At 37.1% G+C, this 231010-nt stretch overlaps 1 protein-coding gene, 1 long non-coding RNA gene and 1 pseudogene across 10 annotated transcripts, besides 11 other annotated features; 1 reads left to right on the top strand and 2 right to left on the bottom strand.

The window, feature by feature from the left end:
• Window positions 7643–9070, bottom strand: PDS5B-DT (PDS5B divergent transcript). Its single transcript, XR_001749808.1, has 3 exons — window positions 9002–9070; window positions 8429–8547; window positions 7643–8194 (listed from the first exon to the last, which is right to left on the bottom strand). It is a non-coding gene; the product is annotated as a PDS5B divergent transcript (long non-coding RNA).
• Window positions 8762–9131: a silencer, noted in NCBI's record as "silent region_5249". NCBI's record gives its function as "represses an Ori minimal core promoter by ATAC-STARR-seq in GM12878 lymphoblastoid cells {active_cell/tissue: GM12878}" and the evidence as "EXISTENCE:reporter gene assay evidence [ECO:0000049][PMID:35858748]".
• PDS5B (PDS5 cohesin associated factor B) lies at window positions 9077–200644 on the top strand. 9 transcript variants are annotated; one of them, XM_005266298.5, is made up of 35 exons: window positions 9077–9218; window positions 71379–71505; window positions 74429–74632; window positions 80864–80950; window positions 81059–81156; window positions 81779–81905; window positions 90389–90469; window positions 95841–95981; window positions 98469–98584; window positions 101460–101554; window positions 106503–106648; window positions 109759–109910; window positions 111081–111194; window positions 116848–116929; window positions 119479–119527; window positions 122355–122494; window positions 123948–124063; window positions 129559–129664; window positions 132571–132731; window positions 154726–154849; window positions 157797–157955; window positions 163705–163773; window positions 165216–165352; window positions 168602–168725; window positions 175957–176161; window positions 178467–178581; window positions 180712–180844; window positions 181159–181278; window positions 182253–182315; window positions 183200–183345; window positions 187114–187219; window positions 192746–193185; window positions 193276–193386; window positions 195814–195949; window positions 197642–200644. In XM_005266298.5, exons 2-35 carry the CDS (start codon window positions 71398–71400, stop codon window positions 197675–197677), a joined length of 4347 nt encoding a protein of 1448 aa, XP_005266355.1. In that variant the 5' UTR covers window positions 9077–9218; window positions 71379–71397; the 3' UTR covers window positions 197678–200644. The 9 variants fall into 9 exon arrangements, with proteins under 9 accessions (XP_005266355.1, NP_055847.1, XP_011533301.1 ...); NM_015032.4 differs by having other exon boundaries at window positions 193279–193386; XM_011534999.3 differs by having other exon boundaries at window positions 187114–187213.
• Window positions 9142–9221: a silencer, noted in NCBI's record as "silent region_5250". NCBI's record gives its function as "represses an Ori minimal core promoter by ATAC-STARR-seq in GM12878 lymphoblastoid cells {active_cell/tissue: GM12878}" and the evidence as "EXISTENCE:reporter gene assay evidence [ECO:0000049][PMID:35858748]".
• Window positions 9642–9891: a silencer, noted in NCBI's record as "silent region_5251". NCBI's record gives its function as "represses an Ori minimal core promoter by ATAC-STARR-seq in GM12878 lymphoblastoid cells {active_cell/tissue: GM12878}" and the evidence as "EXISTENCE:reporter gene assay evidence [ECO:0000049][PMID:35858748]".
• Window positions 10122–10181: an enhancer, noted in NCBI's record as "active region_7563". NCBI's record gives its function as "activates an Ori minimal core promoter by ATAC-STARR-seq in GM12878 lymphoblastoid cells {active_cell/tissue: GM12878}" and the evidence as "EXISTENCE:reporter gene assay evidence [ECO:0000049][PMID:35858748]".
• Window positions 48570–49085: an enhancer, noted in NCBI's record as "NANOG hESC enhancer chr13:33200082-33200597 (GRCh37/hg19 assembly coordinates)". NCBI's record gives its function as "activates a minimal SCP1, AML or CMV promoter by ChIP-STARR-seq in primed H9 embryonic stem cells {active_cell/tissue: H9 hESC(primed)}" and the evidence as "EXISTENCE:reporter gene assay evidence [ECO:0000049][PMID:30033119]".
• Window positions 68796–68905: an enhancer, noted in NCBI's record as "active region_7564". NCBI's record gives its function as "activates an Ori minimal core promoter by ATAC-STARR-seq in GM12878 lymphoblastoid cells {active_cell/tissue: GM12878}" and the evidence as "EXISTENCE:reporter gene assay evidence [ECO:0000049][PMID:35858748]".
• Window positions 73527–73616: a silencer, noted in NCBI's record as "silent region_5252". NCBI's record gives its function as "represses an Ori minimal core promoter by ATAC-STARR-seq in GM12878 lymphoblastoid cells {active_cell/tissue: GM12878}" and the evidence as "EXISTENCE:reporter gene assay evidence [ECO:0000049][PMID:35858748]".
• Window positions 136540–137524: an enhancer, noted in NCBI's record as "OCT4-NANOG hESC enhancer chr13:33288052-33289036 (GRCh37/hg19 assembly coordinates)". NCBI's record gives its function as "activates a minimal SCP1, AML or CMV promoter by ChIP-STARR-seq in naive H9 embryonic stem cells {active_cell/tissue: H9 hESC(naive)}" and the evidence as "EXISTENCE:reporter gene assay evidence [ECO:0000049][PMID:30033119]".
• Window positions 143217–143810: an enhancer, noted in NCBI's record as "NANOG-H3K27ac hESC enhancer chr13:33294729-33295322 (GRCh37/hg19 assembly coordinates)". NCBI's record gives its function as "activates a minimal SCP1, AML or CMV promoter by ChIP-STARR-seq in naive H9 embryonic stem cells {active_cell/tissue: H9 hESC(naive)}" and the evidence as "EXISTENCE:reporter gene assay evidence [ECO:0000049][PMID:30033119]".
• Window positions 151124–151324: a silencer, noted in NCBI's record as "peak2067 fragment used in MPRA reporter construct". NCBI's record gives its function as "represses an SCP1 promoter by STARR-seq MPRAs in K562 erythroleukemia cells {active_cell/tissue: K562}" and the evidence as "EXISTENCE:reporter gene assay evidence [ECO:0000049][PMID:32103011]".
• Window positions 172956–173250: a silencer, noted in NCBI's record as "tiled region #5009; HepG2 Repressive non-DNase unmatched - State 16:ElonW". NCBI's record gives its function as "represses a minimal TATA promoter and a strong SV40 promoter by Sharpr-MPRA in HepG2 cells {active_cell/tissue: HepG2}" and the evidence as "EXISTENCE:reporter gene assay evidence [ECO:0000049][PMID:27701403]".
• RNY1P4 (RNY1 pseudogene 4) lies at window positions 186063–186177 on the bottom strand (annotated as a pseudogene).

Consider the following 231010-nt stretch of genomic DNA (forward strand, 5'->3'; position numbering starts at 1 on the left):
TTGGAACTTCCTAGAGACTTGTTAAAGGGCTTTGACCAAAATGCTGATAGTGATATAAAGTCCAGGTTGAGGTGGTCTCAGATGGAGATAAGGAATTTGTTGGGACCTGGAACAAAGGTGACTCTTGTTATGCTTTAGCAAAGAGACTGTTGGCATTTTGCCCCTGCCCTAGAAAGCTGTGGAACTTTGAACTTGGGAGAGATGATTTAGGGTATCTGGTGGAAGGAATTTCTAAGTGGCAAAGCATTCAAAAGGAAGCAGAGCATAAAAGTTTGGAAAATTTGCAGTCTGACAATGCAATATAAAAGAAAAACCCATTTTCTGGGGAGAAATTCAAGTCTGTTGCATAAATTTGCATAAGTAATAAGGAGCCAAATGTTAATCACTAAGATATTGGGGAAAATGTCTCCAGGGCATGTCAGAGAACTTCAGAGCAGCCCCTCCCATCACAGGCCTGGAGGCCAATGAGGGAAAAATGGTTTCCTGGGCTGGGTCCAGGGCCCCACTGCTCTGTGCAGCCTGTGTCCCAGTTGCTGCAGCTCGAGCCATGGCTAAAAGAGGCCCAGGTACAGCTCAGGCCATTGCTTCAGGAGGTGCAAGCCCCGAGCCTTGTCAGCTTCCACATGGTGTTGGGCCTGCAGGTATGCAGAAGACCAGAATTGAGGTTTGGGAACCTCTGCCTAGATTTCAGAGGATGTATGGAAGCACCTGGGTATCCAGGCAGAAGTCTGTTGCAGGGGTGGGGCCCTCATGGAGAACCTCTGCTAGGGTAGTGTGGAAGGGAAATGTGGGGTTGGAGCCCCCACACAGAGTCCCCACTGGAGAACTGCCTAGTAGAGCTGTGAGAAGAGGGCTACCATCCTCCAGACCCCAGAATGGTAGATCCACTGACAGCTTGCACCTTGTGCCTGGAAAAGCCACAGACACTCACCACCAGCCTGTGAAAGCAGCCTGGAGGGGGGCTGTACCTTGAAAATTCACAGGGGCAGAGCTGCCCAAGGCCGTGGGAGTGCACTTCTTGCATCACTGTGACCTTGATGTGAGACATGGAGTCAAAGGAGATCATTTTAAAACTTTAAAATTTAACGACTCCCTATTGAATTTTGGACTTGCATTGGGCCTATAGCCTCTTTGTTTTGGCCAGTTTCTTCCATTTGGAGCAAGCATATTTACCCAATGCCTGTACCCCCATTGTATCTAGAAAGTAACTAACTTGCTTTTGATTTTACAGGCTCATAGGCAGAAGGGACTTCCCTTGTCTCAGACAAGTCTTTGGACTTGGACTTTTGGGTTAATGCCAGAATGAGTAAAGACTTTGGTGGACTGTTGGGAAGGCATGATTGTGTTTTGAAATGTGAGGACGAGATTTAGGAAGGGCCAGGGATGGAATGATATGGTTTGGCTATGTCCCCACCCAAATCTCATCTTGAATTGTAGTTCCCATAATCCCCATGTATTGTGGGAGGGACCTGGTGAGTGATAATTCAATCATGGGGGCAGTTACCCTTTTGCTGCTGTTCTTTTGCTAGTGAGTGAGTTCTCATGAGATTTGATGTTTTCATAAGGGGCTTTTCCCCCTTTTGTTTGGCACTTCTCCTTGCTGCCACCATGTGAAGAAGGATGTGTTTATTTCCCCTTCCATAATGATTGTAAGTTTCCTGAGGCCTCCTTAACCATACCGAACTGTAAGTCAATTAAAACTCTTTCCTTTGTAAGTTAACCAGTCTCAGGTATGTCTTTATTAGCAGCATGAGAATGAACTACTACAATCACCCAGCTTCAACAATTATCAACTCATGGTAAATCTTGTTTCATATATACCCTTTTTTTATATATACCTTTTCATATATACCTTTTTTCCCTTTCTATATTATGTTGAAGTAAATCCTAGATATTATATCACTTCATTTCTTTTTTTCTAAAAAAATTATATATGCCATGTTTATCATTTGCATTTATATTTTCAAATTTATACTGAATTATAATGTTCATATAGAAAATGTGGTGCTCTCTAAACTTTCACAAACTGAGCACACTGAGTAACTAATAGCTAGATCAAGAAACAGAAGACTTTGTATTCAGTAAATTTTTCAACATACCTATTGTACTACTATTGCAAAAAACAAACAATAATTCTTTAATATCATTAAATAACCAGTGTTCAAATTTCCAAATGTCTTATAAATGTCACAATTTATTTTTTAACAGTTTATTTTTTTGACTCAGGGTCCAAATAGGTACACACATTGCAACTGACTGATTGGTTAATCTCTTTTAATATTTAGGTTTCTCCTCCATCCCTCATTTATTTCTTCCTTGGAATTTATTTGTGTGAAAAACCAAAACATGTTCCTATGTATTTCTTGTAAATTGATACTTGTATCTAGAGGCTCTTTCATATTCAGGTTAGATTTTTATGGCAAGATGACTACATAGGTGCTGGTGTATTCCTCTGTCAGTGAACATCTAATGCTTTATTCTCTCTCTTTGTGATGCCAGCAGGTACTTACGTTCAATGTCTGGATCAGTTATTTTCATTAGGGTTTTAAAAATAATAATATTCTACTTTTTACATTCCTTCTTCATTTGTTAGCTGGACTACTTCTGTTCACAGATTACTATTTGATTTTCCACTGGTACAGTCTGTACAGAGCAGGCAGGATAAATGATTGATTCTTTCCTTTATTTGTCAGTTTTAAAAATAATGAAATGGTTCATTAGCAACCTCCAACAGTGATTGTTTTTCTTTTTATTTTATTTATTTATTTATTTATTGAGACGAAGTCTCGCTCTGTCTCCAGGCTGGAGTGCAGTGGCGTGATCTCGGCTCACTGCATCCTCCACCTCCCGGGTTCAAGTAATTCTCCTACCTCAGCTTCCTGAGTAGCTGGGACTACAGGCATGTGCCATCATGCCCAGCTAATTTTTGTATTTTTTTAGTAGAGACGGGGTTTCACCATGTTGGCCAGGATGGTCTGGATCTCCTGACCTCATGATCCACCCGCCTTGGCCTCCCAAAGTGCTGGGATTACAGGCATGAGCCACCGTGCCTGGCCGAATGTTTTTAGTTTTAAGCTATATTATGAGTCATGGATTTAAATATATTTTGTGTGTTATAATTCATTATTGAACTACTCAACAATAGGGGTTCATTAAATAAGTCATAGCATAACTACACAATAAAATAGTATTACATAGCCACTAAAATAATAATATCAATGTGTATTTATTCACCAGAAAGTTATTTATGATATTTTATTTAAAACTTATTTTTAAAATATTAAATGCATGCTCATAGTATCAAAGGTATTACAGTGACAGATTTCTTTCTCACCTTTGTTCCCAAGTCACCTAGATTCCCATCTAGAAGTCCTCTACCTTTGTGTAAACTTGTATATTCTTCCAGAGATTTCTAGAGCTGATAGTTCACCTGGTATTTATTATTGTGGCTGTATTGGATGTTAAAAATAATGAAACACTTCTATAAGGTTGCTATACAGTTGGTTCCCTGAACCTACCCCTTCCTCCTTGGGCACCCAAACCCTTCCCTGCTGCCCCCAAGACCTTGCCCATCATCCATTAATTGAAGAGTTAATGCTTCACACAGCAGGCAGCATATGTGGTCCTATTCAAGCTACAGCCAGTATCTGTTGTCATTGGTCCTTGCCTGTCCTGTACAGTTGCAAGTATTTTAATATTATCCTTGGAGATTTCTATGCCTTTAGGAGCAAATTTTATATTATAAAACATTATGTTTTGTAAAACAAATCTAAATCTAAATATATGAATATAATATGTTCTGGACTGATACATATCAAAGCATTATAAGTAAATTTTTCTGGTGGCATAATTATGAGTGATCTTTTTTTCTTTTTAATCTTAACTGCAGTTCCAGATTTCTCTATAATGGGCAGATTATTTACACAGCAAAAAATTAAAGTGTATCTCTAAACCAGTTTTATTTCATAAAAAAGAATGGAGATGTCAACATTTTTCAATAGCTCCATCTGCTGGCTGCTGAATAAAGCTAATTTTAAATATCAAGTTTTAACTAAATGAGACAGCCAGAAGAAATAGAATTCCTGTGTTAGAGCAAAGTATGCTTCCTACGTATCCATGAAGAGTAAGTATTAGGAGTCAATTTACTTGGAATAAGAGGTGATACAAACTTGGTTCCATATAGAGTGAGCTACTACCCTATGCTCAAAAACAGGCTGCTTGCCTAGAACAGAAACGTGAAACTGAAAAATTGTTTTGGAGTTTTTGGCCATCTTACACTGGAATGCTGATTTTTAAATTAAAAAAAAATTTTTTTTGAGACAGAATCTTGTTCTGTTGCCCAGGCTGGAGTGCCATGGTACGATCACTGCTTACTGGAACCTCTCCTCATCTCAAGTGATCCTCTCTCCTCAGCCTCCCGAGTAGCTGGAACTACAGGTGCATGCCACCATGCCCAGCTAACTATTTATTTTTTATAGAGGGAGGTCTTGCTATGTTGCCCAGGCTTGTCTCAAACTCCTGGGCTCAAGCTATCTGTCCACCTCAGCCTCCCAAAGTGCTGGGATTGCAGGAATGAGTCACCATGCCCGGCCTGTAGATTTTTCAAATAGCGCAAAAGTAAATAACATTGATTAGTGATTGCATGTGAATATATGTGAAACATATTATATTGAAGGAATTTATACGCCTTTGCACAAATATTCAAAGCAGCAGTCTAAATTCTCCTTTGTCATTCTCCTTACTTTTCAAGTGAAATTGCTCTTGGTTCTATATCTCTTTATTATTTCCAGAAGTTGAACTGATGATAAATGCTTTCTTAAACCCAAATCTCTCTTTGGATGATAATGCAAGCTACGATATTTTGTGTAAAAATTTCTGACATCTATCTTTGGAACTCTTTAAAAAAGTTAGATGTATCAAACATATTCCAATATAGTTTCTGAAGATCTAGTTTACAGAAATTTCCCAGATGATTTTGGTATTCTTCCACTCCACTCGAGTTAAGAACAGCTGCCCTGGGACTGTAGATGAATGTGGCATCCTTTCAGGAATATTTGCATTGTAAAGAGGATCACAGGATGGGCACAGTGCCTCATGCAGGGGATTAATTGTGGAGGGAGAAATTTGAGGCACCAGGGGCTGAGTCTTGGATGAGGGTGAAGGAAAAGAGCCCGTATACCATCTTTCAGCAGTAGTGATGTCATGAATGAAGGATCAACTTCAGGGGCTTGGAGTTTATCAAAATGCCTCACCAGTTTGCCTAATGCCTAAAATATCACAAAGCTAATTTCTGTTGGGCTTAGTTTCTCCTAATGGATATGAATGGGTTAGTGTTTTTTTTTTTTTTTTTTTTGAGATGGAGTCTCGCTCGGTTGTCTAGGCTGGAGTGCAGTGGTGCGATCTCCGCTCACTGCAACCTCCCCCTACCGGGTTCAAGCAATTCTCTGCCTCAGGCTCCCAAGTAGCTGGGATTACAGGCACCTGCCACCACACCTGGCTAATTTTTGTATTTTTAGTAGAGACGGGGTTTCGCCATCTTGGCCAGGCTGGTCCTGAACTCCTGACCTCGTGATCCACCTGCCTTGGCCTCCCAAAGTGCTGGATTACAGGCGTGAGCCACCGAGCCCTGCCTAACTTTTTCAAGTAACACAACCACATTCCAACATGTTTTCTGAGAATCCAATGCCTTAACCCAATAAATTAGTCTAGTGGGAATTTCAGCACTGTTGCAGGCTAACAGGGATCATATTTTTGTCTTGACTAGCCTTTGGGACATACCTTGAATTATGCTGAACCGGTAATGTTTGTCTAGGTAGGGCCCAGTCTTATCATTTACTAATTAGCTGCCCAGTGTGCTCTACTATGTATAATATGATAAACATTTCACCATATTTTGGAAACCATGCTGTAGTGCAGCAAGGCTGTACTCAAAATGCAGTAGGGGCCATAGGGGTATATTTAGGACTGTCCAGGTTAATTGTGTGCATTCCTGATGTCTTTCAACTTGCTAACCTCTTTAACCTCAAATTTGGACTCTATTAAAAAAAGCCCAGGTAACTCAAATATGAGTGATGTGGCAGACTGAATAATGGTCCCCTTACAATATCCATGTCGTAATCCCCAAACCTTTGAATATGTTATGTTACATGGCAAAGGGGAATAAAGGTCACTAATCAATGGACCTTAAATTAGAGATTATCCAAGTGGGCCCAATATAATCACAAGAGTATTAAAAGTGGATGAGGGAGTCAGAGGAAGAGCTGCGGTGACAAAAGCAGGTCAGAGAGACGCCATGGAGCTGGCTTTGCGGATGGAGGAAGGAGGATATGAACCAAGGGATCTGGGCAGCCTCTGGAAGAAGGAAATAGTAAGAAAAGGGATTCTCCTTTGGAGCCTCCAGAAAGACACACAGCCCTGACAACACCTTGATTTTAGCCCAGCGAGATACCTGTCAAACTTCTGCACTCCAGTAAGACAATAAGTTTGTGCTCTTTTAAGCCACCAACTTTGTGATGATTTGTTATAGTGACAAAGTAAAATTAGTAGAGGTGGGAACTACATTTGTGGTTATTCATAATCAAAGACAATTCTCCTAACCATTTCTGTATAAAACCAGCATTTGGACATAATTCCCACATAATTTCTCTTTCTTGGTGTAGAAAGCATTCACAACTGAGTTTTGAATGGTTCACACTCTTAAACTGTCTTAAACAATGTTGTGTTATGTTGCTCCTAATGAATTGCAACTTGGCTATTTTTAAAAATCCCAAACACAGAAGATTATTTTTGTTCAAATATCAACTTTAGATTTTAGTTTTCCCAAACAATATTGTTTTAAATGAAGGTTTATATTACTGATTTCTGTAAAGCCACTTGCAGTCATATAAAAGTATGCCCTTTTGTTAGAAACTATGCCTCATTAAAGCTTTAGGGTTTTTCCTCTGTCTGTCCTAATGGTAATTGCCCCATTGACCCTTACAATGTAGCTATTTTGAAGGCTATCTCCTTTCTGCCCACTCTTTTCTTGGGCTTAATCCTGTGGTGTTAGCAGCCTAACGTGGGCAATATGTATTCCGGGCCTCATTGAAATTCAAGGCATCATTTTATAAGAGAGAGGGTTAATGGTGAAACTGGCAAAACTGCTCACAAAGTTGACGTGACACCTTCAGCCCTTTCAGGACTCACTGCCATATACAAGATGTAGAGTGACATTCTTAAACAATTCATACATCCAACAAAATATTTACTGAGGCTTCCAGGTGTCAAATAATGGGGATAAGAGCACTGAATAATTTATACAAAAACTCTTAGCCGGGCATGGTGGCTCACGCCTGTAATCCTAGCACTTTGGGAGGCTGAGGCAGGCAGATCACGAGGTCAGGAGATCGAGACCATCCTGGCCAACATGGTGAAACTCTGTCTCTACTAAGAATTACAAAAAATTAGCTGAGAGTGGTGGTGTGTGCCTGTAGTCCCAGCTGCTTGGGAGGCTGAGGCAGGGGAATTGCGTGAACTCAAGAGGGAGGTTGCAGCGAGCCAAGATCGCGCCACTGCACTCCAGCTTGGCGACAGATCAAGACTCCATCTCAAAAAAAAAAAAAAAAAAAAGAAAGAAAAAAGAAAAAAAAATTCTTGCTTTCATCCTGGCTTTCTTCTGAAACTTTCTGGCTTCCTGGCTTTGGAGGTTTGGGAATTGAAGAAAATAAAGTAAAAAACATAATAAAAACAACCAAAGAGGAAAGGTTTTTCTAGATCTAGACATCCTACTCTCCCATACAAGATTTATGTTGATGGAACAACGATGTAAAATAAGAAAATTCCTGAGATAATTTTAAAAAGAGGGCAGAAAAAACTCATAGTAGACTTCATCGAGGAATGTATAAAATGGGTAGAACCTGGAGTATTCAGTGGCAAAATCTTGGACACAGGAATACAGTAACACAACATATTGGTCTAGCAAGCACTGGAGGAGACTGAGGCGGAATTGTCCAGCGAATCCCACAAAAATGGAAATGAAGAGGTCTCAGTATCTCTAGGTGCCCGGGTCCGATGGAATACCGATGTACATACCTTTTCTAACACAGTAGCATTAGTTTATATATCAGCATTACCTCTCTTTTGTTTCAGTTGATAAGTATCCTACTGTAATCCATTCATTCACACTTTGCTTGTTCATTGTTGAAACAAATTCTCCCTGGAACAAAATTCTAGTAACCAAATACATCATATCAGGGGAAACTTCCTTACAGCAGGGATGGTATTAAAGTAAAAAGAGGAGGAAGTCCCTTCTTCAGCTCTGGCAGGGACCCGGCTGGGGAGGAAACCTTCCCGCAAGGTAGGTGATCTGCTGTGGTGACCAGGCTAAACCCACTCTACAGCTGCAGGAGGGACTGGCATCCCTTAGAGGTGAAGAGGGGAGGAGACCCACCTCCTGGAATGTGTCCCTGTGGTCTCCAGATGATTTCTTCCTCTAATAAGGACAATTCTGCCAAAGGAATGGAATGCTTCGTCACAGGCTCAATTACTCTGTCTCCGCCAGCCTACCACCTATAAACAATTCCTCAAATTAGGAAAGCGGGGAGATTTAATAAAGACATAACACGTAAAGTGTAGGAAAACTATTTGTATGGCATTCCGAGACGACTAGGTCAGAGTTAACAAGTAAGGAGCAAAGTAGTTAATAATACCAATTCTGTTTACCCATCACAACACCTGTGCTGAATGTCAGGGTTTAAAAAAATCTCCCAACCTTTATCTAAAAAGATAGGGCTACGTAACAATCGGTGTGGTTTTTGTCGGTAGAGGTCTAGGAAGCCGCAAGAGTAGTGGACGCCTTGACAGCTGCCCTTCTCGCGGGCCCCGCGGCGGCGTGCCCGTGTGGTTGCGTGCGCGCGGACGGGGCGGGGCTGAGGAGGGACGTGCGCGCGCGCGGACGGGGCGGGGTGGAGCTCGGAGGGCGGACGCGCTCGGGGCCGTCTGGTCGGCAGGGGGCGCTGCGCACCCATGCCGCGCTCTGCCTGCCCCCGGGTGCTGTCCGCGGCGGTTCGATTGGAGCAGCCGCCGAAGAGCGCTTGGCGCCATTTTGAAGCGGAGAGGAGGAGGAACGGCAGGGCTGGCTGCGGAAGGGGAGGGGGGGGGAGAAGGCGATTGGATGCGGCGGCGGCGGCGGATCCCGGAGAGCCCCGGAGTGAGCGGAGTAGCGAGTCGGCAACCCGGAGGTAGGAAACAATTCAGTTAACGGAAAGAAAATGTCTCTCTTCTCTGGCTGCGGCGCTCCATTTTTCAGCGGCCGCCACTGCCGCTGTGTGCGTGTGTGTGGCAGGGCTGAAGCGCCGCCCGCCTGGGTGCCAGGCGCGACTCGCCTCCCGGCATCGGGGGCTGCAGCGGGTGGCTGCCTGGCGGTGGCCCGGGGCGGGGGTCGCGGGGCGCGGGCCGGCTGCGCGGTGGGGGTGGGGAGGGCCCCGCGGCCGGCGCGCGCCTCCACGCCGCGGGTTCTGCCGCAGCCTCTGGAAAATTAAACTTGCCGCTCTGATCCCGGCCGGGGCGGCGGCGGCGGCGGGCGGTGACCTTGCGCGCGGGCGGGGGTCTCGGGGCCGCCCGGCCGCCCGCGCCCTCCCGCCGCCGCCGTCGCCGCCGCCGCGCCCCTCCCCCCGCGCCCCGGCCGGCCGGCGGCTGTTTCCCGGGCGGCAGGCGGGCGGCGCGGTGCTCCTGTTGAATCCTCCCGCGGGCGGGCTTCTCCCCCTTCCGGGCGAGGGGCGGGCGGGGACCGCGGGTCGGGGCCGCGGGCGCTCTCGCCCCCGCCGCCGGGTCCCCGCGCGCCGCCTGGCCTCCGCTTCGGGCCAGGGGACGGGCTGAGCGTGACATTTTTGCACTGTCCCTCGCCGCTCGCCGGAGGGAAATCGCGCTCACCGCGCCACCCCGAGTGGTCCCCGAGCAGCCAGTTGAGGAAGAGCCCAGCACTGGCGTGGAGGGACTCCTCCCAGGCCACAACTGGGTTCTAGCTTTCCTTTCAGAAGGAACGGCGGGGAAAATGGTGTGCAATTGTGACTCGTTATTGTTTTTACACTGTTATTTTAATGTTACTTTAAAAGTTTTCGGTCCGGAGAAAAACCTTGTTTGTTGTTGTTGCTGCTACTGCTGTTGGTTTTTGGTAGAGACGTGAAAGCTAACTCTTAAGTAGCTCGACAGTTATTTTGGACGAATGACTGAAACCAGAAACGCCGCCCCTCGCCTTCGGAGCTGCAGGCTGCTGCGTTCCTTGCCGCGGACGGGGCGAGCTCCGGGAAGGGTTGGTAGAGCAGCTACCCACCCACTCCACGCGCGTCTTCAACAGCCTCTCTCCCCCAGCGAGGGTTAACCCTTTTTTATGTCGAAGAAAGTGCTTCTCGTACTTTTAATAAGAGGTGATGGATGGGCAGTGGTGCCCAGACTGATCCTACCCTGTTGATGAAATAGTTTCGAAAACTTTGGGTATAGCCTTAATTTAGAGGGTTGGTCTGCGGTGTGGAGAGAGTTGGGTAATCCTATACTATCTTCCTAATGAACTTCAAAAACTCAAGTTGTGTTTACATACAGGAGGCGAGCTGTAAATAAATCGTAATTACCCAATGCTTGAACGGCAGTATAGTCATTGTTCTCAGTTAACACATCCCGAGTTCCCAGACAGAACGTTTTTTATATTAACTCATGTAGTGGTCAGGTAAAGTAATTAAAAGCCACAAATATGGACTTGAAAGACAGCTCTTCATGCAGTACACATGTCTGAGATGTTCGCATCTTTAGGGACAATAAAATGAGTATTCAATGGTGTATGCAGGTCAGTTCGTGCAACAATTAATCTTGTATCTCATGGTGATAGCAGAAAACCTAATTAAAATTTGTAGTGCTGAATATGTAGGTGAAAATTACATGGGAACTTTTATGTGAAGATAGATTTAGTCTCAGAAACTTAACTGTAAAAACACATCTTAAGAACATTATTCCTTATAAATAAAATTTGTACTTAATATACATTTACAAATATGTCTAACAAGATGCACTTTAGACTTTATAAAAATTACCAAAATAGTGACTTTTTCCTCCTTTTTCTGATGGTTTTAAAAATTGTTCTCTTCTCAGCTGGCGTTTACTTAAAGGTATATTTTAAATGGGAAGGTAGTGTTTGTCTTGGCCTTTTTTCTTTTTTTCTTTTCTCCTTGTTTCGGTTAAGGCTGATTTTCCCTATATTAACTTTTCTTTTACAGCAGCTTTTGTTACTCTTGTAGGCTTTGTTCTCTCGTGTTATGTCTCTCCCCTCTCCCCATATTAGAGAGAGATGTGGTGATGATAGTGATTGTTGTTAGGAGATGTTTGTATTAAGCTTATTTGTAATAAGATTCTACCGAGTTGGCTGTTGGATGAAAGTTGTTTAAATTGTTCTGCAGCTTTGTTTAACGAAGTAACATTTTGAGCAGTAGGCTTTATCAATAATTTGTTAGGCCTAAGATAAAGTGATACTCTGTATTAGGCAGGGCTTGCCCTGGAGAGGGGTGCAATGGTAGAAAATACCCAAAACTTTGTGGGGAAGGAATATTTCGGGAAGCTGTATTCTTTCTGCTTTACCTCTTGGGAAATTTAGAGACTGCCTTAGAACTAACAGGAGTGCTCAGTATGATTTGGCATACGGACTCTTGAATGACATGGACTGTATATAACGTATATTGGAAAAGAATACATTTGTGTTTCCTCTGTTAGTGTTAAAGAGCAACAAGAAAACTTAAGGATGATCTCCAACTCACTTATACATGAGAAATTAGGTTCAGATTTTAATTTCATTGATTTATCTGAGGTCACAGTCATATTCATGTGGTGGAACTGGGGCAGCCCTTAAGATATCCTGGAAGCTTAGAAGTTTCCCCATTGTCTTTTTTTGTTCTATTCAGGATTTAGCAATATTTATTAATAAAAATTCAGGGTAGTACATTACCCTCCATCCCCTTCTCACCTTTTTATTCATTTAACCAAGAATAAAGTTTTGTGGTTAGCCGTCTGTTTCAGCGTCTGGTTTTTAATAATTTCTGTTTAGGATTCAGTCCATTTAGGTTGTCTCAGAAGATAGCCTCTTGTAGGTCTCTGTCTCCGGGAGCCGTCTTTCTTTATGTAACATTACTTGACATGGCATTTATTTATTCTTTGTGAAACTTCTAAGAGTAATTTGGGAAAGTTAGTATTGACCTTTGTTTTGTTACAAGATATAGTGCGTGCATGAGTATGCGTGTATTTTTTCATTTTTAAACTCAGTTTGCTACACAAGTCATCTGTCACTTCTAGTTACAATAGGCGTTTTACTTGGTTTTCGTATTCCTGTTCGGGAATGTTAAAGATTCCAAAAATACTTAGTTTAAAAACAAGCCCAGTAGTTTCTCTGAGAGTGTATTTACTTTTTAAGAAGCTGCCAAATGGTTCGCAATTCTGACTCCTTGGAGAGTAGAGGTAAGAAGCCCTTTCCTCACACTGTTCTGTTACAACCACTTGATTCTAACCATTTCCCCCATTACTTGAAAAAGGTTTTAGAATCCTTTCTCATTAATTAGTTCAGAATTAAGAATAAATTTGCTGTGTTGAGACTGTAATTGTTTTAGCTGGCATGAGTGATCGTGCACAGTGAAAAAATCATGATAATAAAACTTAGATGAATAAAATTTATTTGTTCAAATCTTAAAGCCTTTGAGGTTTAAAAAGTATAATCATTGTGTTCTAATAATTAGACATTAATAATAAGTAGTAATTAAAAATACTTGGTTTAGCTATGTAAAACATAAAAGCTAACAGGCTTGGGGGAAAGACTGATTAAAGTAAGAAACTATTTTGAGGCATCTTTTTAAGGACTAAAAGTATTCCACTAGCCTGCCATTCTCTTTTTTGACGGATAATTACCTGATTCAATTAAAATGAACAGGTACAAAACTTCCATATACATACAGTACCAGGGATGATGCACTAAACAGGACTGAAGACACCCTGTCCTATAGAAGTGCAGAGTAGTGGTTGGCCATCCACAGCAAGGTGATGAGAGCTGAGACAGACCAGAGAGTAGGATCTCTGCTGTTACTTAGTTCCGAAGGAGCAGGCCCTCCTTCCTTTTCAGTGGCAGTTGAGGTTGCTCTTTTTATGTGGGAGAGTGAAATTAGCCAAGATTAGATCCCATAAGGAGAAGGAGGGGCTCTTATAACCAAGACCATTGTCTTTCTCTAGAAGAGGATGGTTAGGGACCTGAAAAGAAATGAGATTTTGTGTTTCCTTAGGTAAGATAGGATTCTTTCTCCTCAGAGGTGATTTTAGGGAAGTAATTGAAGATATTTTAAAGGAAAGCTCCATATCTCCAAAATATTATTTAGTAGCTGAAGTTCTACCAGGTAGTTTCAGTTAGCTTTCAGATATGGGATGCTTTGGGTTGGGTGTGGGGGTGAGAGTTGCAGGGGCAAGTTGCAGGGGCAAGATGCTGGGCAAATTGCAGGGGTGAGAGTTGCAGGCCTTAAGTACTCTATTAGGGGAATAGAGTACCTAAAGAATTGTGTATTTTAAGTTAAAAGTTATACAGGTATATGGTAAAAAAAAAAAAAATTTAATGATAGAGTAAAAAATGTTACTTTTTTCCTCCCCCCACAGGTAATCCACTGTTAACAGTTTCTTAAAAGTTTACTTTAAAAAAAATTGTACAAAGAGTATTGTTATACTGTTGTACTGTAATTTACTATTTTATTTATTTATTTTATTATTATTATTATTTTTTGAGATGGAGTCTCGCTCCGTTGCCCAGACTGGAGTGCAGTGGGGCAATCTTGGCTCACCACAACCTCCACCTCCTGGGTTCAAGTGATTCTCCTTCCTCAGCCTCCTGAGTAACTGGGACTACAGGCGTGTGCCACCATGCCCAGATAATTTTTGTATTTTTAGTAGAGACTGTGTTGGCCAGGCTGGTCTCAAACTCCTGACCTCGTGATCCGCCCGCCTCGGCCTCCCAAAGTGCTGAGATTACAGGCATGAGCCACCACGTCCGGCCTACTGTTTTATTTTTTAACTGTGATTTACTTTTTTCCTTAGTTAAGTCACAAGCTCTTTTCATACTGGCACATACAGATCAACATAATTAAGAAATAATAAGAATATTTTATTATAACATAATTTATTTTTTCTGACTCCTGTTGAGTAGTACTACGTTGTAATAGTTTACATTGACCAGCAGCGTATGAGAATGCCTGTGACATGTATTTACCAACATTGGACTTTAAAAAACTATATTGCCAATTTGATATATGAAATTTGTCTTGTTTTGGGTTTGTATTTCTTTGTGAGTGAAGGTAAACATTTGTTTATATGCTTATTAGGGGGAGGCCATTTGCAACATATTCTTTAATCAAGTGGTTTAATGCTAGTTTAATTTACTTGCTGCCCCCACCACCTACCTTCACCCTTACCTAAGAGCTAAGATGGTCTGAGAGAAGTGGGACTTTAAGAAGAGGAAAAATATTTTGGGGCTCATGGCACCTTGACGGGGAGCAATGCTCTGAATGGAGAGGCTACAGCACCTGGCTTTGAACAACTCTGGGTCAGTATGAGAGTATTGAAAGCCCTTGACTTGGTGTAAACATAAGGTAGAAGAGAAGCTGAAGCGACACACAGGAAGGGAGATTTGAGAGTCAGGGCAAATAAATTTTGTATAGAGTCAACCCCACCTTGTACCATCTGCTTATCCTGTCTCATCACTTCTCCCTCCCACCTTCAACTATCATTTCATTTTTATTCATACTGTCATTTGGTTTTCTCCTCTTTTCCTGTCAGGCATGGCAGCCTGGACCTGGGTATTTCAAATGCCCCAGAGATGAGGTGTGCTTAGTTTTTGGTTTTCTTTTTTTTTGAGACGGAGTTTCGCACTTGTTGCACAGGCTGGAATGCAGTGGTGTGATCTCGGCTCACTGCAGCCTCGGCCTTGGCAGGTTCAGGCGATTCTCCTGCCTCAGCCTTCTGAGTAGCTGGGACTACAGGTGCACGCCACCACGTCTGGCTAATTTTTTGCATTTTTAGTAGAGACAGGGTTTCACCATGCTGGCCAGGCTGGTCTCGAACTCCTGGCCTCAGGTGATCTGCCCGCCTTGGCCTCTCAAAGTGCTGGAATTACAGGCGTGAGCCACTGCGCCCTGGCCTAAGTAGAAGCTCTTGAGCACTTTTTCCCCCTCTGTCTCTTTGGTACTATTCCTTTCAGCTTTCGACTCTCCTAGCCTTCTGGGGTAACATAAATAGGTCAAGTCTTTATAGCTGTAGTTGGAATTCGGAAGGTCACTGGCATTTAAGACTTGAACATAGGAGCATATATCACAATATATGCTCCTATGATATATCAGGATGTGATGCTTGATAAGTGGGGTCCCTTTCTAAGGAATGCAGAAGAGCATGGTGGTTAATTTAAGCATATAGACTTAAGAGTCAAGACAGCTTGGGTTTTTATCTCCTCTAGCTAAACAAGCAATTACCTAATCTTACTAAATCTCAACTTCTTAATCTGAACAGTGGGACTAACAGCAGAAACCTCATTTTTAAAAGCAGCTTTATTGAGATACAACTCACATACCATAATCCATTGAAAATACACAATTCATTATTTTTTAGGATACTCATAGGTTTGTGCAGCCATCATCACAGTCTGATTTTGGAACATTTTTGTCTTCTGTGAAAAACGCCAAACCAAATGTAAATGAGTAGAGCCATTACGGAGAATATTATGGGGGCTCCTCAAGAGGTGAGAAGGGATAGAGAGAGGTTGGCTAAAGGCTACAAAATTTAGCTAGATAGGAAGAATAAGTTCTAGTGTTGTACTGGGTGACTACAGCTGACCCTTGAACAGCGAAGGGGTTAGGGGCACCAACCCCTGTGCAGTTGAAACTCCACATATAACTTTTATTTCTCTGAACTTTGGTAGTAATAGCCTACTGTTGATTGAAAGCCTTACTGATAACATAAACAGTCAGTTAACACATGGAGTGCAGTGGCACGATCTCGGCTCACTGCAACCTCTGCCTCATGGGTTCAAGCGACTCTCATGTCTCAGCCTCTGGAGTAGCTGGGATTACAGGCACCTGCCACCACGCCCGGCTAATTTTTGTATTTTTGGTGGAGACGGGGTTTCGCCATGTTGGCCAGACTGGTCTTCAACTACTGACCTCAGGTGATCCGCCCGCCTTGGCCTCCCAAAGTGCTGGGATTACAGGTGTGAGCCACTACGCCTGGCCTCCATTCTGTATTCTTAAAGCAAGCTAGAGAGAAGACAATGTTATTAAGAAAATTATAAGGAAGGAAAATATATTTGCTATTCATTAAGTGGAAGTGGATCATCGTAAAGGTCGTCAGCCTTCTTGTCTTCCTGTTGAATAGGTTGAGGAGAAGGAGGAAAAGGAAGGATTAGTCTTGTTGTCTCGAGGGTGGCAAGGTGGAAGAGAGAGAGGAGGTGGAAGAGGAGGCAGGAGAGGGAGGCGCACTGTAACTTTTACTGAAAAAAATCCATGTATAAATGAACCTGCACAGTTCAAACCTGTGTTGTTGTTACATATTTTCAACTAGCTAGAAGAGAGGCTTTTGAATGTTCCCAACACAAATAAATGATAAATGTTTGAAGTGATGGATATGTTAATTACCCCGATTTGATCATTACACATTGTATATGTTGAAGTATCACCATGTAACCCACAAACATGTACAATTATATGCTGGTTAAAAAGCATAAAAATAAAACCCCCGAACCTACTAGCTGTCACTTCCCATCACCCCTTATTTCTTTAGTGTTTGGGATAAGCCAGGTCAAATGCTTAGGTTGGTGCCAAAATGTAAGTACACAGTAAAAAAGCAGTTATAACTTTTTGCAGGGAGACTGTGTGGCAAAGTCCATTTACATAGTTTTAGAGAATGCAAAAATGGGATAATTACTGAATGGATGTTTGCATACTTCCATACTGTGCAAGGATGTGGTGCACAGTGCTGGCTAGAGATACAAAGATGAAAGATACTCAATCAAGAGATGTATATTCAAGTGGGAGGAAAGAGGCTGGTATAAAAATACTTATAAAACAAGCCAGAGTATAGTTAGTGCCTTCAGGAAGGGCTCAATACAATATTTGGAATTGGAAACTTGACAAATGGAGATTAGTCATGTTACTCTGAGAGTACAGGAACTATGAAAAAATTCTTGAAGGAGCAACCATTTTGACCAAGTCTTAGATGATGGAAAGATGGGATTTCTGGCTTTAATGAAGAGTAAAGAATGCAATGCTTTTTGAAGTCTTAAACTATTTGTTTTTGTTTTTGTACCCTCATGCTGCTGCCAGATGATTGCCTCTGGAAGCTATTCCTACACCTTTTTTTGATGTTTCTAATCTGTTATGAACCTGGGGGACTAAATTAGTAAATAATCTTTTAGTGAGAGCCTGATGTCTGTATGAAAAGGATACCAATATATGGTCTTACGCTGTCGTTTTGATATAGTTGCTTTTTTAGTTTATTCTGTGGGTCTTGGTTTCATCCCTGTTAATTGGTCTTACAGAATAAGTAATTCCTAGATAAATTAGCCTCATATACGTGTCTTCTTCTCCAAGGCTTCTAGTAACAACTATGTCCCCTGACCATTCTCCTGAATTTCCCATCTTCTTTTTCTAGTGCACTGTTGGACACAACACCTCCAGTACAATATATCCCAAACTGATCTACCTTCTCTTACTCTTTAACATCTTTCCAACTTGTACCTTGATTAATAACAGATTTCTTTCTTAAAAAAAAAAATGTTGTAGGGGATGACATGACTAGGTTTATCATCATGCTAGAAACCTGGGAGTCATCTTGACTTCTCCATCTCCCCTAACTCTCACATTACATAAGTTACCAAATCCTGTTGATTCTGATATAGTATTTTTAAAGGTTATTATTATTTTAAATTATATGCACATATATACTCCAAAAGTAAGACGGCAAAAAGGAAAAAGATACACAATAAAAAACCTCTCATTCCTTCCCCATTTGCCTCATTCCTAGACTCCCACAAAAGTTTATATATGTTAATGTTATGTTATATCCTTCTGGGGGTTTCAAAACACAACTATGTAGAAGGAACCACATACTTAAACAAATAGTAACACATAGCATGGGATTTCCACAATAGAGGTATACACAGAGTCTGTGAGAAGGAGAAAGAACCACCATGCATTCCCTAAAAGAAGAGTTAGGTATTGGAAAAACCTTCCTATTGGGTCCTGAATAGAAGATGAAAAGGAGAACTTTGGACACGTGAATAAACCAAACTGAGCTGTTAATAAGCAGAGAACTATCAATTAGACACAGAGACAAAGGGTCTAACAATAGGATGCTAGAACATTTCATTGTTTGGGGGGTTCAAAGGACCTATAAGGAAATAAAAGAAAATGCTGGCAGCCACACACAGTGGCTTACATCTGTAATTCCAGCACTTTAGGAGGCCGAGGTGGGCTTCTTGAGGCCATGGACTTGCAGTTACTTTGGGATCTAGCAAAGATTTCAGCGCATTGTAGATGATGAATATTTATTGAATATGTGTAATAATGTATATATACTAAACATATATGTGACAACCCAAGACAAGGAAAATTAATACAATATTAAGCTCACAGATTTATTTAGAAATATAAAATTTTATTTTTATTGAGGTGTAATTAAAATACAGTAAAATGTGCAGATCTTAGCTGTTCACTTTGATGAGGTGTGATGATTATACACATGTAACCAATAACCACAAGAAGATGTAGAGCATTTTTATTACCCCACAACGTTTCCTTGTTGCTCTCTCCATTCAATTTCTTTTGCCTCCAAACACTCTTTGATTTTTAAATGTAGATTAGTTTTGTTCTATCTTCATACAGTGTGTGCTCTTGTGTATCTGGCTTCTTTTGCTTAACATATTTTGAGATTCATCCATGGGGTTGGATGTATCAGTTTTTATTGCTAAGTAATATTTCATTGGGGGAATATTTCACAGTTTATCTTCTGTTGATGGACATTTGGGTAGAATCCAGTTTTTGACTATTATGAATAAGGCCTATACAGATCTTTTTGCAAGTGTGTGTTTTCATTTCTCTTGAGTAAATACCTAGGAATGGAATTGCTGGTTTGTAGGCATATGTGTGTTTAACTTTACAGGAAACTAGTTTTTCAAAGTGGTTTTCCTTTTTATATTCCCACCTGAATATATGAATGTTCTAGTTGTTTTACATCCTCACCAACACTTGGTTAGTCAATCTTTTTAATTTTAGCTATTCTAGTGGGTGTGGAAGGGTATCTCATTGTGGTTTTATTTTGGATTTCCTTGATATCTAGTGATGTTGAGCACCTTTTTGCATGGTTGTTGACAGTATATTTTCTTTCGTAGGATGCCTCTTCAAGCTTTCTGCCCATTAAAAAATGGATTATCTTTTTACTATTGATATGCAGGAATTCTTAATGTACTCACGATACAAATTCTATGTCAGATCAGAGTATTAAGAGTATTTTCTCCTGTTTTGTAGCTTGCCTTATCTTTTTTTTAACAGTATTTTGATGAGTGGAAGTTTTAAAATTTGATGAAGTCCAGTCAATCAACTTTTTGTTTTATGGATTGTGCTTTGAGTTCTTTTTATTTTTTATTTTTTTGAGACAGCGTCTCACTCTCCCAGGCTAGAGTTTAGTGGCGCCATCATAGCTCACTGCAGCCTGGAACTTTTGGGCTCAAGCCACCCTCCTATCTCAGCCTCCTGAGTAGCTGGGTCTACAGATACGTGCCACCATGGCTGGCTCATTTTTTTTTTTTTTTGTATTTTTTGTAGAGATGGGGTTCGCCATGTTGCCCAGGCTGGTGTTGAACTCCTAGGCTCAAGTGATCTTCCTGCCTCAGCCTCCCAAAGTGCTGGGATTACAGGCATGAGCCAGTGTGCCTGGCCCTTTAATTTCTTTTTCACATGTTATTGCAGCATCTGGGATCTTCAATACAACATTGAAGAGAAATGGTGAGAGTGGCTGGGTGCAGTGGTATGGTCCTGTAGTCCCAACTACTTGGGAAGCAAGAGGATTGCTTGAGCCCAGGAGTTCGAGTCCAGCCTGGGTAACACAGAGAGATCCTGTCTCTTTAAAAAAAAGAAAGAGGCCGGGCGCAGTGGCCCATGCCTGTAATCCGAGCACTTTGGGAGGCTGAGGCCGAGGGGGGGGCGGCAGGGGGTGCGGGGGTTGCAAGGTCAAGAGATAGAGACCATCCTGGCTAACATGGTGAAACCCTGTCTCTACTAAAAAATACAAAAATTAGTTGGGCATGGTGGTGTGCATCTGTAGTACCAGCTACTCAGGAGGCTGAGGCAGGAGAATTGCTTGAACCTGGGAGGCAGAGGTTGCAGTGAGCAGAGGTCGTGCCACTGCACTCCAGCCTGGCGACAGCGAGACTCTGTCTCAAAAAAAAAAAAAAGAAAATTAATTTCAGTGTTAACATAAAATATGTTTTAAAATGATGAATTTTTTTTTAAATGAGAGTGAACATCCTGGTCTTGTTGTGATCTTAAGGGGGAAGGCATTTAGTCTTTCCCCAGTAAGTAGTATGTCAGCAGTGGATATTCTGTAGATTAAAAAAAAGAAAATCAGACGAGACGTTTCCTTCCAGTTTACTGGGATTTTAATTAAATCAAATTAATTAATTTACTTTTTGAGATGGAGTCTCACTCTGTCACCTAGGCTGGGGTGCAGTGGTGTGATCTTGGCGCACTGCAACCTCCACCTCCCGGGTTCAAGCAATTCTGCCTCAGCCTCTCAAGTATCTGGGACTACAGGCACCCGCCACCACGCCCAGCAAATTTTTTTGTATTTTTAGTAGAGATGGGGTTTCACTATGTTGGCCAGGCTGGTCTCGAACTCCTGACCTTGTGATCCACCTGCCTTGGCCTCCCAAAGTGCTGGGATTACAGGCGTGAGCCACCGCGCCTGGCCAGGATTTTTATTTTTAAATTATGAATGGGTGCTGAATTTTGTCAGATACCCTCTCTCCTTTTTGGTATTTATTGAGATTATTGTAGTTTTTAAATATTCCATTTTATTAACTTATTTAGAGACAGGGTCTCACTGTATTGCTCAGGCTGAAGTGCAGTGGTGTACCCAGTTCACTGTAACCTCAAATTCCTGGGCTCAAGCAGTCCTCCTGCCTTAGCCTCCTGGGTAGCTAGGACTACAGGCACATGCCACCAAGAATTTCCTTTAATGTTGCATAATGCATAGGTCTAGTAATAGCATCAGTTTTCATTACTTTAAATATATCTATATTTTACTGTCATTTTTCAAGGATATTTTTGCTGGATATAGAATTCTCAGTTGATGGTTTTTTTTCTCTCTTTTTTTTTTTTTTTTTTGAGACAGAGTCTTGCCCTGTCACCTAGGCAGGAGTGCAGTGGCACTATCTCGGCTTACTGCAGGCTCCGCCTCCTGGGTTCACGCCATTCTCCTGCCTCAGCCTTCCAAGTAGCTGGGACTATAGGCGCCTGCCACGGCGCCCAGCTAATTTTTTGTATTTTTAGTAGAGACGGGGTTTCACTGTGTTAGCCAGGATGGTCTCGATCTCCTGACCTCGTGATCCGTCTGCCTCGGCTTCCCAAAGTGCTGGGATTACAGGCGTGAGCCACCACGCCCAGCCTCAGTTTTTTTCCTTTAATCAATTTAAAGATGTCATTTTATTCTTCTCTGGTCTCCATTGTTTCTTTAACTTTCAACAATTTGATGTTGAAAGTTATTGTCATATAAATATAACATTCATATTGAGTAGGATAAAGTTATATTGAATTTGTGAATTGTTTTTGTATTCTGTTTGGAGTTTGCTGAGCTTATTTTTATTTTTATTTTTTTTGCGAGATTGCATCTTGTTTTGTCACCCAGGCTGGAGTGCAGTGGCGTGATCTCAGCTCACTGCAACCTCTGCCTCCTGGATTCAAGCAATTCTCCTGCCTCAGCCTCCCGAGTAAGCTGAGATTACAGGTGCACGCCACCATGCCCAGCTAATTTTTCGTATTTTTAGTAGAGATGGGGTTTCACCAGGTTGGTCAGGCTGGTCTTGAACTCCTGACCTTGTGATCTGCCCGCCTTGGGCTCCCAAAGTGCTGGGATTACAGGCGTGGGATTACCACACCTGGCCTATTTGATTTGTAAGTTGATACTTTTTCCCAAAATTTGGTACATTTTAGACCTTACTTAAAAAATACCGGCCGGGCGCGGTGACTCATGCCTGTAATCCCAGCACTTTGGGAGGCCAAGGCGGATGGATCATGAGGTCAGGAGATCTGGACCATCCTGGCTAACATGGTGAAACCCCGTCTACTAAAAATACAAAAAGAAATTAGCCAGGCGTGGTGGCGGGTGCCTGTAGTTCCAGCTACTTGGGAAGCTGAGGCAGGAGAATGGTGTGAAACTGGGAGGCGGAGCTTGCAGTGAGCCGAGATCGTGCCAGTGTGCTCCAGCCTGGGTGACAGAATGAGACTCTGTCTCAAAAAAAACAAAAACAAAACCTTTTCTGCCCCATTCCTCTGTTTTTCCTCTTGAGATTCTGCTTACACATTATTCTGTTTAAAATTGGTCCATGAGTATGTATTAATTTTTTTCTCTGTTTTTCAGAGACTCTTTTAAATGTTGTATCTAATGTGCAGTGAAGCCTGTTTTCAGTGAATGCACCCTTCAGTTACAGTATTTTGTTTAAAAAATTCCATTTATCTGCCAAGATTCCCCATTGTGACCATATTTTTCTTTTAAGTCTTTGAATGTATTCATAATAGCTGTTTTGAAGTCCTTGTTTATTCCTTTGTCTGTATTAATGGACTTTTGACTCTTTTTTCCCCCTTGATAGTAGGTCACATTTTCCTGCTTCATTTCATAAATACAAAATTTTTGTTGTAGAGTGGATATGATACATCATATCTCTAAACTCTTTTTATCTTCCCTTGATGAATGTTAAAATTAGTGGCTGATTATATTGAATTTTTGGAACCTTGGTCTTCTGTTTTAAGATGGGTCTATAGAAAGTCTGAGGCGTTGGCCAGGCGTGGTGGCTCATGCTTGTAATCCCAGCACTTTGGATGGCCAAAGTGGGTGGATCACTTGAGGTGTCAAGAGTTTGAGACCAGCCTGGCCAACATGGCAAAACCCTGTCTCTACAAAAATACAAAGATGAGCCGGTGTGATGGCAGGCGCCTGTAATCCCAGCTGCTTGGGTGGCTGAGGCAGGAGAATCACTTGAACCTGGGAAGCAGAGGTTGCAGTGAGCCGAGATCGTGCCACTGCACTCCAGCCTGGGCAACAGAGTGAGACTTCGTCTTCAAAACAAAACAAAAAAATTTGAGGTGTTTACCAAGCCCTTCTCACTTGTCCAAACTTAAAGCTCATGTGTTCTCCGCAGTGGACAGCAGCTAAAATTGCTGCTGAGTTCTTTGAGCTTTTTAGTTGTTGTTTTCTTCTGGGATCCTTGGAATCTTCCCTGAGCATATGAAGTTCGGGGATCAGCAAATAATTTGAAGGAGTTTATATTTTTATATTTTTGAGGCTTCCCTACCGTAGCTCTCTCCTTTGAATTTTCCCTTTGATTTTCTAGCCACTTTGTAGCCTTGAATAAAACAGCTTTCTGCTTGAGCTCTATCTGCCCTATGCTGCTGCAAACTGGGAGTGTCCTCAGGAGTAATGCTGTACAAATTTGAATCTCCTCCACTATACTTCCCCTTCTTTCATGATCAGATCTCCAGTTTCTACTTGCTCTTGATTGCTTTCCTCTGTTTTCAAGTCATTCTTTAAAAGTATTTTTTTTCCCAGGGTTTATAATTGCTATTTGTGGAAAGATTATTTCAGTGAGTTTGCTGAATTCTATTCCACCATGTCCAGAACTGTTCACACTCATTTTCATTCATTTTAAACTGGGCGTTAAACACAGTTGCTAACTTAATACACACCTTGTTTTAGAATAAGATAGAAACTCAGTATTGTTTCAGTCACATACACTTGATAAGAATAGGTTATTTGATGGAAAGCTAAGAGCTAATGAATGTTTATGAAGGCTGGTGAAAGGGATAGCCATATTTCTACTGTTGTCTCTTTTCCTCTTTATTGGCAGCAACCTGATAGACAGCAGTGGGACACATGGTACCAGGTGATACTGGAAGAAAATATCATTTTTCAGCTGTCTTTGACCTTTACCCCTCTTGATATTTCTACTCTGAGGAAAAAATACTAAAATGTAATTGTTGGTCTCAACTGCTTCTGTCTAAAAATAGATAGGGCTGTTGGACATTTATCTTTAAATGGTTAGGTAGGACCAGCTCAAGTCCAAAAGACCCTTTAGGATCATTTTACAAATATTTGTTTGTGGCTCTGACTTTAGCTAAGCAGATTAAAGAAAAGGTATATTCAAGAGGGAACTACATTGAATTGGTTTTAGAGATGGCACATACATCTTTTAATAAGTTGGTTATTTTGTATTGCCAGCACAAGTATAAGGGACAGTGCAGTTTAAATGCATTTATTAAAGTTGATTTTTCTTTTGAATTTGAACATTGTCCGTTTTGTTTTAATGTAAATGTAACTGTAAGAAGTTAGGTTTTAATATTTGATCTTGCTCCTTTAGGAAGTGAATGCATTCAAAACAATGTTTTTCAGTTAAATTCTTTTTTTTTTAAATCCTTGTCTTTTTTTTAAAATTATACTTTAAGTGCTAGGGTACATGTGCACAGCGTGCAGGTTTGTTACATATGTATACATATACCATGTTGGTGTGCTGCACCTGTTAACTCGTCATTTACATTAGGTATATCTCCTAATGCTATCCCTCTCCCCTCCCTTCCCCTCACCCCACTACAGGCCCTGGTGTATGATGTTCCCCACCCTGTGTCCAAGTGTTCTCATTGTTCAATTCCCACCTATGAGTGAGAACATGTGGTGTTTGGTTTTCTGGCCTTGCAATAGTTTGCTCAGAATGATGGTTTCCAGCTTCATCCATGTCCCTACAAAGGACATGAACTCATCCTTTTTTATAGCTACATAGTATTCCATGGTGTATATGTGCCACATTTTCTTAATCCAGTCTATCTTTGATGGACATTTGGGTTGGTTCTAAGTGTTTGTATTGTGAATAGTGCCGCAATAAACATACATGTGCATGTGTCTTTATAGCAGCATGACTTATAATCGTTTGGGTATATACCCAGTAATGGGATGGCTGGGTCAAATGGTATTTCTAGTTCTAGATCCTTGAGGAATCGCCACACTGTCTTCCACAATGGTTGAACTAGTTTACAGTCCCACCGACAATGCAAAAGTGTTCCTATTTCTCCACATCCTCTCTAGCACCTGTTGTTTCCTGACTTTTTAAAGATCGCCATTCTAACGGGTGTGACATGGTATTTCATTGTGGTTTTGATTTGCATTTCTCTGATGGCCAGTGATGAGCATTTTTTCCTGTGTCTGTTGACTGCATAAATGTCTTCTTTTGAGAAGTGTCTGTTCATATCCTTTGCCTACTTTTTGATGGGGTTGTTTGATTTTTTCTTGTAAATTTGTTTAAGTTCTTTGTAGATTCTGGATATTAGCCCTTTGTCAGATGGGTAGATTGTAAAAACTTTCTCCCATTCTGTAGGTTGCCTGTTCACTCTGATGGTAGTTTCTTTTGCTGTGCAGAAGCTCTTTAGTTTAATTAGATCCCATTTGTCAATTTTGGCATTTGTTGCCATTGCTTTTGGTGTTTTAGTCATGAAGTCCTTGCCCATGCCTATGTCCTGAATGGTATTACCTAGGTTTTCTTCTAGAGTTTTTATGGTTTTAGGTCTAACATTTAAGTCTTTAATCCGTCTGGAATTAATTTTTGTGTAAGGTGTAAGGAAGGGATCCAGTTTCAGCTTTCTACATATGGGCTAGTCAGTTTTCCCAGTACCATTTATTAAATAGGGATTCCTTTCCCCATTTCTTGTTTTTGTCAGGTTTGTCAAAGATCAGATGGTTGTAGATGTGTGGTATTATTTCTGAAGGTTCTTTTCTGTTCCATTGGTCTATATCTCTGTTTTGGTACCAGTACCATGCTGGTTTGGTTACTGTAGCCTTGTAGTATAGTTTGAAGTCAGGTAGTGTGATGCCTCCAGCTTTGTTCTTTTGGCGTAGGATTGTCTTGGCAATGTGGGCTGTTTTGTGGTTCCATATGAATTTTGAAGTAGTTTTTCCCAATTCTGTGAAGAAAGTCATTGGTAGCTTGATGGGGATGGCATTCAATCTATAAATTACCTTGGGCGGTATGGCCATTTTCACAGTATTGATTCTTTCTATCCATGAGCATGGAATGTTTGTGTCCTCTTTTATTTCGTTGAGCAGTGGTTTGTAGTTCTCTTTGAAGAGGTCCTTCTCATCCCTTGTAAGTTGGATACTTAGGTATTTTATTCTCTTTGAAGCAATTGTGAATGGGAGTTCACTCATGATTTGGTTCTCTTTTTGTCTGTATAGGAATGCTTGTGATTTTTGCACATTGATTTTGTATCCTGAGACTTTGCTGAAGTTGCTTATCAGCTTAAGGAGATTTCGGGCTGAGACGATGGGGTTTTCTAAATATACAGTCATGTCATCTGCAAGCAGGGACAATTTGACTTCCTCTTTTCCTAATTGAATACACTTTATTTCTTTCTCTTGCCTGATTGCCCTGGCCAGAACTTCCAACATTATGTTGAATAGGAGTGGTGAGAGAGGGCATCCCTGTCTTGTGCCAGTTTTCGAAGAGAATGCTTCCAGTTTTTGCCCATTCAGTATGATATTGGCTGTGGGTTTGTCATAAATAGCTCTTCTTATTGTGAGATACGTCCCATCAATACCTAGTTTATTGAGAGTTTTTAGCATGAAGGGCTGTTGAATTTTGTCAGAGGCCTTTCTGCATCTTTTGAGATAATCATGTGGTTTTTGTCTCTGGTTCTGTTTGTATGCTGGATTACGTTTATTGATTTGCGTATATTGAACCAGCCTTGCATCCCAGGGATGAAGCCAACTTGATCATGGTGGATAAGCTTTTTGATGTGCTGCTGGATTTGGTTGGCCAGTATTTTAGAGGATTTTTGCATCGATGTTCATCAGGGATATTGGTCTAAAATTCTCTTTTTTTGTTGTGTCTCTGCCAGGCTTTGGTGTCAGGATGATGTTGGCCTCATAAAATGAGTTAGGGAGGATTCCCTCTTTTTCTGTTGATTGGAATAGTTTCAGAAGGAATGGTACCAGCTCCTCTTTGTACCTCTGGTAGAATTTGGCTGTGAATCCATCTGGTCCTGGACTTTTTTTGGTTGGTAGGCTATTAATTATTGCCTCAATTTCAGAGCCTGTTATTGGTCTATTCAGGGATTCAACTTCTTCCTGGTTTAGTCTTGGGAGGGTGTATGTGTCCAGGAATTTATCCATTTCTTCTAGATTTTCTAGTTTATTTGCATAGAGGTGTTTATAGTATTCTCTGATGGTAGTTTGTATTTCTGTGGGATTGGTGGTGATATCCCATTCATCATTTTTTATTGCATCTATTTGATTCTTCTCTCTTTTCTTCTTTGTTAGTCTTGCTAGCAGTCTATGAATTTTGTTGATCTTTTCAAAAAAACCAGCTCCTGGATTCATTGATATTTTGAAGGGTTTTTTGTGTCTCTATCTCCTTCAGTTCTGCTCTAATCTTAGTTATTTCTTGCCTTCTGCTAGCTTTTGAATATGTTTGCTTCTCTAGTTCTTTTAATTGTGATGTTAGGGTGTCAATTTTACATCTTTCCTGCTTTCTCTTTTATAGCATTTAGTGCTATAAATTTCCCGCTACACCCTGCTTTAAATGTGTCCCAGAGATTCTGGTATGTTGTGTCTTTGTTCTCATTGGTTTCAGAGAATATCTTTATTTCTGCCTTCATTTCGTTAAATGTACCCAGTAGTCATTCAGGAGCTGGTTGTTCAGTTTCCATGTAGTTGAGTGGTTTTGAGTGAGTTTCTTAATCCTGAGTTCCAGCTTGATTGCACTGTGCTCTGAGAGACAGTTTGTTATAATTTCTATTCTTTTACATTTGCTGAGGAGTGCTTTACTTCCAACTATGTGGTCAATTTTGGAATAAGTGCGATGTGGTGCTGAGAAGAATATATATTCTGTTGATTTGGGGTGGAGAGTTCTGTAGATGTCTGTTAGGTCTGCTTGGTGCAGAGGTTAGTTCAAGTCCTGGATATCCTTGTTAACTTTCTGTCTTGATCTGTCTAATATCGATAGTGGGGTGTTAAAGTCTCCCGTTATTATTGTGTGGGAGTCTAAGTCTCTTTGTAGGTGTCTAAGGACTTGCTTTATGAATCTGGGTGCTCCTGTATTGGGTGCATAAATATTTAGAATAGTTAGCTCTTCTTGTTGAATCGATCCCTTTACCATTATTTAATGGTCTTCTTTGTCTCTTTTGATCTTTGTTGGTTTAAAGTCTGTTATCAGAGACTAGGATTGCAACCCCTGCTTTTTTTTTTTTCCCATTTGCTTGGTAGATCTTCCTCCATCCCTTTATTTTGAGCCTGTGTGTGTCTCTGCGTGTGAGATGGGTCTCCTGAATACAGCATACTGATGGGTCTTGACTCTTTATCCAATTTGCCAGTCTGTGTCTTTTAATTGGAGCATTTAGCCCATTTACATTTGAGGTTAATATTGTTATGTGTGAATTTGATCCTGTCATTATGATGTTAGCTGGTTATTTTGCTCATTAGTTGATGCAGTTTCTTCCTAGCATTGATGGTCTTTACAATTGGCATGTTTTTGCAGTGGCTGGTACTGGTTGTTCCTTTCCAGATTTAGTGCTTCCTTCAGGAGCTCTTGTACGGCAGGCCTGGTGGTGACAAAATCTCTGAGCATTTGCTTGTCTGTAAGGGATTTTATTTCTCCTTCACTTATGAAGCTTAGTTTGGCTGGATATGAAATTCTGGGTTGAAAATTCTTTTCTTTAAGAATGTTGAATATTGGCCCCCACTCTCTTCTGGCTTGTAGAGTTTCTGCCGAGAGGTCTGCTGTTAGTCTGATGGGCTTCCCTTTGTGGGTAACCAGACCTTTCTCTCTGGCTGCCCTTAACATTTTTTCCTTTGTTTCAACTTTGGTGAATCTGACAATTGTGTGTGTTGGAGTTGCCCTTCTCGAGGAGTATCTTTGTGGTGTTCTCTGTATTTCCTGAATTTGAATGTTGGCCTGCCTCGCTAGGTTGGGGAAGTTCTCCTGGATAATATCCTGAAGAGTGTTTTCCAACTTGGTTCCATGCTGCCTGTCACTTTCAGGTACACGAATCAGATGTAGATTTGGTCTTTTCACATAGTCCCATATTTCTTGGCTTTGTTCGTTTCTTTTTACTGTTTTTCCTCTAAACTTCTCTTCTTGCTTCATTTCATTCATTTGATCTTCAATCACTCATACCCTTTCTTCCACTTGATCAGATCGGCTACTGAAGCTTGTGCATTCATCACGTAGTTCTCGTGCCATGGTTTTCAGTCCATCAGGTCATTTAAGGTCTTCTCTACACTGTTCATTCTAGTTAGCCATTCGTCTAATCTTTTTTCAAGGTTTTTAGCTTCTTTGCGATGGGTTTGAACATCCGGAGAAGTTTGTTATTACCGATCATCTAAAGCCTTCTTCTCTCAACTTGTCACAGTCATTCTCCGTCCAGCTTTGTTCCATTGCTGGCGAAGAGCTGTGTTCCTTTGGAGGAGAAGAGGTGCTCTGAGTTTTAGAATTTTTCAGCTTTTCTGCTCTGGTTTCTCCCCATCTTTGTGGTTTTATCTACCTTTGGTCTTTGATGATGGTGACGTACAGATGGGTTTTGGTGTGGATGTCCTTTCTGTTTGTTAGTTTTCCTTCTAACAGTCAGGACCCTCAGCTGCAGGTCTGTTGGAGTTTGCTGGAGGTCCACTCTAGACCCTGTTTGCCTGGGTATCACCAGTGGAGGCTGCAGAACAGCAAATATTGCAGAACGGCAAATGTTGCTGCCTGATCCTTCCTCTGGAAGCTTTGTCTCAGAGGGGCACCTGGCTGTATGAGGTGTCAGTCGGCCCCTACTGGGAGGTGTCTCCAGTTAGGCTACTCGGGGGTCAGGGACCCACTTGAGGAGGCAGCCTGTCCATTCTCAGAACTCAAACTCTGTGCTGGGAGAACCACTACTCTCTTCAAAGCTGTCAGACAGGGACATTTAAGTCTGCAGAAGTTTCTGCTGCCTTTTGTTCAGCTATGCCCTGCCCCCAGAGTTGGAGTCTACAGAGGCAGGCCTCCTTTAGCTGGGGTGGGGTGGGCTCCACCCAGTTCGAGCTTCCCGGCCAACTTGTTTACCTACTCAAGCCTCAGCAATGGCGAATGCCCCTCCCCCAGCCTCACTGCTGCCTTGCAGTTCGATCTCAGACTGCTGTGCTAGCAGTGAGTGAGGCTCCGTGGGTGTGGGACCCGCTGAGCCAGGTGCGGGATATAATCTCCTGGTGTGCCGTTTGCTAAGACCTTTGGAAAAGCACAGTAGCAGGGTGGGAGCGTCCTGATTTTCCAGGTACTGTCTGTCATGGCTTCCCTTGGCTAGGAGAGGGAATTCCCCAACGCCTTGCGCTTCCCGGGTGAGGTGATGCCCTGCCCTGCTCCATGGGCTGCACCCACTGTCCGACAAGCCCCAGTGAGATGAACCCGGTACCTCAGTTGGAAATGCAGAAATCACCCGTGTTCTGCGTCGCTCATGCTGGGAGCTCTAGACTGGAGCTGTTCCTATTTGGCCATCTTGAAGAGGGATCTTCAGTTAAATTCTTAAGTATTTTTGCTGATGGAAGGAAAGCCAGTGCATGATTACCACAAAAGGGCTGAATATGTTCACCTGCCTCTTCTCTACCTGATATAACCCCAACTGACTTTTAAAAAGTTGCAAAAATTTAGTTGGGGTTATATGAGGTAGAGAGGAGACAGGTGGACATATTCACCGCTTTCTATAGTAGTCTAACCCTAAATTACACTTCCATCTCTGTCAGCTAGGGTTTGATTAAAGAAGCAAAATTATTGTGTTTAAGAGATTTATTACAGTGATTGATATATATATTTTTAACGAATTGTAGGAAGCGTTTGTATGCTTCTGAGTCTGGTGCTAGACTTGAAGTTGTTAGGGCTGGCAGTTGGGAAGGGACGATAGACATGAAGTGGGGGAGATCATGGTTAAGCTGGAACCTACAGAGATTTGGAAGTCATGGAAGTGAGCTGACCCATAAGCTCAAACTTGAACCTGCATTGTTGTCTCACTGCTTCTGAACCTGCAACTTTGATGATGTGGGCAGTAGATATGGCACACTTTACCATGGAACTGCACACAAACTGGTCCCAGGATTATTTGGAGAAGTTGGAGAACGAGATTTGATAGGCACTGGAGGAGCTGTGAGCCCAGTTGCTACCCTGTGCCACCGAAGGTGAACCAAAAGATCTATGACAACATGTGAGAAAGTGGCAATGCTTATCTTATGTTGACCTAGTGAACACAAATGTGGCTACTGCTTCACTTTTGTCTTCTAAATTTCATGGAAATTTCTTTTGAGGCGAACCCTAACTCACACCCATTCATGGAAAAGAATTTAGAGAAGGGTAGTTGCTACCTAGCTAGGTTGATACAATACAAAGCCATCACAGTTCACCCTCTTGTCATACACACCTCTTTTAATCATATTTAATTTGCAAATAAAGGTGGTTGGAAAATTGTACTTTTGCTGTGCATAATGCAACTATCCTTAGTTCAAATAACACATAAATCCTCTCCTTAAGAGAGGCTCCAAATCCCTTTATCCGTTGTTGGATTAATTTTTCTTTTACCTAAGTCACATTTTGTATTTAATTTAGATACTGAAATATGAGGCTAGCTACTATTAGATTGTTGTAGAAAAGGTGAGAAAAGAATAAATTGGTTAATTATATACAGAGATTTTTTTTTTTACATTAAGAGGAAAATACTTATTAGAGTTCTTACTTCTGCATCAAGTTATGTGCTTGTAGTTGTTATCTGTAATTACCTTCTTCCACTGCCATTCCATGTTCCCTCTGTCTTTGGCTAACAACTCAGTTAGTTGTGGTTTCTTGCCTGGTGGGGTGAACCAAGCTTGCTTGCTTGCTTTCATTCATTTATTCTGTAATTCTGGACCATTAGCAGTCTTGCCTGGATTGTTTCCACTGACTTTAACCATAGTCCATGGAAATAGTAAGTGGTGTCCCAGAGGAACTCCTACATTCCAGACATACTTTTTCTTAGCCCCCTTGTGTAGTAGCAACCCAGTTTCCCCTTGATAGTGAGATCAGTCACTCTAGTCAGTTCTGTAATCTTCATCTTTTGTTGGTCATGAAGAGTCCAAAGTGGCTGGGTGGCAGTCTCAGCTTACAGTAATGGAACCATTGCTGCATCCGTTGGTGGAAACATTCCTTCCTTGGGAACTGAGATCTCTAGCAGAGGCTAAAATTGTGGGGATGGGAAGAAAAAAAGAAAAAAAAAAAACAAAAAAATGAGAACACCTTTTTATGCTAATGGCAATAAAATTTAATAGAGGAAAAAAGTTGATGGAGGCAGGAAAGAGATGATAGAATTGCTGGAGCAATGTCCTGCAGTAGGAAAAGATTAACTAGTGTAAGAGTTGGCTTATTTAAGAGCACTGAGAATTTCTTGTAACATGAAGAGATGGTAGAGTATATGGGCATAGATGCATATAAGCTGGCAGATGATGTGGTGTGTCTTATGTATCAGTGGATTAGATCATCAGTTGAGAATGACAGTGAGTTAATACAAATCAATGTAGGTACGTATAGGTAATACTTGGGAAGTTAAGGGAGCCCAATACAAAAATGTTGAAGACGTATAAATAAGAAAGTGCATAATAAGTTAAGGGACAGGTTGCTGTTAGCGATTGAGTTCTAATTCTAATGATATTCTCTGAAAGACAATTTTGAGGATTAGATAAAATACCCTATGTAAAGTGCTTAAGGTGTAATGTCTTGATGTATTCCAGTAAGTACTCAATAAATGTTAAGTATGATTGTTAGTAACACTAACAGTTACTCTGATATTTTGCATTCCTAACCAAATGTTCATAATAATCCTGTAATACTGTGATCTTTTCCTTCTTACACTTGAGGAGATGGATAGAGTTGCTTAAAAGTTACCAATGTGCCAATGTTAGTAGTAGATCCAACATTTGAACCAAATTTTTTTTTTTTTTTGCTTTAAAAATCTAATTTTTTCCTTTGAGAGATATATAGTGGTTAAAAATGTGGACTCTGGAACTTCACTGTGTTTGAGTCCTGGCTCTCCCCTTACTAGTTGTTCATCCTTGAGTGAATGATTTAACCTCTTTATGCCTCACTCTCTAGGAAAGAGATTACTTACCTCAGAGTTCTTGGTGAGGATGAAATGAATTAATACGTATTAAGTGGTTAGAATTTTGAGCACTGGGTAGGTACTCAGTGTTATTCCTCTCCTCTTAGTATTATACCATGCTGCCTTTAGTTCAAACCTTTTAAAACCTTTCTTATTGAAAAGTTTAAGTGAGGCTGAAATTATCACTTTCCTTTTTAGAGCCATCTTTTTTTTTTTCATAAAGTAGTGTTAATCTTTATGGTTTAAGTTCCCAAATATAATAATTATGAATTTTACTTATGTGAATTGATCACAAATAGGGGCATTTCAGTTTGGAGAAAAACTATCCCACAGGATTTTGTCTTTTTTGTTTTTCAACCTCCTTTCTAAGCGTTTTCTGCATAGTCATTCATTTCCATGGCTTCCCTTATATGTTACTCCCAAATCAGCATCTGATGTTTTACCTCATTTCTCATTTTCATTCACTGATTTGTTTTCTTCTTTCTTCAATTAGTCACTAAATTTACTTCTTTTATTATCCCAAACCCTTCTCTTCTCTATGCCTGTTGCTTTTGGTTTAGTTAAGGTCCTTATTATTATTTTTTCATTCATTAGTGTAGTAGCCTCCTAACTGGTCTCCCAATTCCAGTCTTGTCTTTTTCTACTCCATCCTTCAGTAATTGTTAAAACAGTTTCTGTGAAAGACATTTGATCATTTTATTACTTTGGTTAAAACTTTTTTTTTTTTTTTTTTTTTGGAGACCAGGTCTTGTTCTGTTGCCCAGACTGGAGTCCAGTGGCATGATCTTGGCTCACTGCAGCCTCTGCCTCCTGGGCTCTAGTGATCTTCCTGCCTCAGCCTCCTGAGTAGCTGGGACTACAGGTGCGTGCCACCACTCCCTGCTAAGTTTTTGTATTTTTTGTAGATACGGGGTTTTACCTTGTTGCCCAGGCTGGTCTTGAACTCCTGGGCTCAAGTGATCCTTCCATCTCAGCCTCCCAAAGTGCTGGGATTACAAGCATGAGCCACGGTGCCTGGTTCTCACTGCCCCCGCCCCCCTTTTTGTTAACTTCCCATTGTCTGCAAGAAAAAATAAGTTTGATCATTCAGGGTTCCTGATACATCTGTCTCTGCTTCCCTCTCCAGCAGAATCTTTACTTTTCAACAGAATTTCTGAGTTCTGGCTATATGAAACTATTGAATACTCTCATATTCAGTACTTTTAATTTCATATGAAATCTGCCTGGGTTTGTTCTGTTGGCAGACTTTCAGACTGTGCATCTTTTTTTTTTTTCCTTCACGTAGGCCATCCCTCAGGAGACTGTGCATCTTTTTAAAGATTTAACTGGTGTAATTTCTCAGGGAGTTTTCCTTACCTCAGGGCACATGTATTCAGACACCTGGAATCTTTACCTGTATTGGTATATGCCTTTATTATAGCATTTATCACCCAAGCCCAGCTAATTTTTTTGTATTTTTAGTAGAGACGGGATTTCACCATGTTGGTCAGGCTGGTCTCGAACCCCTGACCTCAGGTGATCCACTCACCTCGGCCTCCCAAAGTGCTGGGATTACAGACGTGAGCCACCATGCCCGGCCCACATTGTTTTTTTAAGAACAATTTTATTTAGGTATAATTTACATATCGTATAGTTAACTAATTTAAAAGCTGAACAGCTCGGTGGTTTAGTATATTGACAGAGTTGTACATCCATCACCACAATCAATTTTAGAATGTTTTCATTACCCTCAAAAGAAACCCTGCACCTCTTAGCCAATGCCGTCTGCTATGGTTTGAATGGTTCCCCAAAGTTCATGTGTTGGGAACTTGATCCTCATTCAGCAGTGTTGGGAGGTGGGACCTAATTTGAGATGATTAGATCCTGAGGGTTGAGTGAATGGATTAATGCTGCTATTGCGGAAATGGGTTAGTTATCACAGGAGTGGATTCATTATAAAAGGGGAGGCCCTTTTCTCTTTCTTTTGCCCATGTGATGCCTTCCACCATATTATGTGGCAGTAAGAAGACCCTCATTAGACGCTGGCCCCTCAATCTTGGACTTTCCAGTCTCCATAATTGTCAGCCAAATAAATTTTCATTCATTATGAATTACCCAGACTGTGGTATTCTGTTACAACAGGACAAAATCGACACCCCTCAACCTTAGGCATCCACTGACTGACTTTTTGTCTGTAGTTTTGCCTATTCTGAACATTGCGTATTAATGAAATCATATTGTGTTTTGTAACTAGTGGCATTCATTCAGCGCAGTTTTCCAAAGTTCACTGATGTTTTAGCATGTATCAGTACTTCATTTTTTCTTATTACCAAATATTTCATTTTATGGCTGTATTACATTTTGCTTATCAGTTTGATGAGCATTTGGGTTATTTCCATTTTTCAGCTATTATAAATAATGCTGTTTGAAGATTTGTGTACAAGTTTATGTTTGGACATATATGTTCTTTCTCTTGGGTATAAACATAGGAGTAGAATTGCTGGATCACATGGTAGTTCCATGTTTATCCATTTGAGGAAAAGCCAGACTGTTTTCCAGAGCTACTGCATCATCTTACATTCCCTCCAGCAGTGCATGAGCGTTTCAGTTTTTCCATGTTTTTGCCCATACTTCTTATTGTCTGTCATTTTGATTATAGTCATTGCAGTGGGTGTAAACTGGTATCACGTTGTGGTTTTAATTTGCATTTCCTGATGATTAATGATGCTGAGCATCTTTTTATTTGTATATTGGCTATTTGTATATCTTCTCTGGAAAACTGTCTATTCATATCCTTTGCCCATTTTTAAATTGGGTCATCTTTTTACTATTCAGTTGTAATAAAGCTTTATATATTCTAGATACAAGTGCCTTATCATATATATGATGTGTATGAATGTTCTCCCATTCTGTGAATTGTCTTTTTACTTTGTTGATGGTAGCTTCTGAAGCACAAAAGTTGTAAGTTTTAATCATGTCTGTTTAACCTGTTTTTGCTATGTTATTTATGCTTTTGGTGTCATATCTAAGAAAATGCTGTCTAATCTAGGGTTGTAAGGATTTAAATCTCTGTTTTTGCCTCTAAGAATTTTATAGTTTTAGCTCTTATATTTAGGTCTTTGGTCTGTTTTGAGTTAATTTTTGTATATGGTATGAAGTAGGCATGCACATTCATTCTTTTGCGTGTTGATAACCTGTTCTGTCACCGTTTGTTGAAAAGACTGTTCTTTTCCCATTAAATTGGCTTGGCATCCTTGGAAAATCAATTGATTGTAAATATGAGAGTTTATTTCTAGGCTGTCTGTTCTGTTCCATTGGTGTATATCTCATTGTGCCAGTGCTGTACTGTCTTAGTTAATGTAGCTTTGGGGTAAGTTATGAAATTGGGAATTGTGAGCCCTCCAACTTTCAATTTTTTCTCAAGTTTCATTTGCCTATTTTGGGTTCCTTGAATTTCCATGTGAATTTTAGGATGAGCTTATCCGTTTCAGCAAGAAAATCAGCGGGGATTCACATTATTCACATTGGAATTTTTTTTTTTTTTTTTTGAGACGGAGTCTCACTCTGTCACCCAGGCTGGAGTGCAGTGGTGTGATCTCAGCTCACTGCAACCTCCGCCTCCCGGGTTCAGGCGATTCTCATGCCTTGGCCTCTAGAGTAGCTGGGATTATAGGCACCTGCAACCATGCCTGGCTAATTTTTGTATTTTTAGTAGAGAAGGGGTTTCACCATGTTGACCAGGCTGGCCTTGAACTCCTGACCTCAAGTGAGCTGCCCGCCTTGGCCTCCCAAAGTGCTGGGATTACAGGCATGAGCCACTGGGCCTGGTCCACATTGGATTTTCAATAGTTTACTCATCTGTCTCAAATATTTATCTAATAATTAATTTCTTATGATGTATGAACCAGGCAAAGTAGATATTACTTATTGCCAGGTTTATTTTACAAACGTAAAAACGTTCAAAATGGTTGAGTGAGCTGTCTAAGGTGACAGTGGCTCAAGTCAAAACATTTTGGCTGTTGACTCCAAATGTCAGGTTCTTTCCACTGTACCTACTCATGTGACTGATTTTCTTGTATCTTCCTCTTAATCCTGTTGGAAGTCTTGTGAATATTTCTCTGAGACTATTATTATTTAAAGTTCTCCAGTAGAGATTGATTGAGCTTAGTTGAGTTTGTCCCTTTTGTAACTTTTTCTTGATGTGTGTACAAAGTAAACACAAGTTTATAAGTGGACAGGTTTGTGAATTTTTACATGCTTATGTAACCAGCATTCAGATCAAGAGACAACATCACCGACACCACAGAACCACCTCCGTTGTGCCCCCTATCAATTATTATTACCCCAAGGGTAGCCACTATCCTGATTTTGTGATAGCATGTTTTGTCTATTTTATAACTTGATATAAATTGACTCATATCTATATATAGTTTGTTGTATCTGACTTATTTTGTTCAACATCATGTTTATGAGGTTTGTCTATCTTGTTGCATGTAGTAGAGTAAGCAGGGATACTCCTGGTACTTTTGTTATGAAATTCTTATACATTATTTTCAGTTACTCATCAGATAGTTTTTCATCAATTGCAAAATTATATTATCCAAAGCTGAATTGAGATTTGTGGGAATCAGAATTTTGATAGAGTGATTAGGAAGATCCCTGGTATACAAAAGTGAAATGTATACCTATCATAATTTATTATATAAAGCATGTGTATTGAATCATCAAGAATAGATGGCTCCTACTGGGATCGATTGTACTTTATTATATTTTGCCTTTTCTATAATTTTTAGTTGTGTCGTTTTTATAATGAGTGAAGAGAAAGTCTGTACCCTTTAGAGACACTTATTGAACTTCTAGTCATCATGGTGTAATGAAGAGTGTGTGAATTTTGGAATTACATCTGGAATTAAATTCCAGCTGTATCAAATACAAGTATTTTCACCATGTGAGCTCTGGACATGTTGCTTCTCTTAATAAGCATGGATATAAAATATCTCATGGTTGCTGGAAATATAAATCATAGAAAGTACATATAAGTAACTTATATAGTCCCTGGCAATAGGTGCTCTGTGAATTTTAGTTTTAATCTTTATTATGTGATTAGTGCAATAATTCATCAATCCAGAGTAGACTTTTGTTTTCAGAATATTGAAATTTTTTTATAGTGTCTAAATTCTTGCCTAAAGTCAAAGACTTCCTTGATACTATGAAACATAGCTATATGTTGGGTTTTGGAAATACATCAAGATGCTAAGCTAGAAGTGATATTTTTCCTCCTCTCTCTCTCTCTTTTTTTTTTTGAGATGGAATTTTGCTCTTGGTGCCCAGGCTGGAGTGCAATGGCGCGATCTTGGCTCACTGCAAACTCTGCCTCCTGGGTTCAAGCGATTCTCCTGCCCCAGCCTCCCTAGTAGCTGGGATTACAGGCACCCGCCACCACACCCAGCTAATTTTTTGTATTTTTAGTAGAGACAGGGTTTCACTATGTTGGCCAGGCTGGTCTCGAACTCCTGACCTCAGGTGATCCACCCGCCTTGGCCTCCCAAAATGCTGGGATTACAGGAGTGAGCCACTGCGCCTGGCCCCTCCCGTCTCTTTAAAATTTTTTTATACTTTAAAAACACGAATGGGATCATACTATGGATACTATTTTGCCTTTTCAATTTAGTGATGCATTTTGGATTTTGAGCCAGCACATAAAATGCTTCACCATTTTATGATGTTACCAAGAAATATATAACTTTTCTATTGAAGGACATGTAGGTATTTTCAGTATTTTGCTATTATGCCTATGTCTGCATATAAATACAAGAAAATGTAGCCCGAGTTGCCATTGTCTGATTTCTAATCCAAGGGAATTGGACAGAAATTGGGCCAAGAACATTGTTGGAACCATGCTGAAGCCTTCTCTACCTTGGGATTATTTATTTACCTGAGACAATATAGCCTTTTAAAAAAAAATTTGTTTAAGGTAGTTGAACTGCAAAATTTTGTTCCTTAACAATTCAAGAATCCTAACATATTGCGAACACTCTCATTTTTCAGTTGTCCTAGTGGAAATGCCCTAGTGTTTGTAAGTTTACTGTTTATTTCTGAAAAGTAGTATTTATCATAGTAAAGAATTTTCCTTCTTTTCCTGATTTTCTCTAAGGGATTAAAGTCAGGAATAATGAACAGTTTAATTTAGATGATCCTGTGCATTTTCTTCTTTTACCTATTAATGTAATTCATCTATTAATAGTTTCTCTGACGTTGACAGTCTTTGCGTAGAGAACTCATATGCAAAAGAGAGCTCTCCCAGTAGTGAGACAGTGAAATCATGTCCATATTATGTGTCTCATCCAAAATTCTGAGCTACGGTCAGACCACCTCTGAATAAATAACCTCTGGCTAGAAGAATTGCCGTATCCCAATCAGCTTAAATCTGTTTTATCCTAAGCCATTTATTTAATATAATCTAGGGTGATGAAATTATCCTGTCTTGGCCACCAGTTAGCACCTACTTACAGAGTTGCTTGTTAGTACTTCCCTAAATTTTATTGTAGTTACATTATCAGAGAGAGAGGTGTAATGATTGTGGGAGAGGCAGCCACATACATATCTACAACACAGACATACTGTTTTGGATATCTTGGGAACAGAACAATACGACATAAATAAGATATGTAAATATTGGAAAGGAAGAGACCACTGTGGCAAATGCTGTTTTTATTCAGTAGCTATTCTCCCACTTGTTTCTTGCACATATAACTCAAGATTTTTTACAGGTATTCAGGGCCCGTTTGATTCAGAGGAGGCTGGTCCCTGTGAACCCTAAGGGTTAAAGAAGAGTAGTTTAAACCAGCTGTGCCATTTCTGTTTCCCTTGCTGTTATCTGGCTTAATAATGGCATTACCTGTTTCAGTTTTTGCTAATTCAGTGGGTGTAAAATCCTCAATGTGGTCCTAATTTGTATTCCTCTTATTACAAATGAGAGGGGTACAACATGTCAAGTGTTTATTGGATATTTCTTCTTTTGCAGTGTGCTGCTAATCTTACTGTTGGGTTGTGTTTTTCATCATTATGTATGTTCTTTATATATTCTGATTACTAACTTAGTCCCATGGTGCTGCTATAACAAAATACCTAAGGCCAGGTAATTTTTTATAAAGAGCAGAAATTTATTTCTCACAGTTCTGGAGGCTGGGAAGTCCAAGATGAAGGCACTAGCAGGTTGTGTAGTCTGGTAAGGGCTGCATCCTCCAGAGGTGAATGATGCTGTGTTCTCATATGGTGGAAGGAAGGCGGAAGGGCCAGATAGCCAAACGCTGGCTGCCAGGAGCTGCTTTTTTAAGGGCCTAATCCTGTTCATAAGGGAGGAGCCCTCGTGGCCTAAGCACTCAGGCCCCAGCCTCTCAATACTACTATAACATTGGTTGTTAAGTTTCAACACAAGAATTTTGGAGGGGACACATTCTACTAACTTGAATTCACTAACTTTAAAAAAAAATCAGTTTTGTGAGTTACAGATACAATGGTCCTACCCGAGGTTTTGCTTTCAGTGATTTCAGTTACCAGTGGTCAACCATGGTCTGAAAATACTAAATGGAAAATTGTTATAATTAAACAATTGCTGTTTTAAGGTGCCCACTGTTCTGAGTGGTATGATGAAATCACTTGCTATTCTGCTCCATCCTGTCCAGGATGTGAATTATTCCTTTGTCCAGTTACCCGTCCAGTGTAATACTACTGGCCCATTACTGTGTAGAAAAAAAAAATGTGTATATAGGGTTCAGTAGTATATGTTTTGGGCATCCACTGGTGGTCCTGGAGAAGGTCACATACCTTCTCCCTAGTTTCTCCTTTGTTGAAGTTAATAATTTTACTTTTTTTGGTGTCTTGTGAAAAACAGATAGTCTTAATGTAGTAAGATCTTTTATGGTTTATATGGGCATTCATGTATTTATTTATATTTACTTTTGTTTAAGAAGTCATCTCTTCAAACTTGGGTAATTAAAATAGTTTCCTGCTTTAAAGCTTTGTCTTTCATCTCAGTCCACTGGGGTTGCTTTTTTTCTTTTTTCCCCACCAGTAGTGGAACAGGGATTGATACTTACTTTTTGCCATATGGATAGTTGTCACAACCTCATTTTTTAGAGTCCATCTTTTCTGCAGTGATGTGCAGAACGAACTCTCATAGTCAAGTTTCCATATACATGTGAGTCTGTTTCTGGACTCAATTCTGTTTTGCAGCCTAATTGTCTATCTTCACCGTCATACCACACTTCCTTAATTATTACAGCTTTATACAAGTCTCACTGTCTGGCAGGGCAAATACCCCTACCCTGTATTTCAGAAGTTGTTTGGCTGTTTGCATGTCTAAATGATTTAAAAATTTGGTGGTAAGGTCTTTGAGGTACCCTGTTGGGGGGAGAGTTGACATCTTTATGATATTGAGCATCTTTATGATATAGACATAGTAGAGTTACATGTCACTTAACAACAGGGGTACATTCTGAGAGATGCTTTGTTAGGCAATTTCTTCACTATGTGAACATGGCAGGGTGTACATAGGCTATACGGTGTAGCCTGTTGCTCCTAGGCCACAAATCTGTACAGCATGTTACTGTTCTGAATATCATAGGCAATTGTAACACAATGGTATTTGCATATCTAAACATACAAAAGGTACAGTAAAAATATGATGGATAAAAAATGTAGAGCACTTACCATGAATAGAACTTGCAGGACTAGAAATTTCTCTGGGTGATGCAGTGAGTGAGTGGTGAGCGAATGTGAAGGCCTAGAACATTACTGTACACTACCATAGATTTTATAAACACTGTACAATTAGGCTATGTTAAATTTATTTCAAAAAATAAAGTATGATATCATGATGGTTTATGATGTCACAAGATGATAGGAATTTTCCAGCTCTATTATAATCTTATGAGACCACCGTTATATATGGTTTGTTGTTGACTGAAACATTACGTGGCCCCCAAAATGTAATAATTTTCTCCACATAGGTCTGAGACATCTTTGGTTAAACATTTTATTTTATTTGAGATGAAGTTTTGCTCTTGTCCTCTAGGCTGGAGTGCAGTGGTGTGGTCTTGGCTCACTATAACCTTTGCCTCCTGGGTTCAAGTGATTCTCCTGCTTCAGCCTCCCTCGTAGCTGGGATTACAGGGGCCCGCAACCACGCCCAGCTAATTTTTATATTTTTAGTAGAGACAGGGTTTCACTATGTTGGCCAGGCTGGTTTCTAACTTCTGACCTCAGGTGATCCACCCGCCTCGGCCTCCCAAAGTGCTAGGATTACAGTCATGAGCCAATGCACCCGGCCCTGGTTAGATTTTTAAAATGTATCTTATAATAAACTTTTTTGTTTAAAATTACATTTTCAGCTGCTTTGGCTGGTATGTGGAAATGAAACAGATTTTTTTGGTCCACCTTGCTAAGTTTTAATGTTCACAATACTAATGTTTTGAGTTTCTGTATAGACAGTACTATCACCTGCAAATAATGAGACTGTGGTTTCTTTCCAATCCTTATGTTGTTGATTTCTTTTTCTTTTCTTAGTATGCTGGCCAGGGTCCTTTGGTAACTGTTAAAAAGTGGTAGTGATAGCACGGTGGCTCACGCCTGTAATCCCAGCACTTTGGGAGGCCGAGGCGGGCGGATCACGAGGTCAGGAGATCGAGACCATCCTGTAAATGGTGAAACCCCATCTCTACTAAAAATACAAAAGATTAGCTGGGTGTGGTGGCAGGTGCCTGTAGTCCCAGCAGCTACTTGGCAGGCTGAGGCGGGAGAATGGCGTGAACCCAGGAGGCAGAGCTTACAGTGAGCCGAGATTGTGCCACTGCACTCCAGCCTGGGCGACAGAGCGAGACTCCGTCTCAAAAAAAAAAAAAAAAAAAGTGGTAGTGATAACGGGATTCTGATTGTTTCTAGCTTTAGAGGAAATGCTTGATGTGTTTCAACATGAAGAATGGTGGTGTTAGTTTTGGGTAGATAACCTTTGTCAGGTAAAGCTTTTCTTTTTATTGTTATTTTTAACAAATGGGTACTGATTTCTACATTTGTTGACATAGTTTTCTTCTTTCTATCTGGTGATGTGGTGAATAATAAATTTTTCTGATAATAAACCAACCTTGCATTATTAGAGTAAACCAAGCTTGGTTGGGATATAGCTACACTGGCCAACATAGTAACCACTAGCCACATTTCAAGTGCTAATTGTGGTTATGGCTATAATGGAAAAACAGAAATTACAGAACATTTCCATTATTGTGGAAAATTCTGTTAGTGCTGTGGTAGAGTTGTCTTTTTAAATACATTGCTGAAGTTATCTGGCTAATCTGTGTATGTATGTTTATGAGTTTTCATGTCAAACTTATACTTGTTTCATTGAAAGAGATGGAATGGCTGGGTGCGGTGGCTCACGCCTGTAATCCCAGCACTCTGGGAGGCCAAGGCAGACAGATCACTTGAGCTCAGGAGTTTGAGAGCAGCCTGGGCAATATGGCAAAATTTTGTCCCTACAAAAAATAAAAAAATTGGCTGGGCGTGGTGGTGTGTTCCTGTAGCAATCTCAGCTACTCTGGAGGCTGAGGTGGGATGATTGCTTGAGCCTGGGAGGCAGAGGTTGCAGTGAGCCAGTATTTTGCCACTGCGCTCCAGCCTGGGTGACAGAGCAAGACCCTGTCTCAAAAAAAAGAGGAGAAGGTGGAAAGTATTCTCTTTGTTTCTGTGTTCTGGAATCGTTTGTGTAAGATGGAGACAGTTCTTCCAAAATTTGGAACAGCTCATCAAGCCTGATGTTTCTTTTTGGGAAGATTTTAACTTAGTTTCTTTAATGATTACTGCTCTATTCAGGTTTTACATTTCTTCTTGAATAATTTTTTGTTAATTACATTTTTTTTTCTAGGAAATAACATCTAAAATAGCACATTTATTGGCATAAAGCAGGACTCAGCAAACTATGGCCTGTCACAGGCTGCCTGCCTCTTTTTCTAAATAAAATCTTGCTGGAATATAGCCACACCTAATCATATTGTCTGGTTGCTTTAGTGCTATAAATGCAGAGATGAGTAGTTATGACAGAAGGTATGAGCCCCAAGCCAAAAACATTTACTGTCTGGTCTTTTAAGAAAAAGTTTGCCAGTCTCTGGTTTGAACTATTCTTTATCTATCATTCTTTCAATATTTCTTTTAATCTCTGTATTTAACATCTCATTTTTTTTCCCTAATGTTAATCTCTTTTTTTCTATTCTTGATCAGCGTCACCAGAGACCTGCTAATTTTGGGCTATTTAGATGCATTCTCTTATTTAATTAACTAATTTCCACTCTTTTTTATCTTCTTTCTCTGTTCTTTGATTTCATTCTCATTTTATTCTTCATTTCTTTTCCTGGCTTAAGTTTGATGCTTAGCTTATTTGTATTAAACTTTCTTCTTTTCAGTATAAACATTTAAGGCTATAAATTTCCCTTTCTATACCACTTTTCCTAATTCCTACAAGTTTTATATGTATTATTTTCTTTACTATTCAATTATAATTATTTGAGTGTTTTTACATTTCCTAACATATGGAAATGACTTTCTTTTTTTTTACTGACTTGATTACATTTTAGTCAGGAATATGTGGTGGGTGAGATTTGGATTATTTTTAATTTGTTGAGACATGGGTTAAGTACCAGATTGTCATTAGTTTTTGTAAATGTTATATGTGTGCTTGAAAAGACTGTGTAAGGGTACAAAGCTCTATAAATGACCAACAAAACGTACTTGTTAATTACCTTGTTTAAGTCTTCTTATGTCTTTACTAGTTTTTCTAGTATATAATCTATCAGTAGTGGAAAAGATGTGTTAAAACTTGTACTGTGCCGGTGGACATGTTGGTTTGTCCCTCCGGGTCTATCAGTTTTTATTATTTTCATATTGTTTAATAGCTGATATAAATTAATTTTTTTCTGATAATTTGAATCTTTTAATCATTTTGTGATGGCTTCTGTATGTGTTAAAATTCTTTGTTTTTAAAAATTTGTTTGGTCTGATGAGAATGTAGGTGCCTGTTACAACCCATTGAGGTTCTTGCCTGCTGCACAGAAAAAACCAATATGCTGAGGCAACAGGTATTGCAGCAGAGAAAGAGTTTAGTCGCAGGGCAGCTGAGTCAGGGGAATGGGAGATAGTTCTTAAATCTGCCTTGCCAAGAATTTGGAGACTAGGGTTTTTAAGGGTGGTTTGGCAGGCAGGCAGGGGTCTAGGGAACGAGTTCTGCTGATTGGTTTGGTTGGAAATGAAATCACAGGGATGTCAACTGTTTTCGTGTGCTGAATCAGTTCCTGGGTGAGGGTTACAGGACCAGTTTAGTCATTTTCTTGGTATGGGTCACCAGCCCTGTGTGGCATCAGTTGGTAGAACAGAATTCAAAGTCTGAAAAATATCTCAAACACTAGTTTTAGGTTTCATAGTAGTGATGTTATCTATAAGAGCAATTGGAGAAGTTACACATCTTGTGACCACTGGCTACATGATTCCTGATCAGCAAGTAATTATAAAAAAGGGGGCTAGGGGACAATGACTGGTTACTGTTTATCCTTATATCTTAGTAGAATTGAGGCCCCTACCATAATTCTAAGCTTGTGGCCTTGTGTTCGTTATACAAAGTCGGTTTTAGTCCCTCAACAAGGAGGGGTGGATTAGTCTTGGGAAGGGACTATTATCCTCCTTGCTTTAAACTATAAACATAGTAACATCGTTAGTCTGACCTATGTATAGGAATAAGCAAAGGCAATTAGCTTGTGAGGTTAGAAGCAAGATGGAGTCAGTTATGTTAGATTTCTCTCACTGTTATAATTTCGCAAGGCAGGTTTCATACCCACCTTTCTGATTGTTATAAATTTCATTTTCTTTTTGCCCTATTTTTCCCTTTTCTTTGCTTGCATTTTTTTTTTTAGTTTTAAAAAAAGTTTAGTTACTTTCATTTTTCCACAATCCATTTCTTTTTTCTTTCTGTTAGGGAAATTACAGTTTATAATCTATTCCTTTTTTTTGCTTTGTTGTTGTTGAGACAGAGTCTGGCTCTCTCGCCAGGCTGGAGTGCAGTGGCGTGATCTTGGCTCACTGCAACCTCCACCTCCTGGGTTCAAGTGATTTTCCTGCCTTAGCCTCCTGAGTAGCTGGGAAGACAGGCGTGTGCCACCACGCCCAGCTAATTTTTGTATTTTTAGTAGAGATGGGGTTTCACCATGTTGGCCAAGCTATTCCTTTTTTTTAAAAAAAAAAATTGTTACACTTGAAATTTTGCCTTGTATACTTAATTCCTTAGCTCTTTGCAAAATTGACACAAAGGCCCTTTTACCAATCTGGTCAACACTCCCCTTCCAACTTCCATGTTGATGTTGCCTAGCATTTTATTCTCCCTTTTATCCCCCAAATTATACATGCTATTATGTATTTATATTTTGCTTTCATGTTTAGAGTTTCTTTTTCTTTATTTTCTTTTACTAAGATATCAGAGTTGTCTTTTTGTCCTCTAGCATCTCCTAATTTCATTTAAAATTTTTCATCTGTTTGTCTCTTGGCCCTGCATTTTGGGTAGTTTCTTCAGTTACTGGTTTTTGTAAAACTAGTCGTGTTTAATCTGCTTGACCTGTCCATTGAGGTTTTGAAATCAACAGTTACTTTTCATTAAAGTATTTATTACTGTTCAGTCTCTTGTTATTTTCAGCAGCCTCTTGTTGCTTGCTGATTTTGTGATTTCATTTTTAAAAGTTTAAACATTCATATTTTGTATTTTGGCAATGAGGTTATAATATCTGAATTCATTGGGGCGTGAATCACTCTTGGTGTTTGGTTTTCTTATGTGTTTGTTGGTCCTTGGGAAGGACTCATGTTTTGTTGAGCTTGGTATGTGGAAAATTTGGGTGCCTAAACTGAGGAATTTTTTAACTCCACAGAAGATTTCAGTTTGCTTCTACTGAGAAATTGCTTCTACTGAGAAATAGGATTTGTCATCTACCTGGGAACTTTCTAGAGTCCAAGCTCAATTGGCAAAAGGGCAAATGCTAATATGCACATTTGCCCTTTTGCATCTCCAAGTGCATACTACTTACTGTTCAGGTTTCAATTTACCCTTTTTTTGTGCAGATAAGAGACAGATGGTGAGTGTGGAAATGAAGGTTGGGTGTCGGTAGGTTCTGGTAGATTTTCCTTACTTTTTTGAGCTCAGCAATGTGATAACAGTTTTCTGCTGGATTTATTGGGCCTTTCAGGATATACAGTATTAATATATATATTACTGGAAAAAGATGTTCAGTTTTTAAGCTTTTCCTTTTCATTCATTCGCTCATTCATTTATTCATTCATTTTGAGACAAGATCTCACTCTGTAGCCCAGGCTGGAGTACAGTGACGTGATCACAGCTCACTGCAGCCTTGACCATCTGGGCTCAAGCGATCCTCCCACCTGAGCCTTCTGAGTAGCTGGGACTAAAGGGTGTGAGGTGGCAAGATCATAACTCTCTGCAGCCTTGAACTCCTGGGCTCAAATGATCCTCCTGTCTCAGCGTCCTGAGTAGTTGGGACTACAGGTATGCTCCACCATGCCTGGCTAACCTATTTTAGTTTTACATATACAAATCTCTGCACATTTCATTGTGACAGCACTAAAAATTAAAAAAAAAATTCTTTTGTGTTTTTCTGTATTAATGTTTAATTTTACATAACCTGTTGTGATTCTCAGTTTGTGCACCTCTTTTGGACTATTTGAGTCTCCTGATGTACTTGATTTATCCTGATGGGGTTTTGTGTATAAGTGGAATTTCATTTTATTTTAATTAATTTCAGGTATTTTGAGAAGTCATTGAAATAATTTCTTAGGCTAGAGTTTGTAAATCAGGTTTTAATTAAAGTAGAAAACCTCAGAATGAAGTACACACAAGAAGCATATTGTTTAATGAGACATTTTTTTTTCCTGAGCATATTTATATACTGGGTTGTGTTGCAATAAAAAAAAAAAAGTTTGAAATGCATTGTCCTAGGTTTTAGTCTGTGAAGCAGCTGAGACCAGTATTCTTTTTTTTTTTTTTTTTGAGACAGGGTCTCGCTTTGTTGCCCAGGCTGGATTGCAGTGGGGAAGATCTTGGCTCACTGTAGCCTTTGCCTCCTGGATTCAAGCGATTCTTGTGCCTCAGCCTCCAGAGTAGCTGGGATCACAGGCACGCACTACCAACGCCTGGCTAATTTTTGTGTTTTTAGTAGGTATGGGGTTTTGCCATGTTGGCCAGTCTGGTCTTGAACTCCTGACCCCGAGTGATCTATCTGCCTCGGCCTCCCAAAGTGCTGGGATTACAGGCGTGGTCCACTGCACCCAGCCCCAGACCAGTATTCAAGTGAGATGCTTTGTAAAGCTGAGCTGCTCTAATTGAAGGTCTGGGGCACCATAATCCCTTCCCTACTGAGTTGTTGAAGTGCTAGAGGCCCCTGTGAATGCAGTTACAGGTATGGAGGGAGATAAGCCAGACCGTGGTCCTATGTTCCTCCTCAACTACAAACAGAACTTTGCTTTTTCTGTATTTTGTAACTAGAATTTAGGGGAGATTTGGCTTGAAAAGAGGGCTCATCTGCTAAAGTGTATTGGAAAACCATTGTTAGATAATCAAGGTTTTAAGGCTGAATTCGACCTTGTCTTTAAATAAACCATTAAATAGGCAACATTTGGGAATTTTTTCTTCTTTAATTATTGTAGTCAGTCTTTAGTTTTGCCTCCTGCTTTTCTAGAACAAAATGTGATCATGAGCCTCCTGTCACCATCCTACTCATTTTTGACATGTTTTCAGTCTTGCTGTTTTTTTTTTATTTTCTTTGCCTTGTCTGCAGTGAAGAAAGAGTAAAGATGTTGTACAATTGTGCAACTTACATCTATTGGAATCTCTTATAAATGTACAGTGAGACATTCCCAAATGTTCTGTTCATGGTGTCCTTAGTGTCTCATCATTTTTTCATGGAGCCAAAATAGAATACATAACAGTTCTGTTTTAGTTAGATACAAGTAGCCTAATAAGTATTTATGGTTCAAGAATTATATGTTCAATCAAATAAAAACATTCCCTTTTTATGCTTAAATAGTGACATATGCTTACTGATCTGATGTGTGTGCCTGTTGGGCATATGCAAAGTTCTTAAGTCTTGGAATCAGATTGAACACTGCCACCTTTGTTTCCTGTTTTCCACTGATTTCTATCTAGCACTTTTTTTTATCACATCAGCTGTCCCAAAACCTAGCTTCTCAAAGATAATATTACCTTCAAAAAGAAGGTAGAACAATGATCTCATGTTCAAGTGGAACTACCTTGAGCTGATAAGCTTACCTGGTGTCTGACAGATCTTGAGAATAGCTGTATTTTCCTTGAGAACTTAAAATATCCCTCAGTGCCTGTGAATTTGCTGTGATATCTAGGGGACTCTGAGATGTCTTGTTTTACAGTTTGATAACTGCAGGTGCAGTGCTTTACAGTCTGTACAGTAATTAAGCAGATGGATGCTATCTACATTTTATGGAAGAGAAAATGGAGTCAACTTTGTAGAATTAGCTATAGATATTTGTACAAAGCTGCTCTGTTGAGTTATTTGCATCTCACAAGACAGTATATACTTTATAATTTATTTCTGAATGGTACTTTAAAAATATGTAGTTCATTTCCTGGGTTTTTTTTACTCTTTTTTAGGAAGAAAGTTTTTAAATTTTTTTATGTTTGCAAGGGGGTTGAAAAGAAATATCTTTTTTCTAGCAGAACCATTTTCTTTATTGCAGTTCTTTCCATTGTGATTTGTTTTCCTGGGAAAATGAAGGAAAAAAGAGAAAAATTAATTTGCAAATTAGTAATTGCATTAATGAATCTGTAAAGAACAGATTATATAATATTGTTGGAGTGATAAGTATTAAGGATTGCCAAAAACTGCAAGTACATGATATAGTAAGATAATAGAATTGAGAGTTTTAGATCTGGAAGGTGGGATGAGGATAGAGATGAGAGTTGGGTCATCTAATTGATTTCTTGCATACCGTTTGAGATCTTACACTGGGAGGTGGAGGAGAAAGTAAGAAGGGAGAGAAAGAGAAGTTAGTGGGGAGAAGGAGGAGGAAAGAGGGTGATACTGTATGATTGTATTCTTGTTAAAAGCAGAAGCACTTTTGACATTTCAGAATATTTACTCTCTTGGCTCCTGCCAGAGTATATAATCTAGAATAGATCTGTTGCCCAATCTTTATTTAAAGTTCAGTTTTAAGGGAAAAAAATGTTAATAGAGAACAGCCTTGAAGGATAGGCAATCCATAATACCTATAGATTATTAGTTTTCTTTCTTTAAGGATTGCTTTTAAAAAATACTTTATTACAAATACTTTGAAATAACATATCTACAAGAGATGTATCCTTTCTTCCATCCCAAGCTCAAATCATTTCTATATTCCATTTTTACGTATTTGCAATAATAATACAAATAATTTTGGGCTAGGTGTGGTGACTCACGCCTGTAATCTTAGCACTTTGGGAGGCTATGGTGGGTGGATCACTTGAGGTCAGGAGTTCGAGACCACCCTGGCCAAGGTGAAACCCCGTCTCTACAAAAAATACAAGCCGGATGTGGTGGCAGGTGCCTGTAATCCCAGCTACTTGGGAGACTGAGGAAGGAGAATTGCTTGAACCTGGGAGGTGGAGGTTGGAGTGAGCCGAGATCGTGCCACTGCACTCCAGTCTGGGCGACACAGAGAGACTCCCATCTCAGGGAAAAAAAAAAAAAAATTATGCTCTATACTTCCCATTAATTTAATTATGTAGATTTTTTTTTGGTGTTTTTTATTGCCCAATAGGTACTTTTTTGGTGTATGTTATATTTGGTGTTTATTTTACCAAATATACTATTAAACCCACACGTGTGCACACACATACACACTTGAGTATAATGCCTTTCCCACTCGTTAGTACATTAATATTATTGGCTAACACTGTTATATTTTTTTCTTTGTAATGACTGCATAATATTCCATGGTAAAGATTTACCACACTTCATGTAGCTGTTGTTCCCTTTTCGATGTCAGATTTTTTTTTCCACTTGTTTTAAACAGTGCTAAGATAAATATTCTAGTACATTTATATTGACATTTTTATTCCTGTGAGAATTGGAAGAGAAGTATTGCTGGGTTGAAGGGAATGTGTCATTAAAATTTAATAGGTATTAACACAAATCTTTTCAGAAAGGCTGTAATAATTCACATTTCCAGTAACATCTGACAGATCACCGGTTTTCAAATTTTTCTCTGTGAACTTTCTTGACAAGAGAAGTTGGGGGTATTGGAATACCCATCACTCAATTCAGCCAGAGCAGCTCTCTTTTAACCTATTTGATATATTGCACATTGTTATAATGTTTTGGTTAGAAGAGTTTGTTTCATGATTAAAATAAGTTTGAAGAATCATTGCTCCGAGTTGTTCGATTTTTTTTTTTTAACCTTTTCTTTTTTTTCTAGGTCAAACCAGACATTGAGATCACTGGCTTTTTGGATACCTTGTGTTGGCTGCATTTCTTGTATATTTGGATACCGAGTGTTGGCTACATTGGATACCTTGTGTTGGCTACAATTCTTGTAGAATGTTTTCTACTGAATCATACTTTAAGTACTTTGAATTGTACTTTGGCTTGCATTGAGGGATAAAAAGGGGTGGTTAAAACTCACTTCTGTGTTTATCCTTGTTGGAGTTATCCATTACATTACTCACTGACCCATTAGGTTTCAGCGAGGATGCAGATGTCACATAAAGCTTCACTTCTCCTCAATAGCTCTTAGACAATGTTTATCTTATGGTTGATATTTCTTATTCATCTTATGCCCTTTGATTTATTGGTTTTGTACCTTGCTTACAGGGCTTTTATAGTTTATTTTTGAAATAAACCAAGAAGTTGAGTGTGCCTCTGTGGCCATTTCCAGCCATATAACCATGTAAGCAGGTATGATGTAGTTCTAATTCTGCCATTTGGGAACTTTCTGATCTTGGGCAAAATCAGCGAATTTCTCTTGTCCCAGTTTTCTTCATTTGTTAAAAAATATGGATGATAATAAAATCAGAGTTGATGATTTTCCAAAAACATCTTTCAGCAAATTCAGTGACTAGTTTATAGGCTTTTAATGGGTTACTTAATGAAAGCCAAAAAGAAAAGAAAGAAGATACCCAATTGCATTCAACTAACTGAAAGTGAATGTAGGGGCCAAGACAAGTATAGCTCAAATTTGGAGTTTCCAGGTATTGTTCTTCACATCCTTGAGATATTAGAAGCAGTGTTCCTTAACTTTCTTTTTTGACGATAGATGTTAGAGAATACACCACAAGCTCTGCTCCATCTCCCCAGAAGAATGTACATTATCACATGCATGCAAACTCTGTATACTCTTTTAGATGACTATAGATGGTTCATAGACCTCCTGAAGACCATTTATGGGTTTCCTATGTGGAATCTGAGTGTAAGAACAGACCTAGAGCAGTAGTTCTCAGTGTGGGGTGATTTTGCCCTGCAGGGGACACTTGGCAATGTCTGGAGACATTTTTGGTTGTCACAACTGGGGATGGTGATGGTGTGCATGCCCTCCTCATATCTAGTGAGTAGAGCCCAGGGATGCTGCTGAACATTGTACAATGCACAGGTGCACCCTGACCTCCACTTGCAATAAAGAATTTTTGGCAAAAAACGTGAGAGTGCTGAGGTTGAGAAGCCCTGATGTAGAGGAAGTGATGAATGGGATTTCTTTAAAAAATCCTTCAGAAATATAATTGTTCTCTGGTCTTTTTTGATAGTAGTTGGGTAGTAGATAGTGCAAGGTTAAAATCTCTGAGCCTCACTCTGTCTTGAGTATTCTTCCCTCAGGTATTTGCATGGTTTATCATCATTCTTTTTCAGGTTTCCACTCAAATGTCACCTTGTCATAGAGTCCTTTCCAGTCTTTGCAAGCTAAAACAGTTCTCTTCCTTACTTTTTTTTTTTTTTTCAGACGGAGTCTCACTTCTGTCCAGGCTGGAGTGCAGTGGCGCCATCTCGGCTTACTGTAACCTCCGCCTCCTGGATTCAAGTCATTCTCCTGCCTCAGCCTCCCGAGTAGCTGAGATTACAGGCATGCACCACCATGGCCGGATAATTTTTGTATTTTTTCTTTTTTTGGTGGAGACAGGGTTTCACCATGTTGGCCAGGCTGGTCTCGAACTCCTGTCTCAAGTGATCCACCTGCCTTGGCCTTCCAAAGTGTTGGGATTACAGGCATGAGCCACCACACCTGGCCATCTCTATTGATTCTTTTTTTCTTTCTTTTTTTTTTTTTTTGAGATGGGGTCTCACTCTGTTGCTTGGGCTGGGGTGCAGTGGTGGGATCGTGGCTCACTGTAGCCTCGACATCCCTAGGCTTAGGTGATCCTCTCACCTCAGCCTCCCAGTTAGTTGGGACTAATTTTTTTGTATTTTTTGTAGTGGTGGCGTTTCACCATGTTGCCCAGGCTGGTCTCAAACTCCTGGGCTCAAGCAGTCCACCTGCCTTGACCTCCCAAAGTGTTAGGATTACAGGCGTGAGCCGTGGCGCTCGGCCCCTATTTTTCTTAACATTTCACATTATCTAACACATACATTGACATTTGTTGTCTGTTTTCCTTCAACTTTAATATAAGCTATGCCACGAGAACAATAATCTTTGGCTTTCTCCTACAGTTATATTCCCCAGTCAACAGTACCTGGGATATAATAGGTGCTCAATAAATATTTGTTGTTGAAAGAATGAATGATCTGAGTCTGTATTGTGGCAAGTTTGATTGTATTGTTTTGGCAGAGCCCAATGTTTTAGAGATCAAAGGTGCAGTAAAGTTGACAGTTTTTTGTGAAAATTAGGAGTTCTTACCTAAGTTGTCAGTTGGATATAGTATAGGCCAGGAATATGTATCTGAAGGCAAAGCCAGGATTTAAGGGAAAAAAAAGTTCTTTGGCTTCTTTACAACATGAATTGAGCACCTGAAGTTGTGTTCTAAACTGTTTTCTAAACTTGTCTGACCATAGGAATTGTCTGAGACATTCCTTAAAAACGGCAGAATCTGAAGCTTCTCCCCACACCTCCTGAATCAAAATTTCTAGAGGAGGAACCAGGATATTCTTATTAAAAACAAAGAGGGAAAGAATATCTTCAACAGATGACACTGGGACAACTGGATTTCCACATGCAAAAGAATTAAGTTGGACCTCTCCTTCACATAGTAGATAAAAATGAGCTCAAAATGATCAATGATGTAAATGTAAGATTTAAGCCTGTATACTTTTAGAAGAAAATATGGGAGTAGAATTTTATGAACCTGAATTTATTAGCACAAACAATAAAAAATATATATTGGACTTTATAAAAATTAAAAACTTTTCTGCATCAAAGGACATAAGAAAATGAAAACACAACCTACAGAAGAAAATATTTGCAAGTCATATCTTTAACAAGGATTTAATGTCCAGAATATATAAAGAACTACAGGTCAATGACAAAAAGACAACCTAATTTAAAAGTGAGCAATGATCTTGAATAGACATTTTTCCAAAGATACACAAATAGACCTGTAAGCACATAAGATACTCAACACCATTAATCATTAGGAAAATGAAAATCAAAAACATAATGAGGTTACACTGCATACCTACTAGGATGGCTATAAAAAAACAAAACCAGAAAATAACTGTTGAAGAGGATGTGGAAAAATTGGAGCCCTCATTTGCTGATGTAGCTAGCTGCTGCTGTGAGAAACAGTTTGGTGGTTCTTCAAAAAGCTAATCATAAAGTTACCATAAACTTAGCAATTCCACTGCTAGCTGTGTGCTGAAAAGATTTGTACAGGGACTGAAATGGGTATTTGTACAGCAGTGTTTATTGCAGCACTGTTCACAGTAGCCAAGAATGGAAACCAAGTGTCCACTAGCAGAAGAATGGATAAACAAAATGTGGTATATACATATAATATTCAGTCATACAAATAATTGAAGCTCTGGGCCAGGCGTGGTGGCTCACATCTGCAATCCCAGCACTTTGGGAGGCTGAGGCAGGCGGATCTTGAGGTCAGGAGATCGAGACCATCCTGCCCAACATGGTGAAACCCCGTCTCTACTAAAATACAAAAATTAGCCAGGCGTGGTGGCGCGCGCCTGTGGTCCCAGCTACTCAAAAGAATTTAAGCTCTGATAAGTGCTGTAACAGGATGAACCTGAAAATACACTCAGTGAAATTTGACAGAAAAGGACAAATACTGTGATTCTACTTACATGAGGCACTTAAGGATAGGCAAATTTATAGAGACAGACAGTAGAAGTTACCAGGGGCTGGGGAAAACAGGGCATGGGATGTTATTGCTTAATGGTTACAAGTTTCTTTCTGTTTTGGGTGATGAAAAAGTTTTGGAAATGGTAGTGGTTGCACAATATTGTAAATATAATTAATAATGTCACTTAATTGTACATTTATAAATGGTAGATTCTATGTTACATATATTTTACATAAAAAAAGTATTAGATCTAAAACTATTGAATTGTACACTCTAAAAGATGAATTATTTGATATGTGAATTCTGTCTTAATAAAACTATTTAAGAAAACAAAAACAAAACCAGCTATCCGTGTTTGGACAACACTGTCACAAAACAAAGTTGTTGATTTTAGCCAGGAAGCATATAAGGTAGATGTAATCAGTGAGACTAGATTCAGATTAGATTTAGTAATATTAATCCGTATGCAGTCCCTCAAAACTAATGTCTTTCAGGAATATATCAAGTGTTTATGTACTATAATGATTTTGTTAAGTTTTCCCCATTATAGGGAAATTTATTGAGAAACTTATCAAATTAAACTTTTTGGTGGACTTGACATCCTAATTTTTCTTATAACCCCTCCCCCAGTTTACTCATTATTAATATTTTATTTACAAGGTACATAACTTTGTAAGCAGATTTGTTGAATATTTGTTTATCTTTATGGATACTGTGTTACTTTTAATGAGGTAGAATTAATAGTTGTACTCTCATTTGTCCTGTATACAGTATGGTACATTGGGTCCTTACATATCAATATGGGTGGTACTTTTATGCCCATTTTATTGTCATCTTAAAGAGCTACATTGTAATGTTATGCAATGCCTCCTGGATTTTACTTCTGTCTCAATCTCTTTTCTCCTACTAAACTATACTTCTCTCCTGTTTTCTGTTATATCCTCTCTTCAAATACTCTTATGTTATCTTCCAGTTGTTCAGAGCTTCCTGTTACTGCTTCAGTGAGCCTCTTGCAGTCCCTCATAGATTCCTGCAGTCTTCCTGTGTTCTAGCTGGTATGTCTTTGTCTTTGGAAATTCTCTAAAATACAAATCTCATTTCTCTTTAAATTTCTTAGAAAAGAAAGAAAAAAAATGACAACTGCCTTATGTGATAATGACCAGACTCCTTATCAGAGACTTAAAGCCTTAGATTAACTGGTCCCAATTTCTTTTATAACACCTTCACCAATATGTGCACATGTATATGTACATGCACAGAATCTAGTTGATTCACTTTTGTTTCAGTACTTTTTTCCTTTTTATTCCAATTAGTATCATTTTGTTTATCCATTCACCAGTTAATAGACATTTGGATTGTTTGTTGTTTTTGGGCATTATGAATAATACTGCCATGAATATTCTGGTAAAAGTCTTTGTGTGGATATAGGTTTTCTCTTGGATGGACACCTAGAAGGGGAATTGCTAGGTCATATTGTAAGTTTACATTTAACTTTTTTTTTTTTTTTTTGAGAACAGTGTCTTACTCTGTCACCCAGGCTAGAGTGCAGTGGTGCGATCTCAGCTTACTGCAACCTCCACCTCCAGGGTTCAAGCGATTCTCCTGCCTCAGCCTCCCGAGTAGCGGGGATTACAGCGCCTGCCACTGCGCCTGGCTAGTTTTTGTATTTTTAGTAGAGATGGAGTTTCACTATCTTGGTCAGACTGGTCTCTAACTCCTGACCTTGTGATCCACCCGCCTCGGCCTCCCAGAGTGCTGGGATTACAGGCATGAGCCACCGTGCCCAGCCAACATTTAACCTTTTAAGATACTGTGAAACGTTTTTCAAAAATGGCTGCAGCATTTTACATTCCCATAAAATATGAGGGTTCCAGTTTCTTCACAACCTCAGCAATATTTCTTACTGCCTCTTTTTTTTTTTTTTTTTTTTTAAAGAGGCCGGGCCTTACTCTTGTCACCTAGGCTGGAGTGCAGTAACTTGATGATAGCCTTGAACTCCTGGGCTCAAGCCATCCTCCTGCCTCAGCCTCCTGAGAAGCTAGGACTACAGGCATGCACCACCATGTCCAGCCAATTACGTTTTTTTTTTTTTTTTTTTTTTTTTTTTTTTTTTTTTTTTTTTTTGTGGAGATGGGGGGGTCTCACTGTATTGCCCAGGCTGGTCTAGAATTCCTGCCCTCAAGTGACCCTCCTGCCTTGGCCTCCCAAAGTGCTGGGATTACAGGTGTGAGCCACTATGCCTGGCCTGTCTTTTTTTTTTTTTTTTTTTTAAAGACGGAGTCTTGCTCTGGTGCCAGGCTGGAGTGCAGTGGCATGATCTTGGCTCACTACAACCTCCGCCTCCCGGGTTCAAGTGATTCTCCTGCCTCAGCCTCCGAGGTAGCTGGGATTACAGGTGCGTACCACCACGCCCAGCTAATTTTTGTATTTTTAGTAGAGATGGGGTTTCACCATGTTGGCCAGGATGGTCTTGATCTCTTGACCTCATGATCTGGCCGCCTCAACCTCCCAAAGTGCTGGGATTACAGGCGTGAGCCACTGTGCCTGGCCTGGCCTTTTTGATTAGTGCCATTGTAGTCGCCTAATTAAGCTAAAATATCTTTGTGCCTTGAGTTTCTGGTTGGGCTAACGTTTTTGTTTCTGTTCAGTTTGCTCCGATTTTTTAGTATTCTGATTTTTTTTTTTTTTTTTTTTGAGGCAGAGTCTTGCTCTGTCGCCCAGGCTGGAAGTGCAGTGGTGCTATCTCGGCTCACTGCAAGCTCCACCTCCTCGGTTCACGCCATTCTCCTGCCTCAGCCTCCCGAGTAGCTGGGACTACAAGTGCCCGCCACCACGCCTGGCTAATTTTTTTGTATTTTTAGTAGAGACGGGGTTTCACCGTGTTAGCCATGATGGTCTCGATCTCCTGACCTTGTGATCTGCCTCCCTCGGCCTCCCAAAGTGCTGGGATTACAGGCGTGAGCCACCGCTCCCGGCCTAGTATTCTGATTCTTAATTTCCAATTCAGCATTCCCTAAAGAGCCTGAAGTAAAAACGAGAAAACTTGACCTCTTGTCATTGCTCTGCCACTTACTACAGGGTGACTGTATGCGAGTTCGTCAGCTTTCTGAACTTCATTTTCTTCATCTGTAACATAGGGATGATTCCTACTTTTATAGAATTTTGAAGGAAAATGTGTGCATGAAAGAGCTTTGAAAACCATGATCTGTTTTTAAAAAATTAAAGCTGTCATGCTTACGTATATGAAGTATCAGAAATGCTTACAGAGATAGTAGGCAGAATTAGCACTATATTGTAGTGTTAAGGCATTTGTTACTAAACTTGGCATGTAAATTTCCTCATGGAGCTTTTTTCATATGGAAGTGTTTGGGTCTGATTATTAGAGGATTCAGCAGTGCACCAGAGATGGAAAACCATTAGGTTAAGGGCATAGGCTTTGGAATCAGATATGGCTCAATTTAAGTTCAGTTGTTGATAACTTTAGCATAGTTATTTAACCTCTTTGAACCTCAGTTTCCTTGTTTATAAATGGGCATAATTATATAGTTCATCTTAGTAAGAACATTTATTCAGCTTTTGCTTTTTAACCTGCATTGTGTTATGCATTAGGTATGTAGCAGTGAACAAATTAGGATCCCTAAACTTTTCTCATATAGTTTACAGTTCAGAAGGGGAAACACATTAGAGAATTTGTATTTACATTTATGATAAATTCTTTGAAGCAAAAGTGCAGGGGTGGTGTGAGAGCATGCAGTCAAGATTTTATTTAGACTGAGTAGATTTGGGACAGCTTCCCTGATTGACAGGTGAGACTTGAAAGAGCAGTGTTAGCCAGGCATGAGGGCTAGAGAAGAGAAAAAGTTTATTGAAGCAGAAGGAATAGCACACCCTGAGACAGAAGGATCTTGGTTTAGTGTCTTCAAGGAATAGAGATGTGACTGGAGTGTAATGAGCAAATGGTCAGATTAGTATATTTGGAACTTATTCGAAGGGCAGTGAGAACCTATTTAAGAATTCTAAGTAAGGCAGTGATATGAAGAGATTAGCTTATTAAGATCATTCTGGTTGCTCTCTGAAGAATGAGTTGGATGTGGTGTAGATTTATGTTGTGGTGAAGTAATGGCTAATGATTTCATTTACATTTTGAAGTAATGTAAATGATTTCATTTACATTTTGCAAGGTAGCATTTATAGGATTTGATTGTTGATTGTAAATATTGAAAGGGAATTGCCAAGCTTCATTCCCAGAAAACTGTGAGGAAGAAATGGGTACATGAAGGCAACACACACTGAAGAGGGAGAGGAATGAAGAATGAGGATTTTTTTGGAGGGAGAAAAAAATTGGGAGACATTTTGTTTAGTTTTGAGTATCTTGAGTTCGCGGTATCTTTGAGAATACCCAAGTGGAAATGTTAAGTAGACAATTGTATGTGCGGACTGGAGTTGAAAAGAGAGATCTTTATGGAGTATGTATTAAAAGAAAGCTTAGGGCAAAAGCCTTGGGAGAAGAACATAAACAGTAAAAAGAGAATTGAACTCTGATGAGTTAACTGATATTTGGAGGTTGAGTAGAAGAGAAATCAAAGGAGACAGGAATGACCAGTAAGGTAGGAAAAAATCAGGAAAAGGCAATGTGTTACTAGAAGAAACAAAAGGAAAATAATGTTTCAAGGAGGAGGCTGCGGTCAACTGTGTATCATACTGCTGAGATGAATAAAATAAGGATTAGAAAAGTGTTCACTTGATTTGGCAACATAGAGGTCAACTGATGACTTTTAGTTAGCTTTTACTGCATAACAAATCACCCGAAGACTGACTTACTGAAAACAACTGTTCCCAATTGTGTATATTGGCAATTTGGGTTTGGCTTATCTGGGTGGTTCTACTGATCTGGACCAGGCTTAGCTGATTTTAGCTGGGGTTGCTTATGCATCTACAGATATGCCTCTGTGGTCACCTGGTGATTTGGTTAGGGCTGGCTTGTTCATGATGACCATGGCTGGGACAATGTGCCTCTGTGCATATACATTCTAATTTTCCACTGGGATAGCTTGGACTTGCCGACATCTCCATAGCAGAATTCCAAGAGCAGTAGGTAAGCTAACCCAGAGCACAAACACTTACTAAACTTCTCAATGTCCCATTGCCTAAAAGAGTCATAACGCCATCTCAGATTCTAGGTCTGAAAAAACACTTTTATTTCTTGATGGGAGGAGCAGCAAAGTCACATTGTAAGGGTGTAGATACAAGGAATGGAAAAATTTGTTGTCATTTTTTGCAATCTGCTAGTGACTGTGGCAAAAGCATTTTGCTGATGAGGTGGAGTGTGCGGGTGGGGAACTCTTTGGAAGCCAGGTTGGATTAATATGAATAGTGAATGGGAATTGAAAGTAGATAGTATAGATTACTCTTTGAGAAGCTTGTCTGTGAAGGTAATTTGGGAGAGAGGACAATACCTGAGGCAGGGGAGGTATTTGTAGTCTAAACAGGTATGTTGTATTTTCTTTCCCTTCCTGCCTGAATGCCTTCCATCCATCCAATAACAGAATATATTTGAATGCTGAGAGAGTATCTAGTAGACACAGAGGATGCTGATACGGGGGAAAGAGGAGATAACTAATCAAGTAAAAGTCTTTGAGTAGAGGATGGGATTTTGTGTGCTTATGAAGGGGTTAGTGTTTTGATGTGAGGAGGGCTATTTCCTTTCTGGTATTAGGGAAGAGGGAGGGAAGGAAGGAATGGGGAAGGAGGGAAGGGAGGGAATGGGTGCAAATGTACATAGGCATGTAAATTGGGTAATAAGAGGCTGAGGGTTTCCGTTTGATGGCGCTTCTGTTTTCTCAATGAAGCAACAGCAGTCTACATGGGGGCGTGGGGCGGGGGCGGCGTTGTACAAGAATGTGTGTTGGAGATTTGACGTGAATAGAAAAATTCGTAATTTTATCCACCCCCCCACCCCCCACAATGGGATATCGAGTTGACTACTGAGCAGAGAAATACTAATCACTCAATAAATGAGAGATATTATCACTATTAATATACAAGAATTACTTTAAAGAGATTTAACAGAACACTTTCTGTGCGGTTAGAAACTGATGCAGGTCGAGATATTCCAGGGCCTGGGGCTCCTTTTCTGTTTGAGCCAGTTAAACTTTAGTATCTTCCATAACATTGATGGTCCTTAAAAAATGATGTAGGCAAGTGACCATGTTTGCCCTTTTACAAATAAACATTAACAAAAATATGTATTCAAAGAAAGGGTCCAGTTTCTAAAAGAACTTCCTAAAGTATTCACCGTCACTGTTTTACCAGAACAAATAAGGAATAACATAAATACACTGATTTTGAATTAATAAAGATTAATTCAAACTGCATGGTAGATTAGTCAAAAAATTGTATGTTGAAAAAGGCAGATTTTTGTTTAAACAGTTGGAAAATATGTAAACAGGGCTTTCAAGTTGTATGCTTAGGGGAGAATAGCATAATTTACTTAGCGTTTTTTCTCGTAGGAAAAACTCCCATTAGATTTTTGGTTGTCCCTCAACAAGAATAAGCTAAACTTCTTACACTGTTTAATTATTGTGTACTGAAGAGTTGTCTTTATGGAGGGCACCATCTGCTGGTTGCAAGAGGTAGCAGTTGTGGCGAAGACTGCCTTCTGTAGTTATATCAGACTCTTTACAAAATCTTATGTTTTCCTTTGAATTCCACCTCAAACCTGGAGTGAAATCCCAGAAGGAAAAACAGCTTTAAATTAACATGGCCCAGTATGGATTCTAGTAGTGGTTTGATTTGATTTCTGTGACTGTGAATTTTTAAGAAAAATCAACATGAAACTGGCAGATGCCGGTCTTTATTTGTTGATTTGGATGCCTAAATCAACTAAAAAATAGGATTGCTTATTGTTATGATTGCTCTTGCTCTTTAGTCAGTACTTTGTTTTCCTTTTCTATTCAGTGAAAATATCTTACATATTTTTTACTACAGTCTCTTGTTTAGTTACATCTATGAACATTTATTTATGTCTGATAATATTAAAGAATGACCATTTCATTGATTTTTCTTGTACTCAGTGTGATTAAAAGATTCTCATATATTTAATTAATGATCATTTTATTTGAACTTTAAAAAAAAACTTTAGTATTAGAATATTTTCTTTTCTTTTTTCTTTTTGAGATGAAATCTCGCTGTCTCACCCATGCTGGAGTGCAACGGCACGATCTCAGCTCACTGCAACCTCCACCTCCCAGGTTCAAGTGATTCTCTGGCCTCAGCCTCCTGAGTAGTTGAGACTACAGGCATGCGCCACCATGCCCAGCTAATATTTGTATATTTAGTAGAGACGGGGTTTCGCCATGTTGTCCTGGCTGGTCTCAAACTCCTGACCTCAGGTGATCTGCCCACTTTGGGCTCCCAAAGTGCTGAGATTACAGGCGTGAGCCACTGTGCATGGCCTAGTATTAGAATATTTTCTTATGCTTACTGTTCATGCTGAACATAAAAATGTAAATATAATAATATGCATATGATAATTTTTGAACTGAATTGTTTTCTGAAAATGCTTGTTTCAAATAACCCTTTGAAAGAAGGGAAATTCTAGGTTATAGTTTTACTATTAATTGGTGGTAAATTTAAAGTTTATATTTTTTAAATGGAGAAACTCATAAATCAGCACATTGTTGGCCAGGTGTGGTGGCTCACGCCTGTAATCCCAGCACTTTGGGAGGCCGAGGCAGGCAGATCATGAGGTCAGGAGATCGAGACCATCCTGGGTAACACAGTGAAACCCCATCTCTACTAAAAAAAATACAAAAAATTAGCCAGGCGTGGTGGCGAGCTCCTGTAGTCCCAGCTACTCGGGAGGCTGAGGCAGGAGAATGGCGTGAACCCGGGAGGCGGAGCTTGCAGTGAGCCGAGATCACGCCACTGTACTCCAGCCTGGGTGACAGAGTGAGACTCCGTCTCAAAAAAAAAAAAAAAAAAATCACATTTTTCTGTAATATACTATAGTTTATAAAATAGAGTCTGATATAGGCCAGTTTTATATGACTATTTTCTAAGTGCAGTTATTTTTCATTTTTTGTTTGCTCTACCTTAATAGTGAATGGTTGAGATTCCCCAAAGATGAAAGGAACTATTATATGTCAAATCATTTATTTGACATTCTGTTTAAGGAGCAGCTCTGTATCAATACCTGTTTTTCATTGACTTAATGATACCCTCTTCTTCTGTGTTGCTCCTTTTCTGCTTCCTCTTTTTTCTTTTCACCTTTTTCTTATCTCGTAATTTGGTATTCATTCCCATCATTTTCTGGACACTTTTTTCTCAAATATCCTGTCAAGTTCAAGGGAGTATTTGCTGAAGTCATTTTGTATGTTTTCACTGAGGGTGATCATCACTATATGTCACCCCTCCATTTTCAAACATTTTTGCCTAGGTTTTTGTAATATCACTATATATCGTCCCTTCATCTTCAAACATTTTTTCCGTAGATTTTTGTAACAATTACTCTCATTTTTCTAAAGCCATTTTCTTGACTTTCTTCTGTTTTCCTTCTTTATCTCCCCTGTGGGCTCCCACCACCCCAATCACTATAGGTATTTCATTAAGGTTTAGTGTTGGTATCTCAGCTCACCCTACTCATTTTCTTTACTCATCTTGTAAACCCATAAAGCATGAACAATAAATTGTTCTAAAAATATTTTCTCATTTTACACTTTTTTTCTAGAACTTTAGATGTATAATCTACAGTTGCCTTCTAGAGCAAACTTTATTTTTCCCAAGACTTAATCTCTCTCTCTGGGTTTTCCCCCATCTCCATTACAACGAGGGCAGAGCTCTTTCTTGTACATTTGCTCATCATTGTATTCCTAGTACTTAGTGTATTGCACCAAGCAAATTCTCAATAAATATTTAAATAAATGGCCTTCTAGGAACAAAGGTTTCGAATCTTATAATCATGTTCTGCTTCTCTGGTATAATCATTCGTAAGTCGTTGAATCAGTTTTCTTGTTTTGTAGTCATTGCCTACAGTCAGTTCCTCATTACTTCTTTCTTGGAATTTTGCAGTAGTTTTCTAACTTGTTTTAATTTCTCCTGTGTCTAGCTCTACTTTTTGCTGTAACCATAATTTCTTCGAATAGTTCTGGTCGTTCATTCATTCATTATTTCCTGAGTGCCTACTACTGATAGTAGCTATTTGCGATAGATGCTAGCAGATAGATGCTAGCATAAATGTTATATGCTACTTTTCTTAAGGAGCTTACAGTCTAGTGGGAGAGACAAAGATAGAAATAAGTACAATAGATACAATGTGATAATTGCTAATTGTAGTAGGTTCAAAGTGTGACTAGCTGTAGGGGAGGAGCCTAGCTCTGCCTGGTTGAGGTCAGAAAAAGTTAAAATGAGACTTTAAGGTCTATAGAGTTTGCTTAGTAGACAAGGGCCAGTATGTTTTACTCATAGGAAAAACAACCTGTGTATATTCACAGAGGTGTTTCAAACCTCTCCTTACAATGCTGTTCATAAGACTGAAGTGCAAATTGAGTAACCTCCCTCTTTGTTGTCTCTTTATTTTTTCCGTCTTAGCTCCCTTTACTTCCTTCCACCTTTTCCTTCAGTCATACTTCTGGTCCAGTAACTGAAATTTGCTCTCTGAGATTTATTCAGAATGTTTTTTTCTGTCTTTTTATTCTGTGTATTATTACCACTTTACCCCTGTCCACTTACAAAAGTGGTTTTTCTTTCAGTCTTATTTTTTCCAAGCTTGTTGTTTATTTCTGTTAGGATAATTTCAGAATCAACTGTGATTCACTTATTTAGGGGAATGTCTGTTTCTCTTCATGGATTTTGAGACCCATTTTACGTGTTTTGCTCTGTAGTTTCTGCTGTTGTGTTCTGCATATGAGGTGCTTGATAAATTTTTGGTTACATGGATGAGTATATTTTACAAGGTCACTCTGTCTACATTGTATAGCTGTGGTCTGTGGCCATATTCATGTATTTGTTTTTATGAATCATGAACAGCTTTTGTCTCTGAAATAAGGCAGAGAGACTTTCTTCCACTCCAGACTCAGTGGAAGAGAAGCTTATCACATTTATCAATCCATTTATCAATCTTTCCCTGGAGTGCTTTGTCCTAGGCATTGGCTGAGTATCTTCTTTGGTTGAAGGAATGTAACTATGAACTTGGTTCTTGCTAGTGTTTTTCCTAACCTGAAGTCATGCAGCTATTCTCTTTTATCATATTCTAAAAGCTTTTAACACTTTGCCTTTATATTTAAGTTGTTACTGTACCTCGAATTCATTTTGTATATGGTGTGAAATATAGGTACAGTGTCCTTTTTAAAAAACTTAGATATGAAAGTGTCTTCAGAACTTTTTATTGTATTCTCTCTGCTCTTTCCTGTTATCGCTACCACTTTTTTTCATATACAGTTGCGTACCACACAACTTTTCTGTCAGTGATGGACTGCATATATGATGGTGGTTCCATAAGCTTATAATACTGTATTTGTACTGTATCTTTTCTATGTTTAGATACATTTAGATACACAGATACTTACCATTGTGTTACGGTTGTGTACAGTATTCAGTACAGTAACATACTGTACAGGTTTGTAGCCTAGAAGCAATAGGCTATACCATATAGCCTAGGTATGTAGTAGTCTGTTCCATTTAGGTTTGTGTAAGTACACTGTATGATGTTTGCACAACAATAAAATTCCCCAACAACGTATTTATTAGAATGTATCCCATCATTAAGTGATGTATGACTATGCACAGGAGGAACACAGATTTTTGGATGTTAATCTTGTATCCTGGAACGTCGATGAACTAGTAGTTTATTTTTTGTAGATTCCTTTGGCATCTTCTGTGTAGATAATCATGTTGTCTGGATGTAGGGACAGTTTCTTTTCCAATATGTATGCTTTTTATTTTCTGTTTCTTTGTGTGCTGCCTAGGGCTTCTAGCATTATATTGAATAAAAGTGCTGGGAGTAGACATCATTTCTTTGTTTCTGATCTTAAAGGGGAAGCATTTAGTCTTTTACCATTAAGTATTTGTGTTACCTGTTGTTACCTGTTGGTGACTTATGCTTGTTATGGATGTCCCTGACTTATGGTGGTTCAACTTAGGACAATTTTTTGACTTTATGATGGTGTGAAGGCAATACACATTTGGTATGTTTCTTGACATATGATAGAAATGCACTTTTGGCTTAACTATATTTTAAATTTACAATGGGTTTATTGGGACGTAACCTTATTGTAAGTTGAGGAACATCTCTATATTGATGTTTTTTACTTTTCATCCTTGCTAAACTCAGTCTTAATAATTCACATGTTTTATCTGTAAATCCTTTTGAAGTTTTTATGTATGTAAACATATCATCTGTGAATAACGACTGGTTCATTTTAAATCCTTATACCCTTTATTTCTTTTTCTTTCCCTCCTTTGTTGATTAGCATCTTTATTGCAGTGTCAAATTAAAAAAAAAGTGATGATAGTAGGTATGTTCCTGTAGTTCCTGAACACAAAGCTTTTAATGGATTGTCAGTAAACATTATTTATGCTGTAGGGTGTTTATAGCATCCTACTTATCTCAGATAAAGGAAACTTTCACCCAATTCTTAGTTTACTAAACTTGTTTCTTGTTTCGTTTTTGTTTTACAGTCATGAGTTGTTGAATTTACCAAATTTTTCTTAATTTATTGAGATTTGAAAAAATCTGTTTAGTATATAATTTAAATATGATTTTCTTTTTAAGCCTGTTGATGTGATGAATTTAACCTTGCCTTCCCGGGATAAACACTTATGAATATATTGCTGCATTTGGTTTCCTAATATTTTGTTTAGGAGTTTTGCATTTATGATTAAGATTTGTCTGTGATTTATTTTCTCTGATTGTTCTTTTCTTTTTTCTTTTCCTTTTTCAGATACAGACTCTCACTGTGTTGCCTAGGCTGGAGTGCAGTGGCACAATCATAGCTCACTGCATCCTTGAACTCCTGGCCTCAAGTGATCTTGTCACCTCAACTTGGCTAATTTTTTATTCATTTTAATTTTTTTGTAGGGGCAAGATCTCGCTTTGTTGCCCTGGCTGGTCTTGAACTCCTGGCTTTAAGCAGTCTTACTGCCTCAGCCTTCCAAAGTGCTGGGATCACAGACAGGAGCCATTGTGCCTGGCCTCTGATAGTTCTCATTGGGTTTTGTTGTCAGAGTTATGCTAATTAGTTGCTTAAAACTAGTTGGGAAGGATTCCCTTGTTTTTCATTTCTTGGAACTATTTGTATGACATGGGAAATATTTCTTCCTTTATTTGACAGGACTCACTAGTAAAGCCATCTAGACTTGGATATTTTTCCTTGTGGAAAGATCTGTTAATGATTGATTTTGTTTCTTAATCATTTTTTTCTTTCTTGAGTTAGTTTTGGTAATAAGATGTAGTTTCTCAGCTTTATCTACATTTTCAAATGTTATATTATCAAATTTATAAGATTGACCTGTGATTTTTGACTTTGTTGATCCTACGCTTGTTTTCTTTTGATTCATTGATTATTAAGAAGTGCTTTAAAAAATGTAAATGTCTGGAGCTTTTCTTGTTATCTGTTTTGTTAAGCTTTTTGTTGAAGTATAACATACATTCAGGAAAGTGTAAAACTTATGTCTTTAGCTCTATATGACTTCACACAAAGTGAAAATACTTGTGTAACTAGCATCTTAGAAGTATCTTTTCACCCCTTTTTCCGTTAACATTTGTCTCCCAAAACATCACTGTCCTGACTTTTACTGTCATAGATTAGGTTTCTCTGTTTTCGAGCTTATAAATGTAATCATACTCTTATGTAGTGTTTTGTGTCTGGCTTCTTTCACTTTGATGTGTGTGTGTGGGTGTGTGGGTGTGTGGTGTGTGGTGTGTGGTGTGTGTTGAGACAAGGTCCACTCTGTCATTCAGGCTTGAGTGCAGTGGTGTGATCATGGCTTGCTGTGGCTTTGACTTCCTGGGCTTAAGCAGGACTTCCACCTCAGCTTCCCGGGTAGCTGGGACCACAGGTGCACACCACTATGCTTGGCTAATTTATTTTTATTTTTTGTAGAGATGAGGTCTCACTGTATTGCCCAGGCTGGTCTTGAACTCCTGGGCTCAAGTGATCCACCTGCCTTAGCCTTCCCAGATGCTGGGATTACAGATGTGAACCATCATGCCCATCCAGATGTTTGTAATGTTAATCCATATTATTGTGTGAGGCAATGATTTATTCTCTCATGGCTGTGTTTTTTTTTTTTTTTTTTTTTTTGCCCCCATTGTATGACTATACTACAAATTGCTATTCATTCTAGTGTTGATGGTCATTTGTGTTTTCTGTTTTGGCAACTGAATGGTATTGCTGTGAACATTTTTTTATATGTCTTACGGTGGACAAACTATACGTTTCTATTGAGTAAATACCACAGAGTGAATCTGGGGCCTATTTATCTTTTTTTTTTTTAACTTGATATTTAGCTTAACGGGTTTTAGTGTTTGCATGACATAATTTTCCATCCTTTTACTTTCAGCATGTATCCACTTTTTTCATTGTCTTTTAAGGTGTTTATGTTGAAATTTAAAAATCTTTTCTTTTAACCTGATTGTGTATATTACATACACATATAGTACTTAGTATGTGCTAAGCAATGTTGTAGGTACTTTATATATAAATACTTACACCTCTTAGTTTTCATTTGGCTAATTTGCCCTTATTTTACTCTGCACTTAAAAATTATACTCCTTGGTTGTAAACTTCTAGATTTGCAGTTATATTCTTTCTCTGCTTTGAAGATAACATTTTGCTGTCTTCTGGCTTATGTTGTTGCTGTTGAGAAGTCACCTGTTAGTTTAAATGCTATTCCTTTCAAGGTACTGTGTGTGCTCTAAATTTTGTTTGTTTTCTGGAATTATTATTATTTTAAATTTAACCCTGTTTGGCTTACTGAATTTGTAGGTTGGTATTTTATGATATTCTCTGTAGGTATTTGGCCTCTGCTTCAATCTAGTCCTTCTGGTACTCTCATGAATCCCATGAGTGAATCTCTCATTCTTCTCTCTCTATAACTTCCATGAATTGTAGGCTACATTTAGGCCTTTCTATCCTTATGTATTTCAGGTGTATGTTTCACTGTGTTGCACTCCGGATAATTTCTTATGACCTTTCTTTCACTTCATTCTTTCTTTTTTGAGACAGGTGGAATGCAGTGGCGCAATCTCAGCTCACTGCAACCTCTACCTCCTGGGTTCAAGCAGCTCCCCTACTGCAGCCTCCCGAGTATCTGGGACTACAGGGGTGTGCCACCACACCTGGCTGATTTTTGTATTTTTTGTAGAGATGGGATTTTGGTATGTTGCCCAGGCTGTTCTTAAACTTTGGAGCTCAAAGTTTAAGCTCAAAAGGCCTGCCTTGGCCTCCCAAATGTGCTGGGATTACAGGCGTGAGCAATCCCACCTGGCCTTTAATGGTTTTTCGTATCTGCGAATACATTGACCTGTTGAATTTTCAATTTCAGTAATTGTATTTTTTCATTTTTAGAAGTTCTATTTAAAAAAAATCTTCTAGTTTAGTCTTTATAATTTTTTTTGTTTCCTGTAGATATTTTTGGAATTGTCTTTTATTTCTTTAAGATTATAGTAGTTTTACAGTCTTTGATAGACACAAAAATTGTGTCTGTTTTTGTTGTGTGGTATTTCTGCTGGTTCTCCCTCATAGTTGCTTGGTTATTTTTGACTTGATACTTGCTCATTGTTCTAGAAACATCATAGTGGGGATTCTTTGATACTTAGGATGAAGGCACCCTTCTCTAGGCAGGACTTGGATTTACTTATGTTAGGTGCTTGGGGCTGTTATTAACCAGGGGTCTGTGAGTTCATGTTTTGAGATTCTCTGGGCCACTTAGGTCATGTCAGCCCCAGCAAGTGTGCAGGCCCATGGCCAAAACTAATTACCTGTTCCTTCCCTGTATTCATGTTGCCTTTCTCTGTTTAGCACCAAGGCAGCCTTCTCAGCGGTTCCCTCTAGGGGGTGGGGCTGGGGAAAAGAGGTGTTCATTTCTAGTTTACCCTCTCCTTTGCAGGTATATCTTCTTTGGGTAGGGTGGTGGCCTACATTAATGTCAGGAGAGTTTCCTATTTGACTGTCTGCCTTGATATGTTCAGATTTACTTCTGTTCCCCTTGCCCTATAAGACCATCAAAACTGAATCCCACATTTGTCAGAAATGAAAAATGCTTTCAGAGTATAAGTAGCTATAATGTCCCAGTGTTCCCACTTACTTCCCTGGATTCCTATTTTCTCTTAGGTTTTAGTTTGAGTACTTTGTGGTGCTTTTAAAAAGTATTTATTTTTTATTTTTCTCTAGCTTACTATTATTATTATTATTTTTAGTTGGAGGGTTAGGACAAATAACAAAGCTTGCCACTGAGGAAATGAAAGTAAAAATAAGTTTTGTTTTTCTAAAAATAATTTGGGGAAATGTTCAATAGAGTGATTTTCATTAAATGGTAAAGTAAATTACTATAAATTAGGAGGTAGTTACAAATTTTGGTTGGTGGGGAAGGTTACCATTTATGTTTGTTAAGAATGTTTATATCTATTTTTTGGTTTGCATCTAATAGTTTTCTTGTTTCAGGGGTAGAAATATTTCTGTCATGGCTCATTCAAAGACTAGGACCAATGATGGAAAAATTACATATCCGCCTGGGGTCAAGGAAATATCAGATAAAATATCTAAAGAGGAGATGGTGAGACGATTAAAGGTGAGTAAAATTCTATTCTTTTTTACATCTGTGTAGGGCAGAGGTCCCCTGTGGAAATCACATGGGGCTATAATGTATCTTGTTGGGGTAACTTAAAAAAGCAAAGCAAAGCAGCAAATGGCATAGAAAAGATCTAAGGGAGTAGAGTATATAAGGTACAGTGGGGATTATTTGGCTATGATTAAAGGGACAGCAATTAGGTGAAGCTTAGATTTTCTAGGATCTCCTATACTTGGGTATAAAGAACAAGTCTACAATACTCATATTCCTTATTGTCTATACAAAGTTGTCTCCTTTCTTCTATATAGTTTCTAAAGACAACCACTTTAAGGGAGTTTTAGGTCTTTATACTGAGTAATTAGGCTGTGTACTACTTTCTTGTAAGTTATTTTCAAAGTAGGTCAAAGGGCTTCACTTTAAGCTTCTTCCTCTGCTTCTGACATGTAGTAATGAATCAAGATTGCTGGTGAACTTCTATGGATGAGGCTAGGGCCTCTTCATATGTGTTTGAATAATATTTTCACCTTTTCCTTTAGGGTGGTGGTGATCTCTGTAATTGTTAAAATGGATAAAGAAGCATAGTGTTCAAGGAGAATGTTAAGCTGGTCTATTAGTTAGTTTAGATGGTCTTTATTTTTGAGCATTTCCGATCGAGGTTGTATCTACCTAGATATTTATGTTGCTTGATATATTATTATTTATCTGGATGTCAGGGCTGAAAAATGTTCCCAAATTAATCATTGAAGATCCAGGGGCTTAAAAACAAATACTCTTCTTTATTGCTACATGGTGTATAGAATTTTTATAAAGAGAAAAAGATGCTAATACTATCATAAATTTCACATAAAGTCTTAATATTGTACATGTATGTGTTTATACTTAAAGTATCAGAATGTCAGATATCAGATGTTTATTCAAAGGAAAATCATCTTTGAGCAGATTAAATTTACTAATAGGTGGATATTTTATCTAGTTGGGAACTGGTGTGTATTTTATTAAGAATAGTCAAGCTATGAATCCCTTCTATATATGACATGTTTCATTTTCTATGTATTTACCTTCTCTTGACCTATTGCATTTTTAGAGAAACTAATACATTTATTACCTTATATTTGTTTATACTAAGTGAGCATTCCTGTTGTTTGTTGAGAAACTAATCTTGAACTCAGAGCCTACACTTAAAACTGATCAGCATTAGTGTCTTTTAGAGATGTTATTTTCTCAGATTTCTTTCCTAATTTGGAGGACTCATGAGTTATTAATGAGTTTTATAACAGCATTTGAGTTGTAGACAGTAGTGAGGAATTCCCATTTTCTGGACCTTGAACAAACTTTGTGGTTATTGTTGGTGGAATGATTGCCTCAGTACTCATATTTAATGTTTGTAATATGCTTTCATTATTTTGTAGACATTTATGTCTAGCAGTAATCCAGTTATACTTTTTTCTCATTTATTTTCCTAATTTATAGTTCCATTTTTAGCATCCTCCTTCTTAGAAAAATATGAAAAAATTATGTAGGATGATATGTACAAATACCCATGTAAGTTTTATACATTATAACAATTTGTTAACGTGTAAGGTGATACTGTTTATAAAATTTTTTTTCCTGTAACATTTTATTCAAAATATGCTTAATCTCTTATCTTTTGTTAAGAGAGCTACAGAAATAAATAGTTACATGCATGCAGTTCTTTTTTACCCTTTGTGGTTTTTCCTAAACATATAGGCAATCAAAGCATAAATCTTAAAAGTAATAAAATAAAAAAGCTAAAAGACCCAGACATCATACCCTTAATCTAAATGTAGTGCCAGGTTGCAAGGATTAGTCTACTGTTGGTTCTGGTATCTGGCATAATAGAACTGAGAGGCTGCTCTGTGAGGAGCAGTGTTTTCCACAGCTGCTCTGAGAATTCAGTAGAAATCGAGCCATTTGTTACTCAGAAGTCTAGCTGGATGGCAAGTGGAAATCGTTGCAGCATAAAGGACCAAGACATTTAACATTGATACTTTGTGGCCAGCCCCACTTGTTGCCTAGTATTTGCAGCACCACCTAGTGGATGCTGGATGGTCACCTTTCCATTGGAGTTGTATTTAAATGTCAGTTCCTGTCAAGTTAGGCAATTTTGTTTCATTTAAAGTAGGAATAGTGCAGACTGAGATCATCATTGTAATTACTAATATTGAAATCAGAGAAAGCTCTTCTGAGAATTCATGGTATACCATTCTATTTTCTATTCACCTTTTATAGAAATATTTTTGAAAAAAGAACCATTTCTTTTAGCTTCCTTTGTCTTAACTCACATGTGCAACTGAATTAATGAATTATCCACATCATATTCTCTTTTACTGCCACACAAGAAATATTTTGTTGGATGCCGTGGTAGATACTTCATAGTAGCTTTTCAGTGTTGAGGGATGCATCTTTGACATCCTTTCTTAAATAAAACCATGTGACTGGAGTGGTTTAATGACTTAAATGGAAAATTAAATTGTCATCTTAGGGTTTTCTTTAGGCATATACTTTTTCTTCTCATGAAAGGATTAGAAATATTATTTTTAAAAAAGATGGTATTCTTAAGGACATACTCCTTTTAGTCCAGTTGTACAAGTGAGACCAGAAGTTTCCACAAATATTCTATTGGAATTCTTCCAATAATGACTACTACATAAGGGCAATTTAATCTTTAAAAATCTGGTTAGCAGATATTTTGGGTAAATGAAAAAATATTTTAGTAAGTCTTTTAAATAGAAGTTTACTTTGTAGTTTTAGGAGAATTGTGTTCTCTCAAATAGAGACTTTCTGCAGAAAAATGAAAGTATATTCATTTGAAGTTAACCTTAGCAATTAACATGACCTTTATTTCACATGACTGTAGTTTTACATGGAGCATTTCATTATTTGATTTTTTATTTTTGTATAGATGGTTGTGAAAACTTTTATGGATATGGACCAGGACTCTGAAGAAGAAAAGGAGCTTTATTTAAACCTAGCTTTACATCTTGCTTCAGATTTTTTTCTCAAGCATCCTGATAAAGATGTTCGCTTACTGGTAGCCTGCTGCCTTGCTGATATTTTCAGGATTTATGCTCCTGAAGCTCCTTACACATCCCCTGATAAACTAAAGGCAAGTACTGATTTAAATAACTCCAAGATTGACCGATACTTTGATTTATCTTTCTAACTAAAATGGGAGTTAAGGTATTTAGATGATTTCCTTGGATTCTTTGACATTAGCTACAGTAATCTTTTGCTAAACTTAATGTTTTTTTTTTTTTTTAGAACTTATTTTTGAAAAACTTTCTGGTCTTGAGGTTAAGAAGTAGATTAATACAGTGTGTATTTTTTTTATATCATGTCATCATTAGCTCTGTTTCTTTCATTATAATTTTGGGGGCAATTCCTTTTCACTTTTGAAAATCCATATTGAAGACCATGGCCATTATTTAAAACATAATACCTAGTATAAACATGAGTTTATAATATATAATCCTCATTTATTTAATGGAAGGTGTGATATAAATTGTTATATTTGTGTTATAAATTGTGTTATACATTGTTATGAAGAAAATACAGGCCAGGCGCAGTGGCTCAGGCCTGTAATCCCAGCACTGTGGGAGGCCGAGGCAGGATGATTACTTGAGTTCATGAGTTTGAGGACAGCTTGGGCAACATAGCAAGGCGTTGTCTCTACTTTAAAAAAAAAAAAAAAAAAAAAAAGGAAATTAGCCTTGTGTGGTACTGTGCACCTGTAATCCCATAACTACTTGGGAAGCTGAGGTGGGAGGAGTGCTTGAACCCCCGGGGGGCGGAGGTTGCAGTGAGCCAAAATGGCACCACTGCATTCCAGCCTGGGCTGAGTGAGACCATCTCTATTAAAAAAAAAAAAAAAGATTCAGTGAACAAAATTTTAATGGAAAGGTACAAAAGACATGTGGTACTTGGTTACAGTAATTGTAAGTAAAACTATATAAATGCAAAATCTTTAAAAGATGAGAAGGGGAATAGCACGAGTAATCTTTTTAGGAAAATGCTGGTAGAAAGCATGAAGTAATTAGAGTTGTGCAAAAGATACTGAATGTTTATAAGGCAGATCAGGTAGGAATTAAAAACAGCAACAATAAAAGATAATTGTGGAGTCTGGGTGCGGTGGCTCACACCTGTGCACTTTGGGAGGCTGAGGTGGGCCGATCACCTGAGGTCAGGAGTTCGAAACCAGCCTGGCCAACATGGTGAAACTTCATCTCTACTCAAAATACAAAAATTAGCCGGCTGTGTTGGCACATGACTGTAACCCCAGCTACTGTGGAGGCTGAGACAGGAGAATCACTTGAACCTGGGAGGTGGGGGATGGAGTGAGATTGCGCCGCTGCACTCCAGCCTGGCCAACACAGCGAGAGTCTCAGAAAACAAAACAAAAAAAAGATAATTGTGGAAACTATGGGTTAGAGAATGAGTCCATAGAAAGATTATTAATCCACAGTGTGAAAAAATGGCAGGCAATTTATATTTATTTCACTTAATAAGTCTTGCTGTTACTTATGTGTCAGGAACTGGATTTACAGTGGTGAAAAAAACCCAGGCATGGTTCTTGGACTCATGGAGTTCTTGATAACTGAAGTGAGGAATGTGCTTATTTGATCAAGTCTACCACAATTCAAGTAGAGGATGTGCAACCTGTTTTGGGCATGCTTGTTTTAAATTTTGATTGGTGAAAGAATCTTAGGATGAGGGAGGTAGAGGGCAATATTTGTCATTTAAAGGTGGTATTGAATTGTAAGATTTGAGAATGGTCGGAGACTTAAAGTAGATAACATGAGCTGGTCCATGTAGTTGTATACCCAGGTACTAGCTTGATTTCTAAATGTGAATTTCTCATTTGGAGATACTTAATTGGTTTAAGGAATGATTCCATTTGTTTGATAGTGGCTGTGGCTCTCCCGTACTAGATGTCTTGTTGGCATTCTCATGACGAGGAAGTCTAACTTAAGACTGCTACTGTACAATTTATTTATCTCTCTTGGGGATCTTTCAGTTTGCATAATCAAGGACCTATTTCAGGGCTTTGGGGGTAACGAGAAATTCTCCCTAAAGAATAGCTACATATCTGTTCTGTTTCTAACAGGACAATTTATGAGAAGACTGTAAAAGAGCTGAAATTAGGGTCTTTGTGCATTATTCCCTAGCTGAAAAATGTTAAGTATTTGGTTTTTCTGATGAATTTTTGAGTCTTATTCTAAATGCCTCTTTTTTCTTTTTGGGGGATAGTACTTAAAATTACTGACTTTGAGGGTGCTTTCTAAATATTTAAGAGATTTCACTTCGTCTTGATTAGCGGCAAATTCGTATATCTGTATGTCTATATATTTTGTCTACAGTAGTGTTGTATACAGATTAGAAAATTGTGATATTTGAGCCTTACCTTTCCACTTTCAGTTAGTTATTGTCATCAGCAAACCCCTTTTATACAGTTGGCTTCATGTTTAGGCAGTAATTGGTGAGGTTATAAGTGACTGTTGTCTTTCCATCGCTACATAGGGTCAATATGGCGTGTGTACTCTTTCAGCAATCCAGGAAGGGTTCATTCATAGAGAACATATTTTCCACAGTACTACTATCAAAGTAACTTTTTTTGTTTTAAGTAACCTTTTTTTTTAAAAAATTGTGTTTTAGGTGCAGGGGTACATTTGCAGGTTTGTTATGTAGGTAAATTACATGTCATGAGGGTTTGGTGTACAGATTATTTTGTCACCCAGGTAAAAGCATGGTTCCCAATAGGTAGTTTTCCGATCCTCACCCTCCTCCCACCCTCCACCGTCAAGAAGATGCTGGTGTCTGTTCTCTTCTTTGTGTTCATATGTACTCAATGTTTAGCTCCTGGTGATAAGTGAGAACATGTGGTATTTGGTTTTCTCTTCCTGCATTTGTTTGCTTAGGATAATGGCTTCCAGTGGCATCCATGTTGCTGCACAGGACATAATCTCATTTTTTATGGCTGTGTAATAGTCCATGGTGTATATGAAATATTTTCTTTATCCATTTTACTGTTGAATGGCATTTAGGTTGATTCCATGTCTTTGCTATTGTGAATAGTGCTGCTACGAACATATGCATACATGCGTCTTTATGGTAGAATGATTTATATTCCTTTGGTTATATACCCAATAATGGGATTGCTGGGTCAAATGGTAGTCCTGTTTTCAGTTCTTTGAGAAATTGCCAAACTGTTTTCCACAATGGCTGAACTAATTTATATTCCCACCAGTGATGTATCAGCACTTCCTTTTCTCTGCAACCTTGCCAGCATCTGTCATTTTTTTTTTGACTTTTTAACAATAGCCATTCTGACTGGTACGAGATGATATCTTGTTGTGGTTTTGATTTGCATTTCTCTAATCAGTGATGTTGAGCATTTTTTCATATGCATGTTGGCCATACGTACATCTTCTTTTGAAAAGTATCTCTTCATGTTCTTTGCCATATATATATATATATTTTTTTTTTTTTTTTTTTTTTTAGATGGAGTTTCACACCGTTGCTCAGGCTGGAGTGCAGTGGTGCGATCTTGGCTCACTGCAACCTCCGTTTCTCAGGTTCATGTGATTCTCCTCCCTCAGCCTCCCCAGTAGCTGGGATTACAGGTGCCCGTCACCACGCCCAGCTAATTTTTGTATTAGTAGAGTGGTTTTACCACGTTGACTGGGCTGGTCTTGAACTCCTGACCTTGTGATCTGCCCGCCTTGGCCTCCCAAAGTACTGGGATTACAGGCATGAGCCACTGCACCCGGCCTGCCCTCTTTTTAATGGGATTGTTTTTTGCTTGTTAATTAAGTTCCTTATACCTTCTTGATATTAGACCTTTGTTCAATATATGGTTTGCAAATATTTTCTCCCATTCTGTAGGTTGTCTCTTAACTCTATTTTGCTGTGCAGAAGCTTTTTAGTTTAATTAGGTCTCATTTGTCAATTTTTGTTTTTGTTGCAGTTGGTTTTGACATCTTCATCATGAAATCTTTGCCAGGTCCTATGTCCAGAATGGTATTTCCTAGGTCATCTTCCAGGGATTTTATAGTTTTAGGTTTTACATTTAAGTCTTTAATCCATCATGAGTTGATTTTTGTATGTGGTTTGAGGAAAGGGTCCAGTTTCAGTCTTCTGCATATGACTAGCTAGTTATCCCAGCACCATTTATTGAATAGGGAGTCCTTTCCTCATTGCTTGTTTTTGTGCTTTTGTTGAAAATCAGATGGTTGTAGGTGTGTAGCATTATTTCTGGACTTTCTGTTATGTTCCATTGTTGTATGTGTCTGTTTTTGTACCAGTACCATGCTGTTTTGGTTACTGTAGCCTTGTAGTATACTTTAAAGTTGGGTAATGTGATGTCTCCAGCTTCTTTTTTTTTTTTTTTTTTTGCTTAGGATTGCCTTGGCTGTTTGGGGTCCCTTTTGATTCCATAGACATTTTAAGGTAGTTTTTTCTAATTTTGTGAAGAATGTTCTTGGTAGTTTGATAGGAATAGCATTTAATTCAGTAAATTGCTTTGGACAGCATGGCCTTTTTAGTAACATTGATTCTTCCTATCCATGAACATGGAATGATTTTCCATTTGTTGTGTCATCTGTGGTTTCTTTGAGCAATGTTTTGTAATTCTTGTTGTGGAGGTCTTTTACCACCTTGGGTAGCTGTATTCCTAGGTATTTTATTCTTTTTGTGGCTTTTTTTTTTTTTTTTTAAAAGACAAAGTCTGGCTCTGTCACCCAGGCTGGAGTGCAGTAGCACAATCTTGGCTCACTACAGTCTTTGCCTCCTGGGTACAAGCAATTCTCCTGTCTCAGCCTCCTGAGTAGCTGGGACTGCAAGCACATGCCACCATGCCTGGCTAATTTTCGTATTTTTAGTAGAGATGGGGTTTTGCCATGTTGGCCAGGCTGGTCTTGAACTCCTGGGCTCAAGCCATCCACCCGCCTTGGCTTTCCAAAGTGCTGGGATTACAGGCTGAGCCACTGTGCCTGGCTGGTATTCTGTTCTTGATTTGGCTGTCAACTTCAACATATGTGGTCATCATTATGTGGTGAATCACATTTTAAAAATTTGCTGAAGATTGTTTTATGGCTTATTATGTGGTCAGTTTTAGAGTATGTGCCATGTGCAGATGAGAAGAATGTATATTCTGTTGTTTTGAATGGAGAGTTCTGTAGATGTCTGTTAGGCCCATTTGGTCAAATGCTGAGTTTAGGTCTGAATATCTTTGTTAGTTGTCTGCCCCAATAATCTAATTCTGTCAGTGGAGTGTTAAAGCCTCCCACTATTATTGTGTCATTATCTATGTCTCTTCATAAGTCTCTAAGAACTTGCTTTATGAATCTGTGTGTTCCTTTGTTGGATGCATATATTTTTAGGATAGTTAGGTTTTCTTGTTGAATTGAACCCTTTATCAGTATGTAATGCTCTTCTTTGTCATTGTTGGTTTAAAGCCTGTTTTGTCTGAAATTAGAATAGCAACCCCTGCTTTCTTCTGTTTTCTGTTTGCTTGGTAGATTTTTCTCCATCCCTTTACTTTGACCCTATCAGTGTCGTTGCATATGAAACGAGTCTCTTGTAGACAGCATACAGTTGGGCCTTGCTTCTTTAACCAACTGACCACACTGCACCTTTTAATTGAGGCATTTAATGTGTTTACATTCACGGTTAATATTGGTATGTGCTGGTTTGGTCCTGTCATCATGTTGTTAGCTGGTTATTATGCAGACTTGATTGTGTGGTTGCTTTATACAAATGTAGATACAAATGCAGATATAGTAATAAGTCAAAAATATGAGATGGGAATAGATTTAGAAAGATGGGGAAAAGCAGGTAATTACAATGATTGGTAGGAAGCTTGACAAGTTGACTTCTAAGAGTCTAAGCTTCTCTGTGGTATCTATTGTATTGTCATTTGGCAATTAAAAAAAATTGTTTCCTAAACTGCTCTTGCTATTTAATTACCATATATTTTACTGTTCCAGGAAACCTGATCAGCTCTCAGTCATTGCAACATTTTTTATTCTAAAAATAGCATAAATTTTAGCTATCTCACTTTTCAGGTTTATTTGTTTAACTTTTGCTATAAGATGAAGTTTTTTGACTTTAAGATTATGGCAAATGATTTACTGTTTTCCTATGAAGGATAGTAAGATATTTAATGTTGTTCATATAAAGGTGTACTTTTAAAAAATTTTAGCCAAATAAAATTTTTTTCTGGTTCTTTATAGTTTATTATGATATGTACACATGAGTGCTGAATAAACTCTTGGAGTTTCATGGTTATTTTCATTTAGCGTTCATAATCTAAATGGCACTTTGTCTTTTTTTATTTAAGGATATATTTATGTTTATAACAAGACAGTTGAAGGGGCTAGAGGATACAAAGAGCCCACAATTCAATAGGTATTTTTATTTACTTGAGGTAAGCAATATCTTGTATCTTGAGATGACATTTTAAACTGATTTTTTTGTTTGTATATTTTTAATAATCAAAATGCTTAACTTTCACTTTTTTACACCTTATTTTTAGAACATTGCTTGGGTCAAGTCATATAACATATGCTTTGAGTTAGAAGATAGCAATGAAATTTTCACCCAGCTATACAGAACCTTATTTTCAGTTATAAAGTAAGTTTATTTTATTAAGTATGTAACATTAAAAAAAGGTAACAAATTTTGAACTTGTAGGTGAATCTGCATAAACTGTTACAATGAATATTAGAAGGCTGAGAGATGTAACTTTTAACACACTTTATTTTTATACATGTTTCAAAAATGAATAGAGCTTAATTTTGTATTATATGTAATTATTGGTTAGAGGAGTGGCATAAGGCCAGTGTAAAATTTTTTTGGATTGCATTATTTGTCTATAAAACATACATACTGACTTCTTAATGCATATGGCTATTTGAGCTTTTTGTGTATGCTTTAAAATTATTTACTGGAATTAACTTCAGAGCAATTCAATTTTCTGAATTTAAGGCAGAACTGAAGTTGCTTTTGATGTAATTACTTTTGATTGTGAGACTGGTTAAAAATTAGGGAAAAATCTAAGAAATGTAGTGTAAAAATATAATTTGTATACTTTTGTATGATGTGGGAGAGAGGGAAGCTTTAAATGAATATACATAGAATTTTATTTAATATTTTAGTATTATTTTTGTAAAGCATAATGCTTGTCAGTGTCATCTTAAGAGTAAATCCTGTATATCTCAGTTGTAATTGAAACAAAATCTGTTTTGAATTGCAGCAATGGCCACAATCAGAAAGTCCATATGCACATGGTAGACCTTATGAGCTCTATTATTTGTGAAGGTGATACAGTGTCTCAGGAGCTTTTGGATACGGTTTTAGTAAATCTGGTACCTGCTCATAAGGTGAGTAGCAATGTATACTGTAATGTGTCTAATGCCCGTTAATATTAAGGCTTAAAATTTGTGCTTAGGTTCTAAATATGGTTTATCCTGCTTTAATCTTTTAGAGAATCTGTTGGTTTAGTTATATTAATACATATTTATTGTGATTAATGTGTAATAAAAAGATACACTTAATAACTAATAAGAAATTGTAGATTTCATGTAATAACATATTTGTTATAATTCAGTTGCATATGGAGTGTATTTCAGGGAGTGAGTTAGTAGTAGCTACTTAGATGCTGTTACATAACTTACTTGTCAGAAGATGGAACCAAGTAGGGCCATAACTAAAAGATAGTGATAATGTAGATAGAGAGGACTGGTGAAATTTAAAGGGAAGTCTCTACTAAATGGGAGAGGAGTGATATGTTGGTGACAGTGTTTCTTGCCTGCGTGATTAATTAAGATGTTATGTTTGTATGTTTTTGTGTGTGTTTGTGTTTTGATTTTAGAAAATGACTGAATCTTCAGTTAGAAATACGGTTCTGTTATTTAGAAGGGGTTTGGGTTAAGGAGAGGAGGACAGGAATCACCAGTGTAGTTATCTGTGCAAATATAAGACCTCTCTGGCAAGATATAATCTCAGTGTAGAGACTGACATGAATAATGGTTCAGTGAAAATGATCTCATAATTCAAAAATTCCAAACTCTTAAAGAAAACAGTCTCTGAATCCTGAAACTTAGCAGACACTACAAATAGCAAGATTAGAGTTCAGAAATTCAGATAATATATTTATTAAATAAAATCTACAGGTCCTGGTGTGCTGTGGGTTCCTAGTCAGCTGCCATCTTGCTCCTCTTCCCACCCCTCACTCCTTCCTGCTGCACCTTCTGAATGCAGCCCACCATGTCCTGACTCTACCCAGCCCAGCCTCACTTCTGCCTCTGGTGACCACAGGAGAGAAGGGGGAAGCTGGCAAGTAGACCTGCAGAGGCTCTTCCCATCGTCTCCTTCACCTTGGTGCCCACATCTAGTTATAATCCCCATTAATCCATTTTATTAAATGAGCTGTAAAAATCAGCCTGGGGCCCAGCTAGTGACTTCTGCTGGGCAAATGAACACCTGGCCTGATGCCACAAGCTCTACTGCCTGTGTGCTCAGGTGAGAAGGCAGAGGTCATGAATCCAGCCACAGAATGCCCTAGGGAGGAGGACTGAATTCCCAGGGGAGACCTGCTAAGCCTTTCAAATGGGCTGTGCCTGACTGGACTCTCAGCCTAGCTCTCTGGAACCCTCAACCACTTGTCAACTGTGCCAAGACAAACCCTCCTAGACACAAATCGAGTATCTAGCTTGGCTTTCTGCACTGAGCAGCTGACTACCAGAGGCATCTGAGGCCTCCATCCGTTGATTGTCGTGGAGAAGACTTTGTTGGGGAAAATAAACCCACCCTTCCTGATTAAACATTTTCTCCTTGGCCTTGTTGTAGGGAGAGGACCTGTAGGTACTTCCAGAAACTAGAATCATAGGATCTTCCAAACTTCCTGTCTCTAAGTACAGGAGCTGGAATCTTTCCACCAAGTACTTATAGATTCAATCTTTTGCTTAGTCCATTTAGCTTAGGGTGGAAATTTCTCAAGGCAATTACTGTTTTGCAGCCCTTTGCATAACTTGCATAGCTCCTTGTAGTTTAGTGAATGACACTGAATAAAACATTCTGACAAAATTTTTAAAAAAAATTATAAATACTCTTGAAAGGAGTAATGATAAGAGGTAAAAAATGTAATAACTAGACATATTAAAGGAGAAAATTAGGAGAAAAACTCATTAGCAATGAAAAATGGCTGGGTGCAGTAGCTCATACCTGTAATCCCAGCACTTTGGGAAACCAAGGTGGGTGGATCACCTGAGGCCAGGAGTTCAAGACCAGCCTGGCCAACATGGTGAAACCCTGTCTTTACTAAAATTACAAAAATTAGCCAGGCGTGGCAGCATGCGCTTATAATCCCAGCTACTCAGGAGGCTGAGGCAGGAGAATTGCTTGAACCTGAGAGGTGGAGGTTACAGTGAGCTGAGATTGTGCGACTGCACACTCAAGCCTGGGTGACAGAGTGAGACTCTGTCTCAAAAAAAAAAAAAAAAAAAAAAAAACAGAAAAAGAAAAAGAAAAATGACCACCAAAATATAAACCTTGATTGAATTATATGTAAAACATATTTAGAGAACTGGGATAGATGTGAGGAAATTATACAGGCACAGTGAGATGAAACATGAAAGGTAAGGTCTGACATATTTAATAGTGATTTCAGAATAACAAATGGAGAATTGAGAAGAGATGATATTCAAGTAGAAGTTAGCTTGAAATATTCCAGAATTGGTTAAAGCCGTTAATTTATGGATTAGTGAGAAAAAGTACCATGACTAGAGTAAAAAAAAAATAAAAAGAGGAAATCCTTGTCCAGGCCCATCCTGAAATTGTGGAATACTGAAAGAGAAATCATATATAAAGCACCCAGAATGTAAAGGCATGGCCCTTACCAAGGAATGAATGCTAAACTGATTACTGACTTCTCATTTGCAGTGTTAGAGAATAAATGAATCTTATGTAAAATAGAGTGGTTTAATGGAATTAGTAAGTGATATGATCCTGGGATGATCAGGAGTATTTGGAGCTATTAAGTTTGAACTTTAAATGAACCATTTATGTTAAAATTTTAAGGATTATAATAAAAGGAAGAGTTACAGTAAATGTAAATGACCTGTATTTACCATGTAAGACAGGTTCTCAGATTGGATTGAACATAATCTGGGTGATTATTTTTACTAAGAAATACAAATAAAACACACTCACAAAAGGTCGAATATAAAAGGATGGGAAAAGTACTTGCCAGGCAAATATAAACCAAAAGAAAACCAAGATAGCTTATATTAGACATAGTAGTCTTTAATGGATAAAGAAGAGTTTTATATAATGAGAAAAGATTCAGTACCCAGGAAGATATCTAAACTTGTGTGCACACAGGCTCAAAATATATAAAGCACAAATTGAAAGAATTACGGACAGAAAGAAGCAAATTCACTATTCGTGTTCCATTTTAACATGTGTTTTAGTGACTATAAATCAGGTAAACTGAGTTTATAAAAATATTGAGGATTTGAAACAAAACTACTAATTTAATAACAAGCATAATTAACAGAAAGAAGCAAATTCACTATTTGTGTTCCATTTTAACATGTATTTTAGTGATTATAAATCAGGTAAACTGAGTTTATAAAAATATTGAGGATTTGAAACACAAAACCACTAATAGCAAGCATGTAATCTGACAAAACATTAAGTCATAATGGCAGTTAAAATATTTAGAAATGATAATTAAGTGATACATATTAAAACTTGCAGGATACACTTTTAAGTGTAACTCCATGGCTAAATGTACATTTCAAGGAGTAATAAAAACATGAGAATAAACAAATTATACAAGGAAGAAAGTAGTGAATAAATGAAATTAGTGAAATAGAAAACACAGTGACATTCCATCAAAACCCTAAGTTAGTAATTTGAAAAATGTTTTAAATAAGCAAATGCTTGGAAAGCTAGATCACAAAAAAGGAAATGGTGTCTATGTACAGTTTTAGAATGAAATGAGAAACAATGGACATGAAAAAGATCAAAAGACAATTCCATGAGGAATATTTTATGCTAACATATTTGAAATTAGAATAAATTCCTAGAAAATATAACCTGGCAAATTTGTCTTGAGAGAAAATCAAGACAAATAGCCTATAACCAATACATTTAGTTGGTTTTAAAAACTCTGCCTATAAAACAAAACTCTTCTTTTCAAACAACAATAGCAACGATAATAGCAGCAAAAATAATTACAGCAGCAGAACTCAAACCAACAACAAAAGAACCTGTAAACCCGTTACCAGGGATTTCTGTTGATTATTTAAGTGGCAAATATTCCTAACTTTCAGCACACTTCCAGATTATAGAAAGGACTACTCCATAACTCATTTTATGAGCAGAGAATAATCTTCCTAGGGAAACCAGGTGCAAACCAAGCAAGAAAAAAAAAAAAAGGCTAATTGATTCCCAATATAAAATAGTAATTTCCAGAATGATTTAAAATACTATTGATAATCACCAAATTGGCTTTATTTTAGGAATACAAGGATGGATTAACATTATGTTAGTGATAGACTAAGATACTTGTTTAATAGATCAAAGAGAAAGACAAATTTTAATAGATATAGAAAAAGATGGATACAATTCATTGTAATTTATAACTTAGCAAATTTGAAATAGAACTTAAATTGATAAGGAGATATGTATGATACAGTATTTAATGGTGAAATGTTGAAGCATTCTCTTTGATGTGAGGAACATTGTAAAAATACTGCTTCTGTTCAGGCAAAAAGGCAAACATGCTTTAAAAAAAATTTGTATTTATTTATATATTTTGAAATTTCAGTAGCTTTTGGGGTACAGGTGGTTTTTGGTTACATGGATGAATTGTATAGTGGTGAAGTCTGAGCTTTTAGTGCCCCTGTCACCTGAGAAGTGTACATTGTACCCAATGTGTACACAATGTGTTTTTTGTCTCTTGTTCCCTCTCTGCCTTCTGATTCCCTGTAGTCCATTATATCACTCTGTGTGCCTTTGTGTACCTATAGTTTTGTTTCCACTTATAAATGAGAACACACAGTATTTGGTTTCCCATTCCTGAGTTACTTCACTTAGAATAATGGCCTCCAGCTCCATCCAAGTTGCTGCAAAAGACATTATTTCATTCTTTTTATCGCTGAGTAGTATTCCATGGTGTATATATACCATGTTTTCTTTATCCACTCATCAGTCAGTGGACAGTTAGATTGGTTCCATATCTTAAGCATGCTATTTTTAATCCTCATTATAGTAGGTGTGTTATATTAGTGGAATAAGACAAGACATACAATATAAGAGGATTGGAAGAAACTGAACTGAAATATGATTGTGCAGAAAACACAAAATGGTGTACAGACAAATTTATAGAAAATATAAGAACATTCTAGAAGGTTGTGAGACATAAGGTACAAAAACCTTCTAGCATAATTTCAAAAAATTTTCATTTGTAGCTTTAACAAAGATGTGAGGTACTTAGAAATTTAACCGTAATGTGTATCACCTTTATGTTGAAAATTGTTATAATTGACTGAAAAGCATAATAGAAGACTTACATATGTTGAGAGATTTACTGTTTATGGAAGGGGAGACTTAGTATCATAATGATGTCAATCTTCTGCATACTGATCAATAATTCAATCAAAAATAGAAACCGAGGCCAGGCTCACTAGCTCTCTCTCATTATCCCAGCACTTTGGGAAGCCGAGGCAGGGGAATCACTTGAGCTCAGGAGTTTGAGACCAGCCTGAACAACATGGCAAAACCCTGTCTCTAGAAAAATTAGCTGGGCAAGTGACGCATGTCTGTAGTCCCAGTGACTTGGGAGGCTGAGGTGGGAGGATCGCTTGCAGGGAGGTCAAGGCTGCAGTGAGCTGTGATCACACCACGGCACTCCAGCCTGGGTGACCAAGTGAGACTCTGTCTCAAAAAGGGAAAAAGAAAAAAAAAAGAAAGTGATAGCATGTGCACTTGTGTGTAATTTGACAAGATGAATCTAAAACTGATGTGAAAGAGCAAATGACCAATAATAGCCAAACAGTTTTGAAGAAGAATAAGAAAACAGGGACCTAATCTTGACATTATTTTCATGTGTCCCTTTGGCTATAATCAGTCAGTGATAGACAAAGGGACATATGGAAATAATGGAGAATTTCTGAATGAAGGCATCCTTATGTAGAAGCTGAGAGAGAGTGGGTATTACAAGTTATCAAAGGGGGAATAAGAAATTATTTAATGAATGGTTTTAGGACAGTTTAGCACTTATATGGAAAATAATAAAAATTAGCTACTTAGACCATACATAAGAATAAATTACAGGTGCAATAAAGGTCTAAATGTGAAAAGTAAGTTTTTAAAATTTTGTTTGAAAATAAACGTCTTTGGGGGCTGGGCACAGTGGCTCAAGTCTGTAATCCCAGCACTTTGGGAGGCCGAGGCGGGCAGATCACGAGGTCAGGAGATCAAGACCATCCTGGCTAACACAGTGAAACCCTGTCTCTACTAAATACAAAAAATTAGCTGGGCGTGGTGGCGGGCGCCTGTAGTCCCAGCTACTTTGGAGGCTGAGGCAGGAGAATGGTGTGAACCCGGGAGGCAGAGCTTGCAGTGAGTTGAGATTGTTCCACTGCACTCCATCCTGGGCGACAGAGCGAGACTCCGACTCAAAAAAAAAAAAAAAAAAAAAAAAAAGAAAATAAACATCTTTACAACCTCAAGATAGGAATGAATTTCTTAAGAAAGCTATAGAGAGCAAAGCCGTATGAGAACAGACTGATAAATTTGATTACATTAAAAATAAAAGCTATTTGTGGTAACCAATATATGGAATTGAACTGTGTCTATCAATGGATGAGTGTATAAAGAAATTGTGGTATATGTATACAATGGAATATTATTCCAGCCATAAAAAAATGAAATTCTGTCATTTGCGGCAGCATGGATGGAACTGGAGGTTATTTTGTAAAGTGATATAAAATGAGAACAGGAAGACAAATATGTTTTCACTCGTGGGGGCTAAAGAAAGGTCTCATGGAAGTAGAGAATAGAATGGTGGTTATCAGAGACTGGGAAAGGAACTGGGGAGGGGAGGAATGAAGTGAAATTAAGGAGTACAAAAATACAGTTAGATAGAAGGCATAGTTCTTTCTAGTATTTGTTTGTTTGTTTGTTTTTTGAGATGGAGTCTCACTCTGTCACCCAGGCTGGAGTGCAGTGGTGCAATCTCAGCTCACTGCAACCTCTGCCTCCCAGGTTCAAGCAATTCTTCTGCCTCAGCCTCCCAAGTAGCTGGGAGTATAGGCATCCGCCACCACGCCCGGCTGATTTTATTTTTATTGGAGACGGGGTTTTGCCATGTTGACCAGGCTTGGTCTCGCACTCCTGGCCTCAGGTGATCCACCTGCCTCTGCCTCCCAAATTGCTGGGATTACAAGTGTGAGCCACAGTGCCCATCCTCTTTCTAGTATTTGATAGTACAGTAGGGAAATTATAGTTAACAATAATTTATATTTCAAAATAGCTAAAAGAGAAGATTTGTAATGTTCCCAGGACAAAGAAAACATAAATATTTGAGGTGATGGATATGTCAGGTACCTTGATTCGACTATCATTCAGTGTATACATGTATCAAAATAGCACATGTATCCCCAGAATAAGCATAGTTGTTACATATCCATAAAAAAAAAAATGAAAAAAAGTCTCCATACTTTGACACCATAAATATTGTGAAAAGACAAGTATAGACTAAGGTGTGTTATACATGTACAGACAGTTCCTGACTTAATGGTTTGACTTACTTTATAATGGTTTATTGGGGTATTAAATGCATTTTGACTTACTGTGGGTTTATTGAGATGTAACTTCATCATAAGTCAAGAAACATCTATAATTGATGAAAGTTTAGTCCATAGAATCTATGGAGAAAATATAAAAATAAATAAAAGCAAGACTAAACAGCCTAACTGAAAAATGGCAAAGATAAAATGTACAGAAAATTACTTCTCATTTACACAAGGAGACTTGTACAAGACATATAATTTAATGTCAATGAATAGGACAATCAGTAAAGAATCTAGTATATCTAAACAGCAGTTAGTATGAATGAAATAATAAAATACAAGCATTAAGGCAGGTAAATCTAAAAATATGCTGAGTAAAGAGTGTGAGTTTAAGGATATATACAGTGTTCCTGTTCTCTGGAATATGTTTAAACTGGGGTAGTGACTCCATTTTTTATCTTTACTTCCTTGTATCATTATCAAAGTCTCTTAGAAACATAGCTTCTTATGATGTTTTTTCTTGTTATCTTCCGCCCGTACTTTACTATTTGTTGTATTTCCTGTTGTATCCTTTGACTTACCTGTGCTCTGAAATGTGTTTGAGTAATCTGCTTTTTTACAGCTGCCCAAAACTCCTTTGTCCCTCCCCGCCTATGGGATGCCCATCGCTGCCCACACTAGAACATAGTTCATTCTCTTAGGATATTTTGTGTTTTTTGGACCTGAAGTGGAACAGCTTGTATTTGTACTTAACTGAATTGATTTTGGGACTAGATCTAGAGTGACTCTATCTAATAAGCATTTATTGACCATTTCTGTGTGGTTTACATTATGTTATGAACAAAATAGGAAGAGAATATAATTATCCTTACGTGGATGGAATCTTAGATCCAGTAGGCCAGTTAGTCCTAAAAAAAGAAAAGTGGTTTTGCCTTCTCTCTTTTATTCCAATTGAGTCTTAGTTTTTTCATTCATTTACTCAAGTAGCATTTTGAATACAGGTAATATTTTGCTTTTCATAGTTAGAGATATATAATATAGATATTGTTTATGTTTTTCAGAATTTAAACAAGCAAGCATATGATTTGGCAAAGGCTTTACTGAAGAGGACAGCTCAAGCTATTGAGCCATATATTACCAATGTAAGTCTTACTTGTAATTGGTTGTCAGAAGGATTAAACTGAAAATTTAAAGACTTGCTAGAAGCAAAATTTCATCAGATAGTATATAGTTTTAAAAACAACAAATTTGTGTTGTTTTAACCCTTAAGTAATATATTTTCTTTCTCCTTCTTAAAATTATTCTTGCTTTATATTTTTTGGAAGGCTTGCTCTCATCCTATTTGTTCTTTTATCTTCTTTCAAATTGCCTGAGAACTTAAACAGTTTTATTTTGGTTAGCAAGATATTCTGTTTGTTTCTACTGATAGAAATAGAGTTAAATGTAATTAGATAAAACATATGGAACTTTTCATTATTCAGAGACGTTGCTTACAGGTTTTTGGAGCTTAAATTGATTTGTACAAGAAGAAGATATGAACTAATATTAAGACCTAGAAATTGAAGGCAAGTATGAATGGCAGTAGTGATTTAGTAAAAGTTGCTTATCTATTGCTATTCCTGGGGTAGATTCCATATAAATCTATCTTTTCTGGAAAAAAGGAACAATTGTAATAAAATGAGACCTTTCAGTATCACCCCAAATCTACTTACTTATGGTTGACTATCTTGTATTTATTTTTAGAAGAAATATTTTTTAGCTGCTAGGTTCACTGACAGAAGTTTATGGTAAGTTTTATTTTCTCTCCACAGTTCTTTTGAGTTCTACAGATTTAGGTGGCAGTATTCATATTATATTCTGTGTGAATGGTGCCTCCTGGAATACAAATGTAGAGTACAGTGTTAATGGTGGCCCTTGGAATTGTGTAACAGTTCAGTCCCTCCACCTGCTTTTCAGTTTCACTCACCTCCAGACAAGTAAAGGATATAAATTTGCATTCCTGAGTAAAGTAAGAAAGAAAGCCTTTAATAATTACTTATGCATTCTCCTAAAATTTGAGGGAGAGTTTTTCTTGTAGTATACACAAATTTAAAGTCAGTGTATGAAATATATCATGAAAAGATGTACTTTGAAAACTAACTACTTCATAAAACAGTAACTTAATAAATTCCAGCTTTTGTTTCTGGCTTATAGCCTTAGAGAATCCCAAGCATACGATGATTTGGAAAAATTAATTTAATTTGTAAGAAATTGTTTTGAAGGGTAAACTTTCAGAAGCTGTGGAATCAAATCTGTAATCTATCTTAATTGCTCCAAGATTTTCAGGGAACTTCCAATACTGGTTTCTGCAGTTTTGTAAGTTACGGGTACTGGCTGAAATAAATTGGTTGGATTGAGTTTTTTCATCATTGGCTTAGTGGCACTTGAAGTGTGTAGACCTAGACTTAAAACATTCTGTAATTATCCTTTTCCCTTGCTTCAAGTACTTCTAAATGACTATTTCCATGGGCCATTAGAGCACACTAGGTGAGCTCCTCCTGGTGGCCATTTATTTAAACTCATATTGCCAAGCCAGTTTTTTTTTTTCTTTTTTTTTGGAGGGGAGGGGGGACACATCTTATTTTGATTTCTTTTTCTGGCATAAAAATAAGAAAAGAACGCTATACTGTATTGATATCTCTACTGTTATTGGGGAAAATCAATATTTGATTGGGGCAATTAAAGGAAAAAACCCACAATAAATGATGATACTTGTTAGAGTTAGATGATTAGGTTCGTTATACTGTTCTCTCAAATTTTGTATGTTTGAAAATGTTTATAATGGAAGTTAAATAAAGAAAAAAAGGCTGAGGAAATATTTTTAACAATCCCAGAATACATCAAGGTAAAAACATTTCTTTATCACTTATACCTTGTGTTAATTTCCTGTTGTTCTTGCTTGCAGAAATAGAATCCTTCCCCCATGAACTCCCCAAACTTTCATATTATGTCTTTATCAAAAGCTGGGGAGCAGGGGCCAGAGTGTTCTGAGTACACATTGAATTATATACTTTGTCTCAGTACGTTGTCCACTATTTTCTTATTTCTCCCTGTTTTCTTGTTCCTTGCCTTATTTGAAGGTTAGCTAGAAAATAAGAATTGCTTTTTCCCTCCCTTTAGTTCCTTTTTGTCTACTTATGTTTCCATTTCAGACCTTTATAATTACATGTAAAATCACTTTCTAGTGGACTTAATCGTCTTGTAGTAGGGTAAAATTAGTTCAGTCTTAGAAATCATTCTTAGCCCTTTTGGACTTACAGTTAAAACAGCTATTATTTACTCATCCTCCTAGTTGAGAATTAACAATTAAAAATAGGAGTAAGATACTGAGATAATAACCCCACTTCTCTCTTCTGTTTTTCTTTTTCATTCACACATACAGACACATTCTTTTTTTTTTTTATTCGATAGTATTTCTTACATATCAAGACTTAAGAAATCACTGTGGTGGTATAGGTTATTTATGTATTAAAATTTGTTGTTGTTGTTGTTTGAGACAGAGTCTTGCTCTGTCACCCAGGCTGGAGTTCAGTGGTGTGATCTTGTTACACTGCAACCTCTGCCTCTGAGGCTCAAGTGATCCTCTCACTTCAGCCTCCTGAGTAGCTGGGACTACAGGAATGAAACACCATGTCTGGTGAATTTTTCCTTTTTTAAAAAACTTTTTGTAGAGACAGGGTTTCACCATGTTGCCCAGGCTGTTCTTGAATTGCTGAGCTCAAGCAGTCCGCCTGCCTTGGCCTCTCAAAGTGCTAAGATTATAGGCGTGAACCACCATGCCCAGCCTAGGTTATTTTTTTTTAAATAGAATTTGTTGTAACACAACAATCCAGGAAGCTAAACAGTACATATATATTTGTTTAAAAGGTAAGATGGAATATCAAGAACAAAAAGTACATGGTGATAATTCTAAAAATTTCCTACACGCATCACTTCTTAATGATGTTATTTTTCACCAGTTCTTTTTTTATCACAAATTTTAGGATATGGCAAAAAATTATTTTGTTGGACTGAAAAAAGTACATCCAATCCTTGTTGGAATAGGTAAAATTTGGTTAAATTGCTTAATTCCACTGAGCCTCTGTTTTTGCACCTGCAATGCTTGGGTGGTGGTGGAGAATGTGTTATTTAATGTGAAATATTTTGTAATTAAAATTAGCCATGTAAATGTAAGGTAGAATTTATTACTGACTGGTGACATCTTTCATTAGGAGACATTTGCTGTACAAAAAAATTAATTTGTAGTATGTAATTAGCTACGCTTTTGTAAATGAAAGAATTTTTGGAAGGAAATATTTTAATCAAATCTAAATCTACCTCCACTAAATTTTCACCTCTTAGGAAGGACTTGGATTGTTTTACCCATATTTGTATCATACTGTCTTTTGCATATTTTTTATTCATTTACCAAACATATATTCTATGCCTCCTCTGTGTCAGGCACTGTGCTAGGTAGGCTTTTACACATTGGAGAAGACCAACTTGGTCATTGCCTTTTTGGAGATTATAAAAGTGTTCAATACATGTGTTTTTTTATGGAATTTGTGAGAAATTAAACCAGGGAATGATTTTTTTCCCTTAATTTTTCAAATAAGTTTTTCCCAGACTGTTAGAAGAAGATGATGATGGTTTGACCACTTGGGTGGTGAGATTGGGAAGGATTATTGTTCTTTATTAAGGAATATACTATTTATTAAGTAAATAGTACTTGTTTTACTATTTTTTAAGCAGGAGAAAATTTGTGAATGGAAGCAAAAAAGCCACTTTATTTTCAGCCTGAATAAGAAATTAACCTTTGATGTCATGAAATTCTCTTCCCATAAAATTGATAAATAGGAAGGACAAACAAGTTCTTTTTAAAACCAAAAAAGAAAGAATAGCAAAATAGAATTTGTTCTTCTTTCTTCATGGCTAGGTAGTCTGGTCTGATTCATAGACCTAAAAAAGTCACATAAAAACAACCCAAGAAGTAAAAGTAAGCAGAAAAGACATAGAAATATGAAATCCTCCACTCTGTACTTTCAGTATAGAAAGCTAAAGCCTAATTAAGCCAGTTGTGTGTTAACTGTCACAGAAGAGATTAGGGCAGCTTGTGTGGTATAAAGAATCCTTGACTCCTTCTCCGCTGAGACTCAGGAAACCATTGAGGATACATGGCAGGGTATGCTTTTGGTTAATTTTTTATGTTTTTGGAAGATTTTATATAGAAAGAAACTTGACAGTTATGCCATGCATCTTTGCCAATTTCAGTAGTAATATGATAAATGATCTGAGTGTGGAAACTAGTTAGAGCTAGCTATATGGTAGGGAAAAATTGTTTAAATTTGGATTTTCCTTGTGTTTGTGTGTGCTTTTAATTGGATTTTAATTAGTGTTGTAAACCGTGTAGATATGTACACATCAGAATGTAAAAGAAGACAAAGGATTAGGAAGAGGTAGTTTTTCATCAAAAATAAAAAATTACATATTTCAAACATAGAATTGCCTTCTATGAAAATGTAAGAAGGCTGTATCTATGGGATGATGTTTTCTTCCATATGTACTAAGGTGAACAAGCTATTATCCCTCACCCTTGGGAGATTAAGACATTGTATTAGGGTCTTCTAGAGAAACAGCCAATATTGAGTGAGTGTATGTATATACAGACACACATATACATATATGTGTGTATATTCACACATAGTGTATGTATACACACACACAGAGACACATGTATATGTATGAGAGGGAATTTATTAGGGGAATTGACTTATGAGATTACAGAGTCTGAGAAGTCCGAGAGTAGGCTGTCTGCAAGCTGGAGAACCAGGGAAGCCAATGGTGTTACTCTCAGAGGCAGAAGGCAAGGCTTGAGAACCTAGCAGGGGACTGGGCTATTGGTGCAATTTCTGGAGTCCAAAGGCAGGAAAACCTGGAGTTCTGCTGTCCAAGGATAGGAGATGAATGTCCCAGCCCAGAGGAGAGTGAATTCACTTTCCTTTGCCTTTTTGTTCTATTGGGCCTTCCAGCCTATTTGGATGATGCCTGCCCATACTGAGGGCAGATCTTTCCACTCAGTCTACAAGCCAATCTCCTCTGCAAACATCATTGCAGACACACCCAAGACACGTTGCTTTACCAGCTATCTAGGTATCCCTTAATGCAGTCAAGTTGACACATAAAATTAACCATCCAGAAATATGCACAAATAATATAGGATAGAATATAATCAGTATTATAATGGGGAGCAGAGTATATTTGAAAAGTAGAATGTTTATTGAAATGTTTCAGTCTGTTTTATTGTATACAAGATGGATTCCATGTTTTATCTTTCATGTAGCCTATATTGGTTTCCCATATAATGTTAGAAAATATTTTGATATGCCTAGTTTGACTTTGTATAAAATAATGATGAATTTGGTCAAATAAGATTTTAAAACATTCAACTTGTCTCTGGTTTTTCTACTAATGATAGGCTTTCTTTCTCCTCAAAAGTTTTTTAATCAGGTTCTGATGCTTGGGAAAACATCTATCAGCGATTTGTCAGAGCATGTCTTTGACTTAATTTTGGAGCTCTACAATATTGATAGTCATTTGCTGCTCTCTGTTTTACCCCAGCTTGAATTTAAATTAAAGGTAACTTGTAAAAATAATATGATTCTACCAACCAAGTTATTAGCAAAGAGCATTATTTATAGCTTTTTAATTTTTACAGTAGTTTTAACTGAATGTAAGAGATGAGGGGGAAGTATTACTATTATTTCTTCACGTATTTGTGCCGTGTCTGTTTGTGAATCTTTAGTGCCTGGCAGGTGCCTAGCAGATAGTAACTGTTTAATAAATGATTAGCAAGATGGTATTTTCCTCCAGACATTTTCCAGATAAATTCTAGGATTTGACTAACTTTTGAAGTCTTAGCTGTACATCAAGCTTATGTTTTCAAGGCACAGTTTATAGTAGTTCCTTTGACCACTGAGGCCATAAAAATAGTTTAGAGTTTTTTATCCACATAGTGTGAAATGCTTTCCCTTTATGCATATTATCTCATGTTGCCTATGTTGAAAGTTTGTTTGCTTTTTATATAGTTGTGTGAATTTTTTATTTTTTTGAGACAGGATTTTTTTTTGTTTTGTTGCCCAGGCTGGAGTGCAGTGGTGTGATCTTGGCTCACTGCAACCTGTGCCTCTCGGGATCAAGCTACTCTTCCACCTCAGCCTCCCAAGTAGCTGGGACTACAGGCTGTGCCACCACCCCTGCTAATTTTTGTATTTTTTGGTAGAGACAGGGTTTCACCATGTTGGCCAGGCTGATTTCAAACTCCTGACCTCAAGTAATCCACCTGCCTCGGCCTCCCAATGTTGACATTACAGGCATAAACCACCACCCCTGACCGAGTGAAATTTTTTGGTAGCATGTTCCTAACTGTTTTGACATTAAATTATGCTGTAAAATTGAGCAGAATTGGACAATATAGTTTTCTTTTTCAAATCATTACAATAAAATTAAGTAAAGCTGGTTATAATTATTAATCTTTGTGGACCCAGAAAAGTTCTTAAATGATGTTTGTGTCTAAAATTTTTGATTTTCTTTCAAAAACAAAACAGTCCACATTGGTAATGTGAACACCCCAAGTAGCCAGTAAATAAGTATTCTTCTTATATTCTGGAGTAGTTTTTGGTATATTTCTCAAATGAGCCATTCAATTAACTGGCCTTCCTGTCCCCTTTTTAATGTGGTTAGTGATTTGGGTGAGGCAGCAGGTAGCCACACCTCTAATTATTTGTTGGTTTATATGATTTTCTGAAGTAAAAATATTGAGTAAATGCTATGCATGTTCCTACACACTATGAGAAATATAAAAATAAGGAAATTATCATCCCTGCTTTCAGCAAACTTAACATCTAGTATGAGAGGAAGAGGAAAAAAAATCCAGATCTAATATGAGGCCAGATATTATAAGTGTCATAAGAGATACAAACAGCGTACAATTGAAGCAAAGGAAACAGCATGCAGAAGCATATAGAGGTAGGAAGGTTCCGGGTGAATTTGTGGAACACAAAGAATTATAATTGGAAGATAGCATAAAGTAAGTTTAAATCACTCCTGGCTGCATATTAGAATCTTTGCTTGTTAAGCCTTAAAGAAATAGCTGTCCAGGCACTGAACCAGACTAGCTGATTCCGAGTTTTGGGGAATAGAGGTTTTTTTTTTTTTGTTCTTCTTATTTTAATTTTTTTTTTTTAAGTTTTGAGATGATTCTAATGTACAGCCAGGCTTGAGATATAATTACTTAGACGAATAAAGAAAGAAATAATAGAGATGAGTTAGGTCATATTGTCGGGGCTCTTGGCATGGCAGGTTGTGGCATTGGTTTAAAATTTAAAAACAATTTGTGTAGTGACATTTCCATAGCACCTTGAATATCAGTGCCTTTTGATATACCCAATTCCCACACTTTATGTTCAAGTCTAGTATTGTGACTGGCTCATTCACTTATCCATTGAGTCATTTGTTGGAAGTGCCAAAATCAATAGTAAAATTGAGTTCACATCCTTAGGGTGCCCCCAATATAATATATAAAACAAATTTGAGTTTTCACAGGTTTAAGGCCTCTTTTTACTGTTGAGCTCCTTTTAGAAATCTGGTCTGTGTAGATGAAGTGTCTTACTGGGAGACTGTAGCACATACTAATAGAGCTAAAAAGTTTATTCACACAGAGTTTTCTGTTTTCTGTAGGCCTGGCCTCTGTCAGTGTCTGTTCTGAAAAACCACACATAGTTTTTCAAGGGTCCTGGGTAGGTTTTATAAGAGTTCATTTTTTATTTTAACTCTGAATAGAAATAAACTTTAATTGTAGGAGGGGCCTCTAACATTGGAACAAACTTTAAAGATGTATTTTCATGAAAGGTACTTCTTTAATGGAATTTGAGATAATTAGAGCATTTATGATGACATTTAATTTTGTGAAAAGTATAGTGAGCATTTTTATGTAATTTTTCATTTAGAGTTCATGAAAGATTTTCTGTGGAATTGGAGCATCAGGGAAATTATGGCAAAGAATGGGCAGCCTTATTCTGAATATCTACTGCATGGTTTTAAAGCTGTGATTGTGTTTTATTTTAGAGCAATGATAATGAGGAGCGCCTACAAGTTGTTAAACTACTGGCAAAAATGTTTGGGGCAAAGGATTCAGAATTGGCTTCTCAAAACAAGCCACTTTGGCAGTGCTACTTGGGCAGGTATATGATTTTGGTTTCCCATTTAAAAGTAATACATTATTCTACTGACCGTTTTTTTAAGAAACATTATCCACATTTAAACTGTGTTCTCTGGAATCATAAAAATGAAGGATTTTTTATGTTGAAAGTTTTGAAAGTTGTTAATGACTGGCTATATTTATATTTACTCTTTTTAGTCTTTATCCTCAGTAATTTTTAAAAGATAATACATTTTAAAGCTATCTCTTATGGTATTATGACCATGAAGTTAATATTATTACTTTAAGGCAGTGATTAATTCCAACTGAAAATACGTCTTTGGGAGATATAGCCTCTCTACAAATTAATTACAATTAATTAGGTTGTTTGGAGATATTGACAGGATAAGAGTATTCACAGAGTGAATAAAGAAATGACTATTTATATTTCTCTTCCTAACTTCCTTCTGTATTACTCAGTTAAAGGAAATGATGGCCTGGATTCCTTGCATGGTTTGAATGATGCATAAAATCCCTGAAATGGTTGCAGAATTTTGAGTGTGTTTGTGTATGTCACTTTTCTGTGAGAGGTATTCATCCCTGACCTTGAAATATTAAAAGCCCGACAAGTGCCTTGGCCGAAACCCGCTCTGACTCAGAAAAAAAGAGAATTTTTCCCCTCAAATTATTCTCATAACAAATAATGCAGTTAAGTCATAAACAAACAAGATCTGGCCGGGCGCGGTGGCTCATGCCTGTAATCCTAGCACTTTGGGAGGCCGAGGCAGGTGGATCACAAGGTCAGGAGATCGAGACCATCCTGGCTAACACGGTGAAACCCAGTCTCTATTAAAAATACAAAAAATTAGCCAGGCGTGGTGGCAGGCACCTGTAGTCCCAGCTACATGGGAGGCTGAGGCAGGAGGATGGCCTGAACCCGGGAGGTGGAGCTTGCAGTGAGCTGAGATGGCACCACTGCATTCCAGCCTGGGCGACAGAGCGAGACTCTTGTCTCCAAAAAAAAAAAAAAAAAAAAAAAAGATTTAAAGGCCCTGATTTTATATTCTTTGTGTTGAAATATTTGCAATGGTATGACCACTTTCTTTACATTTTAATGAAAACTGTCAGTGATTACTGTAAATTTAATATTTTGGTCTCATTTTTCTGATTTGTTAAAAGAGGATATAAGTTGTGATAAGTGTTTGTTAAGCTTCAGATCTCCAGTCTGATTTCTTGATTCTTATTTAGCTCAATAATTACGTTCAGTCAGTCAAGTTAAGCCAACTTTTTTCTTTTAAATACAATGGAAAGTTTTTAGACAGTAGGAAAGAATATCAGTTTAAATTATGCAACTTAATTTAAAGTTTAATATTTTAAAACAAAAATACTTTTACTGTATATATATTTATTATATCTTTAAATTAAGACTTGGATTAGCTGGGATGTATTTTATTGGTTTTTAGCTGGAGAAATCCTAATGTAAATGTATATGTCACCTTTCTATTATGTTGTAATTTTTCCTTTTAATATTAATAACATAAAACTTACACAGTATTAAATAATACCAACTTTAAGGAGTTAGTCTTTTAAAAGACGTCTTAGTATATTTATTTTTAATTGTTGTAAGGTGCATGTTTACCTGAGAAATGATAACGTATATAGGATTGAGTACCTGAATTCAAAACACTCAGGAAGCTGTATGGGACCAGAGGCTAGATTTTATAACTTTTGGGAGGGGAGGTATACTTCATAGAGCATATGCTTTTTTTTTTCTAATTTTTATGAGTAATTTGGTGCTGGTTTTGAAGACTTTTTCCCACTCCTTTATAATGCTAACTTTAGTTTCTTAGGTGTTGAATGATGTAAGATTTGGGAGCCTTTAGATTTCATAGAATTAAGACATATGAAAATATTGAATGGAAAAATCTTGGATTCACTTTAATGTTCTTGATACTTAATTTTTTTAAATTACTATTTTACATTCTGTGATAAAGTAATGTATACAGACGGAACATCAGTGGTTGAGAGACAGCTAAACATCATGTGCTTCCTGATGGAAGAACACAGTGCCATCTATGGTATTTTGGTAGTCTGGCAAAAAAAAAAAATTGACCCAAATATAATCAAGTTTTTAGATCTAACTACCAGTTTACAGGATTTAGAAGAGAGAGGAGCCTGTTAATTCACATCAGAATGATACAATTAGCGAAATCTAAATTATGGAATAAAACCATACACATATACAGCAGTTGCTCTAGCAAATTACAGGAAAAAGAGTTGGAGGGAAAACAAAAGATTTGAGGCTTAAGTGACATATCAACCAAAGAATTTTAACTTTTTAGGGATACATACATATTTACAGATGTAATGTAAAAAGTGGCCTTGCCGTTAGTGGCAGTGTAATAATGGTGATGATTAATTGGATAGTAGTAATTTGGGTACACTTTTAGATTCATGTAATATACTGTAGGGTTTAGTGTGAGATCTGCCATACATTAGTGAATGCCCTATATTTAAAAGGGAATACTTTAGGGAAAGTTTTCTTTCAAACATAGTTTGAGATTTATGATGTTTCTATGAACTATATATGCACACTTGCATAAATAGATGTATTTGAGAGTATAACGTTGATAGGAACTTTTTTATCATTCTTATATTTGAGCCAAATGTATATGGTTTATTCAGGTTCCTTAAAATCACATAGTTCTCACAGGAGATTGCTCTAGTTTGTATAGAGTTTCCAGAGCATTCAGACATACATGTATATCAGAAACTTTGTAAAATGGTTTGGTTCTACTTTGCATTTTCCTTCATAAACTGTTTTTTCTTTAATTAGATAAATGTAAATTGGGTACAGATTTAACACATGTCTGTTTCTCTTATTTTGAAGCTCACTCTGTGCTTTTATATTTTATCAGGTTTAATGATATCCATGTACCAATCCGCCTGGAATGTGTGAAATTTGCTAGCCATTGTCTCATGAACCATCCTGATTTAGCAAAAGACTTAACAGGTACTATATATATGTAACAGCAAATATTCTTACGTGCTCTTCAGTGGAAAAAAATAAGTTTCATAGGGGGAAAAAAAACCCCTTTTTTCGGGGGTGGTAGGTGAAGTCTTGTTTTAGTTTAAGGTCATGGAAGTTGTTCTCTGAAGCTAGATTTTTTTTTTTTTTTTTAAAATAGAGACAAGGTCTCGCTATGTTGCCCAAGCTTGCTTAGAACTCCTGAACTCAAGCTGTCCTTCTGCCTTGGTTAAATTAGTTTACCATGACTCACCTAAGTTCTTAAAATATTGAAGAACATTAGTCTTATAATCTAGTCAAAGTCAAGACCTGTTCAAATCCAAATGTCTAAAATAAGTTTAGAATTGTCCTTAAACTAAGAAACTAGTAATTGTTCCTGGAGACAGACATTTTCATAGATGCTTCCAACCTATGTAGGAACTATGCTGTAGAAATTCTAGCTTCAGGCCGAGCACAGGCCAAGGTGGGCAGATCACCTGAGGTCAGGAGATCAAGACCATGCTGACCAATATGAAACCCCGTCTCGACTAAAAATACAAAAATTAGCTGGGTGTGATGGCATGCGCCTATAATCCCAGCTACTCAGGAGGCTGAGGCAGGAGAATTGCTTGAACCTGGGAGGCAGAGGTTGCAGTGAGCTGAGATTGTGCCATTGCACTCCAGCCTGGTCAACAAGAGCGAAACTCTTTATCTCAAAAAAAAAAAAAAAATAAATAAATAAATGAATAAAACAGCAGATATTTTACCAGTTTCATCCTTTTTGGGAGACATCCCACTTGGAGCTTTCTGATTTCCTACTCAAATTTGCAGTGCTTAGACAGCTTGCTCTGAGCTTCTGCTCTACAGCATTGACCTTAGGGCCATCCATTCTTCCTCCCATCTTTGCTCTCCCCTTCCATCCTCCTCCCTTCTTTTTCCCTCCTTTCCTCTTCGTCTGTGAGTGTGTGTGTGTGTGTGTGTGTGTGTGTGTGTCTGTTTCTACACCTCCCCTTTCTCCTTCCCTTTTTCTCTGGATGTTCCTTTTTCTTTAGCATCCTTTTCTTGTGTTGCTAATACAGTATTTTCTCTGAGAGTGTCAATGGTAGGTAGTTTTTTGGGGAATTTTTCTTTTTCTTCCAAAATGTCTGTATCTGCTATTTGTTTTTTTCACCTTATATTTGCTTTTGTCTTTTTTTCCATGTTAAAGGCTTTCCTCAAATGATTGGCAATCCGAGGCCGTCTGCTCATGATTAAGAGTGGGGGGGCTAAATCAAAAGCTGTTTGGAAAGCCCTGAGTATATGCTTTCCTCAAATGATTGGCAATCTGTGGCTGTCTGCTCATGATTAAGAGTGGGGGGCTGAATAAAAAGCTGTAAACTATTTGGAACACTCTGAGTACATGGTTGGGTCTGTCAACTCTGAACTTCACTTTTGGGTGATCAGAGTGAGTTGTTTGTTGGGGAGCCCTTAGTTTAGATACTTCCTCTTCATCCTGTCAAATTTCTAATAGAAGAGTATCTTATCTAGAAGTTAAAGGTGAGTTACTAATGTGTTTGGGAAAAGAATGATGGGTTTCTGCATTCACATTTCAGATTAGTTGTCACATAATCCCCTTTTGGGTATGGTATCCATGCCCTCAACCGTTTGGGGTCCCCCAGTTTAGAGCTACTGTTTTATATTTTTATTATAGTATTTATCTCCAGACTTCTTTTGGTGTGGAATAGGGGCAATCTCCTTGATGGATTTCTCAAACAGCCTTCACCCAGTCCTTCCTTCTCTTCCTTGTTTTAAGATCCAGAAGTTCTTGTTGCTAGTTCCTATGCCTTTTGAAGAGTGTAGTGTATATTGAGTTGGTTGCTTAGTTGTGATTTTTAAATTGTTTTTTAAGAGACAGGGTCTTACTCTGTTGCCCAGGCTGATTTTGAATTTTTTTTATTGAAATATTTAAATCATGTTTTTCAGTTATTAAGTAAAACCAGACCCCTGCTTTTTTGCTGTTGATAATGTGTAGCAGTGTGCACCAATTTGATTTGTACATGGCTAAATAGAATTTCTCTTTCACTGAATTTGCTGTCATGTTAGGTTACATAGGCCGCAAAGGATTTATACTGACTGAGTAGGAGAGAGGCAGTGCTGGAAATATCCTGCCAACGTATACGTTTCCTTCTTAGGCTCATATTGGCTTCCCATCTCCTGTTTCCCAGTAGCCTTAGAGTCAGTCATTTCTTGCTTTTTAACTTCTACTCACTGTTGTTACAGATGAGGGCTTGCGGTATCTCATTCTATAGAAGATTCTTTCTTTCTCCCCTAGCTGAAATATGATGGCAGGTTTCAGAGGTTTTCACTGCTAGATAAAGTGATAAAAGTATAAGAGTAATAAAGCAATCCTTGCTTTTGTTTGAAAGAGTGAGGCTTGAGGCTGGGCACGGTGGCTCATGCCTGTAATCCCTGCACTTTGGGAGGCCGAGGCGGGCAGATTGCTTGAGGTCAGGAGTTTGAGACCAGCCCAGCCAACATGGTGAAACCCCACCTCTACTAAAAAATACAAAAATTAGCCGGGTGTGGTGGTGCACACCTGTAATCGCAGCTACCCGGGAGGCTGAGACAGGAGAATTGCTTGAACCTGGGAGGCAGAGGTTGCAGTAAGCCGAGAGATCGCGCCACTGCACCCCAGCCTGGGCGATAGAGCAAGACTCAGTCTCAAAAAAAAAAAGTGAGGCTTTGATTTTTTTTTTTAGTAGTTTCAATCACATCTTCAATTATTTTCTTTTAAACCCCATATACCCTGTTCCATTTTACGTTTCTCCAGCTTCATTCCTGACTAGCAGGATCATTTCACTTTATCCGTGTGAACCTTATACTGTAGTGCTTCTCAACCTTATCAGACCCAGTACCTCCCTTTTTAAGCAAATAATTTGTAATTCTCCCTTTGAGATCCTTAAATAAAATGAATAGATAAAACAATCCACTTAAAAAGTTAAAAAATTAATTGCCCTATTTGTAATATACAGGAGAAACAAAAGGGAAGTCATTTATAATAAAGTAGTATATATTGTAATATTTAAATGTTTGGATATGACATACAGAGATAACATGCCTCCACAAGTTTCTCACTTAATTATTCTCTGCCACAGGGGTATATGGAAAGCTCTGTGAATCCTAATTGATAAGGTATTTGGATGACTACCTGAACAGCTAACTCAGATTTATCCATATTTTAGAGAAAATATCAGAGTCTGTTCTACAGTTTCCTTTTTTTTAACTTAAAAAAAGTGTAATTAGCTTAAAATATACAGATCCTGAGTGTTCAGTTTGATGTTTGAAGAGAGTGAATTTCCATGATGCCAAAAAGTCCCCCTGTATCCCCTTCCAGTTAGTTCTCTCACCATTTTCTGGTTTCTATTTCTGTAGGTTAGTTTTGCCTGTTTCTGAATTTCATATATGTTGAATCATACAATGTGTACTATTCTTTTTGAGGGTGGGGAATGGAGAGAGATCTGGCTGCTTTCACATAACATGTTTTTGAAATTTATCCTGTTTTGTTAATTTATTCTTTATTATTATTCCGTTGTATGAATATACCATAATTTGTTTACCCACTTCTTTTGATGGTTATCTGGGTTGTTTCTGATTTGGGGCTATTAATAGTGATTACTGTGAATAGTCTTATACAAGTATTTCTGTGGGCTTATGTTCTTATTTCTTTTTGAAAACAGTAATTAAATTGCTGGTCATAGTGTAGATACATGTTTATAAGAGACAGTGAAAACAGTCTCCATATTAGTTATACTGTTTTACATTTGTACCAGCAATGAATGAGAGTTCCAGTCATTTAGCGTCCTTGACAACATTTTGTGTTTTCAGTCTTTTTGTTTTTAACCATTCTTATAGGTTCTTCAACTATTTTAAATGTTTTCAGTGTTCTTCCTGGAAATAAGCTTGTGTATTGTTTTCTTTCCCATTTGGGTTTCATCCTTTTCCTTTGTCCTGTGACATTTACTTGTTGTCCATCTGCCAAAATTTTGTTGACACATCTCTTGCCTGTGATCTCTTGTTGTGATCTCTTCTCTTGTTATTTGTCCCTTTTAAAAAACTTTCTTTTTTTTTTTGAGGCAGTCTCGCCCTGTCACCCAGACTGGAGTACAGTGGCACGATCTCAGCTCACAGCAACCTCCACCTCCTGGGTTCAAGCGATTCTCCTGCCTCAGCCTCGCGAGTAGCTGGGACTACAGCTGTGTGCCACCACACTTGGCTAATTTTTTTGTATTTTTAGTAGAGACGAGGTTTCACCGTGTTGGCCAGGCTGGTCTCCTGGCCTCAAGTGATCCACCTACCTCATCCTCCCAAAGTGCTGGGATTACAGGTGTGAGCTACCACGCCTGGCCTTTAAAATTTTTTTTTTTTTTTTTTTTTTGAGATGGAGCTCTGCCCTTGTTGCCCAGGCTGAAGTGCAATGATGCGATCTCCGCTCACCGCAGCCTCTCCCTACTGGGTTCAAGTGATTCTCCTGTCTCAGCCTCCCAAGTAGCTGGGATCACAGGCATGTGCCACCACCCCTGGATAATTTTGTATTTTTAATAGAGAAGGGGCTTATCCGTGTTGGTCAGGCTGGTCTTGAACTCCTGACCTCAAGTGATCTGCCCGCCTCGGCCTCCCAAAGTGCTGGGATTACAGGCATGAGCCACCACACCTGGCCAGGTTAGTGAATTCTTAATCAAGTTATCAATCTACCAAATGGAGAGGAGGCTGTTATTACTCAATTGGATGTCAAGGCTCTTTTTTGACTGAAGAACTAATCTTCTTTCTTCCTTCCCTTTCTTTCTGGGCTCTTAATTTTCTTGAAACTTCTATGTAGGTATTGTTTTGCTAGGGCTTATTTTCAAGGGTATCATGCAGTGTTTTAAAAATATTTTAGTTATTAAAATTTCCACTGTAATAAAATGTTATCTTTCAGAGTATCTTAAAGTGAGGTCACATGACCCTGAGGAAGCTATTAGACATGATGTTATTGTGTCAATAGTTACAGCTGCTAAAAAGGATATTCTTCTGGTCAATGATCACTTACTTAATTTTGTGAGAGAGAGAACATTAGACAAACGAGTAAGTATGAATAAATAATTATTACTAAGTTTTCATTTTTAATACTTGAAGTTTAACAATATTTGAAAATATATTTAAATATACATATTTAAATATAATTAGCCTTTTTTAGGGGTATGGAGGCATTTTAATATTTAAAATTACCTTTATGAGGTTTACTTTCTGTTACATTAAATTGTATCAGTTTTTCTTCATTAAAGATATTTGTTCTAATCCTGAAGATAAGACAGCTCTTAATGGTAGTCAATGTTTATCCTGTATACCAGTGTTAATGATAAGGGACTTTTGTAAAGGCCTGAGATACAACTTCTCTTATGTTGTTGACTCTTCTTTTTCTTTCTTCTTTCAGGGCTGTTGTTATATGGGTATGAATTGGTAGTTGTCTAGCTGGTTGTATTATAATCAACATGGAATAGAAAATGAAAGATGTTTTCAACTTAGCAAAGCTAAACCCGATAGAGCACCATGCTTCTAGCCTATTTTCTGTGTCCTCAAGCCAGCTTTTTTGAATGAGTACCCACTAGCTCCACTCATTAATCAGTGAACTTGAGAGGACTGTATCTTGTTATGTTTGTGTTTCATACTGCATGGAATATATTAGGCACTCAGGAAATACTTTAATGAATGTTCATTCTGTTCCCCTCCTGATTGCCATAATGGCATCTAAGCCTCATTTAGGCATAAGAGTAATTTTGGTGAAGGATGAGACTTTTTGACTTATTTAAGTGCTAATTATCAAAGAAAGTGGGAGGCCTGCCTATTGGTTGTTGGAATATCTTTGACTAGGTAAATTCTTTAAAACTTTGTAGGCCAGGTGCAGTAGCTCACATCTGTAATCCCAGCACTTTGGGAGGCTGAGACGGGTAGATCATGAGGTCAGGAGATCAAGACCATTCTGGCTAACATGGCGAAATCCCGTCTCTACTAAAAATACAAAAATTTAGCTGGCTGTGGTGGCGGGCGCCTGTAGTCCCAGCTACTCGGGAGGCTGAGGCAGGAGAATGGCATGAACCTGGGAGGCAGAGCTTCCAGTGAGCTGAGATTGTGCCACTGCACTGCAGCCTGGGTGACAAGAGTGAGACTCCGTCTCAAAAAAAACATTGTAACGGGTTGATCATGCCATCTCCCTTGTTTAATACTCTCGTTGATAATGCTGGTTGTGCGTGGAGGATAAATGGGCAAGAAGCACATGGTTTTCCCTTCAAATCTATAGGTATCCAGAACAATTTATTTTAACCGATAAATTTAGACTAATCTTTATTGAATATTTCGTTGTGGTATTAATTAGTGAAAAGGGCCAAAAGGCATGAAGAGGGAAAGGATATTTGCATTGTTCATAGGATAGTAGCCTTCTAAATACCTTTTTTCTCAGCTAGACTTAGAATTTGAGCTGTTTTTGTGTATTGTTGGGATCATAATGTATATTTTTGATCATCATGTTATATTGTATGGTTGCTTGGTTCATTCATATAAAAATTGAGCACTGAAAAATAATTGACTATATACATGTTCTTGGTAATATTAGAATATGATGTATCTTTAAATTCTCTTTGAAGAAGAGGGAATTAAGAGTTAGATACAACATGGGGAGTTAGAGATACAAACTTTTTATAAACAAATTGAAGTCTTACTTATTTTTTGAGACAAAGTCTCCCTTTGTCACCCAGGCTGGAGTGCAGTGGTGCCATCACGGCTCATTGCATCCTTGACCTGGGTTCCAACAGTCCTCCCACCTCAGCCTCCTGAGTAGGTGGTACTACAGGCACATCCCACTATGCCTGGCCAATTTTTTTTTTATTAGAGACAGGGTCTCACTATGTTGCCTAGGCTGGTCTCGAATTCCTGGTCTCAAGCCATCCTCCCACCTCGGCCTCCCAAAGTGTTAGGATTACAAGCATGAGCCACCATGACTGGCCTGAAATCTTATAAGACCTGTAGAAGTCTTTTATTTCAATATGTAGTTGGTGGATGAATGAGATAAGAACTATTCTTAATATACTGTAATTAAGTGAAAGAAAAACCAAGGAATAATTTGTTGCTATGAATGACAGACCATAGCAAAAGAAAAAGGACCACGAAGGAAAAAATTAATAATCTCTGCAGATTCATGATGTTTTCAACATTACCAGCTTCCTTTTGATTACAGTGCTGTGTTTATGTAAAATTAAAGAATGAACTTATTCTAAGATAATTAATGCCAGATGCACTGTAACAAATATACACTTATTTTAAAAAAAGTTGAATACATTTCCCTTATACTTCAACTCAGTCCCAGATGTACAGAATGGACCACTGATAAGTATTTTTACATTCAGCATTTGATAAAGCCAATATCATATATGCCTTTAATACATCTTAATTACTATTATTTGTAATAGTGTAAGTATGCTCAATATAGACCACAATTAGAAAAAAATTATGAGGGATGGGGGTTTATCCATTTAATTCTGTCTTTGTCTTTTAATGTTTGGTTTCTTGAGCTGGCTGCAGTGGCTCACGCCTGTAATCCCAGCACTTTAGGAGGCTGAGGTGGGAAGATTGCTTGAGGCCAGGAGTTCGAGACCAGCCTGGGCAACATAGACCCTGTTTCTACAAAAAACAAAAATAAAAAATTAGCTAGGTGTGGCATTGTATGCCTGTAGTCCCAGCTACTCTGGAGGCTGAGGTAGGAGGATTGCTTGAGCCCAGTTGTTCATGACTTTGGTGAGCTGTGATTGCACCACTTCACTCCAACTTGGGCAACAGAGATCCTGTCTCTAAAAATGCATGAACAAAAATTTTGGTAGCTTGTTTTTCTCACCAATTTTAAGTCACAGTATGTAGAGTATGATTAGCTTTTGTTTTCAGGCATAGATGATAGGTTTAAGACATTAAAGCATTAAAGTTCTTTACACATGTTGATTTTTCTCCCATACTTTACATGGTAGAAATATTTATGTGATAGTTGTGTTTTTTTTTAATAAATGTAGTAATTATAAATTGATATTTAGTATCTGAGACTTAAAAAAATGTATAAAGGGAAGGAAAACACAAAACTAGGAAACTAGACTTTCCTTAATTTATATAATGGAAGCCTTTTTACATTATAAATAAAACTTTTTGTTTTTAAGTGGAGAGTACGCAAAGAAGCCATGATGGGACTTGCCCAAATTTATAAGAAATATGCTTTACAGTCAGCAGCTGGAAAAGATGCTGCAAAACAGATAGCATGGATCAAAGACAAATTGCTACATATATATTATCAAAATAGTATTGATGATCGGTAAGTTAAGGACACTATAAATATTTGGTGACTTTGAATGTTATATAACTTGATTTATTGTTTTATGCAAACTATTTTCTTTATGACCTTACACTCCTTCCTCAGTTTTTAGTGCAAGGTAATGGTAGTGAGTGACTGGGCTCATTCCCACCCAAGCCATAAATGAAGCAGTAATGTACATATAACTTTAGGGATGGGTACAGGTTTTACGTTCCATTTTCATATACTGTATTTGAACAGTCATATCTAAAAATAGGTATGTGTAATAGTTATAATTTTAGTTCATAGGTAATTGTGTTACAAGGATCTTCATTAATTTTTTTCAAAGAAAACTTTAAAAAGCTGTTGAATTTTACACATTTAAAAACAATTTCTACTGAAGGCTAAAAAACAGTTTATAAATTTATATAAAAAACACATTATCTGAATATAATCTTAATATTTTTTCCATTCCAGGCTAAGATTAGATCTTGTATGGACTGCAGTCATTTATTAGTTAATAGAGCTCTAAATCCTGCTTATAGTCTGAAATGATTTGATAGGTTATTAGTGGAGACCAAATGATTTTGCCTGTAGCAGATCAGAATGAGAAAATTAAGAAGCAGGTCACACTAAAATTTTAAGAGGCATAGATACTAAAAACTGGATTATCTATGAAACTTTATAGTTGTTTTTATAAAATTGAAGTTGTACTTCTTGAGGGTATGGCATCAGTGCACAAAGAATTACATTATGATTTTGTAGGACTTTTTTTTAGTACTTTTAGCCAGGTCTGTTTTCATGATGATGCCTATGAAAATGCAAAAGAATCTTAAGAGTTTCTTTAGTTTTGACTTAGAAATTTAGAACTTGGCATTTGAAAGGACCTGGCATATTTTAAAACTCTGTATTATACAGATAAAGAAAAAATCCCTGGTACATAATGTGCCCAACATCCTGAAGATGGTAGTTGTCTTAGCTGGGTGTAGGGCTGTTTTCAGTACATCCAGCTAAATCCTGTTTTGGTCCCCTTCTATCTACAGATAGAAGGTTTTGATTTGGAAATCTCATTTCCACTTAGAGCGGCAGGAACTTCTTTAATATATGTTCTTTACATAGTTTTAGAATTTTATATACAACTTTAGAACATTAGAAAAAAATCAATACAATGCCTTCTCTGCTTTTTTGTAGACTACTTGTTGAACGGATCTTTGCTCAATACATGGTTCCTCACAATTTAGAAACTACAGAACGGATGAAATGCTTATATTACTTGTATGCCACACTGGATTTAAATGCTGTGAAGTATGTTTCAAATATCAAATTCTGTTCTTTTCATCCTTTGCAATATATTGGATTTTATGGAAAAGAAACTACAAACACCTGTATTTTAAAATGTAATCTATGTAGTGTAAACATTGTTTAAAGGGTTATGTCGTAGTACTTGGCTATTTTTTCAGAAAGTACCACTTTAAACATGAGACTAAGCCATTACAAGCAATTGAAAAATAGAGCTGATTGACATGAAATCTTTTAGGATTTGAGTTTTCTATTCATATTGTTGGTGTCTCAAGAAACGTTGATGTACCTATTCTTTTTTATTTGTTTTCCTTAAGGCATTAGAAACATTCATATTATGAAAATACTACCTTTTTATTCTCACTTGGTGTACTGATGTGCATTACGGTGGAGAGCAGTAGGCTGCAGATTTTGTGCTGCATAGCCTGAGCAGCACCGTGTTATAGTTTGACATAAGAGTAAGCACAAATATATTTTTATTACCGCATGTCATTCAGAAAGTACTTTTGGGTGTTTAGGTAAGGTGGCATTGGTGTGTTAGACATGGAAAAGACATTGCTAGTCTAATTGAATCATACTAAGGGTTAGGAAATTGAAGTCTTAGAGATTTGCTTTAGGTTTTAGGAAATGTAGACCCTTAGTATTCCAGCAAATGTAGTTTACAAATATTAAGGGTTAAATGTTGAGAAATTTGAGAGATCTAAGGGGCTGTATGTAATTTTCATTTGTACCACTGTTTAATGAGACTTTTAACTTCATTTCTTCCATGGAAATAATTATATTTTCTGTTTATGTTTTATACAGAAATAGTGAGGACAAGGTTGTAGAGGGGAGAAATACACATTTTTTTTTCCTACCTGCTGTATTTCAGGCACTGGAATTTGTATTATGTATAACTGCTTTTGTGCTACAGTGGAAAAGTAGGTTGCAGAGAGATCTGATTGCCCACAAAGCTTAAAATATTTACTGTCCGGCCTTTTACAGAAAAAGCTTGGCAACCCTGGTTTAAGTGACATTTTTCCTGTTTTACATATGATGAAATAAATCACACAAATGTTAAGTTCCACAGAATCACACAAGGAATAAGAGGGAGCCAGGATTCGCACTCAATCCTGCTTGGTTCCAAAGCTTGTTCTTTTTCCACTACACGTAGTAAAATACATTACTCTCATATTTACTTTTATTACTTGTAAACTTTTCTCTGGAATTGAAATACATCCTAAAATTGTTGGTTTGTCATAGCCTAATTGGTGGCTCTTTTTCTCATGGCAAAATTAATTGATGGCCTCTTAAATTGGATGAAATATGGTATTTATATCATATTTGAAACTACCTATTGGAAATCATAGTAAATCTAGACTTCTCTACTCAGCCCAACTGTCATTCAAGAGTAAAAATGAAATGTCACTTTTAAGCAAAAATGAAGAATTTGCCAGTCCTACTTGAAAAAATTACTAAAGAATAACCTTATTTTGGTAAGAAAGGAAATTAAATCTATAAAGAAGTAATAAGATTCAAGAATTTGAAACACTTCTATAAATATAAATAATAAAGGACTGTAAAAACAGTAATAATACAGTTTTATTTGCAAGGGGTGGGAGTGTGGATTAAAAAGTAGGTAGCATGTAGGCCAATATTTAGCCAGTACCATACACCACTGCAGTACTATGTGAGATTTCCTGAGTGTCCCTGGAATCCTCCTTCCTATGGTCCTACCATGCCTGGGCAGGGCTGGAATGTCTCCAGGACCTTCTTGCACTGCCCATGATTCTGACTGGTTGATGCCTGATGCCTTTGTGAAAAATTTTGACTGCAGGTGGGTCCTATCAGATAACAGCATGTAAGGTAATAGGTAAGTAATGAGTATGAAGGTGTTCCAAGGTTCTTTTGTCATGTTAGTGAGGGCAGACATCTTGACTAACTATGTTATAAGTGGGCATTTAACAGTCACCTCTGAAAGCAGTTAAAATGTATAGCTTCCAAACACAGAGGAACAAAAAATAATTAATGAAAACTTTAATACCAGAAACAAAATAGAAAACAAGAAAAATAACAATAAATACACAAAGTATAGTTGTTATAAAACTAAACATGTCAGATATCACTTATCACTTAAATGATAAGTATATTTGATTGAATTCAAAAGTGAAACAGTGCCATTCACAAGAGATATATTGAAAAATAATGCCATTGAAAAGTTAAAAGTAAATTCCAATCTGGACCAGTACTCAAAAGGAAAGGCTTTGATTCTACAAAAATGGTTGGTGAATGAATGGATATTTATTTGTTTTAAGATAAAATATTTAGGGTACATATATATCATTTTTTAGATGATTTTCATTTTAACCAGCTTTTTATAATTAGCTGACCAACTATTATACTTACCAGTATTTTAGTACTTTATATTTATCTGTGGTTGTTTTCTCCAAAATCCATTACCTTTTTAATTATGTAATAATAAAGAAATCACGTATATATGTTATGAAGCATAGTAATAAAGTAAAAATACCTATGAATCTATTACCCAACTTGTAAACTTTTCTCCCATTCATCTTCTCCCAGAGGTAACCTCTACCCTTGTTTCTTGTTTCCTTTAAAAATTTTTTTTAACATATACATGTATATGTATGTGTATATATGTGTATCCCTCAGTAATATATTTTTGCTTGTTTTTGAACTTTATGAAAGAAACAATTGTGTATACAGTGTTGTGTGTCTTTTTTTCTATTCTATTTCCAAGATTCAGTCATAATATTATACATAGCTGTACCTCATTCATTTCACTGTGCTATAGAATTGCACTATTTCATTAATCCATGATCTTATTCCATTATTTTGATATGAGAAATTTGAGTCAATGCAGAAAATGGATGTCTGCATTACTTCCTTTTTTATTTTTTTACTATTTCAAATAATGCTGCTGTAAATACTTTTCAATTTAATATACACATGCAAGAGTTTCTCTGAGGTATGAATATGAGTTATTCTCAAATTTAGCTACTTATTGAAATCACCCTGGGAGGTTTAAACAATTGACAACTAAGTCCCTCCTTCAGAGATAGTTACTTCATTTGTCCGGAGTGTAGTCTGGGCAGTCTGATTTTTAGAAAAGCCTTTCAGGAGATTTTAATGGGCAACCAAGGTTCATAATCACTAGTATATAGCTAGGAGTGGAGTTTCTATGTGCCTTTTCATCATTGTAAACTAGTGTCAAATTGTTTTCCAACATGATTATACTAGTTTATACTCCTACCAGTGGTTTATGGATTTCTACGTCCTCCTGTGTATTATCAGACATTTAAATTTTTCCTAATCTTATGAGTATCAAATTTTCTTATCTTTAATTTTCCTGAATGCAGGTAATATTGATCTTTTATAGTTTTATGGTCCATTAATGTTCTGATTTCACCACACTCCCCACTACTACGTATTGCAACACCTGTTCCTCTTTATGCATTTAAATTACATTCTAGTCCTGAAGTCATTTGAATATATGACTTTGACTTAATTTGAAAGGGACTTAAAAATAGCTGCTTGTCAGGCATGTTCCTGGTAAGAACTTGTTTGGTTAGAATTCCTCTTATTTGTTGAAAGAGCCATATATTTTATTCTCTGACTACTTTTCTTTGGGGAAGACAAAGTATTTCTTAGATTTCAGACTTTTTATGTGAATCAGTTTTTGAATAAGCTCCTAAGTAAACTAAATATCTTGATTATTGAAAAAGAGAACAGTGTGTACTTCCACCTCTCACAAGTTCCCCAGAACTCCTATTAGCGACAGTAGTAGAAGATGGTATCGGGGTCTTTGTTGTGATCTTCTCTTTTATTAAACAAGTTTGCGTCCAAAAAGCCTTTTTTTTTTTTTTTTTTTTTTTTTTTGAGATAGAGTCCGATGGGTGACTTGTCAGTTGGGAGCTAAAGGTTAGAGGACAGGTCCTCTTCAACATTTGGACAGGCCACTGACTAAAACCTGATGGTAGCTGTCTTTTTCTTTGAGTTGCTGCAAACTTGTGGTTTGGTAACAAGGAGATTTGTGGGAACTAATTGTCTATTTAAAATGTCAGGTAACAAATATAAGAATATCCAGGCTGTAACTGGAGTTCTTACATTTGCTTAGCAACAGAACTGCAATTCAGACTAATATTAAATAGAGATTTTTCCTATTGTAATACTGCTTTTCCTAGTATAACTTTTTTCCCTTTTTTAGAGAATTATTTATAAAGGCAATAAACAGGCACAGATTGCCTTGCTGGTTAATACAATTTTATTAAAATACTTGAAAGGATAGTTCCTATAAACATGTTATAATACAAGTTCTTAGAGATGGTCACTTTTTTATTTTATTTAAGCTATAGCCATAACAGGTTTATAATGGGCTTTAAAATAGCTTGACATTTCATCTTTAATGAGTAATTTCCCTTTTATTTTAAGTGAAAGTAAGCTTCAAAATCTAGGCCTTTCAGAAGTTAGAATGATTGAGCATATAGGAAAGAGAGAATACATTGACTTTGGAGTTCAGAAGTAATTTTACAAATGACTACCCCGTTTCTTTGAAAATTATTTTAATCTTACAACTCTTGTTAGATTTTTAGTCCTCTGGAGTATGAACATTTTGCTTTCAATGTTTATATTCTTGAACTGTGCTTATGAAAATTTATACAACTTAGTAACTTTAAATTAGTAAAGTATAGCTATTTAAAATATAACTTCTAAGATGAAAATGTCCTAATAATGTTGCTTTTGCCAGTACCATTTTGACGTGACTACTATAAAGGAATTCAGGTGTCCCAAATTTGAACTGGTTTATCTCCTTTAAAAAATCCAAAGGCATTTTTCAAACATATTGTTAAAGGGCAGAATTAAAATATTAAACGATGTTCTTTGTCTATTAAAAGAAAAAGAGTTTCTTATATGCCTCTGTGTTACTGCTTTTTGGCAGTGCTTCATATGTATGGTAATAGAGGTTAATAGAAGTGTAGAATAATTGAAAACAAACTGATGAAAAGTTTTCCTTGTTTTTGGAGATTTCCTTAAAAATTTTTAATTGTGTGGCTCTAATCTGTAACCAAGTGTTTCATTAATTATTCTCTATATGTTAATATTATTTATATATTATAATATATTAAACGACATTATAATACAATATTGTTGCTTATATATCGAGTACCTGTATGATTTTTTTAGATTTAAATTTCTGCCTGAGAACAATACAACTATTAAGAGAACATCAGAGTTTTTGACATATAAAAATATTCACTTATAAATAATTCCAGACTGTTTACAATTTAAATAAGATTTGTCTTAAGAAAAAGTATCCCCATTCTCTCATAACTAATTCTTCTTTTTATGTTTTTGATTCCATTTCATCCTTCCTGCTACAACACCTTACGCTGTCAGTTATTCCTTTATTTCTCAAATTTATAATTTCTCCAGTTAATTCCTACCCTAATTCGACCACTGATTATTTCTTTTGATCTTGCTGTGTTATATTTGATTCCATTCTTTCCCTCTACACATTATCAGTTGCTTAGTCCTGTGAATTTCATCTCATCTCTGTCATCTCCTTTTATAATTTGAACCTTAAATTATATAGTAGTAATATTCTAGAAAGATTTTTATTCTGTTTTGTTATTTAAATGTGTATGTTTGTGTTTTTCAGAGCATTGAATGAAATGTGGAAATGTCAAAATCTGCTCCGACATCAAGTAAAGGATTTGCTTGACTTGATTAAGCAACCCAAAGTAAGTAAGAATTTTTTCCTTCAATGTTTTTTAAAACACATGTATTTTAATTACTATTTACCATTGCTGCTATGTGTTAAACAATTCTTTCTGTTTGCAAAAGTTCTGATTGTAGAAGTTAGGATTCCTTGTTTAGAAAACTCTGAATTTTTAAGAAACTTATTAGATAGAAAGTGATAAATGTTTATATCTGCAAAAGGTAATACCCAACATTACAGAGAGTGTGGGTCTGTGTACTCAAAGTTTTTTGGTAGCTTTAAAATAAAGGTGTAACAATAACTCAGCATTATTGAAAGCATAGAAAATCGAAAGAAATTGCACTTTATGTTGCCACTCTAAGATGTTCCCTACTTTTTTGTATATGCTTGTGGTTTTAGAAAGTTTCAATAATTATGTAATTAAAGTTAGGTATCTTGATGTTTTTACTTAATATTTATGAAGATTTTAATGTACTACCTAGTATTTATAATGTAATGATGGTATTCATCCATTGGATGTATCATATTTTATCTTTTATCAATCATTTAGAATGATTCTAGGGTTTTTTTTTTTTCATTGAAATGCTGTATGTAGACATGTAAAAGGCATAATTCATCTAAAAAGCAGTGCGCCTGGTCATTTTAAATTGCCTTCAGGGAAAACAAGAGTATTCTTTTTTCTTTTTCAGTTTAGAGTGCTTTTTCTCAATCTCCCTTCCACACATACACTTCATAGGACAGAGGTCAATGGAGCAGTGTTGTTTTCATCTAAGGGGTGAAAACTTTCACCTTTTCCCTAGGCATAAATTCACCAATTGCTCTACAAATCAAAAAACTCACACCATTTGAGTGGTTTATAGTGACCCTCTCACTATTTTTTTAAACCTTCAGATCACTAGTAATAAGACATTTTGTACCACCTTTTTTGCCTAATTGAAGCTCACATTTGAGTAGTATTTTTGTTTTATAGGTTAACAATGACCTCTTTGTGTTTTATTGAACATAACCTTTTTTCTGTGATTATTGAGTTTATCGAACCTGTTAAAATATGTTTTCCTTGAAAATAAATGACTTAAAACTGAGTGATTTTGCTGTCCTTTTTCTTAAACCCTGTTAAATTAGTATGTTTAGCCAATAAGCATGTTTCAGTTAGTGTCATAATGTAAGTTAGTGTGTTTTCATTAATAATCTCTGGATAAAGTGCCTCTCTTTGCTACTTGGAGCTCTGTATATTTACCTCCTTCTGGCCAGAGATGTAAGAGTGTTTATTAAAATTTTAAGATGTTCTTACTTACATGTATATAAAATTATTTGTGTTTAGGCATTATGGAAATCATAATAACATCCAGGTAGTATGTTAAGTGTATAAATCATATGTTGAACAGCATGATGTGTGAGATTGTAATCAAATATAACTTTGTTTTTGATTCTCACTGTTCCTCTAAAATTTATGTATTTAGTTGGAGCTTCTTCATTTTGCCTGTTGTTAAAAATTGGGAGGGTCTTAGACTTTCCTGCTGAGTCATACATGAAATCACTAGATACAGTCTCAATTCAGCTAGAATGTTTTAGTTCTTTTCTACAGTGTGGAATTTTCTTTTTGCTTGTCTTAAAATAATTACCCAGTTATCCACAGTAAAGATGGAGTTCTCATTCATGTGTGATGGTTTTGAAAAAGTAACAGAATGGAGGAGGATAGCCCAGCACCGCTTTGTTCCCCCCAAATAAAACAGCAACAATAGAAATCTTACATGTTTCTAGACAGCTGTTAGATGCTTTAAATTCCAAATAGTTGGGAATTAATTCTTGAACTTTATTACGCTTTAACTCTCAGTTCCTCTTAGCAAGCTCATTCTCAATAGGGATGGTCTTTTTGTGTATTTATTTGATTTATTGCTTTCAGTTCAATGTTTATTTAGCTCAGTACTTTAAATACACTTGCTCAATGACTTTTTTTGTTTCTGGTTTTTAAAATAACACTACTCTGATGCAGTGAATAATTAGCACTCTAAGAAACGTCTTTTATACATGACTTTACATGCAGTAGTACATGAATGTATTACATATGGTATAATGTAATGAATTAATTCACTGAAATAACACTTCCCTGATGCAACCCGTAACTAACACTCTTAGAAACGTCTTTTTTACGTGTCAGTCACATCTTAATTGTCTTTCTCCAGTGTCTTCCCCATAAGCTTCATGACCATGCCTTATAATTCTCAGGTCTAAACATTGTAGGAGTTTTCCCTGTTCTTTCAGCTCTAAAAAAAAAAAACAAAACCCCAAAATACGTACCTGTTACAAAATGTAGTGCAGCTGTCTGATTTCTGTTTGGAGGCTAACACAACAGGGTGAGGGAAGACATGATTAAAGTAGAGAAGGAGTTTACTTCTACCTCCTGTCCAGTTTATCTAGAGTTTAATAAAAATAGATGAAGAAGGTGACAGTAGTGGTAAGAGCATGGGTCTGCAGCATTTAGTGGGTTATGCTTGTCTAATTTTTTGCAGAGTATGATGAAGTTTTCTTGTTAGGGAATTTTAATTTTGCATTTTTTTGTGTGATTTACAGACAGATGCCAGTGTCAAGGCCATATTTTCAAAAGTGATGGTTATTACAAGTAAGTTATTTTAAAATCTGTATAAAAATGTAATTTTTATTGGAACATTTTTTATAATTTTAAGTGTTTCATGCAGTTTTGTTATAGGCTATGATAATATAGGAATTTTAAATTTTCTTTAGTGTCTTACATGAGCTAGAGCTGGAGAAAGGATTTAGTACATAAATTTATTTTTAAGAGTTTATTGAAATCATCATGTAAACTTATAAAAACTGAATCTGTGTTTGGTTTTGCTTGCTCTAATGTGACTGACTGAAGCTAATTCACTCCAAGCCAAAATATAAAGGATATACCTAATAACTACATACGTAACAGCTTCTTTGAAAAAATATTAATTTGCTTTTTTGCTTTAGGTGATGTTAAGTAAAATGGTATTTCATTTAACAGTAAATGCAAAAGGATTATGTGGAACATCTCCTTTGTTCAGTGGAAAAGTAGGGAAAAGTTGCTGTTTTTGCAGGTCATTTGCTTTTCCTCCCACCTCAGAGGTCACTGTGTATAGCAAATGGATAGAGGGATAATCAGAAACACCTGGAGGAATACTTCTGCTGAACTTCCACTTGGTGATAATGAAGAGATCTTAAGATGGATCTGAGATGCTAAATATTCCAAGATGTGTATGAAAGTAATGTTAAGACACTGAAGATAACAGTAAACCTAACTCACTGGTTTTTGGATTAAGTAATGGGAATATTAGAATGAGTAGAACTTTAAGACCAAAATGTTCTTCTGTCCTGGGAAAACTACTTTCCAGTCCCCTGGGTAACTTGCTAAAGCAAGTTGTTTTGTGCTAGTCCTTTTACAAAAAAATTAATTTGATGTTTAGAGGTGAGATCTTGCTCTTTTGCCCAGGGCTGGAGTGCAGTGGCACAATCATAACTCAAAGCTATCTTGACCTCCTGGGCTCAAGCCATCCTCCTACCTCAGCCTCCTGAGTAGTTGGGATTCCATGCATGTATTAACACACCCAGCTAATTTAAAAAATATATTTTTTAAGAGACTAGGTCTTCCTATGTTGCCCAGGCTAGTGCTGAACTGCTGGCCTCAAGTGCTGGGATTACAGGTGTGAGCCACGGTGCCTGGCCTATCACCTTTTTATAGTTTGGCTATGGATACTGTCTCCTAAAAGAGATCATTCCCTAAGTTCTTTTTTTTTTTTCCCTATCAGTTTTCTTCCAGTGAGTTCAATATTTCCCAGATTCTGTTTTCAAGGAATGCTGGTATCCTGCAGTTGTTAATAATATTGTGAGAAAAAGGGGTTTCATTGTCATATATGTTTATAGAATGCTAAATTGAAAGAGTTTTCTTTATCCCTTCTTTTCCCTACCCCCTTTTGCTTTTTTTTTCTGAAATAATAGGCCTTATTGTAGCCTTTATTATGATGCCCATCCATTATGAAGGGGCTGTAAAATAACACTTTCCAAAATTATTTGAAAAAATACCTTTTCCTGAACACTGTTAAACTCCACTGAACTACTAGTGGTCTTTGGAACACAGATTGCGAAGTGCTGCACTAGCAGTTTTCCAGCTTGCCCTCAGGTGCTTATTATGTAAACTTATAAAAACATTCCATTTATCTTCTATAAGTGATCATGTTTATCTGTTGTACTATAATGTGGTTCTCTTTCCTTGCAGATTTTTTTCTATTACAGAAACAGGAAAAGGTCATACAGAAGTATTTAGGAGGATTAATATATTTTTAGATTCTTAACTATATTAAGTCATTTAAATATCTCACCAAGACATAAAATGGGATTTCAGAATTATATGTGAACTTGAAGACTACATTTACTATGTTCATATTTTGGGGTTCACTCGAATTTCTACTACTATTTCGATAGTCCACAGAGTTCTCTCTTTTTTTTTTTTTTGAGACAGTCTCACTCTGTCGCCTAGGCTGGAGTGCAGTGGCGAGATCTCAGCTCACTGCAACCTCCGCCTCCCGGGTTCAAGCAGTTCTCTGCCTCAGCCTCCCGAGTAGCTGGGATTACAGTCACCTGCCACCACGCCAGGCTAATTTTTGTATTCTTTTAGTAGAGACAGGGTTTCACCATCTTGGCCAGGGTGGTCTTGAACTCCTGACCTCGTGATCCTCCTGCCTCGGCCTCACAAAGTGCCAAAGTTCCATTTTACAATTTCTGTTATTGGAGATGCTATATTCTAGTCTGGCTCTCTGCAACAGTTAAGAAGCCAGGCAAAAAAGATACCACAGTCAACGTTTTATTAGCTTTCATAAGTATTTTGATACATAGACACATTAGCAGAATAGTATAAAAATCATTTTTGATTCTGCAAAGACTCATTCTTTCCCATGCAGTAATGACTTACCCAGCAGTAACACCTGGATAGGTTGCTCAGTATATATCACTGCTAGATACATGCATGTATATGTAAACTCTCTGGGTTGGTTTAATGATAAACAGGGAAATACAGGAAAATAGTTCTTAAAGGTAAAACTTAGTGATTAATCTCTTAAATTATAAGAGAGCAATGTATGCAACAAGCTCAAGGGGACAGTAATAAAATTGGCATTATTCAGGTTGACATTTGATGCCTTTAAATATTACAAGGGATTACTTAGAAGTAGCCATTTTAGACTTTCCTTGCATATATGTCCCTTCACAATGCTCCTGTTTTATATTTCTAGAAAATATATTTTTATGTGTGAAAATTGACTGTTGAAGGTTTTTCACAATTTATTTTGTTAAACTAAACTGAATTTGTACGTAAGGATTTTAAGGCAATAAAAGGAATGAAAAATATTGACCTATTATTATTTTAAGAATTAAAAAAAATTGATTTTAATTGAACTTTAATTTATTTTAAGGAAATTTACCTGATCCTGGTAAGGCTCAGGATTTCATGAAGAAATTCACACAGGTGTTAGAAGATGATGAGAAAATAAGAAAGCAGTTAGAAGTACTTGTTAGTCCAACATGCTCCTGCAAGCAGGCTGAAGGTTGTGTGGTAAGGAGAGAAAAGAGCTGATGTTTGAAAAAGCCCCCAAATCTTCTTTATTGTTTCTCTCTTTTATAAAAGTAATTTATATTCATTATATTAAATTTGAAAAATGTCACATAAAAATGCAGATAAACTATAATTTCTCTATAGAGACAATTGTTAATATTGTGGTGTATGTCCTTCTAAAATGAGATATTATACATACAGTTTTGTACATTTTACTTTTTCATTAATTAGTCTTTTATAGTATTTAATAGCTCCATAGCATACCACTGAATACATGTACTATAATTTGTTGAGTAGTCCACTAAGTTACACATTTAGATTTTTTCCTACTTTTTGATTACTATTAAGAAGAATATAATTAATATTTTTACACAGTCTTGATTCTTTCTTTAGGATAAATTCTAAGAAGTACAATTGCATGGGCTAACAGCTCATTTTTAAAGCCTTTAATATGCTTTGGCAAATTGTTCTCCAGAACTGAATTAATTTTATGCTAATCACCAGTAATGAGAGTGACCATTTTCTCACACACAACAATATTGGTCAGTATCATTGCTGGAAACAAAACCCAAGTAAAAACAAAGAAAAACACAATTATTTTGATAGTATTTATATTTGTTAGTCACTAGTCATCTGACCATTTTTTTCTCCTTGGGATTATTGGCCATTCATATTTCTTTTGTAAGTTGTGTTTATAATATTTGCCTAGTTTTATAGAATGGTATTTATCTTACTGATTTGTGAGTTTGTCATATGGCATTTGCTAAGTTGCAGATAATTTTCTGTCAGTTTTAGTTTACCCTTTCTTTTTGTTTATTATGTTCTTTACATACCATAGTTTCTATCTTTAGGTAAGTCAGTATTTTCCTCATGGTGTTTGGCTTTGCTGTCTTGCTTATGAAATCCTATTCTGTTATAAGTCAATGAAAATATTTATTGTTGTCAGTGATTCTTAATCTGTTACCTATGTACCTTCTGAAATGCTTTTTAGAGAAAGATGATTCTTGACTTCACCCCAGATCAACTAAATGAGAATCTTCAGAGTTAAATACAGGAATCTATAGTTTTAACAAGCTCTTCTGATAATTTTACTTCCTCAAGTTTGTGCATCCAGTGACTCTTGGTTTTATTCATTTGTATTTTTATTCTTTTGGAATATTTTTGATGTAATATATGAGACAGGGACCTTACTTTGTTTTTATTCCAAATGTCTATCCAGTAATTTCAATACAGTGTATTGACTAGTCTACCTTTTCCCTGATTACTTGAAATATTACCTTTTTCATATGCTAAATCCTTAATTCAGTCTTTTTTTCTGGGCTTGTTCAATTCTTACAGTTTGTTTATTCCAGCGTCAGTACTACATGGTTTTAATTATTGTTGGTTCTTAATATTTTAACATAATGATTTGTTTAAATGTACTTTTGTAATACTGAAATAATCTGTATTACAGCGTGAAATAACTAAGAAGTTGGGCAACCCCAAACAGCCTACAAATCCTTTCCTGGAAATGATCAAGTTTCTCTTGGAGAGGATAGCACCTGTGCACATAGATACCGAATCTATCAGGTATTTGTATATAAAATACTAAGTTCTCATTGCTGTTCATTAATGTGTACATTCAGGAATCAGTCATTGTTGAGTGCCTGCTATATCTAGCTACACATCTGTGTGTATTGTGTACTCCTCTGTATATACTCCTCTGCATATACCTGTATTTGTATATGCACACACACACACACAGACACACACATATATATATATATACACTCATCTGTACCTGTATATTTGTTGTTATTCTTGTTATTTATCTTAATTTTAAGGATTGGTTCAAATTGTGTGAGAAATTGTCAATCTAAGCCTAATTTTATCTGTTAACGGTATACCAGACACTCTTTGTTTTTGTTAACTTGTATAGTTTAGGTAATATAAATAAATTTTATTTATACCCTTGGGAAACTAGGTGAATCTGTTGCAAAGGAACAAATGATACATTTTCACAGATAATTTGAGAACTGAAAATGTTGTTTTTTAAAACAACTCTCATTTAAAGTTTCAGCTTTGATACTACCTGTGAGAAGTTGGAAACATTTCTTTTTATCTCTGCATTCCCTTTTGTGAAATGTGGGAAGAGGTGTTTTTTTATTTTTAAACTTTCCCTAAAATGTTTTCCTCTGACTGAAAAAATAAAGTACTTATACAATATATATAGCGCATACTGACTTACTAGTTAGTCATCAGTAGTGTTCTTTGAGGGGTATATATTATAATCTAAAATAAATAATACTAATGATTTTTTCATCTTATGCTCAAACCCTGTTGGAGATGTTTTGTTGGGGAAGGCATTGGGCGTAGCTTTTGGTCATTGACCCCTTGCAAATAGAGAGACCCTACTTTGGTTACCTGTCAGTCACTTTGGACTCCTCTTGTATCGGTTTTCATTTGAAGAGGTAGTTCTGAGGTTTAAAAAGCAAGACAAGAAGTAGAAGCCTCTATATTTGTAAGAGGAAGACTCTGAATCAGACAAATTTATTAAGTAAGTAATCTCATGCCTTCTCTATTCAAGGCAGTACTCTTTAGGTACTGGCAAAGCATAGTGTGCTGTTATACCTTCTGTCAGTAGTGGAATAAAGATTTCAAATCAGGAGATTATATTGTAGTTCAGTAAGATTATTGCAAATAGAGTTCACAGTATTGAAAGAGGATATCTCTAAGGGATAATATTTCACCTAAGAGGGGAGAATGGGTAAGATTCTGTTTTTATAGAAGTGCCATTCTTGCCATTGAGGTTAACATAAATTAAGCTAATTTGATAGTAAAGAAAAGGGATATTTAGAAAATGATTGCCATCTATTTATAGTGTAATGTGGCATCATATAAAACTGTTATGAGATGATCCTTAAAAAGCCAGATGGGGAGCAGATTGTGAAAGCCTTTAACATTGAGCTTCCTTTTACTTTATCTGTTGAGAACTATGGATGATTGAGATGATGGCTAGGAGGAGGGAAGTAGAAGAGATAGATTGCCAAGGTGTTTTAATTGTCTATGGCTAGTAGTGGAATGGAAAGGAGACAACGTACTTGAAGGAAATTTTAAAACAACAACCTAAAAAATTGCCAGCTTACTGGGTATGGGGAATAAAGGCAAGGAAGAACCAGAAATATTAGGATTCAAGTCCAAATGATGTGGAGAATAGTAGTACCTTGAAAAGAATGAAAGGAACTGTTTTTGAAGGAGGTGAGAGAGGTTGTGCTTCCTACTTGTACATGACAAACAATTAAAAAAAAATCAAGGCCTATCAAGTTTAATGTGAAACTATGAGAATGGATTAATCTGCTCAGATTGTATAGAAAGAAGTAAAAAGATCATAGACAGAACTTTGGAAATTTTTTTTACAGTAGAGAAATTGTAGAAATGTAAGAAGACTAGGTTATTGTAATGTTTTGAGTTAAGATGGAGGAGGTTTTCAGAAGTAAAGTATATTGTGGACAAAGAGACTGAAAACCAGGAATAGATCTTGGCTTTAGGAATCAGAAGGTCATAGTGATCTAGAAGGTATGTCAAAACATAAACAATAAGAACAAGTAGCAGTTAGTGCTTTATAATGTGCCTGGTGTTACTCTAAGAATTTATGTTTTAACTAACTTCTTTCTCCAAGGATAGGAACTATTATTATTCCCATTTTACAGATAAAGAGCAGTAAATTGCACATAGGGTGAGTAACCTTCTCACTGCTGGAGTGTGGAAAACAGCATTTAAACCTAGGAAGTCTGTCTCTAGAGCCCACTTGGTTAACCACTACACTGTACAGAAAAATTCTACTTTTAGTCCCCTATAGTAGTCAGTGAATGTCCATTTCATCTGACTCTTCCCAACAGTGACTGTTAATCTTTTCAATATTTGTCATTTTATAGGTGAATGAAGAGATGTACCCTTTAAAAAAAATTTTTGTGTTTCAAATAGAAAAGTTGAGCAATTATTAATAAGGTTGAACTTTTTTTTTCATTTATGTCTTGGCTAATTTTATCCCTTTGGAGAATGCTTTTTATTTTTCCATAGGGACTCAGTGAAATTGTCTTTTTCTTATTGATTATAAGAATGCTTTATAAAACAAGGCTGTTCACCCAGTTGAATCACCTTTTAAATCTCTTTGCAATTAATAAATATTACATTGTATAATTAAATGTCAGTCATTTCCTTTGTGGTTTATTTCAGCCTTTGGTATCATATTAATAGCTCTGCTTTTTTACATTTACATCTGTAATTAGTCTGGAATTTAGTGTAAGGTGGACATAGAGACTTAGTCTTTTTTTTTTTTTGAGTAAGTCTCACTCTGTTGCCCAGGCTAGAGTGCAGTGGCTTGATCTCAGCTCACTGCAGCCTCCACCTGCTGTGATCAAGCAATTCTCCTGCCTCAGCCTTACAAGTAACTGGGATTACAGGCATGTGCCAGCACATCCAGCTAATTTTTGTATTTTTAGTAGAAATGGGGTTTCACCGTGTTGCCCAGGCTTGTCTTGAACTCCTGGCCTCAAGTGATCTGCCCGCCTTGGCCTCCCAAAGTGCTGGGATTACAGGCATGAGCCACTGTGCCCCGGCCTTGACCCAGTCCTTTTTACACTTGATCCTAGCCAAAAGGCTGAGAAGAGATGACCCAGTCTTTTTCAAAGGCACATGGTAGATAGTTGTATGAACTCCATTTACAGAAAAATTGATTCTCATTTGATTTGAGGTGTTCCTTTATTATAGCGTAAATTCTTACATGGTTTGGATCCTTGCTGGATTCCCTTTGGTTCTTTAGTCTTCTGAGGTTGTGATACATTAGAGGAAGTTCTTTCATCCCTCCTTCCGTAAAATTTATTGGCTGTTCCTAAGCACTAATTAATTCTTCCATATGAGACTTAGTATGTACCTGTGGAATCTTGTCCCATACCAAATGACATAGAGATTCTGTACATTACAACTTTTTAGTTATGTTTTTATATTTTGACTTGTTATTGTGAATAGATTTCCCCTCTCTGTTTTTTTAGGTAGTTTTTGCTGATACAGAAAAGTGCTATTGATTTTTGAGTGTTTTGTTTTACTCCACTGAATTCTTAGTATTTTAAAATAGTTTTTCAGTTGATTTTCTTTGATCTTTCAGGTAGGTGCTTTCCCATAGATTTTCGTATACCTGGCTGTTAGTAGTTCAGTTGTCCTTCCTCAGAAATCCCTTTCCTAATTACCCTGGCTATGGAACTTTTCTTCTTGTTGTGGCCTTTTTTTGTAGTCCATCTTGTTCTCTGATGATCTTTTTAATGTGTTTGTTAACTTATTTTTTACTTGCTTCACTTCACTGAGAGCTTCATACTCTCAGTCGTGGAAGAAAATGAGTTTACTTTTGGAAATGTGATAGTTTTCATTCCTGCGTATATCTAGGTTAAAAAATCTTGGGGCTACTGAAAATATGGAAAGGATTCAGATTGAAGATTTGTATTTGGAATAGTTGGAGATAAGAGAATAAGCTGATTAGGGAAAATGAGCAGAAAAAGAGAAAACACCCTCAGAAATACCAACTGTTAAAGAGATGATCAATTTAAGGGGACCCTATAATGGGGACAGATATATTTAACTCCTAACTTGACCTTAAATTTGAATATATAATATTTTCGTAGAAGCATATTTACTAAACATTTTAAGGAACATTGAATAATTGAATTTTCTTGTATTTTGGTATGTTTTCTGTCTCTGGTGGTGTTTTTTATAAAAAGGACAAATACATACCCATCAGTATAAATGATTATTTTAGATAATTGTCAATGCATTACAAATGTTTATTTATATTTTTAGAGATAGGGTCTCACTCTGCCACCCAGGCTGGAGTGCAGTGGTGCATCATAGCTCACTGTAACCTTAAGCTACTGTGCTTAAGTGATCCTCCCAAATAGCTGGGACAACAGGCACACACTACCATGCCAGGCTAATTTTTTAAATTTTATGTAGAGACAGGGTCTCGTTATGTTGCTCAGGCTGGTCTTGAACTCCTGGCCTCAAGTGACCCTCCTTTTTCAGCCTCCTAAGTGGCTGTGTTTACAGGAGTGAGCCACTGTGCCTGGGTACAGATGTTTATTTTAAAATAACAAGCTTGGCCGGGCGTGGTGGCTCACATCTGTAATCCCAGCACTTTGAGAGGCAAAGGCGGGCAGATCACTTCAGGTCAGGAGTTTGAGACCAGCCTGACCAACATGGTGAAACCCCGTCTCTACTAAAAATACAAAAATTAGCTGGGTTTGTTGGCGCGCACCTGTAATCCCAGCTACTTGGGAGGCTGAGGCAGGAGAATTGTTTGAACCCAGGAGGCGGAGGTTGCAGTGAACCGAGATCACGCCACTGCACTCCAGCCTGGGTGACAAAGTGAAACTTCGTCTCAAAAATAAATAAATAAATAAATAAATAAATAAATAAATAAATAAATAAAATAACATAAGCTTGTTTTTATTAGAAGAAAGCTTGAAAACATCATGTTTCCTTTTGATCTATTGTAGTTCCTTTTCTGATGTTCTAATGAGGTTTTATTGTATGTCTGTTACCTAGGATTCTTACACCTTTTAGGAGGAGGCCTAGGTATATTTCTGACTTTGACAGCTGTGCGTGACACACAGTAATATTTGGTAAATGGTTTGGAAGTGCTTAATGTTTCCTTTATCATTTTTTATTTCTGTGTATATTGTTCTACTTACTGGACTAGTGATCAGTTTTAGATAATTAAAAATAATTTGTCATTTATGTGTTTGGGCTCAGACCTGCCATGGAAAAGATGATAAAGATATTGATAGCATTAATAAAGAGCAAATTGAATAACATTTTGACCTCATTTGAATGGGCAAGGGAAAAGAATTGTTTTTGAAAAGAAGCATCTGAAAATACTATAGTTGTTTTGCAGTAGTGTTAAAAACCAGCTATATCAAATTTGTATTTGGTTCGGATATGTATATATGTATGTGCACATATATGTAACACAGGATTATTTTTCTTAGACATTGCTAGTAACATTTGAAAAAATGACTTTTTTGGTCATATTTTAGTGCTCTTATTAAACAAGTGAACAAATCAATAGATGGAACAGCAGATGATGAAGATGAGGGTGTTCCAACTGATCAAGCCATCAGAGCAGGTCTTGAACTGCTTAAGGTAAGTATCTATTTAAAATTAAGTGCCTAATTAGATATCTGTTTAACATATACAGTTTATATTATTTGTTCTTGATGTTTTCTTCTTAAGTTTGTATAATCCAAAGTAAAATTTTCTCAGTTGTTTTAGATGATTTAGAAGTTGTATATTTATTCTTACATGTAATCTGATTATTTTGGGGTTTAAATGCTGTAATCTAGCCTAGTACTAATTATATTAAAATAGTGGAGTATAATTCAGGGTGTCATTAGTGAGCAAAGAAGGTACAACTCTGCTGTAGAATGAGCCAAATTCTTTCTAAAACTCTTATTTTTTTTTGTTTCATAAAATATTCTGTCTTTTACTGATTGTAAAAATATTAATTCATTATTGACAACTTTAGAATATATAAAATTATAAAAAACATAGGTTGATCATACATAAACATTAGTTTCTTTTGTTTCCTTTTAATCTTCAACAAATGCATAGTTGGGATCATTGAGATCAAACTGAATATACAATTTTGTATCCTTAACTATTTTCCCTTATTAAAGTATAAGCATTTTTCTCGGTGTTTTTCAAGAGTTTTTTTTTTTAAGAGTGTCTAAAGCAGATCTGGTTTTTGGCTGTCATCTAGTAGCTGTCTGCCTTTGACCACATTACTTGCCTCATTTCCTCATATGAAATCGAGATAATAATAAAGTACTTGTCTTGCAAAGGACGTTAAAGCTTGTACATGAATTTCTTAGCACCATGCCTAGCTCATAGTAAAAATAATAATAAACATTTTTGAAATGGTGATTAGCCCATATTTGGGGCATCATACTATCCTACCGAGGTAGGAGGCAGGACTGGACTCCAGAGGCGGAGCTCAGATACAGGACCAAATTGAGGACTAGCTAAAACAAGGGCGAGATAGAAGCAGCTTTCCAGAAGACATGCCCACCAATGTGCCTTGTCAGTTTACCATTGCTATGGCAATACCCCGGAGTTACTGTCCCTTTCCTTGGCAATGACCTGATGACCCAAAAGCTACTCCCCGTTCCCTAGGAATTTCTGCATAAACTGCCCCCTTAGTCTGTATATAATTAAAAGTAGGTATAAATATTACTGTAAAACTGCCCTGAGCTACAACTCTCTGCACCCTACCTATGGGGTAGTACTGTTCTGCAGAAGCAGTCATAGAGGTGTATGTAACACCTCCGGAGCAGTAAGACTGCTGCTTCAGTAAAGCTATTTTCTTCTGCCCTATCACTGGCTTGCCCTTGAATTCTTTCCTTGGCAAAGCCAAGAATCCTTGCGGGCTAATCCTCACTTTGGGACTCTCCTTTCTCTGTATCACTAGTATTTTCCTATTGTTGAATATTTTGATTTTTCTACTTTTATTCTTACAAACAACACTAAGGTGAATGTTTCTATGTAAGATCTCTTGGTAATATCTTATTTTTTAGAAAACTGGGAGAGCATTACTGAGTTAAAGAGAGTGACCACTTTCAAAATTCTTGGAGCAATATATATTTAAATTGCTGTACAGGGAAATTTTACCGATATATAATCCCATCAGTAGTATGTGAAGGTACCCGTCTTTTTAACCTTCAAAATATGGAATATAATACATTTTTAAAAGATTTGCGAATCTGATAAGCAAAAATAATGTTTTAATTTGCATATTTAATACTAGTGAGGTCCATATGTTAATCATTTGTGTTTTCCCTATGGTCATTTTTATCCTTTGCTCATACATCTACTGACATCTCTATCTTTTGTTTTTTTTTAAACTGATTTAAATAAGCTTTTTATTTCCTTTGCTTTTTCCTGGGACATATTTGATATATGTACAAACATGTATTCTCTTATATGTAAATTATGAAGTGTAGTAACCAAGTGAATACAAGTGAAAAGTAAATAGAGTGTCAAATTAAATTGAATATTAAAAATACTGTTCAAGTTCCCTGAGTAGTCTTTTTTCTTGCCTGCTTACATCCCCTTACCAGGTATCATTGTCCTGAATTTTGGATTTATTATTCTTTCAATATTCTTTATAGTTTTATCATCTATGTATGTATCTCTAAATAACATGTTGCTTATTTTGATTATTTTAGAAACTTATAAATGTGGCATTATACTTAGTATATTTTTCTGCTGTGTGCTGTTTTTTTTACATTCCACATTTGATTCCTTTTGTTTATTTTATGCTTTAAAAAACCCTATCTTATACAGAGGGTTTTTGTTGTTTTTATTTTTTAAAATCTTAAACACAACCCATCTGAAATTTATTTTGAAAGTGTGTTGTGGGGGCAAGGGGTCTAATTTGATTTTCTCCCAATAGCTATTCAGTTTTCCCAGGACTATTTATTTTCTGTTGACTTCTTTGTAATCTCTTACAATTTATATAATCTAATTTTTTATATATTCTAGAGTCTACTTAACTGCCTTACATTTTCTGTTTCATGATTATTCTAATGTTCGTACCATTGTGATTTGGACATTGGAACTTTATAGACTTTTTTACTGTCTGGTCAGTCTAGTTTATTCTCCTCTTCTTCAGTCTCTGCTAATGATGTTTATTGAGAAGATGAGAGATGTTTTGTTAAATTCTCTCTTCATGTCCCCTTTTCTCCTCTCATTCCCCACCAAAAAACCTGAACAATAATCAAAATCTAAATTATTTTGATTAAAATTATATTAACATGTAATTTAATTTTGGAAGAAATTACTTCATTATATCATACAATCTTCCTACAGAGGAACATTTCTGTTACATAGTTGAGTATGTTTTAAATTTTATTTATAGTGCTCTCAGATTTTGGTCAACATAATTTTTTTTAATAGACTTTGATTTATAGTATTTCTAATATGTAATATTTTGGATTTGTATTATAAAGATGAAAAAGTTTTACAAATCATTTTTATGATTCATTTTATAGGTACTCTCATTTACACATCCCATCTCATTTCATTCTGCTGAAACATTTGAATCATTACTGGCTTGTCTGAAAATGGATGATGAAAAAGTAGCAGAAGCTGCACTACAAATTTTCAAAAACACAGGAAGCAAAATTGAAGAGGATTTTCCACACATCAGATCGTGAGTTGAGTTTATTTTCAAAAATATTCTGGACATCAGAAACATAATTATTTCTTGATTTATGCAATAATTGGGAATCTTTCAAGTTTTGAGGAAAAACTGTCTAGGTTATCTTAAGTCTGTAATGTTCAGTTTAGATTCTCCTTTCCTGGGAGAAAGCTTTGATTGGTATTTTAGAAGATGCATGAGTGTGGGGGATAAACATGGCATGTCTTTCTGATGCATCAGTTAGATAGTCCCTGGTATATTATGGCATAGAATAAACAATTCATATGAATTTAAGGTATGATGGGAAGTTTCAAAGGAATTTCATCAGGACTATCCATAATATTCTTTAGTTTCCTCTGTGATTTAGGGCTGAAACAAAAAAAAGTCGGAAGCAGTGCTTTAATTGACACAGGGAAGTCGAGAAGCATGGAATACTTACCTTAACAGCAGTGCAATTTTGTCTGTGTTCCAGTATTTCCCATAATTGCAAATTGAGCTGTTATCCTGGGATAATCATAGTTCAAGATTTTATAATCAGAAGAATAAATCTTCATTTCTTACATGGCACTGCTTACTTCTCTATGTATATCTCTTCTTCTAGTTCTTGGAGAGAAGATGGAATAGGTGGTTCTGATACTGGCGTAGTCATAGGTGGTTGCTTTCACCTCTACCTCATCACTTCTGGCTTACCCATTAGTCTGGTTAGTTGTGATTGGGGTACCATGCTTTTATATGGAGAAGAATTGCCTATGGGTCTTTTCCTTAGAAAGAGACTGGGAGTAAAGCTAGCTCGCAATTAGAGTTTCAGGTATAATTTCTGTTATTCCTTTCTGTTCATGTGTACTTTATTCTAGAAACTGCTGATAAATAGAACAAAGGCATTATTATTATTTTCTTTTTTTCTTTTTTTTTTTGAGATGGAGCCTCACTCTGTTGCCCATGCTGGAGTGTAGTGTGGTGTGATCTCAGCTCACTGCAACCTTCACCTCCCAGGTTCAAGCGATTCTCCTGCCTCAGCTTCCTGAGTAGCTGGGATTACAGGCACACGCCCCCATGCCCGGCTAATTTTTTGTAGAGACAGGGTTTTGCCATGTTGGCCAGGTTGGTCTTGAACTCCTGACCTCAGGTGATATCACCTGCCCGCCTCAGCCTCCCAAAGTGCTGGGATTACAGACATGAGCCAGCGTGCCTGGCCGGCAATTATTTAAATGGTAATAGAAACCTACTAAAATTTTATAACAGTCTCTCTGGCAAGAGTAAGAAACCTTATTATTTGGAACTGACTTGAAGTCTTACTCTGTCACCCAGGTTAGAGTGCTGTGGCGCAATCTTGGCTCATTGCAGCTTCTGCCTCCCAGGTTCAAGCAATTCTCCTGCCTCAGCCTCCTGAGTAGCTGGAATTACAGGCCTGCACCACCACACCTGGCTAATTTTTGTATTTTTAATAGAGACAGGGCTTCACCATGTTGACCAGGCTGGGCTCCAACTCCTGGCCTCAAGTGATCTGCCCGCTTCCGCCTCCCAAAGTGCTGGGATTACAGGCATGAACCACCGCGCCTGGCCTTGACTTCTAATTTTTAAGTAATCCCAGAGCATAAGCTTCCCTTTGGATGGTGCTATGGCTCTCCTAGTCAGATCAGAGATGAGAGTTTGGTTGTATGTATGTGTATGTGTATGTGTGTATTTGTCGCACACACATATGTAGTACGTATACATACCCACTCATTATGTATAAACTGTATATAACAGTATACCATTTGCTGAATGCCCACTTACTATACTGTCTCATTTAAACATTGTAACAATTCAGTGAAGTGCGGTTATTATCCTAGTTTTCCAAATGAGGAATCTAATGTTCAAGTGGTAAATGGACCCAGGTCATACAGCTAGCAAGTGACAGAGCCAGGATTTGAATTTAGGCCTGTTTGGCTCCAGTGCCTATGGTGCGATATCCATTACAGCAGTTTCTTTTCTAATTAGAGCATTGACAAAGTTCAAATTTGGCTTATTCCCTGGAGGTTTTATTATTTTCATTCTAGATTGTTTTTCCCTAGTAACTTTTATATTTTAAAGAAACATGGTTTGATATATTTGTAGAACCACAAGAACAGGGTCAAAAGGTGGACATTTTAAAATGTACATGGAGCATTTTAAAATGTATTGCTTTAATATGGAACTGAAGTATTTAAAATATTTGATTTATATACTGAATATATTTCAGATACTTCTCATGAGGAGAATTAACTCAGCTGATACTGAATTCCTGCAGTGTGCACACACTGTTGTTGATGAAATAACTCATAATAATTTCTTCCAGGAGATAAACTATGTATGTAGATTTAATTTTTTAAATTATTAAATTGGGTGAGTTGATTTTGAGGAAAAATAATATAGTTAAGAGAATGTTGATTAAACTGTCTTCCCTTGAATTCATCAAAATAATTAAAAAGAACCTAAAGAAAAATGTATTTAAGTAAAGCTACCACCAACTGGACAGAATTGGCACCAGATGTGCCCTTAAGACTCTATTGAAAGTGAGAGCACTGACAAGGGATATGTATTGGCAGTGTACTGTAAGTGTCCTATTATTTGCTAATTTAGAGGGAGGATATTGCTATATGGACACACTTTAAGAGAAAGAAAGAAAACCTGATTTTAGCTGTACTAGGACTAAAGGAGAGGCTTTGTGGTCATAGTATTTTTCTTTAGGTCAACCTGTTTACCAGGAAGAGCAAAGTTTAGTGATGAGGTAAGACTAAGGAAAATCATGAAGGAAATATCTTTTTACCAACTTTACGGGAACAGAAGAAAATTATACGCTTAACCCATTAAACAAAAAATGAAGATGAGTTATGGGGTTCCATAACGATGAGTTATATGAGTTCCATTGTGTCTCAGCTTGTCTCTCAGGAGTCTGACTCCCCTAAAAGTAGTTAGATGTGCCAAAACTGAGGATCCTGTCATAACATGTGATGTACCCATAGCTCAAGTGACTGGTTCTTATCCTTGTAAGAGTTTTAACAAATTTGGAGATAAATTACACAGAGAAAAAGGACTTACTACCTTTAGTCCTAACTCTCATTCCTATGCTACTTAGCCAGGTGATGAAGCAACTGTAGCCTGAGTTGGGAGCTTTGATGTTAATTTTTTAAAGAAGTGTTCAGTCATCCGGGAGATGCTAACTATACTTTTGTTTAAATAGCAAAGCCAGAGAGAATTTTTCTTATTCAAAGATGAATTAACAGAATACAGATAAGCAAGTTAACAAACACAAAACCTATGTAAATATCTTAGCATTCCAAAGTAACTGATAAGCAATACTTAAATAACTGTCTTAGTTATTTAAGCTGCCAAGGAAGGTAAACAGCAAATGACATGAGAGAAAAAAGATAACAAAAATGAAGTAATACATGAAAAAGAGCTAAGGATATTGACTATAGAATATAATTTAATATAAGTAGCAAGGAGCAGAATAAACAATGTGGAAGATGGAATCAGTAAGCTAGAGATTTGGCTTGAGGAAATCTGCATAGAATATAGAGAAATTGGAGAGAAAAAATGGAGTTAAAGGGAATGAATTGCAGATAGTGAAAAACCATAATTGACATCTTTGGAGAAGACAGTAGAATAATGGGAAATGGAAAATATTCAAGAAAATAATAATAAATTTGTTCTGAATGATTTAAAATATGAATCTGGAGGTGAAGACTCATTTTTGGAAAATATACTGGTGCAGTTTGCTAAATTTTCAGGGATTGCAAAAGTGATTTCACAAATATCAAGAAAAACTAGTTATATCGGGGAACCTGCCCCGATAATCATGTAGGTTCTTTTCTATTTTTCCTAAGCGGCGGCCGGCTTGAGAAATAAAGGGACAGAGTACAAAAGAGAGAAATTTTAAAGCTGGGCATCCAGGGGAGACATCACAAATTGGTAGGATCCGTGATGCCCCACAAGCCACAAAAACCAGCAAGTTTTTATTAGAGATTTTCAAAAGGGGAGGGAGTGTGTGAATAGGTGTGGGTGACAGACATCAAGTACTTAACAGGGTAATAGAATATCACAAGGCAAGTGGAGGCAGGATGAGATCACAGGACCACAGGACAGAGGCAAAATTAAAATTGCTAATGAAGTTTCGGGCACCATTGTCACTGATAACATCTAATCAGGAGACAGCGTTTTGAGATCAACCGGTCTGACCAAAATTTATTAGGCGGGAATTTCCTCTTCCTAATAAGCCTCACAGGACCACAGGACTGAGGCGAAATTAAAATTGCTAATGAAGTTTTGGGCACCATTGTCATTGATAACATCTTATCAGGAGACAGGGTTTTGAGATCAACCGGTCTGACCAAAATTTATTAGGCAGGAATTTCCTCTTCCTAATAAGCCTAGGAGCGCTATGGGAGACTGGAGTCTGTTTTAGCTCTGCAGCCTCAACCATAAGAGACAGGCGCACCTGGGGGGGCTGTTTATAAGCCTATACCTCCAGGTGCGTATTCTCTTTCTCAGGGATGTTCCATGCTGAGAAAAAGAATTCAGCGATATTTCTCCCATTTGCTTTTGAAAGAAGAGAAATACGGCTCTGTTATGCCTGGCTCACCGGCGGTCAGAGTTTAAGGTTATCTCTCTTATTCCCTGAACGATTGTTGTTATCCTGCTCTTTTTTCAAGGTGCCCACATTTCATATTGCTCAAACACACATGCTATATAATTTGTGTAGTTAACACAATTATCACATGGTCCTGAGGCGATATACATCCTCCTCAGCTGACAGGATTAAGAGATTAAAGTAAAGACAGGCATAGGAAATCACAAGAGTATTGATTGGGGAAGTGATAAGTGTCCATGAAATCTTTACAAATTTTATGTTTAGAGATTGCAGTAAAGACAGGCATAAGAAATTACAAGAGTATTAATTTGGGGAACTAATAAATGTCCATGAAACCTTTACAATCCATGTTCTTCTGCCATGGCTTCAGCTGGTCCCTCTGTTTGGGGTCCCTGACTTCCTGCAACATAGTTAGGTCAGCGCAGTGGAAAATAATGAAGCTGGCTGACTTCTTTTCAAACCACACACAATTTCTGAAGTTAATGATTCAACAGCTGGAGAGTTCTGATGGAAAAAACAGTATAACTAAAGAATTTCCTAGGCAGCCCTAGCTACTTTTAAGTAGGGGCAAATGAAGGATATTCTTAAGTATACAGGACTCAGTAAATGTACCACCCCTTTTTTATCATGAGGTTACCCTGTCTACATAGTTTTATGCTTTTCCGTCTGGAACTCAGTTTTGCTTATGCCCTCTAAATCTAGATTTTGTTTCCTTTTTGTTTGTATATCTCTGATTTGTCTTTGCCTATCATTTTAGTTTAATTATTTAACTTTTAGATATGGCTATGTAAATGTATTTGAAAACCTGGATTTTTAAGAATGATGTAAATAAGTTCAAGATGAGGAAAGACAAAAACCTAACAGACTCTAGTTATAAAAAAATTGAAACATTATTCGCTAATAAAACCACCAGTGTAGCTCTCCCTCTCCCTCTCCCTATCCCTCTCCCTCTCCCCACGGTCTCCCTCTCCCTCTCTTTCCACGGTCTCCCTCTGATGCTGAGCCAAAGCTGGACTGTACTGCTGCCATCTCGGCTCACTGCAACCTCCCTGCCTGATTCTCCTGCCTCAGCCTGCCGAGTGCCTGCGATTGCAGGTGCGCGCCGCCACGCCTGACTGGTTTTCGTATTTTTTTGGTGGAGACGGGGTTTTGCTGTGTTGGCCGGGCTGGTCTCCAGCTCCTAACCGCGAGTGATCCGCCAGCCTCGGCCTCCCGAGGTGCCGGGATTGCAGACAGAGTCTGGTTCACTCAGTGCTCAATGGTGCCCAGGCTGGAATGCAGTGGCGTGATCTTGGCTCGCTACAACCTCCACCTCCCAGCCGCCTGCCTTGGCCTCCCAAAGTGCCGAGAGTTGCAGCCTCTGCCCGGCCACCACCCCGTCTGGGAAGTGAGGAGCGTCTCTGCCTGGCCGCCCATCGTCTGGGACGTGAGGAGCCCCTCTGCCTGGCTGCCCAGTCTGGATAGTGAGGAGCGTCTCTGCCCGGCGTGCCATCCCATCTAGGAAGTGAGGAGCGCCTCTTCCCGGCCGCCATCCCATCTAGGAAGTGAGGAGTGTCTCTGCCTGGCCTCCCATCCTCTGAGATGTGGGGAGCGCCTCTGCCCTGCCGCCCCATCTGGGATGTGAGGAGCGCCCCTGCCCGGCTGCGACCCCGTCTGGGAGGTGAGGAGTGTCTCTGCCCAGCCACCCCGTTTGAGAAGTGAGGAGACCCTCTGCCTGGCAACCGCCCCATCTGAGAAGTGAGGAGCCCCTCCGCCCGGCAGCCGCCCCGTCTGAGAAGTGAGGAGCGCCTCCGCCCAGCAGCCACCCCGTCTGGGAAGTGAGGAGTGTCTCCACCCGGCAGCCACCCCATCTGGGAGGGAGGTGGGGGTCAGCCCCCGCCAGGCCAGCCGCCCCATCCGGGAGGGAGGTGGGGGGGTCAGCCCCCCGCCCGGCCAGCCGCCCCGTTTGGGAGGGAGGTGGGGGGGGTCAGCCCCCCGCCCGGCCAGCTGCCCCGTTTGGGAGGTGAGGGGCGCTTTTGCCCAGCCGCCCCTACTGGGAAGTGAGGGGCCCCTCTGCCCGGCCAGCCGCCCCGTCCGGGAGGGAGGTGGGGGGGTCAGCCCCCTGCCCGGCCAGCCGCCCTGTCTGGGAGGGAGGTTGGGGGGTCAGCCCCCCGCCCGGCCAGCCGCCCCGTCCGGGAGGTGAGGGGTGCCTTTGCCTGGCCGCCCCTACTGGGAAGTGAGGAGCCCTTTTGCCCGGCCAGCCACCCCGTCCGGGAGGGAGGTGGGGGGGTCAGTCCCCCGCCCGGCCAGCTGCCCCGTCCGGGAGGGAGGTGGGGGGGTCAGCCCCCCGCCCGGCCAGCCGCCTCGTCCGGGAGGGAGGTGGGGGGGTCAGCCCCCCGCCCGGCCAGCCGCCCCGTCCGGGAGGTGAGGGGCGCCTCTGCCCGGCCGCCCCTACTGGGAAGTGAGGAGCCCCTCTGCCAGGCCACCACCCCATCTGGGAGGTGTACCCAACAGCTCATTGAGAACGGGCCATGATGACAATGGCGGTTTTGTGGAATAGAAAGGGGGGAAAGGTGGGGAAAAGATTGAGAAATCGGATGGTTGCCGTGTCTGTGTAGAAAGAAGTAGACATGGGAGACTTTTCATTTTGTTCTGTACTAAGAAAAATTCTTCTGCCTTGGGATCCTGTTGATCTGTGACCTTACCCCCAACCCTGTGCTCTCTGAAACATGTGCTGTGTCCACTCAGGGTTACATGGATTAAGGGCGGTGCAAGATGTGCTTTGTTAAACAGATGCTTGAAGGCAGCATGCTCGTTAAGAGTCATCACCACTCCCTAATCTCAAGTACCCAGGGACACAAACACTGCGGAAGGCCGCAGGGTCCTCTGCCTAGGAAAACCAGAGACCTTTGTTCACTTGTTTATCTGCTGACCTTCCCTCCACTATTGTCCTATGACCCTGCCAAATCCCCCTCTGCGAGAAACACCCAAGAATGATCAATAAAAAAAAAAAAAAATAAATAAATCAATAAATTAAAAAAAAAAAAAAAGCACCAATGTAAGTTGTGTCTTGAGGGAGATATTTCAAATCTATAAGAAACCAGGAATTCTAATTCTTTTAATTGTTCAGAGTATAGAAAAGAAAGCACTCATTTTCTTTACAGCCAGGATAACTAACATGAATACTAAAACCTAGTAAAAGATATCCTCCCCACCCACCCCCCCAAAAAAAAACGCTAAGACAAATCTTACTAATATGTGATTTTTGTATAAGCAAGATAGTAGCAAAAAGAGAATTTAAATAATAAAGCGAGAATATATTATGGCCAAACATGGTTAATTTTAGGAGTATACAGAGAGCGTTGGTACAATATTAGTAAGCCTACTATTTATGTTTACAATTTATTATATAAGTAGGGAAAAGGGTATACAATAGATCATTTTTGATAGATGCTGAAAGGGCTTCTGAATTTTTTTTTTTTTGAGACGGAGTCTCGCTCTGTCGCCCAGGCTGGAGGGCAGTGGCATGATCTCGGCTCACTGCAAGCTCCGCCTCCCGGGTTCACACCATTCTCCTGCCTCAGCCTCCCGAGTAGCTGGGACTACAGGCGCCCGCCACCATGCCCGGCTAATTTTTTGTATTTTTAATAGAGACGGGGTTTCGCTGTGTTAGCCAGGATGCTCTCGATCTCCTGACCTTGTGATCCGCCTGCCTCGGCCTCCCAAGGTACTGGGATTAGAGGTGTGAGCCACCACGCCTGGCCAAAAAAATCAGTCTGTTTCTAATTAAATCTAATAAGATAGGAATCCGTACCTTCATAACATAATTAATATCTCTCAAACCAATAGGCAGCATCATGTAAAACACCAGTAGCATTCCCAATAAAAGCAGGAACAAGGTGAGATACCACACTATCTCTGCTATTGTTTAACATTGTTTTGGAAGCATTAGCTAGTGTAATTATGTAAGAATATAAAATAAGAAATACAAGTGTGGGAAAGGAAGAAGCTTTCATTTTTCTTGGAAAATCCAGGAGAATCAACCGAAAAACTACTCAAAATGGGGTAGCCAAAATGAGTATGTAAAAATCCAAAGTTTTCTGTATATAACCAACAATCATTTACATTATTATGGGAGTAAACATCAGAAGACCTAGAAGTAAAGTATACAAGAAATTTGCAATGCTGTAATAATGGTGGATGGGGGGATATAATACTTAACAAATACATTGGTCAGGAAAAGGTACGTTACCTAGTAAATAATTAGCAAGCAGTTTTGAAAGGAAAATAGACTGCTTACTTTGATTTTACATATATTCCAGAAGAATCAAAGACAAATTATTGCATTAAGTGTATAACATGGATTTGGTTTAAGTATATAACATGAATTAAAATACTAGTAACCAGTATATTTTTATAACTTCCTTGTTTGTAGAGGAAGGGACACTTATACCAAGTCATGAATGAAATATTGATGGGTTGGATTATTGTTATTATTACTATTATTATTTTGTTGAGATAGGGTCTTGCTCTGTTACCTAGACTGGAGTGCAGTGGCTCAATCATGGCCCACTGCAGCCTCAACTTCCTGGGCTCAATCAGTCCCCCCACCTCAGCCTCCCAAGTTGTTGTGTCTACAGGCATATGCCACCATGCTTGTCTAAATTTTGTATTTTTTGTAGAGACAGGGTTTTGCCATGTTGCCCACGCTGGTCTTGATCTCCTGGGCTCAGGTGATCTGCCTAGCTTGGCCTCCCAAAGTGTTGGGATTACAGGCATGAGCCACCATGCCTGGCCTGGATTGTATTATTTTTAAAAAATTCATTTGTTGCAAAAAAATCTATGTGTTACCCCCCACTCCCTGCCCCACCATGTATGGTATGGTTCTAGGTGTACAGTACAGTTCTAGGTGTCGAGGACATTGTAATAAAGAGGACAGGCTAAGTCTCTCTGCCCTTTTATTTTAGTGGGGGTGAGGAACCACTATTTAGATAAAAGCCAAAATCATGAAATAAGTTGGAAACACAAATGATATGCTGGAAAACTATTTTCAGTATATATTAGTTAGAAAAGGTTAATACCTGCAATGTATAAAGACCCCCCCCCCTTTTTTTTTTGTTTGAGACAGGGTTTCACTCTGTCTCCCAGGCTGTAGTGTAGTGGCTTGATCTCTTGGCTCACTGCAACCTCTGCCTCCCAGGTTCTAGCAGTTTTTGTGTCTCAGCCACCCAAATAGCTGGGATTACAGGCGTGTGCCACCACCCCTGGCAATTTTTTTTTGTTTGTGTTTTTAGTAGAGACTGGATTTTGCCATGTGGGCGGGGCTGGTCTCTGTCTCCTGGCCTTAAGTAATCTGTCCGCCTTGGCCTCCCAAAGTGTTGGAATTACAGGTGTGAGCCACTGTGCCTGGCTGCAATGTATTAAAGATTCTTAATGAAGGAATAACAAATATAAATCTCATAGTAGAATACTAGCAAAGAGAATGAACAGGAAATTTATAAGCAGGAAGTCCTGTCAGCCTTCCAAATCATGAAAAGATGCTTATGTAATCAAGGAAATACAAATATAAGCAATTATGTGATGCAACCAGTATTAGTTAGCATTCCAACAATGCTGTCTTGGTGGGAGTATAAAATGATGCTATGCTTCTAGGTTGGTAACGTGGTAATATATGCAAACTTAAAATGTGTATAGTTTTTGGCTCTGCACTTTCAGGAACTTATCCCAGAGATAATTAGAAAAGATGTGCACATAATCTGTCATATAGTTCAGGGTTCAGTCAGAGAAACAAACTATACTAGGTATAAAGTCATGTACTGCATAATGGTGCGTTGGTTAACGATAGACCAGATGTATATGGTAGTCTCTTAAGATTATGATGGAGCTGCACTGCACAGGGGTACAACTTTTATCTTTATTTTTTATTTTTATTTATTTATTTATTTTATTATTTTTTTTTAAAATTTTTTTAGTATTTATTGATCATTCTTGGGTGTTTCTTGGAGAGGGGGATTTGGCAGGGTCATAGGACAATAGTGGAGAGAAGGTCAGCAGATAAACATGTGAACAAAGGTCTCTGGTTTTCCTAGGCAGAGGACCCTGCGGCCTTCCGCAGTGTTTGTGTCCCTGGGTACTTGAGATTAGGGAGTGGTGATGACTCTTAATGAGCATGCTGCCTTCAAGCATCTGTTTAACAAAGCACATCTTGCACCGCCCTTAATCCATTTAACCCTGAGTTGACACAGCACATGTTTCAGAGAGCACGGGGTTGGGGGTAAGGTTATAGATTAACAGCATCCCAAGGCAGAAGAATTTTTCTTAGTACAGAACAAAATGGAGTCTCCTATGTCTACTTCTTTCTACACAGACACAGTAACAATCTGATCTCTCTTTCTTTTCCCCACATTTCCCTCTTTTCTATTCGACAAAACCACCATTGTCATCATGGCCCGTTCTCAATGAGCTGTTGGGTACACCTCCCAGACGGCGTGGTGGCTGGGCAGAGGGGCTCCTCACTTCCCAGACGTGGCAGCCGGGCAGAGGCGACCCCCACCTCCCAGACGGGGTGGCTGCCGGGCGGGGGCGCCCCCCACCTCCCAGACGGGGTGGCTGCCGGGCGGGGGAACCCCCCACCTCCCAGACGGGGCGGCTGCCGGGCGAGGGCTCCCCCCACCTCCCAGACGGGGTGGCTGCCGGGCGGGGGTGCCCCTCACTTCCCAGACGGAGCGGCTGCCGGGCGGAGGGGCTCCTCACTTCTCAGATGGGGCGGCCGGGCAGAGGTGCTCCTCAGTTTCCAGACGGGGTCGTGGCCGGGCAGAGGCGCTCCTCACTTCCCAGACGGGGTGGCGGCCGGGCAGAGGTGCTCCTCACCTCCCAGATGGGGTGGCGGCCGGGTAGAGACGCTCCTCACCTCCCAGACGGGGCAGCCGGGCAGAGGTGCTCCTCACATCCCAGACGGGGCGGCCGGGCAGAGGCGCTCCCCACGTCCCAGATAGTGGGCGGCCAGGCAGAGACGCTCCTCAATTCTTAGACAGGATGACGGCCGGGAAGAGGCGCTCCTCACTTCCCAGACTGGGTGGCCTGGCAGAGGGGCTCCTCACATCCCAGACAATGGGCAGCCAGGCAGAGACACTCCTCACTTCCTAGACGGGATGACGGCTGGGAAGAGGCGCTCCTCACTTCCCAGACTGGGTGGCCGGGCAGAGGGGCTCCTCACATCCCAGACAATGGGCAGCCAGGCAGAGATGCTCCTCACCTCCCAGACGGGGTGGCGGCCGGGCAGAGGCTGCAATCTCAGCACTTTGGGAGGCCAAGGCAGGCGGCTGGGAGGTGGAGGTTGTAGCGAGCCGAGATCACGCCACTGCACTCCAGCCTGGGCAACATTGAGCACTGAGTGAGCAAGACTCCGTCTGCAATCCCGGCACCTTGGGAGGCCGAGGCGGGCAGATCACTTGAGGTCAGGAGCTGGAGACCAGCCCAGCCAACACGGCGAAACCCCGTCTCCACCAAAAAATACAAAAACCAGTCAGGCGTGGCGGCGCACGCCTGCAATCCCAGGCACTGGGCAGGCTGAGGCAGGAGAATCAGGCAGGGAGGTTGCAGTGAGCCGAGATCGCGGCAGTACAGTCCAGCCTCGGCAACAGAGGGAGACCGTGGAAAGCGGGAGATGGAGACGATGGAGAGGGAGAGAGAGCAACTTTTATCTTTTACACCATATTTTTTCAGTACCTTTTCTATGTTTAGATATACAGATATTTACCACTGTGTTATAATTGCATATAGCATTCAGTACAGTAACATGTAGTACAAGTTTGTAGTCTAGGAGCAATAGGTCATACCATATAGGTATGAGTAGGCTATACCATCTAGGTTTATGTAAGTTTACTCTATGATGTTCTCACAACAATGAAATCATCCAGTGATGCATTTCTCAGAATGTATCCCTATTGTTAAGTGATGTATGACTGTATTTTAAACAAATTAATACAGATGTTTAAAGGACAAAAGAGAAAAATGTTGCATTGGTAATTCAGGGATACAAATTGGTGGAAGCAGCTACTACCTCTAGAGCTGGTGGGATAATTGGGAAGAAGTAATGTTAAGAGGTGGAGGAGCCCTGTCAGTATCACCCAACAGACTGCCAAAGTATGGCATGGCCTGGCTGTTGCTGGGGAGCAGTGAAACTACTGCTCAGAACGCCTTAAGAAGCTCTAGTGTCTTGCAGTGGAAGAAATTAATAGGAAACCAGCTCTTTGCAGATTTACAGCTTCAGGATCTCTGAGCAGATTATGAAAGGATAGGTTTAAAGCTCAGAGAGAGTATGTAAACAGCCAGCACAGGGATATTCATGGTATTGTTGTTAAGGTGTTTTTAAAAATTTTTAAATCTAAAATGCTTATCAGTATGAGATTAGTTTTGGTATAGCCATACACTATACATACACTGAGAGCTATGTGACTGTTAAAAAGAATAGTGCTTAGCAATATTTGACAAATGAGGTTCTACACACATTGTTGGTTGAAAAAAATGTTTCCAAATACTGTGTATTTTATATCCTTACTTATTAATGTCTGTATAATAATATGTCTAGAGAAATTTTAGGAGTGTTCACCAAAATGTTGACAGTATTGTTTCAGGGTAGTGAGATGCTGAGTTTTTTCTTTAGGGTTTCATGTATTTTTCAGTTTGAATGTATTTTTCATTTTCTATATTGGTATGATTGTTATCAAGGAAAAAACTTGAACTTGAAGGTAGAAAGTCAATTTAATGAGGGAATAAGAAATTCTTTTTAATAGGAAAAGCAGTCAGCATAGGTGGTTATTTATTTTCATTGACTTAGTACTGCAGAATTCTTAAAATTTTTTCTTTATGTTCATTGTTTCAGTTTGTTTTCTTTTAAAATAACTGAGTATGTAAAATATTGGATGAGCTAAAGGTTTCACATAACTATCTTTAAAAATCTCAGCTAAAGTTGCTGCTAGTGTGAACAATAATTTTTCTCTTGATTATTGGGGAAAGATTATAGGTGTTTGTGTTATCAAATCTGATTTATGAGAAGATAGGTCTTATCTATGAAGTTTAGTTACTGAAGTAACCACAGAATAATAATCTTTTATTTCACAAAGAAACCACAGACCATAGACTAAAAGATTAGTGTTTTAGTTATACTAATTTTTTTCCACGTTATATTATTGAAATTTTCAAACATATACAGAAGTAGGGAGAATACAAATCCCCAGGTATTCACCAACCAGCTTTAACAATGAATAAACTTACAGCCAGCTTTATTTTTTCTGTGCCTCCACACACTCCCTTGCTCCTCTTATATTTGAAGGCAAATCCCAGATACTGTCGTTTCATCTGTATATCTTTATCCCAAACACAGTTAACACTAATAACTTAATGTCCAATTGGTTTTCTCAAAAAATGTGTTTTTGTTGTTGTTGTTTGTGTCAGGGTCTTGGTCTGTTGCCCAGACTGGAGTGCAGTAGTCAGATCGTAGCTCACTGCGGCCTTGAACTTCTGGGCTCAAGTGACCATCCCACCTCAGCCTCTCAGTAGTTGGAACCACAGACACCACATCCAGCTAATTTTTTTTTTTTAAACTTTTTGTAGAGATGGAGTCTCTCATTATGTTGCCCAGACTGGTCTCAAATTCCTGGGCTCAAGCCACCCTTCCTCCTCAAAAATTGTTTGTTTGATTCAGGATGCAAGTAAGATTTATACATTGTGATTGGTTGCTGTGTCTTTTAAGTATCTTGTTTCTTGTGGGCTTTCTCTCTAGCTCTCACTCTGCTTGCAGCAGGAATCAGGTTGTTTCTCTTGAAGAGTTTCCCATAGACTGATTTTTGCTAATTTTATCCCTTAGACATAATTTGATAGGTTCTTCTTTGTTGTTGTTTGTTTTGATTTTTTTAACAGGGTCTTGCTCTGTTGCCCAGGCTAGAGTGCAGTGGTGCGATCACAGCTCACTGCAGCCTCGACCTCCTGGTTCAAGCAATCCTCCCACCTAGCCTCCTAAGTAGCTGGGACTACAGGCGCATGTCACCATGCCTGGCTAATTTTTATGTTGTTTTGTAGAGACAGAGTTTCACCTTGTTGCCCAGTCGGTCTCGAACTCTTGGGCTCCAGCAATCTGTCCACCTCAGCCTCCCACAGTTCTGGGATTACAGGTGTGAGCCACTGTGCCTGGCCATATTTCTTTATTTTCTCTAAAATGATGGCTGAATCCAGAGACCTCATTGGATTCTGGTTCAACTTTTTTATTTTTACAGGACTATTTTATAAGATTTGTATGCTTTCCTGTCAGGAGGCTCATAATAGCTGGCCATCTCTCTATTTATGATGTTTGCAGCTGTTGATATTAGTAGTCAGTCTTGATATTCTTATTGTCATTCTTCTTCATTTCCTAGCTGAATACTTTTGTAAAAAGCAAATTCTTATCGATTCTTTGGTTTCCCAGTGTTATATTTGTTTAGGAAAGGCAGAATAAATGCTTGATTTTTTGAATGTTATTTAGTAGTATTCAAAATAAAGAGGACTAGTGTCCTCCAAAGGTGACCAGTTGAGTGTCGTTTTTAAAAAAATCATAACGGGTTTACGCATATTTGTGTTTCAGTCAGTTATGGTGATCACATGCATTGATGCCCAGATTATCCCGTGTATAATCTTGGAAGCCTCTTCAAGTTAGTCCCTGAGTCCTTTGAAACAATCCCAATAATCTCTGTAATTTCTTTGCTATCTTGTATGACAGGATATTCCAGGACTATCTTGCACTTGTTCTGCCCCAGACCTGGAATTGGCCAATTCTCCGAGGGGCTCTGGTTCCTTTTAATGGGAATGGTATTAAGAAATTACAACATGAGTCCTGTGGGTACTAATTGCTAATGTATAAGTCATGACTCTATGATAATTCAGTAGACATAGCTTTTTTGAAAGATGAAATTCATGTTTGTTTATACGGATACTTACAGTTCAAATTCAGGATTACATGGTTTTTACTGAACTTCAATTTTACATTTATATCTCTTTTTTCCCTCATGGCACAGGATAACAACACTATAATATTACATAATAACTCAATTGCTTTATCTCATAATACATCCATAGCAGTCTCATGATAGCAGTAGCACCACCAATATGATTCCTAAAAGTAGTCTTTTACTTTTTTAGCTAGTTCTTTTTTTTATTTAGCATGTATCATATTAGAGATCTGCAGTCAAATTCCCATTTTAAAGTTATTTGGAATAATAATTCTTTGGGTGGTTATGCTAGCACATGGATACATACCCTTGTTCATTTGTTTCATTCTTTTTGAGAGGTCGCTCTTTTAAAATTTAATTTTGTTTTTTAATTATATGAAATGTTAAATGGCTTTAAACATATCTAAAGGAAGCAAGATAAATTTCAGGAAGTCCAATCCTCAATCCTCTAACCTATTCCTTTCTTCCCTGTAGATAAACTTAAAAAAAAAAAAAAAAGCCCCCTTCCGTGCACATACCTGTCTGCATATGTATGCACATTTGATAAAATGAATAAGATAAACTATATACACTTTTCTTCACCTTTTTTCTCTCTAATGGCATGCACTGGCAATTATCTCATATAAATATAGAGAGATCCCCATTTATTGTGTGGCTGTATCATAATTTATTTAACCAGTTCATTATTTATGGACATTGGGTTGTTTTCAGTATTACAGTCTTTCAGTGAATAGCTTTGTATTTGCGCCTTTTGTGTTTTTTGACAGTTATCTTTGGGAGCAGTTCTTAGAAATAGAAGAGTAAATGCATGTACAATTTTGCTAGGTATTACTGTGTTCCTATCCATAATGGTTACACCACTTTGCATTCTCACTAGCAGTATGTAAGAGTGTCTGCTTCCCCACAGCCTTGCCAGTAGACGATGTTGTTATGAAATATGTCTCTTCCTAACTCTGGTCATCTTCCTTGTTCTGCAGGCTTTTGTGTCTGAGAATAGTGTAGCCATTTGTGCTTTTCTTTGGTCCTAGTGTTTGTAAGGCATATATTTTTCCTTTCCATTTTTAGTCTTCCTGGGACTTCATATTTAAAGTGAGTTTCTTGGCTGGCCATGGTGGCTCACACTTGTAAATCTCCGTGCTTTGAGAATATGAGGCGGGAGGATCACTTGAGCCCAGGAGTTTCAGGCTCCAGTGAGCTATGATTGTACCACTGCATTCCAGCCTGGGCAATAGAGCAACACCCTTAAAGAAAAAGTTTATTTATTTATTTATTTTTAAATAAATGTCCTAGTTGTCTTTCTGTTGTTGTTTTTTGTTTCCTTGTTTGCTTTTATATTGGTTGTTTTGAATCCAATTTGACAAACTGTTTCAATGGGAGTGCTTAGAGCATTTACACTTACTGTAATTATTGATATGGTGGGGTTTAAAGCTACCATCTTGATAGTTTTCCTCTTCTATTCTTTATGTCTGCTTTCCTTGAGATTAATCAAGTATTATGATTTTATCTTTACTATTGGTTTATCTACATCCAATAAAATTATACTAATGTGTAAAAGCTTTACAGCACTATACTTCCATGCCCATTTCCTCCAGTCTTTTAAGTTTTGTTGTCTTATGTTTTGTTTTTATATGTTATAAGCTCCATAATATGTTCTTGATATTTTTACTCTAGTGTATCTCGAATTAATAATGACAAATTTCTTTTACACACATAATAACCATTTCTGTCACTTTTCATTTGTTGGATGTCTATCCATATTTTCATCTGGTATCATTTTTCTTCTGGAAGAACTCTTTTTAATATTTCTTGATGTATAGTTCTCTTTATAGTGAATTTTATAGTGAATTTTTTGGTCTGAAAAAGTCTTTATTTTTCCCTCATTTTTAAAAGATAATTTTGCTTGGAATATAATTTTAGGTTTACAGTGATTTTCATTTAATGTTTAAAAGATGTCACTCCATTATCTTCCGGATTGCAGATTCTGATGAAAAGTGTTCTATCAATCCTTGTTCCTCTGTTTTTGCACTGCTTTTAAGATTTTTCTGTTTTTCACTAATTTTTATCCAAATGAATAATAATATGCCTTGAAATGGTTTATCTTTTTTCTGCTTGAGGTTTATTGAGATTCTTGGATCTCTAAGGTTATTTTAATCAGATTTGGAAAAAAATTGGCCATTATTATTTTGAATACTTTTTTTTTTAATCTATTCTCTCCATCTGCCTTGTTGTTTTCTGGGGCTCCAATTACAAGTATTTTTGACTACTTGATACTGTCTTATAGATCACAGCTGCTGTCTTACTATTTTTTTCTTGCCCTTTTTTCTCTCTCATTTTATTTTGATAGTTTCTATTGCTGTGTCTTCAAGTTCACTGATACTTTTCTCTTGCAGTGTATAATCTGCTTTTAATTCCATCAGTTTATTTTCCATTTCTATTGTATTTCTTATATTTAGTAATTCTATTTGTGTTCTTTTTTTATATTTTTATATCTTTTTTTATATTTTATATTTTTCATTTCTAGCACTGCATTCCTGATTTATTCTAACTTCTTGAGTCTATGTAGCATAGTGTTTTTTGTAACAGCTCTTTTAATGTCTACCCTAATTCTATCACTTATGTCATTTTTGGGTCTGTTTCTATTGAGTAATTTTTGTCCAGGTTGTATATTATAAGGGCTTTCTACTATGTCTAGTAGGAATGAGTAATTAACCGCCCTGTTTGTGTTGAGGGAATTTTTTGTCTTACTGCTTTCCATGGTCCTTTTCCTGGTCTCAGGTAGTTTTTCCTCCTAACACGATTGAGGATCATTATCCAGCCAAAGACTCAGGGATAGCCTCTGCAGATTAGCAGAGCTCATGCTGCCTTTCCCTTTGTAACTCCTTCCTTTCTGGTATTGTGCTCTAGAAATCAGAGCTTCCTTGGCCTCCCTGAACTCTCATCTTTATCTCCCTCAACCCAGGCTCTATTTGGGTCATTTGTACTACAGCCTAGAAACTATTTAATACTTCCATGCGATAAGCTGGGCAGTAAAGCTCTTCTAGTTTGTTTCTCATTTATCAGGGATCACATTTCTCTGCTACCTGTTCCCTAGTGTCTGAAACCTTTAGCATATTTATCTCTTCTGGGCATTTAAGGCAGGAGAGTAAATAGTCTTAGTTACACCATTGTAATCTGAAGCAGAAGTCCTCTTGTTATAGTTTTTTAAAAAAATGTGTGAAGGTAAACAGTTTTTCATGCATTTTAGGGTAATTTATATGTCTTCTTTTTTAAAAAAATTAAACGTTGAGTTCTGAGATACATGTGCAGAACGTGGAGGTTTGTTACATAGGTATACATGTGCCATGATGGTTTACTGCACCCATCAACCTGTCATCTAGGTTTTAAGCCCTACATGCATTAGGTATTTGTCCTAATGCTCTCCCTCCCCTTGCCCCCCACCCCACAACAGGCCCTGGTGTGTGATGTTCCCCTCCCTGTGTCCATGTGTTCTCATTGTTCAACTTCCACTTATGAGTGAGAACATGTGTTGTTTGGTTTTCTATTCCTGTGTTAGTTTGCTGAGAATGATGGTTTCCAGCTTCATCCATGTCCCTGCAAAGGACATGAACTCATTCTTTTTTATGGTTGCATAGTATTCCATGGTGTATATGTGCCACATTTTCTTTATCCAGTCTATCAGTGATGGGCATTTGGATTGGTTCCAAGTCTTTGCTATTGTGAATAGTGCTGCAGTAAACATATGTGTGCATATGTCTTTATAGTAGAATGATTTATAATCCTTTGGGTATATACCTAGTAATGGGATTGCTGGGTCAAGTGGTATTTCTAGTTCCAGATCCTTGAGGAATCGCGACACTGTCTTCCACAATGGTTGAATTAATTTATGCTCCCACCAACAGTGTAAAAACGTTCCTATTTCTCCACATCCTCTCCAGCATCTGTTGTTTCCTGACTTTTTAATGATCGCAATTCTAACTGATGTGAGATGGTATCTCATTGTGGTTTTGATTTGCATTTCTCTAATGACCAGTGATGATGGGCTTTTTTTCATATGTTTGTTGGCCATATAAATGTCTTCTTTTGAGAAGTGTCTGTTCATCTTCACCCAGTTTTTGATGGAGTTGTTTTTTTCTTGTAAATTCGTTTAAGTTTCTTGTAGATTCTGGATATTAGCCCTTTGTCAGATGAATAGAGTGCAGAAACTTTCTCCTGTTCTGTAGGCTACTTACTGTTCACTCTGATGATAAGTTTCTTTTGCTCTGCAGAAGCTCTTTAGTTTAATTAGATCCCATTTGTCAATTTTGGCTTTTGTTGCCATTGCTTTTGGTGTTTTAGTCATGAAGTCTTTGCCCATGCCTATGTCCTGAATGGTTTTACCTAGGTTTTCTTCTAAGGTTTTTTATGGTTTTAGGTTTTCCATTTAAGTCTTTAATCCATCTTGAGTTAATTTTTGTATAAGGTGTAAGGAAGGGGTCAAGTTTCAGTTTTCTGCATATGGCTGGCCAGTTTTCCCAGCAACCTTTATTAAATACGGAATCCTTTCCCCATTGCTTGTTTTTGTCAGGTTTGTCAAAGATCAGATGGTTGTAGATGTGTAATGTTATTTCTGTGGCCTCTGTTCTGTTCCATTGGTCTATTTATCTGTTTTGGTGCCAGTACCATGCTTTTTTGGTTACTGTAGCCTTGTAGTATAGTTTGAAGTCAGGTAGCATGATATCTCCAGCTTTGTTCTTTTTGCTTAGGATTGTCTTGGCTATATGGGCTCTTTTTTGGTTCCATATGAAATTTAAAGTAGTTTTTTCTAGTTTTGTGAAGAAAGTCAGTGGTGGCTTGATGGGAATAGCATTGAATCTATAAATTATTTTGGGCAGTATGGCCATTTTCACGACATTGGTTCTTCCTATCCATGAGCATGGAATGTTTTTCCATTTGTTTGTATCCTCTCTTTTTTCATTAAGCAGTGGTTTGTAGTTCTTCTTGAAGAGGTCCTTCCCATCCCTTGTAAGTTGTATTCCTAGGTATTTTATTTTCTTTGTAGCAATTGTGAATGGGAGCTCACTCATGATTTGGCTCTCTGTTTGTCTTTTATTGGTGTATAGGAATGCTTGTGATTTTTGCACATTGATTTTGTATCCTGAGACTTTGTTGAAATTGTTTCTCAGCTTAAGGAGTCTTTTGGCTGAGACGACAGGGTTTTCTGAATATACAATCGTGTTATCTGCAAACAGTGACTATTTGACTTCCTCTCTTCCTACTTGAATACTCTTTGTTTCTTTCTCTTGCCTGATTGCCCTGGCCAGAACTTCCAATACTATGTTGAATAGGAGTGGTGAGAGAGGGCATCCTTGTCTTGTGCCGGTTTTCAAAGGGAATGCTTCCAGCTTTTGCCCATTCAGTATAATATTAAAGAATGTTTTACCTTTTTCTGTCTTGCCTGTTTTTCTGTGTTTTTGTTGGTCTCTTCATTCTCCATTTTTAGGCCTTTACATGTTAGGAATATATTTCTTTTAATGATACTTCACCTTTGGTATCTTTTGTGAGACTCTACTCTTAGTGTGATAAGCACTGGGTTGGTATCAGGCAATGAGGAAGATATGGAAGTTTCTTTTGCTTTGAGATGTTTGTATAATAGTTTAAGAGCTCCTTTATTCGGTATTCGTTTTAAATGTTTGAGTTATGAAATAATACGATGCATGAATGTTCTTCCAGGTGGCTATATGACTTACTCAGTACCTCCCTCAGAACTCTGCTCACATGTTTCTTTATCAGGGAGATCTTCTGTTTAAAATTGTAATTCTCTTATACCTCCCTCCCTGTTTCCTATTTCTATCCTCCATCTTTAAAAATTTTTTTCTCTGTAGCAGTTCTCACAGTTTAACATAACATTTATTTTGTTAATTTATCTTGTCCCTAAAATGCTAGTAGCATCAAGTTAAATATTGGAGCCTTTTAATAGTCCCTGGCATGTAATATTGCTTAATAAGCATTGTTTAATCAGATTTTCCTTTTTGTGGTTTGCTCTGGCACAAAATGAAAGGTGAATTGGAAGAGGCAGAGACTTGAGAAAGAAGAGACAGTGTCAGTTTCATACATGTGTAAGGTGGCAGAAGTTTAGCTGGAATGATAGCAGTAAGAATAAAAAGAGAGAGGCCTGTTGGGAGCGGCGTTAACAGGAGAGTGTGAGTCACCAGCCTGTTAGTGTTTGCTATTGGTGAATAAAAAGTAAAAAACACCACATTTGTATTTGGATTACATTTTTAATATAAATATTTATAAAGCAAAATCATAGGCCTTTGGAAGTGAGTTTGAGTAAATCTTGGTGACTTTTTCTGACCTTGTAAATCATTACTTAAAAATACAAATATTAAAGTATCTAGCAGAAGTCTTGTTGATTTTTCTGGTTTATTGTTTTTCTTTGATTTTTTTTTAATAGAGCCTTGCTTCCTGTTTTACATCACAAATCTAAAAAAGGACCCCCCCGTCAAGCCAAATATGCCATTCATTGTATCCATGCGATATTTTCTAGTAAAGAGACCCAGTTTGCACAGATATTTGAGGTAATGAGAAAAAAATTTTCTTGTTTATTTCATATGTCATAGTTACAAAACAAATATTGATGATTTTATGGAATGTTCACATTTGGTGATGCATCATTTTGTAATATATTTTCAGAATTTGAATCAGTAAAATCAACATTGATAAGTGTTAAAATATGAAAATATCTGAGTATTCAAATGTTTAATGATAACAGATTCAGAAATCAAGCATTGTTTATTTTTGTACATTGGTTTATATATTTGTATTTGGAGACTATTTTTTGTTAACAGGTAATTACATATAAAATCATAGTTACAGATAGTAGGTAACAGATGATTATTCTTTCATTTGTAGGATCAAAAAATTTGAATTCTGTTTGAGAAACTATTGAAGTGTAAGGTTTTGTAAATCAGTACTAATTGTTAATATAAAGTAAGTTTATAGTTTTATGACTGACCTAATTTTGTGTCAGATATAAAGTGTCTTTTCAATATATATTTTATATTATTTTATCCACATTCTAAATAACTTTTACCCAGGCATTGCAATTTTATTGCTGCCTATTGTAATTAGAACCTAACACTAACACTGTTAGTGCAAATAAAAGCTAAGCAGAAAATTCATAAAATCCTACTTTGTAATTTTAGTTCAAGAGCCTTGAGTAGAGTCAAAACAATTTAGAAATTATTCTGATGCTCCTTGACATAAGTACTTGGACTTAATATCTTTGTTTTAGAAAGTTGGTACTTTTGTCATATTTTCATGTATTATGTTAAAGACCTGAAGGAGAAAGAAAAGTAGTATATCCTCCAAACACCATCTTTCCTGTAGATAGCAGATAATTTAATTTTTGTGTATTTGGGGATGGCGGTATTTTCTGTAGTCTGTGTTTGTATATGAGAATGGCTTCAATAAATTGATGTTAATTTATAGGAAAGTTTTCTTTTTGGTTGCTCTCCTTTTCCTCTCAATAGTGATGAGAGAAACACTGATATAAGTTGAATTTCAGAGTAGTTCTTTCATTTTGATATTGTATCTGCTGTTTTATCTTTACAAGAACCTCTGTAGTCCTCCTCCTATGTAGCATTTGGTTGGCTGGCTTCCTGAGAAAAGGTTTCTTAGAAATATCTGGCATTTTTGAGGTTCCACTAATCTAGGGCCTGGCCATTAATTTTGCTTTTTAGAAATGATTTTGTTATGGAAAATTACCAAACTTATAATCTAATTGAAAAAACTACACTATGATATTTTTGTTTATAATATGAACAATAGGCTGGCAAGATGTGCAATGGAAGTACTGAGGGAAGTCTTCAAGAATAGCAAGAAGTAAACTCATTTAAATGTATTTTTGACTAAATGAAGCCTCACATTGCCCTAATTTGTTGGGAAAGAACAGTTTTGTATTGGCCTTTCAAGCCTACAATTCTTGGTGTTCAGTGTGGGAGAATAGAGCACCAGTTTTTCATTAAAATGTGGCATTAAAATGTCTAATAGAAAATAAATTCACTTGTTTCAACATCAGAAGGATGCAAAAAAGAATATACGGTGAAAAGTTCCCCCACCCATGTATCCCCAGCCACTTAGTTTCCTTTCCCAGAGGCAGAGCCATTGTTAGTAGTTTCTAAACGTACTTTTCCAGAGATATTTTATTCATATACAAGTAAGGGCATGTAAATATGCACGTGCACACATGCATGCACATACACACGCATATTTTGTTTCCCTCTCTCTCCTTATGCCAATGGCATATTTTAGTCACCCTTCTGATTTCAAAAATTAAAACACACACACACACACACACACACACACAAACATATATTTTGTTTTCTTTTTTTTTTTCTGAGATAGAGTCTTGCTCTGTCATCCAGGCTGGAGTGTAGTGGCGTGATCTCTGCTCACTGCAACCTCCACCTTTCTTGTTCAAGTGATTTTCCTGGCTTAGCCTCCTGAGTAGCTGGGACTACAGGCGTATGCCCCACGCCTGGCTAATTTTTGTATTTTTAGCGGAGACGGGATTCCACCATGTTGGCCTGGCTGGTCTCGAACTCCTGACCTCAGGTGATCTGCCTGCCTTGGCCTCCCAAAGTGCTGGGATTACAGATGTAATCTGTAATTGTTAATGCCCGGCCTTAACAATATATTTCTGATATCATTTTATATGAGTATTTGAAGAGCTTGTTCATTCTTTTATCATGGTAAAATGCATATTAATGGTTGGGTTTCCTATCAGAATAACAAAAAATCATTTTATTTGTTATGGTATTTAATATTTGGTGCTATAATGAAGATCCCCAAATTCAAGTGACTAGATGTAGTAAAAGCTTATTTCTTGCTTCTGAAAAGTCTAGTGGGTGTTTGAATGACCCTCTAATCAGTGGCTTAGGGACACAGACTCATTCTGATTAGTGACTTCTCTTTAAATCCCACTGGATCCTTGGCATCAAGCCAGCCAGTGAGTAGAGCCTGTGGAGAAGACATATTGCTCATACCTACCTCAGTGCATATGTGGCATACTTCATTTTACTCCCACTCTCTTGACCAGAACTCATTCATATATCCTCACTTAACTGCACAGGAAGCTGCAAGTAGAGTCATCCTTATGCCCAGGAAATTGAAGTGGATATTGGTGAGCCCTAGCAGTCTCTAACACATTCATGTATATGGTCATAAACTATATGCTATGAAGTCTGTGTCGAAATGTTTCTTTACCCTACCTCTAAACTGAATTGGGCAAAACTGAAAATGTTTGAACCTGATGCCTTCTGGACATAGATAACCTATAGAAGTCTAAATGTAATCTTGAGTTACTACTTATACTATGTATATTTATTGAAATTTTTGTAGTTTTTATAATTTGAATTACAAAATAAATTACAAAATAAATTTTGTAATTTGAAAATGAAATATGTAAACAGTTTATTTGTATATGTGTAGAGTTGAAATATATTTTCCTCCCCTCATTTTCAGCCTCTGCATAAGAGCCTAGATCCAAGCAACCTGGAACATCTCATAACACCATTGGTTACTATTGGTCATATTGCTCTCCTTGCACCTGATCAATTTGCTGCTCCTTTGAAATCTTTGGTAGCTACTTTCATTGTGAAAGATCTTCTCATGAATGATCGGGTAATTTATATTTTTTAGATTCATGTTCTTTGTAATGTTAACTTTTGCAATTTTATCCAACAAGGAAAGAAGTGAAATGATATCAATAATACTTCCATTTGACTGCCTTGATTTTAGGTTTTCCTGTTTAAAAAAAATAAGCCTTGTCTCCATTATAAGCAAAACCATCTTGAAACATCTTTTTAGTTGAGAATAGGCATATGACCTCAAATACATTCCTTGATAAATATAAAATATAACCTGATGCTATCTATTTCAGATTTACAGGGGTTTAATTTTTGACAGGACATCTATTTTTAAAAATATGCAGATTGGTAAACCAGCTCATAGTATGGTTGTCATGATTATAGTTTTACCTTTTTCTATATAAACTTGTTCTTTTCCCTACATTGGGAGAGAACGAAAAAACATTGGGAGAGGAAATAATGATTTTGTTAGTCTCCAGTTATTTTGTATCTGCTGTGACAGCACTGTACTAGGTTCTCTGGAGAATTAAAAGAAACATGAGATAAAGTTTTTCCTCCAAAAAGTAAACATAATATAAGTAGTGATATCTGGGTTAATCTGCCACCTGATTTTTTGTTTTCAGTTTGTCCTGTCAGTTGTGTATTTTTCTCTTTTCTTATTTTTGATTAAATATTTTTATTTCATTTTACCAGTCTGTTTTACATTTTGCTATTATTTTAGTAGTTTTCCTAGAAATTACAACATGGACTTTGGACTTATTAAAGGCCAGTGTCAGTTGGTCTGCTTTGAACTTTCAGTATAGCACAAGGAACTTCAAAATACTTTAATTCCTTTTATTCCTTGGTGCTTTTTTGTGCTCTTGTTCACCCAGTTCTATTACTGCTGTTATTTTATGCAGTTAATGTTTATTTAGATTTGCCAACATATTTTCTCCTTTTGTTTTTCATTCCTTTCTATGTAATGATTTTCTTTCTATCTAAAGAACTACTTTAGTACTTTTTTTTTAGTTTGGATTTCCACTAATGAATTTTCTCAGTTTTTGTTTGTCTGGAAAGATCTTTATTTTACCTTAATTTTTTAAAGGATGCTTTCTTTGGGTTAAGAATTCTAGACTGGTGTATTTTCCCCCATCAGTGATTTGAATATATTATTCTATTTTCCATTTTCTTTTTTCTTGAAGTTTATTGACAGTCTTGTTCCTCTGAAGGTCTTCTGTCTGTTTGCTGTGAATGTTTTTGTCTTTTCTGTTTTCCATTGGTTTCCAGTTTTACTATGATGTGTCTGGGTATGCTTTCCTTTATAGTTATTGTACTTGGGGCTTAGAGCTCTTCTTGTATATATAGCTTAAAGTTTTTTACAAACTTTAAATAATTTTTAGGCATTATCTTTACATATACGATTTCTGTTTCATATTCTCTTTCCTTTCTTACTGCAGTTCTATTAACACACTTTAAACGTACATTGTTTTTTTGCTGTGACCTAGCTGTGTGACACACTTTTGTGTACTTTTCTGCCAGCCTCCTCATGCTTCAGTTTTTGTTTTTTTTCTGACCTATCTTTGAGTTCACTCGCTTCAGTTTTGTCTAGTCGTACCTAAAGCTCATGCTTTGAATTCTTAATTTCACATATATACACATACTTCAATTCTGTAATTCTATAGTTTTTAAACATAGCTCTTTGTTTTGCTGCAGAATTTGCTTGTCATTAAATCCTTGAAAAATCTTAATTATGTGAAGTTTGTATCTGTTAGGCTTATCATCTTGATCTCTTGTAACTTTTGTCTATTCTCAAAATTTTGGTCAAATCTTACCTTGTACATATATTGCTTTTGATTGAGTGATAGACTTTTTGTATGAAAAGTTGTTGAGATAATGTGAGGCTTCAGATGTGGTTATATTCTTCCCAGAGTTTTACTTTTGTTTCTATCAGGCAGTTAAGCTATCGTCAGATCACTTCCATCCAATGAAAATGGAAGTTTGGCTTCAGTTTTGGACAAGCTTATTATTTTTTTCTGGTCACCTTATGTCTAGAGTATATTTGTCTGGGATCCACCCAGAAGTCCAGGTTGTTTAACAAGGCCTTTACTTAATGGGCTCAGGATTCTTAATCTTGTTCTTCTAGCTCTGTGACAGGAAAGCTTTGCTCAACTTCTTATCCCCCTTTCACTTTCAGAATCATTAATCGTCTGTGTGAAAAAACTAATCTCAGTGCCAGACTCAAATCTTTGCTTTCCCTCCTTATTTGAAACTTTGCCCTGCAAATTCTCACTGCTTTGGTAGCTGTCTGTTGCCTTCAAACTGATTTTTAAAAAATATTTTGTTTAGCCTTTCCGTTTGTTTCAGTATGAAAATTGGTTCAAAACAACCTAGTCACATCTTGTCAGAAACAGAACTGCTCACCATTTTTAATCCATTAATTTGTCTTGTTTTATTATATATTTGATATGTACAAAGGAATATATGTAACATTTGTATAACATGTTTCATAATACAATGAACACCTATGAACTCTTAGTTCCTTAGAGTTCTTAGAGTTTTATTACTCTTCAATCCTTTCTACTTCCTCCTTGTCCCTAATATCTACTCTCTTGAATCTTGGGTTAATCTGTAACAGCAACAAAATTTACCACATACTTGTTTAGTTTTGCTTGTTCTTGAGGTTTCTAAGCATTATATCATACCCTGTATAGTCTTGGAGGATTTGCTTTTATCACTCCACATTTGTTTCTAAGAATAATCTTCGTTACTAAATCTAACTGTGGTTCATTCATTTGTTACTCTATAATTTCACTGTGGAAAATATCTCGTAATTTATTTATTCTTCTAGTAGATTGTGGAATATTTCCATTTCTTTACTCTTTCGGACAGTGCTGCTATGAATGTTTCTATTGAAGCCCCCTGCTACATATGAGCAAGAATTTCTCTAGGTTTTATTCCTACGAGTGAAGTTGATGAATCACGGTATATAGACATATTTAACTTTTCACTTTTTTTAAGTCATTTTTTATAATGTTTGTTAAAACTTATTTTTCTATTAAGAAATCTGACAATAATGTTATTATACACTGTTGGGAGAAAATATCTAATAGATACAGTATCTCATTATAGCTCATTATAGTCCCAATGTGCATTTCTGTGGTTACTAATTAAGTTTGTGTGTCTAGTCACCATTCATGTTGCCTACTTTCTGAAATTCCCTTTTGATGTATTTTACCTTTTATTCCCCTTGGTGTTTTTTTCCCATAGGCAATCTGTACCTATATTAATCTTTTATCTGGTACATGTTATAGTATCATCATGAAGTGTGTAAAACCTCATTTATGTGTGTCTTTTCACTCCTTTATTGTGTCCTTTGATCCTTTGAACAAAAGTTATTCCTTTTTTTTTCTTTTTGAGATGGAGTCTCACTCTGTCACCCACACTGGAGTGCAGTGGCGCCATCTCGGCTCCCTGCAACCTCCACTTCCCACATTCAAGCCATTCTCCTGTCTCAGCCTCCCGAGTAGCTGGGACTACAGGCGCCCACCACCATGTCCACCTAGTTTTTGTATTTTTAGTAGAGATGGGGTTTCACCATGTTGGCCAGGCTGGTCTCCAACTCCTGAACTCACGTGATCCACCCAGTTCAGCCTCCCAAAGTGCTGGGATTACAGGCATGAGCCACCACGCGCCTGGCCTGAACAAAAGTTATTACTTTTAATGTAGCTGTATTTATCATTATTCTTTGGTAGTTAATACTTTTTACATCTTATTTAAGAAATCTTTTCCTACTCTAATGTCATGAAAATAGCCTCCCATATGTTCTTCTAAAACTTTGAAGGTTTTCTTTTTTTACACACACAAAAATCAATCCATCTGGAATTGATTTACTTTTTTTTTTTGTATGCTGTGATATAAGGATTTCATTTTTGCTGCATGTTAGGGTTACCAAATTTCCCAGCACTGTTTATTAAATATCTTACCATCTCCTGGTAATCTGCAGTGCTACCACTCATGTCTCCTATAGAGCCTCTGTTCTTTTCCACTGATGCGTTTGCCCATCCACAAGATGTCTTTCCTTAATGTTTTATAGTTTTCTCTAAAAAGAAAAATTTTAAATTTCTCTCACACAACTTATGTTAGGCACTAAATAAAGTTTTTAAGATTATGTTTTATGTTTATGATTGATAAGGTGAATTATTTGGTAATTCTGATTTTATATCCATCTTTCTTGCTAAATTCTAATTTTGTCAATTATAAAGAATGCCAGCTTTGATTATTTTCTAATGCTTGCATATTTTATTTCTGTATATTTACTTCCATTTTAGGTATTTATCCTTTTTCATCCTAACTTACCAGTTTTTGAAAGAGATATATTCACATATTCTGCTGTGATGAAGTATTCAATCTTCTGATTTTAATCATGTTGGTTCTGGTTTATTTTGATGTTATTCTGCTAGTTGTGTAAATGTTCATGAATTTTATATTTTATTTGGTGTTGTAAGATAAAATATATCAGTATCCCATTTAAGTCCATATCCTCTTCAGTGCTTTTCATCTTGACTGGTATATTTTTCCATCCCATAATTTTCAGATTTCTTATGTTGTTTGTTTTTATTGTATCTTTTGTGGCTTTATTATTTATAAATCTACCTGATAGTCTCTGTTGTTTCTGGTAGTATCTGATAGTTTCTTATTTATGTAAGGTTTTTGTTTTCATTTTTCTTTGTATTTGTAATAGTTTATACTAATTTAGTTTTTTCTTGTGAATTAAATAGTGTTATCTTTGAGTAATTCTTTCAACATGGATTGTAATTTGGAAGCTTTCTGTCTTGAATTCTAGTGTTCATTCTTCAGTACTGTTTTTTGGATATTAGAATTCTGTGTTTCAAGTCACTTGAAAATTCAGAGCATTGTTTTTTTGGCATCTGGTCTTGCAGCTGAGAAATCTGAAGTTAATCTTTTATTCCTTTTTGGTAGTTTCTTTATGGAAGCTTTTGGGATCTTGACATCCTTAGTTAGAAATTTCATCACAAGGTGCCTAATGTGATTCCTTTTTCATTATTTTTACTTCATACTTTGAAGGCACTTCTCAATGGAAGAAATGAGTTATAAACTGTGTGTGAATCTGTAGCTCTTTGTGTTTGAGGGAGTTTGCCTTTTTAGATGTTGGGGGCTACCTGTTTTGTTACCAGAGGGTTACCTGAGGTGATATTCAATTCCTGTTCTTTGACCTGAGGGTAAAAAATGGGATCTCAAGTGTTCCAAGATTGGTTCAGCTCTTTTGCCATCTTATTTTAATTTCCTGGTTACTACTGTAAACACCTACCTGCTAGTACTTGCACATGATCACCTCAGGATTAGTTTGGAGTTGTGCTGAAAACAAAAACAAAACCCCTCCAGCTCAAGATTTTTTTTTTTTATACCTTTCTTCTTGTTTAAGAGCTACACCTTTTGGCTCCATGTTTTTTTAAAATCCTAGTTCTTGCATTAAATAATTGAATCTCAAAAGGGGCTAAATAAGGGAGTGATGTGTAAGAAGTTAGAGTTAGTCCCACCACAGACCTAGAAAGAACCAGTCGTGATGGATCTATAAGTGCTGTACATAGGCGCTAGTGAAGGTATGCCTTTCAACCTTTTTTTTTTTTTAAAGTAAATAGGGTTAGATGAAGTACTTTAGTCATATATAACAAATGTCACTGCAGAAGGTACAGATTTCATTCATTTTCTAAGTGCTAATTGAAAAGAATTCATATTTACATTTTAAAGTCCCTGGTTTTTTTTTTTTTCTCGTTTATTTTTAGCTTCCAGGGAAAAAGACAACTAAACTTTGGGTTCCAGATGAAGAAGTATCTCCTGAGACAATGGTCAAAGTGAGTAATGTGCATAGATCTATTGATTTTAATATAATCACCACATTGTAATATTTGAGGTATTAAAATTTCTATTTCTATTGGAAAGATATTAAAGTCACTCAAGTATTTACATTTATTGTATGATGTCTTATGTGCTGTGAGACTATAGGGTAATAATGAGAAAGCTGGGATTTTGTGGACAGCTGCACATAATCTAATTTGAGGAGAAAAAAAGGTTTGAAAGCTGTTTCCCTGATGGCAAAAGGCAGTGCTAGTTTTTATGGACTTTCCTCTGTTCTGTAAAGATGATAGTTCAGATTTTAAGCCTATTCATCTTTTCCATGGGATTTAATAAAACTTTTTATTTTTAAAAAATTCAGCCTATAATTTATTGAATTAGGAGTTTTATAAGATTGCTCATCATTGGTATAGACTCTTGATTTATTAAAACCATCTATGGCCTGTAGTGTAGACCTCATGTCAATCCACTACCAAGATATGAAGGCCAAAAATACATACATTAAATATTGTTATTTTCTAGCTGTAATTTCTTATAAACCCTTTCAGTCTGTGTGTGTGTGTGTGTGTGTGTGTGTGTGTGTGTGTGTGTGTATTTGTTTATAGTTCGTATTACGAACTACCTTTTCACATTGTTCTAGCTGGAGGTTATGATACTAGTTTTGCAGACTTGTACAATAGCCCCACCTTTACATCAATGAATGATGCTTGATACTTTGAGTCTCAGTATAAACCTGTTTTTCTCGGCATTGGTCTCAAGCTGCAGTTTTTGTATACTTGAAAGCAGCACTGGACTAGAAGGTAGGCCACTTACCAACTTACCAGTTGGTAGGCATACTTACCAACTGGCCAGGAAAGAGATCTTCCGTCTTTGCCGTGAGCCAGACACTATCGAAGACCCTCTTAGCATCTGAGCCTTAGCTCTGTAAAAAGCTGAGCTAATATGTGAAAGATAATTTGTACATCATTTTAAAAAGAGGTAATATGTACTTCTTCAAAAGAATTCTTGGAAACATTAAAGGAAGTAATGGGTGTAAAAATACTTTAAATACTTCATAATCATAAAATGTAGAACAAATATGAGTGGTATCATTTTTTAGGCAGAAAAGATTAAATGTAATTTGTAGTTGGGAACTTAACTTTTCTGATTAGAGAGGTTAAGCATGATTTTACTGTATGTTCTACAGGATCAAATATATGTTGGGGAAACATTTTAAAACAGCAAAGAACAAACTAGTCTTTAGTCAAATCATTCTTTTGCCATTTTCTTGGATGTTTGAAACATCTTTAAAACATTCGAGATTATCTTCATATATACAGAAAAGAATTTTTTCTTTTCTTAAAAAGCATCCATTAAATACATTTTATTTTTAAAAAAAGTTGATACAGAAATTCTTTCAAAATGTACCAGTGTTTTATTTGTCGACTTGTCTCTTAAATAGATTCAGGCTATTAAAATGATGGTTCGATGGCTACTTGGAATGAAAAATAATCACAGTAAATCAGGAACTTCTACCTTAAGATTGCTAACAACAATATTGCATAGTGATGGAGACTTGACAGAACAGGGGAAAATTAGGTATGCAATTACTATTTCACAGTTCTTTGGATTGCATAATATTTCAGCTCTTGGTGTAACTGTTCAATGGTGCTGTTTCTTTTTCTTTTTTTTTTAAATTAGAATTGCTTTGTACATGTGCATATATTTTTACTGGAATATGCTTTTGTACAGTGGTTATTTTACAGTGGCGGTCACATGTCTGGTGCAGGGTACTGTTATACATTGTAAATATTTTAAACAATAGATTCTTACATTTTAGAATATCTCGTATGAAAGTGTGAGTGTACCAGTCAATAACTGATGTTTTACATTCTTGTTAAATATGTAAGGGGAAAGAACAGATTGGGTGAAAGGCAACTTATTGAATCTATTTCCAGAAGTATAAATAAATGCATACTTTAAAGATGTACCTGAAGTAAATTATTGAAAATGAGCACACTTTTTTGGTTTTTGTTATTTTATTTTCTTTGAAAGATGTAGTAAGTACAGTGTAGTGATTGAAAACTACTGGACTCTGGAGCCTGGATTTCAAATTCTGGTTCCACCACTTACTAGTCAGGTGAACTTCAGTAAGTTGCTTTAACTTCTTGGTCCCTCAGTTTCCTTACCCACGGAAGTAGGAGGTAATAATTATGTGTACCTGGCTCATCTAGCTGTTATGATATAACTAAATAAGTTAGTATACCTAAAGCATTTAAAACACTACTTAGCACATAATAATTAGAAGCATTGATGATAATGGTGGTTATTATGTCAGTGTTAGTTAAAATTTAACGTTTGTCCTCTGTGTAAACCAAGTGCCATTTGGTGCCCCTCCTTGGTAATACAAAATAGGAGAATAGCTCTGTGCTCCTTAATATATCTAAAGACTTTAATAAGAAAACATACAAAGATGACTGCCAGCTGCCTTCTGCCTTTCCATCTTGTATGTTTTGCTTATACTGTATTCTCCTTGTATGTTTTGCTTATACTGTATTCTTTGCATAGAATGTTAACAGAAGCACATCCTTCTCAAACAAAACATATAAAAAAAAACTTGGTAAGCTATTCATTCTGTATCTGTTTACTTTCTTTTATTCTAATTAATCTATTCTGTTTTCATGTCTCTGTTCCCCTAATTTATATATGCCAATGTTTAGGAGTTACAAATAATAAGTATGTTTTCATTTAAAATTTTTACTGAATTTGAAATAATTTTGTATTGATCAGCTCAGCCTGGTAAAGAAATTTTCCTCAGTGTTAATACATTTGGCCTTATAAATCAATTTATTAATTATATTATTTTATATTTCTTATTTGGCCAATTATATTCAGCTATATAAACTTTCATCAGAGAGGCAAAGTTCTTTGGTGGTTTACAACATTCAGGCAGATTGAAGACACACTACACAGGTTCAAACTGAGGTTCTACCATTTATCAGCTGCTTTTATTTATCAGCAAGTTATTTAACTTCTACGTGTCTTAGATTCTTCATCTGTAAAATGAGGATAACAATAGTATCTCCTTATAGAGTTTATGTAAGGATTATATGTATTAAAATTTCGAATGTAATTGGAATAATACCCAGTATATAATGTCACTTATGCTGTGTTTTGTGGAACCCATATGACATTCAGGAATATTTAGGGGCAGCCTAGAGTTGGAATAAGAATTTTTTCTGGTAGAGACATAACAGGTGGAGTCTTGGGAGTTGGTAGGTGGGGGTCTCTGTCCTTTCCTTAAGTGGGAAGCTTGCATTCCTATTTAAGCAAAAGTGATTTTTTGTGTTTACACCTTAAACTTTTATGTAAGATTTGGTTTCAAGAAAAGTTTCCTCTGCTTAATAAAGCTAAAAACAACAAAACAAAAAAAGTTTACGAGGTTAAATAGAAACCTCTGGTCCAGATGGGAAATTTTAAGGATAGATAACACAGGAAGCATCTGTTATCCATATCTGTGAGGAAAACATCCAACAGGTGGTTTATACTTTTTGCACTAAGAACTATGATTTACTGATTAATAGCTACTTGGAATATTGTTGTTGATGGGATGAGACACACCTTTGAGACGAAGTCCTACAACTTTAGAAACTTACTAATGTTGGCTAGCATCCAGTCAATATTTTTACATGGCCAACTAGATTATTAAGTCTTGGAAAACTAAGACTGTCTTTTATTTTAAATACCCCGCAGTGCTATATGTACACAATAGACATAGATTTGTTGCATGGATGTTGAATAACAATCTTTTACTATAGAGCTACAAAGGGGTTCTATTTAAGGAGTTACAACTTCTCCCTCCTTATATTTGTTCAAGATCCCCTTTATTTTAGCTAATATATCACTATATTAGGAAGGATTGTTTAGATGTATTTACTAGTCTGGAATTCTATGAATTGTGCTTCATTTTAGCAGTTGTCTTTCCTTGAACTTAAAAAGAGCCTCTTGGTAATATTTGAAAAGTTGAATTCTAGCTAAGGAATAGTAATGTTTTCCTCACCACACCTGCTTTCATTCTTCTTCTGTGCTTAGCACAGTAGTTGTGTTTGATTTATTAGCAAGCTAGAACATATTTGGTGCCTCATCTATATATAAACATTTCTCCAACAAAATCCATAGTAGAATATGTAAAACCTAACAACTAAACATACAGACAGATTTCTTCTACGCTTGACTAAGACTTGTTTTATTTAGAATGAGGGAATTAAATGACTTGAGTGACACTAGCATTGACTTATGTTTAAAAGAAGAATTTTGTAGTATTAGACAACATCTTCCAAAGTTAAATGAGCATAATATGGTGTTCAGTATTGCTAAATTATTTTCTGTATTAGCCTGCTCAGACTGCTGTAATAAAATACCAGGCTTATAAACAACAGAAATTTATATCTCACAGTTCTGGAGGCTGGGAAATCCAAGATCAGGGTGCCAGCATGGTTGGGTTCTGGTGAGGGCCCTCTCCAGGGTTGCAGACTGCTGACTTCTTGCTGTGTCCTCAAATGGCAGAAGCGGTAAACAAGCCCTCTCAGGCCACTTTTTAAAGACACTAATCCCATTCATGAGGGTTTCCCACAATGACCTAATCACCTCCCCAAAGGCTCCACCTCCTAATACTATCTCCTAGGTACTTGCATTTCAACATAGGAATTTTGGGGGACACAAACATTCAGATCACAGCATTTTTTTTTAAACTTTTTTGTGCCAGAATTTTTAATAAAATTAGATGTACAGAAGATTTTGTACAAATATTTTAAATGCTAATCTATATTCATTCTACTCATTTTTCAGTAAACCAGATATGTCACGTCTGAGACTTGCTGCTGGGAGTGCTATTGTGAAGCTGGCACAAGAACCCTGTTACCATGAAATCATCACATTAGAACAATATCAGCTATGTGCATTAGCTATCAACGTAAGGAAATGGCTGTGTACAACTACTTTTTGAAGGTCTTTGACTTTTAGGAAGGAAAAACATCCACTGTGATACATAGATTAAAATCTTGAATGTGTATGGTTTGTTTGTTTCTGAAAAATTTATGCATGAGAAACATTTCAGAGTTCTGAAACTGTCATTTGAGTTTTGGGTTGCTAACATAGTACAGTTGATCTTCTTCTTTGTAATAGTTTTGTTCTATAATGTTATCACAGGCATTCAGTTAGCAGATACTGAACAGTTGCTCTTAGGAGAACTCACAGAATAGATTCCTTCAAGCCCCTGGCCACAACATTTTCATCATCCAGTTAATATACAGCCTTGTTTTATGTATGTTTCTGTTTAAAGACTATTTATTATATATAGTTGTCTCAACTGAACTCACAGCCAACAGCACTGTAACTCATACCTGAACAAAGCTTATCTAGCACACACATTTTCTCTGTAAGGAATATCAGAGCCTTCTTGTGCTTTGGAACGCCAGACAGCAGTTCATCGCTATGCTTGTGCTTTGAAACACCAGACAGTACTTCATCATGAAATAACAAAAACATCAACCACAAAACTGTGAAAAATGTGGCACTGAATAGACCTCAAAAAGGACACTGTTTACGTATGAAAGCTGAAACAAGAAGGCACAGTGTTGCCTTCTTTGACATTAGCTGGGAATGTGCACATCTGGCTACTTACATTTTTTGCTGCTTTGTGTATTTACTTTGCAAATGACCCAAAAATTGCTTCAAGTATTAATTTTGGTGTTACAAATAAATTTTAACGAGTATGCAAATTCCTAAATATAGAATCCACAAATAAGGAAGACTGACTGTATGTGTTCAGTTCCTGAAAGGAAAACAACAGTATCGAAATTTATACTTTTATAAAGACATGACATAGAACTAATTTCAGGTTAGAAGCATTCCTTATTACTCAGTGAGTTAAGTTTTCAGATTATAAGCAGTGAAACTTTCAGATTCCTATTACAGTTTTATGGATTTCTTGTTAGAGTAACTTTATATTTGGGCTGTACCGCTTTAGAAGTCTTTAGCATCATTGAGAAAAGTAAAAGGGACTTTCACATTAGTAAATAAAATACTTTCAGTATGAGTTTTTCATTAATAATTTCGTTATTTTACACTTAGTTTTTCTCTTCTTTTCCAAGTAGTCTTAAGAATTTACTTCAGTGATCATTGCAATTCTTCCTCCCCACCCTTTATTCTAGTACATATTTTTAAATTGCCACTTATGTATAACTCTCTAGACACAAACAGTCATCTATTTTTAAATTGTAATCATTTTTGTCAAATGATTTGTCAAGACTGGTACTTCAGTCTTTTAAAAACAGCTATTTCGGCCGGGCGTGGTGGCTCATGCCAGAGAATTGCTTGAACTCAGGAGGCAGAGGTTGCAGTGAGCCGAGGTCGTGCCATTGCACTCCAGCCTGGGCAACAGAGCGAGACTCCATCTCAAAAAAAAAAAAAAAAAAATTTGGGGGGAGCCCATAACTTCCTTGGTATAGTTTCCCCACTTAATTTTTGGAGATAATCTTAAAAGAAACTGAAAATTGTTTAAAAAGCATCTATCACGTTTCTTAGAAGAAACCAACATATGTAATTATTTTATTAAATTGGGAAGACCTGCAGTCTGTTTGTCAGGTTCTTGGTATGGCATTTCTTAGAGCATTTGCTGCTATCATTATTGAAGTGGAAATATTTAAAAAACACAAAGTATGCAAATACAAGAAATGGACTTTATTTGAAACAGTATATAAGAAGTATGTGCCAGCCATTAGGTAAATGTCCACTCTAAGTAAAAAGCATCCACAGTTACTGACTTCTAAGGACTTCCTTTTCTAGCAAATATTTGTTATACATTGCCACCTCAAGCACCAAATTCCCAAGGTGAAAGTTCAAATGGCCTAAACTTTAAGATTGCTTTGGAATTATCTTGACTATGGAACATGTGTCAGTGGTTAAAAATCAGTTACTAGCATCTTCTCACAACTTAGAAACATATCAAATTACCCTATTTTAAGCAAAGCTTTTCTGTAATCTGTTCTTCCTTTAAATCATATGCTCATCTCCTCTTTTTAAACCTCCAAACCTCAAGAAAGAATAATCTATCTTTGTCTCTCTTACTCTCTTATCCTGTCTTCTCTGTTCATATTTTGTCATTTGCCTTTGTTGTTTTCCAGAAATGTCCTGTTGAAGTCCTCAAGTCCAGTGATACTGGGCTTCATTATATTTGACACAACTCATTGCTTCTTTATTCTTAAAACTGTCTTATTTGGTTTCTGTCTCTTGATTGTTGCTTTACTTATCTGATTACATTTTCTGGCTCTTCCTCTTTTTTTTTTTTTTTAAATGTATGTCTTCTGTGAGGATCTGTCTAGGATCAACTTCTTCACTTACACAGTCTTCTTTGGCCATGTCATCATCTATGTAAGTGACTATTACATCAGCAACGTTAAGGTTTTTCAAGACTCGGGTCCTACTTCAAGTGCTAAACAGAAATTTTATACTTTTATGTTCTGTGAATATAATACTGAGAGTTATAATATTTCCCAGATCTATTCTTTCTTGACATGTAGAGCCTATGTAAGTGTTAAATATAGTAGTTCACAGATCTATTCTTTCTTGACATGAAGAGCCTATATAAGTGTTAAATAAATCTGAATGGCATTTCTTATACCTAAAAGCATGGTTTATATTTGACTCTTGGCTTGTCCTTGCACCTTGTTGCAAAGTACAGATAATTCTGTCCTTTGATATCCATTATATAATTTTTATTCTTACTTTCTTGACCATTCTTATTGCTGTAATCATCATTAGCTCTCACCAAGACTGTTGGGAATCTTTTTTATTGTTGGTAAATTTCCCTAATTACAGTTATGATCATGTCATTCCTCTGTTAAAATATTTAGGGGGTTGATGCTTGTAAAAACAACTGCACGTATTTTACAACCTGGTGTTTGAGCCCCTCTAATATTTTAACCCAAATGTACGCTTAAAAATCTTGTTGAGCACACTCTCCTTTACTTAACCTCATTTCATGTAGCTGAACAGCTTTTTTTCTTTTTTGTGCCTTGTACTTTGCTGCCTTTAATTTTCTCTTTACTCTCCCATTTCCACACATCCAACCTAACCCTTTCTGCAAGTCAGTGCTCAGACACAACCTTCTTTACAAAACTTGCTCTGAGTCTTTTATTTTATCTGCAGTCCTCTGATACGTACAGGACTATGCTTTGCGCTTTAGTACATGTACTTTATTTCTTGAGGCTCTTTAAATGCAGTATTGTATCTGGGAGGCTGCTGTTATGTATTTGAACAGAAAGTACATTTGGAGAAATTTAATAAAACAATATGAATTTTAACATAATTTAATAATTACTTAGATATTTTAGAACTTGGAATTCAGTTCATGAAAGATTTACTCTGTACTTCTGTGTGCTGTACATTGTTCTAAGTTCTGGAAATACAAAGATGAGTAAGTCATGGTTATAGCCCAAAGAAGCTAACAATCTCTTAGGAGAACAGAAAATAGAGATGTATCAATAATACAATGAGATACACAAACTAATTACATGGTATTAATGGTAGTTTTGAGATACTTTGTACTAGAAAAGGCTACTAAAAGTGAATTTACTTAAGCTGCAGACTAAAATTAATTTTATAGTCAGTAGTGAATAAAAGCTTTGATTGGAACTTTATCTGGGGGGGCGGGGACATTTGTAGTATTAGACACCATCTGTTTTTTTCTTATGTTTAACCAATTATATCCAGTGTTTGCTTTTTTGAGGGTACATTTTTTTCAGATAAAATTGTATTACTCTATTCTTTACTTCACATTTAACTTTTGTAATACCAGTCAAAAGGATAATCATCTTTGCAGAAAAATATTTGAAGACTTCCTCAGTTCCCAGTAGCGCTTTTTATACTTATTTATTCACATGATTCTCTTGAAGTACCTATGTGTGTGTCATCATTCCTGTTAATTTTCTCTTCTTCAGTTGTTATTTATGTTAGTGGAGTTGCCTATGATTTCACAGTTCTCTAACATCACTTTGATGACTTTTTGAAAACCTGCTACTTGTGTGATGCTTCAAGGATTGACATTGCAATTAATTTGTCTTGTATTGTTGCATCCTGAATGATTAGTCAGAGAGGGACAAAAACCTGGACTTGATTGGGATTTTAATGAATGGCCTGTTCATTTGTGAATACGCTTGTGATATGTGGATTTTTACTTACCCAGTTTGTAATTGGGTATTTTCATAGTAAATCTATAACGGAGACTCCTCTCCTCTGTGGGACTGATACTGAGGGCGGGGTGAGTTAATGTTAACTTTGTTTCGTGGAGTATGAGGGTAGATAACTTTCTGTGAAAACTAGACTGCTTCTTCCCCTTCCCTCCCTACAGCTAATTCCCCCCTCCTCCCCCCAAAATGGAGTCTTGCTCTGTCACCCAGGCTGGAGTGCAGTGGTGTGATCTCGGCTCACTGTAACCTCTGCCTCCCGGGTTTAAGCGATTCTCCTGCCTCAGCCTCCCAAGTAGCTGGGATTACAGGTGCCTGCCACCACACCTGGCTAATTATTGTATTTTCAGTAGAAACAGGGCTTCACCATGTTGGCCAGGCTGGTCTCGAACTCCTGACCTCAGGTGATCCACTTGCCTTGGCCTCCCAAAGTGTTGGAATTTCAGGCGTGAGCCACTGCGCCCGGCCTCCCTCTGTGTGTGTGTGTGTGTGTGTGTGTGTGTGTGTGTGTGTGTTTTAAACTTTAGGTTCAGGGGTACATGTACAGGTTTGTTATCTAGGTAAATTGTTTGTCACAGAAGTTAGGTGTACAGATTATTTCATCACACAGGTGATAAGCATAGTACCCAAAAGGTAGTTTTTCCATCTTCACCCTCCTACCCTCCACCCTCAAGAAGGCTTTGGTGTCTGTTCTTCTCTTCTTTGTGTTCATGTGTACTCAATGTTTAGCTCCCACTTTCAAGTGAGAACAGCAGTATTTGGTTTTCTGTTCCTTTATTCACTAAAGGTAATGGCCTCCAGCTCCATCCATATTGCTGCAAAAAGCACATGTAGTATTCCATGGTGTATCTGTATCACATTTTCTTTATCCAGTGTACTGTTGATGGACATTTAGATTGATTCTGTGTCTTTGCTGTTGTGAATAGTGCTGCAGTGAACATATACATACATACATGTGCCTTCATGGTAGACATGATTTATAATCCTTTGGGTATATACCCAGTAATGGGATTGCTATGTCAAATGGTAGTCCTGTTTTCAGTTCTTTGAGAAATCACCAACCTGCTTTCCGCAATGGCTAAACTAATTTACATTCTCACCAGCATTGTATTAGTGCTCCCCTTTCTCCACAGTCTCACCAGCATCTATTATTTTTTGGCTTTCTAATAATGGCCGTTCTGACTGGTATGAGATGGTATCTCGTGGTTTTGATTTGCATTTCACTAATGATTAACGATGTTGAACATTTTTTCATATGCTTGTTGTCTGTGTGTATATCTTCTTTTGAAAAGTGTCTATGTCCTTTGCCCACTTTTTAATGGAGTTGTTTGGTTTTTGTTTGTTAATTTATTTAAGTTTCTTAGAGATTCTGGATATTAGACTTTTGTTGGATGCATAGTTTGCAAAAATTTTCTCCCATTCTGTAGTTTGTCTGTTTACTCTGTTGATGGTTTGTTTCTTTTGCTGTGCAGAAGCTCTTTAGTTTAGACTACTTCTGTAAAACTAGATGTTTGGTATTTTGATAAACTGAAATTTAAATGAAATGAAAGAAGATTTTAAAATAAGGATTTAAAGATAAGGATGAGATGTTATGACCAAGATTTTTGGGGAAGATAAACTAAATGATCATTCTAGATGAAGAAATTGTTACAATAGTAAGAAACACACCATACCTTATTTAATTGGTGGAGTGTAAGGTGTAATCATGAAGGTCTTTGTAGGTCATATAGAAAAGTTTGAACTTTTCCCTGTGCAGTAGTCTCCCCTATCTTTGGTTTTGCTTTTCCACAGTAAGATATTTTAAGAACAAGGGAGACCACATTCACATAACATTTATTATATAGTATATTGTTATACTTGTTCTATCTTATTAGTTACTGTTAATTTCTTGCTGTGCCTAATTTATAAATTAAACTTTATCATAGGTATCTATATATAGAAAAACGCGTAATATATATAGGATTTGGTACTATCCTCAGTTTCAGGCATCCACTGTGGGTCTTGGAATGTATCCTCTACCTCCACTGATAAGGGGGAGCTAGTGTCGTTCAGAAAAACTTCTGATCATCTATGTGCCAGGTTTTTTGTTAGGCTTAGAGAGATAAAAACATAATTCTTTTCTTCAAGGAACAAGTACTGGTGGGTAAGACAGACATTTAAACCAATCATTTTAATACTTTATACTAAATGCTATGCTGGAGATAAGTACAGAATGCTAAGAGCACAGAGGTGGGTGCTGGATACAGATTACACACTGCGTTCTGTCTGATATATAAGCTATCTTTAAGGATAAGTAGGAGTTAGCTAGGAGACTAGGGGTGGGTAGTTTAGGAGAGGGGAGTAGTATGAGTTAAGCAGGCACACGGGTAATAATCAGCCTGGTTTAAGTATAGAAGTCAAAATAATTTGGTGTTTCTGAAATGGATTAGTAATCCTTACCTTCAGAGTTGTGCTTTTTATTTCTTTATTAAGAGACAGGGTCTTGCTATGTCTGCCTTAGCCTCCCGAGTAGTTGGGACTACAGGTGTGTACCACCATGCCCAGCTAGAGTTGTACATTTTAATATGAATAGTTTTTTTCAGTGACAGAACTAAAATGTATAAATTGGGCAGTTTTATCTTGCCCAGTAAATGAAAAAGATATATATGAGATGGTGTTTAAGCCTTAATTTTTGTATCTTATTTAAGTTAGGGCAGATTTATATTTACTAGTTTTTTTCTGTTTTAAAAGTATGTTTGTTTTCTAACACATCTAACTGGTACTTATTAGGGCCCAGATGAATATTGCAGCTTCAAAATGAACTTTAGTCACAACATCTCACTCTTGTGAGCAGTGAAGCAATTATTGTAGATAAACTTGCTACTGTTTACTCTTTACTTAAAATAGCAAATTTTATATCTGAAGTTGTTACTCTTTGCTGCCATTTGAATAATATCTGGAATAATTGTGTCTTTACAGGATGAATGCTATCAAGTAAGACAAGTGTTTGCCCAGAAACTTCACAAAGGCCTTTCCCGTTTACGGCTTCCACTTGAGTATATGGCAATCTGTGCCCTTTGTGCAAAAGATCCTGTAAAGGAGAGAAGAGCTCATGCTAGGCAATGTTTGGTGAAAAATATAAATGTAAGGCGGGAGTATCTGAAGCAGCATGCAGCTGTTAGTGGTAAGCATATAAGAAAATGGAAAGGATACTTTTTCAGCCTGCTAGTTTCAGTTTTATAGAATATAGCATGATATATGATATTACTGTTATTTATTATTTGTGATTAACAATTTTTATTACCATTTTTCAATAACTGCTTTTCATTTAATATGAAGGTCATTTAAAAAATGCATGGTACTTAAATATCAACCTATATCTGTTTATGTAAAGGACTAAATGGCCAAGGAAAATAAACAATGACATTGGAGGTACTTTTAACAGAATAGTAAAATTTGTACATTTATATAGATTGAGCATTATCTTATTTTAATTGGAAAAAAGTACAAGACTTTGATCTTTGTTGTTTGTTCTCACCTGTAGCTGACATTAATATCAGGTGTTTGCGTGCCTACTTTTCATCTGCTCACTTTACCCCATTGAGGTTAGTTGGTGTGCCTCTTGACTTCCATGATTTAACAAACAGCATTAAAATCCATCCAGTTATCTCACTCAGAAATCAGAGGCATTATTCATACCTTTTTTCCCTCCTCTCATCCGTCACCAAATTCTGTTAATTCTTTCTCCAAATGTCTTGAACATTTATCTTCTACTCTCCTACCTTGCTATATTTTCACTTGGATTGTTGTATACATTGCCTCCCTGTTGTAATTGTTCCTGTGCCTCTGACCCACTGCCTGCTGTATCACATTGCTATCAAAATTATCCTTCTAAAACAGATTAGATCACATCAGTCCCTTACTTGAAATTTCTGTTGATTCTCTGTTGCTTGTGGGATAAAGTTGAAACACCTTATAGCCCTTTATAGTTTGCTCTCAGCCTGAGTTTCAAGCTTTCTTTCTGCTCCCTATTATGAAATCTGTGTTTCATTTACTTTCGATTACTTGAAATTTGTGTAACAGTCTTTTTTCTCTGTTGTCAACTCTATCTGGAAATTGCCTCCTGTTTCCAGACAAACAAACAATGAACAAAACCAAGGAACATGGTTGACACCTTTTGAATGCTTTAAAATACAGTTTTGGGGTTACCACATCACTGTGACCCTCTTTCTTTTTTTTTCCTTCCTTACGCTGGAAAATGTGAGGGGTCTGCAGTCACATCCCACTTCTGCCGTTTACCTGTCGTATTTTGGCAGATTACTTAATCATTTGTGCCCTAGTTTCCTTATTTGCAAAATTGATATAATTATACTGATTGCTTGTGGTTGTTGTGAGAATTTAAAAAATTACATACAGTGCCTGGCATAATGTATGGCCCAAAGAAGTGCTCAGTATGTGTTAGCCATTCTTATTTTGGTGCACCTTTCACATTGAAGTGTAGCTTCTGTCTCTGATTATGCTTTAGTGTGAGCTCTTTACCTAGTCTTACTCATCTTTATATTTTTAGATTCTAATATAGGCCTGGAACATAGTAAACAGTCAATAAATATTTGATAGAATTTAATTTTAATTTCACCAGATTTTGAACTGTGTTACCTTTTTCTTTCCACGTCGGCCTTGAAATGAATGATGTTACACACAAACTGTTCTCTGTAGATTTAGCAATAGAAATAAAGAAAATTTGATGCTTTATTGACACATATACATGAGGTTAAAACATCCAATTTATATTTTTATTTGGCAAATAGGAAATATAAATGGAAATTGTCCAGAATATGAGTCCCAGTCTATGTGTACCCCTTATTAAACCAATTAGGATTACCATTCTGACCTCTTTAACAGAATATGTTTATCTCAGCCAACATACAAAAATAATTGCATTTAAACTAAATAGCTGTTTCTTTATTTAAAATGCCCTAGAAACTCTTAAGTCTGTTCCTTTATTCTGTTTTTCTGTTACAATTAGTATCAACCTCTTGTTGTTCCATATTGACTCTGAAAAATACTAGATGTTACTTATTTTGCTCAGCAGCTTACAAGAGAGTGTTAAACATAGGGTCATTTCTAATAGGAAAAATAGATGTTTTTTCTCTCACTCTTGAATATAGTTTGTTTGGGTCACTTTTTCCTTACGTATTTTAAAACTGAAATATTTGTTTTTGTAGCCTCAGCCCATGGTGTATTTAGTAGGCCATTTCAATATTGAACATGGTAGATGAATGAATAGACTGTTTATCATGTACCTCAACACAGGGTATTTCAATATATTTTTCTTCAAGTCATTGTGGTGAACTGTTGGGATGCAGAAAATATAGTACGAAAGAAAGAGTATGTAAGATTTGGTTTTCTAACCTGGATATTTTTGTTTTGTTTTGTTTTTTGCTTTTTCTTTTGTTTTTTTTTGTTTGTTTGTTTGTTTTCTTTTTCAGAAAAATTATTGTCTCTTCTACCAGAGTATGTTGTTCCATATACAATTCACCTTTTGGCACATGACCCAGATTATGTCAAAGTACAGGATATTGAACAACTTAAAGATGTTAAAGAGTAAGACTTTTTCCATCCCATTTTCATATTTTCTGAAAGTTATTTTTTCTCCTTAATGCTGATAATTGGATCTCAATTATAATTAGTTTATTGATGTATTTCATTTCTTAGGTGTTTAAGGTTCTTTATTTGCTCTCTTGTCTTTCTTTTTTCATACCATCTCTTTATATTACATTTTTAATGTAGTTTCCCAAAACTTAATCATAATTATTATAGTTATGTTTCTGTACCAGTCTGGTGTTCCTTTTCTATTGAAGTAATTCATTAAAATTTCCATTCCATTTCTTATCTTTTCCTTCTTCCTTCTGAAACTGTGTAGATTTTCATGTGAGGTCAATTAATCATCTTGCTTTTACTCATGTAGTAAGCACATTTTTCTTTGCAATAACTATCTTCCTCTGTAGAAGGAGAATGGTCTAATTTTAACAATGGGCCAAATTCGTAACTGGGGAACTACTCCTACTTATTACTTAATTGGTGATTCTCTAACTAGAGTTTAAAATATTTGTAATTCTTTCAAAGATTATTGCTTAAAGACTGAAAACACTGTACATGCCTGGGTGGGGAATAGGAATATAGTGATATTTAGAGAAATCTTTAAGACCAGCATAATTCTTTAAATAAGCTCGAGACCCTGGTCCTTGTTCAGTTACAATAAAAGATTACCATTGGGATTTTTAATCAACTAATTTATGATGCCTTTAGTTTCCTATTATATTAAAATGTTTCTTAATGTCTTAATTTTTAGAAGTATTTTATAGTTAAATAATTTGAGAAGCCTCAGGAGAATAAAATCAAATTAATGATGAATTCTCATGGCAAAGGAAAAAATGCCCTTTTTTTCCCACTGCAGTTTCCTTTTTTAAAAAATAAGAAATTAGTTCGGCCAGGCCTGGTGGCTCATGCCTGTAATCTCAGCACTTTGGGAGGCTGAGGCGGGTGGCTCACCTGAGGTCAGGAGTTCCAGAACAGCCTGGGCAACATGGCAAAACCCCGTCTCTACTAAAAGTACAACAAAATTAGCCAGATGTGGTGGTGCGTGCTTGTAGTCCCAGCTACTTGGGAGGCTGAGGCAGGAGAATTGCTTGAACCTGGGTGGTGGAGGTTGGCAGTGAGCCAAGATCACACCACTGCACTCCATCCTGGGCAAACAGAGTGAGACTCTGTCTCTATTAAAAAAAAAAAAAAATTAGTTCTATCAAAATTAGTTTTGTGTTAGAGTGATTAAAACTGTTGAAAACTTCTAGCCACTTCTTTCTGAGAACATTGGGTTTTTAAAAATAAATAAAACATCCTTTGGAATTTACTAGACACTTACGGTTATATTTCTAAGTAGCCCCAGTGTAGCCATGCATAATCTCCATTCTATCAGGGAGCCACTTCAGAAGAACTTATCCTATACCTAAGTTCCTAAAGGTTATTTCTTTTCTGTTCTAGAATAATACCTTGCTTCACATTTCTCTCCTCCTTCTCCCATTACTTTTCTCCTCTATGTATCAACTATAACTTTGTTCCTTTCTGTCTCTATAATACATAGGCAAAACACTTTCATTTTGTATTGAATAGAGTTTTACGTAATTAAGTTTAAAACTGAGCTACTGAAGCTTTCTTTTAATTTTTCCCTTTTTAAGCAAAGACAATGCTTATAATTGTCAATCTTGACTTTTTCTCTCTATTATTGAATATTCTTAACTGTTCATATTTAATAAGGCAGTTATATTCTCTTGAAGAGTTCCCATCAGGACTGTAGTCAGTCTTGAGTATCTGAGGCCTCACTTGATCCGTGGCCCCACTATTCCTTTGACAGTCTTTAACTCCCTGTCATAGCTGAGGGTTAAGATAACTTCATCCTTTCTACCATTTATGTTTCCCCTTTAACCCGCCTCCTTGGAAATCTGGTGAGATTTTAAGAAGGGATCTTATAAGCTCATATCTGCATTGTTGACCTGTTTTTATATGTTTGTATGACATATTCTTTTTCCCTGCTGGTTTGTAACTGTTTCTTTTTTTTTTTTCTTCCTGGAGTTATATTATCTAGGTTTGTTATATTTATATTTAGAATTATTGTATCTATATTTAACAAAGGATGATTTTCTTCTATATTTCTTTTTTCCTTTTTTTTTTTTTTAGATGTCTTTGGTTTGTTCTGGAAATATTAATGGCTAAAAATGAAAATAACAGTCACGCTTTTATCAGAAAGATGGTAGAAAATATTAAACAAACAAAAGATGCCCAAGGACCAGATGATGCAAAAATGAATGAAGTATGTAATTCTTTGTAAATAATTATGGTTCCATATTGATTTAAAAATTTAGGTGTAAAGTATGAAACTTCTGTAGTATTTATAGATAGCATCAAATAATTTTTTCTATTAGTAATTAGAATTACGTAGAATTAGCAGTAATTTTATTACAAGTAAATGAGCAAAACCAGTAGTGTAAGCTAAGATGCTTACACAGACTGTTGCTTTCATTAGTTTGCTATTCAGACTGGATTCATGTTCTGAAATTATTCCTAGTTTACAGAGTCTAGATTGCCAGCTTAAGTATCTGTGTTTTTAAAAATATACTATTGCAGAAACTGTACACTGTGTGTGATGTTGCCATGAATATCATCATGTCAAAGAGTACTACATACAGTTTGGAATCTCCTAAAGACCCGGTACTACCAGCTCGTTTCTTCACTCAACCTGACAAGGTAGTTACTTTACAATTTGTTTGTGTAAGTTGAAATAAAATGTATTCTCAGCACTGGATTGTAGGAAGATCAGGAAGGATCATGGAAAAATTGCTGTGAGTCTTAAGAATGTGATTTAAGATCAGAACCAGAATATGAGTCAAACTGGAGGACACACATAAGGTTCAGATATTAGGATGATCTGGTGTTTATGTTCAGTTTTAAGACAGTCTTAGAGCGCAGGTAGAAATGTGATCAAAGCATGTGAATCTGTGAATTAATGGCCATTGTTCAAAATGGGAAGGAGAGTGCTGATAGAGATACAGTCTGAAGTTAAAAGCCCTTTATTGGGATTTATAATTGGTATGAGGAAACAAGCAGAGAACAGACACTAGAACATGCCTAAGACCCTGGGAATACTACAAGAGTGTTACCAAACCATGCTCCAAAAACTCGAGTGTGATATAAGATGTAAAAAGTGTTTCCCACAGTCCCTCTTACTCCTTTATAATTTATTTATTTAATTCCTCGTAATTTAGCTGAACATATTGAGTAACAGAGTCTGGAAATAACCACTATCCTCTTTTTGCTTTTAAAGCAAAATGCCAGTTAAGACCTTACCAGTGTATAGAGATTTGGAACAGGCCTGTAGGATTGCTCAGTAGCTAAAAGGGCTGTCACGTTGGTGTGAGCAGAGTAATAGGAATATGTACATGTGGTCTTTCCCCTGAAGGGTGTTATTAAAGAAGCATGTGTTTTCTGATGCACTCTTAGAGCTCTAACATGTTAGAGCTCAAATATGTTTTGTTAATATTAGAGTTGGCATGAGGTTGGTTTAACCTTATTACAGTAGTTAAAATCAGTGACTGAAATTTTGTGTTTCATATGATAATTTAGTTTAAATAAAAAAACTGCTGTTTGCTTTGTTGGCTTTTGAACCACCTGTAGATAGTGTTTTAATATTCACTGACTACTTCTTTTTCTCTTGGTTGTAGAATTTCAGTAACACCAAAAATTATCTGCCTCCTGAAATGAAATCATTTTTCACTCCTGGAAAAGTATGTTTTGAGAATCATTTTAATTTTTATGTGGTAGCTTATTTTAGAGTGATTATTGGCAAAATTGTGTTATTTTGTATTTCTTCAAAAATTTATATTTTCAAGCTGGAAAATATAAGAATTAACGATCTTACATTTACTAGTAAGAAATAATTATATTTACTAGATATACACAAGCTGAAATACACAAATTACTTTTTAGCTTGTAATAAAGTCCTAGGAGACCTGATTCTTAGACTTCTTAGGTTAATATCAAGATAAAAAAAATCTTAAAAGGCTTTTTTTTTTGAGACGGAGTCTCTGTTGCCCAGGCTGGAGTGCAGTGGCGCATCTCGGCTCACTGCAAGCTCCGCCTCCTGGGTTCAAGTCATTCTCCTGCCTCAGCCTCCTGAGTAGCTGGGACTACAGGTGCCTGCCACCACGCCTGGCTAATTTTTTGTATTTTTAGTAGAGACGGGGTTTCACTGTGTTAGCCAGGATGGTCTCGATCTCCTGACCTCGTGATACACCCGCCTTGGCCTCCCAAAGTGCTGGGATTACAGGCGTGAGCCACTGCACCCGGCCAAAAAAGCATATTCTTATGTCTTTCCATGGCAAGAGTCTAATTATCTATTTTCATTGTTGATTATTCATTTCATTTGTTCTCACTTTTTATGTAAGCCGTTTTCTCCAGATAACTAAGAAATTCAACTGTTATGCTGTCTGTATAGTTTTTAATTTGTTCAAGTGATATTTAGTTTATACTTATTACTTTGCTTAAGGATAGACACATTTTTCATGATTTGTAAGTAAATACTTTGAGAGAGATGTTATTTATGGTTCTTTACACGTAACTTTCTTTTGGCTTTAACCAAATAAAAAGAGATGTGCATTTCTCATTTCAGCCTAAAACAACCAATGTTCTAGGAGCTGTTAACAAGCCACTTTCATCAGCAGGCAAGCAATCTCAGACCAAATCATCACGAATGGAAACTGTAAGCAATGCAAGCAGCAGCTCAAATCCAAGCTCTCCTGGAAGAATAAAGGGGAGGTAAGTGCAAAAGAAATGCCACAATTTACATTTAAGGATTCCAGCAAGGCTATGAGATCTGAAATAATATAATCCAAAATGTTTCATGTCAGTAAATGGAAAGTAATGTATTACTTAATTTTTCCATTTAACATTGGTAGTCACAAGTTCATACTTATTTGCTTGCTCATTTTGGATGGGTGCTCTGTCTTAGTCTTTCATTCTTTAGCTTGTTGGGGGTAATCTGTGTTAGTACACATAAACTAGTTTCCAACCTCAGTGTGTAGCAATTGTAAAACTGTTGTATTATGGTGTATGATACAATGGAATACATAGTCATTAAACATGATGAGGTCTGAGTTAGTATGGAAGAGTTTCCACAATACATTATTGAGTGAAAAAGGCAAAGTATATAAAGCAGCATTATGGAATCTTTAAGTTTTGAAAACAGATTAATGTTCACATTTGTTTTTATATGCATAGAAAGTTTTTTTGAAGAATATGCAAAATCTTAACAGTATTTATGTTAACCTAGTATAGAAAGGGAGGTTATTTTATACTTTTTGGTATCATTTGAATTTATTTGTATAGTACCACGTACATATATAAACTTCGTTTTTTTAAAAGTGTGTTTTTGCTTTTTTGTTTTTTTTAAATTCAACTTTTATTTTAGATACAGAGGGTACATGTGCAGGTTTGTTACATGGGTATATTGCATCCAGATAGTGAGTATAGTACCCAATAGGTCGTTTTACAGCCCACATCCTCCTTTCTCCAGCTCCCCCAGTAGTCCGCATTGTCTGTTGTTTCCATGTGTATACCCATGTGTGTTTGATGTTCCCTCCCATTTATAAGTGAGAACATGCAGTATTTGGTTTGCTGTTCCTGTGTTAATTTGCTCAGGACTGTGGCCTTCTTGCTGTGAAGTACATGATTTCATCCTTTTTTATGGCTGCGTAGTATTCCATGGTATATATGAACTTCATTTTTTTAATCCAGTCCATTATTGATGGGTACCTAGGTTGATTCCATATCTTTGATATTGTGAATAGTGCTGCATTAAACAGATGAGTGCATGTGACTTTTTGGTGTAATGATCTATTTGCATTTGGGTATATAACCAGTAGTGGGATTGCTGGATCAAATGGTAGTTCTGTTTTAGGTTCTTTGAGAAATCTCCAAACTGTTTTCCATAGTGGCTGAACTAATTCACATTCCCACCAACAACATATAAGCGTTCTGTTTTCTCTGCAGCCTCACCAGCATCTGTTGTTTTTTGACTTTTTAGTAATAGCCATTCTGACTGATGTGAGACGGTATCTCGTTGTAGTTTTGATTTGCATTTCTCTGATGATTAGCGATGATGAGCATTTTTTAATGGTTGGCCATTTGTCTTCTTTTGAGGAGTGTCTGTTCATGTCCTTTGCTCATTAAAGAAGAGTTTTTAAAATGATTCTTTGAGAAAAACAAAAGGAAAATTAATTCATCCTTTCACTGGTTTTAGCATAAGTGCTTAGGGCACGATTTGTTAGCACAGAGCATTGTATAGGGCTAAACTGCCACTATTTATTGATTTTTGCCAAGTTATTATTAAAAGACTGTACTGTCTTTTTCATTGTTGATAACCAATCAGTAAAGAAGGTAGGTGACATTCTATGAAATCTTACCAAATTTCTTATAATGAATAAATTGTTGAATGATATATAGTATGATAGAAATAAAAGAAATTGCATTTATAGCTTTTGTTTGTTCTAGATTCCTGTATTAATGCATGTTAGTGGCTAATACCAAAGTGACCCTTTAGTTATATCAGTTGGACATTTTCTATCAAATGGTCTCATATTTAACATGACCAGAAACATTTCCATCAACTCATTTTCTAAATTACTGGTTTTTCTCCTTGAATTCCTTATTATAATCAAAGATGATCTAATTCACCCAGGCAGAAAGCCTCGAAATTGTGTTTGACTCTTCCCCCCTCTATATTTTTTCAGTTGCTAAGTTTTGCTAACTTTTTTTCTGTGCAATGTTTTGTACTTCTCTTTTTACTGTCATCATTTAGTTCATTTTCTTTCTTTAATTATTGTCGTATTTGACTAGTTTACTTCCTTATTCCTCTCAATTGTGTATATTGTATCACTGCTAGATAATCCTTTAAAAATACTACTGTCGTGATGTTATTTCATTGCTCAGAGATCTTAATTGGCTTCCCTTGTTTGCTTTCAAGACAAGTATAATTTCACCCTCTCCTTATCATCCATTTGTTATTCAACACAAAAGTATCCTAATTTATACTTTTTCAATATAGTTTTCTTTAAACTTTCTTTCAATGTTTGACCAATCTGTTTTGTTATTTTTTTCTTCCAAATTCCGTCTGTTTAGTGGGACTGTTTGCAGGGGAATGAAGTAGGTATATTTGAGAAACCTGTTTGGTTGGAGAGTAGGAATGAGGGAAAAATTATGAGAGGAAGTTGAGAGGTAGTCTGATTATGTTTGGACTTCGTAAACCATGGTAAGGAGTTTGGATTTGATTTTAAGTGCAACTGAAAGATTTGCCAGGGAGTCTAGCAATCTCATTTGTGGTTTTTAAAAAAAATTGCCCTGATGATTTGTGCAGAATGTACTATAGAGGAGCTAGAATTGAGGTAGAAAAAGCAATTAGGAGTCAGCGAATCATAATCTATGGCAGGGATGAAGAGGGAAGAAGATGGTAAATAGTCAAATTTCAGATTTTTTTTTTAAGAGTAGTGAAATGCAGTAGTGAGAAGGGAGGAGTGAGTTAAAACAAGGAGTTTGATGTCTAACTAACCATGAGCAATCAGTTGAGAATAACTCACTGCCTTTCGACCACCCTCAGATTTATTTTGATGTTAGATAGATCAGATGATCTTTCTAATGGATTAGATGTGAACAGTTAGGGAAAGGGACGATTTAAGGGTGTATCCTGGGCTTTTTACCTGAATAACTGGAGAGATGGTGGTACCGTTTACTGAGATACAGAAGCCTTGAGGAAGAACAGGCTCTGTTTGTATGTATGTGTTTTGGGGAAGTGGAAATAAGAAGAGTGTTCAAATAACTGTTTTGGCTACATTAAAGATCAGGTGCCTATTAGAATTTCAAGTGAAGTGTTGAGTAGACAATTGGATATGTGAGTTTAGAACTCAGCGTAGCTGGACCAGAGATTGAGATTTAGAGTTCAACAACATATAAATAGTTTTAAAAACTAGATAAAGGTGAGACCACCCAGGACAGAGGCCTGGACCTTTATATGAATGCCAACTCTATGCCTGGCACTGATTTAAGTGCTTGGCATACATTGGTAAGTAAAATTGATTGACACAAGATTCATGCTTATATTCTAACGGGAAGGCAGTCAGTACGTAATAAATGTAATAATTATAGTGTGTTAGAGGGTGTTAAATGCTACAGAGAGAAGAAAAAATAGAATAGGGTAAGGAACCAGGGCAGGTTGCAGTGTAGACCAAGCTAAACTGCCAACGAGAAAAGTTTTAATTGGTTCTATGATCTGACCCCAAAATAGAATTTAGGTTTTAAAAAGACTTAGAAAAATATTAGATTTAAATTTTTGATTTTTAAAATTTTCTCACTATATTAAATTAAATGAGCTTCATTGCTTGTTGAGTTGGTACCAAATATGGTAGAATGAAACTGATTCATTTTTGAAAAGAACGAAATTTTTTCCATAAATCTGTAAAGCTACACTAGGAACAGAAAAAGCTTGTAAGGTTATTTGATTGTAATAACAATTACAAATGTCTGTATTAAAAGGCTTGATAGTTCTGAAATGGATCACAGTGAAAATGAAGATTACACAATGTCTTCACCTTTGCCGGGGAAAAAAAGTGACAAGAGAGACGACTCTGATCTTGTAAGGGTGAGATATTTGCATTGATTTTATAATAATATTAATGATAATTTTACTTAGTAATGTTTACACTGAAACCAGTTAACATGACTATCAAATTTACATTTTATTTTATTTTATTTTAGTGGTTTTAACCACAAACCTGAGTTTATAATTATCCTCTATGTAATTTAAGTATATAGAATCTGTGCTTCTTATCAATGTGATAAGTAATCTCAATTGTTCAGATTTTTGGTATTAGACTTGCCAGTTGCATACTCAACTGCTTGGTTTTTGTATTGTTTTCCTCATTTGCTTGTGGTTTTGTTGTTGTTGTTGTTTTTGTTAACATAGGATATTTAGACTTAGCCTTAGAGAAGGGGAATGGAATGAGGACCCTTAAAACTTCTTTCATTTAATTTATTTCTTGAGCCTTTTACTAAATAAGCTGCTGTTAAAGGTAGAAAATGCTATAGTTCTCGTCAAGTCCTTGTTCAGTTTTTAAATCTTAATAGAAATGATAAAATGATAACTTGTATGATAGACAGTTTGTGTTGTTTTAAGACAAATTTGTTAAGTTTTAGCATAGACACAAAATACAGTTATGTCTTCTAACACAACTCAATGGACTTAACTGGGTTTGTTTTGACTTTACAGTTCAGCTTCAGATCATTTCCTTAATAACTAATTAGGCTATCAGAATCAATTTTCTTATCTGTATGTAAATTATGGATACTTAGCTGGTAAGCTTTATCAGAGTAAGTGACTTAGCCAAAATGAATTGCTGCTGCTGTTTCATTGTTACGACTTTTGATTATGGTTATCATAATAATAAAAGTTAAAATGTTCGAATCTACGTGATTAAGAGAGGTGAGAGGTTAACCAAGAAATAATTACTTTTACTTTCTCTAAAATATTACTGCCCATCTTCCACGAGTCCAGCATTACACATGCCAAGAAGTTTATTTTCATGTTTCTCCAATAACTTATTTTGGCAGAGTGTTTATTTCCATTTAGAAAGAATTATTCTTTTTTGTTTTGTTTTGTTTTGTTTTTTGAGACACAGTCTCACTTTGTCGCCCAGGCTGGAGTGCAGTGGCACGATCTGGGCTCACTGCAACCTCCGCTTCCCGGGTTCAGGTGATTCTCTTGCATCACCCTCCTGGGTAACTGGGACCACAGGCATGTGCCAGCATGCGTAGCCAATTTTTGTATTTTTTAAAGGCGGGGTTTCACCATGTTGGCCAGGCTGGTCTCAAACGCCTGATGTCAGGTGATCTGCCTGCCTTGGCCTCCCAAAGTGCTGGGATTACAGGCTTGAGCCATACTGCCCGCTGTGAAAGAATTATTCTAAAATTTTATTGAATTCTAACTATGTATACTGTAAGTTACGATGTTTATTGGCTGTTTAAAATTTTCACATGAGCAAAATTAAGAATTGATCACTTAGCTTGGAAACAATCTTGTTATCTGGATTTACAGAAGAAAATCCTTGAATTGGAAAAGGTATTATGTCTTCTTAGTTCTCACTTACTGCAGAAATTCCTTTATTATTAATGAGAGCTGGTCACCACGTTGAAAATGCTTTAAGCAGAGAGCTCATGATGTATTTCATTTGTTGGAAAAGTCAACTAGGTCACTCATACCCACACCTATAGTGTACTACACTTATACCTTGGTGTTCCCATCCCCCAAAAGTTGGGAAACATGGTTTTTATTAATTCTTAATATTCTGTTATCCTATAAATTTTGCATCTGCTTTTACCTTTTGGGATAGTACAGAACAAAGTCTACTCTATTTTTCATAGAACTGTTTTGAATTTTTGAGCTCTTGAGACCTATTAGTATGATTGTAATGGAGGCCTTTTGCTATTTGTTGTGGCATGGATAATGTGTAACGTTAGGTCCAGTTTTAGAGGTGCTAGAAGAATCTTATTAATAAGCTAGTTTTGACTGAAGTGCCCTCAGAGAGATGAGTATTATGAGACACAAGTTGAATTTAAAGACCAGTAGATTATAATGAAAGAGCACGGTCTCATTTGCTTGTTACCAGCTTCTCATTGAAATTTCACAGCAAAGGAATTATTTTCCATATACGTTTGTATTTAAATATTTAGCTTTATAAATAAAATATTTTCCTGTCTTTTGCTTCTAACCTCGGTTTTATACTCCCTCTGTTCTTAAAACAGTGCAATGCAAAATGAAAAAGAAATAAGTAGTGGTGCTTTAGGAAACTAGATTAGTATTCTCAAGAAAGTAGACATTGGGTTTTCTTTTTACCACCAACCTTTTCCAGAGCTTAAAGGAAATCATCTACCTTTTTAGATCTTTGGACATCAAAAAGAATTATAGTAATTAAAATAAGAAGTGACATTTTAAATTTAGTTCTAATTTAACATTTCTTTTACCTTCTTATCTTTGAGTAAAAACAGTTAATTTTTAATTTGTGCACAAAACTCTAAATAAATAAAACAAACTAAATCCAGTCATGTATAGATCTTCCCCTCTCCTTAGAATGTAAGGATAGCTTAATGTTACCAAATCTTTTACTATGATAGTATATTAAATAAACCAAAGGGAAAACCAAAAACAAAATAATTTCAGATCATGCCAAGAGGACATAAATAAAACTTAAGATCCGTTCTTGACAAATAGGAACTTTTAGTAAACTAGTACCAGAAGGATACATCTTTAATGTGCTAAAAGTTTTGTCTATTTTAAATCAGTAGTCAATGCCATTCTTCCTAAAGGCAAAATACTTGAAGCATTCTTTTTAAAAATCAGGAACAAAACAAGCAACCTGCTGTCACCACTGTTTTTAAAAATTGCTCTAGAATGTTTGACCAATTGTTATTTTTGTAATCTTAGAAAAATAAAAGAAGCAATTGAAAATCTATCCCTACCTATGTATATATTTATGTTTGTAACTAACATTACTCTGATAATTTTGGTTTGTATCAGATGTACATTTAGGGGAAAAGGGATTATTTTCTTCATCACAAGAACCAGTGCAACAACAAACATAGATTGACTGATTGACAGATTCATAGATTTAAATATAACCTTTAAAAGAAATAGGGAGTACCTATATGTAGAAAATCTCAAAACTGAGATAGGGAGGACCTATATGTAGAAAATCTCAAAACTGGAAGACTTGAAGAGAGAGAAGACAGGCCATGTTCTTGTATAGGAGAAAGGAATAAAAAAGGATGAAAGTTTTTTTCAACTGAATATATAATTGCAAAATTCCAGCATGGTTTTGTTTCAAGTCTATGTGGAGGAATAAATAAATATAAAAGGAGGAGAAATAAAGGTAGGTTCAGCCCTACCAGATACATAATTATACTTAGTAAAATATTGTGCTTCTGTTATGATAGCCCAGAAATATTATTCTTGTTCAAAACATATAAAATAAAGGAAGCACTACAAATCATTGATTCTGAAATGGTTGGATGTGTCTTTGGGAGTGGAAAATCCAGTTTAGAATCTCATCTCACATTCTGTTCTAAAACAATACACAATAATGTCTTAGTCAGCTCAAGCTGCCATTATAAAATACCAAATACCACAGACTGGGTAGCTTAAACAACAGAACTATATTTTCTTACAGTTCTGGAGGCTGGAAGTACAAGATCAAGGTGCCAGCAGATTTGGTTCCTGATGAGGGCTGTCTTCCTGGGTTACAGATGCCACCTTCTCCTGTGTCCTCACATGAGAGGTGTGGGGTGGGAGGAAGAAGAAAGGCACCCAAGCTCACTGATGTTTCCTCTTATAAGGACACTAATCTCATCATGAGGGTGCCACCTCATGACCTCATCTCAACGAAATACCTCCCAAAGGCCCCATCTCCAAATACTGTCACATTGGGATTAGAGCTTGAACATACAATTTTTTTCTTTGGTGGTGGGGGCCACAATTCAGTCCAAAGCAAGTAAGAAATAACACTTAAAGGACAGGTGCAATGACACCTGTAATCCCAGCACTTTGGGAGGCCGAGGCAGGCGGATCACCTGAGTTTAGGAGTTTGAAACCAGCCTGGCCAACACGGCAAAACCCCATCTCTGCTAAAAATACAAAAATTAGCCACGCATGGTGGCACATGCCTCTAGTCCCAGCTACTCGGGAGGCTGAGGCAAGAGAATCGCTTGAACCCGGGAGGCAGAGGTTGCAGTGAGCCAAGATTGACCCACTGCACTCCAGCCTGGGTGACAGAGCGAGACTCTGTCTCAAAAAAAAAAAAAAGAAAAAAAAAAAAAGCTGGGTGCAGTGGCTCATGCCTGTAATCCCAGCACTTTGGGAGGCCGAGGCGGGCGGATCACAAGGTCAGGAGATTGAGACCATCCTGGCTAACACGGTGAAACCCCGTCTCTACTAAAAAAATACAAAAAAAAAAAAAAAAAAAAAAATTAGCCAGGCGTGGTTGCAGACACCTGTAGTCCCAGCTACTCGGGAGAAGGCTGAGACAGGAGAATGGCGTGAACCTGGGAGGCGGAGCTTGCAGTGAGCAGAGATGGTGCCACTGCACTCCAGCCTGGGTGACAGAGTGAGACTCCATCTCAAAAATAATAAAAGATAATATTAATAATAAAGAAATAACACTTAAAAATAAGCATAGAGGCATACACAAAAGCATAGAGGAATATAGAGAAAACCCACTAACACCGCAGTAGTCAAAGTTGACAAAGGACACAATACGAAGGATGTAATTAGGCAGTTCACATACAGGAAGCTCAATTTAAAGTTAGAAAAAGTTACAGATAATTCGATAGTTTTTGTTGTTTTCAGTGATTTTTGAAAATATAAATTGCGCAGACTTTTGGAAATTAACTTTGTATTATAAGTGTTCATACATACAATTTATTCTTGGGTCTTTGGAGAATTTCTTCAGCCTTCACGCTGGTTCACATATAGATTCTCTGAATATAGACTAGGATTTTATTTTAAATGTGAAAGCCACTGGTTTTTTGTTGTTTCTGTTGTTAATCAGTTAGTTATACCTAGAAAGAAGCAGTATTTCTAATTCAGAAGTGTTTCCAAAATTTATAATAAATGATGAATATGTTTACCTTTTGTATCTTGCAACCTCCATTTGTAAAATAATAGTTCTTTTATGATGTTGTAAGCATGTCATATAGTTAATATTTTATGTCTTACGCACTATGTGGTAAAATTAGAATTACTTAAATTGACTATCCAAACAGATACTTTAGTATAGTTGTCATTTAGGACCAAGCACTGAATTTATAATGCTCTTTTTAATGAGATAGCTCTTCACTAAAATTTATAATTTAGTAAGATACTGATCTTGAGAGGTTTCCTTTTAAGACACTCTAGCTGAAAAGTAAGAGTGCAAATGTACCCTTTTATCCCAGATAAGTTTTTAAAATTAAAAACTATAATAAAAGCAAATAAATACAGTTCTGGTGTATTTAAGAGCTGTATATTTTAGGTACATATCTAGGACAACATTAGATAACAGATTTTTTTGTTTCATTCCTCAAAATATGTATACTCACAATTTCATAACCATAAATTGTGATTTTTTTTTTCCCCTAGTCTGAATTGGAGAAGCCTAGAGGCAGGAAAAAAACGCCCGTCACAGAACAGGAGGAGAAATTAGGTATGGATGACTTGACTAAGTTGGTACAGGAACAGAAACCTAAAGGCAGTCAGCGAAGTCGGAAAAGAGGCCATACGGCTTCAGAATCTGATGAACAGCAGTGGCCTGAGGAAAAGAGGCTCAAAGAAGATATATTAGAAAATGAAGATGAACAGAATAGTCCGCCAAAAAAGGGTAAAAGAGGCCGACCACCAAAACCTCTTGGTGGAGGTACACCAAAAGAAGAGCCAACAATGAAAACTTCTAAAAAAGGAAGCAAAAAAAAATCTGGACCTCCAGCACCAGAGGAGGAGGAAGAAGAAGAAAGACAAAGTGGAAATACGGAACAGAAGTCCAAAAGCAAACAGCACCGAGTGTCAAGGAGAGCACAGCAGAGGTAAGCATGTGTAACTCTAAACTGCATCTGTTTCGTTACTATATTATAAATCATAATTTGATGCTATCCACATTTGGGTCTTCCCCAAAGCAGAGCAGAATCTCCTGAATCTAGTGCAATTGAATCCACACAGTCCACACCACAGAAAGGACGAGGAAGACCATCAAAAACGCCATCACCATCACAACCAAAAAAAAATGTGTAAGTTGTAAATATTACATTTCAAACCAATTTCAAATTATTTTGCAAAAGTTCCTAAATTTGTAAACATACATATTGCTGTATTTAAATTCCATATATTTAGCCCCATTACACTAGGTAAGATAAAATTTTTATAAACTTACCTTAGTGATTGATATCTCAATAAACTATCTTGTACATTTTTACAGGTGCAGGCAAATCTTCATAAATGAATACCAAATAGTATATTATTTCCTATACAGACTTTATGATATCTAAAGAAATCATAAGGTATTTTTAAATAATCACCACACATTGACCAGGTTGCCTTGTCATTCCACACTACAATTTTTTTTTTAAATGTTTCTCATTAGCACCTTTTCCTTTAAAAAAAGGAAAATAGGTCTTATGCTTCTGCTTTTATTCTTTGAACTTGTAGTAGGAAAGTAACAGGTACCATTTTTTAAAAATTATATCCATAGAAATTAACACATGTTGGTCTCAAGTGTTTGATATCTTGATTTTGTTTGTTTTCTAACCCAGTTCATTTATCTACATCAACATGTATATAGTTTTAGATGTTCACACAAACACATTTATAAGAGAGGTACAGTAAGAATCTGTACCTCAAATTTTAGTGTCACCAGAGTATCACTGCTGTAATTTGCAGATCTGACAGTGTTTTTTCTCCTTAGTTATGTGAGTGGAAATAGAGTAGCATGTCTTCTATTAGTCAGAAATTTAACACTTTTTCTGAGAGTAATCCCACCCATACATAATTACATCATGGCTCGACTTTTCAGAGTTGCCAATGTACTGTCATTAAATACTCAATTATCTTAGAGATTTTCCTATTCCTGTGTATTCCACAGGAAGAGGAAAAGTTGCCTGGGTGTCTAGCCAGTACTTCATGCCATCTTCCATGTAATTTTTCTATCAGGTTAAAAGTAAAGGTAAGTACATTTTTGTGGCAGCTTTATAAATGTGTTTGGATTCAACCAAATCACTATTTCTAAACAAAGGATTCTTAAGGAATCCTTTATTTAATAAAATACACATGAATGATGTAACAAGGAAATAACAAACCTCATAATTTTAGTTTGTTTATATTTGGACATCATAAAATTCAGGGTTTAAATGATTATTGTGCTCTCCTAAAATTACACAAGTCCTATGAATGTTCTAAACCAAACAAGTATTTCTTAAAAAAAAAAAAAAATTGATATGGAAGAAGATTCTGTAGTCTGTCTTGGAAGCCTATCTTCCTTTCACTGGGAAGCTCTTTCTAGAGCTAGTATACTAACATATGTTAGGATTTGTTTCTTTTTCTTGTTCTGACCTCAGTGAAATTGAAAAAGATTGTCATTATGTTTCATGTTATTTCTATAGTTTCATTAATCTCGAAAAACCAAACCAAGTAAAAAAATTGTTTGGTTCGAGCGTGAGTTAAAAAAATACATATTTTGGATTGCTTATAGAAGTGATGTTATGTTTCTAATTTTAAAAAATAAAGATTTATCAAGAGGGATCCATTTGATTAGATGGTTCTATTACATATTTTTTGATGCCTCCTGTGTTTCAGAGAGTACTAGGTGCTAGGGACACAAAACAGACGTGGTACTTGTTTTCATGGGCTCGTGGTTCTTGTTTTCCACCATCTAATGGAGTGAGGAAGTTTTTTCTTTAAAAGTAACAATGAGTTGATATCTTGAGAATAGTAGGGGCTAGACAGGCAGAGAACAGGTGGCATGAACACTATATTTGAAGTTTCTGAAGTGAAAAATAACTTGGCAAAATCAGAAAGCTAAAGGAAGGCAAGGGTTTGTTGGATTGTAGTTGTGGGGAGTTGGGGAGCAGAAAGAGATGAGAGTGGACAGGTAGGCAAGGACCATCTACTGTTCCTTGTATACTTTGTTAAGGAGGTTTACAAAATTATTCTCAGCTCAGTAGGGAGCAGTAACATCATCTGTTCTTGTACTTTTAAAAGATAACTTTGTAAAGAGAAGAGGCAAGAGATGGGAATGGTTTGAATTAGGTGGTAGCAATGGAGATGTGGAGAGAAGTGAATGGATTTGAGATCTCCATAAGAATCTATAAGGCCAGACAAAGACAGGTACACTATATTCAAAGCAGAATTCCTTTCTGCTTTGAGCAGCTCAGTAGACATAGATGCCTTTTACTGTGTTAGGAAAGATGAAAGGAAGAGCAGACTTTAGGTTATGGTATGTTCTCAGTCACATTTTTTTGTTGTTACTTGGTAGATAATATGTAACATTCTATGATTAAATGCTGGTTTAGGATTCAGAATATTAAAGAAATGTTCTTGTCTCATAAAGTAACTGAGGGTAAAGATGATATGACGATGAAATACGTGAAACATTTCTTCTAACGAGGTAATCTACTGAAAGATTGGAACGTTCATTGTGTTTTACATGTGTTTTACTCTAGCCGTGTAGGACGCTCCAAACAAGCAGCTACTAAGGAAAATGATTCAAGTGAAGAAGTAGATGTGTTTCAGGGTAGCTCTCCTGTCGATGATATTCCACAGGAAGAAACAGAGGAGGAGGAAGTTTCTACAGTAAATGTATGTGTTCAAAGTTTCTGTGAGTGGTGTGGGATATAAAAAGAGTTAGTAAATGTTTGGTTAGATCATTTAGTACTTGTTTAGTATTTATATGTTTTACTTCATTAGTTCATAGCATCATTTTATCTACCAGGTTGGATAATGGAGAACATCTTTTATGGAAACCCGAAACTAAGCAAATAGGTGTAGCTTAATGAGAATGTAAATGTCAAGTCTGAACTGAATGTACAGCATTCTAATATTGACACTTTAAGCATGTAAGTTGTACCTTGATTTTAGGGCACTGATACCCATTAAGTATACTGTTGTTTATATTTTACAACTCTCCGTTTGGTATTTCTATTTGGGTTTCATAATAGAAATTAGAAGTTAGTTACACAGAATAAAATCAGCCTTTGGAATTGAAGTTTGAGCTGAATGAGAATTCATAAAATTGGTAATACATACTTATTTTGCAAAAGTAGGTATGTGTTACTTCCTGACTTTTTTGTTTTTGAGACAGAGTCTCACTCTGTCACCCAGGCTGGAGTATAGTGGCGCACGATCTGGGCTCAGTGCAACCTCTGCCTCCCAGATTCAAGCAATTCTCCTGCCTCAGCTTCCCAAGTAGCTGAGATTACAGGCCAATGCCACTGTGCCCGACTAGTTTTTGTATTTTTAGTGCAGACAGGGTTTTACCATGTTGGTCAGGCTGGTCTCGAACTCTTGACCTCAAGTGATCTGCCTGCTTTGGCCTCCAAAGTGGTGGGATTACAGGCATCAGCCACTGCACCCGGCCCTTCTTGACTTTTAAAGTAATAAATAAATAACTTTACCAGTTAATACAACTCAGATATTTCTCTTAGGAAAAAACATAATACATTTAAGTAGAAGCTCTTCTCCTATCTTTGTTTGAGAAACCCAAGCTCTATAATCAAGTCTCAGAATTGGTCTCTGCTGTTCTGTCCTGTTTAATGGAATCAGAACTCCTATCTGTACCAGGATTCATATTTGTGAATAAGCGAGTTAAGTACACAGGAAAATATGCATAATTGTGACCTCAAATTAGTTTGGCTTGTTTCTTAAAGGGTTTTGGGGAGGACATCAAAGTAAGTCTGAAGAGTCAGTAACGATTGATGTCTTCATCAGAGAAAAACTACATGTAAATTAAAACCCTCTTTTATATTCCTATTGTTAATATTGACATTTTTTGAACTAAAGTTTTATGCTTTCATTAGTGCTTGTCAGCAAATGATAATATGTTTGAATTTTAGGTTATTTTACTGTATTGATAATTGTTAAGATCCAAACTCAGTAACTGCTTTCCCAGAAAGATAATGTAAGTTCATAAATGTGAAATGTTTTCATTTACCACAGGAAACATAAGTAGAAAGATGATTAATCTGTTTGAGTTATTTTTCTTGCTGTAGACATTGACTTCTGTTCATTTCTCTTTAAAATTATTAGATAGAAAAGTAAAATAATTTTTTTCTTTCACTGTTCTGGGGAAGTCTGTGAGCCTGTAAGGGATCAAATGTTATAGAGGTCTAAATATGTGATGCCAGGGCAGAAAGTAAGGATAAAAAGTTTCAGGGAAAGGAAAGCAAAGAAAATCAGGAACAAATGAGAATAAAGATTAGTTAAAAATGATTACTGCATATCTTATGCACATATACCCATTTTAATTAAGCATCTGGTGACTTTCCTTTTAAGGTACGGCGGCGAAGTGCTAAAAGGGAACGGCGATGAACAAATGTAATTAATAACTTTCTCTGTGAAAGCTTTGGAAAAATCTTTTTTTTTTTTTTTGGTCAAGCTTGAGGCTGAATAAAGCCTTTGATGCACAAAATGGGACTGCTGAAGAGTGGACAGTTGGACCTTACTTTGGTGACCCCATACATTTGTGGTCACATGCTTTAGCCATACACATGGTAACATTGACTATGGAGTCTTGTGAAAGTGTAATGTGCGATGGCTATGTAGACATAAAGAAGAAACTTGTAAATATCTTTTTTCTTTTTTTTAATGTTTCTGATTTCTGAAGTGCTTGTATAGCTTTTATCTGCGGCTTTAAACTGACAGTACCCGACTGTTTATTGGATCTATTGATTTGAAAAGAATTTGTTAGGATAGATCTTAAGCAGTAATCTGTCAGTGTTTGTATTTGTATTCTCTGCAATTTTACTGTGAAAAAAAATTTGTTTTCAACAATTGGTGTCATTTTCTTGATGTCACTATTTGTTGGAGAGTTAAATGGTCTCTTCCCTTTGTGTATCTTACCTAGTGTTTACTCCTGGGCACCCTTAATCTTCAGAGGTGCTAAATTGTCTGCCATTACACCAGAAGGATGCCTCTGATAGGAGGACAACCATGCAAATTGTGAAATAGTCCTGAAGTTCTTGGATTACTTTACACCTCAGTATTGATTTGTCCCAGAATTTTCTGGCCTTTCATGGCAATGAAAATTTTAAGAAGAAAGATTTAAAGTATTTTAATTTTAAAGAGTGTGTTATAAAATAATGTACTGAATTCTTTATCCCATTTTATCATCCTTTCAGTTTTTATTAATCTACTGTATCAATAAAATTCTGTAATTTGAATGAGTTTTTAATAGTCTAGAATGTTATTGTGTATAGATATTTCCTCTTGAACGTTATGTTCAGAAAATGCAAATTACACTATAATATAAAACCTGATATATACACATTAGAAATATTCCAGTTCTCCGTAACAGTGTAAAGTTAATCAGAAAGAAAAAATTTTATTGATGCAGTGTGTCTTTATAAAGCTGTTCTTGAAAGCCAAGTGTTTTGTATTTTATAGTGAGTTGCATGTTTTTGAAAAAAAGTGCTGAAAATGGGATGTGCTGTTTTCTGTAAATTCATATTTAGCCATAGTATATGATAGATTGCCCCATAACATAGTTTTTCATCAAGAGTTTATTATTGTACTTTATTTTGGAGCCAAAAAATTGATTCTGGGGGGTGGGGGCAGCGTAGAAGTGGTATATCCAAGTATATCAGCTACTGTAGTTGTCACAGTCTTGTGAACTTTGAATGAAATTCCACTTTGTCCAGATTGGGAGAAGTGGAAATTTATTTGGATTTAGAGCAGGTCTTTTTTTTTCTTCATTGTAATCTGCAAAATGTAGAAATAAATTACTTAAGGCAGTATCCTTTATACAGTTGTATAAACTGTATTTTGAACCAAAACATATAGGTTACTACTTAATGCTTACCTAATTTCATTTTAGTATTTTAGGTGCTGTTATGTTTTTTCATGGTTAACACCAGAGGGGAAAAAATCATATTCTAACTTATTAAATTTATCACATTGAATAGTGGAACATTTTCATATGATACACCATTATGTTTAAGATATATTTCCAAGATTGGTTATAATAGATGGGGCATATAATAAAGAAGCTACTATTTTGGAAAATGACATTTTACTATTTGCCAATGTATATTGCAATTGATGTGATTATTTTTCTTTTAAAGATTTGTTTGTGTTTATGAAACAGCCATTTATTTTTTAAAAAGTGTTTTGAATTGTGTCTTAATCTCTCCATATTCAACTATTCTTCATTTACAACAATAGTGACACCAGTAATTATGAGAGGCTGTCATATATCAAAGCAGCTCAGGTGGGATCAACATACATTGGTTTTGAAATGTTTCCTTAGCTCGGTTCTCCCAAACACATAATTTCTGTTTCAGCAGTACAAAGGCATGTTTTAAAATCTATAACATAAAGAATAAGGAATAGCTTTGTATTTTTGTCATTGATTAAATTGCACCAGAAATGTTTATGGAAATATTAAGAACATTTTATAAAACATACGAAAAAGTGATTGTGAAGGATTTTTATTTGCATGATTATAGTTAAGCAAATTTCATTTCACATTTTTGTAATGCTGTACAGCAGTTCACAAAAAAATGTTCATTGTAGATTTTGTTATGTTCAATGCCAATGAGTCTGTAATTTTACGACCTGTCTGTTCTTTTTTTGGGTGGATTACGATGTAAATTTTTCTTTTCTTTCTTTCTTTTTTTTTTTTTTTGTGTAGAAAAATAGGTGCAATAATGATCAAAGTTTTGATGTCTTGAGTCTCCATCTTAGGGGATTATCTTACGTTTAAGCTTAACATTTCATGTAGTAAGATTTGGAGAGCCACATACTTTACAGTAAAATTAAGTGTGTATAAAACATTAATTGCTAACAATTGTTAGCAAACTATTTCAGTGATAATGTTCATTTTGAAAATATGTACTGTATAACATTAAGAAAATATTTAACTCCCTGTAACAAGTTCCATTATGAAAATCTTATTCCTCAGTGAGGTTATCTTGCTGCACTCTGTAGCAAATTTGTTTAATCTACATTATAATAAAATTTCTTGCTGCAGTGCAACAGGAGGCTTTTTCAGTGATCTTCACTGTATATGTAAATTACAAATGTGGCTGTAAAACTTATTCCAGGTATTAAAGGTTAAATTGCTTTCTATATCTTCTTATAACTTGTAAGTCTGATTTTTAAGATTTCCTTTTGTCCACTTGTAAGAATGTCAGGAATTTAAGAATTTGTTTAAATTAGGCATATCTCTGCCATCACATAGTATTATGTCACCATAATGAACAATTGCTATTTAAATAGATAACCAATTTTCAGACACATTTTTGGATTTCTGTGAAGTTGAATAAACATAAAAGCTAATACAGTTGTATTATTTTGTGTATGTAAATCAACATATATATTTAAATACTAAATGGAGAAAGGCACATTTGATGATTTTTAATTTTGGAGCCTTTGTTTCATGAAGTGGAAACACGTCTCAGTAACTTTTTCCAAACCTTTTGTTTAAACTTCTCATGCAAAATGTTGGCGGACAGAGAATTCTAAGTATTATTTAAGTTGAATAATTGCGTAACTGAACAAAATAAATGTATAATATAAACTTTAAAAATAAGCACTAAATAAATAAGTTGCCAGTAGCAGTTTTATTAATTCGTTCAGCAAACATTTATTGAGTGCCTTCTATGTGCCAGGCACTCAAAAATTTTACTCAGTTTTGCAGAGGATAAAGTGTGATCAAGATAGTGTAAGTCCCTGCTTTTGTGGTACTTTCATTATGTTAGAGGTGGGTGAATAAGAAAAAAAAAATTAATATATGATGTCAGATTGTGAAAAATGCAGTGAAAAAAAGGAAAAGCAGGATAGAAAGTACTAATGATAGGTGGAGAAGTTATTTTATATACTTTGAAACATACAGTTTAGGATTGTTATATCTTCATGATGAAGTGATATGGTTTATAATTTAAAATGTCACTTGGTATCTTTATGAATATTTTTAATCTACTTTGCTTGATATTAATGTAGCCATATCAGTTTTGTTTCAGCTATTGTTTGCATGATAAAACTTTTCCTTTTATTTTCAACATACTTACGTTCTCATGGTTAAAATGTGTATCATGTAAACATTTTATACTTGGATTTTGTTCTTTCATCTGAGAATCTTTGTTCTTTAATAGTGTTTAAGCTCTAGTGTAGTTACTTATATAGTTGATTTTAAATCTACCATTTTGCTATTTATTTTCTTTTATGCCAGTCTCTCCTTTATTTTCTCCTTTCCTGCCTATTTCTGGCTCATTTAAAGTGCTTTTTATTATTCTATCTCTTCCATTAGCTTTTTAGTTAAACCTGATTGTGTTATTCTTTTAGAATTACAGTATTTATGTTTGGCTTATTATAGTCTGTGATTAATGCTTTTGCCACCATCCGAACAATGCAAAAAGTTTAAAACAATTCAGCTGTATCTGCCTCTCTAGCCTTTGTGCTAAAGTTGTTGTCTATTTTCAGTATAAAAATGCTACAGTATCCTTGTTGAATAGTCATGTTCTCATATTTACCCATAGATTTTCCATTTTTGCTCTGTTCTTTTTTTAAGAATCATTATGTGCTATCATCTTAGTTCATTTTTCTTCTTTTTTTTTAAAATTTCTTGTTTTCAGCACTTTGACTGTGGTATGCCTAGGTATGATTTTCATTTTATTTAATTTGCTTGGAGTTTACTGACTGGTTGATGTCTTTCATCAGTTTTGAAACATTTTTGGCTGTTATCTCTTCACATATTCTACACTATTTTCTCTTTCTGACATTCCAATTATAAATCTATTAGATTGCTTGTATCCCATCTGCCTTTAAGTGTATTTTCTGTTCTTTCCACTTTTTCTCTGTGTGCTTCATTTTGGATATTTCTGTTGATCCATCTTCAGATTTCTTTTGCTGTCTGTTCTTCCCGTTAACTTTTCAATTAGTTATTAACTTCAAATACTGTATTTTTCAGGCCAGTGTGGTGGCTCACACCTGTCATCTCAGCACTTTGGGAGGCTGAGATGGGCGGACCACTTGAGGTCAGGAGTTCAAGACAAGCCTGGCCAATATGGTGAAACCCTGTCTCTACTAAAAATAAAAAAATTAGCCGGGCGCCTGTAATCCCAGATACTCTGGAGGCTGAGGTGGGAGAATCGCTTGAACCTGGGAGGCAGAGGTTGCAGTGAGCTGAAATCATCACACCACTGCACTCCAGCCTGGGGAACAGAGTGAGACTCTGTCTTTAAAACAAACAAACGAAAGACTGTATTTTTCAGTTCTAGAATGTCCAGTTAATAATATTTTATAGATTTCAGTTCTCTGTTGAAAGTCTCTTTTTACTCATCTTTTCCCCTTTTCTCTTAATTATATAGTCCAAATCTTTACCAATTAACTACAACTTCTCAATCATTTGTCGATCTGATTCTTTTAACTCTTTTTTCTATTGAACATCCATCAAACTTTTCCTGGTCACATTTTTTCCTTCCTTGTGTGGATCTTGTAACTTTTTTCTTATTTGAGGACATTGAATTAAAAGTACTAAAGGATTGAAGTTGATGTGATTTTTCTCCCAAGAGCAGATTTGCCCTTTTTTCTTTTAGGCATTCTAGAGATTGATGACTTCAAGAGTTGAGCCTGGGTTGCAACTTTAGTTAGACTCAATCTGGTTGTTTCAAATGTCTTAATGGTAAGACATGCATTATATGACAGACTAGCACAGCAAGCCTGCAGGAGATTTCATTCAGGCTATTCCGCCCAGCTCCCCAGCAGGAATGCTATTTGACACAGAGTAGTCAAAGGCGGCGTCTTTGAGAAGGTAACATCTGAGCATGGACTTCAATTAAGTGAGGCATCAAGCCTTATGAATATCTGGGAGAAGAGTATTCCAGGCAGAGGGAAGAATAAGTATGAAAGTCCTTAAGCAAGAATGAACTTTGTGCATCAAGGATTTCAAGAAGGCTGATGTTTCTGGAGTTGAATTGAGCAAAAGCTGAAGGAAGGGGTAGGATAGAAAGGAGATAAGAAAGAGCCAGATCACACCTATGATGTCTCTTGGTAATTTTGTTCAAAAGTTGATGGGAATCCATTGTAGGCTTTGAGTAGGAGAGTGGTAAGGTTTGTTTTAATTTTTAAAAATACTACTCTGGCTATTGATGAGAATGGCTAATAGAGTGTAAGAATAGAAGCCCCCCAGTTTAGTTAAATTATATTAGTAGTCTAGACAATTTGTTCATTTCACAATAAGAGTGATAGAAATTGTGATAAGTACTTGGATTCATGATGTATTTTGAAGTTACAGTTAGTAGCCCTTTGCTGATGGATATGGAAGCGTGAGGGAGATGAATCAAAGATGACTCCTAAACTTTGAGCCAGAGAAACTGAGTGAGTGGTGTCATTTACTGATATGAAGGAAGCTGGGTGGGACATATTCTTCAGGATAAAATATTTGGTGTCAGGGTTCATCAGTTTCAGCATGTGATTTATTAATATTTACATAGTCTTTGGGTGCTTTGGATATTTGGGTTCCAGTCCTTTATGTGAATTTCTGTTTGAAGGTGGAAACAGCTTCTAAAAAAAAAATGTAGGCATTTTACATCATCTGGCATTTCTAAAATCTGAAAGCATGTAACTATTAAGAAATTTATTATAATACCTCCAATTTAGCATTTCTGAAACTAAATGAATAACCTTTCCTTCCCAAATCTGATCATCTTCGTATGTCTGAAAATGGAATTAGTATCCACCTAGTAATGCAAATCTAGAAATTTGCTTTGACTCCTGTTCCTTACACCTGTATCCAGTCTGTCATCAAATCCTGTTGAGTTTACCTCCTGATTATCCCTTGAGTTTTTCTACTTTTTTCCACCGGTCTCCCTTAAGTTCTCATCATTTCTTTGCCTCTTTGTTGGTCTCACATTTACTCTTGCCCCACCTCAAATTCATTTTCATAATGTAGCCAGATTGTGAAGTACCATGATTTTATCTACCCCCCAGCAGCAGCAGCAGCAACAGTAGCAAATAATATAAACCTTATATCTCTTCAATAATTTACCATCGCTTTTAGGATAATGTGCCCCACGAAGCTCTGCATCATGGGTCACTCTTGTTTAGCTAATTCTTCCTTCATATTTTGTATTTTATTTCATTGATTTCTTTTTCTAATTTTTATCTTTTGCCTGTACCAATATCTAATTCACTATATTGATAAGTTTTTATATTTGGTCCAAAAATTCTCAAAGTCTTAATTTTAAAAATGTCTTGGTCATTCCTTGGCTCTTCTTGTTATTTTCGCTTATTCAGTATTGAGTCTTCCCACTGAGATAGATTTTTTTAAGGCCTTCCTTTCAATAAAGTTTTTATTTTCTTCATAAGAATAGGCTTTGCACCTTTTAAAATGTTTTATGGGTTTTATTATTATTGCTTACATTGCTATTTCCATTATTTTCTAATTGGTATAGCTGCTATGCTTTTCTTTCTTTCTTTTCTTTTTTTTTTTTTTCTTTTGAGACAGTCTTGCTCTGTGCAGTAGAGCAATCTCAGCTCACTGCAACCTCTGCCTCCTAGGCTCAAGCAATTCTTGTGCCTCAGCCTCCCGAGTAAGTGGGACTACAGGTGTGTGCCACCACACCTGGCCAATTTTTTATACTTTTAGTAGAGATGGGGTTTCACCATTTAGCCAGGCTGGTCTCGAACTCATGGCCTCAAGTTGATCCACCCACCTTGGCCTCCCAAAGTGCTGTTATTACAGATGTGAACCACTGAGCCCAGCTGCTATTTTGTTTTCAGCTGCTTTGTTGAACTCTAATAGTTTTTCAGTTAATTCTCTTAGATTTGTCAGATGGATAATACGATCTGCAAATTGTTTTGTCAGTATTATTTTATATTGTTCTGAAACGTATACAAAATGTCTTTCTGGTCTAATTAGCATTGGTTGGCTCCTCCAGAGCATAGTTAAATAGAAAGCATTCTGCCTTTTCTAATTTAAGAAAGTATCTAGTTCTAATCAGGGTTATTGAAAAATAAAATCTGGAATATATGTTGAATTCCATGTTTGTATGGAAGTTTATGTTTTTAAAAATATATGATAATTTAATGAATTATATTAATAAACTTCATATATAGAACCATCCTTGCTTTGATAGGACTAACTCAGCTTGGTCATGCTACTAGATTCAGTTTGCTAACATTTTACTTAGTATTCTCATGTCTGAGATTGCTTTATAATTTATCATACTAGCATTATTCCAGTATTGATGTAAGGAGTTTTGCTAGCCTTCTAGAATGAGTTGGAGAGTTGTTTGTATTTTTCTATGAACGTTTATGTAGTGTAGGAGTTATTTGCTTCCTGAAATTATAATAGAATTTTTAAAAGTTTTATTTGGTGCTTTCTAAAATTTTAAGTAAAAAAGTGTTTCAGACATGCAGGAAATAATACAGCAGACATTGATTATCTCATTAATAGATATTCATGATCTCATTTCCCAAATTTAAAAGATACCAACGTTGCTGTGTTTCAGTTAGCATTAAGTTCTCCCCCTCAACACACACACACAGATGCACACCTACCCACTTCCTGTGAGTAAGGAATAAGATCTCAGAAACGTTTAGCAAGCTGCGTTTCTTGGGTTTGAAGAATGTTGTATAATTGTGTGTGTCACAGGCACTGTGGAGTGACTGATTTGTCTCTGTCCCTTGGTGGAGAAGATAAGCTCACTTTTAACATATAAAAAAGCTGTGCACAAGCTGCATTCCCTTTTTTGTCTTATCCTAATAATGTGTATCATTCTCATGCATGTGTTCATCTTCATTTTACTTATGTGTATTTAAAATACATAGGACTATTTCGTGTTTTTAAAATTTTTTGGAAAAAAGACATCATAGTTATCATTTTGAAACCTATTTTTCACCCAACACCGTGTCTTTGAAATATAGCCATATTGACATTTGTTGATCTCCATTTCTTCACAATATAACATCTTTTAAAATTGGGATGCTTCCTAAATCAGTGGTGTCTTAAAATTGGCAGCATTTTCTTAATGACAGAATAATGCTGTACCTTATAATCGATGTTATCTTAGATTTGATTACATCCAGTAGTTAATTCCTCTTAATTGCTGTAAAGCATTCTGTTGTTTGAATATACAACAGTTAATCCATTTCTCTATCATAGTTAATCATTTTTCTTATTGGTAGATAATCAGGTTGTTTGCACTTTCACTTTTATAAGCAGTTCGAAAGTAAGCATTCTTCCTGTCTCATAAACAATTATTCTGAATGAAAATGTTGAATTTAGTAAATATGGATATTCTGCTTTCTAGGTATTGCCAAATTGCATTCCTAAGTAGTTATATTACTTTATACTTCCGCCAGCAATGTATAAGAGCTCCTGTTTGCTTTTCATTTTTAGATTTGTATCAGTTTGAAACTGTATTTATGTTGTGAGCTAAGGATCTTATTTTCTCCTTTTCAAATGGATAGCCATTCGCCTCAGTATCATTAGTTATTGAATAGTTTATTCTCTACTTGACTTACAGTGCTCTATCCGCCATATACTAAATGCAGGCAGTTACAGATTAAGATCTGTTTCTAGGCTTCCTTTTCTATTGCATTAGCTTATGTATGTAGTATATTTACTGTAGTTTTATAGTAAGGCATCTCCTTATTAATACTCTTCAAAATTGTCCTGACTATTGTCTTTTTATAACTACAAGAATTTTTAAATCATGTTGCCTGATTCTGGGGAAAAATCTTTAGGATTTTTATTAGAACTACTTCGAATTTAAAAATATATATTTGGAGAAAATGGCCATCTTTATGATGTTGAATCTTCCCATTTATGAATATGGCTGGTTAGTTGGTCAGTCTCTTTGTAATCGATCTTGCTTCTTTTTCTATCAATAAAGTTTTACAATTTTCTTCATAACAGTCTTGCACATTGTAACTTTCTTTAAAAGTACCTTTCTAATTGTTTGTTGTTGGTGGATAAGAACACTAGTTTAGTCTCCATTTCATCTTATTAAAAACTGTGTGACTCCTTTGGTGCTTAGTAGATTTTTTTAGGAGCTGAAACTTTTATTGTCTTTTTAGCTGCTCCATGGTTGGTTAAGCCAGATTGTTCCTTCTACCTGGCTCAATTTTGGTAATCTTTTCCTTGGAAATCATGCATTTCTAGGTTTGAAAATTTGTTAGGAAAAGTTTTAACATAGGCTGTTTTATTTTGTAAATCTCTGCAGCATCTCTCTCTATTTTTTTTTCTTGAGTCTAAGTTTTTTGTCAACATTTTTTCCTTTATCATTGGAATCATTAAAAATTTCCAAGAAGCAGCTTTTGGTTTTATTTATTGAGTATTTATTTCTATAATTTTTGCAGTGATCCTCATTTCTTTTTTCAACTTCACTTGCACTTAGTAGTTCTTTTAGTCTCTTGGGTTGAATGCTTAGTTCACGTATATCTTGGTCTTTCTTGTTTTCTAATATATGCATTCCTCTTATAAGTACTTCTTGATTATATCACATAGGTCTTGTTTGGTGGTGTTCCACTTTTTGCTCATTTCCAAATAGTTTGTCGTTTTAGTTTTGATTATTAAGCCTAGTGTTTTTTTTTTTCCTCCCAAAAGAGGAAAAAAATGTGGGGATAGGCTTGAAGGGAGGGGCGTATTTTTTATTTTATTATCCTTTTGTTATTCTTACGTAGCTAAATTTATGGGCCAAGAATGTCACTTGTATAATTTCGGTTGTCTGTATTACTGAGAGATTTTTCTGTGTCTTTATGTATGCTGAAAAGAAGGTTTATTCACAGTTTGTGTGTATCTGTATTTTAGATTGAGCTTGTTAATTTAGGTTATTTAAATTTTTATATCTTGTTTTGTCTGTCAAACTTTCTGGTTTAGGGTAGATGGTTTTGTTAATGTCTCCCATAAAGATTATGAATATTTCTCCTTGTATTTGTATCAGTTTTTACTTTATGTATTTCAAAGTTTTGATGTGAGGAGTCCTATGACTGATATGTATTCTTGATGCATTGTATCATGTCAGCAGTATTAAATACCTGTTTTTTTCTCCTTAATGCTTTTTGATTGAATTCTATGGTCTTAATCTTGCTATGCTTTTTATTAGTATATGATACTCCTTTTTATCAACTTCCCTGTGTCATTTTGTGTTCCATCTGATTCAAAAACAGCATTTAGCTATTTTTATTACTTATTTTTTCCTCCATTTTCTCTATTCTTCTTCAGGAAGTCTTAGAGTTTTTGAGATTTTAGAGCCAGCTGTCTTCCACATCTCAGCTTTACCCTGGCAACACTTTTCTCCAGCATGTGCTTTGGGCTATAATTCTTTCTCAAGATATACTTTTTTCCCCAGAATTTGTCAAGATTTGTACGTTTCTTTTTCTCATCATTGCGGATTTATCTAGTATGTTTCTGTGTTTTTATATTATCTCCCATCATTTTATGAGGGAGGGTAGTTGCCAGTAATCATTGTTCTGTCTTGATCCTGTGGTGTCCCTCCCTGATTCCAGCACTTAGGTTTTATTCTTAACCTGTTTGGTTTGGGGCACAAGAGTTTCATAAACCTGTATTCAATCCATCATCTTTGAGCCTTCCTGAGCTGCTTCTTAAAAGGCTGTTATCTTACAGCGTGTCATTATTTTACTACTGTTCATCTCATAAGTTGGAGTCACTTCAGTTCCTCAGGGCTTCTGCTAGCCACCCCAGATGGAGAGCAGCTCATTTTTTGGACCTATTATTGGAGAGTGTCAGTGACTATATCCCGTCCTTTTTTGTAGGTCCTATTCATGACTTCTGTATATCCCTTCCTTTTTACTGGCCTCTGTGACACTATTCTAATAGGGTTTTCTTCCTACCTTTCTCTATCCCCCTTATTTTCACTGGTGGTTTTTCTTCACTCATTACTTAATTGGCATTGCAACTTAATGTAAGAGTCATTGGCTTTTTGTCCTCTTTTTAAAGGTAAAAAATAATTGTACTGACTTTTATACAATAGTAATTGTACTTTTATTATCCCTTGAGAAAATATGTATGTATATAGATAACAGACATATTACTTTGGTAGAGCCATATCATTAATATACACTGATTTTAAAAACACTTGCTTTGAAAGATCTCACTTTACTATCTTCTTTAATCATCACAACAACATATAGTATGATTGGATAAGTATGAGGCAGATAAAATGAAGTAAATCTTGCAAGGAAGCAATAATATTTTATAAATTTACCTGTTCTGAAGGGTACTTTTTTTTTTTTGAAATGGACTCTTGCTGTATCACTGCTGGAGTGCAGTGGCATGATCTCTGCTCACTGCAGCCTCCATCTTTCGTGTTCAAGCGATTCTCGTGCCTCAGCCTCCCGAATAGCTGGGACTACAGGCGTGTACCACCATGCCCGGCTAATTTTTGTATATTTAGTAGAGATGGGGTTTCACTATGTTGGCCAGCTGGTCTCGAACTCCTGACCAGTTGTCAGGAGTTGTCAGGAGCTGATGAGGTGTCAAGTGATCTGCACACCTCGGCCTCCCAAAGTGCTGGGATTACAGGCGTGAGCCCCTGTGCCCGGCCTCAAGGGTACTTCTGACCATACCTAAACTTAGGCAGTAACTTTAGATTTGCCATGCTCTATAAGTTTTTACTCCTCCCCATGTACATTTGAATGATATTACATTTATAGGGAAAATAGTCGCCACTTTATTTTGGTGTAGATGTGTTTATTACTTGTGTTAACTCCAGATGTAAAGCCAAGTGTAAAATAGCTGATGGAGCCTTCATTCTGCTGGCTCTGTAAATGTAATAGATGTGTGATCACAGGCAAGTCATTTATCTGTCTGCAGTATGGTTTCCTCATCTATCAAATAGGCAAAAAATAGCTCTTAAAAACGAGTGTCATCAATCAAATAAAATATGGTGTGTGTGAAAAATCTTTGTAAAGCATAAAGAACCCATGACAGGCTTCACTGTCAGCCATGCCTACCTCATATAACAAATAACAGTTAAAATTGTTAGCCTTTAGTTATCAAAGCATATGTCACGAATTCAGTTCATGGGGATCCTTGCCCACTTATGGATAAGAGGGTAATAGTTGGTATTTAAAGAAAACATTAACTGCAGAGATATGATACAGATATGTAGCTATAGATATATCTCACTGAAATTTATATGAGTCAGAGGTGGAGAATATCCAAGCCATGTTACCATCTTCCAGTATCCACTTCTTATGGGCTCTCAAATATCGGACCTTTGCCCATTGCCTAAACTGCAGTTCATCTTGCCAACTGGTTTTGTTTTGATTCCTATTTATTATGTCTTAGGCTGTAATCTCATCCAGACCTGATTCTGAGACCAAGCTCTGTGTCTTCTTGCCTTACTTGCTGCTTTTGACCTCTTAAACTAGAGCTTATCATTTTAAATGGCCCAACTTGATTACACTGTAGATAAGACTAAATACTGTGACTCTGAGAAAAAATAAACTTTATTTGTGCGACAAATTATTTGCAGCTTCAGCTCTGATGAGTAATTCCCAGTCTGTGTCCCTTACTGACTTCTGGACTTTAATTATGATCTCTGGTGACTGATTATTTGTTTTACTTATTTTTATTTTTTAGAGACAGTGTCTTGTTCTGTCACCGAGACTTGAGTACAGTGATATGATCATACCTCACTGCAACCTTGAACGCCTAGGTTCAAGCGATCTTCCTGCCTCACCCTCCCGAGTAACTAGAACTTCAGGTGCATACCACCATGCCCAACTAATTTTTAAAAATATTTTTCATAGACACAGGGTCTCCCTGTGTTTCCCAGGCAGGTCTCAAACTCCTGACTTTGAGCCATCCTCCTGCCTCGGTCTCCCAAAATGCTGGGATTACAGACATGAGCCACTGTGCCTGGACTAATTACTGATTATTTGTATTTCCTGTGACTTCATCATCCTTTTCTGTTCCCACTACAGCCCTTCTACCCACCATCATCATTGTGATACATCATTTTTTCAATTACCTGGGATATAGACTATCAAGGAGTCCTGATTATTTCACTTTTTAAACCAGAAGACATTTTACTTTCCATGCTATTGCAACTGTTGAAAACAGGAGGATTTAAATAACTAGGAAACTTCAGTTAAGGGGGAGTGGGGAGAAAGCCTAAGTTTATACCACAAAGTAGGAAGAATATCCACCAAATATTTTTGGACTAAAACCAAAATAAATTGGGATAGACTTCTGAAGCTCGAGAATGAATTCTCTGAAAGCGTCACCACCCTGAAAAACACACTCGAAGATCCTCTGGTAGGTGTGACAAAGATGATTAAAGGGCTTCCACTGGGCCCAAGACACATTTTGGACACCCCTGCAGTAACTCAGTTCATTCATCTTAAGTGACAAGGGTGTGGAATTGATGAGAAATCTCATTGAAACACTGCACTTTCTGCATTCTAGCCTTCAAATCCTGAAGTGAGAAATCACCAAGGAAAATACAGCTGCACAATCCACTTGCAGGTGGAGACTGAATTCAGCTGAGAGAAACAACAGATGGGTCTCTAGAGAACCCATGACAGGCTTCACTGTCAGCCATGCCTACCTCATACTCTACAGAGGCAAGGCAAAAACTAAGGATGGGATCTGCCCCCTACTCCTCAGTGAGATTGTATCATGAAACTCAAGTTGAAGCTACCAGCTGTTTCAGGTGGCCAATCTCTTACAATGTCATGGATTTTGTAAACAGAGGGCCTAGATAGACCTGCCATCCTCAGAAGGCGACTAGTGGCAAAAAGGAATCAGCAGGGGAACTATGAATAGTTACCACAACCCAACATCTCTGCCCTCCTACAAAAGAAAAAAACAGCTATCAAAAGAATATCCCAGGAAAGACTTCAGACATTCTCCATACTCGCAAATAAATTAGAGAACTTGAATTCTGAAAAAGAGCTCAAAGAACTAATGATGAGATAAAGATGAAAACTGATTGTGCAGAAAGTCACATATCAAAGTATATAAGGGATTAAAATAAGGTAGATCTAATAGAGATGTTAAATATTGTAATTTTGAAACAATACACCTTGTCAAGAAACTGAGTCGTATGGAAATTGGCTATCAAGCCAAAAGAATCTCAAATTACAAAATTAAAAATGAATTAAAATGAAATATCTAATTACCTGGAATTTTAAAAAATATTCTCAGATCAAGGGAAAAAATGACAAATATTTAGAAAGTAGCTCTAATAAAAATACGTATTAAAGGCAGTATATAGCTATACTATATATATGGCTGAGACTGTGGCTTTGCAGCCATACTCTGGGTTTCATCCTCAGTTTTGCTGCTTACCAGTTGTGTAACCTTGAGCAAGTTGTATAACCTCTCAGAGTCTCAGTTCTGAAGGATTAAGTAAATTTAAAGAAGTACATGGCACAGAGTAAGTGCTCAAAAAATATTAGCCATTGCTAGTATTTTCCAAGATGGCCAGTGTGGCTAGAATGGAGTAAAGATGGAAGAGCTTTATATGAAGTCAGGGGCGTGGAAGCACAGATGTAGGACCTTGTGGACTATTACAAGGACTGTAAGCAAAAGCCATAGGGCTTTTGAGTGAGATGGGAAGCCACCTGAGGTTTTGAAGAGAGGAGTCATATACTCTGACTTCCATTTTAAAACGATCCTCTGGCTAGTGTGAGGGGGGAGGGCTGAGGCAGACAAGGAAGCGGTTGTGCTAATCTGGGTTATCTGTGACTGGAATGGCCTTGATGGATGGGATGGTAGTAATGGATGTAGTGAAAAGTGGTTGGGTTCTGGATATATACTAAAGGTACAGCCAACAGAATTTGCTGATATATTGGGTATGAACTGTGAGAGAAAGCACCTGGCCCAAGCACTGGAGAGAGGAGTTGCCATTAACTGAGGGATACCTGTTATTACCAGAAAACAAATCTAAACCGTAATAGGAGAATAAATAGTCTTCCCTAAATACGGTTGGACTCTGAATTCTCCAAGAAGTTATGAGCTGTACTTAACTCATAGCTGACCTCTGTGGGAATCAGCCTGCGCCTAGATCTCAGTGGGACTGGAGCCTAAGCTGGCTCCTGGGGATCTCTGTTCACCTTGTTCATGGGACGATAGCCCCCAGCCTACAGGAACCTTCAGATGATTGGACAGTGGACAGTCACGCATATCTGGCAGATGGTGCAGGAAGAAACCGCAAGGTGACACTTCTCCACTAGTAGGAGTATGGGATGAGAACTCCCTCTTGTGAGATCACCATTCAAGTTGGAGAATACTGAACCTTGATTCTGGGGATCAGCTGGCTTCAAGCTTTCAGAGGGGCTAGGAGCTGTCCTTGGTGAATATGGAGAGGAACAAACTGAGTAAAGGCAAATGTCAGAGGAAAGAATTTGTCAAATGAAATTATGTTCATTGTGTAATCTCACCTTATTACTACCTCATTCAAACTGATATATTTGATGTGATTGGATTTGTTTGGGCATATTGGTGGAGAAACTAGATTCCCTGTACTTATTGACACAAGGCAGAATTGGAGCCACAGAGACACTGACGTTAGTGTTTTTGGTATTTAGTGACTTGTGAAATCACAGGTGACTTCTGATAGTGCAGACTTAGGGCACTATTGGGGTGGGGGAAAAGAAGGCAGAAGCCAGACTGCAGTGGGGTGAGCAAATGTGAGTTCAGGAAGTGGAGATAGTGGAGGCTGATTTGGAGAAGTCTGGATGAGGAGGAACAAGGAGATGCCTTTTTTTTTTTTTTTTAAGGATAAACTATACTTGAACATTTTTTCCCATTAAACATACATGTATTGGGGTACCTGCCCACAGCCTTTTTAATCTGCTGTGGCACATTGCCTCTACTGAGTTGCATGATCTTGTCTTCCCTCTGATCCTACCTCACAGAGAAGAGTAGCCCGTTCACAATGACCTATGTATTGTGTGACCTGTTTGTATTTTCTTGTAGGAATTTGAATTAAAAGACACAGACAAGTTTCCAGTGAGTCATGGAGAGTAAATAAAAAATCCACGGGCTACTCTGGGCCATATGTGAGAGGAATTTAAGGGAAAGCCTGCTGCAGGACAAAGGTGGGTGAGCAGATGTGTGGAAAGAAGAAGAGAAGTCCCTAGAGATTACGTGAGAAAGAGGTGGCCTCGATCTGAATCCACCCCTGCACCTTCTGAGCACTGTGGCCTTGCAGTAACCACCTCCCCACTTCCTGTTATTCAAACTGGTTTGAAGGGATTTCACTTTCTCCCAGATGAAAGGACCCTGACTGGAGCAGTCTTGCTCGGACCTCTTCATCTTCAGCCCCTGTTTGTTCAGATGTGTTGTACAGATAAATACCAGAGTGTGTGAAGATGCTGTCTTACCAGGTTATTCTTTTCTCTTTTTAGAGACAAGGTCTTGCTCTGTCACCCAGGCTGGAGTGCAGAGGCGCGATCACAGCTCAGTGCAGCCTTGCACTCCCGGGCTCAAGCAATCCTCCCACCTCCATCTCCCAAGTAGCTGGGACTACAGGTGTGTGCCACCACACCTGGCTAATTTTTCAGTACTTTTTGTAGAGACTAGGTCTCACTATGTTGCCCAGGCTGTTCTCGAACTCCTGGACTCAAGCAGTCCTGCCTCAGCTTCCCAAAGTGTTGGGATTACAGGTGTGAGCCACCCTCCCTGACCTCCACCAAGCTATTGTTCTCCCGCTCACAGCTGTCTACTACACAATGAAGTATAAAATCAACAAGCCTTTCACAGCCTGCCAGAATATGGCTTCATCCTACTTTCCAAACTTTTTCATGGTATTTTCTGTTAACTTTACTTCTGCCAGACTGACTGTACCTGTCGTTCAACACACTGTATATCTACACCCTTAGTCCTGGCTTACATCATTCTGCTTGTCAGTGATCTAGACCCTTTGTATTCAAAGTGTGGGTCAAGCAGCAGGATGGGCATCACCTGGGAGCTTGTTAAGAATGCAGAATCTCACAGCCCACCCCAGACCTCCTGAGAATCTGCTTTTCAGTAAGATCCCTGGATAATTGAAATTCACCTTAAAACTTGAGAAGCATTGGTCTCTGCTGCCTGTGCAAATATCCCTTCTGCTTTAAGTCCTAGCCTAGGGGTTGTTTGTCCCATTATATTTTTTTCTGACCATATAGTGATAGTGGTTCGCTTCAACCGGAATTCCTATAGCACCATGAGAAACGAATAGTAATAGTTTAATTGAGTACTTGCTGTGAACTGATCACTAGAGTAAGCATTTTATATGTGTCGCTTAATTACTCTTTACAACAATCCTATGAGGTATGTTTATCACCATTTTACGGATAAAGGAACCAAGACTTGGAGAGTAACTTGCCATGTTCACACGGCTTGGGTCAGAGCCAGAATTTGGATTTAGATCTTTCTGATTCTTGAGCCCACAAAGCATACATATCTTTATAGTAACAAGACTGAGAAAACCAGTCACACTAGAGCATATGACTCTAAATGAATACCTCAGAGTATTAACTGTAATGACTTGTCATTATCATCTTGCTAACTTACAGCTATGAAATTATCTGTAGAGGAAATTAACAATCCATTAAAGAAACTCTGATTACTTTATGGCCAACCCATGCATAGCCTATGCCACTTCTTAGTTTTAGTGTTTTCACCATTTTGAGGTGGAGCATCATACAACTTGTCACCTATGCTTCTATAAAACAGAGACTTTTAAACATTTAAAGAATACTATATAAAACTGCCACAGTGCTTTGTACATAGTAAACATGTAACAAATATGTACTGAATTCGTTTGATTCTCACAATTAATTGTGTCATAATCATCCCTGATTCAATCTCTAATAACATATCCAAAACTGAATTCCTGGGCTTTCCACCCGTGCCCACCTCCAAACCCGGTCCAACCTCAGCTTTCCCCATCTCCATCTGTAGCAATTTCATTATTTTAGTTATTCATGCGCAAGCCATGAAGTCGATTCCATTTCCCTCACACATCCTTTCTAATCTGTCAGGAAATCCTGTTGACTCTTCTTGCAAAATATATCCAGGATCTAACCACCTCCACTGCTACTTCCATCCAAGCCACTATTATATCTTACCTGGTTTATCAGTTTGCTAGGGCCACCATAAAAACTACTACAAACTGGATATCTTAACAGAAATTTATTAGCTCACAATTCTGGAGGCCGGAAATTCTGGAGACCAAAATTAAGGTGCTGGTAGCGTTGGTTCCTTCTGAGGGCAGGATTTATTCCAGGTTTCTCTCTGGCTTGTAGATAGCTATCTCCTCCATGCGTCTGTTTATATCATCTTATGTGTGTATCTGTGTTCAAATTTCCCCGTTTTATAAGGACACCAGTCATATTGGATTAAGGCCCACCCTAATGACCTCGTCTTAAAACCTCTGTAAAGACTAACTCCAAATAAGTCACATTCTGAGGTAGTGGGGGTTAAAACTTCAATATATGAATTTGAGTGGGTAGGGGCACATTCAACCCATAACATCAGGATTGTTGCAGAAGCTTCTTACCTGGTTTGTCTACTTCTTCTCTTGTCTCCCAGAGCCCTTTCTCCACACAGCAGCCAGAGTTACCCTTTTAAAATGGAATTCAGGTCCTATGTCTCTTTTGCTTAAAATTCCCCAATGCATCAACATTGGAATGAAAGCCAAGGTCCTTACAGTGGTCTCACAGGCCGTATGACCTGGTCGCCGTCACATCTCTGACTTTATCGCCTCCTACTCTCCCCTCACAGGCTGTGCTTCAGCCCCCAGGCTTCCTTGCTGCCCCTCTAACGTACAAGGCAAGTTTCCTTCCTTGTCATAGTGCTTGTATGTAGTATTTCCTCTTCCTGGAATGTTATTCACCCAGGTGTAGGTGAGTCTTGTTCTCATCTCCATCAAGTCTACTCAGATGTTTCTGACTCAACACGGCCTTCCTGACTTTCTGATTTAAAATGTCATCCCCTACCCCAGCACTCCTTACTACTGTATTATGCTTTACTTTTCTGCATGGCACTCACCCGCTTCTGGTACACACTATAATAGATGTTCACATTTTGCTTATTGTCTGCCCCTCCATTAGAATATGGCTTAGTGGGGTTTGCTCTCTGTTGCAATCCCAGGGTCCAGCACACGGTCTACTAGAAGACAGTCAATACATATTCAATACAAATAAAAGAATCCTATTTTAGAAATGTTGAAACTGGAGAACACAGCAGTTAGGAATTTTTCCAGGTTACACAATAAGTTAGTGACAGAGCTTGAAGTAGAACCTTGGAGGCCTCTTGGCCTCATAACCAGACTATAAATATTTTCTTTGCTATAATGACATAAATATATATGCTAACTAAAGCTGAAAATACAGTTTTAATTTTCATTTTAAAGTTTGTCTCCTGCTTGCAAGCTGTTTCTTTTTTTCTTTGAAACAGTGTTTCGCTCTTGTTGCCCAGGCTGGAGTGCAGTGGTGCGATACCGGCTCACCACAACCTCTGCCTCCCGAGTTCAAGTGGTTCTCCTGCCTCAGCCTCCCGAGTAGCTGAGATTACAGGCATGTGCCACCATGCCTGGCTAATTTTTTGTATTTTTAAAATAGAAACGGGGTTTCTCCATGTTGGTCAGGCTGGTCTCAAACTCCTGACCTCAGGTGATCTGCCTGCCTTGGCCTCCCAAAGTGCTAGGATTACAGGTGTGAGTCACCGTGCTTGGCCTGTTTCTATCTTAATAGCCAATATTTAGATCATTGCATCATCATCTAATTAGTCTAACCCTAACCCACATTGCAAGTATCGTTAACAAGGCCCCCAAATACAAAGCATTTCTCTCTTGACTCAGTGGCTGCATCTGGACTGTTAAGTCACACCAGTAGTGTTTTATTTTTTATTAAGATAATTATAATTTGTATAAAGTAATATATAAACATGATTGAAAAAATAAAACATTATGGAAAGGCCTGTAACGAAGTGTCCCAAACTCTCAAGGATAGTATGTTCTTGAATCCTTACCCCCACCCCGACCCCACCCATGCTTTTCCCTGAACCTGGCTCTTGGAGCTTTCTGTCTTTCTGTTCCAGGACCGATGCACAGCTCTCATTCTGTGACCTTCCTTCTCTTGGGTAGATTCTACTGTTTGTTTCCTACATCTCACGTCTTCCTCTTAGATTATTTCCTTATTTTGCTGGAGGTCATCCTCAAGTACATTCTTAAGAAAGGGTTATGGGAAGTAAATTTTGTGAGTACTTGAATGTTTGAAAATAAATTTATTCTACATTCATGCTTGATTGTCATTTGCCTGAGAGCACAGACTCCACCTCTCTAAGTAGTAGTGCCAGTGGCAGTGGTGTGGCTCCCTGGAGGACTTAGTCGGCCACAGGTGAGTGACCGGAAATAGATGGGCTTGCCTCCTTCAGCTGCGTGTCCCTCCTTCCCTGCCTGGCCTCTGATTCCTCACTCCCTCTGTCCTGTGTGCTGTCCGTAGCCTTTGGAAATGTTGGCCTTTCTGACCCCTGACTCTTGGCTCCTGTCCCATCCCAGTGGCAGCCTTCTTCCCTGTGGCTTTCTTTCTTGAACTTCACTGCTACCCTCAGTTCATGCGTCACGGACACTTTAATACACTCGAAGATCGTAGGAAGGAAAAGTATTGCTTGCAATTACAATAATTGAATAAAAAGGAAAGTACGACAGAAGTAATTAATCCCTCTGCCCTGTAAAGTTGTCTACTGGCAGACAACTTTCCCCTACTCCTGCTCAAAACAAACAAACAAAAAAACAAAACACCTAAAGTTGGAGAATTCTAATACAAAGAGCAATGAACTTAAATGGAAATGGTTTGCATTTGAAGACATTTATTTAGTTGGCAGAAGGATTATTTCAAAAAAGGGGCTTCCTCCATAGATGTATGTGTTTAGAGATGAGTGAGTGAGTGGCAGGGCTGTTTAGAGCTCAAGGACGTGGAGCCACAGCCAGCAGAGGACAAAATGAAAGGCAGGCCACCCAAACATGGCTATGATTGTTCATGGCAAAGTGTGAATGGGTTTGAGAACTGGTTAGAGAAGATGTAAGTGATCTTCCATATAAGGGAAGATGTAAAGTAGCTGACTGTATGGAGAGGGAGAGAGGATATATTGGAAAAATGCTGTGCTGTGAGCCCCCCAGTCCCCACCCATAATGTACTGAGTGGCTTGTTCAGCATCCTGTTGCCTGGCCTACCTAGCAAGATCTGAGGGGTCAGGGGAGAGGAGTGGGGGTGGGGTGGGCATGAAGGTGGAGGGAAAGCAGCCGGTCTGGGCAGTGCCTGGGAAGTGCTACTCTCCCCTCTGCTGGCCTGGCTGGTCTACAGTCCTGGATCCTGGGCAGTGGATGTAGAATCTGGGTAAGAGGAAGGCCTGGGGTCACTGAAGAGATTTTTGTCCAAGAGGGTGGCCTTCTAGGGTGAGGACTGCTCAGAATTGTGGGGGATTCCAAAATTAAGAGGGAATTCTAGAGTGGCTGACTGAAGGAGAGCCACTCTGAAAGGGCATGGGGGGTAGATGGCTCAGCAGGGGAGAAAAGCCTAAGAGGAAAAGAATCTGCCAGAAGCATCTGCCCAGCTCAGAGAGCTTGCCCACCACCAAGACACAAGTAGGAGCTTTCTTTCCCCGATCTCTATTCCTTCCTTATTGCACCCTCTGGATTTGCCATGTAGCCTTCAGAAATGGCTTTCAGACATTGTGGATGTGGGTAGGAAGGGAGAAAAACAGCACATCTTCCCCCCAAAGCAGGCCAACCACCTGCCAGCCTTAGCTTGATAGAGGAGGGCAGAGGGAAGGGAGGTGAGTGAAGTATTCGTTAATATATTGGACCAAACATTTCAAGTTTGAACTGAAGATGGATGGCTTCAAGTAACCATAGAGTTTTGTGTATCTAGTAGCGGTGAGAAAGGGCATGGGCTTGCTCTCTTTCCGAGGTTAGGGCAATACCCACCCCCCCACCCCCCGCCCAATGTCTAGGTTATAACCAGAGTGGAAAACAGAAGAAGAAGAAACATGGATTTTGAGTGCACCTCAGTAATTATGCCACATCAATGTACTGGTAAGAAGAGCTTTGGCAAGATTCTTTTATGGCTACACCCAGAGCCTTGGGCTCCTCCAACCCCACTTCCCGTGTTTCTCAGGAAAGCCTCAATGAAGCTGGAGAGAAGCAGAGGGAGGGGCCAGCCCAGTGCTCTGCGTGGTGGTGGGTGGGGGCCAAGAGCGTCGAGGGCAGACTAATAGAGGCCGTGTGGGTTAGAAAGAAAATATTCGTTAGCACTTCTGGAAAATTCTATGATGCATACACTACACAACGCATTATTTTAGATTTCATTAAATGACCTATGTTCTAGTTAGAAGCCTGTAGAAAACAATAAAAATTTAGAACAACCTAAATATATAGAACAGGAAGTAGAACTGAGTAAATCAGAGTTTATTCATATGATGGAACAAGATGCAGTCATTAAAAATTATGTTTTCAAAGATATTTGATAATATGAAAAAGACACCTGATAGGAGATTGCCATTTCCGTATGACAAAATGGCTGAATATTAGCAATTTCTTATGATTTAATCCAGTAATAAAACTGTTACTACAATACAATACTCCAATTTTGAAGGGAAGAAACTACATAGAACTACATACAAATACAACTGAGTGTCTTCTGCATGTTAAGTTCGTTATTATTATCTCAAATCCTCAGAAGCCCTGTGGGATGGCTACTATTCTTATCTCCACTTTACAGATGAGGAAACTGAGTCTCATTGGGTTTTGAGTAGTAAATATGTTAGGCTTATTGCAAGTCCCAAGTTTAGTAGGGAGCAAGGAGAAAACGACATTTTTTTTTTCCCTTCCCTGTCACTTCAAACCCACTCCCTTCGTTCCCACCAGGGGATGTTACAGGTCCCATGGTTTTCCTGGGTGACCACAGACAGGCTTCTTCTCACCTTCATAGCCTGGTTCCCCCGGTGCCTCTAACTCCTGAACACCACTTGAGCTTCCTTCCCTTCCTTCTTCCCCTTCCTTCCCCCGCTTGACTTGTAGAGAGTGGAACATGGTGTCTGTCCTCTCCCTGCCAGCCTGAGCATGCGAACCCAAGCTTCAAGGTCTCTTAGGTGTCCTGGTAGGTGCTTTCCATCTTCCATATGGCTCATGGGACACAGAACGCTTGTTCTGCCGTGGACTTTTAGACAAAACTCTGAGACAACTGAAATAGTTGCACCTAACACTCTGTTAATTTTGCAAAGGGCCACACAGAAAATGGCAAGGCTAGATCTGAATGTAAGTCTCTCCGGCTCAGTAACCTCATCTGCCTCTCTACAGCAATTAATTTAAAAGAAAATGGTTTGAGGCCAGGCGGGGTGGCTCACGCCTATAATCCCAGCACTTTGGGAGGCCAAGGTGGGCGGATCACCTGAGGTCAGGAGTTCGAGACCAGTCTGACCAACATGGTGAAACCCCATCTCTACTAAAAATACAAAAATTAGCTGGGCATGGTGGTGCATGCCTGTAATCTCAGCTACTCAGGAGGCTGAGGCAGGAGAATTGCTTGAACCCGGGAGGCAGAGGTTGTGGTGAGCCGACATTGTGCCACTGCACTCCAGCCTGGGTAACAGAGTGAGACACTGTCTCAAAAAAAAAAAAAAAAAAAAAAAAGAAGTGGTTTATACTTGGCAGAAGGATTTCAAATAGGGAGCTTCCTTCACAGATGTATGTGTTTAAAGGTCAGTCAATGAGTAGTAGAGCTGTTTTGAGCTCAAGAACATGGAGCCACAGCTAGGAGAAGATTAAATGAAAAAAATTCCCAAAAAAGAAAAGAAAAAGGAAAATACCCCCCACCAAGATCTCAGTCACTTTCCAAATCAAGATCCCCCACACATCTTGCTCAGCTTCTCATCCTCAACTTAGATGGTGCCAGAGATCCCAATCAAGATCATATCTAGAAGGCAGAAATCTCCAGGAAGAACTCCACCAAGACGAATGCCTGTTCTACCCAGGCCTAGGAGAAATGGCTGTGCAGTGGGAGGATGAACGCATTCATCAGCATTCTTGTCCAGGAGTAGCTCATCATCCTCTCCTGTCATTTCTGGTCACCACCAAAGAAGTCTTGCAAAAGGACATCTAGTCTCTAGTTAAGGCAATTAACTAGTGAATTAACCATTGAATTGCACACTAAACGGGTGAATTGTATGGTATATGAATTATACATCAATAAAGCTGTATATATACTGTGTATGTATGTGTGTGTATGTATATATATATAGTGTGTGTGTATATATATACATACAATAGAAATTCTAAGGAACCAAGCAATAAATCTAAGAAAAATTGCCAAATAATGGAGAAAATAATATGGTACATTTAAAAACATTTAAAAGGTAAACTAGAAATATGCCATATTAATAGACAGGAAGAATCATATAACAAAAACATGTCAGTTGTCCCCAAATTCAAAACAATTTGAATACAAATCTCATTTGTATTTTCGGGAAACTTGATAAACAATTCTAAGATTTAGGTAGAAGAACAAAGAAAAATGGTTAGCCAAGACAATCTAGAAGTAGAAAAAGATGGGAATGGTTCCTCTATCAAGACTTGGGATGAAACTTAGCTAATTAAGACAATACGTTGTAGTGCAGGGATAGAAAGTTGACTAATGGAACAAATTAATGAGTCTAGAAATGGACCTGTCAATCTTTGGAAATTTGACTTACGGTGGAGAGGACGATGCAGATCAGTGGTGGAGAAGGAACTGCTCAGTGAGTGGTGCTGGGGCAATTGTCTCTCCACATAGAAAAATATGGAATTGTATCTCTGTTTCACACCATATATCAATATAAATCCCCAATGGATTAAGGGCTTAAGTGTGAAAATAAATATTTTAAAAGTTATGGCTGAGTGCGGTGGCACACGCCTGTAATCCCAGCACTTTGGGAGGCCGAGGTGGGTGGATCACGAGGTCAGGAGATCAAGACCATCCTGGCTAACATGGTGAAACCCCATCTCTACTAAAAATACAAAAAATTAGCCGGGCGTGGTGGCAGGTGCCTGTAGTCCCAGCTACTCGGGAGGCTGAGGCAGGAGAATGGCGTGAACCCGGGAGGCAGAGCTTGCAGTGAGCTGAAATCGTGCCACTGCACTCCAGCCTGGGCAACAGAGCAAGACTCCGTCTCAAAAACAAAACAAAACAAAAACTTTCAGTCTGGGCAACATTGTGAGACTCATCTCTACAAAAAAAATTAAACAATTAGCTAGCTGGCATATGCCTGTAGTCACAGCTACATGGGAGGCTGGGGTGGGAGGATTGCTTGAGCCCAGGAGGTCAGGGCTGCAGTGAGCTGTGATTGTGTCACTGCACTCCAGGTTGGGTGACAGAGCAAGATCCTGTCTCAAAAAAGAAAAGAAAATTTTTAGAAGAAAATGGAGGACAATATCTTTATTACCTTGGGATAGATAAGGATTTCTTAACTAAGACATAAAAGAAAATATTAAATTTGACTACATTGATGTTAAAAAATTTCTGTTTATTAAAGGACATCATAAAAAGAGGGAAGAATCAAGCCCCAATCTGGGATACAACTGCAACACATATAACTGATAAAAGATTAACATCCAGTGTTAGCAAAAACTCCTGTATAGCAAAGACTAGACAACCCAGTATAAGAATAGGCAAAACACTTGAACAGACATTTCACACAGAGGAAACACAGATGGTAAATAAACACGCTCAACCTCATCACTAATCAGGGAAATCTAGATCTCAACTAGAAATCATTTTATACCCAGCAGATTGGAAAAATTAAGAAGTTTGCCAATCTGAGCTTCAGAAATGATGGAAATGAAAGAAATTCACAAGCACTAGTGAGAATATAAATTGGTACATTGGAAAACAAATTGACATCATTTTGTAAAGCTGTACATTTGTATATCCTATGACAGAGCAGTTCGACTTCTAGTATATATTCTAGAGAAACTCTTGTACATGAGCATCATGAAACATAAAAGAATGTTTAATACAACCCTGTTCACGAAATAGTGAAAATGAGTGAGCATGGATGAATCTTAGTACCAGAATGCTGAGTGAGAAAAGCTAGTTTCAGAAGACTACATAGCTAAAGAGACATTTTTATGAAGTTCAACAAGCAAAATGAAACCCTATATTGTTTAGTGATACATACGTTATAAAACTATATATACATAGAAGTGTATATGTATATGACTCTGTATCTGTATATATAAAAAGGTAAGGAAATGATAAAACCTAACATTCAAGAAAGGTTATACCTGGTGGGATCACAAAGTTGGGATATAAAAGGAGTACATAGGTAGAAGCAATGGTAGTGCTTCTGTTCTGCTGCTTACATTTCATGGCTTAATAATGGACATTTCATTTATTATTATGCTGTGTGACACATTACATATATTCTTGTTTATGTATTAAATGCATTAAATAAGATACACATGAAAAATGCTTGCTTTAATTCTGGACTCAGATATAATTGTTCACATGAAGTGGCTTTGGTGGGTAGAATGGGGAGGGCAGCCTACAACAGCTCAGTACAATAGGGCCTGAGGCCCTTCCACCGGAAGAAGGAGCCAACTCCTCCACCCCCACATCAAGGCCTAGGATTCCAAAAGCAAAGAGGCATTTTGAGTAAGCCTTGCAGTTTTTCTCTCACTTGATCCACTCTTAGCCCACATCTGTGACCTGAAGAGAGAGAGGCGTGTAAGTAAACAGAAAAAGGTCTGTTATTAAAAACCTCACAAGTCTCTGGGGTAAAAGCTGCCCTGATTTGGAACACCTCTAACTGAATATTGTCTAAAAAGAAAAGGCAGCCATTTCTCCCTCTTTGCAGAGCTGCGAGTGCTCTGTGAGGTCTCCGAGGTAAAAGTGATGGCCCAGGATGCCCTAACAGGAGGGTGCAGGTCTGGGAAGTGGTCCTCATGCCTCTTCCCTGTGACAGTGCCCCTTGGACAATTTAGATGCCAACAGAACTCTGCTGGGTAGAGGCTCAGTGCCCAGGGAGTGTCATGTGAGACTAGATCCTGTGTACCCACAAGAGCAGGTAAGAGAATGTTAGCCAAAGCAATCTCGAGCAAGAAAAACAAAGCTAGTGGCATCACACTTCCTGATTTTAAAGCTACACTAATCGAAACAGTGTGATACTGGCATAAAAAACAGACATGTAGACCATTGGAACAGAATAGAGAGCCCTGAAATAAACCCACTTATATATGCCCAACTGATCTTTGACAAGGGTGCCGAGAACACACGATGGAGAAAGGACAGTCTCTTCAATAAACGGTGCTAGGAAAACCAGATATTCACATGCAGAAGAATGAAATCGGATCCTTATCTTGCAGCACATAAAAGTATCAACTCAAATGGATTAAAGAGTTAAACATAAGACCTGAAACTAAACTACTAGAAGAAAACGTACGGATAAACATTCTTGATATTGGCCTGGGCAGTGATTTTTTGGATGTGACACCAAAAGCATGGGCAACAATGGCAAAAATAAGCAAGTGGGACAACATCAAACTAAAAAGCTTCTGCACAGGAAAGAAAATAACCAACAAAACAGAGAGGCAACCTAGGGAATGGGAGAAAATATTTGCAAACCATAGATCTGATAAGGGGTTGATATTCAAAATATATAAGAAACTGAAAACAACTCAGTAGCAAAAACAAAAAACAACAACAAAAAACAAACAAAAAACAACCCAACTAAAAAAAAATGGGTAAAGAGCTGATTAGACATTTATCTAAAGAAGACATACAAATAGCCAACAGGTATACAAAAAGGTCCTCAACATCACTATTCATCAGGGAAATGCAAATCAAAACCACAATGAGACGGCACCTTCCACTTGTTAGAATGGCCGTTATCAAAAGGACAAACAATAACAGGTGTTGGTGAGGATGTGCAGCAAAGGGAATACACACTGTTGGTGGGAATGTAAGTTAGCACAGCCACTGTGGAAAACAATATAAAGGTTTCTCAAAAAATTAAAAACAGACCTACCATATAATCCAGCAATTCCACTTCTAGACATGTATTCAAAGGAGATGAAATCAGTATCTCAAAGTGATATCTGTACCCCCACTGCAGCACTATCCATAACCGCCAAGATATGGAAACAACCTAAGTGTCTGTTGATGGATGAATGGATAAAGAAAATGTGATATATACATATATATTATATATACATATATATACACACACATACAAACATATGCAATCAATACTCTATTGTGTGTATATATATATACACACATATATTATTCATAATATATAAGTATATACTTGTATATTATATATAATATATACACACACACACACACAATAGAGTATTAATCAGCCACAAAAGAGAAGGAAATCCTGCCATTTGCAACAACATGGATGAAGCTGGAGGACATTACGTTAAATGAAACAAGCCAGACCCAGAAAGAAGAATACTGTATGATCTCGCTTATATGTGGAATCTAGGAGGTCAAACTGAGAGAAGCAGAGAGTAGAATGATGGTTGCCAGGGGATGGATGAGAGAGGAGTAGGAAGACACTGGTCAAAGGGTACAAAGTTTCAGTTATGTGGGATAGATACCTTCTAAACAGCATGGTGACTATGGTTAATAATACTGTTATTATATATACTGAAATTTGCTAAGAGAGCAGAGATCAAGTGTTGTCACCACACACACACACGAGTAACTAGGTGAGGTGTGGATATGTTAGCTTGATTGTGGCAACCATTTCACAATATATATGTATATCAAAATATCACATTGTACACTTCAAATGTATACACTTTTTATTTGTCAAGTATACCTCAATAAAGCTGGAGAAAAAAATAATAATAAAGAGTAAGACCCTTGGAAATGCCTTGAGGTACTTGGTGACAGTCAATCTTCTGACCTCATCTATATCCACAACCCAGGTTATATTTCTGTTTGAGAGAATAAGGATGTATTTTTGTTTACTGGATTATAGTGCCAGCATTAGTCTTAACTCTGTCTCCTTCTCTGTCTCTCTCTCTCTCTCTTTCTCTCTCTCTCTCTGTATCTAGCTCTGCTTCCCTCTCTTCCCATCTCCCTCCATCCATCTAGTAGGAATATTGTGCTGGCCTTGGTTTCCATGCTCTCTCTCCCCTATGGCTCCCTCACTCTGCCTCGGCCTGAGCGAGCATGAATCACTTCTGCTGGGGTGTGCTCTGCTGTACTGCTTTTGTTCTCAGAGCTGTGATGTAAATACGACTACTTCAGTGTTTTAATTTTCCCTTTCTCTGGTATTGTGCTTCTTAACTCAACATATTCTAAACAAATCTCTTAAGAATCTTTACACAATTGTTAGTGTTTTATGTGTAAATGCCAAGGTTGACAAACTGCTCTGAGAAATTTAATTATAAACCGAGTAAGCTTATTTGAAAATTGAAAGTGGTATTTGATTTGCTCCTAAATATATTTACACATAAAGAGAACATAATGTGATGCCAGACCCCAAGAGAGACTGAGCACACATTAATTGATGCCGAAGGCAAAAGCTTAAGGGTATCATTCCATTCAAACTATGCAGATCCAATTTAATTCAATAATGCAAATATCTGCATAGCTAATGGTTGTCAAACCTTAACAATAGTCACTTATGTCAGACAATATAATCTAAATATGAAAGTTTTGAAGCATTTTTTAGAGATCGTTGCAATTTGTTGTCCTATAATGTAAGGATGTACTACTGTCTTCAACAGGCAACATGGCCTTTCAGAGTTCAGTTTTCTTAGGTCAGTTTGAAATGAGATTGTCAGATCAATACATTGAAACTCTGAAATGGCAATCTCACCATTCAAACAATTATAGCTGGCTGTTTAAAACTTGCATTTTGTAAGGTAAACTTTTTACCACGGGAAGTCTGGAGACATCCTTAGATTTTAGCAGAAAGCAACAGCTTGGTTAATTACATGAACTCTGTTGGGCTACTTATTAGAATACTATTAGGTTTGTATCAACATGATATAAACATCGATTGCTGTCTAATCTCTGTGGATCTAGAGAATTAATGTTCTGATTACAAATAATTTATGTGTGGTAAGAACAACCCTGCTGTTAATAGGAATAATTGCTGTGAATATTTTTTATAGTAAAACTGGTTTTGAACCTTCAAAGTCAGTTTTAAAGACCTCGACATTATGAGAGGATAGCAAAGAGAATACACTTTTCTTTCTAGTTAGAGCTTTTGTTAGGTTTAGCTGCCTTGTGTTTAATTATCAGGTTTTTATTCTTTGCTCTATTGCTGAACCAAAAAAAGAAAGAAAGGAAAGAAAGAAAGAAAAAGAAAGAAAGAAGAAAGAAAGGAAAGAAAGAAAGAAAAAGAAAGAAAGAGAAAGAAAGAAAGGAAAAAGATCTGGAACCAAACCAATTTCCAGTGGGTTAGAAGTAGAGTTGTTAGCATCTTTGAATATAAAATTCAAATTCAAATTCAAAATATCAAGAAGATGACTTGTTGGCAAAACAAGTTAAAATTATGTTTATTGGGAACAAGAGTATATTTGAGTGGAAAGCCTACGGCAGTGAAAAGAGCCATGGATTAAGAGTGAAAAGATGCCATCCTGGCTAACACAGTGAAACCCCATCTCGACTAAAAATACAAAAAAATTAGCCAGGCGTGGTGGCGGGCGCCTGTAGTCCCAGCTACTGGGGAGGCTGAGGCGGGAGAATGGCGTGAACCTGGGAGGCAGAGCTTGCAGTGAGCTGAGATCGTGCCACTGCACTCCAGCCTGGGTGACAGAGTGAGACTCCATCTCAACAACAACAAAAAAGAGTGAAAAGATGGAGGTTCTAGCACTGGCTTGAGATCCTGAAAAATTCCCCAGACCTTTTTTGGCCTCAGTTTCCTTATGTGTGAAATGGCTGATGAGACCTGGTAGTCTGTAATGTATCTTCCCAGTAAGAAAAAAATGATTTCCCTGAAACAAAACTGAGAAAGGATTCATTACATACAAATACAGAAGAATTGCTAGGGTTGTTAGTGGTAGATGAGATGACCATGTCATGTAAAAGAAGATTGTTCTTGTGCTGAGAGGCAGCCCTACGGCAACTCTCTTCATTAGATGCCCACTTGTGTCCCTCTGAATCACTCTCTGCTCTTCAACCCTGTGGATGAAAAATGATATGGGCGGATGTCTCCAACTGTTGCTGAATATGTCTACATTTCACCTTCTTGCCGTTGGGCACTCAGCGTGCAGTCAGCTCTCTTGAGGCGTGCAACTGTTATACCATGTGGGAACCTCAGGCTTTGGGCTGTATCACGCTGTCATGCATTACAGAAGTGCAGCTTCATGTCACCTATGACCTTGGCACAGGATGAACTGCTATATGTTTCCGAAGATGCCTCTCTGTAGCATGACTTTTCTCGTCAGAACTTTTCCTCTAACCATGACCCTTGGGATCATTCGTTAGTTCACCTTTCCTCTTCCCTGTTCCCTGGAGATGCTGGGAATCTTTTCTACCTGGATCCAGCGGCTGTCTTTTGGGCCACACTATTTTAATGCCATATATGTACCCTGAAACACTCTCTCCTTTTAAGTCTATATCTATATCCATATTTATCTTTTGTAAAATCTCCAAGAGCATGTATAAATGTCCAGGACACTTTTATTATTGGTGCTGTTTACCTGGCTTGCATGCTCTGAACACCAGAATCTTGGTGGTAGTAGAATAGTTACTGAGGTCTTTAGTAGAAAGTCTGGTTTGGCTGCAAGAAAAAGAAAACTCCCAACTCAATTGGCTTAAACAAAAAGAAGATGTATCACATATAACAAGAAGTCTGGCTCCAATGTTGACTGACTCATGAACTAAACACATCATTGAGAACCCGGGGTGGGTAAAGTAATAATCCAAGTTCAAACGTCTCAGCATCCTTGCTTGTCCTCATCATTGCAAAATGGCTGCAGCAGCTCAGTCATCACATGTTATTGTGATCATGTCAGCAGCAGAAGGGGGATTTTCCTGTGTGTGTGTGTGTGTGTGTGTGTTGTTGTTAAAAAAAAATACCCTTTTTGTACTGCCCTCCCCAACCACCAGATTTTTCTTAGTATTTCAATGACCAGAGTTGTATGCCCCATGCCCTCACCTGTTACTGGTAAGAGGAATAAAACTATCATGGCTCCTATTTAACTGCTATCTTGTTTTATTTCACAAGTTTATTCATATAGACATAATAAGAGGTGTTAACTAATAAATAAATACCTTTTTTTTGGTATGGCTAACAAAGCTAGAGCCACATGATATTGAAGCTTTAGAATGAACTTTTTTCTGGAGGCTTTGCACAGTTCCCAGAGGGGTAAATTTCTTATATGTGTGAGAATAATTTTTATCATTGTTATTAGCACTATTTTCTCTGAGATCCTCATATTTGTTAATATTTCTGGCCTGCTAGGAAATGAATTTACTGTCTGTGAGTCCTAATATCACAAGTCATCTAGTGGATGAGTTTCCTAGGGAGACTTTGTAGATGTCATTCCCACATGTAAAATATAGGCTTTGTTCTGTAATAGTGAGCTTATCACATCTAATTAAAAGGAACTTTTGGCATAGGCAATACCCAATTATATTCTGGTAAGAAAGGGAAATGATCATAAGTATTAATTCCCCCCAGTGGTGAATAAGCTATATCAATTTCTTTAGCTATTTTTTTTAAATTTATGAAAT

The sequence above is a fragment of the Homo sapiens genome, chromosome 13, assembly GCF_000001405.40.
Source record: "Homo sapiens chromosome 13, GRCh38.p14 Primary Assembly".
In the NCBI taxonomy this organism is placed as follows: Eukaryota; Metazoa; Chordata; class Mammalia; order Primates; family Hominidae; genus Homo; species Homo sapiens.

Coding starts and splice junctions, on each gene's coding strand:
- PDS5B (XM_005266298.5), top strand. CDS start 71,398: ATGGCTCATTCAAAGACTAGGACCAATGATGGAAAAATTACATATCCG. Junction 98,585..101,459: donor TGGCAGTGCTACTTGGGCAG/GTATATGATTTT, acceptor ATATTTTATCAG/GTTTAATGATATCCATGTAC. Junction 195,950..197,641: donor AGGAAGTTTCTACAGTAAAT/GTATGTGTTCAA, acceptor TTTCCTTTTAAG/GTACGGCGGCGAAGTGCTAA.